General features: G+C 31.4%; 4 protein-coding genes across 7 annotated transcripts; 3 read left to right on the top strand and 1 right to left on the bottom strand.

Moving 5' to 3' along the window:
* The first annotated feature begins 46,093 nt into the window (after nt 1-46,093).
* On the top strand, nt 46,094-98,694 carry LOC134696240 (gamma-aminobutyric acid receptor subunit beta-like). Its single transcript, XM_063557923.1, has 9 exons — nt 46,094-46,457; nt 61,300-61,388; nt 67,251-67,318; nt 74,553-74,776; nt 78,244-78,326; nt 86,667-86,804; nt 92,202-92,354; nt 93,773-93,999; nt 97,629-98,694. The coding sequence occupies exons 1-9, from the start codon at nt 46,369-46,371 to the stop codon at nt 98,019-98,021; spliced, it is 1,464 nt and encodes a 487-aa protein (XP_063413993.1). The 5' UTR covers nt 46,094-46,368; the 3' UTR covers nt 98,022-98,694.
* A 39,709-nt stretch (nt 98,695-138,403) lies between these two features.
* Nucleotides 138,404-153,881, top strand: LOC134697997 (gamma-aminobutyric acid receptor alpha-like). The gene is made up of 8 exons (XM_063560285.1): nt 138,404-138,476; nt 144,211-144,278; nt 145,470-145,693; nt 146,698-146,780; nt 147,304-147,444; nt 149,316-149,468; nt 149,986-150,208; nt 153,609-153,881. The coding sequence occupies exons 1-8, from the start codon at nt 138,404-138,406 to the stop codon at nt 153,850-153,852; spliced, it is 1,209 nt and encodes a 402-aa protein (XP_063416355.1). The 3' UTR covers nt 153,853-153,881.
* A 5,019-nt stretch (nt 153,882-158,900) lies between these two features.
* LOC134696333 (dynein regulatory complex subunit 4-like) lies at nt 158,901-204,406 on the bottom strand. 2 transcript variants are annotated; one of them, XM_063558059.1, is made up of 20 exons: nt 204,340-204,406; nt 197,127-197,241; nt 196,093-196,161; nt 193,437-193,484; nt 192,183-192,236; nt 191,183-191,218; nt 190,562-190,615; nt 188,723-188,782; nt 187,234-187,365; nt 185,831-186,010; nt 182,111-182,185; nt 176,978-177,136; nt 175,692-175,751; nt 173,722-173,859; nt 172,018-172,185; nt 166,891-166,965; nt 165,916-166,111; nt 165,062-165,148; nt 162,183-162,260; nt 158,901-159,629 (listed from the first exon to the last, which is right to left on the bottom strand). In XM_063558059.1, the coding sequence occupies exons 2-20, from the start codon at nt 197,183-197,185 to the stop codon at nt 159,366-159,368; spliced, it is 1,992 nt and encodes a 663-aa protein (XP_063414129.1). In that variant the 5' UTR covers nt 197,186-197,241; nt 204,340-204,406; the 3' UTR covers nt 158,901-159,365. The 2 variants fall into 2 exon arrangements, with proteins under 2 accessions (XP_063414129.1, XP_063414130.1); XM_063558060.1 differs by lacking the exon at nt 172,018-172,185.
* A 7,133-nt stretch (nt 204,407-211,539) lies between these two features.
* Nucleotides 211,540-263,681, top strand: LOC134695852 (rho guanine nucleotide exchange factor 17-like). Of its 3 annotated transcripts, XM_063557298.1 has the most exons (23): nt 211,547-211,588; nt 217,431-219,220; nt 221,834-221,911; nt 222,707-222,758; nt 223,023-223,147; nt 223,665-223,781; nt 224,126-224,218; nt 226,621-226,788; nt 227,489-227,539; nt 228,125-228,225; nt 228,712-228,800; nt 230,621-230,733; nt 233,823-233,938; nt 235,046-235,137; nt 236,474-236,547; nt 238,378-238,583; nt 239,009-239,211; nt 240,023-240,149; nt 241,230-241,316; nt 246,202-246,418; nt 247,282-247,456; nt 252,465-252,638; nt 255,329-263,681. In XM_063557298.1, exons 2-23 carry the CDS (start codon nt 217,571-217,573, stop codon nt 255,619-255,621), a joined length of 4,401 nt encoding a protein of 1,466 aa, XP_063413368.1. In that variant the 5' UTR covers nt 211,547-211,588; nt 217,431-217,570; the 3' UTR covers nt 255,622-263,681. The 3 variants fall into 3 exon arrangements, with proteins under 3 accessions (XP_063413369.1, XP_063413368.1, XP_063413367.1); XM_063557299.1 differs by lacking the exon at nt 222,707-222,758 and having other exon boundaries at nt 211,540-211,584; nt 222,971-223,147; XM_063557297.1 differs by lacking the exon at nt 222,707-222,758 and having other exon boundaries at nt 222,971-223,147.
* The last annotated feature ends 2,109 nt before the right edge of the window (nt 263,682-265,790 follow it).

The following is a 265,790-nucleotide window of genomic DNA, read 5'->3' as shown; positions in this document are numbered from 1 at the left end:
GACTCATGAGTATGAATGTCCCTTTGGTTCCTGTTGCCTCTCAATATCAATATTTTGTTCACTTTGTCTTTTGTTGTGATTTTGTTATGTTTGTGCGTACTTTAAATTTGAAGGTGTCTAGCCTTTTCCTTCTACTTTGTCAGTTTGATTTAATGTTTTGACACCTTTGGCCCAGATTAGGGAAGGGTTAGTTGCTGGTCCGAGAACACAATTAAATCGTAGTGCATTTCTTTTAGAACATAAATGAAAATAAAAAAAAATCCCACCTGCGCTTTCTCAAAGAAACTTTTACAGTGTGTTGTACTACTTTTGGGACAAATTATATCAAATTTATAGAAAACTTCATCGCCTCTAACTCAAAATATGGACAATTTTATGTTTAGGGCGTCTTGAAATCTTTTGACAGCTTCCGAAGTGCTCATTTTCAACCTTTTTCAGCTGGACCAAATCACTACTTTCCTTTAAAATTCTGGACCCAAATTTTTTTACAGTGTAATTTCATTACCCTACTTGCAATTTGAGGCAGTGAACATGGAGAAATAAATTTGGAAGGGGTATAAAAATTAATGGCAAGTAACCCACTGTCAACACTAGGGACTATATTTGTAAACAACGAAAATCAAGGGACGACAATGGTGGTCTCGGACCTAATAGGGTAGAAAGAGTTGACAAATCTTAAAAAAACTTGGTATGAACAAAGCTTAATGTATTATAACACTGCTTACAAAGTTTCATGACAATAGGATGTATATTATAGACATTAAGTTAAGTTCTATACTCATCTTTGCGTGTAAAATTTTGACGTTAAAATTGAAAAATTTCAACTATCAACATTTGGGGCTTTAAAAATTAAAATATTGCAAAAAAATACTTTTTAAATGCCTTAATATATAACTTATCATGTACTAAAACCAATAGAGTACTCATTTGATTTATCAGACTTGGCATAATTATTCAAAAGTCAAATTTATATGAGCCTGCGCCTAAAAATTCAGGTTTTTCAATGAAGGGGAGCCTTACATGAAGATGTAATATTTTCCAGCAACTTTAAATTTGTGAAGCTTTTTGGTTATAAATAATCCTTACATATGTATTTAAAGAACTTTAAATGGAAAGATAAGTTACAAATAACATATCATATTAGTTTAAAAGGGTCTTAGGCCAAGTAAGACTGGAAAAAATTTAGGGTCAATTAAGGCCGTGCCACATATTTACATTAAAAAATGCATATTGAGGCTATAAGAAATAAAAATTTGTGTCTTTTTTTATCATTTCTATACTCATGTGACATGATACAACAAATCTGAGCACAAAAAGACTCTTGCAATTAACTTTTCTTACAAGCAGTATGGGCTGAAACAAAGATTTTTGCCTTTTTAGGGAAAAACTTGCATGCAATTTATTCTCAACAGGCTTATATTTAAACCACTTGCTATCCTACAGAAGAAAAGAAATATATTATGTGAAATGGAACAGGTACAATAGACATTGAAAAGTGCATTTGATACAAATTTAGTGAGGTCTTTAATATGGACATCAAATTTTATATACCAAGCTCCCCACTATTGCCTTCATCCAAACAAGGCGTTAGACTAGGGTCATTTATACAACACATTTTGCACATTTTATCTGAGATAAACCTCTTTTCTGTAGATTCAGAGTTCATAAATAAGTAAAAGAAGCAGGTAAAGGCATAGAAACACAAATATTGACACATAAAAACCTGTCAGATAGAAAGTCAGGATGCCATTTATGCATCAATATTGAAAAAGTTATAAAATGTCTATTTTGACCATAAAATGCCAAAATTGGTCATTTTTGCAGAAATTCTATAAAATAAAAGTTTAAATCCTTCAGTTTCATGCTATTTGACAAGTTGACACCATCAAATCATTTAGGGAAGTTGCCAGAGAACAAATTCTATATTTACAGATGTCACCTAATAGGGTAGAAAGAGTTGACAAATCTTAAAAAAACTTGGTATGAACAAAGCTTAATGTATTATAACACTGCTTACAAAGTTTCATGACAATAGGATGTATATTATAGACATTAAGTTAAGTTCTATACTCATCTTTGCGTGTAAAATTTTGACGTTAAAATTGAAAAATTTCAACTATCAACATTTGGGGCTTTAAAAATTAAAATATTGCAAAAAAATACTTTTTAAATGCCTTAATATATAACTTATCATGTACTAAAACCAATAGAGTACTCATTTGATTTATCAGACTTGGCATAATTATTCAAAAGTCAAATTTATATGAGCCTGCGCCTAAAAATTCAGGTTTTTCAATGAAGGGGAGCCTTACATGAAGATGTAATATTTTCCAGCAACTTTAAATTTGTGAAGCTTTTTGGTTATAAATAATCCTTACATATGTATTTAAAGAACTTTAAATGGAAAGATAAGTTACAAATAACATATCATATTAGTTTAAAAGGGTCTTAGGCCAAGTAAGACTGGAAAAAATTTAGGGTCAATTAAGGCCGTGCCACATATTTACATTAAAAAATGCATATTGAGGCTATAAGAAATAAAAATTTGTGTCTTTTTTTATCATTTCTATACTCATGTGACATGATACAACAAATCTGAGCACAAAAAGACTCTTGCAATTAACTTTTCTTACAAGCAGTATGGGCTGAAACAAAGATTTTTGCCTTTTTAGGGAAAAACTTGCATGCAATTTATTCTCAACAGGCTTATATTTAAACCACTTGCTATCCTACAGAAGAAAAGAAATATATTATGTGAAATGGAACAGGTACAATAGACATTGAAAAGTGCATTTGATACAAATTTAGTGAGGTCTTTAATATGGACATCAAATTTTATATACCAAGCTCCCCACTATTGCCTTCATCCAAACAAGGCGTTAGACTAGGGTCATTTATACAACACATTTTGCACATTTTATCTGAGATAAACCTCTTTTCTGTAGATTCAGAGTTCATAAATAAGTAAAAGAAGCAGGTAAAGGCATAGAAACACAAATATTGACACATAAAAACCTGTCAGATAGAAAGTCAGGATGCCATTTATGCATCAATATTGAAAAAGTTATAAAATGTCTATTTTGACCATAAAATGCCAAAATTGGTCATTTTTGCAGAAATTCTATAAAATAAAAGTTTAAATCCTTCAGTTTCATGCTATTTGACAAGTTGACACCATCAAATCATTTAGGGAAGTTGCCAGAGAACAAATTCTATATTTACAGATGTCACCTAATAGGGTAGAAAGAGTTGACAAATCTTAAAAAAACTTGGTATGAACAAAGCTTAATGTATTATAACACTGCTTACAAAGTTTCATGACAATAGGATGTATATTATAGACATTAAGTTAAGTTCTATACTCATCTTTGCGTGTAAAATTTTGACGTTAAAATTGAAAAATTTCAACTATCAACATTTGGGGCTTTAAAAATTAAAATATTGCAAAAAAATACTTTTTAAATGCCTTAATATATAACTTATCATGTACGAAAACCAATAGAGTACTCATTTGATTTATCAGACTTGGCATAATTATTCAAAAGTCAAATTTATATGAGCCTGCGCCTAAAAATTCAGGTTTTTCAATGAAGGGGAGCCTTACATGAAGATGTAATATTTTCCAGCAACTTTAAATTTGTGAAGCTTTTTGGTTATAAATAATCCTTACATATGTATTTAAAGAACTTTAAATGGAAAGATAAGTTACAAATAACATATCATATTAGTTTAAAAGGGTCTTAGGCCAAGTAAGACTGGAAAAAATTTAGGGTCAATTAAGGCCGTGCCACATATTTACATTAAAAAATGCATATTGAGGCTATAAGAAATAAAAATTTGTGTCTTTTTTTATCATTTCTATACTCATGTGACATGATACAACAAATCTGAGCACAAAAAGACTCTTGCAATTAACTTTTCTTACAAGCAGTATGGGCTGAAACAAAGATTTTTGCCTTTTTAGGGAAAAACTTGCATGCAATTTATTCTCAACAGGCTTATATTTAAACCACTTGCTATCCTACAGAAGAAAAGAAATATATTATGTGAAATGGAACAGGTACAATAGACATTGAAAAGTGCATTTGATACAAATTTAGTGAGGTCTTTAATATGGACATCAAATTTTATATACCAAGCTCCCCACTATTGCCTTCATCCAAACAAGGCGTTAGACTAGGGTCATTTATACAACACATTTTGCACATTTTATCTGAGATAAACCTCTTTTCTGTAGATTCAGAGTTCATAAATAAGTAAAAGAAGCAGGTAAAGGCATAGAAACACAAATATTGACACATAAAAACCTGTCAGATAGAAAGTCAGGATGCCATTTATGCATCAATATTGAAAAAGTTATAAAATGTCTATTTTGACCATAAAATGCCAAAATTGGTCATTTTTGCAGAAATTCTATAAAATAAAAGTTTAAATCCTTCAGTTTCATGCTATTTGACAAGTTGACACCATCAAATCATTTAGGGAAGTTGCCAGAGAACAAATTCTATATTTACAGATGTCACCTAATAGGGTAGAAAGAGTTGACAAATCTTAAAAAAACTTGGTATGAACAAAGCTTAATGTATTATAACACTGCTTACAAAGTTTCATGACAATAGGATGTATATTATAGACATTAAGTTAAGTTCTATACTCATCTTTGCGTGTAAAATTTTGACGTTAAAATTGAAAAATTTCAACTATCAACATTTGGGGCTTTAAAAATTAAAATATTGCAAAAAAATACTTTTTAAATGCCTTAATATATAACTTATCATGTACTAAAACCAATAGAGTACTCATTTGATTTATCAGACTTGGCATAATTATTCAAAAGTCAAATTTATATGAGCCTGCGCCTAAAAATTCAGGTTTTTCAATGAAGGGGAGCCTTACATGAAGATGTAATATTTTCCAGCAACTTTAAATTTGTGAAGCTTTTTGGTTATAAATAATCCTTACATATGTATTTAAAGAACTTTAAATGGAAAGATAAGTTACAAATAACATATCATATTAGTTTAAAAGGGTCTTAGGCCAAGTAAGACTGGAAAAAATTTAGGGTCAATTAAGGCCGTGCCACATATTTACATTAAAAAATGCATATTGAGGCTATAAGAAATAAAAATTTGTGTCTTTTTTTATCATTTCTATACTCATGTGACATGATACAACAAATCTGAGCACAAAAAGACTCTTGCAATTAACTTTTCTTACAAGCAGTATGGGCTGAAACAAAGATTTTTGCCTTTTTAGGGAAAAACTTGCATGCAATTTATTCTCAACAGGCTTATATTTAAACCACTTGCTATCCTACAGAAGAAAAGAAATATATTAAGTGAAATGGAACAGGTACAATAGACATTGAAAAGTGCATTTGATACAAATTTAGTGAGGTCTTTAATATGGACATCAAATTTTATATACCAAGCTCCCCACTATTGCCTTCATCCAAACAAGGCGTTAGACTAGGGTCATTTATACAACACATTTTGCACATTTTATCTGAGATAAACCTCTTTTCTGTAGATTCAGAGTTCATAAATAAGTAAAAGAAGCAGATAAAGGCATAGAAACACAAATATTGACACATAAAAACCTGTCAGATAGAAAGTCAGTATGCCATTTATGCATCAATATTGAAAAAGTTATAAAATGCCTATTTTGACCATAAAATGCCAAAATTGGTCATTTTTGCAGAAATTCTATAAAATAAAATATTAAATCCTTTAGTTTCATGCTATTTGACAAGTTGACACCATCAAATCATTTAGGGAAGTTGCCAGAGTACAATTTCTATATTTACAGATTTCACCTCTTAGGTCCGAGAACACAATTAATTCGTAGTGCATTTCTTTTAGAACATAAATGAAAATAAAAAAAATCCCACCTGCGCTTTCTCAAAGAAACTTTTACAGTGTGTTGTACTACTTTTGGGATAAATCATATCAAATTTATAGAAAACTTCATCGCCTCTAACTCAAAATATGGACAATTTTATGTTTAGGGCGTCTTGAAATCTTTTGACAGCTTCCGAAGTGCTCATTTTCAACCTTTTTCAGCTGGACCAAATCACTACTTTCCTTTAAAATTCTGGACCCAAATTTTTTTACAGTGTAATTTCATCCCCCTACTTGCATTTTGAGGCATTGAACATGGAGAAATAAATTTGGAAGGGGTATACAAATTAATGGCAAGTAACCCACTGTCAACACCAGGGACTATATTTGTGAACAACGAAAATCAGGGGACGACAATGGTGGTCTCGGACCTAATAGGGTAGAAAGAGTTGACAAATCTTAAAAAAACTTGGTATGAACAAAGTTTAATGTATTATAACACTGCTTACAAAGTTTCATGACAATAGGATGTATATTATAGACATTAAGTTAAGTTCTATACTCATCTTTGTGTGTAAAATTTTGACGTTAAAATTGAAAAATTTCAACTATCAACATTTGGGGCTTTAAAAATTAAAATATTGCAAAAAAATTCTTTTTAAATGCCTTCATATATAACTTATCATGTACTAAAAGCAATAGAGTACTCATTTGATTTATCAGACTTGGCGTAATTATTCAAAAGTCAAATTTATATGAGCCTGCGCCTAAAAATTTAGGTTTTTCAATGAAGGGGGGCCTTACATAAAGATGTAATATTTTCCAGCAATTTTAAATTTGTGAAGCTTTTTGGTTATAAATAATCCTTACATATGTATTTAAAGTACTTTAAATGGAAAGAAAAGTTACAAATAACATATCATATTAGTTTAAAAGGGTCTTAGGCCAAGTAAGACTGGAAAAAATTTAGGGTCAATTTAGGCCGTGCCACATATTTACATTAAAAAATGCATATTGAGGCTATAAAAAATAAAAATTTGTGTCTTTTTTATCATTTCTATACTCATGTGACATGATACAACAAATCTGAGCACAAAAAGACTCTTACAATTAACTTTTCTTACAAGCAGTATGGGCTGAAACAAAGATTTTTGCCTTTTTAGGGAAAAACTTGCATGCAATTCATTCTCAACAGGCTTATATTTAAACCACTTGCTATCCTACAGAAGAAAAGAAATATATTATGTGAAATGGAACAGGTACATTAGACATTGTAAAGTGCATTTGATACAAATTTAGTGAGGTCTCTAATATGGACATCAAATTTTATATACCAAGCTCCCCACTATTGACTTCATCCAAACAAGGCGTTATACAAGGGTCATTTATACAACACACTTTGCACATTTTATCTGAGATAAACTTCTTTTCTGTAGATTCAGAGTTCATAAATAAGTAAAAGAAGCAGATAAAGGAATAGAAACACAAATATTGACACATAAAAACCTGTCAGATAGAAAGTCAGTATGCCATTTATGCATCAATATTGGAAAAGTTATAAAATGCCTATTTTGACCATAAAATGCCAAAATTGGTCATTTTTGCAGAAATTCTATAAAATAAAATATTAAATCCTTTAGTTTCATGCTATTTGACAAGTTGACACCATCAAATCATTTAGGGAAGTTGCCAGAGTACAATTTCTATATTTACAGATTTCACCTAATAGGGTAGAAAGAGTTGACAAATCTTAAAAAAACTTGGTATGAACAAAGTTTAATGTATTATAACACTGCTTACAAAGTTTCATGACAATAGGATGTATATTATAGACATTAAGTTAAGTTCTATACTCATCTTTGCGTGTAAAATTTTGACGTTAAAATTGAAAAATTTCAACTATCAACATTTGGGGCTTTAAAAATTAAAATATTGCAAAAAAATTCTTTTTAAATGCCTTCATATATAACTTATCATGTACTAAAAGCAATAGAGTACTCATTTGATTTATCAGACTTGGCGTAATTATTCAAAAGTCAAATTTATATGAGCCTGCGCCTAAAAATTAGGTTTTTCAATGAAGGGGGGCCTTACATAAAGATGTAATATTTTCCAGCAATTTTAAATTTGTGAAGCTTTTTGGTTATAAATAATCCTTACATATGTATTTAAAGTACTTTAAATGGAAAGAAAAGTTACAAATAACATATCATATTAGTTTAAAAGGGTCTTAGGCCAAGTAAGACTGGAAAATATTTAGGGTCAATTTAGGCCGTGCCACATATTTACATTAAAAAATGCATATTGAGGCTATAAAAAATAAAAATTTTTGTCTTTTTTATCATTTCTATACTCATGTGACATGATACAACAAATCTGAGCACAAAAAGACTCTTACAATTAACTTTTCTTACAAGCAGTATGGGCTGAAACAAAGATTTTTGCCTTTTTAGGGAAAAACTTGCATGCAATTCATTCTCAACAGGCTTATATTTAAACCACTTGCTATCCTACAGAAGAAAAGAAATATATTATGTGAAATGGAACAGGTACATTAGACATTGTAAAGTGCATTTGATACAAATTTAGTGAGGTCTCTAATATGGACATCAAATTTTATATACCAAGCTCCCCACTATTGACTTCATCCAAACAAGGCGTTATACAAGGGTCATTTATACAACACACTTTGCACATTTTATCTGAGATAAACTTCTTTTCTGTAGATTCAGAGTTCATAAATAAGTAAAAGAAGCAGATAAAGGAATAGAAACACAAATATTGACACATAAAAACCTGTCAGATAGAAAGTCAGTATGCCATTTATGCATCAATATTGGAAAAGTTATAAAATGCCTATTTTGACCATAAAATGCCAAAATTGGTCATTTTTGCAGAAATTCTATAAAATAAAATATTAAATCCTTTAGTTTCATGCTATTTGACAAGTTGACACCATCAAATCATTTAGGGAAGTTGCCAGAGTACAATTTCTATATTTACAGATTTCACCTCTTAGGGTAGAAAGAGTTGACAAATCTTAAAAAAACTTGGTATGAACAAAGTTTAATGTATTATAACACTGCTTACAAAGTTTCATGACAATAGGATGTATATTATAGACATTAAGTTAAGTTCTATACTCATCTTTGCGTGTAAAATTTTGACGTTAAAATTGAAAAATTTCAACTATCAACATTTGGGGCTTTAAAAATTAAAATATTGCAAAAAAAATCTTTTTAAATGCCTTCATATATAACTTATCATGTACTAAAAGCAATAGAGTACTCATTTGATTTATCAGACTTGGCGTAATTATTCAAAAGTCAAATTTATATGAGCCTGCGCCTAAAAATTTAGGTTTTTCAATGAAGGGGGGCCTTACATAAAGATGTAATATTTTCCAGCAATTTTAAATTTGTGAAGCTTTTTGGTTATAAATAATCCTTACATATGTATTTAAAGTACTTTAAATGGAAAGAAAAGTTACAAATAACATATCATATTAGTTTAAAAGGGTCTTAGGCCAAGTAAGACTGGAAAAAATTTAGGGTCAATTTAGGCCGTGCCACATATTTACATTAAAAAATGCATATTGAGGCTATAAAAAATAAAAATTTGTGTCTTTTTTATCATTTCTATACTCATGTGACATGATACAACAAATCTGAGCACAAAAAGACTCTTACAATTAACTTTTCTTACAAGCAGTATGGGCTGAAACAAAGATTTTTGCCTTTTTAGGGAAAAACTTGCATGCAATTCATTCTCAACAGGCTTATATTTAAACCACTTGCTATCCTACAGAAGAAAAGAAATATATTATGTGAAATGGAACAGGTACATTAGACATTGTAAAGTGCATTTGATACAAATTTAGTGAGGTCTCTAATATGGACATCAAATTTTATATACCAAGCTCCCCACTATTGACTTCATCCAAACAAGGCGTTATACAAGGGTCATTTATACAACACACTTTGCACATTTTATCTGAGATAAACTTCTTTTCTGTAGATTCAGAGTTCATAAATAAGTAAAAGAAGCAGATAAAGGAATAGAAACACAAATATTGACACATAAAAACCTGTCAGATAGAAAGTCAGTATGCCATTTATGCATCAATATTGGAAAAGTTATAAAATGCCTATTTTGACCATAAAATGCCAAAATTGGTCATTTTTGCAGAAATTCTATAAAATAAAATATTAAATCCTTTAGTTTCATGCTATTTGACAAGTTGACACCATCAAATCATTTAGGGAAGTTGCCAGAGTACAATTTCTATATTTACAGATTTCACCTCTTAGGGTAGAAAGAGTTGACAAATCTTAAAAAAACTTGGTATGAACAAAGTTTAATGTATTATAACACTGCTTACAAAGTCTCATGACAATAGGATGTATATTATAGACATTAAGTTAAGTTCTATACTCATCTTTGCGTGTAAAATTTTGACGTTAAAATTGAAAAATTTCAACAATCAACATTTGGGGCTTTAAAAATTAAAATATTGCAAAAAAATTCTTTTTAAATGCCTTCATATATAACTTATCATGTACTAAAAGCAATAGAGTACTCATTTGATTTATCAGACTTGGCGTAATTATTCAAAAGTCAAATTTATATGAGCCTGCGCCTAAAAATTTAGGTTTTTCAATGAAGGGGGGCCTTACATAAAGATGTAATATTTTCCAGCAATTTTAAATTTGTGAAGCTTTTTGGTTATAAATAATCCTTACATATGTATTTAAAGTACTTTAAATGGAAAGAAAAGTTACAAATAACATATCATATTAGTTTAAAAGGGTCTTAGGCCAAGTAAGACTGGAAAAAATTTAGGGTCAATTTAGGCCGTGCCACATATTTACATTAAAAAATGCATATTGAGGCTATAAAAAATAAAAATTTGTGTCTTTTTTATCATTTCTATACTCATGTGACATGATACAACAAATCTGAGCACAAAAAGACTCTTACAATTAACTTTTCTTACAAGCAGTATGGGCTGAAACAAAGATTTTTGCCTTTTTAGGGAAAAACTTGCATGCAATTCATTCTCAACAGGCTTATATTTAAACCACTTGCTATCCTACAGAAGAAAAGAAATATATTATGTGAAATGGAACAGGTACATTAGACATTGTAAAGTGCATTTGATACAAATTTAGTGAGGTCTCTAATATGGACATCAAATTTTATATACCCAGCTCCCCACTATTGACTTCATCCAAACAAGGCGTTATACAAGGGTCATTTATACAACACACTTTGCACATTTTATCTGAGATAAACTTCTTTTCTGTAGATTCAGAGTTCATAAATAAGTAAAAGAAGCAGATAAAGGAATAGAAACACAAATATTGACACATAAAAACCTGTCAGATAGAAAGTCAGTATGCCATTTATGCATCAATATTGGAAAAGTTATAAAATGCCTATTTTGACCATAAAATGCCAAAATTGGTCATTTTTGCAGAAATTCTATAAAATAAAATATTAAATCCTTTAGTTTCATGCTATTTGACAAGTTGACACCATCAAATCATTTAGGGAAGTTGCCAGAGTACAATTTCTATATTTACAGATTTCACCTCTTAGGTCCGAGAACACAATTAATTCGTAGTGCATTTCTTTTAGAACATAAATGAAAATAAAAAAAATCCCACCTGCGCTTTCTCAAAGAAACTTTTACAGTGTGTTGTACTACTTTTGGGATAAATCATATCAAATTTATAGAAAACTTCATCGCCTCTAATTCAAAATATGGACAATTTTATGTTTAGGGCGTCTTGAAATCTTTTGACAGCTTCCGAAGTGCTCATTTTCAACCTTTTTCAGCTGGACCAAATCACTACTTTCCTTTAAATTTCTGGACCCAAATTTTTTTACAGTGTAATTTCATCCCCCTACTTGCATTTTGAGGCATTGAACATGGAGAAATAAATTTGGAAGGGGTATACAAATTAATGGCAAGTAACCCACTGTCAACACCAGGGACTATATTTGTGAACAACGAAAATCAGGGGACGACAATGGTGGTCTCGGACCTAATAGGGTAGAAAGAGTTGACAAATCTTAAAAAAACTTGGTATGAACAAAGTTTAATGTATTATAACACTGCTTACAAAGTCTCATGACAATAGGATGTATATTATAGACATTAAGTTAAGTTCTATACTCATCTTTGCGTGTAAAATTTTGACGTTAAAATTGAAAAATTTCAACTATCAACATTTGGGGCTTTAAAAATTAAAATATTGCAAAAAAATTCTTTTTAAATGCCTTCATATATAACTTATCATGTACTAAAAGCAATAGAGTACTCATTTGATTTATCAGACTTGGCGTAATTATTCAAAAGTCAAATTTATATGAGCCTGCGCCTAAAAATTTAGGTTTTTCAATGAAGGGGGGCCTTACATAAAGATGTAATATTTTCCAGCAATTTTAAATTTGTGAAGCTTTTTGGTTATAAATAATCCTTACATATGTATTTAAAGTACTTTAAATGGAAAGAAAAGTTACAAATAACATATCATATTAGTTTAAAAGGGTCTTAGGCCAAGTAAGACTGGAAAAAATTTAGGGTCAATTTAGGCCGTGCCACATATTTACATTAAAAAATGCATATTGAGGCTATAAAAAATAAAAATTTGTGTCTTTTTTATCATTTCTATACTCATGTGACATGATACAACAAATCTGAGCACAAAAAGACTCTTACAATTAACTTTTCTTACAAGCAGTATGGGCTGAAACAAAGATTTTTGCCTTTTTAGGGAAAAACTTGCATGCAATTCATTCTCAACAGGCTTATATTTAAACCACTTGCTATCCTACAGAAGAAAAGAAATATATTATGTGAAATGGAACAGGTACATTAGACATTGTAAAGTGCATTTGATACAAATTTAGTGAGGTCTCTAATATGGACATCAAATTTTATATACCCAGCTCCCCACTATTGACTTCATCCAAACAAGGCGTTATACAAGGGTCATTTATACAACACACTTTGCACATTTTATCTGAGATAAACTTCTTTTCTGTAGATTCAGAGTTCATAAATAAGTAAAAGAAGCAGATAAAGGAATAGAAACACAAATATTGACACATAAAAACCTGTCAGATAGAAAGTCAGTATGCCATTTATGCATCAATATTGGAAAAGTTATAAAATGCCTATTTTGACCATAAAATGCCAAAATTGGTCATTTTTGCAGAAATTCTATAAAATAAAATATTAAATCCTTTAGTTTCATGCTATTTGACAAGTTGACACCATCAAATCATTTAGGGAAGTTGCCAGAGTACAATTTCTATATTTACAGATTTCACCTCTTAGGGTAGAAAGAGTTGACAAATCTTAAAAAAACTTGGTATGAACAAAGTTTAATGTATTATAACACTGCTTACAAAGTCTCATGACAATAGGATGTATATTATAGACATTAAGTTAAGTTCTATACTCATCTTTGCGTGTAAAATTTTGACGTTAAAATTGAAAAATTTCAACTATCAACATTTGGGGCTTTAAAAATTAAAATATTGCAAAATAATTCTTTTTAAATGCCTTCATATATAACTTATCATGTACTAAAAGCAATAGAGTACTCATTTGATTTATCAGACTTGGCGTAATTATTCAAAAGTCAAATTTATATGAGCCTGCGCCTAAAAATTTAGGTTTTTCAATGAAGGGGGGCCTTACATAAAGATGTAATATTTTCCAGCAATTTTAAATTTGTGAAGCTTTTTGGTTATAAATAATCCTTACATATGTATTTAAAGTACTTTAAATGGAAAGAAAAGTTACAAATAACATATCATATTAGTTTAAAAGGGTCTTAGGCCAAGTAAGACTGGAAAAAATTTAGGGTCAATTTAGGCCGTGCCACATATTTACATTAAAAAATGCATATTGAGGCTATAAAAAATAAAAATTTGTGTCTTTTTTATCATTTCTATACTCATGTGACATGATACAACAAATCTGAGCACAAAAAGACTCTTACAATTAACTTTTCTTACAAGCAGTATGGGCTGAAACAAAGATTTTTGCCTTTTTAGGGAAAAACTTGCATGCAATTCATTCTCAACAGGCTTATATTTAAACCACTTGCTATCCTACAGAAGAAAAGAAATATATTATGTGAAATGGAACAGGTACATTAGACATTGTAAAGTGCATTTGATACAAATTTAGTGAGGTCTCTAATATGGACATCAAATTTTATATACCAAGCTCCCCACTATTGACTTCATCCAAACAAGGCGTTATACAAGGGTCATTTATACAACACACTTTGCACATTTTATCTGAGATAAACTTCTTTTCTGTAGATTCAGAGTTCATAAATAAGTAAAAGAAGCAGATAAAGGAATAGAAACACAAATATTGACACATAAAAACCTGTCAGATAGAAAGTCAGTATGCCATTTATGCATCAATATTGGAAAAGTTATAAAATGCCTATTTTGACCATAAAATGCCAAAATTGGTCATTTTTGCAGAAATTCTATAAAATAAAATATTAAATCCTTTAGTTTCATGCTATTTGACAAGTTGACACCATCAAATCATTTAGGGAAGTTGCCAGAGTACAATTTCTATATTTACAGATTTCACCTAATAGGGTAGAAAGAGTTGACAAATCTTAAAAAAACTTGGTATGAACAAAGTTTAATGTATTATAACACTGCTTACAAAGTTTCATGACAATAGGATGTATATTATAGACATTAAGTTAAGTTCTATACTCATCTTTGCGTGTAAAATTTTGACGTTAAAATTGAAAAATTTCAACTATCAACATTTGGGGCTTTAAAAATTAAAATATTGCAAAAAAATTCTTTTTAAATGCCTTCATATATAACTTATCATGTACTAAAAGCAATAGAGTACTCATTTGATTTATCAGACTTGGCGTAATTATTCAAAAGTCAAATTTATATGAGCCTGCGCCTAAAAATTAGGTTTTTCAATGAAGGGGGGCCTTACATAAAGATGTAATATTTTCCAGCAATTTTAAATTTGTGAAGCTTTTTGGTTATAAATAATCCTTACATATGTATTTAAAGTACTTTAAATGGAAAGAAAAGTTACAAATAACATATCATATTAGTTTAAAAGGGTCTTAGGCCAAGTAAGACTGGAAAATATTTAGGGTCAATTTAGGCCGTGCCACATATTTACATTAAAAAATGCATATTGAGGCTATAAAAAATAAAAATTTTTGTCTTTTTTATCATTTCTATACTCATGTGACATGATACAACAAATCTGAGCACAAAAAGACTCTTACAATTAACTTTTCTTACAAGCAGTATGGGCTGAAACAAAGATTTTTGCCTTTTTAGGGAAAAACTTGCATGCAATTCATTCTCAACAGGCTTATATTTAAACCACTTGCTATCCTACAGAAGAAAAGAAATATATTATGTGAAATGGAACAGGTACATTAGACATTGTAAAGTGCATTTGATACAAATTTAGTGAGGTCTCTAATATGGACATCAAATTTTATATACCAAGCTCCCCACTATTGACTTCATCCAAACAAGGCGTTATACAAGGGTCATTTATACAACACACTTTGCACATTTTATCTGAGATAAACTTCTTTTCTGTAGATTCAGAGTTCATAAATAAGTAAAAGAAGCAGATAAAGGAATAGAAACACAAATATTGACACATAAAAACCTGTCAGATAGAAAGTCAGTATGCCATTTATGCATCAATATTGGAAAAGTTATAAAATGCCTATTTTGACCATAAAATGCCAAAATTGGTCATTTTTGCAGAAATTCTATAAAATAAAATATTAAATCCTTTAGTTTCATGCTATTTGACAAGTTGACACCATCAAATCATTTAGGGAAGTTGCCAGAGTACAATTTCTATATTTACAGATTTCACCTCTTAGGGTAGAAAGAGTTGACAAATCTTAAAAAAACTTGGTATGAACAAAGTTTAATGTATTATAACACTGCTTACAAAGTTTCATGACAATAGGATGTATATTATAGACATTAAGTTAAGTTCTATACTCATCTTTGCGTGTAAAATTTTGACGTTAAAATTGAAAAATTTCAACTATCAACATTTGGGGCTTTAAAAATTAAAATATTGCAAAAAAAATCTTTTTAAATGCCTTCATATATAACTTATCATGTACTAAAAGCAATAGAGTACTCATTTGATTTATCAGACTTGGCGTAATTATTCAAAAGTCAAATTTATATGAGCCTGCGCCTAAAAATTTAGGTTTTTCAATGAAGGGGGGCCTTACATAAAGATGTAATATTTTCCAGCAATTTTAAATTTGTGAAGCTTTTTGGTTATAAATAATCCTTACATATGTATTTAAAGTACTTTAAATGGAAAGAAAAGTTACAAATAACATATCATATTAGTTTAAAAGGGTCTTAGGCCAAGTAAGACTGGAAAAAATTTAGGGTCAATTTAGGCCGTGCCACATATTTACATTAAAAAATGCATATTGAGGCTATAAAAAATAAAAATTTGTGTCTTTTTTATCATTTCTATACTCATGTGACATGATACAACAAATCTGAGCACAAAAAGACTCTTACAATTAACTTTTCTTACAAGCAGTATGGGCTGAAACAAAGATTTTTGCCTTTTTAGGGAAAAACTTGCATGCAATTCATTCTCAACAGGCTTATATTTAAACCACTTGCTATCCTACAGAAGAAAAGAAATATATTATGTGAAATGGAACAGGTACATTAGACATTGTAAAGTGCATTTGATACAAATTTAGTGAGGTCTCTAATATGGACATCAAATTTTATATACCAAGCTCCCCACTATTGACTTCATCCAAACAAGGCGTTATACAAGGGTCATTTATACAACACACTTTGCACATTTTATCTGAGATAAACTTCTTTTCTGTAGATTCAGAGTTCATAAATAAGTAAAAGAAGCAGATAAAGGAATAGAAACACAAATATTGACACATAAAAACCTGTCAGATAGAAAGTCAGTATGCCATTTATGCATCAATATTGGAAAAGTTATAAAATGCCTATTTTGACCATAAAATGCCAAAATTGGTCATTTTTGCAGAAATTCTATAAAATAAAATATTAAATCCTTTAGTTTCATGCTATTTGACAAGTTGACACCATCAAATCATTTAGGGAAGTTGCCAGAGTACAATTTCTATATTTACAGATTTCACCTCTTAGGGTAGAAAGAGTTGACAAATCTTAAAAAAACTTGGTATGAACAAAGTTTAATGTATTATAACACTGCTTACAAAGTCTCATGACAATAGGATGTATATTATAGACATTAAGTTAAGTTCTATACTCATCTTTGCGTGTAAAATTTTGACGTTAAAATTGAAAAATTTCAACAATCAACATTTGGGGCTTTAAAAATTAAAATATTGCAAAAAAATTCTTTTTAAATGCCTTCATATATAACTTATCATGTACTAAAAGCAATAGAGTACTCATTTGATTTATCAGACTTGGCGTAATTATTCAAAAGTCAAATTTATATGAGCCTGCGCCTAAAAATTTAGGTTTTTCAATGAAGGGGGGCCTTACATAAAGATGTAATATTTTCCAGCAATTTTAAATTTGTGAAGCTTTTTGGTTATAAATAATCCTTACATATGTATTTAAAGTACTTTAAATGGAAAGAAAAGTTACAAATAACATATCATATTAGTTTAAAAGGGTCTTAGGCCAAGTAAGACTGGAAAAAATTTAGGGTCAATTTAGGCCGTGCCACATATTTACATTAAAAAATGCATATTGAGGCTATAAAAAATAAAAATTTGTGTCTTTTTTATCATTTCTATACTCATGTGACATGATACAACAAATCTGAGCACAAAAAGACTCTTACAATTAACTTTTCTTACAAGCAGTATGGGCTGAAACAAAGATTTTTGCCTTTTTAGGGAAAAACTTGCATGCAATTCATTCTCAACAGGCTTATATTTAAACCACTTGCTATCCTACAGAAGAAAAGAAATATATTATGTGAAATGGAACAGGTACATTAGACATTGTAAAGTGCATTTGATACAAATTTAGTGAGGTCTCTAATATGGACATCAAATTTTATATACCCAGCTCCCCACTATTGACTTCATCCAAACAAGGCGTTATACAAGGGTCATTTATACAACACACTTTGCACATTTTATCTGAGATAAACTTCTTTTCTGTAGATTCAGAGTTCATAAATAAGTAAAAGAAGCAGATAAAGGAATAGAAACACAAATATTGACACATAAAAACCTGTCAGATAGAAAGTCAGTATGCCATTTATGCATCAATATTGGAAAAGTTATAAAATGCCTATTTTGACCATAAAATGCCAAAATTGGTCATTTTTGCAGAAATTCTATAAAATAAAATATTAAATCCTTTAGTTTCATGCTATTTGACAAGTTGACACCATCAAATCATTTAGGGAAGTTGCCAGAGTACAATTTCTATATTTACAGATTTCACCTCTTAGGTCCGAGAACACAATTAATTCGTAGTGCATTTCTTTTAGAACATAAATGAAAATAAAAAAAATCCCACCTGCGCTTTCTCAAAGAAACTTTTACAGTGTGTTGTACTACTTTTGGGATAAATCATATCAAATTTATAGAAAACTTCATCGCCTCTAACTCAAAATATGGACAATTTTATGTTTAGGGCGTCTTGAAATCTTTTGACAGCTTCCGAAGTGCTCATTTTCAACCTTTTTCAGCTGGACCAAATCACTACTTTCCTTTAAATTTCTGGACCCAAATTTTTTTACAGTGTAATTTCATCCCCCTACTTGCATTTTGAGGCATTGAACATGGAGAAATAAATTTGGAAGGGGTATACAAATTAATGGCAAGTAACCCACTGTCAACACCAGGGACTATATTTGTGAACAACGAAAATCAGGGGACGACAATGGTGGTCTCGGACCTAATAGGGTAGAAAGAGTTGACAAATCTTAAAAAAACTTGGTATGAACAAAGTTTAATGTATTATAACACTGCTTACAAAGTCTCATGACAATAGGATGTATATTATAGACATTAAGTTAAGTTCTATACTCATCTTTGCGTGTAAAATTTTGACGTTAAAATTGAAAAATTTCAACTATCAACATTTGGGGCTTTAAAAATTAAAATATTGCAAAAAAATTCTTTTTAAATGCCTTCATATATAACTTATCATGTACTAAAAGCAATAGAGTACTCATTTGATTTATCAGACTTGGCGTAATTATTCAAAAGTCAAATTTATATGAGCCTGCGCCTAAAAATTTAGGTTTTTCAATGAAGGGGGGCCTTACATAAAGATGTAATATTTTCCAGCAATTTTAAATTTGTGAAGCTTTTTGGTTATAAATAATCCTTACATATGTATTTAAAGTACTTTAAATGGAAAGAAAAGTTACAAATAACATATCATATTAGTTTAAAAGGGTCTTAGGCCAAGTAAGACTGGAAAAAATTTAGGGTCAATTTAGGCCGTGCCACATATTTACATTAAAAAATGCATATTGAGGCTATAAAAAATAAAAATTTGTGTCTTTTTTATCATTTCTATACTCATGTGACATGATACAACAAATCTGAGCACAAAAAGACTCTTACAATTAACTTTTCTTACAAGCAGTATGGGCTGAAACAAAGATTTTTGCCTTTTTAGGGAAAAACTTGCATGCAATTCATTCTCAACAGGCTTATATTTAAACCACTTGCTATCCTACAGAAGAAAAGAAATATATTATGTGAAATGGAACAGGTACATTAGACATTGTAAAGTGCATTTGATACAAATTTAGTGAGGTCTCTAATATGGACATCAAATTTTATATACCCAGCTCCCCACTATTGACTTCATCCAAACAAGGCGTTATACAAGGGTCATTTATACAACACACTTTGCACATTTTATCTGAGATAAACTTCTTTTCTGTAGATTCAGAGTTCATAAATAAGTAAAAGAAGCAGATAAAGGAATAGAAACACAAATATTGACACATAAAAACCTGTCAGATAGAAAGTCAGTATGCCATTTATGCATCAATATTGGAAAAGTTATAAAATGCCTATTTTGACCATAAAATGCCAAAATTGGTCATTTTTGCAGAAATTCTATAAAATAAAATATTAAATCCTTTAGTTTCATGCTATTTGACAAGTTGACACCATCAAATCATTTAGGGAAGTTGCCAGAGTACAATTTCTATATTTACAGATTTCACCTCTTAGGGTAGAAAGAGTTGACAAATCTTAAAAAAACTTGGTATGAACAAAGTTTAATGTATTATAACACTGCTTACAAAGTCTCATGACAATAGGATGTATATTATAGACATTAAGTTAAGTTCTATACTCATCTTTGCGTGTAAAATTTTGACGTTAAAATTGAAAAATTTCAACTATCAACATTTGGGGCTTTAAAAATTAAAATATTGCAAAATAATTCTTTTTAAATGCCTTCATATATAACTTATCATGTACTAAAAGCAATAGAGTACTCATTTGATTTATCAGACTTGGCGTAATTATTCAAAAGTCAAATTTATATGAGCCTGCGCCTAAAAATTTAGGTTTTTCAATGAAGGGGGGCCTTACATAAAGATGTAATATTTTCCAGCAATTTTAAATTTGTGAAGCTTTTTGGTTATAAATAATCCTTACATATGTATTTAAAGTACTTTAAATGGAAAGAAAAGTTACAAATAACATATCATATTAGTTTAAAAGGGTCTTAGGCCAAGTAAGACTGGAAAAAATTTAGGGTCAATTTAGGCCGTGCCACATATTTACATTAAAAAATGCATATTGAGGCTATAAAAAATAAAAATTTGTGTCTTTTTTATCATTTCTATACTCATGTGACATGATACAACAAATCTGAGCACAAAAAGACTCTTACAATTAACTTTTCTTACAAGCAGTATGGGCTGAAACAAAGATTTTTGCCTTTTTAGGGAAAAACTTGCATGCAATTCATTCTCAACAGGCTTATATTTAAACCACTTGCTATCCTACAGAAGAAAAGAAATATATTATGTGAAATGGAACAGGTACATTAGACATTGTAAAGTGCATTTGATACAAATTTAGTGAGGTCTCTAATATGGACATCAAATTTTATATACCAAGCTCCCCACTATTGACTTCATCCAAACAAGGCGTTATACAAGGGTCATTTATACAACACACTTTGCACATTTTATCTGAGATAAACTTCTTTTCTGTAGATTCAGAGTTCATAAATAAGTAAAAGAAGCAGATAAAGGAATAGAAACACAAATATTGACACATAAAAACCTGTCAGATAGAAAGTCAGTATGCCATTTATGCATCAATATTGGAAAAGTTATAAAATGCCTATTTTGACCATAAAATGCCAAAATTGGTCATTTTTGCAGAAATTCTATAAAATAAAATATTAAATCCTTTAGTTTCATGCTATTTGACAAGTTGACACCATCAAATCATTTAGGGAAGTTGCCAGAGTACAATTTCTATATTTACAGATTTCACCTCTTAGGTCCGAGAACACAATTAATTCGTAGTGCATTTCTTTTAGAACATAAATGAAAATAAAAAAAATCCCACCTGCGCTTTCTCAAAGAAACTTTTACAGTGTGTTGTACTACTTTTGGGATAAATCATATCAAATTTATAGAAAACTTCATTGCCTCTAACTCAAAATATGGACAATTTTATGTTTAGGGCGTCTTGAAATCTTTTGACAGCTTCCGAAGTGCTCATTTTCAACCTTTTTCAGCTGGACCAAATCACTACTTTCCTTTAAAATTCTGGACCCAAATTTTTTTACAGTGTAATTTCATCCCCCTACTTGCATTTTGAGGCATTGAACATGGAGAAATAAATTTGGAAGGGGTATACAAATTAATGGCAAGTAACCCACTGTCAACACCAGGGACTATATTTGTGAACAACGAAAATCAGGGGACGACAATGGTGGTCTCGGACCTAATAGGGTAGAAAGAGTTGACAAATCTTAAAAACCTTGGTATGAACAAAGTTTAATGTATTATAACACTGCTTACAAAGTCTCATGACAATAGGATGTATATTATAGACATTAAGTTAAGTTCTATACTCATCTTTGCGTGTAAAATTTTGACGTTAAAATTGAAAAATTTCAACTATCAACATTTGGGGCTTTAAAAATTAAAATATTGCAAAAAAATTCTTTTTAAATGCCTTCATATATAACTTATCATGTACTAAAAGCAATAGAGTACTCATTTGATTTATCAGACTTGGCGTAATTATTCAAAAGTCAAATTTATATGAGCCTGCGCCTAAAAATTTAGGTTTTTCAATGAAGGGGGGCCTTACATAAAGATGTAATATTTTCCAGCAATTTTAAATTTGTGAAGCTTTTTGGTTATAAATAATCCTTACATATGTATTTAAAGTACTTTAAATGGAAAGAAAAGTTACAAATAACATATCATATTAGTTTAAAAGGGTCTTAGGCCAAGTAAGACTGGAAAAAATTTAGGGTCAATTTAGGCCGTGCCACATATTTACATTAAAAAATGCATATTGAGGCTATAAAAAATAAAAATTTGTGTCTTTTTTATCATTTCTATACTCATGTGACATGATACAACAAATCTGAGCACAAAAAGACTCTTACAATTAACTTTTCTTACAAGCAGTATGGGCTGAAACAAAGATTTTTGCCTTTTTAGGGAAAAACTTGCATGCAATTCATTCTCAACAGGCTTATATTTAAACCACTTGCTATCCTACAGAAGAAAAGAAATATATTATGTGAAATGGAACAGGTACATTAGACATTGTAAAGTGCATTTGATACAAATTTAGTGAGGTCTCTAATATGGACATCAAATTTTATATACCAAGCTCCCCACTATTGACTTCATCCAAACAAGGCGTTATACAAGGGTCATTTATACAACACACTTTGCACATTTTATCTGAGATAAACTTCTTTTCTGTAGATTCAGAGTTCATAAATAAGTAAAAGAAGCAGATAAAGGAATAGAAACACAAATATTGACACATAAAAACCTGTCAGATAGAAAGTCAGTATGCCATTTATGCATCAATATTGGAAAAGTTATAAAATGCCTATTTTGACCATAAAATGCCAAAATTGGTCATTTTTGCAGAAATTCTATAAAATAAAATATTAAATCCTTTAGTTTCATGCTATTTGACAAGTTGACACCATCAAATCATTTAGGGAAGTTGCCAGAGTACAATTTCTATATTTACAGATTTCACCTCTTAGGTCCGAGAACACAATTAATTCGTAGTGCATTTCTTTTAGAACATAAATGAAAATAAAAAAAATCCCACCTGCGCTTTCTCAAAGAAACTTTTACAGTGTGTTGTACTACTTTTGGGATAAATCATATCAAATTTATAGAAAACTTCATCGCCTCTAACTCAAAATATGGACAATTTTATGTTTAGGGCGTCTTGAAATCTTTTGACAGCTTCCGAAGTGCTCATTTTCAACCTTTTTCAGCTGGACCAAATCACTACTTTCCTTTAAAATTCTGGACCCAAATTTTTTTACAGTGTAATTTCATCCCCCTACTTGCATTTTGAGGCATTGAACATGGAGAAATAAATTTGGAAGGGGTATACAAATTAATGGCAAGTAACCCACTGTCAACACCAGGGACTATATTTGTGAACAACGAAAATCAGGGGACGACAATGGTGGTCTCGGACCTAATAGGGTAGAAAGAGTTGACAAATCTTAAAAAAACTTGGTATGAACAAAGTTTAATGTATTATAACACTGCTTACAAAGTCTCATGACAATAGGATGTATATTATAGACATTAAGTTAAGTTCTATACTCATCTTTGCGTGTAAAATTTTGACGTTAAAATTGAAAAATTTCAACTATCAACATTTGGGGCTTTAAAAATTAAAATATTGCAAAAAAATTCTTTTTAAATGCCTTCATATATAACTTATCATGTACTAAAAGCAATAGAGTACTCATTTGATTTATCAGACTTGGCGTAATTATTCAAAAGTCAAATTTATATGAGCCTGCGCCTAAAAATTTAGGTTTTTCAATGAAGGGGGGCCTTACATAAAGATGTAATATTTTCCAGCAATTTTAAATTTGTGAAGCTTTTTGGTTATAAATAATCCTTACATATGTATTTAAAGTACTTTAAATGGAAAGAAAAGTTACAAATAACATATCATATTAGTTTAAAAGGGTCTTAGGCCAAGTAAGACTGGAAAAAATTTAGGGTCAATTTAGGCCGTGCCACATATTTACATTAAAAAATGCATATTGAGGCTATAAAAAATAAAAATTTGTGTCTTTTTTATCATTTCTATACTCATGTGACATGATACAACAAATCTGAGCACAAAAAGACTCTTACAATTAACTTTTCTTACAAGCAGTATGGGCTGAAACAAAGATTTTTGCCTTTTTAGGGAAAAACTTGCATGCAATTCATTCTCAACAGGCTTATATTTAAACCACTTGCTATCCTACAGAAGAAAAGAAATATATTATGTGAAATGGAACAGGTACATTAGACATTGTAAAGTGCATTTGATACAAATTTAGTGAGGTCTCTAATATGGACATCAAATTTTATATACCAAGCTCCCCACTATTGACTTCATCCAAACAAGGCGTTATACAAGGGTCATTTATACAACACACTTTGCACATTTTATCTGAGATAAACTTCTTTTCTGTAGATTCAGAGTTCATAAATAAGTAAAAGAAGCAGATAAAGGAATAGAAACACAAATATTGACACATAAAAACCTGTCAGATAGAAAGTCAGTATGCCATTTATGCATCAATATTGGAAAAGTTATAAAATGCCTATTTTGACCATAAAATGCCAAAATTGGTCATTTTTGCAGAAATTCTATAAAATAAAATATTAAATCCTTTAGTTTCATGCTATTTGACAAGTTGACACCATCAAATCATTTAGGGAAGTTGCCAGAGTACAATTTCTATATTTACAGATTTCACCTCTTAGGGTAGAAAGAGTTGACAAATCTTAAAAAAACTTGGTATGAACAAAGTTTAATGTATTATAACACTGCTTACAAAGTTTCATGACAATAGGATGTATATTATAGACATTAAGTTAAGTTCTATACTCATCTTTGCGTGTAAAATTTTGACGTTAAAATTGAAAAATTTCAACTATCAACATTTGGGGCTTTAAAAATTAAAATATTGCAAAAAAATTCTTTTTAAATGCCTTCATATATAACTTATCATGTACTAAAAGCAATAGAGTACTCATTTGATTTATCAGACTTGGCGTAATTATTCAAAAGTCAAATTTATATGAGCCTGCGCCTAAAAATTTAGGTTTTTCAATGAAGGGGGGCCTTACATAAAGATGTAATATTTTCCAGCAATTTTAAATTTGTGAAGCTTTTTGGTTATAAATAATCCTTACATATGTATTTAAAGTACTTTAAATGGAAAGAAAAGTTACAAATAACATATCATATTAGTTTAAAAGGGTCTTAGGCCAAGTAAGACTGGAAAAAATTTAGGGTCAATTTAGGCCGTGCCACATATTTACATTAAAAAATGCATATTGAGGCTATAAAAAATAAAAATTTGTGTCTTTTTTATCATTTCTATACTCATGTGACATGATACAACAAATCTGAGCACAAAAAGACTCTTACAATTAACTTTTCTTACAAGCAGTATGGGCTGAAACAAAGATTTTTGCCTTTTTAGGGAAAAACTTGCATGCAATTCATTCTCAACAGGCTTATATTTAAACCACTTGCTATCCTACAGAAGAAAAGAAATATATTATGTGAAATGGAACAGGTACATTAGACATTGTAAAGTGCATTTGATACAAATTTAGTGAGGTCTCTAATATGGACATCAAATTTTATATACCAAGCTCCCCACTATTGACTTCATCCAAACAAGGCGTTATACAAGGGTCATTTATACAACACACTTTGCACATTTTATCTGAGATAAACTTCTTTTCTGTAGATTCAGAGTTCATAAATAAGTAAAAGAAGCAGATAAAGGAATAGAAACACAAATATTGACACATAAAAACCTGTCAGATAGAAAGTCAGTATGCCATTTATGCATCAATATTGGAAAAGTTATAAAATGCCTATTTTGACCATAAAATGCCAAAATTGGTCATTTTTGCAGAAATTCTATAAAATAAAATATTAAATCCTTTAGTTTCATGCTATTTGACAAGTTGACACCATCAAATCATTTAGGGAAGTTGCCAGAGTACAATTTCTATATTTACAGATTTCACCTCTTAGGTCCGAGAACACAATTAATTCGTAGTGCATTTCTTTTAGAACATAAATGAAAATAAAAAAAATCCCACCTGCGCTTTCTCAAAGAAACTTTTACAGTGTGTTGTACTACTTTTGGGATAAATCATATCAAATTTATAGAAAACTTCATCGCCTCTAACTCAAAATATGGACAATTTTATGTTTAGGGCGTCTTGAAATCTTTTGACAGCTTCCGAAGTGCTCATTTTCAACCTTTTTCAGCTGGACCAAATCACTACTTTCCTTTAAATTTCTGGACCCAAATTTTTTTACAGTGTAATTTCATCCCCCTACTTGCATTTTGAGGCATTGAACATGGAGAAATAAATTTGGAAGGGGTATACAAATTAATGGCAAGTAACCCACTGTCAACACCAGGGACTATATTTGTGAACAACGAAAATCAGGGGACGACAATGGTGGTCTCGGACCTAATAGGGTAGAAAGAGTTGACAAATCTTAAAAAAACTTGGTATGAACAAAGTTTAATGTATTATAACACTGCTTACAAAGTTTCATGACAATAGGATGTATATTATAGACATTAAGTTAAGTTCTATACTCATCTTTGCGTGTAAAATTTTGACGTTAAAATTGAAAAATTTCAACTATCAACATTTGGGGCTTTAAAAATTAAAATATTGCAAAAAAATTCTTTTTAAATGCCTTCATATATAACTTATCATGTACTAAAAGCAATAGAGTACTCATTTGATTTATCAGACTTGGCGTAATTATTCAAAAGTCAAATTTATATGAGCCTGCGCCTAAAAATTTAGGTTTTTCAATGAAGGGGGGCCTTACATAAAGATGTAATATTTTCCAGCAATTTTAAATTTGTGAAGCTTTTTGGTTATAAATAATCCTTACATATGTATTTAAAGTACTTTAAATGGAAAGAAAAGTTACAAATAACATATCATATTAGTTTAAAAGGGTCTTAGGCCAAGTAAGACTGGAAAAAATTTAGGGTCAATTTAGGCCGTGCCACATATTTACATTAAAAAATGCATATTGAGGCTATAAAAAATAAAAAATTGTGTCTTTTTTATCATTTCTATACTCATGTGACATGATACAACAAATCTGAGCACAAAAAGACTCTTACAATTAACTTTTCTTACAAGCAGTATGGGCTGAAACAAAGATTTTTGCCTTTTTAGGGAAAAACTTGCATGCAATTCATTCTCAACAGGCTTATATTTAAACCACTTGCTATCCTACAGAAGAAAAGAAATATATTATGTGAAATGGAACAGGTACATTAGACATTGTAAAGTGCATTTGATACAAATTTAGTGAGGTCTCTAATATGGACATCAAATTTTATATACCAAGCTCCCCACTATTGACTTCATCCAAACAAGGCGTTATACAAGGGTCATTTATACAACACACTTTGCACATTTTATCTGAGATAAACTTCTTTTCTGTAGATTCAGAGTTCATAAATAAGTAAAAGAAGCAGATAAAGGAATAGAAACACAAATATTGACACATAAAAACCTGTCAGATAGAAAGTCAGTATGCCATTTATGCATCAATATTGGAAAAGTTATAAAATGCCTATTTTGACCATAAAATGCCAAAATTGGTCATTTTTGCAGAAATTCTATAAAATAAAATATTAAATCCTTTAGTTTCATGCTATTTGACAAGTTGACACCATCAAATCATTTAGGGAAGTTGCCAGAGTACAATTTCTATATTTACAGATTTCACCTAATAGGGTAGAAAGAGTTGACAAATCTTAAAAAAACTTGGTATGAACAAAGTTTAATGTATTATAACACTGCTTACAAAGTTTCATGACAATAGGATGTATATTATAGACATTAAGTTAAGTTCTATACTCATCTTTGCGTGTAAAATTTTGACGTTAAAATTGAAAAATTTCAACTATCAACATTTGGGGCTTTAAAAATTAAAATATTGCAAAAAAATTCTTTTTAAATGCCTTCATATATAACTTATCATGTACTAAAAGCAATAGAGTACTCATTTGATTTATCAGACTTGGCGTAATTATTCAAAAGTCAAATTTATATGAGCCTGCGCCTAAAAATTTAGGTTTTTCAATGAAGGGGGGCCTTACATAAAGATGTAATATTTTCCAGCAATTTTAAATTTGTGAAGCTTTTTGGTTATAAATAATCCTTACATATGTATTTAAAGTACTTTAAATGGAAAGAAAAGTTACAAATAACATATCATATTAGTTTAAAAGGGTCTTAGGCCAAGTAAGACTGGAAAAAATTTAGGGTCAATTTAGGCCGTGCCACATATTTACATTAAAAAATGCATATTGAGGCTATAAAAAATAAAAATTTGTGTCTTTTTTATCATTTCTATACTCATGTGACATGATACAACAAATCTGAGCACAAAAAGACTCTTACAATTAACTTTTCTTACAAGCAGTATGGGCTGAAACAAAGATTTTTGCCTTTTTAGGGAAAAACTTGCATGCAATTCATTCTCAACAGGCTTATATTTAAACCACTTGCTATCCTACAGAAGAAAAGAAATATATTATGTGAAATGGAACAGGTACATTAGACATTGTAAAGTGCATTTGATACAAATTTAGTGAGGTCTCTAATATGGACATCAAATTTTATATACCAAGCTCCCCACTATTGACTTCATCCAAACAAGGCGTTATACAAGGGTCATTTATACAACACACTTTGCACATTTTATCTGAGATAAACTTCTTTTCTGTAGATTCAGAGTTCATAAATAAGTAAAAGAAGCAGATAAAGGAATAGAAACACAAATATTGACACATAAAAACCTGTCAGATAGAAAGTCAGTATGCCATTTATGCATCAATATTGGAAAAGTTATAAAATGCCTATTTTGACCATAAAATGCCAAAATTGGTCATTTTTGCAGAAATTCTATAAAATAAAATATTAAATCCTTTAGTTTCATGCTATTTGACAAGTTGACACCATCAAATCATTTAGGGAAGTTGCCAGAGTACAATTTCTATATTTACAGATTTCACCTAATAGGGTAGAAAGAGTTGACAAATCTTAAAAAAACTTGGTATGAACAAAGTTTAATGTATTATAACACTGCTTACACAGTTTCATGACAATAGGATGTATATTATAGACATTAAGTTAAGTTCTATACTCATCTTTGCGTGTAAAATTTTGACGTTAAAATTGAAAAATTTCAACTATCAACATTTCGGGCTTTAAAAATTAAAATATTGCAAAAAAATTCTTTTTAAATGCCTTCATATATAACTTATCATGTACTAAAAGCAATAGAGTACTCATTTGATTTATCAGACTTGGCGTAATTATTCAAAAGTCAAATTTATATGAGCCTGCGCCTAAAAATTTAGGTTTTTCAATGAAGGGGGGCCTTACATAAAGATGTAATATTTTCCAGCAATTTTAAATTTGTGAAGCTTTTTGGTTATAAATAATCCTTACATATGTATTTAAAGTACTTTAAATGGAAAGAAAAGTTACAAATAACATATCATATTAGTTTAAAAGGGTCTTAGGCCAAGTAAGACTGGAAAAAATTTAGGGTCAATTTAGGCCGTGCCACATATTTACATTAAAAAATGCATATTGAGGCTATAAAAAATAAAAATTTGTGTCTTTTTTATCATTTCTATACTCATGTGACATGATACAACAAATCTGAGCACAAAAAGACTCTTACAATTAACTTTTCTTACAAGCAGTATGGGCTGAAACAAAGATTTTTGCCTTTTTAGGGAAAAACTTGCATGCAATTCATTCTCAACAGGCTTATATTTAAACCACTTGCTATCCTACAGAAGAAAAGAAATATATTATGTGAAATGGAACAGGTACATTAGACATTGTAAAGTGCATTTGATACAAATTTAGTGAGGTCTCTAATATGGACATCAAATTTTATATACCAAGCTCCCCACTATTGACTTCATCCAAACAAGGCGTTATACAAGGGTCATTTATACAACACACTTTGCACATTTTATCTGAGATAAACTTCTTTTCTGTAGATTCAGAGTTCATAAATAAGTAAAAGAAGCAGATAAAGGAATAGAAACACAAATATTGACACATAAAAACCTGTCAGATAGAAAGTCAGTATGCCATTTATGCATCAATATTGGAAAAGTTATAAAATGCCTATTTTGACCATAAAATGCCAAAATTGGTCATTTTTGCAGAAATTCTATAAAATAAAATATTAAATCCTTTAGTTTCATGCTATTTGACAAGTTGACACCATCAAATCATTTAGGGAAGTTGCCAGAGTACAATTTCTATATTTACAGATTTCACCTCTTAGGGTAGAAAGAGTTGACAAATCTTAAAAAAACTTGGTATGAACAAAGTTTAATGTATTATAACACTGCTTACAAAGTTTCATGACAATAGGATGTATATTATAGACATTAAGTTAAGTTCTATACTCATCTTTGCGTGTAAAATTTTGACGTTAAAATTGAAAAATTTCAACTATCAACATTTGGGGCTTTAAAAATTAAAACATTGCAAAAAAATTCTTTTTAAATGCCTTCATATATAACTTATCATGTACTAAAAGCAATAGAGTACTCATTTGATTTATCAGACTTGGCGTAATTATTCAAAAGTCAAATTTATATGAGCCTGCGCCTAAAAATTTAGGTTTTTCAATGAAGGGGGGCCTTACATAAAGATGTAATATTTTCCAGCAATTTTAAATTTGTGAAGCTTTTTGGTTATAAATAATCCTTACATATGTATTTAAAGTACTTTAAATGGAAAGAAAAGTTACAAATAACATATCATATTAGTTTAAAAGGGTCTTAGGCCAAGTAAGACTGGAAAAAATTTAGGGTCAATTTAGGCCGTGCCACATATTTACATTAAAAAATGCATATTGAGGCTATAAAAAATAAAAATTTGTGTCTTTTTTATCATTTCTATACTCATGTGACATGATACAACAAATCTGAGCACAAAAAGACTCTTACAATTAACTTTTCTTACAAGCAGTATGGGCTGAAACAAAGATTTTTGCCTTTTTAGGGAAAAACTTGCATGCAATTCATTCTCAACAGGCTTATATTTAAACCACTTGCTATCCTACAGAAGAAAAGAAATATATTATGTGAAATGGAACAGGTACATTAGACATTGTAAAGTGCATTTGATACAAATTTAGTGAGGTCTCTAATATGGACATCAAATTTTATATACCAAGCTCCCCACTATTGACTTCATCCAAACAAGGCGTTATACAAGGGTCATTTATACAACACACTTTGCACATTTTATCTGAGATAAACTTCTTTTCTGTAGATTCAGAGTTCATAAATAAGTAAAAGAAGCAGATAAAGGAATAGAAACACAAATATTGACACATAAAAACCTGTCAGATAGAAAGTCAGTATGCCATTTATGCATCAATATTGGAAAAGTTATAAAATGCCTATTTTGACCATAAAATGCCAAAATTGGTCATTTTTGCAGAAATTCTATAAAATAAAATATTAAATCCTTTAGTTTCATGCTATTTGACAAGTTGACACCATCAAATCATTTAGGGAAGTTGCCAGAGTACAATTTCTATATTTACAGATTTCACCTCTTAGGTCCGAGAACACAATTAATTCGTAGTGCATTTCTTTTAGAACATAAATGAAAATAAAAAAAATCCCACCTGCGCTTTCTCAAAGAAACTTTTACAGTGTGTTGTACTACTTTTGGGATAAATCATATCAAATTTATAGAAAACTTCATCGCCTCTAACTCAAAATATGGACAATTTTATGTTTAGGGCGTCTTGAAATCTTTTGACAGCTTCCGAAGTGCTCATTTTCAACCTTTTTCAGCTGGACCAAATCACTACTTTCCTTTAAATTTCTGGACCCAAATTTTTTTACAGTGTAATTTCATCCCCCTACTTGCATTTTGAGGCATTGAACATGGAGAAATAAATTTGGAAGGGGTATACAAATTAATGGCAAGTAACCCACTGTCAACACCAGGGACTATATTTGTGAACAACGAAAATCAGGGGACGACAATGGTGGTCTCGGACCTAATAGGGTAGAAAGAGTTGACAAATCTTAAAAAAACTTGGTATGAACAAAGTTTAATGTATTATAACACTGCTTACAAAGTTTCATGACAATAGGATGTATATTATAGACATTAAGTTAAGTTCTATACTCATCTTTGCGTGTAAAATTTTGACGTTAAAATTGAAAAATTTCAACTATCAACATTTGGGGCTTTAAAAATTAAAATATTGCAAAAAAATTCTTTTTAAATGCCTTCATATATAACTTATCATGTACTAAAAGCAATAGAGTACTCATTTGATTTATCAGACTTGGCGTAATTATTCAAAAGTCAAATTTATATGAGCCTGCGCCTAAAAATTTAGGTTTTTCAATGAAGGGGGGCCTTACATAAAGATGTAATATTTTCCAGCAATTTTAAATTTGTGAAGCTTTTTGGTTATAAATAATCCTTACATATGTATTTAAAGTACTTTAAATGGAAAGAAAAGTTACAAATAACATATCATATTAGTTTAAAAGGGTCTTAGGCCAAGTAAGACTGGAAAAAATTTAGGGTCAATTTAGGCCGTGCCACATATTTACATTAAAAAATGCATATTGAGGCTATAAAAAATAAAAATTTGTGTCTTTTTTATCATTTCTATACTCATGTGACATGATACAACAAATCTGAGCACAAAAAGACTCTTACAATTAACTTTTCTTACAAGCAGTATGGGCTGAAACAAAGATTTTTGCCTTTTTAGGGAAAAACTTGCATGCAATTCATTCTCAACAGGCTTATATTTAAACCACTTGCTATCCTACAGAAGAAAAGAAATATATTATGTGAAATGGAACAGGTACATTAGACATTGTAAAGTGCATTTGATACAAATTTAGTGAGGTCTCTAATATGGACATCAAATTTTATATACCAAGCTCCCCACTATTGACTTCATCCAAACAAGGCGTTATACAAGGGTCATTTATACAACACACTTTGCACATTTTATCTGAGATAAACTTCTTTTCTGTAGATTCAGAGTTCATAAATAAGTAAAAGAAGCAGATAAAGGAATAGAAACACAAATATTGACACATAAAAACCTGTCAGATAGAAAGTCAGTATGCCATTTATGCATCAATATTGGAAAAGTTATAAAATGCCTATTTTGACCATAAAATGCCAAAATTGGTCATTTTTGCAGAAATTCTATAAAATAAAATATTAAATCCTTTAGTTTCATGCTATTTGACAAGTTGACACCATCAAATCATTTAGGGAAGTTGCCAGAGTACAATTTCTATATTTACAGATTTCACCTAATAGGGTAGAAAGAGTTGACAAATCTTAAAAAAACTTGGTATGAACAAAGTTTAATGTATTATAACACTGCTTACAAAGTTTCATGACAATAGGATGTATATTATAGACATTAAGTTAAGTTCTATACTCATCTTTGCGTGTAAAATTTTGACGTTAAAATTGAAAAATTTCAACTATCAACATTTGGGGCTTTAAAAATTAAAATATTGCAAAAAAATTCTTTTTAAATGCCTTCATATATAACTTATCATGTACTAAAAGCAATAGAGTACTCATTTGATTTATCAGACTTGGCGTAATTATTCAAAAGTCAAATTTATATGAGCCTGCGCCTAAAAATTTAGGTTTTTCAATGAAGGGGGGCCTTACATAAAGATGTAATATTTTCCAGCAATTTTAAATTTGTGAAGCTTTTTGGTTATAAATAATCCTTACATATGTATTTAAAGTACTTTAAATGGAAAGAAAAGTTACAAATAACATATCATATTAGTTTAAAAGGGTCTTAGGCCAAGTAAGACTGGAAAAAATTTAGGGTCAATTTAGGCCGTGCCACATATTTACATTAAAAAATGCATATTGAGGCTATAAAAAATAAAAATTTGTGTCTTTTTTATCATTTCTATACTCATGTGACATGATACAACAAATCTGAGCACAAAAAGACTCTTACAATTAACTTTTCTTACAAGCAGTATGGGCTGAAACAAAGATTTTTGCCTTTTTAGGGAAAAACTTGCATGCAATTCATTCTCAACAGGCTTATATTTAAACCACTTGCTATCCTACAGAAGAAAAGAAATATTTTATGTGAAATGGAACAGGTACATTAGACATTGTAAAGTGCATTTGATACAAATTTAGTGAGGTCTCTAATATGGACATCAAATTTTATATACCAAGCTCCCCACTATTGACTTCATCCAAACAAGGCGTTATACAAGGGTCATTTATACAACACACTTTGCACATTTTATCTGAGATAAACTTCTTTTCTGTAGATTCAGAGTTCATAAATAAGTAAAAGAAGCAGATAAAGGAATAGAAACACAAATATTGACACATAAAAACCTGTCAGATAGAAAGTCAGTATGCCATTTATGCATCAATATTGGAAAAGTTATAAAATGCCTATTTTGACCATAAAATGCCAAAATTGGTCATTTTTGCAGAAATTCTATAAAATAAAATATTAAATCCTTTAGTTTCATGCTATTTGACAAGTTGACACCATCAAATCATTTAGGGAAGTTGCCAGAGTACAATTTCTATATTTACAGATTTCACCTAATAGGGTAGAAAGAGTTGACAAATCTTAAAAAAACTTGGTATGAACAAAGTTTAATGTATTATAACACTGCTTACAAAGTTTCATGACAATAGGATGTATATTATAGACATTAAGTTAAGTTCTATACTCATCTTTGCGTGTAAAATTTTGACGTTAAAATTGAAAAATTTCAACTATCAACATTTGGGGCTTTAAAAATTAAAATATTGCAAAAAAATTCTTTTTAAATGCCTTCATATATAACTTATCATGTACTAAAAGCAATAGAGTACTCATTTGATTTATCAGACTTGGCGTAATTATTCAAAAGTCAAATTTATATGAGCCTGCGCCTAAAAATTTAGGTTTTTCAATGAAGGGGGGCCTTACATAAAGATGTAATATTTTCCAGCAATTTTAAATTTGTGAAGCTTTTTGGTTATAAATAATCCTTACATATGTATTTAAAGTACTTTAAATGGAAAGAAAAGTTACAAATAACATATCATATTAGTTTAAAAGGGTCTTAGGCCAAGTAAGACTGGAAAAAATTTAGGGTCAATTTAGGCCGTGCCACATATTTACATTAAAAAATGCATATTGAGGCTATAAAAAATAAAAATTTGTGTCTTTTTTATCATTTCTATACTCATGTGACATGATACAACAAATCTGAGCACAAAAAGACTCTTACAATTAACTTTTCTTACAAGCAGTATGGGCTGAAACAAAGATTTTTGCCTTTTTAGGGAAAAACTTGCATGCAATTCATTCTCAACAGGCTTATATTTAAACCACTTGCTATCCTACAGAAGAAAAGAAATATATTATGTGAAATGGAACAGGTACATTAGACATTGTAAAGTGCATTTGATACAAATTTAGTGAGGTCTCTAATATGGACATCAAATTTTATATACCAAGCTCCCCACTATTGACTTCATCCAAACAAGGCGTTATACAAGGGTCATTTATACAACACACTTTGCACATTTTATCTGAGATAAACTTCTTTTCTGTAGATTCAGAGTTCATAAATAAGTAAAAGAAGCAGATAAAGGAATAGAAACACAAATATTGACACATAAAAACCTGTCAGATAGAAAGTCAGTATGCCATTTATGCATCAATATTGGAAAAGTTATAAAATGCCTATTTTGACCATAAAATGCCAAAATTGGTCATTTTTGCAGAAATTCTATAAAATAAAATATTAAATCCTTTAGTTTCATGCTATTTGACAAGTTGACACCATCAAATCATTTAGGGAAGTTGCCAGAGTACAATTTCTATATTTACAGATTTCACCTCTTAGGTCCGAGAACACAATTAATTCGTAGTGCATTTCTTTTAGAACATAAATGAAAATAAAAAAAATCCCACCTGCGCTTTCTCAAAGAAACTTTTACAGTGTGTTGTACTACTTTTGGGATAAATCATATCAAATTTATAGAAAACTTCATCGCCTCTAACTCAAAATATGGACAATTTTATGTTTAGGGCGTCTTGAAATCTTTTGACAGCTTCCGAAGTGCTCATTTTCAACCTTTTTCAGCTGGACCAAATCACTACTTTCCTTTAAATTTCTGGACCCAAATTTTTTTACAGTGTAATTTCATCCCCCTACTTGCATTTTGAGGCATTGAACATGGAGAAATAAATTTGGAAGGGGTATACAAATTAATGGCAAGTAACCCACTGTCAACACCAGGGACTATATTTGTGAACAACGAAAATCAGGGGACGACAATGGTGGTCTCGGACCTAATAGGGTAGAAAGAGTTGACAAATCTTAAAAAAACTTGGTATGAACAAAGTTTAATGTATTATAACACTGCTTACAAAGTTTCATGACAATAGGATGTATATTATAGACATTAAGTTAAGTTCTATACTCATCTTTGCGTGTAAAATTTTGACGTTAAAATTGAAAAATTTCAACTATCAACATTTGGGGCTTTAAAAATTAAAATATTGCAAAAAAATTCTTTTTAAATGCCTTCATATATAACTTATCATGTACTAAAAGCAATAGAGTACTCATTTGATTTATCAGACTTGGCGTAATTATTCAAAAGTCAAATTTATATGAGCCTGCGCCTAAAAATTTAGGTTTTTCAATGAAGGGGGGCCTTACATAAAGATGTAATATTTTCCAGCAATTTTAAATTTGTGAAGCTTTTTGGTTATAAATAATCCTTACATATGTATTTAAAGTACTTTAAATGGAAAGAAAAGTTACAAATAACATATCATATTAGTTTAAAAGGGTCTTAGGCCAAGTAAGACTGGAAAAAATTTAGGGTCAATTTAGGCCGTGCCACATATTTACATTAAAAAATGCATATTGAGGCTATAAAAAATAAAAATTTGTGTCTTTTTTATCATTTCTATACTCATGTGACATGATACAACAAATCTGAGCACAAAAAGACTCTTACAATTAACTTTTCTTACAAGCAGTATGGGCTGAAACAAAGATTTTTGCCTTTTTAGGAAAAAACTTGCATGCAATTCATTCTCAACAGGCTTATATTTAAACCACTTGCTATCCTACAGAAGAAAAGAAATATATTATGTGAAATGGAACAGGTACATTAGACATTGTAAAGTGCATTTGATACAAATTTAGTGAGGTCTCTAATATGGACATCAAATTTTATATACCAAGCTCCCCACTATTGACTTCATCCAAACAAGGCGTTATACAAGGGTCATTTATACAACACACTTTGCACATTTTATCTGAGATAAACTTCTTTTCTGTAGATTCAGAGTTCATAAATAAGTAAAAGAAGCAGATAAAGGAATAGAAACACAAATATTGACACATAAAAACCTGTCAGATAGAAAGTCAGTATGCCATTTATGCATCAATATTGGAAAAGTTATAAAATGCCTATTTTGACCATAAAATGCCAAAATTGGTCATTTTTGCAGAAATTCTATAAAATAAAATATTAAATCCTTTAGTTTCATGCTATTTGACAAGTTGACACCATCAAATCATTTAGGGAAGTTGCCAGAGTACAATTTCTATATTTACAGATTTCACCTCTTAGGTCCGAGAACACAATTAATTCGTAGTGCATTTCTTTTAGAACATAAATGAAAATAAAAAAAATCCCACCTGCGCTTTCTCAAAGAAACTTTTACAGTGTGTTGTACTACTTTTGGGATAAATCATATCAAATTTATAGAAAACTTCATCGCCTCTAACTCAAAATATGGACAATTTTATGTTTAGGGCGTCTTGAAATCTTTTGACAGCTTCCGAAGTGCTCATTTTCAACCTTTTTCAGCTGGACCAAATCACTACTTTCCTTTAAATTTCTGGACCCAAATTTTTTTACAGTGTAATTTCATCCCCCTACTTGCATTTTGAGGCATTGAACATGGAGAAATAAATTTGGAAGGGGTATACAAATTAATGGCAAGTAACCCACTGTCAACACCAGGGACTATATACGACAATGGTGGTCTCGGACCATAAGATTATCTGCATATTGATATTGTACTATAGAATCTGCGATTGACAATATGAAGATTTTTGCAAAGTAAGTGCACAAAGCTTCATATTGTGATGAGCAGGCGTTATTTCACAATATTGACATATAAACAAACCGATTGTTGATTTATCGGGTTGTATTTGTGTAAATTTCATGATAGAAATAAGTGTTTTCTATCACTAGCAAACCGGAAGATGACTTGATGAGTACGTGTGAAACTTACCAAAGTCGGTTGCTGCATTATGACATCGCTGATATGTCCGAGTAAAAGTTATTAAGGCTGGGTCAACGTATTTGACGCAACAAAGCCGTAGTATGCAGTATTATTCAGAGCTGGGCAGAGCGATACAGACAGTTGAACGACAGAAAGCGAGAATTCAGTGTCAAGGACCACTAAACAATGAATGCTATATTGGCCTTCAATTTACAATTAATGCCTGTTTATGATATTAAGCTTGATAACATTTCTTTTGTAGACTCTATATTTATCAAAGAATTGTAAAGCTACGGCTCACTAAATATTTTTCGCTTTTTTGCTCTGTAGGAATACCAAAACACACCGAATAAAGATTAGGTACCATTCAAAGACATGTTACCAGTAGCATTATGCACATGCTCAAAGTTAATGTGGAGCAGGATCTGTTTACCCTTCCGGAGCACCTGCTCAAAGTTAATGTGAAGCAGGATCTGTTTAGCCTTCCGGAGCACCTGCTCAAAGTTAATGTGGAGCAGGATCTGTTTAGCCTTCCGGAGCACCTGTTCAAAGTTAATGTGGAGCAGGATCTGTTTAGCCTTCCGGAGCACCTGCTCAAAATTAATGTGGAGCAGGATCTGTTTAGCCTTCCGGAGCACCTGAGATCATCCCTAGTTTTTGATGGGGTTCGTGTTGTTTATTCTTTAGATTTCTATATTGTCTCATGTGTGTCTGTTTGTCTTTGTTTCATTTTTAGCCATAGCGTTGTCACTTTATTTTCGATTTATGAGTTTGACTGTCCGTTTTGTATCTTTCGTCCCTCTTTTTTAATAAAATGCGTCAGCATCCATTTTTGTTTTGTCTTCATATAATCAGATTCAGAAATTGTTTATTCAGTCTTTTCTTTACACATATAGTTGTTATTGGTTGCTGTCTATCGTATTTATTTTTCGTTTATTGTGTTGTCATATTCCAGTCCGTTAGTTTGATCATTTAATGTCATGCCAAGACCATTGAAACGTTCTGCACGGTATGAGTTTGGCTAATTGTTGACCAGTATGGTGATATAACATAGGCCGTTAGTATTCTCGTTTGACCTGTTTCACATTTGTCATTTCGGGGCCTTTTATAGCTCACTATGCGGTATAGGCGTAGTTCATCGTTGAAAGCCGTACGATAACATATAGTTGTTGATTTCTGTGTAATTAGGTCTCCTGTGACGAGTTTTCACATTGGCAATTATATCATATTTTCTTTTTTTTTTTATCATAGGTGCTTAAATCCCCGTATTTTTCCTAGTGAATGTATGTCTCATTAGTAATTATAAAAGATATTCTTTTTATCTATAAATAAGCATTTTTGTTTCTTAATTTTCGTACATATACCAAAATGAGTAAATTATACCTTTTAGATTTCTTTTTATTGGCGTGCTTGAGATTATATATGATTTTCAGGTAGAAACATTTGTTTCAGGGTGATTTACATGCTATGATGTGTAGAAGTCATAAGTAGACTAAAAATCAATGCAACAGTCCCTCACAAAGGGAAATTAAGTGATTTTATAAAAAAAAAAAAAAAAAAAAAAATCATTATTGATTATGTGTTCTAGGAAAGATGCAACCTAAATAAAGAACAAAGACATGTGGAGTGTTTCAGATCAGTCTTTATTTATAAGATCATGTTTTTTTTTTGGCATCGGATAAAATTAGTGATCGCTAGTAGTGCTCAGAATTTAAAAAACCCGAAAATGTCAGAAATTGAAAAGCAATCGAAATAAATAACTAAAACATTACACTAAAAAGAACTTCTATGAGTTGCAAAGATAAAAAAAATCTTATGTTTTAATCAATATAATATATAATATATAACTTTATATTTATAAAAAAAAACTATTAGCAGTGAGATTGGTAGTCTCTTTCAATTTAATCTATAAGAAGCTCTTTTCTGAAAATCTAAAATTATATCGCAACAAATAAAGAAATCATCAAATGTCATTTTTACATTCAGATTTATAACCGGTGTGTATTAACAACCTTACTGTCCATTTACAGATAATGGCGATGAAATTCCCCCAGAATGGCCAAAGCAATTATTATCCTGTAAAAACAAGTGAAGATAAACGATGATACTGTGTAAATGACCATTAAACAATGAATGCCGTGTTAGCCATCAGTTAACATTTGATGTGACCTCAAGCTTGATTACATTTCTCTGCTTTAATTGGATCGTTTGTTTACTGTTTATACGAAACAATGACAAATCGGATTAATAAACCATACCATGATATGTCAATACTTTTAATATATTTGACCAGTATCATTATTCACCTGCAAGGATTAAGATAAAAATCTTTTCACACACATTTTAATGTGGCGTAAAATATTCGACAATTAACCTTTCTAATTAACAGCAGAATTTTTGTTTCAAATGTTGTGCCAGTGTAACAAACCGAAAACTGTATACAGTATTGTAACATAAGTGGTCGGTGACGACAACTCCCGGGGCATCTAGTGGCTAAGCCTCCGTCACTATTCGATCCTCTGGATACCTAATATCTGATTTCTGAAAAATATAGAAAACTCAATAATATATTTACAAATGTACAGCATTCCGATAAAACATAGTCAAATAAAATAAAAAAAAGATTTTTTTCAAAATTAAAGTTAAAAGATAAACATACTGAAAAAGTTATAGTTTGCCAACGAAACGGAAAAAGTCAAATCAATTTAAATAAAATACTTGTTCCAAAAAAAATAGTTTAAGTTTAAGAAGTTTAAAAAGTAAATGTAACTGTATACTTCGCGTTGTGTTTTAAAATTTAGACAATCGTATCAAAATAAAGCCAATGTAGTTGCTGTTTAATAACTCGAGTGGAATGATTAATTTCTGAGAGCTGGTATATAAGAGAAGGATGACAGTGCTACACTACCTGCTTATATATACACGTGGAAATGGATCTTCACCCCAACGGAGCAACTCCTGATCAAGTGATAAGGAAAATCTTACGTTGTATCTTGTTTACTATTATTTGTCTTTTTCTTTTTAGCCATGGTGTTGTCAGATTTTTTTCGATCTATGAGTTTGACTTTCCCACTGGTATCTTTTGACCTTTTTTAATCACTTTCAAGATATTGATTTAAAAGAGGGACGAAAGATACCAAAGGGACAGTCAAACTCATAAATCTAAAACAAACTGACAACGCCATGGCTAAAAATGAAAAGACAAACATACAAACAATAGTACACATGACATAACATAGAAAACCAAAGAATAAAGATCACGAACCCCACCAAAACTAGGGGTGATCTCAGGTGCTCCCGAAGGGTAAGCAGATCCTGCTCCACATTTGGCATCCGCCGTGTTGCTTGTGTGATATAAAATCCGGTAGGTCACATTCATGAAAGGGAAGGGGATTGTAGTTACGACGTAAGGAACATATCCGATATCATTTGTGAAACGGTTATTCCATAACGGTCAACCAACTCGTGATGGCGTCTGTAAACTTTACGAAGGGTTGATTTCAACTTCACCAATTGAAACTCTTGGTTTAATAGCTTCCTTTTGAGCAGCAACCCTCTATCAGAGAAATCATGATAGGAAATGCAAGCACGAGAATATCGCATCAATTGGGAGATATATACCCCGTATGCAGGTGCTGCTGGAATGTTGCTACTTATAAATGGAATATGGTATTGAAGAAAAATTGAATAAATTGATATCTGCTATATAAAGTTATAAGAAATTTGACTTTGTTTTATGGTTCCATCCTTTTTTGGTTTTCTACAAAACAAAACATGTATTTCTTCATGGTTTATTGAATCTTTTGTGAGAATTTTATTAAAAAAGTACAAATTGACTTTTCAAATGTTATTTATGTATTACTGCATATGTGTTCCATGAAACAATAATATTTGCACGATGCTTAAATGATAAAATAAGCCATATAGGTGTTATGCAATTCTTCTTCTTTTTATGAAATATCTTTTGCACCGGGTTAAAAATATCCGAACATATCATAAATTGAATGCAATTAATTCAAAGTTACACTAAATAAATCATCTGATGATAGTGATGGAATGAAACACGTTGTATTTCTAGATTAAAGTTTAAGAAGTGAAAAGTTATTACTCGGAATCAGCTAGTCCCGTGTGAGTACATTTGTAAGACATTTTCATTCAGACATCTCGATTATGAAGTAAACCTCACATGGCATTTTATTTTTCAAAAGTCAGGTTCATAACCTTTGTGTATCAACACGTGTTTTTCCCGGCAATTTAGTTTCAAATGTTGGTAACGCAAAACATTGGCCGATGTATATATTATCTTGTAGAAACAATTGATCATAAACGTTGATTTAGTGGTAAAGAACATTAAATAATGAATGCCGTGTAAGTTAAGAATTGATGTTTGTTAGTAACCAAAGGCTTTATTACATTTATAACATTTCTATGCAGGAATCAAATTATACGTTAAAGAGAATTGATTTTCCAGTTCTAACTCATTCCGCAAAAAACAAATTGAATGTGTACATTCATGTACTCTTCAAAATAAATGGAAAAATACAAAAAAAATCGAATAACGAAATAGCACAATAGATATGTTAGTTCTTTAAATAACTTCTATAAGCACTGAAAGTCATCTGCATGAATTAAGTAGAAAGTTTACACACACCTTTCTACCATGATATTCTTGCATTCGCATTATCCATAAGGCAATTTTGTTTTAGTTAATTGACTTTATGCTCGGATATTTCTGTTATTGCATTTCTCTTGTCCTCCAGTACTGTTTGGTAGTTACTGTTAAAAAACCTATTTAAACTAAAACCACCAAAACTACAGTGTAGAAGAGTATGTATCATTCAATCCAGCGAATGAAATTTGTGTCTTCTTCTTTCTTTCAATAACGTCGAATAAAACATATGATCAGTACATGACAATGAAATAAATTAATTAAGACACAGAAAAAGAAGTAAACAATCTAGCACATTTAGACTATTACTGTATTTACTGATACTGGAATTGTTATACATCATGTATCAATATTATTTTAACTTAAGTTCTTTTCAGCAACAGATTTACATCGCCCGAAATCTTTTAAAAGAAGGGGAGGTTTGAGATCTATAAAATATCTTTTGACCCTTTCATATGTTCATGGTCTGTCCAAATTCTATTAGCTATATCACCCCGTATTATACGTGAAACGTATTGCGATCAAATTAAAAAAAAACACCTGCTCATGCAAAAACTGAAAACGTAGACAAAACAATGAATAAAAATGGTTATGTCAGCATCTTTTACATATGAGTGTTGAAGGTTGTATTTGTCCTACATCGCCAATAATCATATAATACGGTATGAAATGAACATTTTTAAAAATGCTTCATTTTTGGTCTTAAATTTGTGTCTTTCAGAAGCTAGGGTCTCAATTTTGTTGGTATTCGAATTATAAGAAAGTTTAGAGAAAAAATAAGACCTCAGCACCAATTAATCTTTGATAAAAAAAAATATCGTTTTTTGCAACGATCTGACATTTGATTTCAACTAAAATACAGGAAACTGTAACATAAACCGATTATATTTTAAACCTCAGATCGATACTTGATAGTAGCGAAAGATTGAATATTTATCGTTTTATCAATTTATAAATTTAAATTCATGGTTTATGAAAATAATCAATTCTTTACAATGGGGATTAAAATAGCTTTAAAGATAAAAGACGTTTACCTTAGCTGTATTTGGCAAAACTTTTAGGAATTTTGGTCCTTAATGCTCTTCAACTTCGTACTTTGTTTGGCCTTTTAAACTTTTTTGGATTCGAGCGTCAATGATGAGTCTTTTGTAGACGAAACGCGCGTCTGGCGTATATATAAAACTTAGTCCTGGTATCTATGATGAGTTTATTTACTATTAATTCCTGTTCGGAAGTATAAATGAGTTGATTATTTGCAATGTCAGACATTATTCATATTAAGAGATTTGATATATGACCATCGTTACTATCTAAACTGAGAAAAAAAATGTCTAGCCAAGATATTTCTGAAATATTTCATTTCTCAATCAGTTGCAATTTATCGCAAGGAATCCAAACTATGTACTACATTTTTATATCCATTAGAAGGACATTTATTGGAATTGAATGGCGGCAAAGCAAACCACAACCAAGTACTTATATAAGTCTTACTGAAGCTCATGTGGCGCACGATAACGGTATTATTTTTTTGTTGTTTTGTCTAGAAATATCGTGCAAATAGTTATCTTGCCCTAGAGATACGATCTTGCGTCTATTTTTCAAAAAACAAAAAAGTAATTTATCCTCACTTTTTGTGCTCACGCTAAAGATATTTCGTAAACCTTGATTGTGTGGGATATCGGAAATTAATAACGAACTTGCCGCCAATTATATATACTTGATATAAATTATTTCTTTTCGTCAAACTTCTGTTGTCATGAGAAATCTTTTATAACACTTGATCTTATAATATATGTTTGTAAGTGACTGAATAACAAGCAAGAACATACCTACCTATAGTTTGTTTTCGAACTAATTTACAATCTGTGCCTAGTGACACAGAGAATCTCATAACATAAATTTAAGCTACTGCATGTATCTAATTAAAAAAGTGAAGTAATTGCTTTCACTGAATCTAAAATATATGTTACTAAACACTCTCTATAAATTAAAAGAGAAACAATTCTTCAATGTTTCTTCAATGTCGAAGTTTGTCTGTTGACATACATACCATTTATTGAATTGCACAGAGTAAAATTCTCCATATTCTAACTAAGACCATTTTTTAATGATGCACGTGTATACAGAAATGCACCGGTTTCCATAAGATGACATCGCATGTCTTTCTGCAATAGTAAGGCTCATTTGACATAAAGGGGCACAAATTGTCATATTTATGTAAAATATTATCAAAATAAGTTTTTTCATCTTACACATGTACTAGTCCCCCACAAATTTTCCAAATAACCAGAGATTATTTCCAATGTTTCGTAAACTTTAAAAAAAATAACCCACCATTAACTACTAGTTCTCTTTAAACCGCAACAACAGTTACAAATAGTTTTTAATTCTATTTAACACCCTGCATCTACAATGGCAGTTTTTTTTTTTTATGAAAACGGTAAAAATGAATGTCTCAAGTATGTAGAAAAAAATGAAGCTATTCTTTTCTTAAAGAAAAATATTGTATTTGTGAAAATGTACGGAAGCTTTCTAACTGTTTATGGGGTGTTTAATATCGATAACTTTCACTCATATTTTTCCGATCAAGGAAAATGTCCAATTTTAATACAAATGAATAACATTATTCCGATCACGTCTTAATCGTTAGCACATTAAATTGTGTTTGTAATAAATATATTTACATGTATAGAATTTCGTACAATCTTTAACCCATAAAACCAATAGCTATAAGAGTTTGTTAACCGATAAGTGATGTCAAATATTGCTAGCCCACTGAACATATACTATTGTGAACTCGTTAGCGAATGGTTTTCTCCTCCTTTTCGTTTATTGACATGTCAATTTACAACTTTTCTATATAAAGCTTATATAAAGTTTGAAATCTGTGTAAGTATATTGACACTATTTTCTTCATTAATTCAGTATATACTTTAACAGATTTGGTGATTGTGATTTGGTGAGATGCTAACTAAATGATGTATTTATCTGATTTTCCAAACAACTTGATGTGGAATACAGGACACGATCGATCTTACAATGAATGTTGCTTTAGAATTGATTCTTTCGAAATCTTTACTACTCTGTGTAGCACCGAGACTGTTTTATGTCATACGCATGTGCGACACTTTTTTGAATGAATAGGATATATTTGAATTAACGATACACAATGTTGAGGTATACATGCCAAGTGTGTTTTAATATGGAATATTTTGCTCGACTTCTTTTTATTATAATGCCATGGTTTTATCCTCAATGGTAAGTAATGAATTCAAATGTTTTGTCAAAATATTTTAAAAATGCTTATAGAAATGACTTTATACATACCTTTTAAACAGTTATCAAATAAGCCTGTGGTCTTTTTTCATATCTAATAGAACACGGTCTAGAAATTGAGTTACTGTCACACACAAAATGAAGATATGTCATATTAAGACTTGGAGCTCGAAGTGTACGAGGAACCATTATACACAAGAATGTGAATTAATGCTAGAATATAGACACTTTAATGAACACCAATGAGTAAAGACACTACAAGATTTTTAATGAAAATAACCTTTCTTAATTGACCATCACTAGGAACGCTTTAGCTAAAAAATTGAAAAGCCAGGATTTTTTTTTATTTCTTTAAAAGGTATATGAGCAAAAGGGACACAAAATAATACTTTAAAACCATGTCGACCTCAGGTGCTATAAAAGTGTAAGCTTACCCTGCTCCGCAAAGTTGGGATATCCATCACTTATCAATTTGCCTTTATTGCTTTATCAAACTGAGTAAGCCGTAAAAGTTAAAGTTTCTTGTATGTGTAACAAAGATAAACAAAGAAATGACCCTTTCTGTAAAACATTGGTGACGCACGTGAGCGACGTTAGTTAGATTTAATTTTACGAAGCCAAGGTGGTTGTGTGGTCTAGCGGGACGGCTACATTACAGGGATTTGGTATCACGATATCTCAGAAGCATGGGTTCGAATCCCGGCGAGGAAAGAACCAAAAAAAATTTAAATAAAATTGCGAAAGCAAATTTACAGATCTAACATTGTTGGGTTGATGTTTAGACGAGTTGTGGATATATATAAAATTATCTATAGTAAAGGATCCTACAAATTAATGTAAGATACAGTCACAGAAAATAATTATATTTATTAGTACGTCTGAGCCAGCATCTTACATTAATTTGTAGGATCCTAGGATAAAAGAATACATATATCTGTAATGTGTAAATAATTCTACTGACCATCAAATGCATTGTAGTATGATAAGTATCCACTGAAAGTTGGTTGAATTCTTATTTTTTATAACAGGGGACGGTTTTAATTGTTAGTATTAATTTTTGACAAGTAGTCTTCCATGACAATATGATCATGGTAGCCATTTTGCTGGCTAGTTTTGATTCAGGTGAGACACTATACAACATCTGTCTATCATTAACAATATATTGAAACCCTATGCGACAAGTTTATGGTAGTTTTGCTATACTTTTATAGCAGTATGAACTAACTGTGGTGTAACTAGGTCTAGAGTATAAGACATTGAACGTTAGTTATACGGCCCCTGGGAGTCTTCTAATGTTTGTTGATATTTACATAATTGTCTAGTCTCAGTTTCATTCGCAGGAGATGTTTTGTTAAACATCAACGAGCTGTACAGGAACACCAATAATTCATACCCCTATTGACTTCTAAGTTAAATTCTGCAACTTCAAAGCTTTTTATACTATATTTACCTTAGGTGTATATGTTACAGTGAATTTGTATAATCAGTGATTATGTAGAATCCCTGAAATTTTCAGTGATTATGTAGAATCACTTGCCAGTTAAGGGATTATGTATAATCACTAAAATTTTCAGGGATTATGTATAATAACTAGAAAGAACGTCAGGGATTATACATAATAACTGAAATGATGAAATAGTTTTATTTATAAAGAAAATTAATAAAAGTTGAATAATTTATGCTATAAAATCATATCAAAACAGCATTACACTGTAGACATAAATTGTAAAATGTTAAGCACAAAATATCAAATGATAACCCTATGTAATTAAGAAATGTTAGGCACAATACATAAACTAATATGCTTCACATCTGTTTTTACCACAAGTTCCACATTTTAGAAAATATTTTCCTTCACATATCGAATCAGATGGTATGACCCGCCTTAGAGAAATAAAGTGTTCAGTAAAAACATCTGTAGGTACCTCCCAAAAAAGGGGAATTAGCAACCTCGAACTTGTTCGAGCAAAATACCATTGTTCTTGAGCCTTTCGACTTTAGCAAGACATAGCGATCCTACATTCTGTCGGCGTCGTCTTCGGTGGCGTCCACAAATATTCACTCTGTGGTTAAAGTTTTTTGAAAATTAAATAACTTTCTTGAATTGTGCAAAAACAAAATGTACCAAACTTTGATAGAAGCTTGTTTATGATCATAAGATAGTATCCAGAAGTAAATTTTGTTAGAATAAGTTCCAATTTTTCTATTTTATACTTATAAATGGACTTAGTTTTTCTGCCAAGAAACATTACATTCACTTTGTGGTTAATTTTTTTTTTTTAATTTTGATAATTTTCTTGAACTAACCTAGATTTGTACCAAACTTGGATTGAAGCATGTTTCTAATCATAAAGATAGTATCAAGAGGTAAATTTTGTTAAAAAAATCAATTTCTACCGTATTTTACTTATAAAAGGACTTAGTTTTTCTTCCAGTTATATGTTCCATAATCTTCTTCACCATTTGTTTTACATGTATCACAAATAATATGCTCTGTAGATTTACAAATAGGACCTGACTGTCCATTTGGCGATGGCTTCTTAAAATAAACAAACAATATGTGTAATGTTATCGCTATAATGGGAATCTTGATATTATTAATTTTGAAGTCTTCAACTTTATCTGAAACCCTCTGTTGGTTTTATCTTTAAGATCATCCCTGTGTTTAAAAGCAAAATTATTCACCTGGCAAGGAAATTAAACTGGAATATGAAGGTAAAATGATAACTTGTCTATATATATATATATATTTTATCAAACAAAGGATCCTCAAATTATTCATAATCCCTGAAATTATATAAGGGAATTTGTAGAATAATTAAAATTTTCAGTGATTATGTAAAACCACTGGTCATCTTCGGGAATTATATATAACTACTAATGATTTTAGTGATTCTACATATTCCCTGAAAAATCAGGGATTCTACATAATCCCTGATTATACAAATTCACTGTAACATATATAAAGGGATAGTCATTTCATGTTTAAACTTTAACTAATCCTGAATTGTGCATAAAGAAAATCAACAAATATTTAATTGTATATTAGAGCACCCTTGATCCCGTAAGTTGGGTAGTAGCTCCTGACTTGGGACAGGCACATAAAGAATGACACACTGGTGTAACCGTACAACATAAGGACAAACTATAAAGTTTAAAAAAAAAACTGTCCCAAATCAGAAGCATGGAATAGAGTGGTTGTCGTTGTAGCTGTGTATCATATTTGTTTTCGTTATTGTTTTGGAAGCTTTCTCGTTTGAAGTATGTAACATTTTTCATTTCGGGACTTTGTTCATTTTTGAAGGACGCACCACATGGTGACCCACAATTTCTGTGTCTCTTGGTTTCTTGGGAAGTTTTGTTTCATTGGCAATCAAACTATAAATATCCCTAAAACAAAAAGTACAGATCTGAAAATACTCGTAGTTACAATCATATAAGAACTAATGAAAAAATCATGTATCTTGTGTATCGAAGACTAAAATAGTAATCGGTACACATCCAAAATCCATTGGATTTAGTGTAAACATGTCACTAACAGTCGCATGCCAAATAAAGGTATTGGCATATTGTAGCATCGTAAAGGTACATATTTGTAATATTTAGTATGGTTTTAATTTACTGATAACTAAATGATTATTCATACCTATAAAAACATAAATCAAAGATTAAATAATTGTGTTGACTGGGTAACATTTAAGAAGATGTTTATTTAAAGAATTGATACGTTTACCCGGATCAAATCTCAATCTCGGACTCGGTTGATAACATCATAGTTAAATTAAAGAAAGTATTTGTTTATGTCTTATGATTTGTGTAGGTTATTTTGTGGAATTTTAATCCATTAAATTTTGCTTGTTGACTTTTGTCAGTTTGTTATTAAGTTATTTGTAGACTTTTCTTTGTTTTAAACCGTAGTTCTCTGTCTACTTTTCATTTACGATATCTAGCTTTGACTAGTGAAAAATATCTACCATCAGTGAATATTACAAAAAAAAGTCAAACTCGAAGGTCATCGCTACAACATTAAATTACGAGAACTGCTCATATATATCGTAGGTAAATCTCTGAAATACTGCATAGCTAAAAAGTAAAATTACAAAAAAACTGAACTCCGAGGAAAATTCAAACGGAAAGTTCCTAATCGAATAGCAAAATCAAAAGCCAAAACACATCAAACGATGGATAACAACTGTCATATACTTGATTTGGTACAGGCATTTTCTTGTTCAGAAAATGATGGATTGAACCTGATTTTATAGTTAACTAAACCTCTCACTTGTATTCAAGTCGGATAAAGGATACAATGACCATAAAATCATTAACACGATTAAAATTCAAAAAACCAATATGATGGGTGACTAACTATTGTAAATTGCATCAAAAGAGTCTGGTTCTGGTTAAGTGTTGTCGATGAACGGATATCCAGAAAAGTGAATCGCACGTAGGTAATTCATAAAGTATAATTTTTTTCTTTGACTTGGATATGATAAGAAATAGATTACTTTACAAAAGTGTTGATGATTTTTTTGGCCATTTAGCAAAATGTAATTACATTGTATGATAAGGTCTCGAAATATTGAGAGCTCCAATACTGATAAAAGAGGTCGAGGATATATTTAATGCAGTCACATCAATCATAACAAACCGAGAGCTGTTCGTTATTGGCATAAACCAAATAATTAGTTAAACGTTAGGAAGATAAATTGTTTTTGTAACACATAGAATAATAAAATTATGAATATAACGATTAGAAAATTGAATCCAAATCCAAATTACAACCTTCAGAATTTAATCTCACTAATACATCTTGAGGTAAACTCTCGATAATAAAAGTGTTGATTTGATTGTAATAAAAAAATAATTAAACACTCGTTGCTTAAATAATGGTGTAACTGTACAAATTATTATGATTTCCATGATTAGAAATTTTCGTAAAGTGAAGAATCAATTGTAATTCAAGCTTAAAATTTAGCTTTATCAATTGTATACTTGCAACCGTGATGGTGTCTGTAGGAGTCAGACTTATCAAGTCGGCTTCTATTGAATGTTATAATCACTTTAACTGACTAATATTAAATAAAGCTGTATTACTTTTTGTATCGAAGAATATGAAAAATATTCAACTAACTTTTTTTGGGGTGCACAAACTAACGATATTTGTACTAGATAAGTTTTGCACTTTCGATGATCATTTTTAATCAGCTGATACTCATGGTTTCTTTACTATCTACATATTATTATTAAACAGGAGAAAGTTTCAAATTTTATTAAAACGAGATTTGATTGCAACTGTATTTGCTGCAATCAATATAAATCCTGCTTTATGATGAAAAAGGTAAATATACTAGATGTAGAAATAATAATCTGAAATTGCCATGATATGACGATTAGATTTGTGAATCTTCTCCTTGACAATATCTAATTAAAAAATAAGGATATGTGGTATGATTGCCAATGAGACATCTATTTATAAAAGTTTCAATGAAGTGGATGTGAGCAATTATAGGCAATCGTACGGCCTCAAACCATGAGAAAAATTAAACAATATGCACAGCTATAAAAAGCACAGACATGAAAAATATGTAACAATTCAATTAAGAAAACTAACCGCCTAGCGTTTGTCTGTGTTTCACTGCAGTGTTGCCCTTGGTTTTTGTTATGACCCGAATGGTTTTCGCTTTATTAACAACCACTGAACTATGGCTCCTCGGTTAGTGCAGGCACAAACAGAATGAGGCCCCTTACTATAAAAAAATCAGTTTAAAAAGGCTGAATACAAATAATTTTGTGATTTTACATGTAACAAAAACATAGAGTAGATGGGGCATGTACTGGTACTTCCCCTCAACTTCCCCTGATTTAATGTAATGACGTCACAACCAGTGAAAAGCATGACCTTGTGTAATGCAAAACTAAAGTTATCGACATATTGTAAAATTGAGAATGGAATTTGGGAATGTGTCAAAGAGACAACAACCCGATCATAGAAAAAAAACAACAGCAGAAGGTCACCAACAGGTCTTCAATGTGGCGAGAAATTCCCGCACCCGGAGGCGTCATTCAGCTAGCCCCTTAACATATATATACTAGTTCAGTGATAATGAACGCCATACTAAACTCCAAATTGTACACAAGAAACTAAAATTAGAATAATGCAAGACTTACAAAGGCCAGAGGCTCCCGACTTGGGACAGGTGCAAAAATGAGGCGGGGTTAAACATATTTATGAAATCTCGACCCTCCCCCTATACCTCTAGCCAATGTAGAGAAGTAAACGCATAACAATACACACATTAAAATTCAGTTCATTTACTATCACTGGGTCGATGCCACTGCTGTTAGAGATTTATTTTCCCGAGGGTATCACAAGCCCAGTAGTCAGCATTTTTGTGCTGACATGAATTATCATTGATATGGTTATATTCATAAATTAACTGTTTACAACATTTTGAATTTTTTGAAATACTAAGGCTTTTCTACCTCAGGCATAGATTACCTTAGCTGTATTTTGAAAAACCTTTGGGAATATGGGTCCTCAAAGCTCTTCAACTTTGTACTTTATTTTGGATTCGAGCGTCACTGATGAGTCTTTTTTTTATTAGACGAAACGCGTGTCTGGCGTATATACTAAATTAAGTCCTGGTATCTATGATGAGTTTATTCAAGAGAAGTCCGAGTCTGATGTCAGAAGATGTAACCAAAGAAAATAAACAAAATGACAATAATACATAAATAACAACAGACTACTAGCAGTTAAATGACATGCCAGCTCCAGACTTCAATTAAACTGATTGAAAGATTATGATATCATCATATGAATATCAGACACAAACTTCCCGTTAGGGGTTTAGTATCATACCATGTAGTACCGTGAAAGAACATATGTGTAATATTTAGTATGGATGTAATATACTGATAACAAAATAGATATTTCTACAAATAAAACTATTGAAAAGACAACCTTTTAGAATAAGTTTATTAAAAGGATTGATAAGTTTACCTGGATTGTATGCAAGTTTTTTCGATATCGGGATATAACATCGCCGTAATATAAAGAATATGCTATCCCGTTCAACATTATGTACCTTTAGGTACCGCCAAAATTGCAGACCAAATCTTTGTACCTATGGAAGACTTAAGTAAAAATTTAAAGTAGTTTGTGGTTATGAAATCTGACTTAATAATTTACCAGAAGTACATAGATTGTGCTCATTGAAATCGAAAACGAGTAAGTTTTGGTGATAAGGTTATCATAAAGACATGAAAGATGAAAGTATTCACAAAGTGAGCCTTGTTAATATAGTCTATACATCAGTCTATGACCAAATTAAGTACAGAAAAATCCGTATCAAGTTCAATGTATATAACACAAAAAATACTGAGAAGTCATCATGGTAATGAATTTTCTGTGAATAGTTAATTCTATAACTAGTAGTATACCGCAGAATTTTACCGAAACGAACTTTAAGTGAATCAAATATGCCTAAATATAATTGCGCTTTTTTTTACTGTTTATCTCTGTTTATTAAACTGTGATGTACGTTTGTCTGTTCTTACGGTATGTATAGTTCTGTTTTGTATGTCCGTTTCTTTTGTTGTTTAAGTCCGGTGCTTTTGATTAATTTGTTGTCGTTGTCAGTTTTTAGTTTCTTTGACGTGTTTTGTATACTGTTGATTGTATTTTAACAGTTCTTCGTTTTTTGTCATGATATTGTCAGTTTGTTTTTGACTAACTTTTTTTTTGGTATCTTTCGTCTTTATGTTGTCATTTGGTGGTGTCCTTCATATTTGTTTGACTTTCAGACTTTTGTCTACCTGGGTTTTTTACGCTACCTTTTATAGGTTATCATACGGTAGGTGTTATCTCGTTGATTAATGCAGTACGGTGACAAATATTTGATGACATCCACGTAAATAGACACTGGTCATATGTTGTATTTTTATATAAGACTTGAGTTAGTGAGGTCAAGAGTATTTTATATATTTTTTTGTACTTTTTACCTCTTAGATTTTCATGAAATGTTTAATTACCACAACGTTGTAATATTCAGTCTTAAATAGTACTAAAGTATTATCTGATGAGTTAAGCCTTTTTCAACTTATTTTTATAGTTCGTTCTTATGTTGTACTGTTATACCACTGTCCCAGGTTAGGGGAGGGTTGGGGATCCCGCTAACATGTTTAACACCGCCACATTATTTATGTATGTGCCTGTCTCAAGTCAGGAGCCTGTAATTCAGTGGTTGTCGTTTGTTTATGTGTTACATATTTGTTTTTCGTTCATTTTTTTTTTACATAAATAAGGCCGTTAGTTTTCTCGTTTGAATTGTTTTACATTGTCTTATCGGGGCCTCTTATAGCTGACTATATGCGGTTTGGGCTTTGCTCATTGTTGAAGGCCGTACGGTGACCTATAATTGTTAATGTTTGTGTCATTTTGGTCTTTTGTGGATAGTTGTCTCATTGGCAATCATACCACATCTTTTTTATATTATTTGTATACTTTAAAAACATAGGCTTCCAATGGGCGTTGGGTGCATTGATTGAATACTATTTTTTTTTCATTTCTAGCAAGTGAAATAAATTTAAGTCGGGTTTTTTTTTCTAGTCTTTTTTTGTTTAAAATGTTCATGCTCTAAAGGATACTTAGTATTCTATTTGTCTACAATCCATAGTCAAACTAGTATCATACATAAAAAATGATATCATTGTTGGATTATTAACAATTGAAGAGTATCCTGTATTCTACAAAATATAGTATAAGTAATAAAATATCAAGAAAATGATTAAATGATGTTTCCTTGCCGATACATCTTCAAAGGATTGCATCAGCTCACTACAAAACACAACCTAAAGTCAAATTTCAATTAAATGCAGGGCTCTTATATAGTGAAAATACTTATAAGATGGTTAAATAAACAAAATATCAACAGGCGCGGATACATTTAAATATCTTTTAATCCTCAGAATATTTATTTTAATCAATGTTTTTTTTCCTATGTTAACATAAGAAAATCGAATTAGAATATATTTAGATATTGCACTTGTTATGATGTTGAAATTTCTCCAGAAAGTATCCAAATTCTGTTATGTATAGGCCAATACATCACGCTTGTCAATTATCAAATACTAATATTTGAATTCGTCCATCATATAAATATAATCAATACAACACCGTCAAAGGTTAAAATAATTTGTGTGAATACATTTATGATTCATTAAAAACGCTATTCATTCTAATATCTTAGGGACTAATGTAAACATTTTGAATGGTTGTAATTTGCCAGAAAAAAGCGCTTCGGACGCATGAAACAATTAAACGTTTTTATCACGCTTTTTATGTTTTTAATGATCTTCGTTTCGGTCGCCAATGTTAAAATACCATGCGAAACTATATCTTTTTATTTGCCTGGTAGATAATGAAATATAAACGCAGTCGTAACTTTCAAGTGTTTGTTTTGAGCGTTTTGAATTTACGATAAAGGTATTTTTAGAAGAAAAAAAATGACTGGCACTGAAACATGTCTAATGGTATAGTGACATGTCTTCCTGTGATCTGATGCCCAGTGAAACAGCACATTGAAATCTTGGTGCAATGTGTCGGTCTAGTACAAAACACATTTAGATAACATTAACATTTACTAGTCTTGATTTCATGTAGAATTTATTACAAAACGTCAAACGGCAATCCATCAGCATAATCAAATGGAATTAGCTTGACAGTTGATTTTTGCTCAATTTAAAACACCAAATCAATTGCAAATATAGTGGTCTGTTTTGCAAACAATAAAAAGTAGGGCCAAACATACCTTTTGATATTATATTTTAAAACTAAGAAGGAGTAACAGTGAAACTTTTAACACTCAAGACAATGTCGATAACTCCATTACTAATGTTATTCATTTTAGCAAGTAGATTCAGTATGTGCCATATATTGTTTATATTTAGTCATACAAAGTATTTTGCTAGCTATTAAACCTGGGTTAATCCACTTATTTTAACATAACAAAAAGCATATGCCTAGTCAGGAATAAGACATATGTTTTCCATTCGTTTACAGTTAATGAATACAAGCTGAACCGTGATGTCATTGTATGGTACTCTTTAATTAGGGACTTTCCGTATTGAATACTCTTTTAAGCTCCTTGATTTTGTTAATTATACGTTTGACAAGAAAGATGCCAAAATGCCATCAATACTTGAATATCTGAATACTGATGTTCTCATATGAAATAAAAAGAAGTTATCATTTTTCTTTAATTTCATGTTCCGCTTTATAGATGATACTCTCTGACAAAAGTATTCAAAGTTTATAGTGAGTCTGTTGGACGCATCTATTCGATCAAAATTAAAATAAAGAAAACCACATATACGATTACATTTGCCTTCTATCTTGACTTGCATCTCGGAATTGAGGATAAGTATCAGTTTAGAACTAAACTCTCCTACTTGATACGATATTCCACACCTTTCGTTCTATAGCACTGTTTCCTTGATTGAAATGTCCGCTTATATGGAAACTATTGAGCCATGTTTTCTAGTGGTACAGTTGGCTGGTCATTACGAAATGTCTGTGTTTACGATATTGTTAACCCAATCCCGTCATTATCCCCTCTTATTTTTTCAACATCGAGTGAGACATGTTATCGAATATGTACTTATATGGGCAATAAGACTGGTTCAAGTGTTCATTATACTGGAGCAACTATGTTTACCCAAGTCTTTATTTTTCATTTTTTCAGTTATTGTTGCTCAGTTTTTATTTTTAATTAAGTGTTTTGTTGAAGTTCTACATATTTATTTCAATGACTTAGCAGTATTTCCTCGACTTTTCGTGTTCTGCAGGCTATTGTGTCGCATATTTCGCCTCTATTTTAGTTATTATTGTAGTTCTTTATAGTTCTGATTTTCTTAAACAACTCTTATATTTGATTGTGAAAATTTGTCAGCATTTTAACACATTTCAGAATACCACTTCAGGAAACCAGTTATATTTAGGAGTCATTAGATTGTATATTTATCATAAATATGTTTTACCGATGAAAAATACCAGACAATAATCCAGAATAACAGAGGTTAACTGATCCACAAATATTTTTTTTTCTTTTCTGGCGAACTGTAGGATGTGTTTTTAATCAGGAATATGTTACCTTAGCTGTATTTGGCAAAATGTTTAGGAATTTTAGGTCCTCAATGTTCTTCATCTTTGTACTTCATTGTAAACTTTTTTTCATTTGAGAGTCACTGGTGAGTCTTGTGTAGGCTAAACGCGCGTCCGGCGCAAATACATAGTTTCAACCATGGTATCTAGGTGGTTCTAGCAATTTTACACGGTTACAACGAATCTTCTTAATTTTTAAATTGTTTTTCGCTGAAGATATTGAACTGGTTGAGCAGGAACTGGTAGTATGATAGATGGAAACACATGAATAGTAGTATCAGTCGAAAGTCATAACAAATGTTTCAGATTTGATGGTAACATTAAGCATCGAATACAACCTACGTTAGCGGTTATTGATTTTTTGCAACCACGTAAATTGCTCGCTAATCGATGACTTCAAAACATACAAATATTTTTCATAACAGAATATTAAAAAAGAATAGCACAAAGAAAAATCTTATCCGAACGTAATCTTCCTATTTAGTTATAATTCTCATCTCCAAATGTCAAGTGACCAAGTCTAGAGATCCTCGGAGAATTCTTTTGTGTATATATACATTTTACTGTGTCGCATTAAAGTGTAACTAATGTAGTTTGACAAATGAATAGCAATAACTTATCCGTCTCCAGACATTTCCCTCACAGTTTGGACTGTTTATGTTGACAACCAAATAGAAATCATGCGAGATAAGAGTGTTTTATCATGAGTGCTGTATGAAATATACTGAAACGTGTCGAACATTGAAGAACATTTTGCATGTTTGAACACAAAATAAGTCAAAAAACGATTATATCTGTGATTTTTTAAATAAACACTGGTAAATGATCAAAACAATGATTTATTATATGACGATATGAGCGTCACTGATGAGTCTTATGTAGACGAAACGCGCGTCTGGCGTACTAAATTATAATCCTGGTACCTTTGATAACTAATTGCAACTTTCTACCTGCGTAATGGAGATGCGTTTTTCCCTTTGTTGAAAATTGATAAGTTTGTGTCGAATGATTTAAATTTGTTCTAGCAACCGAAGCAAAATATTATAATTTGCACCGTTGAACGCACACTTCTAGCTTTTATTTCATCAAAAACAACGTTGGTTATGTGGCAGTGAGGATTATTATGTCAATATTATTTCCCTTGTTTAAACTATAAATTTCATATTTCTTTATTTAAGAATTTCCATGAAGTTTATTCAGTATATATTTGTTAAATTGCAAAGCTTTTGCTATTTGAATTCATTGGTTAAAGATATTCATTTATATTGTAAAGATTGATATTTGCATCGTTGCAAAACCTTTGATTACCTTTTTGCGAGATACTTATTTGATATAACTGGATTGAGATTAAGATGTAGAATCCTCTGAGGACTGAAATTCAGTCCAACCATTCTTTAGGTTAGTGCATCTGCTACTTGCCTTATTGCATTCTCCATTTCTACTTAAATGTACGTTTGGCTTAAGACGATAAAAGTTGTATTTTATTGATTAAATTATATATTGTTTTCTCTGTGTTTGGTTTTCATTTACTTAGATATTTCTTAACGCTGTTACATTTGACATCAATCGTCTCCGTATAAATCAGTTCACAAACCAGAACAAGCTGTGGTCCGCATTCCCGAAATCTCAAGCAGAATCGTTCCTGCTACAGACAAACTTTACTAATTGAGCTACAGTTTGTACATAAGTCGGACAGACCAGCTCTTCAGTACTAGTGTTATATAAATTGTACATTGTGTCCGTAAATTACCAAATAATTCATAAGTTTTGTTACTGGATTTCAACTCACTCTGGAAAAGTTAATCAATAACCAAACTTAGTCTTGTGTGTTATTTCTACCTCAGTGGTGAATATATGGGATTGTTAAATCTAGTATATTTTTTGGTACTTTTTTATGGTCTTCAACGTATGTAAGGATAAATAAGGTCTCCTATAAAACTGTTCTTATACTCTGTTGCATCATAACTGTTACAAAAACTCTCAAGTTTGAATAGAAGCTTAAAGTATATCTCAAAATACATCAGTTAGAATTCCTGAATACATTGTACAATTCTACAGTACCATATTATTATTTAGGATGAACGGATCATATAAACCGGATGGAAAATATGATACAAGCCCAAACGAATAAATATAAACGAGTCTAAATTAAAAACTACGTTCAAACCTATGATTGCGTTGGATAAATACCGCAATTTTTATACGTGGGCATGTAAAACAAATTTCGTTGTAAAAGGGTCTAAAAACAGCACAAACAACATTTTCCAAAAGACCAAAAAAGTGTAAAAGTATATTTAAACAAAACGCATTTGACTAACAGGTCGAAAACTGATGTTCTTTAACCCTGCTGTCTGCCATTGGCGATTGCCAAATAAATTTGATCACAAGATGTAACAAAATGGATCTTAATTTAAATTTCATACTTAACAGAATTTTTGTTTACTTGTGGCCATATATATAATTATATTAAACAAATGCCTGCAGACATGAATTCAATATGATGACAGAGTTCCTTTCTATTGACTTAATTCTAGTTAAAATTCATTCTGTTTGTATGAACATGCTACCCGGTTGTTTGTCATCCTGGTCATTAATTTTCAGGACGATAAAATAAAAATGCTACATATATTTACCTAGTGTTACGTTTTATTGAGCGGTGAATTGAATTTGGTTTACAGGGTAATAAATTGTTTGACAGGCAACCCTGGCTATCATCTGACGTTCTGCCTTATATGCAAAAAATTAAAACAACCATTTTTTTTTAATATTAAAATACGAAAAGGACAAATGTCTTGATCAAACTGTGATCAAATTAATTACCTCCTACTCTAAAGTCGACCTCGCCCATCAAGACATCCGAGGCGATGTAGTGTGCTGAACACATGATAAAAATAGTTAACTTTTTTTAACTTTTCATCGCGCATACATAAAACTATACAATTGATCATTTACTATTGTCTGTACGACTTGCTATGATTTACTCTCTCTTTATTATACTTTCACTGTACTTTCTTTTTTATTTTTATCATACTTAACACGGAAATAAAAAATGCACTTTTTTAGATCTATAAAAAAAAATAACTTAAGCTTGTAATGTTGATGATGACCTATCTGTCCTCGAAAAAAATATCCGTTCTACAGACCGTGCTTCTGTACAGACTTTATAAAAATTGTCAGACTTTTGTCATATTGGTTGCAGGTTCATGAATTTTATTATTGTATTTGGGGTAATCAAAATGTAAATGCTACATGGTTTTGACGGTTTGTTTCATGTCATTTACATTTTGATTTTGTCAAAACATTTTATCAATTGGATTATTTTCCCTTATGTTAACAAAGGGATTTTTCTCTTCTTTCATAAACATGTGTCGTACGGGTTGGAATCAATATCATATGTTCAATAAAAAAAAAACACAACATGAAAATAGAAAGATTGATGGATTATTATTGCTAATGAGACAACTATTCACCAGAGACCATGTCAATTGAAACTTCATTTCTTTGAACATGAAATAAAACGAATCATAGTCAGTACTTTTAGAGATAAATAAAAATATTGTCTGAATATGTGCTGATTTCAACATTTACGTTGTCTCGTTGAAGAAAAAAACCAGAAAGGGTGCTATCATCTTAATCAATCTCAATTTCTTTATATTTCAGTGGATGTCTGACTTCGCTTCGTAACACGTCAACCACTCTTGATAATTTATTGAAAAGCTACGACATCCGTTTAAGGCCTAACTTTGGAGGTATGTTAATTATGTATGTCTAAATCTGATTATCACTGTAAATGTTGAGTTTTTAGTGATACATGTCATCATATGAACAACTATCTAGTGACCTAGATTTGTTTTATCAGAACTGTAACTTCAATATCATTTATTAGAGTCAGTAAACAAAACTGAAAATCTTAGTTTCTCGCTCATCGTATTGTTTTTGCAGTTTATCTATTGTTCACGCTCAGTAAACCAATTTATTATAAATGACAAGTATAACAAAACCGAAGCTAAAACACCTTCCAAAAGCCGAAATCAATCTCAATATGAGACCATTGTTTTCAATATTTATAACGAAAATAATTTAACTGGTGATCTGTCATTCATTATTATTTAATCTGCGTCCAGTTTTCGTCGTATCTGTCGATATAAAAGTGATTTATGTGTTTTTCATTAATTAGTTATACGCTTCGTAAACCTGTTTGATTCGATGCATCGTTCAGTAATTTAATAAGAATCATATCACATTGATATTGGTGGTCAAATAGCTAAACCCTGGTCAGTTCAGTGTAAATCATTTTTTCAGAAGAACAAATATAGACAATTCAATTATCAATAGTCACACAAATTTTACGTTGGTTGTAATAACAACATAATTCAAAATCAAACATCCTCATTCTGAGCATCAAACATTGTTCATTTGATGTTAAAATGCTCCAAATGTCCACAATCCGGTTTCTTTTCCCGTATGTGAACTACCGAAAGAGACTTATTGGTGATTACACATGTGTAGCAGAATTAGTTTGCCATCCCGAGGCACATACAAGCACATCCAGTTTTTGGTGGCGTTCGGGTTGCTCAGTGTTTAATTTTCAATATTGGGTTGTGTGTACTGATACCAGTTGTATGTATTTTGGTATACTTCTTTCTTCTTTTCTGATATAGTCTTGTCAGTTTATGTAATAATGAGTTTGAATGTCCCTTTGGTATCTATAGTCTCTAATTTAGGGATCCAAATCAATAGCGATAGGAGTTGTTAATAATAACAGATATAAAGTTTGCTTTATGCTATGTTTTCAAAAGAATGAAAAAAAGTACTGACACAGAACTTTTTACACATTACATGTTGATGGAAAATTAACTATAATAACATAATATTTAGTGATAGAAAGAAAAGTAAACTATTGAATTTTTAAGATGCATTATGAAAATTAATGTACAGAAATGTGCTTTCAGAAAAGAAAAAAAATACTGATGGGGTTATAAAACTTGGATTTTTTTTTACTTTAAACCGAATGAAGAAAAGTATTTGAGTTTATCCCCGTATATGACAGAGTAGAAAAAAACAAATTACCCAAAAAAAGTTTTAGGTTAGGTTTATTAAAGTTGAATTTACAATCCAAAAAGGCGGAAGACATCCATTCTATCTTAATCAACACAAAGTTTTATTTTTGACCTTTTTACCATTTATGTCGATTTGTTTTGTTCGCACATCGTTGTCAAAACAAAAGAATTTGATAAGACTGTCATATAAGTGAGAGGTCTAGCTGTTTATAAAACCAGGTTCCATCCACCATTTTCTACATAAAATATCCCTGTCCCAAATCATAAATACGATTGTTGTTATCCAATTGTTAAATGTGTTTGTGCTATTGACTTTTCCATTTGATTAGGGACTTCCCGATTTGGATTTTCCTCGGAGTTCAGTATTTTTGTGATTTTACTTTTTACTCGGTTTTCTGGACATCAATGGCTTTCATTTTTTTATGCAATATTTGATATTCAAAAAGGAGTTAAGATAATTTTCCTTTGTCTGTATGTTTTGAGGTATAATATTGCTTTAAAAGGATAATACGAATATCCTAAAACTATAGACAGTGCAACATATAACAACAAAAACTGACACTTTTGAGAAATGAAATAACAAATACTGACAAACGACAACTAATAACACATGGTCCAGATACTATGATTAGATACAGCAGTCAGATATGTATTACGTGACAACTAAAAACCACTTCCGTTAGTCATTATACATCTTAAATTAAATTAACTATTGCCTTTTTCATTTATTTTATAGTTTAATGCAAATAGAATACCATTATATTTAAATAAATATAATGACGAGTCCTTTCGAACTGATGTATACCATGTTTTTTTTCTTGTGTTGTTTTATTAACACAATTGTGCCAGGTTAAAGGGTTAATAGTTTTACATGCAGTTTGTCATCACAGGTTCTTATATGGATATACATTATTGGTTTCCCTCATCGTTGACGCCCTGTTCTGTGAGAGGACATCGTCTATATAGCAGAAGAATACATAAGATTTATCATTTAACTGATTTTACTGCGCTTAGCTTTATGATATACATACAGCATTAGACTGCAAAATGTGTTTTAAATAAAGAAAAAGTTTTTCAACTAGCTGAACATGATTGCAAACTTTATTTCTTGACTACTTTAACGCCTTCAGTTAAAAAAATACCACTGTAATGCCCAAACGTCACCATTTCCCTAAATTTTCCGATAAGAAATCTTTCAAGGATTTTCAGAAAACATCAAACTTAAGTCAGAAAATCTCAAAATATCCCAAAATTCCCTACACGTTGATGTGACAGTGGTTAGTCATACCTCACTACATGTTAAAGAGCGTGAAGGTATTACCGATTTCCCCCCATACCGGTCTATTTGTACATGCATGCATTTTCCAAAGAGCCTGCTTGTGGTCAGTCAAAACCTAACTACATGGTAATGTGACTTATTTTCTTAATCTTCGCTAATTGTTACCAAATCTTTGGTTAGTCAAACCCTCATCTCACCATATGTTATAAGCATTTGGTTATTTAAAACCTCACTACATGGCATTGTGACTGTATTTATTCTAATCTCGCTTCATGTTGATATGCCTCTGGATAGACAAAAACCTCTCTACATGTTCATAAACTCGTGGTTAGTAAAAACCTTATATCAGAATATAATAAAGAGCATGTGGTTATTCAAAGCTCTGCAAAGTTTTCTATGACTGTGGTTAGTCAAAATCTCGCATCATGTGGTAAGTGAAAACGTCGCTATATATTAATGTAACTGTGTTTAGTCCACTTCGCTATATAAATATATGCCTTTGAAATAATTGTGTTTTCGGTTGTCTTGGCTGATTTAAAAAAATATCCAGATTTAAGTCGAATTAAACTTTGACATTTGCATAGACAATAGTTTATTGTTAAATACACTTATTTCTTTGGTTTTCATTTTCTTCAGAGATTTAGGTCCTCTTTTTGTGATTAATCAATCAAAAATTCATTTTCATTTATCGTAAAATCTTTTTAATCATATATATTAATGGCATTTTACATATCAATTTTACAGAAAATCTATTTTATATTATCCCTTGTAAAATTCCTGATACCTTGTGTAAATATACTGTATTGGATCAAAAACCGTCTGTTTTACTCAATAATCCTTCAAACAAACGAGTAATTTCAAAGTGTAATCAAATACAAAATATTATATTATGCATGCAGTTAATCGTGCACATGATTAGGAACTGATTTTCTGTCAAACGAAATGTCAATAAATCAAAAACTAATTTCACTGGAAAATGAATAAACAAAGTGCATCCACAAGTTTATGAGGGAATTGATGTTACGTAATCAAATATTAAGATATGTTAAGGAAAGAACTTTGAACGTTCGACTATAAAAGTTACACAAAAGGAACGAAGATAAATGTAAAAACCATAGCAAATTTATAAAGTCTATGTTAAAGTAGGTTATTATTACTCAAGAAATCAATTGAAGAATATGGAAGGCAACAAGTGTAAGAACAAGCTTATATTCCTACTAGGTCACTATCTAATATAAAAAATGTTGTGTATGCAACATTTAATTGAAAAGATATGAACCTTCCTATTATGAATGATTGTTACATGATGTTTTCAAAAATAACACAGACACGGGTTTATACAAAATTTGATCCTGGTATCTATGGTGAGTTTATTTATGTTAAACTCAATAAAAATGACAAAAAAAACCTCAAATCGCTGAAACTTAAACTGAAACAAATCATGTTTCAACGAGGCGACTGTATGGAGAAATTATAAACAGCGCACACGAAAAAATAACACGAACAACTTAACTTTAACACGTTTCAATATGTTAGAAAACCACTTACCTGATTACAGCTTGAGTAGTTGGTATTTTTAATCTTTTTCTCAGACTCTCTTCAAGTCATCTATTGTAGTTTGATTTAAGTATTTTTTTTTCCCGACAAATTCATATTAAGCCCAATTTCAAGTAGAACACTTTCAAACCAACAGTTCAGTACCATGGTACTAACATGAACAAACAAATATTGGCTTATGTTGATAATTTAGCTTAGTTTCTCTGTTCATCAGACTTGGACTTCTTTAATTAAACAGAATTTTACTGAGCGTTTTTTTGTGTGGTTTATATTTTTCCACATTGGCTAGAGGTATTGGAAGAAGTTACGATATCGCTAAACGTGTTCAGCCCCACAGCATTATTGCGCCACGTTCCAAGACAGAAACTACTTGCATTTGTCAGGAATGTATATTTAGGAGATATGGAGATAACAGTATTGTATTTTAAGCTCCGATGACATCAATTAAAAATTTGATGGTCGTAATTTTTTTTTACTGGCGGCACGTACTGGTATTTGCGACCATTAAATCCTCATTTGATGCCGTCAGCGCTTAAAATTCAATATTGCTATCTCCATTCTAATGAAACAGACAGAAAACAACGTTAAAGCATGTATTTGAAATCTGTCATAAGTCCTGTTTTTTAAAGGCAATGGTTACCTCATAGACAGTTATCAACCAAAACCTTGAGGAACCGGTTGAAATCAGTTCGACTGAAGTCGAGAAGGGTAATAAGGCGTCCCATGTTAACTGACCGAAATCGACAACTGCGTTTGGCAAGGTGCTTAGCTCGTTGTGGTTGAAACTTGATAAACTGGTGCGAGATCCATTAATGGTCAGACGAGAACCGGTTTCTTCTGCATGTAACAGATGGCAGATTAAGAGTTTTGAGACATTAGAATACAGCACATACTCCTAAGAACATCAAAGCAACTGTCCCTTACGATGGAGGCGCTGTGATGGTATGGGGATGCATCTCTCATGACAGCACATTGGACTTGGTCACTATAAGATGAAATCTTAATGGTGATGAGTACATCAGAGAAGTTCTTTGGCCAGTAGTACCATATTTTTATAACCACCCATGAACTGCAAGACCTGTGTTTATGGATGACAACGTTAGGCCGCATCGTGCAAGGGTGGTTACTGCATTTCTGCAAGGCGAAGCAGTTACTGCTCTTCCGTGGTCTGCCACGAGCCTGTATTTAAATAGATAGAGCATATTTGGGGCACGTTAGGCTGTCGGGTACAGGCAACCGAACCACCTGTAAAACATAACGTTAGTTAGAAGCAACGTTGCATAAGGAAATCCGCAGGATTGAGGCCTGCAACTAATCACGTGGTGGTTTCACCCGATATTTAATACTGAACTATGTATAACGTTAACAGACTTACAATAGACGTTTTCTAAGTGAAATGAAAAAAAATCCTTCCAGTCTGCATTACTAATCATGGCATCAATTGTCCCAGGATCCCAGGTCCCTTATCGTAATGTTTGTCAATTCGAAAAAACGTAGGGATGCTTAACTTTTTCTTGTGTATATTACAATCATTAAATCTATTTCTGTAAAGACTCAATAAACACAATATCGGTGTTAAATAAATATAGGGTGAATTCATTTATATATCTTTTTCCTTTACTGTTAAGATTTTTTAATATATTTGTGGTGTTAATGCACTAGTGGTAGTATTTCTGAAATACTCACATTTTTATACTTTTTGTTGGATTTTGTAGGCCAAAGACTGGACATCGGTATCGAGTTGATTGTTGTGAGCTTTGACGCTATATCTGAAGTAAATATGGTAAGTATAGGTATGTCTTATTTTGTTAATCGTCGTAAGTTGGACGCAATATAGCTAAGGTCAAATTAGTTTGTATGAACGTGGTTGATTGTAGTGAACTTTGAAGTTATATCTGTATTCCAGATGGTTTGTGCGAAAAGAGGTGAATAAGAAATCAAACTAAATCAAACTATGATTTAATCCCCGATCTTTTATTTTACAATAAAAATTACAAACAAAATGTTATGGGTATATTTTGAAATAACAAGAACAAGAATTAAAAAAAGGCTCACAAGTTTGCTCTGTTCCATGTAAAAATGGCATCAAACATTCTAGCAGCCATAAGTATCTGCTAGTTTTTTTGTGTTTTTTTTTTTATCTATGTACGTGATGAAATTATGATGAAGATGTTTTGAGCTCTGTATTAAACTTTCGTTGAACTACTTCTCAGTGCATAGATAATCATAGTCCTAAGTTTACTTTATGAAACAAACGATCGATACGAAAAAGTAAAGATTTGTAAATTTCACATGGTTAAACGGAAATTTAGATTATTTTTGGCATTTTCAAAGCAAATTAAGTCTGACAAATTTCAACCTGCAAATAGTCAATGTTTTGATATAGGAACCGAAAGAAATCAGTTTGATAGTAAAAATAATGGAGACGCATATGGCAGGAGATTTTAATTGACAAATACTTGTTACGGAAACGTCAGCCGGTCTGAAAGGTTGAAAAATTACATCACCTAAAAATATGTAGGACATAATTTATCTGAATAATCAGAATTTACCATTATAATCATTGTTTGCTTTTTGCTTGCTAAACGTCCAGTAGCAATTGTTTCGTGCATATGTAGACGAGAAATAGTTAACACCTATCTAATAGGTAATGCAATGTAGGCCGATCGGTATGACAGTTGAAAATTTAACATTGGATATGTTATATTTAGAAAGGGAGTTGATATCTAGCATTCCCGTAGGCATATCAGGTCCCCAGTAGGCCACCTACGGGTTGTTACGTTCAGATCAGGTCCCCAGTAGGCCACCTACGGGTTGTTACGTTCAGATCAGGTCCCCAGTAGGCCACCTACGGGTTGTTACGTTCAGATCAGGTCCCCAGTAGGCCACCTACGGGTTGTTACGTAAAAATATCTACACAATTCATCAGATTAGACGACTCCATTCTGACTGCATGCGTAAATTACGTCATGTGCAGCCAAACAGAGGCAATACTTAGGCAAGAGTTATATTACTATCGGAATGGGAGAAGTCGATTGACATTACTTCAAGAACTCGTTCAATGCTTTGTTGGCAAATTATAATTATGATATCGTTGAAAGATTTCCTTATTTTTATTTTTCAAACAAAAAGATTCAATGATGTCATTCAAACAAGCTATTATAATAGATGTGCTTGCTGAATAAAGTTTAAACCAGAAATATTTTCTTAGTCAAAACAGTTCACATCACTATACTTCGTCATTTACTTGAATCTCAAGGGACCTGCATTTTAAAAGAATTACTGTATATGATGAAACGGTATAATGTCGTTAACAGTTTTTTTAAGTTTTTAATTGTTTACCCTACCTGATATTTTAATTGTTTACCCTACCTTATATTTCAATTGTTTACCCTACCTTATATTTCAATTGCTTACCCTACTTTACATTTTAATTGTTTACCCTACCTAACATTTTAATTGTTTGCCCTACCTTATATTTTAATTGTTTATTCTACCCATATTTCAATTGTTTACCCTACCTTACATTTCAATTGTTTACCCTACCTTACATTTTAATTGTTTACCCTACCTTACATTTTAATTGTTTACCCTACCTTAAGCCTCGGTCACACCTTACCGGATAAGACGAACGGACGCCTAACGGATGAAAATAAAAGTTGTCCGTTGACAAAATTGTTATCCGTTGGGCGTCCGTTGATGTACTGACCAACTAAAACGGACGCCTAACGAATGCATAACGGACATGCAACGGATATGCAACGGACGAGAAACGGAGACGTAACGGACAGAACGGACGTCGAACGTACATCCAACGGACGAGTACCGCATAAAACGGACACCTAACGGAAGCGTACCGGATAAAACGGATAAACAAGATATACGAAAAAATTAAAGGCGACAATAATAATACATGTAAATCGCATTGATATAATTGAAAAAGTTTTAGTTATGTAATTAAGTAAATAGATTTTATTTAGAGTCGGCATATATATACATAATAACAGACAAAACATGAGCTCTGGTGAGCTTTTTAACCGACTATCACATAAAAATTCATGCAAATACTACCAAACAAAATTGAAAAAAACATGCAATATAATGAAAGCAAATCTATTTGATTTGTGAGCCTCCAGAGTCAAAGTTCTGTGTAACTGTTTTTTGTTTGTTTTTCAAAATGCCGCTAAAGGGCAGTGTCTGACCTGAATAAGTTTAACAGCTGCTTGATTGTGAAGATGTGCCCTTACTCTAAGATCGATTATGAATAATAAGAATTCATGAACCTTAAGAAATTTTCAATTTTCAATTGGCATTAATTTTATTCGTTTCAGATCCGTTCATCATCCGTTTTGTCCGTTATACGTCCGGTAGAAGTCCGTTTCTCATCCGTTATACATTCGTTTTATCCGTTAGACGTCCGTTAGAAGTCCGTTGGTGAATTTATCTGCCAGACCTCCAACGGATGTATAACGGACACGTAACGGATACAAAACGGAAACGAAACGGACGAGTACCGTACAAAACGGACGCCTAACGGACGTCTAACGGATGTTCAACGGACATTTTATCCGTTAGACGTCCGTTCAAAGTTTTGAACATGCTCAAAATTTTCCACCGGACAGAACGGACGTCAACGGATGAAACGGACGCTTAACGGACATGAAACGGATAAAACGGACGCTTAACGGACATGCAACGGATATGGACGGACGTCTAACGGACTTCAACGGATTGAAAAAAAGTTATCCGTTAGGCGTCCGTTCGCGCTATCCGGTAAGGTGTGACCGAGGCTTTACATTTTAATTGTTTACCCTACTTTACATTTTAATTGTTTACCCTACCTTACATTGTAATTGTTTACCCTACCTTACATTTTAATTGTTAACCCTACCTTACATTTTAATTGTTAACCCAACCTTATATTTTAATTGTTAACCCTACCTTATATTTTAATTGTTTACCTTACCTTATATTTCAATTGTTTACTCTACCTTATATTTTAATTGTTTACCCAACTTATACTTTAATTGATTACCATACCTTATACTTAAATGGTTAACCCTACCTTATATTTTATTTTTTACCCTACCTTATATTTTAATTGTTTACCCTACCTTATACTTAAATTGTTTACCCTACCTTATTATTTTAATTTTTTACCCTACCATATACTTTAATTGTTTACCCTACCTTATATTTTAATTGTTTATTCTACCTTATATTTTAATTGTTTACCCTACCTTATATTTAAATTGTTTACCCTACCTTATACTTTAATTGTTTATTCTACCTTATACTCTAATAGTTTACCCTACCTTATATTTTAATTGTTTACCCTACCTTATATTTTAATTGTTTACCCTACCTTATATTTTAATTGTTTACCCTACCTTATGTTTTGATTGTTTACCCTACCTTACATTTTAATTGTTTACTCTACCTTACATTTTCATTGTTAACCCTACCTTATATTTTAATTGTTAACCCTACCTTATATTTTAATTGTTTACCCTACCTTACATTTTCATTGTTAACCCTACCTTATATTTTAATTGTTAACCCTACCTTATATTTTAATTGTTTACCCTACCTTACATTTTCATTGTTAACCCTACCTTATATTTTAATTGTTAACCCTACCTCATATCTTAATTGTTTACCCAACTTATACTTTAATTGTTAACCCTACCGTATACTTTAATTGTTTACCCTATCTTATATTTTAATATTTTAACCTACCTTATATTTTAATTGTTGGCCTACTTTATACTTTAATTGTTTACCCTACCTTATATTTCAATTGTTTACACTACCTTATATTTCAATTGTTTACATACTTTACATTTTAATTGTTTACCCTACCTTATATTTAAATTGTTTACCCTACCTTATACTTTAATTGTTTATTCTACCTTATATTTCAATTGTTTACCCTACCTTATATTTCAAATGTTTTTATAAATTTTCTGGTAACAAAATTTTGAATTTTTCGAAAAACTAAGGATTTTCTTACCCCAGGAGTAGATTACCTTAGACGTATTTGGCACAACTTTTTGGAATTTTGGGTCCTCAATGCTCTTCAACTTTGTATTTGTTTGGCTTTTTAACTTTTTGATCTGAGCGTCACTGATGAGTCTTATGTAGACGAAACGCGCGTCTGGCGTATAAAATTATAATCCTGGTACTTTTGATAACTATTTACACCACTGGGTCGATGCCACTGCTGGTGGACGTTTCGTCCCCGAGGGTATCACCAGCCCAGTAGTCAGCACTCCGGTGTTGACATGAATATCAATTATATGGTCATTTTTATAAATTTTCTGGTAACAAAATTTTGAATTTTTCGAAAAACTAAGGATTTTCTTACCCCAGGAGTAGATTACCTTAGACGTATTTGGCACAACTTTTTGGAATTTTGGGTCCTCAATGCTCTTCAACTTTGTATTTGTTTGGCTTTTTAACTTTTTGATCTGAGCGTCACTGATGAGTCTTATGTAGACGAAACGCGCGTCTGGCGTATAAAATTATAATCCTGGTACTTTTGATAACTATTTACACCACTGGGTCGATGCCACTGCTGGTGGACGTTTCGTCCCCGAGGGTATCACCAGCCCAGTAGTCAGCACTCCGGTGTTGACATGAATATCAATTATATGGTCATTTTTATAAATTTTCTGGTAACAAAATTTTGAATTTTTCGAAAAACTAAGGATTTTCTTACCCCAGGAGTAGATTACCTTAGACGTATTTGGCACAACTTTTTGGAATTTTGGGTCCTCAATGCTCTTCAACTTTGTATTTGTTTGGCTTTTTAACTTTTTGATCTGAGCGTCACTGATGAGTCTTATGTAGACGAAACGCGCGTCTGGCGTATAAAATTATAATCCTGGTACTTTTGATAACTATTTACTCTACCTTATATTTTAATTGTTTACCCTACCTTATACTTTAATTGTTTACCCTACCTTATATTTAAATTGTTTACCCTACTTTACATTTTAATTGTTTACCCTACCTTACATTGTAATTGTTTACCCTACCTTACATTTTAATTGTTTACCCTACCTTACATTTTAATTGTTAACCCAACCTTATATCTTAATTGTTAACCCTACCTTATATTTTAATTGTTTACCTTATCTTATATTTCAATTGTTTACTCTACCTTATATTTTAATTGTTTACCCAACTTATACTTTAATTGATTACAATACCTTATACTTAAATGGTTAACCCTACCTTATATTTTATTTTTTTACCCTACCTTATATTTTAATTGTTTACCCTACCTTATACTTAAATTGTTTACCCTACCTTATATTTTATTTTTTTACCCTACCATATACTTTAATTGTTTACCCTACCTTTTTTTTTTAATTGTTTATTCTACCTTATATTTTAATTGTTAACCCTACCTTATATTTTAATTGTTTACCCTACCTTACATTTTCATTGTTAACCCTACCTTATATTTTAATTGTTAACCCTACCTTATATTTTAATTGTTTACCCTACCTTACATTTTCATTGTTAACCCTACCTTATATTTTAATTGTTAACCCTACCTCATATCTTAATTGTTTACCCAACTTATACTTTAATTGTTAACCCTACCGTATACTTTAATTGTTTACCCTACCTTATATTTTAATATTTTAACCTACCTTATATTTTAATTGTTTAGCCTACTTTATACTTTTATTGTTTACCCTACCTTATGTTTCAATTGTTTACCCTACCTTATATTTCTATTGTTTGCATACTTTACATTTTAATTGTTTACCCTACCTTATATTTAAATTGTTTACCCTACCACATACTTTAATTGTTTATTCTACCTTATATTTCAATTGTTTACCCTACCTTATATTTCAAATGTTAACTCTACCTTATATTTTAATTGTTTACCCTACCTTATACTTTAATTGTTTATCCTACCTTATATTTAATTGTTAACCCTACCTTATATTTCAATTGTTTACCCTACCTTATATTTCAAATGTTAACTCTACCTTATATTTTATTTGTTTACCCTACCTTATACTTTAATTGTTTATCCTACCTTATATTTTAATTGTTTACCCTACCTTATACTTTAATTGTTTACCCTACCTTATATTTCAATTGTTTAACCTACCTTATATTTTAATTGTTTACCCTACCTTATACTTTAATTGTTTGCCCTACCTTAGATTTTAATTGTTTACCATACCTTATATTTTAATTGTTTAATCTACCTTATATTTTAATTGTTTACCCTACCTTATATTTCAATTGTTTACGCTACCTTACATTTTAATTGTTTACCCTACATTACATTTAAATTGTTTACCCTACCTTATATTTTAATTTTTTACCCTACCTTATATTTTAATAGTTTACCAAACCTTATATTTAAATTTTTTACCCTACCTTATATTTTAATAGTTTACTCTACCTTATATTCTAATTGTTTACCCTACCTTACATTTTTATTGTTTACCCTACCTTATATTTTAATTGTTTACCCTAACTTACATTTTTATTGTTTACCCTACCTTACATTTTTATTATTTACCCTACCTTATATTCTAATTGTTTATGCCATTAATGCTGTATCTAAAATTGAGCTGCTCTTTTGTGTACCATTTCCTTTTTGTATGTTTTGTTCTGGTGGATGTGTTCTAGAGTACTATGCTGTGCATGCATACTCCAATGTTTGTCAAACCGGATATGATTTGCTGTTTCCTTTATGAAATATTTTACTATTTAGTTTCTTAATCCGTGTTTGTTTGTAGCATCTCATGTCTGAACTAATAAATCTAACTTCATAGACTTGAAACTTGACAGACGGAAGCTACTGTATTTCCCTTTTCAATCAGAATAAATTTTAAGAATTGTTTTACCTTTTTTGTGCTATATTGTACAAAAGTACTATGTGCACAACATGACTACATGTCCTTTATTTTAGACAGAAAACGCAAATGATTTATTTTATTACACAACAGTTAATATAATATAATATTTTGATGTTTTAGGATTACACTATAACAATCCATTTGAACCAGTATTGGTTAGATGACCGACTATCCTTTGACAGTTACGATGTATCAAGCATGACACTCACTGGCGAATTTGCTGAGAAAATCTGGGTTCCAGATACATTCTTTGCAAATGATAAAAACTCTTTTCTGCACGATATAACAGAGAAAAATAAGATGATTCGATTACATGATAATGGATCTGTTGTTTATGGAATGAGGTAAGAACATAAACTGAAGACACGAACTGTTGTTACAAGGATAATATACGATTCATTTGATGAGGCCTCAACTTATGTTTTATCGATTGCAACTATAATGGTCAGAGTTTATTCTAACCTTTTGGCTGTATATCCGAAACAAATTGTTAAGTGAACAACTCTTGAATCAAATTTTCCGAACTAAGATTCAGTAGATTTTCCACATGTTTCACTTTGAAGTCGTTATGATTTTTTGGTGGTACCACTATTGAACTATTATTGTACATTCTAACATGAGTGGTGGGACGCTTAATAGCATGTCTTATAAAAAACATAATTCATTGTTATAAACTATTTTTTATCAACACAATCTAATCTTGATAATCTTGGGGCAAATATTTCATTACCTTATCCATCTGTATAAACCCTTTTGATATTGATTTCATTATCTATACTTGATTCAACCATCATTCTCGTTTATTATCTTTGTACCACAACTTTGAAAGCTATGTTATGTATGTTCTTGTTTTAACTAACTCTAAATTTGTTATAGAAAGTAACTTGTCAGGTTTGATTTATGCAGATTGTGTTTTAATTTGTAACACATTTGCGACATTCACTTATTCTTTTATGTGTATTAATTTGATGTCTCCCTACATACAAATAATTATGAAAAACTACGATAAACATTCTTCTTAAATGTAGATACTTTCATGATTCATAGCTTATCCCATCCTACGTATCTGTTAATGTTGTAGGGAGGCCTTATTAAATATTCATTTATTCTACATTCTACTATTTGCATACTTTTATCTTTGGATACTCTTGCCGATCGGCACGAACTACTCAATATCTGATGACTTTCAACACAAGTAAAACTGCTATGTAAACTTACTCTATCCAGATCTGTTGTCTTTTGAAATGAAATTCCCAAATGTAAACAAAATATGGAATAGATGTGATTTGTCACTGAATTTTTGAGAAATTCATCCTTATTTATACTTCAAGGAATCTGAATCTGCATATAATTACATACAGAAAAATGATTTATATTAAAAAGAAAGATGTTGATCAGAATATGGCAGTATTAATATTCAAAGGTTTTGTTTCGAACATTGACACAAGGTCATCATACTGATTACAGTAACAATCGGATTACATGAAACATGAAAACTTAATTAAACGCCTATTTCTACATATACAATATGTATTCAATGGCGTTGTACATAAATGACATATAAAATACAAAAATACTAAACAAAAATACAATATGTATGTACAATACCAAAAATTGAAAATTTATACTGTGATACACAAGAAAAAAGTCAGAAAAGTTCCAAATAATTTTCGAAATACAATGTTTTAAACCGACATTTAAAAATATCCAAAGATTCAGAGTTTCTTACATTTGTACCTAGTTCATTCCACAATTTTGGCCCAATAGTACTAAAGCTTCTATCTGAAAAAGTTTTCTTTTTGTTATATGGGACTGCATAACAACCAATAGATGACTCTGACGACCTTAATGAACGTTTCAACACTTGAGGATTTAACAAATTGATCAAATATGACAGTGCATTACCTACATGACAGTTGTACATATATGTTAAGATTTTAAATGTAATTCTGGCTTTGATCGGAAGCCAGTGTAAGTCAAACAATGCCTGTTTGGCACTGTCATACTTAGAACGGTTTAACACAAGTATGGCACACATATTCTGTATACGTTGCAATTTATGTAAATCAGTTTGTGAAATTCCAAAAAGTATAATATTGCAATTATCTAAATGTGAAATAACCAAAGATAAGACCAAAGATTAAGCTGCATGTTAAGTCCTCCGAGTATTGTGCATCATTGATTCAAACCGGATTGTTTCCATTAAGAACTGACGGAAGCTGATGACATCGAGTTCCATACCACTGTGTCTGATGAAAAAAACAATAAACTACAAAGGGTACACTAATTGAGAATTCATTACAAACCAAGAGAGAAAATGAACGGTTTTGACGATAGTAACACATGGTGCTGATGTCAATTTGAATGAGTTATTGGTATAAAGGCCTTCCTTCAGTTTGAATATTGTACAACATATGTACTTCAGTTTATGTGATGTAAATTAATGTTTACTGATAAAAAAAAAATGTGTACAAAAAACAAATTGTTCACATGTAAACTAATTTAATGTATCTGTTTTAAGATTCCTGTTAAGTAATGGGTGAATGGGTTGTTGTATGTTTATTAACAAGTGTTTTATGTTTATGATTGTTAAAACAATAAATTTACTAATAAACAAATTGGTTAATGTAGATACAGAAATGGATCAAAAGTAGACGATTCATATTGATTGTCCTTGAAAACAAGGGAATGCTTGGTAATCATGATAAGTCTGAAGTTTGTTTTTTTACCTTGCCATGGGGTTTCAACCAAACAAACTGAAAGTAGTCGAGTTAGGTATTTCTACATACTCATAGGTAATGGACTTTAGTTCTTAGGTGTTTTTCATATTTGGATCTTAGACACTGTTAACGATCTATGTGCTGCAAATTATGTTTTATTTGATAATATCATTATTCATAATGACTATCTGTCTTTCAGTGTCTTTTTATTGCACATTCTTTTTTTCTTCGCATTCATTCATTTTGTCGATTGAATTGCTCTTTAGAAGTCAATTGCATCAAAACTTACAAATGTTTCAGGTTTAAGTTTTGTTTTAAAACTGTCCTATCTAAGTTTATGTCTGATATTTAAAACTCTGTCTTTATTTGACAATTTTTCAATAAGTGACAATAATGACAATTTATTTTGTTTGAGGGATGTTATTTAAAGGAATATTTTCTGTACATTCAGACAAAAGATTATTTATGGATTGTCATGAAAATTTGTCTCATAAAAGAGAGGTTACATAAAATAACATTTTAGACAATGACAATGATATCAATAAGTGGTTTTTTTTATTGATGATAACACACATATAGTATTACAAAGATTAAACATAGCTTAGGTAGTGCTAGAGCAGATTGGCATAACGAGGAAACGTTGTAAAACTAAACCGAGGCGGAGCCGTTTAGTCATGTGATATAGTACATAATCATTGTCGTATTAACCAATCCAAATCTGGCAGTTGACTTGATGTAAAGTTAAAGTTATAGTCAGTACTTTAAATATTTGACAAATTTGAAATCATTACATGATGAAATATATGTTTGTTTGATATATGAAATATGCTTAGTTAGGGGCGGTATTCCACAGTGAACTATTGTCCAGAAGAACTTGACAGCATGTCATAGGGACAGACCCCTCTTCATATATTTTTTTTTACTGGAGAGTATTTCATTTAAAATATTGTCTGCGAACATTTTCTGTACAGACAATGTGTCATGGGGACATTGTTTTATGATAATAATACACAAATCAAGACACGTACTAAATGGTCCGACAACAGTCAACTGCCAGCAATTTACATACCTAAAACTTCATATATCGACAGGTTCACATCAACTCTTGCATGTATGATGGATTTACATAACTACCCTCTAGATATACAGAACTGTACGGTGGAGATAGAAAGTTGTAAGTATCACATTATCTTCCCATTACTAGTATACGTTTGAACTTGTATTTCTAATAACATTTGTTACGTTCATTATGATTGGATAACGTCACTAACTCTCATGGAATCAGTTCACAATTGATACTATGAAAAATACGCGCAAGCGCAAGCGACATTTGACAGATTTTAAATGTATGATTTAACGTTGTTACAATCATCTTCATTATAATGGAGATAAAAAATTTGAATTTTATGTTCCGACAACATCAATTGGTGCCGTTGGGGCTTACAATACAATACAATTATCTCCTAAGTAGAAAGTACCAATGGAATGCCGTTTTACAATAACAGGTGGTATGTTAATTCTGTAAAGTGACCATAACCGTACGATTTCACTTTTTCAACATATGAACTAATGTAAATAAAACGAATTCAGTACACAATAAGGATTAGGCATAAGATATTTGTATTAATAAACAAAATTTCAATTTAGACTTTCACCGTTTATGATCTAGTTATCTGTATCCGAGGCTATCCTATAGAATTATTTTTCATCGACCTAGTTTCAGTAACTTATGATGCCATCTGTCTTCGATCTGATTTTCCGTGTATATTTGTTTCACCTTGTTTAAAGACGTTGTCGATTCTATTACTCATTCAAGCCATTTGAAACTAAGCAACGTCATCAGGAAACCAAATAATATAAAAACTTTTAAAACAATAATTTTAAGATGGAGAATTTATCGTGATGCAAAGAAATAAAACAGCGCAATCATTTTATTTTTTCTTCACAATTTTACAATTTTCATATAAGTAGATTATAGAAAAGAAAACCATCAATTGATTTTTTGCGGGATAAAACATGAAAAGTGAAAATTGATTGCACTTTTGAAAACATTATATAGATAAGTCGTTTCAAGTTAATATACAGAAAATAAGTTATCATTTCCATTATTTATATTGTTTTGTATGTTATCTAATTGCAGTTATTTCATATTGAATTATCCGCTTTCATTTGTTATTCTAGAAATATCTCTTGTATCAAAGCCATTTAACGTTTTTTTATGAATACAAAAAATGTTGAAACTAAGTGGTATATCTTATATCCTGATCGTTGTGTTCACACGTTATCTTTTATCTCAATGATCTTACCCTTCGTACTTTATTTGGCTTTTTAAGATTTGTTTGTTCGTGCGTCACTGATGAGTCTTTGTAGACAAAAAGCGCGTTTGGCGTATTTACGAAATTTCAATCCTGGTATCTTTGATGAGTTTATTTACATTGTTTAGGTTTGTTCATCGACAACCAAACAAAATGATTTTCGGGGTTTTTCCCAGTGGATCATGCTATTTAACTTTCTCTTGCAATGACATAATTTAAATAATATTTGAATATAACCTTTCTTACATAATGTTATTTTTCACTGCTATTCAATATATTGACAGAAAAAAATGAATATGAACATTAGTTTTTACAAAATTGCTTGTTATTATTGGTTAGTTTGGATTTATATAAGTTATTGCAAACTCAATATAAGAAGACTGGGATTGAGTTAATAATCATAATTTAGCTAAAATTCATGTTTATCTCCTTGAAAAGTACTGAACTTTATGAGAAACAAAGACTCACTGGAGATTTCCTTTGATCGGAAATTGTTAGTAATTTATAACAATCGTGAATAGAGATAAGCTGGAATCTGAGACATTGGTTCTATTTGTGTAGTGTTTGAACAAGACTCTTTCTGTGATGAATTGAACATTTAAGATTAAATGAGTTATCTTCAGCCGTCAACCTTACGTAACATATCTGAGCCGTTTGCAATGATTGATTTCTCTGAAGACATCCCGTTTGTACTATCATTTTCTGTTAAATGTCTATCAGTTCTACATGCAATAGGTTTATACATTTCTTTAATTTAACTGAAATGAGAACAAATCTCGGTCACTAAATTAAGATAGATATATGAACGTCTAGGATAGTTAAAACAGTCAATGTTAACTAGCTTCGAATTCCATATCCGCGGTTCTTTTACTCATAATCTTTCAATTGAGACTCTTCGCTAATAATCATACAAAATGAGAACAACACGTATAGATTTATTTGTTCGACGCAAAATTCTGAAATCTATTACAGAAGTTTCTTTTCTGGTGTAAAGCGTAAATATTCACGCTAATCACCAGTATTGTTTTATGAAAAGTTTCGGTATTAGTCATTAACAACCATATGCTTAGGAAAAGGGAACAAATGATACCGAAAGGACAACAAAATACTATTGCTACGGTGAAATCAACAATTTTGTCGGAAAAGTTGTTCTCAATCGAGTATATGGTATATGATGTAGAAACTATTAGACCTGACTGGTCATTTTAATATGGAGGTATTTTTGATTGAACTGATCTATAATTAAGCAAATTGCCTAAATTGGTAGTATCATGACCTTTGTTTTTCAATTGCTTATACATTCAATTGCGCCAACTAAAACTGGTAAAATAGGGTTGTACTTTAAACGTTCGTATACAAAGCTTAAATTAATTGTATTAATTGAATTAATCTGTTTTACGGATGTTACTTTTTATAGTACAGATATATTATTTTTTTTTTGCATTTTTTTCTCTCCATGAAAATGTTGCTGTACGTTTTATTTTTATGTTTATATTATAAAAACGTACAATTTTGTGATCGCCATTAAATGCTGAATATGAAGGAAAAAAATGTCGTCCACTTTCTTAAATAATAAATGAAAAGTCATGATTGACTCGCTGTTCTTTTGTTACCTATATTAGTGCAAAAAAAGGGAAAGCTGAAACACAACATAAATAGCTGTCATAAAAAGTGTATGAATCAGGTAAATTATCTATATTTTGAAGATATTGTAAGTAACTTTATCATTCTACTTCAAATGGTATCGACAGCATTATGAAAAAACAATACTGTCGAAAGGTGCTATGTTTTTTTACCAACCGACGAGCAAGTCAATAAATGCATGAATGATGTCATTCTTTTGTGGATATAGATATTTTGTCGAAACGGTTGAAGGACGTATATTGTTGGAAAACCAAGATTACAAACTAAAGAAGTCTCTTTCTAATAAGCTGTATTTAGAAAAAGCTTTCGTGATTTTGGGTCTTAAATGCATTTCAACTTCGTAGTTAATTTTTTTTATTATTCGAGCGTCACTGATGAGTATCTTAAAGACGAAACGCGTCTGGCGTACACGTTTATAAACCTGGTATCTTTGATATTTTTTTGAAAATTCTTTGAAGATTTCTATAGTGCTTAAATCTGTGTATATGATTAAGCTTCGTTGTTTTTTTTTTAATAATTTGCTTATTATAATTCGAGAAATTATGACAAGATACTTTGTTTTTGTCCTTGGAATGGGTTTCCTCGCCAAAGCTTTAAAATCTTCATTACGCTTTTAAAAATATGCATAGAAAATGTAAAACTATAATCTTGTATTTTTCAGCAACTTCTTGCGATTAGGATTTTTTATTAGAGAAATCAGTATGATTTTTTAGTTTTTTTTCTCAATCGCTTTATGACTTTTTAACATATGTACTTTTGCTTTTATTTGTCGGTTATTTCTGTCTTTATTCTGATTGATTATTGACGTGTAAATTATATCTCTTTTTAATTATATTTTAAACTTGATTTTATGTTTACATTTTTAAAATTTGCGATCGAGGAATTTCGTACTTGTATTAATCTTAAAGACAATTTTGACAAAAAAGAAATTTACCAGATAAAACGCGCTGCAGATCATACAGTTAACCATATTGCTAAATACATAAGTAAGAGATAGACCGTTCTTTTAGGTATGTATAAGTGTCATAAGATCAATAGAATGGTGCAAATGTTCTTAAGCATGAGATAATCTAGTTACCCCGATTATACTACAAAAGGATGATAAATCGAATGATGAGATTGTTTCATTTCCGGTCAAGTCTTTTATATCCAAATTGAAATTTGTCAGGAAAAATGATTCTTATAAACAATGCTATGGATCGAAGAAAGATCGAGGGTGCAATTAAGTTCAAATATAAAGTGATGCGATACGAATGTATATAAGTTTCTATAAATATTATACATTTCAACAATTTTTGACAGTAATCAACGAGTTCAAAATATTCAAAATCAAACAACTGATTTAACAACGAATATAATAATAAAAGAAACATTGCCAAACCCTGAGAGGAAATGAGAGAGATAAGGTATTTGATTTCAATGGTTCTTCTCTTCAACTTTGTATTTGTTTTAACTATTTAGTCCTGAGCGTCACTGATGAGTCTTATGAATCCGGATTCTTTAGAAATGATTGTTGTATTTTGGCGCATCGCCATCGTCAAATAATCTCCACCAATGTTGAATGAGTTTCTGTCATCGTCAATAGATCATTGTCATAATTTGTTTTAATTTCGATAGGCTCAGCCATTTTTTTTTAGCAATTCGAATCAATGGCATGTATTTGCATAACACTTATTGTATTATATTCCGAAGTGTCCTCCTGATTACAGTTTTCAAGCTCGGAGGAATATTCGGCTTATGACAAGTTGAATTAGAAAAATGAATTTTCAACTAAGTAACGAAGACTAAAGTTGAAGTACGTTATATTTCGACCATCCTTTTTTTACTGGTAGTAATGAAATGGTATGGTCTATTTTTCTTTGAATAATAATATTGTCTCGTTGGTATATTCTGCTGCCCTAAAAAAATCACAAAAAATCTTTACTTTTTTTATTATTATACGACCGCAAAAATTTAATTTTTTGGTCGTATTTTGGTATCACGTTGGCTTCGTCGTCTGCGTCGTCGTCGTCATCGTCGTCGTCGTCGTCCGAATAATTTTGGTTTTCGCACTATAACTTTAGTATAAGTAAATAGAAATCAATGAAATTTAAACACAAGGTTTATGACCACAAAAGGAAGGTTAAAATTGATTTTGGGAGTTGAGGTCCCAACAGTTTAGGAATTAGGGGCCAAAAAGGGCCAAAATAAGCATTTTCTTGGTTTTCGCACCATAACATTAGTATAAGAATATAGAAATCTATGAAATTTAAACACAAGGTTAATGACCATAAAAGGAAGGTTGGGATTGATTTCGGGAGTTTTGGTCCCAACGAATTAGGGGCCAAAAGGGCCCAAAATTAAACTTTGTTTGATTTTATCAAAAATTGAACTATTGAGGTTCTCTGGTATACCGAATCTAACCGTGTATTTAGATTCTTAATTTTTGGTCCCGTTTTCAAATTGGTCTACATTAAGGTCCAAAGGGTCCAAAATTAAACTTAGTTTGATTTTAACAAAAATTAAATTCTTGGGGTTCTTTGATATATTGAATCTAAACATGTACTTATTTTTTTTATTATGGGTCCAGTTTTGAAATTGGTCCAAATCGGGGTCCAAAATTAAACTTTGTTTGATTTCAACAAAAATTGAATATGTGGGGTTTTTCAATATGCTGAATCTAACCATGTATTTAGATTTTTAATATTTAGGACCGCTTATCAAATTGGTTCACATTGAGGTCTAAAGGGTCCAAAATTGAACTTTATTTGATTACATCAAAAATTGAACTCTTGGGGTTCTTTGATATGATGAATATAACCATGTATTTAGATTTTAGATATTGGAATACCACAAAGGGATGGTAAGAATTGTCTTTGGGATTTATAGCTCAAACTGTTGAGGAATAAGGTGCAAAAAAGGGGGAAAAGGGTTTCCAGGTTAATGGACAATTACTTAAGTACAAAACATAATTTAAAAGCAGTGTAAGGTTGGTAATTGAAACTCATTTTAATATCTCACCTAAACTGCTTTTAAATTATGTATATTGGAAATATGCCAAAAACCTTATTATTAATAAATTCCATTAAAAATTTACCAAAAACTTTAGTTGAATGAACTTCATTGGAAATTTGCCAATATAAAATGTTGCATTGAAGTTATCTTTCTTTGTCCAGAATAGTAGTTAAATCATGACTGTATGACATTTTATATTTTATGATGTATTTAAATGAGTAGTTATTGTTGAAAACTCCATGAGAAATTTGAATTGAGATCATTTTTGGAATAAGGGAAAGGGGGAGGTGAAAAAAATTGGTGAGGTACAATTTTTCTTATTTCAGATTTTCAGAAATGAAAAAGAAAATTTCTTCAAATATTAAAGGATTAATATTCAACAGCATACTGAATTGCTCAAAAGCAAAAAAAAACATTTTAAGTTCATTAGACCACATTCATTCTGTGTCGGAAACCTATGCTGTGTCAACTATATAATCACAATTCAAATTCAGAGCAGTATCCAGTTTGAATGTTGTGTCCATACTAACCCAAACCGTTCAGGGTTCGCCCTCTGGGGTCGTTTAAAGCTGCGCCCTGCGGAGCATCTGGTTTTTAAAATTATACAAAGTTATCTGGAGAACAGGTTGAATATTTTGTAGTAATTTCTCATCGTTGATATTGTATAGACACTTGCATTTATCCAATATGATGTATTATCTCGTAAAGTCCACAATCATTTGATGACCAGTTATGTAAGGTACAATGTATATTAGCTTTTATGTTCAGACAAGTATAAATATAATACATCAGACTCGTACAATTTTAACCTAATAGATTGGTTGGCTCCGAGCTATTGTACTTCTCTAAACCTTATCACTAATGTTTTCTGATAAATTGGTCCCATGATAACATTTACTTTTTTGCCTTCCTCAAGACTTCAGATGTCATAAAGATATATTTTACATTCATTTCTTGAGATTGAATTTGCATAATGAATAGCGTTGGCAGTAATAAATTTGGTTTGCAGCTTTACATGTTCGAGTAACGAAAACGCTAGTTAACGTATTTTGATCTCAATCTTCTCTGTTATGCACTATGTTACATATGTATGTACTTCATAACTACAAAATAGTTATACAAAATTATTTTCATTGCAATACAAAATAAATGAACAAATAAAGATATGTGGTATGATGACTAACGAATCTACCCTTTACGAAAAACGAAACGAAATGAGTGTAAGCAACTATGTGTCATCGTTACGAAGTCCTCAATGAGTAAATACTCGTGTTAAGTAGCAACTGTCTCAAACTGATAGTTTTCAGTCAAGATGTTTAGAACAGGTTTGCGTTAAGGCTATAAGAGCTAGTAGGTTTTATTTTCGTCCGGTTGTTCAGAACACATAGTTTTTCCATCCATTATGCATTAGAAAGCAAGAAATCTGTAGCTGTGCAGAACAATAGTCTTAGTTAATTATATGACACTTAAGAATTTATATGATTTCAATAAATTTTAAATTGATGGCAATTTAAAAGATAATCCAGTTAAAATCGTGTTTAAATTTAAGAACACGTCAATCAAACCTATTTAAAACATAGGTTTGATAACATTCCCTTAGATGATTCAAACTTTTATTTTGGTATGTGTCTTGGCCATTATTACCCTAAACAATTACGACTTACATTGCCGATCTTTTATTTCAAGTATAATCTTTATATATTGATATTCAGTGACAGGATATCATCGAGCGACAAATTTTTACCACTCATTTTAGATTTTGTCTTGTAAATTGCTAAAAGACAGAAATATAATCACTAAGACAAGATCTACAAAAATCTTCAGGTGTCTTTGATCCAAGTCAGGAATATGACAGTTGTTATTCATTCTTTTGATGTATTTGAGTTTTAATTTTGCCATCTGATTAGGGTTTTTCCGTTTTGAATTTTCCTCTGAGTTCAATATTTTGGGGATTTTACTTTCTTTTTACCTGTTTAATTGCCCTTGAAAGCCAATTTTTGCAATCAGTGTTCGTGTTTATAAAAATGAAGACGTGGTATGTTTGCCAATGAGACAACTCTATACAAGAGACCAAATGACACAGAAATTAACAACTATAGGTCACCGTACGGCCTTTAACAATGAGCAGAGCCCATGCCGTATAGTCAGCTATAAAAGGTTTATTTTCTTGAAAGCTTTGTAAAAGGATCGAAATTTTTTTTTACTAGGAGTTATTGCCCTTAAATGATAATCCTACCTGATTGATTCTCTTCTTGCGTATTTGTTTTTACAAAGGCTTCATATATAATGCTGATGTGCATTTTGTTTTTAGACAAATGATGTTTGGCGTTCCCAAGGGCGACATTGAACTCGTTATTTCTATATAACTGTGGAAACAGGACTATGAGCTGTCTCCTTTTTTGTTTTATTTTCATTTCACGAACATAATAAAAAAATTCCTTTGATAAATAATAAACGTTCCAAATTCGTGTGTGTCTAAAGAGTCATGCTTGATAAAAGGACATTTCAGTTGAAATTCATCATTTTATTTCATTAAATTCTATTTTTTTTTATATCAATAGATGGCTATGATATGCATGATTTAAACTTGAACTGGAAAGACGGTAGATCATCAGTGTATGGGATAGATAATGTGGAACTACCCCAGTTCTCTCTTATAGAATATAGGACGGTACGGAGAATAGAAAGTTTGTCGTCAGGTATATATATTACAATATTCCATCTTCTACAGATTTCAAAGAATTAAGCTCATTGTCCAATGTATATAATACACCGTGTTTACAAGATTTATCATTGTTAACATAAGACAGAATATTTCCAAATACTTAAAGTTTGTTTAGTCGTTTGAACATTTTCCCGAGTATCAGATAACCAAAGTATATATATATTACACAGTCTATCTGAAACTTAACACGAGGATTCTAACCCAATATTAACTGACCGTGTATATACCATATTAGGTCACTGACAGCCCTTGCAATATGTGGTGTTCATAGCTATGTATTGAAATAATTGTCAATTTTAGACGACATCATCTGCGGTAAACACTTGACCCTTCAGTTGTGTGATTTAATTTTGAACATCGTTATCATTGGTTTTTACAAAAAGACATTTCAAAATTGCATTAAAATTATATAAACAGCAAACTAAATTGTTCTAGAATCTGCATTATTTTATGTAGATTTGTTTTTAAATAAATGTAACAAAATAGTTCTATACAAAGTAATACAAGATTGTTTTAAACATACTCTTAACATGCATTCATATGATGAAGACATATTCTTTAATCAGATTTAATTGATGATGTCAGTAACTGCAAATAGTGCTTTGTTTATTTATGTATCATTGTTATTTTGCTTATATAAAAAAAAAAAGATGTTGTATGATTGCCAATGAGACAACTCTCCATAAGAGACCTTTCTTTTGTTACCTTTTCTGACATCGGGCTCGTTCTTCTTTTGAACTGAATTTTACTGTGCGTATTGCTGTGTGTTTCTTTATTCTACATTGGCTAGAGGTTTGGCGGGTGCTGCATTTTCTCGCTGCGTTCAGGACCAATTGGTGGCCTTTTGTTATTATCTACTCTTGCGTCCGGTTGTTGTCTCCTTGACACATTGCCCATTTTCTTTTTCAGTGTCATGCTTAAGTAAAACAAATTGCATGGTATTTGTGCATTCACGTCCTCATTTATAAAAAAATGAAAGTATCTTTGATTTCGTTTTATACGTAGTAGATTCTGTTCAGTGAGGGATATTGTAACATATTTTTTGCATTTTAAAATATCAATTTATGATCATTTTCACTTACAAATCACTTCAAACATATTCATAAAGAGATAGTTCTAACATATAAGCGAAAGATACCAAAGGCAATCAAAGCATATGTCGAATAATAAAATGACAAGTTCATGACAAAAAACAATAATAGTTTGTAAGGCAAACAACAGTTCATACAACAAATAGATATAGGAAGATGTGATGTGAGTGCCAATAAGACAACTCTCCATCCAAATAACAATTTAAAAAAGTACACCATTATAGGTCAATGTACGGCCTTCAACACGGAGCCTTGGCTCACACCGAACAACACGCTATAAAGGGCCCCAAAATTACTAGTGTAAAACCATTCAAACGGGAAAACCAACGGTCTAATCTATATAAAAAAAACGAGAAACGAGAAACACGTATCAATTACATAAACAAACGACAACTACTGTACAACAGATTCCTGACTTAGGACAGGTGTAAACATTTGCAGCGGGATTAAACGTTTTAATGGTACCAAACCTTCATAGAAAAAACATAGAAAATAAGAAACTCAGCAACACGAACCCTTCTTAAAATTCGAGGTGCACTGGAAGCTTAAACCGATCAAATGTATAAAAAAAAATCTACCATGCTAAAAGGAATATAACGTTAACATTGGTTGTAATAACTGGATGCCGATAACAAAAATATTACATACATATATATTGGTTTGACTCGAAAACACCCCTTAACTTATATAGTTAACCTGTTATTTTATTTTGATTTACTTGCAACTGCGACTTTAAAGAATTAAATATCAAAACTGTTTTGTTCTAAAATTGTTTTACCCTACCCCCTTGACATCCCTATTTTTCTACCTTGTCATTATGATTTAACAACATTTTCGAAGTAAGAAAAAATTTACCATGACGGTAATATGTGTGCAAGAATAAAATAGTACTCAACTCTGCAAATACTGTTATTCAAGAGAAATTATTGCAACACAGTAGTAAACAATAACGATTTAAACTTGTTCCATGAAATAATATGTTTGTTGTCACCAATTATACATTACAAAAGTTAATGTCTGGCGGGTTTCACAGGAATGTGACATTCTTCAACAAAATGATAATAAATGAGACATCTACTATTGAGCGAGACTAAATGTTTGAAATTATTTCCACGTAATGATAGTCTTTTGCAGATTATTTTATTCTAATGAATACGAAATAAAGGTCCGCTTGTCTATTTGATTTTCAAAATATATAGAAAAGGTTTTCACATAAAGTAGGTATTACGATTACGTGTCTTTTTAATGTTCAATTAAATGTAAAGAAAACGTTATATAACTAATTTCAAACATATTGAAATGTGAAAGTTTAAAAACGTATTTGAATGCAACACGGTTAAAAGTATCTTTAGGTAAAACTTGTCGAATAGTACAGTATTGTTACTTAATATTATTAGTATTTACCTAAAAAAGAATATATATTCTATTCTTCTTGCAATTCAACACTGTAATAGTTCAGAAAATTTGGCAATTTTATCATTCTCAAGGACAGCATGTGGTAATATCTGTCCTCATGAGGCATAAATAAGTTTTCCAAATATATATCTATGCAAAACTAACTAAGTCATTTGTAACTTATGAATAAATGATTTATCCCAAACCAAATTATCAATCAATTCACATTAGTGGATTTAGTCTAAAATATCATTAATAGTCTATCAAAATATCAAAAACAACGTTTCCTTGTACAATGTTAAAATGTAAGTATCACAATGATGTAGAACCGTAAGTGTCTGTTACTGAAAAAGTATCCAAATTTAGTTATGTTCGAACTATTAAAAACAAAATCAAAGTTAGTACCGATAAAGACATATTCAAAGATCTAATTACATCGTTAGTTAATGACCTACTAGAACAAGTTTATTCAAAATATCGATAAATAGACAGTGATCGTATTTAAAATTAACTGGTTCTTTACACACCATTACTGTAAAAATGGATATAAGAATTAGGCCGTATCACATGAGATCACCCTCAGTTTTTGGTTGGGTCCGTTTTGTTCAGTTTTTAGTTTTTCTATTTTGCGTTATGTGTACTATTGTTTATCTGTTGGTCTTACTTTTTTTTAGCCATGACGTTTTGAGTTTGTTTATACATATGAGTTTGAATGTACCTTATGTATCATTCGCCTCTCTTTTCAAATTATGTGTTGATTTGTTCTTCCAACTATTCTGAATTGCACACTACTGAGGAATGTAATAAAAAAGAAAAAAAATATTTGCTTACTAAATTAGAAATCTGTTATATTTTATCTTATTTTATGCCGATCAATTACAAGGAACAACCATAGATGTTTTGCCTCGACAAAACACCACTTTACCTCTATATTTACCATATCAGTTTTAATGCTACTAGCAACTGCGACTTTATAGAATTCAATGTCATATCTTCTATAGCAACCACGAACAAGCTTTATAATTGTAATTTATAGTTTTTACTGAAACCAAAACTAAGATCTTCTTTCATGAAAATAGACATCAAAGTAAGTTATAGAATTGACGACACTGAAAACAGAAAGTTTATATATTCTACGCTCGTTTTATTTGTCAAAAAGCACCATAACACAAAAAAGGATGCAACGCTCTAAGAACAAATTAAGCATCTACACCAGCGTTGATATCTAAAATTGTATAATGTCATGTCCTGACTAAGTATAATATTTTATATAAATGCATTCACATTAGATGTGCATTGAATTCCCCCGATACTTGTATTATGTTCACCAATGCATTTTTTCCGAATATAATACTCCTACATAAAATAGAACGTTTGCTATATTTCATTAAAGAGTTTTCCGAGTGAAACTGATTATATCTAAATTTTGGAAAAACATACATTGCTGTTTGATTAAGATTTATTTAAAGTCAGAACCCTTGGGTAAATGTGAGCAGTTAATATAGAGAAATCTTGACTAATTCAAGCAAACATGTTATCAAGATAACGGTAAAATTAAATTTAAAAAAATCAACTATTAAATTAGACAAACCTTTATCTTGTTTTTTTTTCTTCCTTTTTAGTAGTTCAGGATTTGCTCAGCATTTGATTTTCTATTTCAAGTTTTGTTTTTAATCTATGATTGTGTTTTTGGTCGTTTTCGTATTTATTTATTTGTTGGGTTTTTTTGTCTGGCGTTGCCTCATTTTCATCGAATTTTAATTCAGATATGACTTTTGTATCCTTCGACTTTCACTTTACTGAGTGTGGCCTTTACTTTCGTTAAAACAATTTAGGAAGACATTGTTATTTAAGGGCTCATTTGATACACGGTGGAATACATCAAATCTTTCGATATACTTTATTGACAGAAGGCACATAAATGATGTCAAGGAAATATTAACAAACTTGATTATCTCATCGCAGTTACAGAAATAATTTCTTGTGTTTGTTTTATTACAGAATATGTCTGTCACATAAAAAAAAAAGTAGATGTGATATGATTGCCAATGAGACAACTCTCCACAAGAGACCAAAATGACACAAATGATAGTTATTCATCAATTGTTTTGTTATATAATCAGGATCTTGTTTTTTCTTGTTTAAAAAGTTTTATATTGTCATGTCGGTCAGTTTTAAATGTCACATTATGGGCTTTACTTATGATGTAGTAATACAATTTACAATACAAGGAAAAAATCGACACTGATGTTCGAGGCCTAAATATTTAAAAATAGGTTGCACTGTGTTTAGTTCTTATAGACATTAGTAATCAGTATCTCGTTCATAGTTGGCTATTATACCACATCATACCACTTTTGCTTATTTTCATATCTATACGAGATATTACATTTGCAAATTCGAAATTCATAACATTAAACTGAATAAAACGGAACATCAAAATCCCGTGATTGTTCTTAAACATTGAAAGAATTTTATTCTCTTAAAAAAATAAATCCGATGTTTTCATATTTTCTATTTTAAATTAACAGAAAAATTAGTAGCAGAACATTTACTACAAACCGATATGTAATACTCATCTTTAAATGGTAAGTTGATCCCTTGATTTGAGATGGTGTTAAGCATCACTGTATATTTGATTCTCATCGGATCACAGGATATTGTGTGTAGCAGAATTTACATTTCCATTCTCATGAACTTCCTTATTGGAATGTTTTTACGTCATTCAACCACAACATTTTGTCTGTTTATTTGGGTTAGTAGTAGTAGTAGTAGTAGACGTTTCTAAATATATCCTTTTTAAAATTTACACGTAAACATTAGGGTATTAACATTAAACAAAGAATAATCTTGTAATGATTCAAACATAAAATTGTATTTTGCAGGAGATTATCCGCGGCTTTCCTTAAGCTTCAAGCTATACAGAAATGTCGGATACTTCATTTTCCAAACATATCTTCCGTCTATATTGATTGTTATGCTATCTTGGGTGTCATTCTGGATAAACCATGAGGCCACATCAGCAAGAGTTGCTTTGGGTTTGTAAATATATATTAATATGCATATATGTATTGTTATTAATTATGCATTATTTGATCTCCATATGAAATTGTTTATCAAGGCGATTTCTAAGAATACACTACATGGCATCAAAACTAACTTTTTAATATATATAAAATCATCTACTAAAAAGTTTTGCTATAGCTTTTATTTTTCGTTTCCAAGATTTGTGGGAAAAAATACGTTGAAATGCTTTTTTTTTAAATTTCGACACAGAAACTATGTCAACATATTTAGGAAAATGTTCTGGGCCTTCGTTAAAATATCATGCAGGAAATCGTAACAGGTTTAGAAGGACACAAATATGTACCATTCCGAAAGGAAACATGGTGAATAAAAATGCAGTACAGATATAAAAAAATTGTTAAGAGATGCATTACGATTTAAAATTTATTTCTATGCAATTTAAAAATGCCAGTAAAATCTATTACGAAATTGTTGTATGTGAATTATGTTTCTTATTATAGCTGATAATATTGATAAAACTTAACTTTTTTTAGTCATTTAGTTTTGGAAAACAATTTTGTTTAATACGGCAACTAGGGAAAAATTGTCATCCGAATGTCGTCTGCTAGTCTAACTGTTTTAACAATGACGACTATCAGTAAAAGAGTTGAATAGTCATAAAATATTAAGTGCCAAACAGATTGGAACTAAATATTTTATGACGATTTAACGCTTTAATCGTCTCATTACTTTATTTGGCCTTTTTAACTTTTTTGGATTCGAGCGTCACTGATGAATCTTTTGCAGACGAAACGCGCGTCTGGCGTATATACTAAATTTTGTCCTAGTATCTAAGATGAGTTTATTTACAACCACTGGGTCGATGCCACTGTTGGAGGAGATTTATTTCCCGATGGTATCACAAGCTCAGTAGTCAACACTTTTTGTGCTGACATGAATTGTCATTGATATGGTTATATTTATAAATTTACTGTTTACAAATTTTTGAATCTTTTGAAATACTAAGGTTTTTCTACCTCAGGCATAGATTACCTTAGCTGTATTTGTCAAAACTTTTAGGAATTTTGACCCTCAATGCTCTTCAACTTCGTACTTTATTTGGCCTTTTTAACTTTTTTGGATTCGAGCGTCACTGATGAGTCTTTTGTAGACGAAAGGCGCGTCTGGCGTATATACTAAATTTAGTCCTGGTATCTATGAAGAGTTTATTTATTAATAAAACATTTCTAGGTGTTTACAATCTGTAAACAGTTTGTTGTAAACAGGTCATCAGCTTCCGTTTTACGACTTAGGGTGTCAGTATCAAAATATATATCTATTGACGAAAAGAAAAAAGAAAAAACATCGATTTGATAAAAAAAAATGTGAAACTGTTAATTAAACTAATTTGGACCAATTGTATTTTATTTTGTCGGTAATCATATTGTAGGTATTACAACTGTTTTAACAATGACGACTATCAGTAATGGTGTTCGTTCGTCGTTACCCAGAATATCCTACGTAAAAGCCATTGATATATACCTGGTTGTCTCTTTTGTATTTGTATTTGCTGCGCTGTTAGAGTATGCTGCAGTCAATTATACATATTGGGGGAAACGTGCAAAGAAGAAGTTCAAGAAGATAAAAGATACACAACCAATGCTACAGGATGGTAAAGTATGTAAAGAGTTAATCCGTCTGTTTTTCAAAACACCCCTCAAAGAAAAATGTGAACATCAAAGAAAAACAAATCAGAAAAAAACAAGATAGCCATATACTCAACTACTTAAACAACGGATGAAACTAGTGAGGCAAGAATGGATTCATCATTGTGTAGCTCAAAACTTTTTGGGGGGATTTTTTTTTCTACTAATGGTCATATACTTGTCTGTCTCTTTTTTTACTAGCTGTTTCAATTGCTTCCTTGAGATTTTGTAAAAACACGCCAATCGTTACACAGAGGATTTATAGTAATGTTATTCCTAAAAATTAAAAATAGCTATATATAAATGTTATGTTCCAGAACAATTTGTTGCATTAACCTTAATCAGGAACGTTAAAAAAAACTATTTGAAAGCAATGTATGTATAAGGTTCGTAATAATTTCGGAATTTATAAAACAAACCAGTATAAAAGAAAGGTGTAATTAAAGCACCGACTTCTGAGATTGTGATACTTTAGGGACTATTAGTCAATCAGCAATAAATCGACCTATTTCTATAAAAAAAAAATAGAAGAAAAAACATGTATGCATCCGAAACACTTTCTCGACCGACCTTCAAAAGAACCCTCAAAGCCAATTATTTGAAAGCGAAGCAACGACGACTCAGTGTTATACAAAATATTAATAATAGTCTACATAAGACTCAACAGTGATACTGAGATCAAAAACGTTATTAGACCAAACAAGTACAAAGTTGAAGAGCATAGATGACCCAAATTCCAAAAAGTTGTGCCAAATAGGGCTATGGTAATCTATTCCTGGGATAAGAAAATCCTTAGTTTTTCGAAACACATTATAAATTTTATGCGATTTAGATGAAAATTCCTATGCAAAGGCCAATGATGACTTATACCTACCGCTATAAATCACACAAGTTATATCAGTGAATGTTTTGACAGATACTCTTGCAAAAATGTTCTCAAAAAAGCTTGATTATCAGTTAATTTGATTTATTTTTCTACTTTTTTCGATTAATATTTGAAATGCTTTATTACATGTATTAGTCAATAAATATTACAAACTTGTATTGGTGAGAAAAAGTTCCATCAAAACATTAGAATAAAGGAAATTGACTGAGGTCAAGTACATCTGTCATTGTGTATATTTCAATAGAAAAACCGGTCCTTTTTAAATTCTTTTTAAGTCTTGAACAAAATTTACTTATTATTGTTTGTCGCACATTTTCAGGTTCTCACAAGAACAATTGTTAAACAAAATATAAAATTATTATAGGTGTAATGAGTTGTTTGAAAACTAAAATTTAACCATTTTAGCAATTGCTTTGCGAAATATTGAAATGTGAATAAAATGTTTAGAAATGTACCCGTCTTAAGAGAATGAGAATAAAACAAACATTAACGAAAATCTAACAAAAACAGGAAGAGAATTAAGGGTTAACATAAGGTGTTCAACACGTATCTGAAAGGTATTGATCGGTCCCAGCAAAGACAAAAAAGCACATTTTAAATCAAAATCATATTCTAAAAAAAATTATCCTTGTTTTTCAATCATGCCCAAATCAAAACAATATCATGATGTACAGTCACATGGTACTCAAGGAGGATATCACACCTAAAACCTTTAAGTGGTCAGTTGAATTCAGGACAATAGGTCTTCTTTTTGGACAAACAACTTGGACGAAGCAAAATTTCAATGAAATTTTCTTACAGTCATAATATAATGACATGTGTTATGTCTATCGTCACAATAAAATGCAAACTTATACATGCAACTAAAAACAGATGAGCAAAACAACTTCTAACGGAAAATAAAGTTAAACAATACTTAAATTTAATGTTGTGATTTTTTTTCTTAGTCTTCAACTATTTGTGTATTCAAAAGTACTATATTTATGCTGGTCAAATCTCGGACAGCTACATTTTGCATACAATTTGAGAGAAGGTTTCTAGATTGAAAGTCATATTTTTTTCGATCTTAAGCACATGCTGTCTTTTCTATTCTCATTTTTATCTCGTAAAATCTGTAGTGCAATAAACAAAGTTGCCGAAGAGTATCATTGATTACATTTGAATAGAAACTAACATATCAATATGCATTTTTTTTAGAATGGGAAAAATCCTCATTACCTTCCTCACTCCAATTTTAAGTGTTATAGTGTACTTCTTTAATCAACCGTACATCCTTAAGAATAGGTATTTTGTTAAGGTTAATTATAGTATTTCCTATTTTAAGTCTAGCGCCAATTATATCAATGTGGAACTTGTTTTAGTAGTGTATGTTGTTTGCGCTTTCAATTCACTTGATTTTTACATAGTGTAATCATAAGCTATAGCCATCTTTGATTTTGTCACAATTTTTCATTTTTCTAAACCTCATTCCCTCGAATTCCAGTTCACGAACAGCAATATCAGGATAGTCGTTGATGGTCGACCCCTTAATCTATTATCATTACTAGTTTTAGTAAACTAGAGATTTGCTCAACATTGATACTAATAATTTGCTCATTATTCCTTAGACAAATTGAGACTTTATTCAGTTCCTGTGCAGAGTCAATCAAAATCTCATTAGATAAAGTCGTTTCTGGAACCAATTTGTCAAGATTTTCTTTTCTTCGCATTATTAAATAACATGGCGTAATAGTTTACCTCCATATGGGAATGACATGTCTCTTAAGCTTTAATATTCGTAATGACAAATTATAAGAAAACCCTTCAAATGGATAATTTCTTTGTCTTCTGTTGTTGTTGGGGTTTTTTTCGAATTGAAGCTTCAAAATAATTTGCAGCGATCAAATAACAAGAGTTTGAGTTTGACTGTCCCTCTTGTATCTTTCGTCCCTCTTTTATTGGAAGCACTTTTTTTGAAGATTTCTACGCCAAGTAAATATTGCCTAAGTCGAATTTTGCACAATTTTTCTGCCTTTTTTGTTTTTATTGATAATTTCCAGTTTCATAACATTAAATCCTGATTATCTGTTTTAAAAAAGTGTATTGACATGCAGACGAAAGAGAAAAAAACAATTATTCTGAAAAATTCTGTACAAAATAATATGCCTTTCAGCGATAGAAATGTCACGAAAAAAAACTTAAAAAAAGCATCCTATTTCAAAAACGAAGTTAATACAATAAATTACATACCTTTTGACTTGTATTATTCATACACCGTAACAGTTTATTTGTGTCTTGCTTCATCTGTTACTATTATATTTTTATTGTAACCGGATAATAGTTTATATAGTTTATATAGTTTAATATTTGTTTACGGTATATCAGAAAGATAAAGCAAATTTTAAGTTTGTTCTTGTCATATAACACATGTCGGAGTGCCGGGATTGCCCAAAGATAGACATTCCATCGGTCGGTTTTTTCATTTACATGTCAACGTATATTTGATCCGCTAACACAAGTTCCCCATGAAAATTTGTACTAAACAATGTCATAATATCTGTTTCTTTTACCTTTATTCAGTTAGGAACAAATACTGTAATATGTATTTTTTTTTATTATGTTCCAATGGAACGAACCCCTCGTTGTGTTATATATATTTATCAGGAAACACCCCTAAATATATGCACTATCTATAACATAATATAAGATATAATAATTTGTTGTGAATTTTTCAGTACAATAGTGTTGATTTCGCTGAAATAGATGAAATAAGGATGTCACCAATTATTGCAATTCGTTCGCAATCATCGGGAAATTGTGCTGAAAATGGAGAGAAAATCTCACGGACAATAGTAGCTTCTCCAGTTCTTCCAAGAAATTGTATGTCACGAAGTTACTACCGTGAAAACTTAGTGAGACGAAAAAATTCAAGCGTTAAAAGAAGGAGACAACTTCACTCCAATGTACGAGAAAAAAGTGTGAAATGTAAACTGCCTCGTATCCGTCTGCCACGCATCAACGATGTGAACTGCATTGACAGATACTCAAGAATGGTCTTTCCTTTGTTATTTGTATCTTTTAACGTAATGTATTGGGTTTTTTATTTGTTTATTAAGAAGGACACGTAATTAAAGTTAAAATCAATGACAACGGGGTTATGTGCCTTTGTCCACAAATATAAAGTTCAAGCTATTTAGCATGTGTTAAGATTTACTAAATTTATCAATTTCAGGGAATGTATTCATTTTATTAATGGACAGTAAACATATAAGTATGCGTATCAGTGTACGATTTTATGTTTCCCTTGTTTGTTTAATATATCATTGTAAAATATCAGAGATAATATTTTGTCCCAAACCAACATGAAATATTTGTCAATGTACGTTAGGCAACCATCAAATGACTCCGATATAATGTATCGATAATGTATTCGATAAAACAGCGATATCGTTAGTTGCCAATTGATCAGTTACCTATACATGTATATTTCACAATTGTCATCATATATTACTTATTTACGTTGTTATGATTTCAGCAAAATTTTTTTAAATTGGTTGACACTCTTTACATTTTTATACTGTTAATTTGACTCGAATTTGGAGAGAATAAATGATTGAATAATATGATGTATATGTTTGTTAAGGTTGATTATGTGGCTTGCGTTTTGAACTTTTATGGTATAAAAAATCTCAATGAAAGACCTATTCACTGTTGAACATGTGTGTTAATTGTGAAAGTACATCAGGTATAAATAGATACAGATGTCTTTCTTCTGTATAATTTTGCATGCTGCATTTTAGAAAAAAAATGGGTTATTAAATGTCGATTCGAAACTTATTTCTTATTTTCTTATAGTATGTTTTTATAAACTGATGAACTTGTCTGTCAATTCATGATTATTGAATGCTGTAGCTTGATTAAATGAAATATTCCTTTTCTAGATAGAAAGATTTCAGGACATTGCTAATGAGTTAGAACTCAATACCATTTATTGTCCAAATTGGAAGAATTCTCAGAAACCAGATGTTTCAAAGTTAGACATTTCATATGAATAGGAGACTGATCGAAAGATTTCGGTTATCATTAATTATATTCCAACCATATCAATGATTTTTTTTATGATTATGAATAACTATATCAGTATTATAAAAAAACCGACTATTTATGTTACATTATTAGAATGAAAAAGTTACGACTTTGCTATAAACCAAAATGCCACAATCGATATAAATCTGCAACATAGCGTGTCTTAGCGTGTCTTTTAAGTATAATGTATGGGAAATGATGTTTAAATTTGATAAGTAAAATGAGATTAAAATCAGCTTACAAAGCAGTTTACCAAAGTAGAGGTGCTTTTTTTATCGTGTTTTGTACAAATCGAGAATGTGTTAAACACTGAGGGTACAACCAATTGTTAATAGAAAATTTAAAAAGAGAGCGTCAAATTGTATTAAACCATTCTGACTGAAAAAATAATAATATAACTGTGATGAAGGCCATTCAGTCTGGTGTTTATAGACTTAATCACGATATTATTCATGAAAAAATTATTTCCAGAAATATGACTAAAATTAATATGCCATTACAATACGTACTCCTAAGAAATTCATTGTTAGTTTTATCGGGAAAAATGAATTAACAAAGTTTTTCGACATTGTTATACATCATAAAAGCAATACAATATGAATAAACAGCATTTTCAAGCATTGTTTAATTCATTCATTATGTGACAGAAATATTTTTGTTCAATTTTCTAAGCAATTATTGGTTTTTTATGTCCGTTTTATCTTTGATAAATTTTTATCATCACCATAGAAAATCGCGGACTTTCAAAATTAGTGGTCATATGCAGAACTATAGACAAATGTCCCAAAAACTGGAGGTTGAGCTGGTTTTATCAAGTTTAACCAACCTTTTACTCCAGGAATGTCTGTGCAAAGTCAGGAATATAAAAATGTTCGTTTGTTTAAAAGTTTAAAGTTTGATTTTGTCAGTTAATGTAGACCTCCATCCTTTTTGTTGACCTGGGAATTCAATTTGGTAATACTTGCTTATCATATGATGACAATGATTCTAAAATTTAACTTCTAAGCGCTTTCTTGATTCACAGATGATCTATTCAAAAATATAACATAAGAAACAAGAATGTGTCCATAGTACACGAATGCCCCACTATCAATGTCATTTTCTATATTCAGTGAACAGTAAAATTTGGGTCTACACTCTAATTTGACATTAAGATAAGAAAAATCATATTAATGGGAACATGTGCACTAAGTTTCAAGTTGATTGGACTTAAACTTCATCAACAACTACCTTGACTAAAAACTTTAACCTGGAGCGTGACAGAATGTCGAACAAACGAACGAACGACGAACGGATGGGCGGATGGAAAGAAGTATGAACAGATGCACAGACCAGAAAACATAATGCCCTCTACTATCTCAGGCGGGGAATAAAAGATAACGACTGACATAAGATATTTAAAGACGTCAATATAAAGGTTAAATCCATATGAAACGAGTTCTATTTTCGGTAAAGTCGTTTAATTGATGAGTTTATTTAGATGTTTCAATTTTAAAACCGTTTTGTTTTATTGAAAAATATAACAAAAACATTTGAAAAACGCAAAAATTGTAATAGTTAAAGACGCATGCAACATTTAATGCTAACGTCAAAATAAATATGGGCTAAAGGTTCTGTTTTGTGTTCATTATGCATCTTACCCGTCGAGGCACAAATCCATACCAAAATGATGACATTCTTCTGTAGCATATGTCAGCAAGCAGACAATAGTGTTGAAAAACAGCTTGCCACAGCTGGTATATTGAAAGAGGGTAATGTTCAAATACAACCTCGGTACGGCCATGTATATGCTAAATAATATGCAGACGTGACTAAACCCATTGTCAATCAAATAAAAAGACAAATTGCTAACCACTGGGTCAAGGAAATATCGGTTATTCCCAACCTGTACCAAGGGCTAAAATACCTTTTAATAGACAACTTCTAGGCAGGCATAACCCACAACATACTGAAGATAAAAAGATACACCAACAAAGACCATTTTAGGATTCCAATCAAACTAAAATCTCACTGGAACCTACACATACGAGCCCCTGAGATATAAAATCTACAAAGAAGGAAACCAGGAGATATGCAACGCCTGCAGCTAGAAAGTGGAAACTATTGAACATCTGTTTATCAAATGCAAAGCTTGTGATAACATCAGAAGGCCGCTAATTTAAGAGATAGAGAATATGCTAAAAAAAGAACCGCAAAATAGAGTGGGAGTCTCTAAATGAAGGGACCAGAATACAGATGTTGATGGACATAGCCATGGTACAACGTCAACTTCGTCTGAACAGTGAAGAAGTCTCAAAATAGAACACCAAGCAAAACGTCTCATATTCCTCATACACAGCGCCAGATGTAAACTCCTACTACAACCATAGCTGATTAGAAGATCAGGGTCTATGGTAGGGTGGGGGTTTGAGCGTGTAAGGCAGCCAATCCAAGTAGGTCGAGCTCACTGTATAACATCATATAAATGTCAAACGCTTCCTAAGTGTAATATGCCAATATGTGCAAAGAACATTATGCATAACGCTGCAACAAATACGTTATATGGGTGTGCCGGTGCCAATATAGATGTGGGACAAAATCTTTTACCTTTTAAAGAAATTTTTTAGAACTATTTTAATAAACATATGACAATTGTCATTACATATACAGTGCGTGCATAGATCGTAAACGTCGTACAAAGTGCTAATATATAGAAACGATGAAATCTTAAAACCTGTTTATTAGATTTTATGTTGTAAAACGACAAATTTTATGCGTGGATTACGTTTTTAGACAATATGAACGTTTTATTCGATTTTAAGTTAATGAAAAGAAAACAAAGTGTTTTTAGCTTTTAGATCCTTAGTCCATATAGTGAAAGGCGAATTTTTTTAGATTTTAATGCTGCAAGTTTGTTATTTTTTTTACCAGTGCGAACGTTAGTGAAGTATCTTATTTTACAACATTTATCTTTTAAGGATGAACTATTTTACTAATTCACTATGTAAACATATACAATCCCCCTGTATATGTGTCCGGGTAACTAGCCTAACAACTTTTTAAAAGCAACTAAGAATACATACTACAAGCTTTACGTGCAACCATATAGTGATCCTGTATATATTAGAGGAGGATAGCAATATTAAATATATAGTGTACATATTATATTCCTAAACTCGTGGTGGTAGGTTTTGTTCTAAATGCCGTAACGGTATGGCTGTCCTACAAAGGGTGTGAAGATTAAGAAGAAGAAGAAGAAGAAGAAGAAGAAGAAGAAGAAGAAGAAGAAGAAGAAGAAGAAGAAGAAGAAGAAGAAGACAATTTGGAAGAAGAAGGATTGAAAGAGGAAGAAGAAGAGCATTTAACGAATAAAATGACATGTATCATCACTCAAATGATGAAAGAGGGGCGAAAGCTACCAGAGGGACAATTAAACTCATAGATCGAAATCAACTGAGAACGTCATGGCCAACAAAAAAAAGACAAACACACAAATAATAGTACAATAGTACACAACACAAAACATATAAAACTAAAGACTAAGCTACACGAACCCCACCAAAATCTGTAGGTGATATCATGGATTTTGAAGGATAAGAAGTTCTTGCTCCACATGTGGTACCCGTCGTGTTGCTCATGTTTTTACAAAACCGGTAACTATTCCAATCCGGTAGGTCACATTCGTGAAAAGGGAACGGGATTGTAGTTGCGACAATAGGAACATATCGGATTTTCCATAACAGTCAACCAACAAGTGATGGCGTCAATTAGACAATACCAATCAAAACTAAGGAGTTAACAGGGACTCATAAAACCAAAAGACATTAACATCAACAGTTATAAATAAGAAATAAGAAACAACACGAACATTGAAATCAGGTGCTCTGGAAGGGTAAGCATTTTCTGCACCGTATACGGCACCCGTCGTGTTATTTCTTTGTTCGGTTCGGTAAGGATGGAAGGTTGTTATGACGGAGAAAGAATATCAGTTTCGAAATTAACGAAGGAATGATTTAAAATTCATCACTTACAACGCATAGTTTGAAAGCTTCCTTGTTAGCAGCAACCCTCAATCAAGGAAATCATGATAGGAAATCCCAGACCGCGAATAATGTATCAATTGGGAGATATATACTCCGTATACATGCGCTGCTAGAATGATGCTACATAAATATGAAAAGTTCACAATTGGGAAGCTGAAATCATCTCTTTTGTGGTAAAGATTTGTTTTCAACCGACCTTCACTGTCAATTTAAAGTGATATGAGGCAGACTTACCTGTATCTACTGTATCCTTTATATCTAGTTTGACGAGATAGATGCGTCCAAAATAGTCACCATACTTTGAATAATTTAGCGAGAGAACATCATCTATATAGCGGAAAGTTATGTAGAGGATATTTCTTAATGTTTTAATACTACTGTAAAACGACAGAGTCTTGCATTGTATGTACTCTAAAAGATCTTTTGAAATCTGTACTTTTATATTTATAAGGCCGGTCAAAGAATTGAATTACGTGATTTCCACATCAAACACCAACTGTCGGCGTTACTTTCACGATGTATAATAAACTTCTTGTGATTGATGAGGACAAATCATATGATATTCTGTGTTTGATACTTTATGAAACTATTCACATTTTAAAGTTGCAAATTGTACAAGTAAAAAGAAATAAACAGTAAGTTATCAGTAGGTAGTAACTGTCCTCGTGAAAGTTATGACTTTGATGCTTTTGCACCCTAAACAAAATTGAAAAAAATATATTCCTATATTGAACATTGAACGTTTTCAAATTAATCTATCTTAATGATTTGTTGGATACAAGTGTTTAAATGATAAATTTTGTCAGAATTTCATAATACACATGATTGAGAATGATTTTATCGCCGTGTTGAAGACCCTATGGCGGCCTTCCGCTTTTTTCTGTTGTCTCCTTGGCACATTCCCTATTTCCATTTCCTATTCTGTAAACTAAGAGTTCATTATACATACCATTCTACAAATTTGTAAAATGTAACTCACATAATCGCTAGTTGTGTCAATTGTTTAACAGCAAAGTTTGTCTTTTGCACTTCAAGGATAGAATGCAAACTTTCCATAAGTACAGTCAGTCATCTCCAGATGATCTCATATATGGCAATTAAACAACTAACATATATTATCTCAGTTTTAGAAGATAGGATATCTAATTGTATTTGTGCTTCAGTCAAGCCGCTAGTGTGCAATAAAATGTTGAATTGACTGACACTCGTGGTGAGTTAAACAGTTGAATTATCGTATATGACGTTGTTATAGTCAATGTGTTTGTGAATTATTAATACATATCATAATTTCTTACAGGCGTATTTATAGTTTATGTATCTCCAATTTAATAAGTTGCCTTATTTTGTTTGTTTGGTCAAGTTTTAGTTGTGATGGTTATTAGTTGGTTTAACTATCGCCAAAATGTTGAAATTGTGTAGCTTTAAAAGAGAAAAATGGGCTAGTTACACGTTGTGCTATAGAAATGGAAAAATGAACGAAAGACAGATAGATTGATTTTCAAACAAAACAACAAAAATACTCAAACTGTCAAATATTTAAACTCGACCCTTACAAACATGTTTCTATAAAATGTTTGAATAATGACCTCTTTTCTTTTCACTTTCGAACAAGTTGAGACAAGTAACCTAGTAAAGATTAAAACTTTAGCCTTATGCAAACTTACAAATAAGCTGTCAAAAAATACTTCCAATGTCTACATTAGAGTGTATATTAAAAACAAAATAAAATATTGATTCATTCATGCCAAATATAAACAGACAAATAATACACGTCTAGACTACCGACGGTTAACGATGAATGCTAATAACACTCCTTAAAATAACACAATCTGAAGAGCTTGTTTGAGATACACAAAAAATGTTTCTTACTATCTATCCAGAACATGATCGTAAACTTTTTATTTTAGACTTTTGTAATTTGAATATACGTTTTAGTAAATAAGATATAGGTGAACATTGATTTGACTGGTAATGGCCCTTTCAAGATATATGAAAATGAATTATTATCTTACCCGGCAACATTGTTTGGAATAACAATCAAAAAATTATTAAAGATCTTTACTTGAAGAGAAAGTCTGTTTAACCATTTTATATTCAAGCTCATTTTGAGACAACTGCTTTTAAATGTATAATCGAAATAAATGATGTATCATCTTAAAATACTTGAATAATAGAAAGTGCTTCTACTACATTTTTTGTTGAAATTTTAAGTGGATTGTTTTCTCTTAAATTTGTAAAATTTCTTTGACACATTATTGAAGAAGAATGTAAGGATTTATATTGTCCTCTCAAGGACAATGTATTTAAGAATTACAGTATAGCTTTTGGATAGTGAAAATGGATTTCTTCAGGTTTTAGAAAAAAAATATTATGTTATCTGCAGCTTTTTGTCTTTCAAGAATTTTTACTCTCAAATTATTAGTTTGTTATTCAACTTTCTACAATTTGCTCTTATAAATAACAAGAAAAAAGATTGTAATCAGTCTGAAATGGTGCTAATTAGTTTTAAGAAGCATATATTTTAAAGATCCAAATACAACCTTTTAGTAGAGATGTAAATGATGCAATTCGAAAAAGATAAACAGCTACCCCGAGCTGTTATAAACTCGGGTTATCACTACAACTGCTTTCGTTTACTCGAATGAAATGCAAATGCCTATTTAAAATATTTTGCATATCACAATCTCAATAGAAGAGACCCCTTTAAGACAATCATATAGATACAGTTGAACGGCAAACGATTTAATGGCTTCTAAGGTCAAGACATTGGTCACGTGATAAAAGGTCAGAGTTTACGATTTTTGGTAAACGTGCACGCCTCGTGGTTTTTGGACTCGTATTGTCTTATTTGTACTCGTACATTGATAAAAACCAAAGAGTTCAATTCTAGATTGAATAAGCTTCCTTATTTTATATAATTATCATTAAAAAGTGTTGTAAAAATGTTATAAATTCACGAGTGAAGTGAAACTTTTTTTCTGAAAATTTGCGTAGGTCCACGGAAAATCCTTTATAATTCCTCAAATAGGTTTGGTAACGTGTTGAGGGGTATAAAATTTGAAGTAAAACCATTTTTTGCTTCTTGTAATACTATATCAGATCACAAAAACCCCGGATACGCAATTGTGTCAGATTATTCGTTGCGAAGCGGAGATCAAAGGGAGATAACTCGGTACGCGCATCGTAAGATATTGCAAGTTCACAACAGTAAATTCGAGTAAAATTAATGATTGCAGATATATTTCGACAATTTCTTCAGTAAATTTTCAATATTCCATGTTCCTCTACTGTTGTAACATTAAAATAGTCATGGGAAGGTTGAATATGACATTTTTTTCAAGTACTTACAGGTTATTGAACACTTCCAAAGAAGAAAATTCTGAACTTGGACTTATTGTATTTTCTCAAACACCCTTTTGGTAGATAGAAGGATACAAGAGGGGTTTATCAGTTGTCAGTAGAACCTGTGTTACAATAGAATTGAACTTTTCATTGCATGAAAGCAAACTGAATATGGAAACAAAGGAAATATAGTCTTTAAAATTGTGAACATTTATACTTTTGAATGAAAATAATATGAACTTGCAGTGGACAGAAGTACATGTACAATGCTTGTTTTATTGTACCTGCTTTAAGATACAGTGGTGGATCCCAGGGGTTCTGGTGACCTCCTCTTTTATGGAAGATTAATGCATTTGAATTCAGGGATCATATAGATAACTCTCCTTTTTATCCTTGGTTGAGAATACCACCACTTATGTTTAAAATTGTCTGGATTCACCCTGAGATAAGAACCTTTATAAGATGTACAAGTTATGTTGCTGGCCTTAATCAAGAGAAAATATCTGAACCCAAAGAACCAAAAAGGGATTTAGAACATAATAATCAACACAAAGATAACTGAGCAAAAGCTGTATTGCAACCTGATATCATGCAGTTTTCATCATAATTCCTATTATATGTATTATTTCAAATTTTGCTTTATTTTTCTTCTTCTTATATTTGAATTCAAAAGTCCTGCAACCAACTGTTGAGTGCATTCAATTAAATTATTGATTGAATAATAAGCTATAAAGCTGACCAGTAAATAAAGTTTGAAAATGCTTTGTTGAAATACAATAGTGGTATTATATCATAAAATACACTGAATCAACTTCAAATTTAATCCAAATTCATACTTACCTGCTCTAAAATGCATAATCAATTGAAAAACAAAAACCTGAGAACACTACAATGTATAACATAGAGATTGCACGGCCAATTCCCATGTTATAGTAGTCATAGACAAAAATAAAACTGACTTAAATAAAGTATGTAACATTGTTAATGTTTTTTGGTAAAAAGGACAACAATAAGATATTTATTATTCTGATATCAGAAATAATCTCATAGTATCAAATAAGAATGTCAGTTCTTTTAATTGAGATATTAAATCAATTTAATCACATTATTTACTTTTATAAAAAAAAAACTCATGATATTATCTGTATTTACAATCATGGACTATATAAAAGCTTGTCAACATCTCACTTACTTCAAATGCTTTTAAAATTAACCTGTTAGTACTAAAATAAAAGAGATGTAGTATAAGATAAGATAAGATATTTTATTCCAATTAAAAAAGGCCATGAAGAGCAAAGTAATGTGTTACAATTGACACAATAATGTGATATAAATCAGATAAACATGAATATAACCAACTCCATTCTTAGATTTCAAACCACAGCTAGACCAGGGCCACACATATATTAGAAAAAAAGGGTATACCAATTATATCTTCTATTATCATGATTATTAAACAGGCAAATATTCTCAAAGTCTTAATTAAAACAATATCTGTACTGTATTTATAGTTTTCTGAGTGCAAAACATTTATTTTAAATTGCAACATTTTTCAATATCTCTAGATTTTCTTGAATATGCCAATTAAATTTTGCACTTGTGCTAAACATTTCAAATTTTTTACAACTTATTATACTGTCATTTAATTCTTTTCTTTAAAAGTTATAAAGGGGAAACTGACATTTAAATATGGTATAATTGCCAATAAGATAACAGGCTAGAAACTTATCACCAGAGTCCAAGTACCTAGCTGTTAGCAGTGACAGTTAAATTACAAGTCACTTTACATACATCAACAATGAATACATTCCATTGTTTTCAGGCAAATGAGGAAAATAAGAGTACCAATAGCTTTTGTCTTACTACATGTACAAGAGAATAATAGAAATGATAATATAAATAAGGAATAATCAGAGACAAAAAAGACAGAACTTAGCCATTGGACTATATGTAAAGTATTCCCTTACTAATCCTTGGAGGAGCTGCTGTATACTTTATAGAAAAAAATATGTTGAGGATTTGGCCCCATCAATCAGGATTTTAGACATTTAATACATAATAATGTCAATTGCAATCTGCTCTATTTGTTCCAATGTATAATGAGTATAAAATTTTATACCTAGGGTGGGAATTAAATGTCTTAAATCCATGCATGTTTATTTACTCTATTGTTCTTTGTGTACATAAAATGTACATGTATATGAAATATATCAAATGCAAAAAAAATGCTGTAATGTAAATTTGGTAATTTGTAAACATCATATTACACCCTCACTATTTAAAGACCTAGTAAAGGAAGTCCCTGCACCTCGCTAGACCTGTTTCTTAGACAAGATGTTTTATATAACTCTTGAAAGTATAACACGATAAAGGTTATTGCTAAGTATATAGTAACATCGACGTGCAATTAAGGTAAAGCAAACTGTCAAACATAAACAATCTACCACGTGTTTGTCGGCTGTACTTGAATTCAAAACGACCCATCAGTCCTTATTTACACGAATTTTTGCTAAAGCAGACAGCTAAATATGTCTGTTTACCTTATGAGGTCTGTAAAGAATGGATTTGGTGGTATGACTTGTGTATGCATGGAAATATAATGAAGAAAACATTGATTTTTACCGTAACTTTTGAATACACAACATTCCCAAGGTATCCCCACAAAACACATGGCTACTTTGTAACGATGGCTGGTAACGTATAGCCACTTTCTAACGGCAAATCTAATTGGATGATCTCCAAAGATCAATAATAAAATTGCTAATAAATGATTGGATATGAAATTGTGTCAGATTATAAATAGAGGAAAAAATGTAAACATTGAAATCCGCCATGTTTTGACGTAGGAAACAAACTAATTTTCAATCTTCGATTAAACGACATTGCGCACATTGCCAGCGTATCATGCATAACCAGTCATCTGCAAATATAACTTTCGATATGTTTTTTACACTTACTTTTCTATGTTTTAGTTAATTTAATGTTTTAATTTACTACAGAACGGGACATCGTTCTCAAAGATGCCGTAGAAAAAATTATAGGTGGCGCTGTTTGTGGGCGTAAACCTTTTACATACGGGTCCTTTTTGTGTCGACAAATTGACCTTTAACTGTCAGATTCAGGCGTTTGCCTTCCAACTGGATATATTTTTCAGTTATCAAATTCTGAAGAAAGAAAAATCACACTTTGTTTCCTGTTTGATAATCAATTTTCTAAAAGTATCAGAGTAGATAATGTACAATATATCTACACAGGCTTTTAATGTCAATAATGCTAAATAATGTAACAGAAAGTCTAACTTTTAAGACAGATTCTTTATCACAAAAGCAATATTTGTGTGTGTGGTCAAGTCATTTTTTCCCATCTTCCAGTACTTTTAGAAATGTCCATTCAAACCTAATAAAAATGGATTGACATTTGTTTATGAGTATCTAATTACTAATTAGTTATATACTGCTCTTTGTAAATAAGAAGAATGTGATTGGAAAAATGCATTTTACTCTATTACATCTTTTAAAAGGTTTTAATTGTGTGGTTTTTTATGTGCTAATTCAACGAGTACTTACATTAATTTAGTTTGTCGGCAAAGGAGAATTGGCTTTATTTATAATTTGTATTATGAATTGCCACATGTTGTGTAATACATTTAACTTTATTTGTTGGTAGAGTCTTCAGTTCCTTCAAGTGTTGAGATATTGATTGTGCTAGATTACTTTTCGTCATAAAAGAATCTATGCTCATAATTTTTTTCAATATTTATTTTCAAACTGTCACACAAGAGTGTCTTGATTTCTTTTATAATCTAGGACTAAATTTTGCCAATTTTTGCCCCTCTCTTTATTCCTCATATTTTGTTGTAAATGGTGGTAATATCTATTTTGTTAATGAAAGATGTGTATCATTTATTCACTTAAAAAATGATATGCGTTACTTCAATAAAATTATGTTCAAGTTATTAGTTACTTCATAAAATTATTATCAGACTATGCGTTACCTCATAAACTTATGGTTAGACTTGGACTTACTTCAATAAAACTTACGTTCACACTCGACGTTCATTTTGTAAACAGATTGGGGATTTAGCATTAGAATTTTTTTTCTTTCTTTTAAATCTATGAAGTTTTCTAAATCACGTGTTGAGAATGCTGTCATTTTATTTAATAATATACTTGACGTCATATTTGTGTACTTTATTATAATACTTTAGTATATTGATCACATAGTCTTAAATAAGGAGAGGAAGATACAAAAGGGATATTTAAATTCATTATTTAAGGAATGACTGTAATATTTCTTCTATCTATGAAAAAATAACATAAAAAATGTGGTGCACACAGAATAAGGCGCGTAGCGTGTTATTTAACAGTGTGCACTACATTTTTTATGTTATTTCTTATAGACAGAAAAAATATTGCAGTCATTTCTGATAATTTAATTCTAAATTCCATTTTAAACCGTAGAAAACCATGAAAAAACGTTGATGACGTCACGGTCACATGACTTAATTATGTCTATGGGCTCATAACAAAATAACGTCAGCCAATCAGAAGACGCGTTACATTAAAAATTAAATTATTCGATAATAAACCGACAATGCAAACAATAGCATACAAAAGGCAACTAAAGACTAACCTACATAAACCCCATATGAGGGGTAATCAGATCCTGTACCGAATTTTGCACAAGCCATGTTGCTCATGAACGTACACACTCGGGGATAAGTCTTATGCATTTTGTCACATACGGCGGGGACAGGATTACAGTAACGAAAAAATAGAATATATACGTCGTGAAACAGGTGTTAATAACGGTAAAGCAACTAGAAATGACTTCTACTTTATCACTTGGAATCCTTAAATTCGAGCTTCGTGAGACTTATGAGTTTGAATGTCTCTTTGATATCTTTCATCTCCTTTTTCTTGTTAGAAGCAACCCTCTATCACATTAAGGAGTGATGGGAAATTAAAGCTCCAGAAATCTTATCTACTGGAATGTCATCGCTGCTGTAAATTGTAACTCTTAAGATCTTTGTTGTGTCATGTATAAGACACCAAAGTTTCTTTCATACTTCAATGATAGAACGCACACTTTGCGTAAGTACAGTCAATCATCTGTATATAATCTCATTTATTGCAATTTAACAACTAACATATCATATGTTATCTGTCGTAGTTCCATTCACTGTGTTTTTGTGGCATTTAAGCTTTATAGGTATATGCATATCATCTAATCTAATAAGAGAAGCGGAAGATACAAAAGGGACATTTCAAGCCATTAATCGATGACAAACAGACAATGCAATGGAAAAAGTGGAAAAACAGCCATTTACAATAATTATTAAATAAACTTATCATAGATACCCGTGCTGTATTAACGCCAGACACGCGTTTCGTTTACGAGAGACTCATCAGTGACGCTCGAATAAATAAAGTTAAAAAGGGTCAAATTAAGTACGAAGCTGAAAAGCATCGAGGACCAAATATTTCATAAATTCTTTGCCGAATACATCTAAAGGTAATCTATTCCTGGGGGTAGAAAAGACTTCAAATTCAAAGTTTTGTGAACAGTTGACAATTATGACCATATCAGTTATAATTCATGATAACACCGAAGTACTTACTACTGAGCTGGTGATACCCTCGGGAAATAAAAACTCCACCAGCAGTGGCATCGATCTAGTAGTTGTGAATAAACCCATCAAAATTACAAAGATCCTGCACCGAAAGTTGTACAAGCCGTGTAACTCATGAAAGTACAAAATCGGGGATAAGTCTAATGCACTACTTTACCAGCAGCAACTATCTATCAATTAGATGATGGTCTCTTACTAAATAATACAAAATTTGGTAACTATGTTGAACGCATCTATCCAATTGAACTAGAGATAAAGGATACAGCAGATACAGTGAAGTCGGCCTCATATCTTGACTTACATCTAGAAATTGACAATGAGGGTCGGTTGAAAACTAAACTGTACGACAAAAGAGATGATTTCAGCTTTCTAATTATGAACTTTCCATTTCTAAGTAGCAACATTCCAGCACCTGCAGACGGGGTATATTTCTCACATTTGGTACGATATTCCAGTGCTTGTATTTCCTATCATGATGTCCTTGATATAGGATTGCTGCTCACAAGGAAGCAATTAAAACAACAATTCCAAATGGTGAAGTTGAATTCATCCCTTCGTAAATTTTACGGACGCCATCACGAGTTGGTTGACCGTTATGAAATAACCGTTTAACAGATGATATCGGATATGTTCCATACGTCGTAACTACAATCCCCCTCCCTTTCATGAATCTGAGCTACCGAATTAGACTATTTACCGGATTTGTTATAGCATGAGCAACACGACGGGTGCCACATGTGGAGCAGGATCTGCTTACTCTTTTGGAGCAACTGAGATCACCCCTAGTTTTTGGTGGGGTTCGTGTTGCTTATTCTTTAGTTTTCTATGTTGTGTCATGTGTACAACTGTTTGTCTGTGTGTCTTTTTCCTTTTTAGCCATGGCGTTATCAGTTTATTTTCGATTGATGAATTTGACAGTCCCTCTGGTATGTTTCGTCCCTCTTTTAAAGAAGTGATAGGAAATTAAAGCTCAGGAAAATCTGCTTGAATGTTGAGGATAATTTGGAATCTCAATTCATTACTTATGTTGTTATGTTTTTCTCAACCGACCTTCATTATAAATTTCTAGATTGAAGTAATGATATGAGGCATATTTAGTGTATATGGTGTATACGGTATAACTAATATACTTTCCACAATAGATATGCATAGGCAATATAAAAAATCTGATGGTGTGGTATAATTGCCAGTGAGACAACTCCCCACTGAGACTAAATGACAGAGAAGTTTGTTTATTTATTTATGTAATTATAAAACTACATCATTTAGGCTTTGTAGTTATAATGTTACAGGTTTACTCTTCTCATGCGTCAACATCTCATAGTTTAATCTTTTAATTTATATTCATATCATACGTAGTACTCCAGAATAAACAGTATCAAATGACTGTTAAAAGGAAAACAAATTTTTATTGAAAACTCGTCTTACGAACAGGACAAGATTTTATAGAATTAGGATGAAGATAAAAGATGATAGAAGTTAAAGAATTCTTGTATAGAATATCTTCTGTTGGTTATATTTAAATTTAATTGATTGGATAATTTGAAATTCTAGGTTTGTTTTACAATCAAAATAAAGTCATTATTAGATATACTACAAGACGCCTCTATATTGCTTTCCATTAGCCCAAACAAATCTTTGATTTTTTATAAGGTATCACCATATTTTTGGATATCTTATATTTAGCTATGAACTTCAATGGAAATATATCTGATATTTAATTTAAGTAAAGGGAATGTAAGCAATTGTAGGCATCCTTCAACATTTAACTATAAAGAGTCCCGCCATGAAAAGCTAGAAATAATTCATTGAGAAAGTTGACGTTATAACTAAACCATTAACGTAAAACAAGTATGATCGACACGATCCAACGACAATCAATTTAAAACCCACAATGTCCTATCTTTGCATAGGCACGTGAGAATGTGGAAGGTTTCAATATGCTTGAGAGCGCTCAACCCTCCGAATAACATGTGAAAAATCTGTATTAAAATCCAATATAAAAAAAACATTTCAGTTGTATTTCAAAAATTGAGACATCTGGCCAGTTAGGCTTAGCACATTCGAATTGTCAGATACAAAGTATACCATCCTTCAGATGTCTACTATCTTTCAATTACATCAAAGTATTAAATGCATTTTATGTTCTAAATTCAGTATTAAACTAGAACACACCCGAGAAATCGCAGGATTTTAGGCGTGGTTGAAAGTATGTTGGAGGATGACAATGGCAAATGGTTTTATGACTAGAGAATTACAGGAAATGTGTAAAAAATCATAGTACACTTTATGTTTAGTTGCCAGCTGCGTTCCCCCTCCAGGTACGGGATTTTCTTGCTGTGTAGAAGGCCCATTTTTGGCCTTCGGCTGTTTTTTTACTCTTTGGTCGGGTTGTTGTCTGTTTGACACACTCCATATTTCAAATCTTAATTTTAAAGGTACTTGGGGAATGGACAAGGTTTCTATAGCCTTTTTTGGGTTGTTTTTTTCAAAGTCGCAGTTTTCTTTAAACTATGAATAAACTCATCATAGATACCGGGACTGAATTCTATATAGACGCCAGACACGCGTTTCGTCTACAGAAGACTCGTCAGTGACGCTCGAATCCAAAAAAGTAAAAAAGACCAAATAAAGTACGAAGCTGCAGAGCATTGAGGACCAAATTTCCTAAAAGTTTTGCCAAATACAGCTAAGGTAATCTATGCCTGAGGTAGAAAAGTCTTAGTATTTCAAAAAAATCTAAATTTTGTAAACAGTTAATTTATAAATAGAACCGACATATACTACATGTACAATCTTTATATGATATATGAACGCCGTTGATTGCAAACTTGGAATTGATAGTAAATAGCAAATACAGATTAATTATAGTATCTGTATGTTCATTATATACAGAAAAAGCGAAATTAATTATCCTGTCCAAAAGTACCTAGAACGAACATTTTGTTGTTGGTTTTTTTTAGTCATAAACGAAGACTTTCATTTGACTTTAAACAAAAAGTCCGTCCTATGACGGAAATAATATCCGGACGCCTTAATTTTCACTTTCGTCCCAAAATAACCTAAACAAAATAATAGGCAAGGATGACACATGCGACTATGCATGGTACCAATAGGACACAAAGACATTATGATTAATTTATTGTGGAAGGAAAAGAAGCGACACACAAAATGAGGTCTTCTCATTTAATAATAAAGATGCATTTTATGTTCTAAATACACTATGTTCAAAACTAATTGTGTGCTAAATCTATCTAGATTTTTGTATAGTGTACACAGCTGAGCACATTCAGATATGTATCTTTATACGATAAATGCAAAATAGAAAAATAGATACATAGTTAGGTACTGTTATGCACAATGACAATCTCAATTTTTTTTATAAAAGATATCAAAACTTGTTTTCAAACAGATCATATTTTTATTACGGAAACCATAAAATTGAGAATGGAAATGGGGAATGTGTCAAAGAGACAACAACCCGACCAAAATAAAAAAACACAACATGCACATCTAGGAAAAAAACGTTTATTTTGAACATCTTAAAATCACAATGTAATTAACAATAAAATAGATATAGGAAGATGTGGTGTGAGTGCCAATGAGACAACTCTCCTTCCAAATAACAATTTAAAAATTAAACCATTATAGGTTAAAGTACGGCCTTCAACACGGAGCCTTGGCTTACACCGAACAACAAGCTATAAAGGGCCCCAAAATTACTAGTGTAAAACCATTCAAACGGGAAAACCAACGGTCTAATCTATATAAACAAAACGAGAAGCGAGAAACACGTATATATTACATAAACAAACGACAACTACTGTACATCAGATTCCTGACTTAGGACAGGTGCAAACATTTGCAGCGGGATTAAACGTTTTAATGGATCCAGACCTTCTCCCTTTTTCTGAAACAATAGCATACATCACAACATAGAAAAACATACGATAAAAAATCAATTGGCAGACTTAACTCAATCAAAAAACGTATGATTACACAATGAACGAATAAATTTGATCTGCGATATCTGAATACAAATGCACAGTTAATTAAATATTAGAGACAAACATTCATGACCAAAAAGCTAACAAACAAATTCAAACACACTGAGAAATATTTAACCAATCAATGTTCACTTTAGAAAAAAAACGTTTTTTTATAATCTTGAAGTTTATACAAATTTAGTAAGAATAAGTGAAAAAATTGAAGATATTACAAATAATCAAAGCTGGTGTACAGACAAGATCCATATAAATAAAAAATAACAAAAAAGCATTATAAACAGTATCAACAGGTCGAATTAACAAGAAAATACGATTTGAGAGTACTCGCAGTTACTGACAGCTAGTTAAAAGCCAAAACCAATTAATAGTAAAAAATCATAAGACTTTTATCAAGCTACTACAAAATATATATAAAAAACATATTAGTTCTTTACATACAATTTCAATACATTATAAAACAGAATTCTCAATGAAAATAGACTTAAACAAAGGTCACTGCCCAAACCTCGATAATTAGATATATCTTCATATACTGACCGCCAACACCGATTTACAACTATTGTAAAAACACAAAAGACATAAATAACATACTTCAAAAATCATACGCGAACCGCATATAAAGATATTTATTAATCTCTTATGTATTAAATGTTTATTTGCGAATCTATCTATCTATTGTTCAAGTGCCTTTCATATTTGAACAGCCGGCATCTGTATTTGAGCAATTCCCGGTGAAGATATTTTGTGAAATAAGTAATATAAATTATTATTCAGTAACAGCTATTTGATGGATAAGAACTCAATCAAAGAGAAAAATAATAAATCTTACTTTTATCGTAAAAGTCATTATGTTCTACCAATTTCACAGCAGATTTTGAGAAAATTATGGTAATTTCTACATCTGAAGAGTAATTGTCGCTGCATTTTGTGTGAAAATATGCCAAGCTTGTGAAAAATACATCGATTTTCACAAGTGTCATTATTGATATAGAAATGAAACATTTAAATTATCATTTTGTAATCATTAAATTTATTATTTATGAAATTGTTTGTATGTGCATCAAATAATTCAACCATATTTATTAAACAATATACACAAGATAATGCATTGTTTGCACCCGTCTCATTAGAGTTTTGTATTATTTTAGGTAAATTACCTTTTCGTATTTGGTACAACTTTTTGAATTTTTAAGTCCTCAATGCTATTCAACTTAGTACTTGTTTTAGCTTTCTAAATATTTTAATCTGAGCGTCACTGGTGAGTCATATGTAAAAGCGCGTCTGGCGTATTAAATGATGAGCCTTGTACTTTTGATAACTATTTGCATACCGATATAGATTATTCAATTTAAATAACATGTAAAGAATAATAAATACACACAAGCAACAGTAGTTTGGCAATGTCTGATGAAGAAGACAAATCATTGAAACAGAACAAAAAGTAAGGAAATCGCATAAACTTTGAAATGTGCGAGAACAGCGACAGGGTAAAAGGGACAACAGAAACCATCGACATGCTACTCAGGTTCTATATTATGACTTAATATTAGGTATTTAATGTTGTGTTGAACAATTTGTATTCAGATTTGCCGGACGTATATTTCCTGTTTGTTTATACAATGGTATGGACGATACAATATTCTTATAACGAGTAGGGTTATCATTGTGTTGTGATCGTATTTCGGTACGTGATCGTTCTCCGATATTTTGATAAACCACGATGTTTTGAATACACCTGTTATGTGTTTTCATTGTTGTTTGAATATTTTAAATATTGTATGATAAGTATTGTATGAACTGATTACGTTCGTCTGAGTATTATTTTAGTTACGTTCAGTTCCTATTGAGAAATTCCGTGAGTCATTGGGTTTTACGGGAAAAAGGGCGTGTTTTGACGTCAGCCGGTACTTGGGAAAACAAACTTGGAAGCTTAATTTTAAATGCCCAACTGAACGGATGTTTTTCGGAAAGCAAGCTTTATTCTAAATTGGGGATTGATTTAGATCTAGTATTTAATTATCGGAACATTATTTAAAAGTATGTATTTGAATTTTATTTACAGATTGCCAGTATTTATTTCGTCATAAAACGGTGAAATCCGTGACTGATATTTCCTGGATTCTGATTCAATGTTATTTTAAACTAGGGGGTTTCCACATTTATATTTGGCAATCTATTGATATTCTATTGATATTTATTACTATTTACGCGTACTTAACGCAGATTATTTGATTATTTAACTATTGTATTGAGATTGATTGTGATATTCTATGTTTTCATGAAAGTCTGAAGCAATAATAACGATTTAGAAATTGAAGTACGTACGTTCTTGACTTTTTATTTGCATTTTGAATAGTTTTGACAAACCGCTCGCAAAACGCATACATTCAAAATACTGGTGGCAGCGGTATATTTACCTATACTCTTTTATTTTTTTGGTATTTTTCAAAATTGTTTTTGAAATAGAATAAGGGTTATTTCCAAACAGAATTGAAATATTCTAGGAAATAATAAAATTTTAGTTATTAAACTGTAGGAAGATAAAATTGTAATATATAGGTTTTTAAAAAGGGATAAAAGTAAGGTACGTCTATAAGTAGTGAAAACTATAGATTACAATTTTAGTAGTGAAAACTACGGGTTACATATTTCAGTAGTGAAAACTACGGGTTACATATATAGGAAGTGAAAACTACAGGTTACATCTATAAGTAGTGAAAACTATAGATTACATTTTTAGTAGTGAAAACTACGAGTTGCAATTAAAGTAGTGAAAACTACTGGTTATAATTTTTGATATTGAAGAGATTTAAATGATTTGACTCGTAAGTTTGAGCAGTGAAATTGCTCAATTATTGAAATATTTGAAATGTCGAAAGGCGTAAAAAGTAATTGGGACCTAAGACTTAGACCTTTTACCCGACCCCAATCTTTTAATGGGAGGAATGATATAATATCAGGCCAAACAAACAAAGTAAACGATCCTGGTAAATCAACAGATGAGAGTATGAATATTGATACACACTCTAATAGGTTTTTATGTACTGATAACTTGGTAGATGATGCTGAAATACATGTAGATAGTAATTTTCAGAGGAGGGATGGTATGATATACAATAAATGTAGAAGTGAAAGTGAACTATATAAAACCGGACAAGAGCCTATGCAGGTAGAAATGCAAAATACAAGTGATTCTGAAATTCTCAAACTTAATCAAGATATAAAAGATTTAACATCCGCTCTTAGTAGAACTAGATTTGAGCTTGACCATACTGAAGAACAATTAGACAAAACTAGTGAAGAATTGCAAGTTCGCAATCAACAATTAGTCAAAACTAGTGAAGAATTGCAAGTTAATAAGCAACTGTTAAATCAAGTTGAACATGAGTTGATTCAGACTAAACAAGCAATAAAAAATTATCAGAGAGAAGTTGCTGTTTCACAAAATGAATTAAATTTTGTTAAGGGTGAGCTCGAAAGCGTAAAAAATGCTGAGATTAGACAACAAAGATCGCAAATAAACAACTCTGACAACATGTAACAGATCATTTCAAGGAAATACACGTAGTTGGGAACATGCAAATTCTGAGGAAGTGGCCAAGTTTGAATACAATCATGGGCTTGGGCAATACACAACAAACACTAGAATCAGAGATAATATGCAGATGCACAACTTTGTCCTTCTACTTTTCAAAAGTAATAAGTCGAATATAACTGTTTCCAATGCTGACGAACCAAAATTTAGACTTCCTTTATTCAACGGTAAAACAGATTTCAAAAGTTTTTGGACAGTTTTTCAAATCGGTGTGAGGAAATTTCAATGGGATAACGACAAGCAGATTGAACAGCTTATGTGTTGTTTGAAGGATGAAGCGTTGACTTTTTCTACAGATTTACCGGATAAAATCCGATGTGATATTTTTGCATTTCACGCAGCCCTTGAGAAAAGATTTGGCGATTATTTATTACCCGAACAGCATCGTGAGTATCTTTTAAACATTAGAAATAACTACAAGGAAACATTAGTTGAATATGCTACACGCTTTGACAATTTAGTTCGCAAAGCATATCCTGGTATTGAGGATTCACATCTGTTAACAAGCTTAACTGTAGAGAATTTACTTCGTGGTTTGCCGGATCAGAACTTAGCCTATGAGGTGAAAACAAAAAGTCCGACGTCCGTAGATGAGGCTATAAGGCTGGTAACTTGGCATGAATGTTGTAAAAATGAAGTAAGAAACGTGCTTCCGCCGATATTAGACAAGTGGAATATGCATACTAGAGCAAAACACTCACTTCTGCAGAACACCAGGACGATTAAGGAAAATCCTACGAACTTTGATATGGCAATATCAGAGTATTTTTGTGTAGACCTTAATTTTTATAATTTTTATAATGTAGATATGAAACTTGTAGTGATATTTTGTTATTGATGAATTGTAAAAAAGTGATTTATTGTTTTATTGTGAAGAATATTAATATGATTTTATCCACTCAGTATACTGTATACTAGGCACAAACATGTGTAGAGTTGTGCACTTCGAGAAATACATTGAGTTATTGGAATTGTTTTGGAGGTAATATCAAACAGGTGGAATTGGTTGGTCCTATTGGCGTTGTAATCCTTTTGTAGTAAAAAAAGCTGTCTTATACTATTTTGATGTGAAGCTGCTTTCGGTGGTGTATATTTGCAATATGGGATACTTTAGGTGCCATGTGTTGTTTTGGTGCGATAATAAGTTTTAGGCAAAAGGATAGTCTAGATTGCAATATACATTTTGGTTACACCATGGGTATGCTGTCTGCACCATTTTAGATATTTTTCGGGAAATGCTGATGCCTATTTTTTATTGGTTGTACTTTTGTACTTATTTTTATACTCATGTTTGTATAGTACATCAGTATCGAAGTTGGGTATATATTTATACTCGGAGGTACCCTTGATTGTGGAATAGAACTTGATAGGACGTTTGCCGGCTAAAGGTAAGCTGGCGTTTAGAAGAAGTTTAGAGGGCTTCTTGGTGTTTATAATTCCACTGTCTGATAGAATAGAGAATATAAGTGGTTTTTTCGTGAGGCGTTTTATGTAGCGAGTATTGTCATGGTATTAGATATTTGTACATAATTTGTGTGTGTGTGCGTGTGTGTATTTGTACTCAAAGAGGAGAAATCTTCAGTACAGTATACAGTTTAGTTTATGTTAGTTATAAAATATGGAACGCCACAGCTGTCTTATGTGGAACTCTGATATTACTTTATGATGTTTTATCATGACTTAATAATAGTTTGTCTTTATTTGATATGGTTTTGACATTACGCAATGATGTTTTAATATAACTCAATATGGAATAGTCATTACTTAATGATATTTATATATTACACGATATGGTTTCGTATTGACTTGATACAGTTTTGTCATTATTCAATGTGGTTTTGTCATTACTAGATAAGGTTTCACCATTATTTAATATGGTTGTGACATAAGTCAATGTGGTTTTACCATTACTTGATGTGTATGTGACTTAAAGTAATGTGTTTGTTTCATTATTTGATGTGGTCTTGTCATTCTTTGATGTGGTCCTGTCATTCTTTAATGTGGTTATCCCATTACTTGATGAGGTAAAACCATGTGACCAATTCGGAAAAACCTGTTCTATTTTCAGATAGATTTCCTTATTGTGTGTGCCTTGAGTGCGCTTGGCAATCCATCTTATTGGTGTTCGAATTAAAGTTCGTGTGTCTGTTACTAAAACAAAAATGTATGGTTTTCAATAATAAGCAAAACCCATACCCCATAGTAAACTATAAATGGTCCCGAAAAATAAAATGATCATTGAACATATATACGAATATCAATCTTTTATTTTTAATCAATTGAATTCTCTGATTTACCTCGCACTTATCGAAAAATAAACATTTTGGAATATCTGTTTCAAAAGTGACGACGAACATGTTCTAGTTGTCGTAACCATACTACCTTTATCTTTTACTCGAATGTAAACTTCCAAATAAGACCAAATCACGCGGTTTGTAATTTTGCGTATAACACGACGGGTGCCACACGTTGAGCAGAATCTCCTTACCTTTTTGTGGAACCCAAGATCACCCCGATTGATTTAAATTACCAAGTCATATCGATCTATTGAGCCAGCCAATTGGAACTGGGTTTTTTGCCACCGCAACTTTACAGCAACTAAAAGTTGGGGGCATAGTGTTTAACCTCTGTCCGTCCGTCTGTGTTTCCGTCCCATTATGGGTATATAGTTATTCTGCATAACTCCTCCAACAGTGTGAATCCTATGAAGTTTTCTCTTTACTGTCTGTTTGTACATAGATGTGCTGCATGTGGTCAGGGTTTAATCTTTATTAATATTTGTTCCTTTGGGAGAAAGTTGAACTTTATCATTTTGGATAAAATTTACTTGCATACGTAGGGCGTTTCCAGATAACTCCTCCTACAGTTTGAATGCTAGGAGTTTATCACTCTGCTAGCTGTTTGTACATGTATTGATGGTGTGCATGTAGTCAGGGGTTTTTCTTTTTATTATTTTTTTCCTCTTTTTGGAGAAAAATTGAACTTTTTCCTTTTTGGGGTATAAGCGGTTAAATGACTATACATATGTGTCATATTTGCTGTTTTCTAATAAAATTAACGGTACCAATTTTCTTGCACCAGATGCGCATTTCGACAATACATGTCTCTTCAGTGATGCTCGTGGCCAAAATATTTGAAATCCAAAGCTTATATAAAAGTTGAAGAGCTATAATTCAAAAGGTTCAAAAAGTATTGCCAAATCCTTGAAAGGAATCAGAGCTTTGCATGAGGGAGATGCATTACTTAATTTATAATAATTTCTAATATTTTTTACAGTAAAATAGACCGTTTGTTTTTTCGTTTGAATATTTTTCACATAGAGCATGGTGGCATTTTGTCGCTGACTATATATACGGAGTTTTGAAGACTGTACCATGTGTACGGTTGCCTATATATGATATCTTACATCCACTGCATTTATACTCTGGTGGACAGTTGTCTCAATGGCAATCTCACCACATCTAACTTTATTTCAACTCCTATGTTCCGTTTTGTATACTGCAACATTGTTTATTTAGTACACATATCCCGGATCCCTCTTTTCGGAAGCCCGAGTAAAAACATTTGTTCCGCGATAGAAAACTTAATTACGAACTTAAAAAGTCATATAAAATAGCTCAAATTTGAACTTGAAATCTTAGTAAATCTAAATGCGACTTGAATGCGAATCTAACACTCAAACTCTACCTCAAGAAATGACTCAAATTCAAAGTTGTAACTAGAACTCTGCCTTTAAATGTGACTCAAACTCGAATCAAATCAATTCTTACTAGAACTTTAATTATAAGTATGACTTTCATTCGAAAACTAACTCAAAGTTTAACTTAAGCAGTAACCCGTATTTTAATTTGAACACTAATTAGATGAATGACCAAATCTATCTAAAAAAAGAATAGGTTTTTCAGAATTGGTCGCGTGGTTTTACCTCATCAAGTAATGGAATAACCACATCAAAGAACGACAGGGCCACATCAAAGAATGAAGAGACCACATCAAATAATGAAACAAACACATCAAGTAGTGTAAAATGGTCAAATTTTTAAACATCATTACGTAATGTTAAAACCATATAAAGAATAGATAAAACCTCATTACGAAATAACAAAATCACATCATGTAATGAAACAACTACATTACGTAAAGTCACATACACATAACAAATAATGTTAAACCACATTGATTAATGACATAACGTATTAAATAATGGTGAAACCACATCGTGTAATGACAAAACCATATTGAGTAATGACAGAACCATATTGAGTAAAGACAAAACTATATCAAGTCAATACGAAACCATATCGTGTAATATCGAAATATCATTAAGTAATGACTATTCCATATTGAGTTATATTAAAACATCATTGCGTAATATCAAAACCATATCAAATAAAGACTAACTATTATTAAGTAATGATAAAAACATCATAAAGTAATATCAGAGTTCCACATAAGACAGCTGTGGCGTTCCATAATAAAATAGTGTTATGGACATAGAGTAATATTTTGGGGACAAGATACATTCTGAGAGGGAGGCAGTGTTGTGATCGTATTTCGGTACGTGATCGTTCTCCGGTATCTTGATAAACCCCGATGTTTTGAATACACCTCTTATGTGTTTTCATTGTTGTTTGAATATTTTAAATATTGTATGATAAGTATTGTATGAACTGATTACGTTCGTCTGAGTATTATTTTAGTTACGTTCAGTTCCTATTGAGAAATTCCGTGAGTCATTGGGTTTTACGGGAAAAAGGGCGTGTTTTGACGTCAGCCGGGACTTGGGAAAACAAACTTGGAAGCTTAATTTTAAATGCCCAGCTGAACGGATGTTTTTCGGAAAGCAAGCTTTATTCTAAATTGGGGATTGATTTAGATCTAGTATTTAATTATCGGAACATTATTTAAAAGTATGTATTTGAATTTTATTTACAGATTGCCAGTATTTATTTCGTCATAAAACGGTGAAATCCGTGACTGATATTTCCTGGATTCTGATTCAATGTTATTTTAAACTAGGGGGTTTCCACATTTATATTTGGCAATCTATTGATATTCTATTGATATTTATTACTATTTACGCGTACTTAACGCAGATTATTTGATAATTTAACTATTGTATTGAGATTAATTGTGATATTCTATGTTTTCATGAAAGTCAAGAAATAATAACGATTTAGAAATTGAAGTACGTTCTTGACTTTTTATTTGCATTTTGAATAGTTTTGACAAACCGCTCGCAAAACGCATACATTCAAAATAATTGTAAGAGATCACACGTAAACCTCCTGTCATATTAATAACACAGTGTACAAAATACACAGAAAACTAAACATTGATCAAAATAAACTCCAAATATCCACAGCAAACAAAACGATATTTTTTTTATTTCATTGATTTCAAGCTCATTTCCTATATAATTGATTCTCTAATTCTTTGTCAATTTATCCCTTTCTGCATCCATTGTATAAAAAAAAAATTAATCAACGTATGGTTCGTTTGATCTCAGTACTTCATTGGTAAAAATCCGATTATGACGTCGAGTTTTCTTGCTTTCCTCTGAAATTCCTATTGGGACGGCATGAAAAAAGGTGACTATGCCTGGTGAGGTCACACAGAAAGAACAGATCTTTTTGAAGATCATTCGAAAAGAAGGAATAAGTTTGCCTGCATAATGTTAGAAAATCATTAGAGAAACAGATTCCACCACCAAATCTCGCGTAATACGATGTTTATCCACTCTCGACAGTTACATTTTTAATATTTTACTGTCTCGAGTGGATAAATATCGTATTAAACTCGATGCAGTGGGAGAATCTATATTTCTCTATCCTATGCCTTTTATAAATATGCTAATTCTAGTTTTTTTAAACAGTCAAAACTGAAACAAACTAGAGGTTATGGAATCTTAAAAGCTATAGTGTCCTTCCGACTGCAGCGTAAAACAAACGGACCAGATCCATCAACTGTGTTTATAAGGACGTTTTTGAATGGTTTTATATAAAATTGGAAATATGATATGATTTTCAATATAAGAATGGTCCATTATTCAGACTAACGGGAAAATGGTAACAACTCCAGATCGCAATGAGTTAATTTATACCATATAGTGAGCTATTATATTATACCTCGAAATGCCAATACATATAAACAACAATAAAGAGAAAATATGGAGAGGCCTGATTCATACAAGAAAAAAATACGAAAACAATTACGACAAAAGGGCTTTCACATGTTTGTGAGAGCTGAATTATCATTATTTCTTTGGACAGCAATGCAACATCATATACTTCTAAATAAAATCAGTTTGAAAGGGATAACCTTCTCATTACTAAACGAAAAAAGAAATAACAAAATTATAAGAGACACATGGTACTAATCTAAGAGAACTCTCAAAACCGGCAAGTTAAATCAAATCCTAATACCAATTAATGATTTAATAAACCATGATATTAAAATAACAATGAATACATCTGTAACAGATTTGATATGAATCCTGAAACCAAATTGCATAATTGCTTGTGTAGTAGTTCCTGAGAAAAATATGACGATAAGATTTCAACTTGGCTTTCATGTGTAAAATGGTACAAGTGAACGGTAAACAGGATGTTGTTAAGTGTTGAATCTGTAAACGCATCACACGGTATAGCTGACCTATATATACACTAAAATCAAATTTCAGAAATGCTTGTATAGTAGTTTCTGAGAAAAATGTGACGAAAATTTTCAACTTGGCTATCGTGTGTAAAATGATACAAGTGAACGATAAACAGGAAGTTATTGAGTGATGAATATGAAAAACTCATCTCATGGTATTGTTACGCTCAGGCCCTTGGCATTATTTGATATAACTTAAATGTGTATTTTTCTTCACGTGTAATTTGTGACCCCCGTTCCACACTTCTCCATGCAGATGTCCCCGAGTACGCCTTGTATGGTATTTTTATGAGAGAAGTGGTTTACCTGTACTTAAACCTATCTAATGATTCTATTTAATCGATGTGTCATCGTCATTTGACAGTGCATTTGCCCAATATTGTCTCAGTTTATCGTTACTTTCACTTATCGGCGCCATTCTTCATGTTTTGTTTTTCTTGTGTACTACGTCAGATGTGTGGGCGGGGCCAAAGTATAAATAACAAGGTCGGTGTGCACCGAGTAGGATTTTTCACCTCAATGCAGAACGATCGCAGCTCTTTTACTTGCAGTCAAAATTATATTGCACCAAGCAACTTTTATATTTTATCTCATGCAGTAAAATGACACAAAATCACTTAAGATTCAACCCGAGATTGGTAATTGTTTATTTTTATTTGTAAAGAGAATTTAATTAACTGTTCGGAGAATTTATTAAAACCTGCGTCTGTCGTAGTGCACCAAGTAGCGTACTCGGTGTTGACATAATTTTTGGCTAGCACCAAGCAGATTTGCTCGGTGCTGCACCAAGTGGAATTACTTGGTGAAAAGTATTTTTCTTAACATAAAAAGCTTCTAGTTATTTAAATAATAATATTTTATGATCCTTCTAAAATTATTAGGCTAACAATATATAACCTGCACCAAGCAGTATCTAAAATTATTTGCTCGGTGTGCACCAACTAAATTTCTAGCACCGACTAGATTTCTAGCACCGACTAGATTCTGCACCGACTAAATTTCTAGCACCGACTAGATTCTGCACCGACTAGATTGTATTGCAGTTAAGAATAAAATGTATCTTTGTTTATAACTCTATTCATGTGTTTTATGAACCACTGTATCTGTTGCGATCATGAATTACTTATGCTGAATTTATATTGATAATAATAATACAATTTATGAACTTCCATTATGATTTATATTATTAATTCCTTCAGCGAAGGCCCACAAAGGTAAATACGGGTGTATCATCCTGACAAGAGAACCCCGGAACGTTACAGTATAGCTGACTTATATTAATCCTGAAACTAAAGTTCAGAATACTTGTTATGTAGTTTCTAAGAAAGACGCGACCAAAATATTCATGGGACGGACTGACGGATGGACGAATGGACTGACAGACAGAGGAAAAACAGTATACCCACATTTTTTTAAAGCGGGGTATAATGCAACAGTACAATAGTCTATAATCTATTGAAATACCGATATAGGCAAAAGTCTATTTTCAATGCCAGTACCGATAAAGAATATGCTAGTCTATATCATGAATGGATGTACAGATAAGATAAATAGCCTATTATCAATGTAAGTACCAATATAGACAATAGTCTATTATCAATGTTAGTACCAATATAGACAATAGTTTATTATCAATGTTAGTACCAATATCGACAATAGTTAAGAGAGAGCCATATCTCTTGCACGTTAAAGACACCCTTTTATTTCGAAAAAGAGTAGGCTAATGCCACTACAAGGTAGCACTCGCACCCGCAAAGTGGAAAGGGATTAATATAAGTTGCAAACTTGTTTCCCAATCCACTCTAAATAAATATGTTTGAACTAAGCTATCAATGTAAGTACTAATATAGACAATAGTCTATTATCAATGTAAGTACCAATATAGACAATAGTTTATTATCAATGTTAGTACCAATATTGACAATAGTCTATTATCAATGTAAGTACCCATATAGACAATAGTCTATTATCAATGTAAGTACCAATATAGACAATAGTCTATTATCAATGTAAGTACCAATATAGACAATAGTTTATTATCAATGTAAGTACCAATATAGAGAATAGTCTTTTATCAATGTCAGTAACAATAAGGACAATAGTTTATAATCAATATAAGTACCAATTAAAAACCAATTCTTCAGAAAACAATTGAAGGTCTTTCCACTTCGATACTAAGAATGAAATTTTTATCAAGATGTTAAAAAAGGTCACTCCTTGTTGATGTAATTTTTAGTACCTCAAACTGATATAAAAAAAAATTTGGTAAATGCAAAAGACTTAATTGTTTTATAATGAACAAGAAAGAATTTAAAGCAAAGGTCAAAATCTAGAACGTCAAGTTGACCTTTGACCTTGACCTCAATGACAAGGTCATAGGTCAGTGATCTCAAATCAAAAGACCCCAGGTCAATCACTTGTATGGTTGAAAAGAAATATCGATTTCAAATATAAAAGGGGAGAAAACTCCTAAAAGGGTTGACCAAAACACTTCGACTTAAATGGGTTGAAGTTGCCCCTTGTTGTAAACAGTAATTTGGCAAACAACTCGTATCATTAACTCTTACAGTTTCTTTTAAATATAGATTACAAGCAAATTCCAAAAGTTTGAATAAGACCTTGACCTTCAACCTTGACCTCAAATTCAAGGTCATAGGCCAGTTAACTCAAATAGGAAGGTCCCTGGTCAATCACTTGTATGGTTGTGGGGAAATAATGATTTCAAATACAAAAGGAGAGAAAACTCCTAAAAGGGTTAACCAAAACACTTCGACTTAAATAGGTTGAAGTTGCGCCTTATTGTAAACAGTAATTTGGCAAACACATCATATCATTTACTGTAACAGTTTCTTTTGAATAACGATAACAAGCAAAATTCAAAATTTAAAACATGACCTTGACCTTTGACCTTGACCTCAATGTCAAAGTCATGGGTCAGTGAACTCAAATTAGAAGGTCCGAGGTCAATCACTTGTATGGTTGTGGAGAAATAATTATTTCAAATACAAAAGGGGAGAAAACTCCTATAAGGGTTAACCAAAACACTTCGACTGAATAAGTTGAAGTTGCGCCTTATTGTAAACAGTGATTTTGCAAACATATATTATTAACTGTTACAGTTTCTTTTGAATAACGATAACAAGCAAAATTCAAAATTTAAAACATGACCTTGACCTTTGATCTTGACCTCAATTTCCTTTATATGGACCAAGGACTTCATATCAAAAGACTGTAGGCCTCTACAACTTATACCGTATGAATTAACCCAACATATCGTTTATTTTAAATTTTCAAAGGGAAATAACTCCAAGAAGACGTCTTCTGATCACCTCAGTCAAATAAAACAATTCATTCTTAAGAGTAGACAAACAATTTACAACGTATCGAATGGATGTTTGGCCAACAGTGTTGTTCAGTAATGGAGGTTTCAAAACTCACCCTGTGTGACCGAACACTTATTCTTATAGGAGTTATCTCCCCGCGACCCCTTTTTCTTGTTATCGCTATATCTCTAAAACCGTATAAGATTTTTACAAACTGTTTTCACCAAATTGTTTGTCTACTCTTAAGAATGATTTGTTTTACTTTGACTGAGGTAATCAGAAGACATCTTATGGGAGTATTTCCCTTTGAAAATTTAAATACACGATATGTTGGGTTAATTCATACAGTATAAGTTGTAGAGGCCTACAGTCTTTTGATATAAAGTCCTTGGTCCATATAAAGGAAATTGAGGTCAAGGTCAAAGGTCAAGGTCATTTTATAAATTTTGAATTTTGCTTGTTATCGTTATTCAAAAGAAACTGTAACAGTTAATGATATGATATGTTTGCAAAATCACTGTTTACAATAAGGCGCAACTTCAAATTATTCAGTCGAAGTGTTTTGGTTAACCCTTATAGGAGTTTTCTCCCCTTATGTTTTTGAAATCATTTTTTCTCCACAACCATAGAAGCGATTGACCTCGGACCTTCTATTTTGAGTTCACTGACCCATGACCTCGAAATTAAGGTCAAGGTCAAAGGTCAAGGTCATGTTATAAATTTTAATTTTGCTTGTTATCATTATTTAAAAGAAACTGTTACAGTAAATGTTATGATGTGTTTGCCAAATTACTGTTTACAATAAGTCGTAACTTTAACTTATTTCAGTCGAAGAGTTTTGGTTAACCCTTATAGGATTTTTCTCCCCTTATGTATTTGAAATCATTATTTCTCCACAACCATACAAGTGATTGACTTCGGGCCTTCCTATTTGTGTTCACTGGCCTATGACCTTGAATTTGAGGTCAAGGTTGAAGATCAAGGTCATATTCTAAATTTTGGAATTTGCTTGTAATCTATATTCAAAAGTAACTGTTACATTTAATGATATGATGTGTTTGCCAAATTACTGTTTACAATAAGGGACAACTTTAACCCATCAAGGTCGAAGTGTTTTGGTCAACCCTTATAGGAGTTTTCTCCCTTTTTTAATTTGAAATCGTTATTTCTCCACAACCATACAAGTGATTGACCTGGGGTCTTATGATTTGAGGTCACTGACCTATGACCTTGAAATTGAGGTCAAGCTGAAAGGTCAACTTGACGTTCTAGGTTTTGACCTTTGCTTTAAATTCTTTCTTGTTCATTAAGAAACAATTGAGTCTTCTGGATATATGTATTGATCTTATTTTTTTTATATCAGTTTGAGGTACCAAATTACATCAACAAGGAGTTTTCTAACATCTTTTTTTAAATTTCATTCTTATGATCGAGGTGGAAAGACCTTCAATTGTTCTCTGAAGAATTGGTTTTTAATTCTTAAGTAGTATTTGCGCCTTTAAAGTTTCTGTTTTTATTAACAAAAAAGCGACGAAAGATATCAAAGGGGTAGATAAAATCTTAACTTAAAGAAAAAACAAACAATACTTTGGTAGAAAAAAAAATAATTCAAACAAAAATCTACAAAACACACCAAAGAAAATTTAAGACTAATCAACACGAACCCACCAAAATTAAGCTTGATTTCAGATGTTCTAGAGGGACCGTTTTCTAATATGTTGCTCCCATTGTCTCTATAATAATGTATATCGGACTGTTACAATTTAACCTAGTGTATCTACATAAACACGTTTATGTAGCATGAGAGAGCTTTATTTTGATATTGTTTTTTGGAATGGTAGACACATTTGGTGATATGGATAAAACAGAACAGTTCACCCATATTTGTGTTGGGTTTGTCCTCGTTAAATTTAGCTTTTGAATAAAAAGATTGGTTTCAATCAAATGTGATATTAAATATTTCCAAAACATTTATGTTTCAGATTCAACATCGAAATCTTTGGATGGTACTTTTTCGAAATAATATCCAAAGGCTACAACATTTCCTGTCATATGAATTATGTCTATGATAGAAAATTGATTTCGATGGCGACCCGGATCCATAAGACAAGCAGTATGTTCTGGTGTAGGAATAAATTATATCTACATAACAAGAGTATTATTTTCATAGTTTTATAATTACATATCAAATATTATTTGAAATGCTGACAGCTGAGTTGGATACATTTTTATGTTGTACAAGTGTTTTTTCATAATGTAGTAGCTTAGAAAATGTGCTGTGATATCTTTTCCAACATATTTGATACCATCATTTACCATCAGTTTATTGTTGTGGTATTAAAAGAAGATCAAGTAATTAAGCCTTTCATTATCAATGAAAAGGGTTCAATACTTTGGTTTATGAACTTTTAAACCTTTCTACAATAGTATTTGTACCCCATGCCATTTAAATTGATAAACTTGAACCTGCTTTATAAAGAAAGACAACAGTAATATACGATTATTAAAAGTTCATATTGAGACAAAACATATCCGGGTTACAAACTAAAACTGTTGCAAAGCATATTTGATGAATGGCCATTTATAGACATAAAAAAATCATCTAATTATTTTATACCCGATGTGAAAATAAGGACGTAAAAGTATGGGGATGGTAACACGCGTTCAGTTGACAAATATATTTGCACTTTTATAATGACTCATAATAGAACACGCATCTAAAATTGTTTAAAATATATATCAAACCTACTTTGTTTAACTGATGACGCAGATCTGTTTTGGAGATTTGAACAAAGTGTTAATAAACATGCATGAGTGTTGCAATGGAATTAGATGTTACATAACTGAAGAAATATTAACGATTATTTGACAACAATATTCTGTTAAATCCATTGGCGTGAAATTTCATGAGTTTGTACATTTTAAGATTTGTTAAGATGATTGCATAGGTGTCCCCGTCGTATAATAGCACCAGTATGTTAGGGTTATTGTACTTTTATCATAAGGTTAGTGTAATAGTATTCTAAGGTAATTGTACTATTGCTATAAGATTATAACATTTGTGTAGTACTAATTAGTTATACAGTACTATCTAGTAATTGCATTAGTACTGTGGAAATATTACCTCCGCGAATATTATCAACGTTCATTATTCTAATTGAAATATCTTGCGAGTTTTCATGATAATCTATGGTATAATATTCCATATATTCAATTATTCTTCTCTTTCAAGTTTAGCATGACCATCACATATTCGGGTCATGGATTTTCCGACCCTGTGTGCAACACGTTCTTAAGCGTTATAAAATAACACTATAGTCAAGTTAAACTAAGTTTTAACCTTAAACTTATTGCAACAGAAAATGTTTAAGTTATAATCTAAAGCATTAAGCCCTAAATGTACACAGGAAATAGTCTCATAAAAGGAAAACTCGAAATCAGCATTTCGAATTTCTAATGAAAATTAACTTGGAAGGTATGATACTTTGAAGGAGTTATAACTTGTATTTGACTATCTATAATTCTAAAATAACGAGGTCCAATTTGTCAGCCGTCATCACGTTAAAACGACGAATCAAAGAATTCAACTTTATATATAACTAATACAGTACAAACGTGTAGATTAACAATTACACCACTCCAGGCCCTTTTGTTTTTCCACGTAATTAATATTGCCAATAATTAAGAAGTTTCGGGTCGAGTCCGATACCGATACCAATAGTATATTCACCTGTCACCTATTACCTTATCTGTACGTTCCGCATCTGACAGGCGCACCACCAAACGGTGTATTCAGAATTAATGTGCTATATATACGGGTCATAATCACATGGTTGACACTTCTAAATTGTCAAATTGATACCTATTGTAGCATTTTAATCAGCAAGACTTTCTAAGATAAAAATACGAACACTAAAAATCTGGACTAAAGATAAGGCGTACAGGTACAGTTTTCAATTTGTTAGTGGGCATGACGTAAAACCGAATCAAAGAATTCAACTTTATTTATAACTAATATAGGACAATGCCGTTGATTAAACAATACTCCATTCCAGGACCTTTTGTTTTCCAAAAAAATAATATTACCAATAATTGATAAGTTCCAGTTCGACGGGTTCAAACAGAAAGATTTGAAAGCAGTGTATCTTATGATCGGCATGACTTTATTAGATGACAATACTAATACTAAAATAAGGCTTGCGCATAGTTATATATTTTAATTCAGTCACGAACCCGCGATATCACGGGTGTGTTCTAGTATTATATAATATTCTACTCATGAAATGTTCAAAACCGAAGTGATATGGGTATTTTTATTGTTTGTGCATTTTTTCGCAAATGAATTGAATTTATGGCTTTGTGACCATTTTGAAAAAATAATGAATAATAAATAAAGGAGCTTAATCATTTTTATTTAAGTTTGAGATTCTTTACCTTTAAAATTCAATAAATGGTCAACTAATGAATTACGAAATCTAGATTGTAGCTTGATAAATGATATGAAAACACCTTTAGCGTTGTTTTTTATCCTCTAAAGACAGCAAAAGTATCCACCCTAACCTGAAATAGTAGTGTTACATCACAAGTTTAAAAGACACACTATAAAATATCAATTAAATTGAATCAACTCAATCGAAAGACATATTATCAAAGACAAGAAAACATACACTTAACGAATACATTTGATATCAGACATAATGGAAATATAATACTGATAACAACTGGGAGATGTAGTATCAGTAAGACAACTATAATCTTGGACAAAATGACGTTTAATAACATAAAATAACGTACACAGGTACATTATATGTTATCCAGGTCTCAGACAGGGTATATACTGTGACATTCCCGGCTTAGAGTTTATATCCCCTGAGCCGAAGGCGAAGGGGATATAAGCACTAAGCTGGGAATGTCACAATATATACCCTTTCTGAGACCTGAATTACACATATATTACGGATTACCCCTGACTTTATGTTATTTTCCAGTGCAGGTTTTAATTCACAACTCATAGTATAAGGTGAAAACCCTAATATGTTCGACATACGTGAAGGATTTTCTAATTTGCTGTGATCATAATTTTATCGTGTATGTAATAATTTATAATAACACTTTAAACATTAAATTTAAGTATTAAAAGTGTAAATTGCGTGATTTTGTATCAAAAATGTATTATTGACTGAAGCACGTCATTGTTTTACCTCGGTGAGCCTCTGACAATATGATAGCTTTTGACTACGTCACATAGTAACCGGTGTTATGATGACGTTTTTGAGGTTCCAATTGGGGATAAAAACGTCGTATATACCCCGGCAGTTTCCTGAAAATACACTGACATCTCTGTGTTGTTATCCAATCACAAACCTCGACACATTTGTAATCCGTAATATATGGTAATATTATTAATTCGTATATTTTAACAAATTTGATTCGTTTAGGGATAGTCACATGTTAAACTATATTTTCGAAGGTAGAGAGAAAACGGCGGATAGCAAAAAGCATATTGACCTGCAAAAAGCATATCGCACGGTTATTTTTAGAATATCTAAAAACCGATATACTTTGTGACGTCATGTAATGATTTTCAGGATATTGTTTAACGTTTTGAAACAAATGATATCTGTGATCGATTATTTGACGAAAAAAAATCTTCAAATACATAAGATGTCCAAAAAAAAAGTAAATGAAATAACAACTAATATGTTGTTATTGTCAAGGAAATAATGTAATATCTATAAAGTTCCAATAAACCTAAATGACGATTTTGATACAAACATGTTCGGAAATTAATAATATAACAAATATGTCTCTTGGAATTCAGATACGACAATATGTCATGAGTGTTCTGTAAATGTTGTGTTAAAACAGTATTTTGGTATGCTTATAAGGATTGATGGATTGCTGAGTTACTTCCAATGGAAATTCAAAAACATATGACTTGATTAACTAATTTTTGTTATTATCTCTTCTTTTGGGGTGATTTGTTGACCTTGTTGCATTGCAAACAACCATGGGTTTTTTTTTCACCAAAAGAAATAAGAAAAAAATTAATATACTGAACAATGCAATTTCACCAAAAGAAATAAGAAACATCTCTGTATACAAATTGGAATGAAAAAGAAATAAGTCTTATCAAACATAGAACCCATTTGTTTCTAATATCCTTTTAAAATTAGATGCAATAATAGATTACAAATTGTGATCTTTGAGTGCCTATGTTAGACATGAATAAGTGTAATATACTCATGCAAAATAATCGGTAAAATCGCAATCTAAAAATTCAACAAAAACATTTGTCATAATTAAATTGGCTATATTACTTGCTTCTAAGAGCGTAAAGAAAGTTATTAATTTTACAAGCCTTGTCATTTTTCTAATATCAAGTGATGTTATTTGGTCTTATTTTATGAGTTTCTTGGTAAGCCTAATGTCTTGGTCAATATATCCATGAAAGCAGCAAATTTTTTCACAAACAGAGAAGAATTGGATGTTTCTTTCAGCTGTTGTATTTGTAGCCGAAATATCAAATTTGTTGAGGTTCCTTCTATTGATTTATGTGTTTTGATTGTTAGTTTATAATCACTTAATCGTGTTGTGTTTGTCTGCTGATTTTTGAACTGCATTGAATTACATTGAAATTACGTGAATTTACTGCATCAGCCGTTTGAAACCTATTCCACAAAACGAATCAATAAAATGACTTAAAGACGACACTTTTAATTGAACTTTTTTGTAACTAGCGCCATAACGGTGAACTATTTCTAGAACACAGCTTTTGTGAATGTTGATTAATTTGTTTGTGGAAACTAAAGATGAGGAAATTTTACTTTCTTGCTCACATTATATTAAGGTAAGATGTCATACACAGTTAAGAACTATATTTGATTACTGTAATAAAAATAACAATTTTACGCTGTGTTTTAAATGATAAAATCGTTGTCTTGAATCGAATAGAACTATGTAGGTTTTACCTTTATACAAATATATCAAAAGTCATTATCTCTAAATCTCGGATCACGAATTTGAATCTAGTCTAGTATTATTTGTGTTCTGTTTTATACTTTGAAAGAAACTGTACAAGTATTAACATTGTTTGGATTCATATAATAAAAAAGTATCAAAGACAAAAATCTTCTAGGTTAATTCTTCAATTCAAAATAAAACATGACACAAATATCAGTAAGATTATGTCAACCAACAAATCGTATGAAAAACAACTGCCTTATTCCTGACTTGGTATGTGCATTTTCAAAAGAAAATGGTGGTGGTAAAAAACTGGCTAACATCGTACAATATTTCATGTTATCAAGACAGAGAACTGTCAGCTTGTCGAGGGCAAATATAGTGGTCGTCTTTCGTCTTTAACTCTCAACCGTCCACTATTTTATAATATTTTACAGGTAAAATTAAGGTAAAAAAAATATGATGTCTTCCCGATTGTCCCACGTTTTGAAATGACATGTTATAATCAGCACTAAAATTTTAAAATCGGGTATAAAACAAAAATATGATTTTAATTCAGAAATAAACTATTATTGTTAAAACAAAAAATACTATATTTTTTTTATAAACATGCAATTAAATGTGGGCTAACTAGAATGACACCAATATGGTTGTTAATTCAGACAACAACAAAAACAAGCTTGGGTCGTTTCATTCACGGTCAATTCAGAACTAAATGAAATAGGCAAAACTGAGTTTTAACAAATGATTTGAACTAATACAGTCATGTTTAAATAAAAAAACGTTAACTCTATGTTTACATGTAGTTTACATCGGTGTTGACCAGGCATTACATTTTCCACACAGGTTGTAACTCTAAATTTATTTAAAGGTTTAAATAACGATTTGATGAATAGAGGATGTTTCTGTAGTGTCTTATGGACTTGTCTTTTTGTCGTCTTTCGCCTTTTGTAATTGCATTATAAGTTTATCTTCGGCTTATGTCATATTGTTATCTCTCGCCTCTTTTTTGAGTATGTTGTTGCTTTTATTTCTATCATCAAAATGTATAGCAACAAACATGTATTTTATCGTTATTATTCAATTATTCGTCTTCTTTTTCCGAATATGGGAGTAGACTCCTAGGTAGGAGTGTAAAACTTTCCGGAACTTGTGTGCTATGTACATATAGACGTCATCTAAAAATAATATGACAAAGAAAAATCATTAACAATAACATATTTACATTATGTACAGTGACTTTGTAGTTTAATAAGTTGTTGTGGATCCTTCAAATGTTCGTGTGAATATGCCACTTTTGAAGGATTCCAGGTGTCACATACTCATTGCTTCAGGTAGTGAGTTCCAGTCTGAAATAGTGTGAGGATAAAATGAAAATTATAGAAACCTTTTTTGTTGATATTTGCCTAAATTTATGTTTCCCCCTAGTTCGTCTATCAGATATTGTTAAATTGTCCTTAGGAACTTCAACTAACCCAGTTTCGGTTTATGTTTTAATGAACTCGACAAGCATCATGAAAACAAATAGAATTGTATGTTCACCTTATATCCCCCTCCCCCCTTTTTATGAATGACCGCTACAATTGCATTCCGATCTGCATGCTAATTTATGTTAAGTTTATAATTAAGGGAGGGGAAAGAGGTTCAAAAATGAAATAGATCAAATTATAAAGTTTACTTGTAATGAATTAGCTATAATACTCCTAATGATTTTTGTTTGTACTGTTGCATGCCATCGAATCAAACTAAATTTCATATTTGCCAGAACATGTACTTTCTATTGTTGAAACAGTTTTACCTGATTAATTGGATTAATAAAAAGAAAGTATTTATTTTCTCGTGGTTTTGATTCTGATTTTAGGTATACGCTTGCAATATCTCCGATGGAAAATGTAACACTTTTGTTAAATGACTTGTTAAAGGGTTACCATAGAGAAGTCAGACCAGGACTTGGAGGTATGTATTAGACAAAAGACAAAAGAGAAATTGCACTGGGAAGTGTATGGTGTCTTCATTAAACATTTATACAGCTGTTTACAATTATGCCAATAAGTCTAACCAAACGAGATAGAAAAATGTCACGCATTAAATCTTCATACATTTTGACATTTTTACTATACAGTTAAGTAGCATAAGTCTAACGTCTTTTCCGTCTAATCAATCAACGTCATTCGATTTGCGATTTAGACACAAAATTCTTGTTAGATGAAGATGGGCCATTGGCTTTAGCAAGATTCGCGGCAAAAAGTTCACATGTCGTGTCAATTTGGAAATAAAATGATTAAACTAAAGCCGTTGGATGAGGTATTGTAAATAAATTGCTCTGCCATCGGAGGAAATTAGGAAATATTTCTGAGTTCATTTACTGAAGCAATGTTAAGAAATGTAAAAAGAACATTCTTCGTCAAGGAAAATTGATTTCTATATCAGACATTGGAACAAATCTATAAAAGGAAATTAAATCTTGAAGCTTACCCTACAATACATGTTATTTTGGTGAAAAATAAGGTCGTAAAACAAAAATATTATAAACTAGATTAGAAATGATTGTTAACCATTTCAATGTAACAAGTGCAATCAATAATTGCTGTATGTGTTGAAAATTTTACATCTTGCCTTTTAACATCATTGCTTTGTTTTAAGTCATTAGATATGTGATACGCTAAAAGTGCTTTAGACCAATATTCTCTTATATCTAAATCTGATGCTTATACTTGCTTTTAAATTCTTATGTGTTATGATCTTATTTGATAATTTTGTTTGCTAATACATGCACTTAAGGCTATGTGTAGTTGTCTTAGATGAAACTTTTTTTTGTGTTTTGTAATTTGTATTCAGAAACGTGTCCATTTTCCCAATCCAAAAATATTGTTTTAAATCAAATCCAGTCAACTTAATCTTAGATTCGAATTCAAAGTGCTCAAAAAGAAAATCCTACATTATGTTAGGGAGTAACCATTTAAGCTTCAAAAGGGAGTAAAATTTTATGTCCGAGTCGGAGCACTTATCACTTGTTTTTACTACGCTTTCAATCAAAGTATTATTTTTTTAATAATTTTAAAACGCTAAAAGGTATTGGAAAAATCTGGATTCAGAATATTTCTTTGTCACCTGCTCGTCAAATTGGGGATTGTAAATCAGATTATCTCTTTACTTTTTAGAAGAAAACTTAACGCCCCCTCCCCTTTTTTTAAGTTAAATGAGTCCCTTATGTTCCTTCATAATTTTATTATTTTTCAGAGTGCGATTTTGATATTGCAAAAAGTGGGTAGTATGACTGTAGCTCCTCGAGGGTCAAATTTCTACTATATGAAGCGAAGCGTCAAATATTTGAAAATTTACATAACCGAACACAGTAATTTCATGAAGTAATTTTTTGTATCTAAGTTATACCCAGTGCGTTCACTCAAAACAGCACAAATGTTGTTTTATTATTATTATTTATTAAATAAGAATACATTTGTCAATCTAAAATAGCTTCAATTGACAATTTCCACTGACCATCTGTATTTGACATCTCTGCAATCTTACGAAGTCGTCATTTTCGATTTTTCTACTTTAAGCGTTTTTCATTATTGCATTTTGCTGTTGAACTTATAGACATTTCTTGTGTCACAAACGAAATATCGGATTTAAGACTAAAGGCTTCTAGACGTCTTTAAAGTGAATACAATTCGGCGGATAACAATTATCGAAAACTTGGAAAGGAGTATATACAATGTAAAGACATGACATCTGAATAAGTTTTCAGATATGACTGCTAAATTTTCTTCTTTTTTGTTGTTGTATAACATTAGGGTTCTTTTTGTCAATAACTCAACTTTTAAATGGACTCTCAGAAACGAGGACACACTTTTATTTTCTAATACAGAAACAACAGTCGGAATCAACAATTGATTAAATTAATAAAGCAAAGGAGAAGAAAAATCACCAGGGCTGTCTAACCTCTACATTTTCTTTATTTCTTGTAGCTATTTTTCAACACACATTTTCATACTTGACCAGGGAAATGGGGGGGGGGGGAAACGCTTTTACTGAAATCAGAGAATTGTCTAACCTTTATAATAATTGAACGTTATTAGATTGGCTTGGGCTGTAATGTCATTTGATGGTTCATGAAAAATAAATGTCTGATCTAATACTAATATATCACCAATTATACGCTATCATGACATAACGTTAATAACACTCCGGTGTCAAGGGAAATTATGCCAGTAAGCAATATAAATTATACCAAGAACGTAAAAAACTGTTGGCAGTTCAATATTAGCTTTCTTTTATAGTCGCTCGAGGAGCCAATTAGTTGTAATGTATTCAATAATACTAATCCCACGAGGAGGTCGTGTTTGTATAAGATCACCTCTCGTCTTTAACCATATTTATATATATATGCATCGTCAATGTAAAAAAAAAACATATGTATACATTTCATCTTTTCCCGAACTACACTAGTACATTGTGTTTCTATTTACTATCCCTTGATAGCATTTTTTATTGTGATATTTTTAACATAAATTTACTAGTAAACATTAACAGCAAAGCCACATAACTTTAGCTGAACGAGTTTTAAGATATTGTAATCAGAATCCGCCAAAAAAATAAAGTATAATTGTATATCTATTAGTAAGAGAAAAGTATAATTGTATATCTATTAGTAAGAGAAAAGTATAATTGTATATCTATTAGTAAGAGAAAGGAAATTATAAGTCAATTCTATCCCTGATTATTCTAACGTGTATACTTTGTACTTTAATTATATGTTTGAGGAATAATATTGACACTGAAATCCGTAATCATGGTAATGCTGACACCATTTCTACAAATATAAACCGGAAATATGACGCCGTCGTTTTTTCAGATAAGAGATATAGCAATATATATGTCTCTGATTATTCTTCCCAGCTTTGATACTACGATTCATTCTTAATTTATGGTATAACCATAGTCAATACTTTCTGGTTGTTGCTATGGTGTTAATCCTGGAGATCATTATAATTTTTTTTTAGTATTACCATTATTGAAATATACGAGAGGAACTTATATAGATAATGAACACGCTATGTGCAGTTAACTCGTTTATACGAAGCTTTGTAATATCAATGAAGTTGTTGATTTATTATGAAATAGATTGTAAAATTCCATGAAAGTATCTATGTATAAAAAACAATGTTATATGGAATCGACAATAACGATTTTTATAAAAAAGAAAAGAAAAAAAAAGGAGTATAATTCGCGAACCTTATACTGATTCCGTTGATTTTGTCAGTTGCAATGACTAGAATGATTGAATATTTATACATAAATACATTCTATTTTACCGTTGTGGGTAAAGCAATTGTATTTGTTGGTTAAAATATAATGGTATATGCTGTACATCTACTTCAGTTCTGACTAGACTAGATACTTAATTTGTACAAACTTGACGTCAAATTATGTACTGTAGAATAGAAACAAATGATATCATATTCTAAAATGTTATCACATTACATCTCAAAATAATTACATTAGATGTATGTTTCATTATAATACTTTATTTTGATTGGCTAGCTGCACATCACATGTTATTCCGTAAGCTATTGTGTCACTCAATAAAACTTTTGATCCATGATAACACGTGGTCCCACAATAAAGTGCACAGGTGAATAAAATACAAAAATTCGTGTTTTTATGATCATAGCTAAAAAATATGTAATTATAAGTATTGAATGCTTCTTTTTGTAACTTTATAGGGTTGTAAAAGCGTTGACCGTGCGCACATTTTTAGTATGAAGCGCTTCCATAAATTTACAAAAAGAAGCATTCAATTCTTAAACAATTTATCTCACATTACAATAATCCAAATTCGACGGCAATGGAAAAAGTTCCCGCGCAAATACCATGTGTTAAACGGGATAAACCAAAAAGAATTATAGGGCTATGTTGTCATTGACATGCCGATAAATTTACACAGTAACATTAACTATATTTCTATATTGGTTTTGAATTTAGTTACTTTATCAGAAAAAAATCATATATCGCAGAAAACGATAACTATTAAATTCATTATGCATTACTTCGATACTGAATATTAAAACCCCTAAAACATTATGGTATATGGAACTTGTCAAAACAGATTTCATAATATAAATAAAGGTGACATACGTGGAATCAGAATTGTGCACACAGAAATAAGATCAGAGATTAAGTCCTATAAAATGTGAAAACTCAAAATAACCTGTATAAAGTCATGGTTTACTAAATTTGCTGGCATAAGAACATTGAAGTTGAAACTAGTAAAAAGTGTCCGCTTCCTGAAACCCCATGGGGAAGAAGACCGTCTTCTTGACTACTTCCGTACGCCACGGACTGATTTTTTTAATAAATTGTAATAGAGAATGTTAACGAGGTACCACATGTGATTAAAATATCTGAAATTTAGCCAAACCGATTAGCCATTTGAGATTTGCTTTCTCGGAGTGAATACACTCAATTTTCACTCTAAGGAAATGAGCGTCTTGCAAACATTCAATAATTTGCATAGGTAATCTCTGGTCCTCTGTTTTTAAACAGAACTGATGATTTGATTTGGATAATTCTTTAAATAAAAAAAGTGTTCGATATTATGACAATATAATTATGTTCCTTACTTTGAAGACTGTAGAATAATGACCAATATGTGAAAGTTAAAGTAACTATAGGTCAGCTGCTCATGAATTAAAATACGAATAAGTTTATCATAAATCAAATAAAATTGAGAATGGAAATGGGGAATGAGTCGAAGAGACAACAACCCGACCACATAGCAGAAAACAGCCGCAGGCCACCAATGGGAATTCAATGTAGGAAGAAATTGGAGATGTGCTTCAGCTGGCCCTTAACAAAAATGTTTACTAGTTGAGTGATAATAGACGTCATACTAAACTCCGCAACATACACAAGAAACTAAAATTAAAAATGTATTTTTAATGTTCACAGACAAGGACCAATCGCTTACTTAGCTTTTTTTCACGATTGAAATTCCGTTCTAGCACGGGTGCATGAGCGCGTATAAAAGTGTTGGCTTAAAAAGAGCAGCTTCACAATTGAAATAAACAACAAAAGCTAAGAAATGGTTTGCATTTATCTCTATTCATTAAACAGTATTTCTCTAATTCTATGGAAATTTATCCCTTTCCTAACCCATTATATAAAAAATTTAATCAACGTGTGGTTGCTGGTAATCTCAAAAGATCATTGGATGATTTTAAGGGTCATGACCTTTTTAACTAACTATATGAATCAAAATTTGATAACAGGTGTTAATGAAATTGACAACTTCGTGCAATTTGAAAGGCACTCGAAGGGGATTTCGTTTAACAAAAAAAGAAAATGTCTGTTTAATCATTAGAGAAACAGATTCCATAGTTACTCGTGGATTATCGGATTTATCCAATCTCGATAGTTAAATTATAAATTTTAAAATCCTCGCCGAGGCGGCTCGGACTTTAAAATTGATAATTTAACTATCTCGATTGGATAAATCCGATAATCCACTGGTATCAATGTAAGAATCTATATTTATTCTAATCGAGGTATCGTCAGTTGTTAACCTATATAGTAACAAAAGTTACATTTGTTTGGTTGTGTAGTGCAAACAATGTTTTTTAAAGAATATCATGAGTATACTTTCACATCATTAGACATATATGAAGTATTGCTAATTACTTTTCAGGGCCTGCAATAAGAATAGAAACAGATATATTAGTACGGAGTATGGGGCCAGTTAAGGAAAGTGAAATGGTTTGTACAATTATAATCAATATTTTTTCAACACATGCTCAATATCCATGCTTTTTGTTGATTGTTTACTATAAAGTGACAATCGGTAAACTTCGGAGTCAAAACACGGCATTTAATGGGCTGCCATATTTGTTAAATCATAAAAGACAGAGAGAGAGAGAAAAAATTGACGATTATACGATATATTTGCGTAAAAATGACAAAATCGTGCACAGAAGATTAAGTTTATGATATATACGTGCATTGGTTCAAGAATTGGATAAACATTATTTTTAGCAAGTCACCCGTTTCATATGACTTTAAAGAATGGCAGACAACTAGCCAGCTAGTTAAGATATTCATATAATCCGTCTAAATAACAGCCCAACAATGTTAGATCTGTAGGAAGCAAATGTTGGTTCTTCCCTGGCCGGGATTTGAACATTTATGAATGGGACTTTTATCTTATAAATGCATTATTAAGCTCCCTCTGGCCAAAGTTCTAATTACTAGTACCGTTTCCAAAAAAACAGTCCATTAGTTTCACATGTTCTGTCGATATAGGTTGTAATAGTTTAATATTTTTTGGGTCTTTTGGAAATGACAAAAGTTAATCTTTCAATATTTTAAATGTTTAAATAGCACCAATCTTAGTTTATTATTCAAGAGGAAATATTTCTTGTCCTTCAGCAACATATGTTAAACAAAGTTTGCCATGTCTATCTTCAATAGGAAATATGTACCCTTTACGGAATTTGGTGAAACCCTTTCGTATATTTAAAGTACTGATTCAAAAGTACTGAACATCGGATGACCGAAAGTTCTTGAGGATGGCCAAAAGCACTTGTAACAGAAAAACAATCACATCTCTACATAAGAAACTGATGTTAATGAACAGAGAAATATTTTTTCTGAGACAATTTCGTGCGTGGATGATGAATAAATGACAGGCAATTGAACCTCACCGTAATAACTATTATAGTGTAGTGATACAAATCCGTTTTTTGTTATATATTGTAGTAAAATAACAGTTAGATGTATATATAATTTCATCCATTTGTATATCATTCTATTCTACTATTCTAATAATAGTGCAGTACATCTTTGTTCAGATAATTAGTAGCATTTTCTAGACATGTTTGCATTTGATGAAAGTATAAATCAAGAAATGTAGTTTAAACGTTCAAATGTATAAAGTGTTATTTTTTTTAGTCATATTCAATGCAATGCTACTTGCGACAACGTTGGTATGACAACCGACTTCGTTTCAACTTAGAGAACATAACAGAAGTCACATTGAGTAATAGTTTCCTGAAGTATATCTGGAAGCCAAATACTTATTTCATAAATGGTAGACGATCACAGCAACCAAATATTACAGTTCCGAATGTATTTGTAAGAATCCGACAAGACGGCAGAATTTATATGTCCCGAAGGTAAGGTAAAGATAAGATATCGTGGCTTCTCAATATGTATCTTGAAAGTTGCACAATATCGGTAATAGATGATCTCATTATATTTTACCATACTCCTCTCCTGACTTTTCTAACAAATAATGTATTTTTTTTAAACTTATACTAAGGGGACGAGCATTTGATTTTTAAGAGACTTGGCTGATTTTATTTAAGATAGATTGATTTTTCCTTTTTAAATTAATCTGTTGCTAGGGCATGCTTATTTCTTCCGCCGCTTTTGCGCAAAAAATATTTCAATTTATACATAAATGTTTCTTGCATTTTGTGTAACAAGGATAATTCTTTTCTTCCTGTCAAAGTTATTTATTTTTAGCGCTTAGCAGACCAGAATATCCATTTCAAATTCCGTCTACCTCGAAAAATAAAAGAGCTGTCCCCTTAGTTTAATAGATGTCAATGCTATTCTAAAGACTCTGTTTCTAATAGTTCATTTTGTGAGGGGAACAATATGTATCTATGTCAACGTACTTCATTTATTTACCCTTTCAATATCAAAAACAAAAAGTATTTTGGGGTTTTAAAAAAAAACGAAAAGAATTAACCGGGGTCAAAATTCGACATCACATGCCTAATGCTAAATTGATACTGTGGAATTTAATTTTACATTTTATTGGGTCTGCGTTCTACAATCTATATTGGACAACATAATATCTCTTGTCATTCAGTTAAGTTAAAATATTTTTGTAGAATTAAGAATCTTTGCAACAACTCTTTGAGGGCAACAATCGATATTATACTGACAGGCTAAAAATTTGTTGTTTTTGTTTTGTTGGGTTTTTTTTTATCTTCAATACCGGTATTGTAAAGATGAGTCTTTTTTTCTTTTATTGACCTTTATACTTAAGATTTGAATGATGTGAATATAAGATTGATCCTCGTATGCCACGGGTTGTTAAGATTGCATTTCCAGCTTTACATATTTGTACTTTGTATATTTAAGTATTTTTAATAATCGTTTCTTTCAGATTGACAATTCATGCCGTTTGTCCAATGAAGATGATGGAATATCCTATGGATAGGCCTGTCTGTCCACTAATAATTAGTAGTTGTAAGTAAAAGTCTTTTGTACATTTACGGTAAGTCTCAAGAATATTAACATACTCATCCAGAAAGTATGACAGAAAGAAGTATTAATTTTGTTCGATCATTATTTTCAAACTGCATTAACTTTGCTTGATTTCGGATCTAAGATGTTTGTAAAAACAACATTGTTTAGTTTACAGTTTTTCAAGTTGTTTGCAATAGGCGATAAAATTATGTGTCCATCTGAAAGTTGTAAATATAGGTTAAAAAAAAGACCTAACGGAAAATCTATAACTGCAAGGTCATCTGTACCTCCGTTTTTTGTGAAATTTTTACTTATATTTTTACAATAGCATTTCAGACCAAACTTTAAAACGGGGCCGTTAACTCGGGCAAATATGTATTCAAAAAGGTGAAATAGAACAAAATAAAATGAGTTTATTTCTTACTCGTAACCAGAGAAAAGAATCAGCATTTTCAATTTAAGTAGAAAGTGATAAATCGTTTGATCAACATAACAATTTTGTTAATTCAATTGATATTTGCAGACGGGTATACAGTTAACGACATACTGTATATATGGAAACATGGACAAGATAAGTCAGTGGAAATGTATGAAGGTGTCACTATGTCACAATTTAACATCCGGGGAATACAAACCAAGAACCTAACTAAGATAGATCATAACGGTAAACATTATATTTTTTGGTGTATAAAACTCTTTTAAAGAAGCTTTAACATAAAAAAAAAAAGACATATATGGTATGATTGACAATAAGATGTACTCTCCACAATAGATAAAATGCCACAGAAATTAACAGCTATAGGTCATTTGTCAATGAACAAAGCCCATACCGCATAGTCAGCTATGAAAGTACCCGTCATCACAAATGTTAAACAATTCAAACGAGAAAAGTAAAGACATAATGAATGTACGGCGAAACACAAATATTTAACACAGCAACAAACGACAAACACTGAATTACAGGATACTGACTTGGGACAGGTACATAGATACAGAATGTGGCACCTAATAAGAAATCAGAATCCAAACCCTTCCCTAACCTAGGACAAAAGTGTAACAGTACAATGTAAAATCGAACTATAAAAATCAGTTGAAAAAGGCTGGAGTCATCAGATGAATATAGATAAATATACATATAACAAAAATATATAGTGGACGTGGACGGATACTTGTACATCCCAACAATAAAGACACTAAGTACATATTAGAAAGTAATCGCAGTTACTGACAGCTAGGTCAAAGACAATAACAACTAATAACAAAATTAACAGATTGTAAATACTGACATGAAAATGCATATGTATATTACAATAATATTTGTTTTGCTTTGAAAATTGAAAATTGAAAATTGAAAAATTAAAAATTGAAAATTGAAAATTGAAAATTGAAAAATTGCCCCTGTTGGAATTTGATACATTTGAAATCATAAATTTCTCAAAAGCTTTTAATTCACTCTTGAAAATCTAATTTGAGTTGTATGTCAAAGTTTAAATGCAAATTTGAGCTAACATACGAGAAATTTCATGTCGTAATGGTTGTATCATTCCATAACCTACCATGCCTGAATAACCCCAAGTGTATAAAAATAAAATCACAAAAATATTGAACTCCAAGGAAAATTCACAACGGAATATCTCTTATCAAATGGCAAAATCAAAAGCACTTGTAAACATCTTAAACGAATGGATAACAACTGTCATATTCCTGACTTTGTACAAGCATTTTTCTTATGTAGAAAATGATGGATTTAACCTAGTTTAAGGATAGCTTAACCTCTCATTTGTATGACAGTCGTATACAATTCCACTGTATTGCCAATTATGAATTATCGTGGTGTTCTTTTGTTCCTATGTCTACGTGTTCATTTTGCCATTCCAACTATATCAATTGGATTGATTTTAATGTAACTTCTCCTGTCCTTTGTATCGTTATTTAACATTTAAGTCTGTTTGGAAACATGTTTCGTTATATAATTAGAATGAACTAAAAGATAAAATATTTTTTGTAAAATCAATAACGTGAGAAGATACCAAAGTGACACAAAGTAAGTTAGTAGAAAAAAACACAGATAACTACTAGTATCTCATTTACTGTAAATTCAGAAAATATTGCGTGCATTTATAATTGCATTTTTTTACGATTTTTAGACAAACCTGTTTAATTCATATAAAATATTTCAAAGTGCGAGTCTAAATTATTGTATTTACATTCTGTCGCATTTTTCGCATAAATAAAAACCTCATAATAATTACTGAATTTACAGTAAGCAGAAGACTTATGTGACGAGAACATTGCTTGGGGGGGGGGGGGCAAAACTAAGTCCCTGTTTTATTCCAGTTGTATAATAGGTATAACAATATTTTAAGAATTATACGGATCGTAATTATTTTGGTGAAATGCACATGCTAGTAAGTAAATGAATGTAAGAAAATACTTCATGACTTGTTTAATAAGGTTAACGCTTTTATATCTTACCAAAACATTCTCCTTCGAATAACTACTCAACAATAAAGGAATGATTGTATATATTTACAGGGGAGCATTCTGTTCTTGAGGTATACTTCCATTTAAAACGCCACGTAGGATTTTTTGTGCTTCAAACATATCTACCGTGTACCCTGATAGTATGTTTGTCTTGGGTTTCTTTCTGGATAAACAGAGATGCAGCACCTGCAAGAGTTTTACTAGGTAAGTAGGACACTGTACAATTATAGAATGTCTAGACATGTCGTCTTGAAAGCTTAAAAGAGAGCCGAAAGATACCAAAAGGTCATTCAAACGCATTAGTTAAAAATAAACTGACAACGCTATGGCTAGACAAGAAAAAAAGACAAACTTAAAATCACACAAACGACAGTACATGAATCCCAAAATAGAAAGACTGGGCATAACCAACCACATCAAAAACTGGAAGCGCACTCAGTGATAAATATTGTACAATTTATCACCACATAAACATTGAAGTCAACAATGGAGAGACAAACCTCCTTATAACTGTTATATGGACAATACAAATACAGGTATTTATGATCTAGATTTGTTGTAGAAACGGTGACCATACGTATAAATGCGAGCTGTATTTTTAGTTTTATACGAAATTTTACTTGACGTTTAAAGTTTTTTTTAGCAAAACATTCAAAGAAATAAACCTACATGAATAATACCAATCTTTCAAGTTATATTTTATTACTTCTATTAATTGAAGGAGTTACTACTATTTTATCAACTGCCTCTACGGGAATGATGGTGAGGGATGGTTTACCCAGAGTTCCGTACGCTACTGCACTTGATGTTTATCTGAATGTATGTATTGTGTACAACCTAGCCGCCATGATAGAATATGCTGCTGTTAATTATTTCACTAAGATAATTCCAAAAGAAGGATCAACTAGTGATAGCGAAGACGAACAGGTAATAAGACAAGAGACGCATACATTCTAACTATTTAGAAACCTAACATGCAAACAATCAATTCTTTCAATACAAGAATGTAATTTTTTTTTAAAACAGTCAAATTAAAAATATCGAAGAAAAAAATTTAAACATTACTTTTCATCATATTTGAATTACATTTCAAGTTATACATAAGTAGTTGCACTGCTTAGACTCAGCTAACTCTGTTTGAAGTGTGTAAGAAAACAGGCGAAAGAAAAAAGTATCGTTGCTCGTCTGTATTTTCATGTGTTTATGTTTATTGTAGAAAGAAATTTAGTCGCTAACAGACCAATCAATTTTACCTTTAAGGTATCTTTTCAAAATGCACTTTTTATCAAGATGCTTGATTTCTTGATTGACAACATATTTGTTACGTTCGGAGGACGTGTTTTTCAACAGACTGTCGGAATCCCAATGGGAACAAACTGTGCCCCTCTACTTGCTGATTTGTTTCTTTATTATTATGAAGCTGACTTCATGCAGGAACTTCTTAGGAAGAAAGATAAGAAGTTAGCAATATTCTTTAACTCTACTTTCCGCTATATAGATGACGTTCTTTCACTAAACAATTCAAAATTTGGTGACTATGTGGATCGCATCTATCCCATCGAATTAGTGATAAAGGATACTACAGATACAGTTAAGTCGGCTTCATATCTTGACTTACATCTAGAAATTGACAATGAGGGTCGGTTGAAGACAAAACTTTTCGACAAAAGAGATGATTTCAGCTTTCCAATTGTGAACTTTCCATTTCTAAGTAGCAACATTCCAGCAGCACCTGCATACGGGGTATAAATCTCCCAATTGATTCGATATTCCCGTGCTTGCATTTCCTATCATGATTTTCTTGATAGAGGTTTACTTCTCACAAGGAAGCTATTAAACCAAGAGTTCCTAATGGTGAAGTTGAAATCATCCCTTCGTAAATTTTACGGACGCCATCACGAGTTGGTTGACCGTTATGGAATAACCGTTTCACAAATGATATCGGATATGTTCCTTACGTCATAACTACAATCCCCTTCCCTTTCATGACTTTGACCTACCAAATTAGACTATTTACCAGATTTGTTATCACATATACGCAACACGACGGGTGCTGCGTGTGGAGCAGGATCTGCTTACCCTTCCGGAGCACCTGAGATCACCCCTAGTTTTTGGTGGGGTTCGTGTTGTTTATTCTTTAGTTTTCTATGTTGTGTCATGTGTACTATTGTTTTTCTGTTTGTCTTTTTCATTTTTAGCCATGGCGTTGTCAGTTTGTTTTAGATTTAGGAGTTTGACTGTCCCTTTTGGTATCTTTCGTCCCTCTTCTTTTGCTAACAAATAACTCTAAATCAATAAATCAAAAATTACTTTTTTATGTTGTTTGCATTTCGCAATTGAGTTAACATCAAGCCAATTTACCAAAAATTTAAATAACACAAAGTAAGGGTCGTTTTTGGATAGCTTGAACATTTTGTTATATTTATTTTTTATTATTAAAACTTTCATTTCCTAGATATATTGATATAATGAAAAGTTGTATTTTTTCAACAGACTGTTTTTTGTCATTAAAATCTGAAGGACTTAACTTATTCCACTAAACTTACCCGCTGTTCATCAGAATATTGTTTTCCAAATAACCGACAACAAAAAGTCAGTCCTTTCAAGTATTGGTAGTATTATGTTTTAAGCTCACCTGGCCCGAAGGGCCAAGTGAGCTTTTCGCATCACTTTGCGTCCGTCGTCCGTCGTCCGTCGTCCGTCGTCGTCGTCGTCGTCGTCGTTCGTCGTTAGCTTTTACAAAAATCTTCTCCTCTGAAACTACTAAGCCAAATTAAACAAAACTTGGCGACAATCATCATTGGGATATCTAGTTTTAAAAATGAGTGCGGTGACCCTGCCAACCAACCAGTAAAGCCGCCATGGCTAAAAATAGAACATAGGGGTAATATGTAGATTTTGGCTTATCACTCAGAAACCAAAGCATTTAGAGCAATTCAGATATGGGGGTTTAATTGTTTTGCAAGTCAAGATCTATCTGCCCTGAAATTTTCAGATGAAGCCGACAACTGGTTGTTGGGTTGCTGCCCCTGAATTGGATATTTTAAAGGAAATTTTGATGTTTTCGCTTGTTATCTTTAATATTATTATAGATAGAGATAAACTGTGAACAGCAATAATGTTCAGCAAAGTAAGATCCACAAATAAGTCAACATGACCAAAAAGGTCAGTTGACCCCTTAAGGAGTTATTGCCCTTTATAGTCAATTTTTGATAATTTTGATTATTTTGTAAATTTTTGTTAATTTTAACAAAATATTTTCCTCTGTAACTAAAGATTCTAGTGATCACTTATTCTAAATTTAGTTATTAATCTCCTTATCTGAAAATTAGATGTATTTAGATAATATTCTAGTTTGTAATCTTTTTTAAGTTTTTTATAGAGAAAAAATTTACTTTTATCATCGATGTTTTGAAATTTGTTTTGAATTAAATCTTCATATCTATTTTTCATTTTTAACTTTATATCGTTTTTTATTTTATTTACATCTTTAATGTCCTTACAAGTAGAAAGAATATTAAGGATAACGTTAGTCTCTTTAACAATATTTTTAGCATATGTATACCATGAGTAAGTTCCTGTCAAATCTAGAGACTGTGCTAGAGAAAAAGCTTCCTTAACAATGGGTTAATATTATTATTATATAGTCTAGCTAAATATAAAAGGGTTTGTGTTTTAATATATAACATAATAAAACATTCTATAGGCAATCTTCCTAATTCAACTCTTGCTCCTAAATTGGATGCATTTTTTCTTATCCCTAGAGTAGATTTACAAAATTTAAGATGCATATTTTCTATGGGGGTCTTGTCTATAAAATCAAGTTGATTAATTTCTTTTCCTGAAGTTAAGGCTCTACTTTTGGCTCGATGAAAAGAAATATATGTATCCAAATATGTTACTTCTGAATTATAGGTCATAATTGGTTTTTTTTGTAAGAAGCAAGAATTTTCAGTAAAGTGAGATCTACAAACGCATCACTATCACCAAAACACAATTTTTTCATGAATCCATCTGTGTCCTTTGTTTAATATGCACATAGACCAAGGTGAGCGACACAGGCTCTTAAGAGCCTCTAGTTTCTTTTATTGGAATTACTTTTTGTGCTTTCCAAAGAAAATACGGATGTTGCCAAAATTAGGATGTGCTGAGTAAACGTAAATGAGACAACAATCCAACTACAACATTTTACCAAACAATATAAAGTTTATAAGTCTATGATAAACGTGTATTAACAGTAACTGTTTGAAATCTGTATCTAATCGAGAAACCACCTGTATTATATTTTACATTCTTTTCATGAATAAGCGTTTGTTTTCATTTGTAGATTCCTGATCCTAAAAGTAACGGTATAATATCGACTGAGTCAAATGTAAGGCATTATAGCTGTTACAACTTGTTCATTCGATGCTTAGTTGGAAATTATCAGTTTCGTAATCAAAATGTAGCTAGAGCTGACCTTAAAAATGGAAACAGCGTCAGTAAAATTGACATGACATCACGATATTTTTTTCCTGCATCGTTTATTTTCTTTCATGCTTTTTATTGGAGTTGGTACTGGGATTCAGGCAATTTTCAAACATCTTAAGCATGACTCATGATAAGGAATGTCGTGTTGAACCAGAGCTAGATTTTGATATTATTTTCTGAAGAAAGTCTTGTACTTATAAATAAAGTAAATAATTTTTAAAAAGCACAAAACACAAACTATACTGCTATACTCGTTCGGTAAAGGGTGAAAGTCGAAACGGTAACGAGAAAATGGCTGATAGTCGTCAGGCGTTCCTACCTGAATAAACTTTGTGGAGAATATGATTGTCAAAAAACAGCAACACAAGGACACAGAAATCGGCATTAAGGAGTTCTAATATTATTTGGTTGGTTTTATCAAATCTAAAACTATGTCAAGTTAAAACTTGTGTGTCATATTATATCAAAATTATAGAAAAGTCTATAGGCGCTTAATCAAAACATGGGAAATTTTATGTTGAGGTGGTTTATAATTCAGTTTTACAGTTTCATACATATTACTTTTTACCTTTACAAATTTGGTCAATCACAACATTATCTAACAATTTATTCCACAAAGTTTTTGGCATTTAATTTCATCCCCCTTCTAACTATTTTATGCATCAAATATAATGAAATAAATTGTAAAAAAGTATGAAAGAAATTTGCAATCTATGTGAACACTAGGTATTCTATTTTAGAACATAATCTCAATACGATAACTGTCCCCGGAAAAAAATAATGTACAATCCCTCTTAAGATCGATTCAAACTAGTCTACCTCTTTTTGTGTTATATTTTAGACCAATTGAAGACCAATTAAAAGCGTTCATATTGGACCTTAATCTAACTACAGTGAAGCAGTTAAGTATAAATCTATCAAATAAAAACTGCTTTCTCAGGGGCGGATTTAGGCGGGGGCGTGGCGGGCGTGCGCCCCCCCTAAAATTTTCAAAGCATGGGTTGACTTCAACATATTTAAGTATCAGAAGAGACCATTCAATCTTTTTTAACATTCAAAGTATATAAATAACAGTCAGTTTAACCATAGATGTATTATAGTATATCTTAAAAGTCTCTCATAAATCTTTTTAAGATTGGTACATGCAATGCAAATGTTTTAATGTTTTAAATCTATGTATGTGAATCTCATTTTATGTTTGTATGTGGTGAGATTATAATAAAATATTGAATCTATATATATATCTTTATTCTGTCAAACCTTTGCAGTTACAATGGTATACAGGCACTACATGACATCAATAATACAGACATAAATACATGAATACACAAAGCAAAATATGTACACTATTTACAATTATACTGATAGTATTTAGCCAGGAGGGCACACATGTGAATTTATAAATCTAATGAAAGTACACAGCTTTCTCAATTTAGATTTTATATTTAAATTCATATTTTTTTTAAACATAATTATATTTGGACGATTTAAATATTTTTTATCAATACATTCTTTTCTTTTTATTGACATCTCTGTGCACATCATAATATAATGATACTCATCTCCAAGATCTTTAGAGTTACATAAGTTACAATTTCGTCTATCTGTCTGAATATTTGTCCATCTCCCTATCTCAATGGGTAATTTAATCTGAATCTATTACATCTATGGGTTAACAGAATCAACGTGATTACTAATCAATTGACCTATGCTTTATTAAAGATCTATAAATAACTTCAAAAGAAGGTGACGCGGAACTGCGTTTGATGACAAATATAATAAATGTTACATTGTATTTGCGGTTTTTAGGGAGGTACCATTTGATTTTTATGGGGGGAGGGGGGGGGGGGGGGGGCTAGGATGAAATTTAAAAAAATAGGCAGGACAGGATTTTGAGTAAAAAAAAAGGCAGGATGACAATTGTAAAAAAGTCAGGATAAGCTAAGAAAAAAAAGGCAGGACCGAATAGACTGAAAAATAAAAAGGCAGGACAGAGACTACAAATAAAAAAAAGGCAGGACACAATTTTTCATCCTAGCCCCCCCCCCCCCCCCCCCCCTAAAAATCAAATGGTAGCTCCCTTATAATCAATTTGTTTGATAATCGAAGTTCCAAAACATCCCTTACTCACTTTCACAATTTCATCATGACACGGTCAAGAAAACAGTGAGATTATTTTATATGTCCGTAATGAAAGATAGAAATACTGTTTCATGCGACATGTTAGTTTATTTATTTGTTTTTCTGTGTCTATATTATTTATTTCTCACTTGCAACCTAAATATTTAGCCGAATTATGTACCGTAACGGTATTACTGTGTGCTTGAAATCCCAAGAAAAATAAATATAACTTCGTAAATACATCTCATTCTGATTTGAGTTGTTTGTGGCGAACACAGTGAAGTCTGGCACGACCTCCGAAAATCAAAAAAGTAAAAAACAGATAGTATGAAAGGACAATTAAAAATCGCTGGTAAAAGTAGAAATTTTCGTTTAAAAAATATATTGGTCAAGTGAGCAATTGTGATCTGTAACGTCTCACTTTGCGTCCGTCTATTTGTAGATTGTTGTCAGGTGTGGATTAAGGCGAATTCAGCTTGAAACTTTAATTTCTCGCTAATTTTACCACATGATAGTTCGAGATATCTACATTTAACCCCTTTAGAAGAATATTTCAATAGTTTTACCTAAAAAAACCTCCAAAATTTTTTCGACTCGGTCCGCTCGGCGGAAATAAAAATTTGCGCCACCCCCTAACTGGAAATCCTGGATCCGCCCCTGTTTCTCTCTTTTATTAAAAGCTTTTAAATGATAACCTACGCCCTTTACTCTGTAATCATATACCTACATGAAGTATTTGATACAGCCATTTGTTTTTTAATTTACATTTCAATGAGAATTAAATGATTTTTAGAAATAACACATTTTTGCTACTAATGTTATTGACTAGGCCTTACAGCGTCTTTATATGATTTGCGTGATGAGTAGACGTACTATATGGTTATCTCCCTATCTTTTTTTATTTTTTTTTGTTTTAGAAAACGGGCAAACAGACGCACATACCAGAAATGATAATGCCCATAAATGGGCCATAAAAACTGTGTTTTTTTAATCTAGTACGGGCGTATCACCAGGAGCTCTGAAATCTAAATCGTCAGAAGTACTATTTGTAAAAAATGACACCGTTTAGGAGTATTTGGTCTTCGATTCTAACTTCGTAATGAGCATCACTGAAGAGACATGTATTGTCGAAATGCGCATCTGGTGCAAGAACATTGGTACCGTTAATTTTATTTTTTGGCCTTTTTAACTGTTTTTGATTCGATTGTCACTGATGAGTCTTTTGTAGACGAAACGCGCGTAAATACATATTTTCAATCATGGTATCTTCGATGAGTTCAATTACTCTAAATAGAAATCCGTATCGATTAAAAATACTATACTGATTGAGTATAAAACTAGAGGCTCTTAAGAGCCTGTGTCGCTCACCTTGGTCTTTGTGCATACATGTATTAAACAAAGGACACAGATGGAATCACGACAAAATTGTGTTTTGATGATGGTGATGTGTTTGTAGATCTTACTTCACTGAACATTCTTGCTACTTACAATTTTCTCCATCTATAATAAACTTGGCTCTTTAGTTACAGAGGAAAATATTTTGTAAAATAACTCCTTAAGGGGTCAATTGACTATTTCGGTAATGTTGACTTATTTGTACTGAACACTATTCCTGTTTACAGTTTATCTCTATTTATAATAGCATTCAAGATAATAACCATAAACGGCAAAATTTCCTTAAAATTACCAATTTAGGGTCATCAACCCAACAACCGATTGTCCAATTCATCTGAAAATTTCAGGGCAGATATATCTTCACTTGATAAACAATTTTACCCAGTCAGATTTGCTCTAAATGCTTCGGTGTCAGAGTTATAAGCTAAACTATACATTTTACCCCTATGGTTTTGTTAGCCGCCGGACACATTTTTTAAACTAGATTCTCCAATGATGATTGTGGCCAAATTTGGTTCAGTAGTTAATTAACGACGACGACGAACGCCAGGCTATAAAGCTTTAGAAAACAGTATCAAGTAATTAAATTAATTCTCTTCAAATGCCGATTTGAATTTATTGTTGTTCGTAATAGTGAGCAAGTTTTTCGAGAAGGGATATAACATATCTCGTGACGTGATTGTTCATTTTTGCATATTCAATAGCTAAAAAGAAACAAATTTTAAAGTAACAGCTTTTTCACGGCCTTAGCAAATTCACGACTGTTATAGATACTGCCTCTTTAAGAAGAAGAAGACATGCGTCAGCTTTTATCGAAATATGACCGGTTTTATCCGATAATGATCTAATAGCCCTCATAAGTTCTTTTGTATGACAAGTTTTACTCTGTTACTCTGTCTTTTGAAGTTCGTGCAATTCACTCAGTTATGTTTTTGTTTTTTACCTTAATTTGTCTTTTTATTTCTTGAAATTAAAACATGGGTAAACTGTTATTGTCTAGATTTGCATAAATACATTTGCAAATGAACAAGAAACTATTATAAAACCATAAAAAAACAAGATAAAAAGATTGAATAACAGTTATGGCTAGATATATATTTGTTTTTATCTTTTTTGTTCTTTTTGATTTTGTAGAACAACATACGAAACAAAGAGACGGGATACCATTGACGTCCTAAGCAAGAGAACAAAAAGTTCTTCTGTAGTCCATATTTCTAAACGGGTCACACTATCTAGGTCTTCTTTTACAATTTACAATACAACTTAGCGAACTTTCTTTTAGACTAAGTTCTTAAGAACAAAAAGTTTTCCGAATACGTTTTCTAAACATTAATGAAATCACAGTTCGTCCTATTAAGTCGAATTAATGAAAGGGATTTTTTTATCTAGATTTAAAGCAAAACATATGCAGTTAAAAAAACATAAAATAACTATCTTCTTGGATTTTTCAAATAGCTGTGAAAGAAACACAAAAATTCATTACAATAACCGTTATACTATAACTTCATAAGATTTGATCTTATTCAAAACAATAAGTCAGAAAATATAGCACAAAACGAGAATCAATATACACAAATTACGACTGCAATGAACTCGATGCCATTGGCAATGCCATATAACCATACAAATAATATAAAATTCATACAGAGATATGTCAATAGTTTGTGTTTAATCAAAAAAACATACTTACAGAAACGAAGCACATAAAAATGAGGATAAAATGCAAAATATGGTATATAAATATTTTTTACATCCATGTCTTAAATGTTTAGAATATCAACCATCTATTTTTATCAACCCTAATTTAAGTTCATGTTGCACTTTTATGTGTTTTTTAGTTAACATCTTTACTGTAAAAGAAGTCAAATACAGTACAGTCATTTAATTTCATTTTCACAATAATGTGCTGCCGCATTCAGATCTGTTAGATATACCGTTTCTTTCCACACGTGGACATGTCCTATGGTAATATTATAACCATTTGTTATCAAGATAATAGAGATAATTAGACAAAAGACAGTATATTATTTCCATACTTTTGAAATATATTTAATATGGAAATGAGACATGGTTTAGAGAATGCTACAACCCTCGGTGTATCCTGAAAGACAAATTCTATTTTCCTTGAGCAACTCCTTTACAGATAATAGGTCCTCCATCGTGTAGGAAAACAACTGGCCAAACTACATAATCAACATTTGAACCTGATTTGGTATAATGTCGGAAAAGATCAGTATTAAACTTTCCGGATAATTCTGTAGTAAGTATAACTGGCGGATCTTGTATAGTCATCAACCAGCACAATGACAATGTCTTCTTAATGAAAGTCTGCACATCTTTACCACCAACATTAAACTCGGTATGAGAACTTAAAAAAGACTGAAAGTATACAAACAAATGGATCTTCATCATGCAAGTTAAAAATCACATACATCTAGGATACCAAACTTTATTAAGTTAGACGATTGTTTCGTCTATACAAAATATTGACGTTGTCCTATGACTTAGTAATCTAAAGAGCAATGATGTCTGTCTAATTCCAACGAATAATAGCAAACCATGTTGGGTAAATATATCGTTTATGGATTCAAGTTGATGTGCTATTTGTAATTAATGACTTGCGGACACTTGGAAACGTCCGACCCGGAGATTCATTCTTAATATAAAATGCAAACTACGTCATATATTGGCTGCACAATTAGTTTATTTAGGCAATATTAAATGGATATCCAGTGCTGGTATGCATTGAAGATAGTATCAAGACACTACTCCAAACTTTTAAAATGTTAGAACACTTCCTTTATTAACGGCATAGTTACTCAGCAATATTTGATGCAATTTTAATTTTCTGTTTACAAAACTTTGATTTTTCAAAAACTAAGGGTGTTCTTACGCCCAGGAGTAGATTACCTTAGCCGTATTTGGCACAACTTTTTGGAATTTTGGGTCTTCAATGCTCTTCAACTTTGTATTTGTTTGGCTTTTTAACTGTTTTGATCTGAGCGTCACTGATGAGTCTTATGTTAACGAAACGCGCGTCTGGCGTATTAAATTATAATCCTGGTACCTTTGATAACTGTTTACACCACTGGGTCGATACCACTGCTGGTGGACGTTTCGTCCCCGAGGGTATCACCAGCCCAGTAGTCAGCACTTCGGTGTTGACATGAATATCAATTATATGGTCATTTTTATAAATTTTCTGTTTACAAAACTTTGATTTTTCAAAAACTAAGGGTTTTCTTACGCCCAGGAGTAGATTACCTTAGCCGTATTTGGCACAACTTTTTGGAATTTTGGGTCTTCAATGCTCTTCAACTTTGTATTTGTTTGGCTTTTTAACTGTTTTGATCTGAGCGTCACTGATGAGTCTTATGTAGACGAAACGCGCGTCTGGCGTATTAAATTATAACCTTGGTAGCTTTGATAACTGTCATGACAAGTCAATTTTCTAAACATTTGGTCTTCGGTTTGGGATGGGAAAAACGTTTCATTTGAAGTTACCAAGACCTTGTTGACAAATACTCCGTATCAACTTCACAAATAATACTTGAATTATAGTTTTTAGATACCGACGTTGTTTATCATCTTAGTTACATGTTATGGTGTTCTTGTGTTATTCTTTGTAAAGTTTTTAATGTTTAATTCATTGTTAGTATTATAATTTTGGCGTGGCTGAATACTTATGCCTCAAACCATGGTGTTGTTGTGCTGAATTATTTTGTTTGTATTCTTGTGCTGAATTATTTTGTTTGTATTCTTGTCCTTCATTTTTTGCTTTTGTTTTTTGTTTGTATGTTGTTGTTTTTTCTTTTGTTGACATATTTTGTTTGTTTTTAAAGCGAATGTTATTCTAACACAATATTAACTGGTGTACCCTTATTTTTGACATTTGACCTGTTATGTCTGATTGTTTTGTTATCAAATTGTTGTCCATATAATGAACTTTATGCGACTGTCATCCAAGTGAGATGGTTAGCTAACCAGGTTCAATCAAGCATTTTCTACATAAGGAAATGACTTGACCTAGTCAGGAATATGATAGTTGATTTCTATTCTTTTGATGTGTTAGGGCTTTTTAATTTTTGCCATTTCATAAGGGATTTTTTATTTATTTTTTTCACTGGAGTTCAATATTGTTAATTAAATGTTTGTTAATGGCCGACACGGAATGGTTGACGTACTCAGTAAAGCTTCGTATAAAATATTCTGACATTAGTGACACAACAATAATAATTAAAGGACAATGCACACACAGCAGATCTGCGTCATATCTTGCATTTATATTATAGATAGACGAAAGGTCGAAAGATGTCATAAAAGGTTTCAATAAAATAACAAGCACTACATTATTTTAAAAACGTGACAACTACTTCATGTGGTTTCAGGTATATAGTTGTTACATAAGCCAACATATCCCATCTCTTTGAGTTTGTTTTGGTCATATTTTGAAGATGTTCTATTCATTAAATCATTAATTATTTAAATCACTAAGGTTTGTCAACTCTTGGTATAGACAATCTTAGTCGTGTTTGGTACAATGTTTAGAACGTTTTGTTTTTCCTATACATTATTCGTCATCGTTGTTTTTTAATTGGCTTTCGAACCATTTTGATTCGTGCGCTACTGATGAATTTAAAACCGTCAAAATGCGGATGTAGCATAGCAAATTATAAGTGTATCATCTGTGTTAGAATAGGATTTACATGTATGCATTTTGCTTACTTTCTTGAACAACAATGACTATAAGAATGGATTCAATTGAACTTTGAAAGTGGTGCATATATTGCAATCAAAGATATCTGCTGGGTCGTAATTATTTCAGTGATATCATAAACTGTATTTAATGTATGAATTTTCTTACATATCTATAAATTGCCTTACTGAGACAAATTGAAATACATAATATCACATACCACCAATACGACATACCTTAAATAACGAATCCACTACCAGCAAGGCTGTGTTTTTTCTGTGATCCTTAATATATTTGGAAATGGTAGGGGTAACCTATTAAATGTAATATTCTTTGTAAATAAGTAAATAAAGTTAAATCATAAACCAAATAGAATGTTTTTCAATTGTCGTCAACAAGCACATTTTATCTTGAAAGAAAGGCGGTATTCAAACTCAAGTCGAAGACAACATTCCGATATCAAGGCAAACAAATCAAAAACATGTAAGATTTATGTTATAATATACTATTACACCACTGTTCCAGTTAAAAGGGAAGTTTGGGATCCCGCTATCATGTTTAACCCAACTACATTATGTATGTATGTATGTGCCTGTCCCAAGTCAGGAACCTGTATTTCAGTAGTTGTCGTTTGTTGATGTGTTACATATTTGATTTTCGTTTATTGTTTTGTATATAAGTTACTTAGGGCGTTAGGTTTCTCGTTTGAACATGCATCATTGGCTGGGCTCACTGTTGAAGGCTGTACGGTGACCTATAATTGTTAATTTCTGTGTCATTTGATTTCTTGTGGACAGTTGTCTCATTGACATTCATACCACAACTCCTTTTTTAAATATATGTTTGTAATCAGCGTCTTAGAATCGATATCCAGTAGTTGAAATGATAAAATGTCATTTCTTTTTGGTGTATCGATGGAAACAATCTGCATTTATTTGCTATAAACTTGTTCAAAAAGGAGAGCTTAAGATGTCACATATTCCAATAATATTCAGTCAGCAGTTAATTTACATTCCCTTGGAGCCATATCTTTCTGAAAGTGTTTACATGTATCTATCAAAAATAAAAATCATGTCTTTCGTCGTACTATTTTTGTAAAATTGCATCAAAAGCTTCATGTGTAAAAATGTGTGTAAACATTACATTAATTTCTTAACTTACTGCCGGTCTAGCTATGAAAAAACGAACAGTGAAACAGAAAATAGACCATAAAACATGTAAAACATACTGATGTTAAATGAGTAGTCATCTGTCTAAAAATGAATTGTGTTGCGCAACAACTAAACATACACGGAATCAAAATGCAAAACCATACTCCTTACTGTGTATTGCTACCTTAATAGTATTTTTTTTCTTCTAAAACTAGTAAAGTGGTCTTTATTTTTTTGGAAAATGGTTGAGTATTGAATATCTGGACAATGAAACGCGATAAAAAAAACTGATTTAACAAATTTTGGTATAATTTCAAAACTATACCTCTTGTGTCAGTTTTTAATGTAGAAAATTTGAAAGAAAATCTCTGAAGATGCAAAATTGTACAAAATGTAGCACTTTAAAGCTTGAGAGTGTTAATCTTTATGTGTAAAGCCATGATTAAAAAACTTGGTAAAGGGAAACAATTTCTAACAGCTGAATCAACAATACATTTAATATATGCCGAAATGTAACAGGAAATCTTGATAATTATAATTTGATGTATTTGCAAGAAAAAATACGAAGAGTTCAATATTTAGGTTACTACATAAAAGTTATCAAAGGAACCAGGATTATAATTTAGTAACATACAAATCATTCATTCAGAAGCCAGGTTCTTAGCCAATAGAGTACAAACATGAACTTGGTGTCAAAATGTCTAGCTATGGTTGTTAAGGACTGTAAACAATGAAAACAATAACTCTATTTACTAAATTAGTGGTATAATTTTTTTTTAACGCACAATACTTTTCAGATTTGAAAAATCCTCAGGAGCCAAAATGCATCACCACACTCCTAACTGTGTATTGCTACCTAATGTGAATACAGAGAACATGTCGACAAGCAGTGGAATACAGGTGATTCCGGTAGGAATACCTACTGTTTGATAAAATCACGCTAAAAGTTACAAATATGTTGACAGTAACAAAGCTTAGATGCTTAGCAAATACCATGAGTATAGGAATTATTGATTTTATTCCGATATAATTCAAGGACCTTAAAGAACAAAATAGATTGATTGTTGGTGTTTAACGCCACTTTCATTATTTTTGTGTTATTTTGTGGCAGTCAGTTTTTATTGGTGGACAAAGCCGGAGCATCCGTAGAACCACCGGCCTTCAGTGGGAAAACTGACAATCAATTAAGATTGAAGTCGAGCGCACCTGTCACTTGCGGGATTCGAACTTACACCCTTAGTGTTGATAGGCTTGTGATACAGTTGTACGACTTTTTATACCGCTCGGCCACGACTCTTAAAGAACAAGAAAGAACATTAACCTAACTATAAAGTTAAAAAATGCTCCCAGGCAAAACAAATATGGCAAAGGTAAAACTGTGAAACTGGCAACAAGTTTATTTGTTAGTTGTTCACAAATTCAGAAAAAAATGTGTCGTATTTACAAAAAGATAGGTACTGTGATACCAAGGGATATTCAAAAATCTTACCTCAAAGATAAACTGACATATCCATGGGGGGAAAAGACACATAGAAAGCAAAAAAATAAAGTATCACATATTTTTCACTAATTAAAAATTTACTTGATTGCCAAATATTGAAGCATAAATAGAATAAAACTATGTTCATTTTATTTTGTGTATTTTTGGGGTGTTTTACAATTCACATTACGTGGTCAAATCTACAACTACTTTTAATGTTCACATTATTCTTGTTATCATTGAACAGCATCTTATTTAACAAATGTCAAATTATAAAATAACTGATCATAACTTAAAGTAATAAATATATACACTGATGATGTATTTTTTTTAAATTTCTGTCTCATAAAATAAAATCTGGTTTCACTATATAAAATATATAGCCTTTTCCTTTATTATAGTGTCAATAACCTCTCACTCTATACCATAGGAAATACATTTTTAACCAAGCTTGTCAAGGAAACATATTACTGAAAATACAAACCTCGATGCTATTACTGATCTGTAATAATGCACTTTCTAGTCCTTCTGCATACTTTTCCGATTTAATTTTCCCGAAGTCGTAAGATTTCTGCAAACCAATTTAATGTAAGATCTTCAAATTATCCTCTTTAATCAATCGTAGTTTAAATTTACTACGAATATACCATCTAAGGTCATATTACCAAATAAGATTTTCTGCTTTTAATAAAACAAAAGGCTAAATTTGTGCACATCACTAATTTAAAACATTGTTTTCTTCAAAGATTTTCTTAATACATTATATACAGTCAATTAGAATTTTATTAATTCAAACATTAATTTAAGTTGTGACTTGAGACTCACACAAGTTGAAAAAAACTATACAGCACTTTCACTTAAAAAATATTTTCATAGGATGCCAACTTTGAAGTTTTCAAGGAAGTTCAATACATTGTGATGTTTTTAAAATATGTTTATTCTGTTTTCGTCGTCATTTTTTCTAGAAAAAAAAATTACTTACGAAGCTTAAAAAGCCTAAAATATAGTTTCTCCTAATCGTAATATAACAAATAAATACATTTTTTATGACTATATCCATACAAGTAATAAACTTTGTCAACTATCATCGGATTCAGTAGATATGTTTACTCATTGATTTTACAATGGGTTGTATGATATATCCGGAAAAGTTGACTAACAGAATGAGTTTCGAATCATAAAAGCAGATTGTAATCAACAAAAGATAGATATTTGATGTTTACAACAAAATCTGCTGACGAATGCAATTTAGGCTTAAAAAGTACTATATTCATATTGATGTTTTAAAGCATAAAAAATATCGATACATAATCTTGTAAATATGCGAGATATATTTACCTCAACAATATTTCTTAAAGTGGTGATATTTGATTTCTCGTCTCCAGCATTACCAAGTTCTTCCATAGCATCTGTCCATTCATTGTCGTACAATTCTGAGAACTTTTCGCCGAGTTGTGTAGGTCTGTTCGGATCTCCTAAATCTGCTATTGCTGGATTACCGTCAGTTAACTTACTTCCCGCAACCTGACTTAATCTTTTTAATAAATGGATAAAATCATTTTTAGATTGGAATAACCATATTTGTAAATAACAGAAATAAGCAAGATGAAGGTTATAAAACACCTTCATTGTTCGAATCATTTCTAATATATTGTGGAATCAAGTAAAAATTTATTTATAACGATTTACTCGTACAGGATATTAATAAAAGCCTCATTTTTTTATCTCTATTTCATATATCTGTACATTATTTACCCCGAGCAACTCAATATTAATAAAAATAGTCGTGCAGTAGACAGAATTATAATTTCTACATCAATTAATATTTGAATTTTAAGAAGAAACAATGATTTTATTTAAAAAAGTATCTGCATATAGTTTATAACTAAAGGCAACAGTATACCGGTGTTGAAAATAAATAACAACACACTGTGTCATTTTAATAATCTTAAAAGTCATCGATTTTTTGTCTTTAGACTAATTTAGAAGAAGAACTTCTTTTATTAGGCTGATGGTTTACTAAATCGAATTATTTTACATTTCTGGGTCTTTTATAACCGACTAGGCAATCTGAGTATTGCTCATTGCTGAAGGCCGTACGTTGACTTCTGTTTCATATGATCTTCGACAAAGATATGTTTCAGGGGCAATTATACAACATTTTTTATATTTTTTTTAATAATAATCAAAAATGTATTTAAGCACATTTCATTTATGTCAATAAGGCGATTTTTTAGGAGGTTTATATTGTGACTTTAAGTGAAACATTAACTAATATAGAGAGGTGATGTGGAATGAAAACAAGACGTATACCTGTCTCTTAGTTTTTCATTTTCCTCCTGTAGGTCTTTAAATTTTTGGTCTGGAGCTTTTGTACTGGTTTTTTTCCTAAAAGAATATTAAAGTTTTAGTGTACAATATTTCTTTGAAAATTAAGATATTAAAATATCTATGTGTATTCTACTAACCTGCGTTAACTGTAAAAATCTTAAATATCATTTAGTATGTTTTGTTTCAATTTCAACACTGATGAATTGATGAAAAATTCAAAATCCGTCAAAAATAAAGTGTGAACCCATTACAGCCAGAGAGAAAAGTATAGCGTGCAAGGATTGAACAGAAAGTAAAATCACCAAAATTCTAAACTCCGAGTACAATTCAAAACGGATACTCATTTATCAAATAGTAAAATCAAAAGCTAAAACACATCAAAATAAATGGATAACAACTGTCAAATTCCTGAATTAGTACATGCATTTTCTTATGTAGAAATGATTGCCCGTTGCAGATAAATAAAATGTTTTTCCAAGCTAATTAGTTAGATTTTTGATTATTCAACAGGGGAAACTGAAATTAGTTTGCTGTAAAAAAATATACGTCCTAATTATTAATCCAAATTATGTAAAAAAAAATGTGTTATCCTTCGAAAAAGTTTCAAGTTTATTCAATAAAATGCTGTGTCAATTGAGCACATATATACAATAATTTTATTTCAAATGTTTTTTAATTAATCTAAATTAAAAGTGTTTTCCTTATTCTTTTTTTTTTGGGGGGGGGGGTGATGGAGACTGAAATAATAATATGTCATCTTTCCACTTTTGGATTCGCATTGACCTGTTTGTTTACATAAGGTTTAACGAAGTTTAATGATTAGTAGGTACAAGGAATTAAGTAATATCAGGTGTGCCACCATTTCAAAAAGGCGTATAGCAACTTGATCGAGTTTTCTTTACGTGTTACGTTAATATTAGTGTTAGTATTAGAAATCCATGAAAGTGCATATGTATATGACAATAATATCTACTTTGCTTTAAATTTACTGATAACAAAAACAATAACATACAAGGATCTAATTACAGTGTTGAATTGGTAAAACTTTAGAATAAGTTTATATTAAGGATCGAAAAGTTTACCAGGATCGTATCTCAATGTTCAGGCACGGTAAACAACATCTCCGTAAAATAAGGATGTGCAGTCCCGTTGGAGATAAATTCTCACAGGTACGAAAAAACTTCAAATGCAAAATTTTATATCCACGGAAGAGTTTAGTTAAGAAATATGAACACTGTTAGATGGTACCAAAGGAATTACACCATCCAAAAAGGAAAATTAACAATAAGGAACGAACAATTCTCACTTTAGTCGTTAATTTAAGTGTGGAGCTTCCAATGTAAAACTGAGATATCTAACACTAGGAAAGGACAGTCTTCTATTCCGGTGTATAAAGGTTAAAGTCTGCGAAAACATTTCGCCTGTGAATTGAGAAGTATACATATCGTATCATCACTTCATCAATACACCAGGCATGTTATAAGTGAAAGTAATTTAGTGTCGATCTCAGTCTACATATGAGATACAAGCACTCACTTAGACAAACGCTATTGAGGTACTAGAATTTTCAATTACCTGCAAGAGAAAAAAAAGATTTTTCAAGATTCATTTTTTTCTTTGAACGTAAAAATTGGGTTTTTCTATGATAACAAATTGTAATACCAGCTGTCAGTTGTAATATCAAAATATATCGGGTGTATTAGTTGTTGAAATCAGTTGGTTTAAACACAAAATTGAATGTTTCCTGATCTTGTTTTAGATTTATGAGTTTGACTGTCCCTTTGGTATCTTTCGTCCCTCTTTCAAAACAGATTAACGTCGCAATTAGAGAGAACTGGTCAAATCCTTTTTTAAGTAAACTTTAAAAATAATTTTACTTTTACTTCAACTCAGGTTTACAGTAAAACATTGAGTCACAAAATTCATTTTTTTCTTAATTTCCCATTTCTTAAAAGAATTGTTTATGCAACTATGTTAAACAAAAAAAACATGTAAACTTTATACGTTTTCGACAATGAACATGGTGCCCGGGCAAGTTTTCAGAATGTCTTCTTAAACCCAAGCAGTTATTGTAATGTTTAATGAAAATATTTCAAAAATAGGCCTAATTCAACTTATTCATTCCAAATTCATTCTAGTATTAAATAATCCATCTAGCACAAACGTGCAACAAAGTGTATTCCAATTGTGTTTGATTGCCAATCTAGTACAAAAGAGCAACAAAGTGTATGGTCCGAGACCACAATTAATTCGTAGTGCATTTCTTTTAGAACATAAATGAAAATTAAAAAAAATCCAACCTGCGCTTTCTCAATGAAATTTTTGCAGTGTGTTGTACTACTTTTGGGACAAATTATATCAAAATTATAGAATCGTCTCTAACTCAAAATATGGACAATTTTGTGTTTAGGGTGTGTTGAAATCTTTTGACAGCTTCCGAAGTGCTAATTTTTTACCTTTTTCAGCTGGACCAAATCACTACTTTCCTGTAAAATTCTGGACCCAAATTATTTTACAGTGTTATTTCATCCCCCTACTTACAATTTTGGGCATTAAACATGGAGAAATAAATTTGGAAGGGGTAAGAAAATTAATGGCAAGTAACCCACTGTTAACACTGGGGACTATATTCGTGAACAACGAAAATCAAGGGACGACAATTGTGGTCTCGGACCTAATAGGATAGAAAGAGTTGACAAATCTTAAACATGTTGGTATGACCAACGCTTAATAAATTATAACACTGCTTGCAAAGATTCATAACAATAGGATATATATTATAGAAAATATGTTAAATCTATGCTCATCTTTGCGTGTTAAATTTTGACATTAAAATTGAAAAATTTCAACTATCAACATTTTGGGCTTTAAAAATTGAAATATTGCAAAAAAATACTTTTGGAATGCCTTAATATATCATTTATTATGTACTTGAAGCATTAGAAAACTCATTTGATTTATCAGACTGAGCATAATTTTTCAAAAGTCAAATATCAGCCTGGGCCTAAAAATTGAGTTTTTTCAAAGAAAGGGGACCTTACATGAAGATGTAATATTTTCCAGGAATTTTAAATCTGTGAAGCTTTTTGGTTTAAATAATCCTTACATATGTATTGAACGTACTTTAAATGGAAGGAAAAGTTACAAATAACATATCATATTAGTTTAAAAGGGTCTTAGGCCAAGTTAGACTGGGAAAAAACAAGGGTCAATTTAGGCCGTGCCACATATTTACATTAAAAAATGCATATTGAGGCTATAAGAAATAAAGAAATGTGTCTTTTTTATCATTTCTATACTCATGTGACATGATGCAACAAATATGAGCATAAAAAGGCTCTTGCAATTAACTTTACTTGCAGACAGTATGGTCTGATACAAAGATTTTTGCCATTTTAGTGAAAAACTTGAATGCAATTTAAGTCACAACAGGCTTTTATTTAAACCACTTGCTATCTTACAGAAGAAAAGAAAGATATTATGTGAAATGGAACAGGTACAATAGACATTGTAAAGTGTTTTTGATACAAATTTAGTGAGGTCTTTATTGTGGACTTAAAATTTTATGTACCAAAAACCCTAATTTTGACTTCATCCAAACAGGGCGTTAGACAAGGGTCATTTATACAACACATTTTGCACATATTGTATGAGATAGTCTTCTTTTCTGTAGATTCTGAGTTCATAAACAAGTAAAAGAACTAGATAAAGGCATAGAAACACAAGTATTGACACATGAAAACCTGTCAGATAGAAAGTCAGGATACCATGTATGCATCAATATTGAAAAAGCCTTAAAATGCCTATTTTGACCGTAAAATGCCAAAATTTATAATTTTTGCAGAAATTCTATAAAATAAAAGTTTAAACCCTTTAGTTTCATGCTATTCCACAAATTGACACCACCAAATCATTTAGGGAATTTGCCAAAGTACAGATTCTATATTTACAGACTTCACCTCTTAGGTCCGAGACCACAATTAATTCGTAGTGCATTTCTTTTAGAACCTTAATTAAAATTAAAAAAATCCAACCTGCGCTTTCTCAATGAAATTTTTACAGTGTGTTGTACTACTTTTGGGACAAATTATATCACAATTATAGCAAACTTTATCGTCTTTAACTCAAAATATGGACAATTTTGTGTTTAGGGTGTCTTGAAATCTTTTGACAGCTTCCGAAGTGCTAATTTTTAACCTTTTTCCGCTGGACCAAATCACTACTTTCCTGTAAAATTCTGGACCCAAATATTTTTTACAGTATCATTTTATCCCCCTAATTACATTTTTAGGCATTAAACATGGAGAAATAAATTTAGTAGGGGTATCAAAATTAATGGTAAGTAACCCACTGTTAACACTAGGGACTATATTCGGAACAACGAAAATCAAGGGACGACAATTGTGGTCTCGGACCGTATTCCAGGTGTGTTTGATTGCCAATCTTGTACAAAAGAGCAGCAAAGTGTATTCCAGGTTGTTTGATTGCCAATCTAGTACAAAAGAGCAACAAAGTGTATTCCAAGTGTGTTTGATTGCCAATCTAGTAAAAAAGAGCAACAATGTGTATTCCAAGTGTGTTTGATTGCCAATTTAGTACAAAAGAGCAACAAAGTGTATTCCAGGTGTGTTTGATTGCCAATCTAGTACAAAAGAGCAACAAAGTGTATTCCAGGTGTGTTTGATTGTCGATCTAGTACAAAAGAGCAACAAAGTGTATTCCAGGTGTGTCTGATTGCCAATCTAGTACAAAAGAGCAACAAAGTGTATTCCAGGTGTGTCTGATTGCCAATCTAGTACAAAAAAAAACAACAAAGTGTATTTCAGGTGTGTTTGATTGCCGATCTAGTACAAAAGAGCAACAAAGTGTATTCCAGGTGTGTTTGATAACCAACCTAATACAGAAGAGCAGCAAAGTGAATTCCAAGTGTGTTTGATTGCCAATCTAGTACAAAAGAGCAACAAAGTGTATTCCAAGTATGTTTGATTGCCAATCTAGTACAAAAGAACAACAAAGTGTATTCCAAGTGTGTTTGATTGCCAATCTAGTACAAAAGAACAACAAAGTGTATTCCAGGTGTGTCTGACTGCCAGCCCACCTATCTTATACCTTTTATTTGTGCTACTCTGATCATCTATCTGTTTGTTTAAGGATGACAGACTTCTTTCTAATTCAATTTGACTTCTTTTCAAATCCAAAATCTCGTGTTCTTTTGACATTAAATTCTGAGATAATGAAACAGTTTTCTTAGTGTGTTGATCTACCTCTTGTCTAACTCTATAAAATTCAAGAAACGGGGATAATAAAATTTCCAGATTAAAACGATTTCTGAAAAAAATAAACAACTCTGGAATTCTGAAATATAGATTTCAAGCAATTGTTCGTTTAAAGTGTCAAATGCTGTTTATACATAAATACGTGAATACAGTGATGCTGGTATTCATACATTGTTCAATTTTGTGGTAGTAAACAAATAAATAATTATTATTGTATATAATTCAAGCAGACTTTTTTTTTATTTTCAATATTTCAACCGTCATCGTTGTATTTGAAAATATGTTTAAACCCTTGAACAATACCAAACAGTCATTTTGTGATAGTATTACAAAAACCGATATTCATAGATTATCGTTGATCATCTCAACGAGATTGAATTTCTCGCTTGAGCCGGTACGGCGAAAGTGAGAAAGGCAATCGAGTTGAGATGATCAAATATAATCTGTTTATAGCTATTTTACCTATGACGACGTTTGGTCAATTTCAAGTCAATTTTATTAGCAACGCTACGCGCGTCATTTGTTTTATCGATAATCTTCCATCTTAAGCGAGTAGCATGCTGTGAAAAAATATCACAAAAAAGGATAAAAAAAGAAAGAAGGAAAAAAGCACAAAATAGCGATAATACTAGTCGGCTGGCTCAAGCGAGATTATCAATCTCCTTGAGATGATCAACGATAATCTATGATTATATTTATTATCTGCGGATTATCCTAGACTGCCACTGGTACTCAAATCATTCCATCTCATCTCCCGATCCAAACTATTATAATATGACAAAATTCTGTTTGTTTTCTGCTTAAAAAATATCATTATATGTGACAAATAATGACAAGTATAGGAAACCAACTTAACATTCATATTCTTTAAATGAAAAATTGATATTCAAAATAATGAAAAAGAAAGCCGGCTATACTAATAATAAATATTGAGTAAGACAGGAGTTTTGAAGTTAAACAACGCTTGAAATGAAGTAAGACACCAATATATTGTTTATCTTATTTGTATATTTACATTTGATGCAATCGTGATCATAAGTAATATTTATTTCACTCATTTGTTTGCTAGTTTTACATTTCGATCTGCTATTTGGTGAATCCCATTTTTTCAATAATTCGATTTTTCTTAAATACAGGAAAATGTAAGTAAAGGAATATGAGCAATGTGAAAATCAAAAGTTTTAATTTGATGAAGGACGAACAATACGATGTCTGAGAATAGAAACTGACGAAAAAAAACATTCAATATAAAACTAAAGATTAAGCAACGAGAAACAAAAAAAGTCCATTTTCACATCTTTTTGTATACACTATCGACTAAAATGTATTTCTGTAAATGAATTATCATTATTATTATCATTATTAATATTATTGTTGATTTTAGTATAAAAATTTTACTGATTATTATTATTATTATTATTATTATTATTATTATTATTATTATTATTATGTTAATGATTATTATTAGGATTATTATTATATTTATAATTATGAAATGTTTAGTCACAAATACAAATTCTGACAGAACTTAACTTACTTGCTATTTATTTCATCCAAAAGAGATTGAACAGACGCTTTTTCTGCTTTCGTCACATTATGAGCTTCTTCCAGTTTCTTTATTTCTTTTTCTTTCTTCTCTAAAATTTCTTTTAACTGCTTCTCGGTAAGCTTTAACCTATAAAACAATTTGTTTGCTAAAAGCTTCTTTTCTTGAAAGAGATGGAACCTTAATGTTTTCTAACAATTTCTGAATTCACTCAAGGAAAATTTTAAAGAACTGAACATGTCTTTGGCGAGAAGTTCATCCTCTTACCTGAAACACTTGTAGTTGGAAAGAGATCGACTCATTATATTGCTAAATTAGACAAAGCAAAAAAGAAACTATAAAAAGCCATTGTCGCTTAATCATCTGTATTTTCAACAATTGACATGTTTTGTGTGCAAAATCGTCTTTAAAGGTAAATAACAGTATTTGGATCTAAATGACAATATCAGCAATGTTGACAAAGCTGACATATAACGTCATTAAATAGTCGACTGAAGGGCAAACACTTAAATACAGTTTCGATTTAGAATGTCAATAATTGACTTAATTGTAGATCTAGACCAGATCTTGATCGTAAAACTAGCCAGGTTACCATTATAATTTAGAAAACCAGATCGCGTTGTGTCCACATAAGATTCGTCGAATTTAAAATCTCAGTAGACCAAATCGATAAAAAAAAATGAAGAAAACTTAAAATCTAATGTAAAATATTGTGCAAAATCTAGCTCGAGCATATCAAAACTGGCTTAGAACATGTTTAATGTTTTGAATAGTTTAACAAAGTAATGAACAATAACCTTACAGATAATGATTGCATCCAGCTTAGATCATCAATAATATCTACACACTAACATTCAAATGCAATTTGTAACTTTTATTTTATACATCAACAAATGTAAATAAACAAATTTCATGTAAAATAAGTAAATAATCCAAGAAATCTTATTTTGAAATTTGTTAGGCTTTATCAAGTGTGTGTTGAATTAAAAATAATGATAAACCTTATCCCTTTTTTTATTACCAGCGATTGTATTGGTATACGAATGCGAAGACATTTGTTAATGCTAACAAGGACTGAAAACATATTTTGATAAGTTTTTTTCTAAGTTACTAAATGATTAATTTAATGAATATGAAAAGAAGGAAATGCAATTAAGCATAAGTTTTATATGATCGATAAACGCTTGAACCATTTGCATTGTACGTTAAACAATACTTCAATTTTAATCTAAAACATTTTATGCTGTGATAAAGATATTTCCTTAAACATTACCCTTTTTATTACCTAAAATGAAAATCATATATTTGTCAGTGAAGCATTGTCGACACTATCATAAACACCAAAACCTGACCATTCTTCTTTACACAAAGAAATTCGTGTAGTTTTAAGAGAGGCATAAGATACCGTTGTGAAATACAAAGGGTATCAGTCGCTAACAAACATACAACGCTTTGGAAAGAAAACCAAAGAAGGATAAAATGGCAAAGCATTCATTTACATCTAAATGATATTCAAATAAGCACAGTGATTCATTTCTTAAGGTGCAAGTTGAAACCTTCTGCTGATGTCTAAATGAACAGTTCGATAAACAACATAAATAAATGGAAAATTTCTGCACTAAATAGATATTATTTAAAATCAGGTATAGCAATCGAAGAATTATTCTTATGAAGTTAAGTTTTTTTAAGTGTGCGATGGATTTTTATCCTGTTCTTATTTCAAGCGAGTGTATTGCTATAAGAATGAGGCAACATTTGGTTATTCTAAAATTAACCGAAAAAAATTGAGTAGTTATTTTAGAGCGTTTTTATGTATTAAATTGACCTGTATGCACCAAATTAGCTTATCATTGTGATATTTTTGTTGATTTATCATGTCATTAAAATTGTTATATTCGATATGACATGTGCATACACAATGTTAAACTAACATTATATTAGCCTTCTTTATTAAATCATACCTTTCATTTTCGTTAGTTAACCTTGTTATTTGCTCTTTATTCGTGTCTTGTGCAGATTTGCTGAAAGAAAGATATTTTTTAAGTTATAAAAGAAAGATAACATTTAGGTAATAAAAACAGATAACTTTTAAGTAATAGATAAAATCATACATAGTGCAAGATACATAATTTTATTTATCGATTGTCTTTGTCTTTGAACTAGCTGTCAGTAACTGCAAGTACTCTCTGATCTGTACTTACTGTATTTTTTTTATTGTTAGTGATGAGGGATGGATACATATATATGTACCCTGCCACGTCTAGTTTTGGTTTTTGTTTGATATTTTTGTTTAAGTCGATCTGATAATTTAATCTTTTTTCTACTTATCTATATAGTTTGTTTTTATGTTGTGCTATTACACCAAAGTTGAAGGATAGATGAGGTTTGAACGCTCACAAATATGTTCTTGTGTACTATTATCTGTCTGGTTTTATTTTTCATTTTAAGCAATGATGTGGTCAGTTTATTTTTGATTTATATGTTTGACTGCTCCTCCGGTATCTTTCGCCCCTTTTTTAAACTTACAAATTAGTGTGTTGGTTTTCGCATTTGAATTGATTCATATGTGTTACGTCGAATCCTTTTATAGCCGACTATACGGTTTTGGTTTTTTTTTTTTATTGTTGACGGCTGTTTTGCCTATAATTGCAAACATACTTTAATTTGATTTGGTGGACAGTGGAAATAATACAACATCCCCATGTTTTTACATTACACAATGGATTTATTTTTGCTGATTGTCAAAGGTGTTTGAAAAATAAATCATTACAACCACCATAATTAAAGGCGCGACTACAATGAACAATTTTCATTAAAAAAAATTATAACAAATTTCAGTTAAGGACGTATTTAGTATTTAGAGTTAATACTTTAAAATTTTATATTTAAAAGTCACCCTTGAAAAAATATTGAATAAGCAATATTACAGCATACAATAACCAGAAATGAACATATACACGGACAAATCCATCTTACAACAAATTATAATGGATTTTAAAACATCGCACACTTGTTTATTGTTAAATATAGTATGGTCGCCAATGGATATATGTTGTTGTTCTTTCGCTGGGTTAGTTTATGTATAGCTTTCCTTTCTTTAAATTAAAACGGTTCAAGTTGATTTTATTGACAGATGAATACGCATCAGTGCCCTTGTCATATTACAGCTTTTTGTTGCACCTTATTACATAAGTCAGGTGTTTTTCCTTTTCAAACAAAATATTTTATTAACCCAAAGAGCACTCACTTTGATTTCAATTCATGGATTTCTTCTTCTAAACTTGTCGTTTTCTTTGCCAGTTCCAAATTTTCTTTTTCAATTGATTTTCGTTCACTGGTTTCTTTGTCATATGATTTACTTTTTTCATCCAGTTGTTGTTTTATTTTTGAAATTTCCTGTTGCGATCTTTAAAAACAAAACTGCAATTAAGCTTTATAAGAATACAAGCTAGAGTGAAAGATCAAATTAATTGTTTGTAAATTAAATACAGTAATAATTGAAGAAAATGAAAAATATCAGTTTGTGATTTATCTTCTTTTTTTTCCTTTTTATAATCTATTTTGCTTATACATTGAGTAGTTTTTTGTAAAGAGATGCCAATGATTACATCAAACTTGCATTCGGTTGGTTTTGGTCAATACTTTTGTCAATCTATTGCATTTCATGTTCACAAAAGTTAAGTTGACAAATTGGATATTACTCTCATCAAGTTTTGAATTTAATGATAATCATTTGTATAACTCTTTGTTATGACATTTTAATAAATCCTGCAATTCAAAATTAGGGGCGTATGACATTTGCGCCGATTTTGAAAATGTCCCTTCTTTCATTTGCGCCGATTTCATTTTTCATTTGTGCCGATTTTATATTTTTCCTAATTGGATTTACAGGTAAGTTACAGGTAAGTTTATACTTTGACATTGGTCGATCACAGAGTATAAAGACTAGTCAAGTGACATTGTAATTGGTAAATGGCTATCCCAATGTTTCGGGTTACCATTTCTTTCCCTAAATGAAATCGATGACTGCTTCACGTTTGAAATTGTCTGACGACAAAATTGTCACGTTTGAAATTGTCTGATGACAAATTTCATACATTCGTAGACAACGTACAAGTACACATTCCATAACGGTCAACCATTTTCGATTTCAACTTCACCATGTGGGACTCTTGGTTTAATAGCTCCCTTGTGAGAAAATGCGAACTCTAGAAATGCCCCCCACCAGTACGTATGCCAGACAAAGAAAATGTGGCCTTCTTTATCGACAATTACGCCAAATATAGAAGAGACGAAATCATAAGAAAAGAATATATTAGATGTATTGATTACTACACATACTCGGCAAAAGCAGATTTATGATTTGAATGTATTCCGTTTTTATGGATTTGAATGCTGTACATATATTTTTATTTCGTCATTTTAGAATAAACAAAGTGCTTTTATCTTAGGTTTTTACTTCTTGAAAACAGGAGACAACAGTTATATGCATGTTATGATTGACAATTCATAACATAATATGTACAACTGGCTAACGGAAGAGGTCTTGAATGATAAATGAAAATAACATTACTGGGATGGAGAGTTGTCTCATTGGTACGGAAGCCGATAAGGGCCATTCAAAAAAAAAAAATATGTCGTTATTACGACATAGCATGTCGTAATTTCGACATAACATGTAGTTATTACGACATCGCTGAGTCGTAATTTCGACATAACATGTCGTTATAACGACATCTCTATGTCGTAATTTCGACATATCATGTCGTAATAACGACATCACTGTTTTAACGACATAGCTATGTCGTAATAATGACATCGCTTTATTTAAAAAAAAATATGTATTATGATTGGCAAGAGACTAAATGACACAGAAATTAACAATTATACGTCATCATAATGCCCCCGATAATTAGAAAAAAAAGCCCCCGCATAGTCAGCTATAAAAGAGGGAGGAAAGGTACCAGAGCGAGAGTCCTCGAAATGCTGTGTGGCAGACAGTGTTATTATTTAGTTATTAGCTCCCTTGGTAAAACTCCAAATTTCATATTTAATGTGTTCTATTGTTAATCAATTTACATGAAGCTAAAGAAGTATATATTTGTTAATTGCATAGCTTTTGCTATTTGAATTCATTGGTTAAAGATATTTATTTATATTGTAAAGTTTAATATTTGCATTGTCGAAAAATCTTTGGTTACCTTCTTTGGATACCTTCAGTGAGAAACTTATATATTTTATAGATACCAATTTAGATTAACAGTGCCTATCGTGCTCGGGCTGTACAGTCTAAAACTTCAATTTTTGATAGATTAACAAGTTACCGGTCGTTGAAGAGCTATGCAGTCACACATGTTGGAAGAATAAAATGTGGAATTATAAGAGGACTTAATTTGTACAACCAAGTCAAGCCAAGCTTTCCATCTCCCTGTAAATAAGCGCAAACTACATGGCTTCTTGGTATAAGGGTGTATTGAAGTATTGATTGCTCTATTTCTACTTTCAAACGTTAGACACGCGCGATGTTCCTACAACCCCTAGGATTAAAAAGAGAATCTTTTCAAAATTTCATCCGCAAAACAAAATAAAAATGTTAGAAAAAACAAACCAATATTAAAACAAAGTCAATATATGTTTTGAATTATGTTTTTACAGCTCTTGATCATCTCTTAAGTAATATCTAGAATATTTGAGGATTAAAATAAGAAAGCTATGTGAAAAAAAAACGGATGTCCCCGTTCAACGTTACATTCATGTAAAACTGTTTTAACTCTTATGTATAGTGATCCTATTTCTTATTCTCTGATCTTCTTGATTCTTGACGGGAACAACGACATGTGTCGGTTCTTTGTGGCGTTAAAGCAGTTATTTTACCAAATTTCATTTGACTCGACTGCATATTATAGCAGAAAATGAATTAAAATAGTAAGACAATAATAATATCTAACAAAAGTACAAATATTTGCCTCATGTGAGTTCACATATTGCTGATTCAATAAAATCTTCTCTACACAGTCGTTTTTCAAACTGTAGCCATTTTGTCCAAGTTGATATTTCAATTTTCAAAGCAGTTAACGCGTATTTTTTATAATTGATCAAAACAAAAGTTTATTATACGAAGAGTAAAACATGCCGACTACATATTTGGGTCTTAAAGGTATAAAATGCTTCCATACATTACAAAACGGTAGCCAATTTTCCCAAACGTCTGAAAACGTCTAAAATCCTAAAGACGCTAATTTCCGACGTTAAATGTGCTAAAGTTTCAATTAAATGTTTATGATAATTAAAACAAATCGTGTTATGAAATTTGGAAAAAGATGTTGGTTGCTGCCGAAAAAGAAAATGTGGCTATAGACTCCGCCCGGGGACATAGGTTCGACACAGGTTAAATTTTGAGATTTTTATTAATTGTATAGCTTTTAACGATTTATTTAAAAGAATTTGGAAATGGGGAAAAATCCCATTATATAAGATAAATTGAAATTTATGTAACGAAAGTACTCCGAAATAGATCATTTAAAGTCGTCACTTCAGTAAGGTGCAATCACCACTATCAAAAGACTTAATACCAGTTCACGGAATGTTTTACTTCGCGATTTGTCCTGCTATTCATGTTATAGCTGTCGTGACAGTGAAAGTAATTCCTGTACTAGCTAAGCCGGAACTTTTCGTCAATATAAACTTGTGCATAAAATCGAGGTAATTGATAGACGAATCCCAAACAGCGACGAAACCCGTTTCCTCGAATGAAAAGAAACCCGGGATTATATTTTTATTTGTCGTTTTCGATCCAGGAGTAGATTACTATATTTTAAAATGTATATATCTGCAGATGACTTGGGAAATAATTATCAAGCCAAGGTTCAAGTAATTGAAGGGGTGTATTTCGACAACTTATGTGCCAGGGAAAATACAATTCTATTCAAATTTAACCAAGAGTAAAAATGTTCGATTTACTTGCAGAGTGTCAGATATATTTGTATTGGGGATGAATTAAGATATAGAAATTTTACAATGACAGATGATATGCAAGCAACTTGAAAGTTAAACATCCTATGATAAAAAATATGAAAACGGTATACATGTACTTCCGTCCCATCTTTCCTTCCTACATAACTTGCGACAGTACTGCATTTTTAGTTGAAATGACTTAAAGGGTAAACATTATTATATCGATTTCCACAACTCGAGGTAATTTTGGATAAAATGACATCACAAAACGAACAGAACCAGAATCAACCAACAATATAAAAAACCGAATAAAACTTGCAAACCCTCTTCGACGCCGTATTTTAAGTGTAACGTGTTGTAGGAACATCGTGCCCAACGTTTGAAAGTAACATCATAGCAATTAATACTTTAATACACCCATCTTACAAGAAGCCATGTAGTATGCGCTTATTTTTAGGGAGATGGGAGGCTTAGCTGGCAAGTTTGTCTCACATATTCGAATAGTATTATCTACCTTATCTGGGTTTTTTACTCATTCAAACTTTAGTTTATTAGCCTCCAATTTTTTTATAAAATATATAAGTTTCTCACTGAAGGTTTCCAAAGAAGGTAACCAAAGATTTTGCGACGATGCAAATATTAAACTTTACAATATAAATAAATATCTTTAACCAATGAATTCAAATAGCAAAATCTATGCAATTAAGCTTCATGTAAATTATTTAACAATAAAATGCATTAAATATGAAATTTGGAGTTTTACCAAGGGAGCTAATAACTAAATAATAACACTGTCTGCCACACAGCATTTCGGGGACTCTCCCTCTGGTATCTTTCCTCCCTCTTTTATAGCTGACTATGAGGGGGCTTTTCTAATTATTGGGGGCATTATAAAGACGTATAGTTGTTAATTTCTATGTCATTTTGTCTCTTGGCAATCAAAATACATATTCTTTTATATATAGCGATGTCGATGATATGTCGAAAATACGACAAAGCGATGTCGTTATAACGACATGTTATGTCGAAATTACGACATAGCGATGTCGTAATAACGACATGTTATGTCGAAATTACGACATGCTATGTCGTAATTAAGACATAAAATATTTTTTTGGAATGGCCCTATCGCCTTCCGTACATTGGCACTCATAGCACATCTTCTTATATCATTTCACCTGTAATTTACCTGTAAAAAAATCGGCGCAAACGAATGAAATGCAAATCGGCGCAAATGCAAAACGCCGAAAATTACATATTAAAACCTGTCGACTTTTAATAATATTCTTTCCATTAGCACAAGACACGGAAAAACTCATATTTTTTTTCATTTAATTAAATACAATATGTTGATGAAGCTTATCATTTTTCCCTGGGTGTCGTGAAGTAAACATTATTAATATTTAATTATGTTGATAATACTTGCCTCACATTCAGATCAGATTTTTCCTTCTCGATATTATTTGTCATATTTGCTATCTGTTCTTCTAATTTCACTATCCTTATCAAAAGAAAGTTATTAAATATCTACAGAAAATCTTTTATCATTTAGGTTATCGAACGAAAATGTGTTCATTTCTGTTGTGTTTGATTTTTTGTATACGTTTAAATACGTGTTTCACCATGTACCTTCCTGTTTTATACACGTATAGAGTAAGCGTTTTACATGAACATATATCCTTTTTTAATGTTGTTAACATGCTTTATAATCTACTTCTCGTGATTCAATTGTTTAGTTAAGAAAAAAAGGAATTGATAACCGAAACAAAATTTTAAAAAAAGTAACGATGTAAAATATAATATAAATTGCCGAAATGAAATATTTTACATTTTACATTCATTTCTTTGTTTCCTACCTATATATTGGTTTCCAGGAAATTTAAAAAAATGTTTGTAGCAATATTATAAACAGCTGCACCATAAGCATATTCTACGATCCTAAGTTCGACCATCAACCGAAATTCGAAACTCCAGTATAACAAAGTGAGATTATAAGACAGATTCGTGTGAACAGATAAGAACACATTATTTCACAAACTAACACCAAAATTGACAATCACTTTGAACTGCAACTTGGAATCCGCTTCTATTACGCTTCACTCATAAACAAAATGTAGTAGTCAGCCGAGAACCAGTTCATTTGTACTGCCGAGTTTTAAAAAAATGTCCAATTCACGAGAGAGCTTCCTTTCAAGTCCAAAGACTATGTTTACAAAATTCAAAATTAATTATAGCATATATGTTTATGAAAATTCAATACTAAAAACTTAAATTATCAACATATTTTCTTTTAACTATGATCATCTCATAACTTAAAGTTTAAGTTTGCACTGTGTAATCAGGAAAAATTTATGAAAACTATAAAAAAAAAAAAAAAAAAAAAAAAAAATAAGAAAAAAGTGGGATATTTGTCAATAAGACAACTCTCCACCAGAGACCAACTGAAGATGAAGTTTACAACTATGAGCCATATATCTTTCAACAATGAGCAAAACTCATACCTAATAGTAATTTATAAAAGGTCCCGTAATGACAAATGTAAAATAATTCAAATTAAAAATTAACCGTCTGATTTATGAACAAAACGATAAGCAAAAGAAAACCCAAACATAGCAACAAATGACAACAACAAAATTACAGGATCATGACTTGGGAGAGGCACTTACATCATACGACGGGATTAAGCGTGTTTGATTGTGCGAAACCTCTCCTAACCTAGAACAGTGGTGTAACAGTAAAACATCAGAACAATCTATAAAAAAATCAGTAAAAAAAGGCTTAACTCATATCGATACATAGCAAACAAAAAACTAAAAGAGAACACAAAAGACAAGAGGAGTACTCACAGTTACGGGAAAGCTAGTTTAAAGCCAATAAAAAAACAATGAAAAAGGTATGTATATGAGACTAAATATAGGATACAGAAGTATACCGCTGTTTAAAAGTCATGATCGATTGGGAGAAAACAAATCCGGATTACAAACTAAAACCAAGTGAAACACCTCAACTATAAGAGGAAAACACCGGAAAAAACAGAAACACTGAGGTACAACAACAACAAAAAAACGCCAACACAACATATATAGAAACGAATTATTTGATAACAACTGCCATATTCCTGACTTGGTACAAGTATTTTTTTTAGAAAGATGGTGGGTTTAACATGGTGTTATTGCTAGCCAAACATCGCGCTTAATGACAATGTAAAAAAAATACTGCTAAAATGACAACATTTCACGAATGGTACATCACAAATAAATGCAAGAACACTCAGAACTGAGAAATACATAAATGAATACTAAATGCATATAGTACATTTCGGCTGTTAACCACATAATAACAATGGAACTCCTACGTTTACTTGAAGACAGTACACAGCAACAGCGTAATATAATTACGAACTGTGCGTTACATGTATGTATCAACGACACAAGAAGTGATATCAATCAGTCAGTGCATATCCACAACACAATAAATTTGATGTAAAGACGTCATTATCGGTCAGAGAAAACATGACATTGTGCAGTATTTTTTTTTTTTTTCAAACAAAGTTTTCACCAAATTGTCTTATAAATACTCAATCACGTAGTTCTTTCACAGTAAGCAAAGGTTTCAATAGTGCCAATATCACATGCCAAAAACTATACCATTATGGGACAATAAAAGAAATATTCATTTTTAAATCGTAAACAACGAGATGCATAGATAGAACATGGTTTATGTTCGTCTCCGTGGGGCTCATTACATTTCTCTTGTTTTAAAACAATGTTCGTGTATAAGAAATATTTAAAACAACCTATAAGTAGAAGTGTGACATTTAAAGGCGTATCGTATCTGTATCTAATATGTTGACGTATCGGAACGTATCTATTATTGATTATTGCTTAAAATTGATTATTTACGTGTTTCAAAAACCAGTACATGAATATGTGACTTTTTTTTGTTATTTTAGATGTCTTTCGGTCATTAATACACTCTTGTTACACGATAGTTGGGTCGATGCCACTGCTGGTGGAGATTTATTTCCCCGAGGGTATCACAAGCCCAGTAGCTAGCACTTTTTGTGCTGACATGAATTGTATTGATATGGTTAAATTTATAAATTTACTGTTTAAAACTTTTTGATTTTTTTGAAATACTAAGCTTTTCTACCTCAGGCATAGATTACCTTAGCTGTATTTGGCAAAACTTTTCGGAATTTTGGTTCTAAATGCTCTTCAACTTCGTACTTTATCAGTCTTTTGTAGACGAAACACGCGTCTGGCATATATACTAAATTTAGTCCTGGTATCTATGATGAGTTTATTTTCAATGTATGTTTACTCGTTTATATGTATACACTCGATTTCTAAACCATCGATCATCACTTTTCAGACATGAATTTTAATGATACTAATGCAGATATAGTTAATGAATGAGCCAAAAACTATTATTATAATTTCGAGAACAGGGATAAGATAGGGAACAAATAGGGAAAGGCTGATGATTTTTTTTTGTTCTCTATTTGAAAAAAAAGTATTGTCTGCTAAATGTTTTAAAATTTGTATCAGTCACCAATACGACTCTGCTTATCTTAAATAATACATTTATAAGCAAATTTAAAGTATATGTATAGATATTAATGTCAATGTTAATTTTATTTTTTTTATAATTCAACTTCACGCCTGGGTAGTTCTATTGATTAAAATATCGAAACATATACAAGTATATAGATTGACACGAATAACACGTGATTGTTAAATGTGTGTAGATGTTAGCTTCTTCTGTCGTCCATGCTTTTATAATTGTATTATAGGTACTGTAATTTAAATATATATCGTAGAAACATCACTTTTAGGGCAATACATGTAACAATAGATATAAGAAGACAGGTTTTTGACACACAAGAAGCAAGTATATAACTACATGTAATACATCTATTAAACAATTATTTAAAACCAATACAGGTGTTAAAAATGAAGGAGACCAACAATAGTCATCAACCTTTATTTTTTCCCAACTCTTTCCCCTATTCTCTATAGTTTCTCACGAAAGCTTTCTACTTGACAAGTTCAAAATGTCTTCCAAAATATTTTTTTATATAATGCTTGCATACAAAAATGAAATTTTAATTTACTTGCTATGCTTTAAATGTAATATCACATACTTGTTTTGTAAGTTATTATCAACCTTCGTCTCTACTTGGTCTTTGGCTTTTCCACCTTGATTTTCTTTTTCCTTTTTTAATTCATGCTCTAATTTTTTCATCTTTTCTTTTATTTCATTGAGTTCTGTTGTCTTACTCAGTAATTCAGACTGATATTTTTTATTGCTGTCATCAAGCTTCCTAAATATAAAATATTAATTTTATTATTACAGACAATCTAACACTGACTGATAGCGCTATTGGTGTGTGAAAAATAAACAGTACTTTAAGGTTTCTAAAGATTTTCAAAATATCCGAAGTAATGCCACGTGTACTGCGTAGGATGCAACACAAAATGTAACCCTATTTATTGGAACCCTTCAAAGATATCGCATATGCACATAATATTCATACTAAAATAGTCTAGTTTTCATTTATTTTAAATAGTAAGATTTCCTTTTCATAAAATATGTCATTTGTTTAAACTCAAAAAGGTCAATTAACCTTTTCTCTTACTTATGTTTTGTATCTTGAATTAACTTTCAATGCTCTTTTCGTGTAGATAATAACAAAACCTAGTATTAACCCAACTCTTAAATCGTATTAATCGATAAAAAGGCGAACAACGTAACAAACCAAAATGATTGATGAGACAATGTCTTCGATCTTTCAACTGAGCATAAGGAATAAAAGTTTATAGCGTAGATAAATAACGGTTTTGCCTGTACCAAGTCAGGAATATGACAGTTGTTATCCATTCGTTTGATGTGTTTGGACTTTTGATTTTGCCTTTTGATTTTTGATTTTCCTTTTTGAATTTTCCTCGGAGTTCAGTATTTTTGTGTTTTTACTTTTTGATATTAATGCAAAATTGTAAAGATTGTGATAGAAGATTTTTCAGTAATGTCGCTAAATGCTGAGAATGCTAAATGAATATATTTCAATACGCAATTCTGAAAGTACTGTCTTACTGAAGAAAGAATGATAGTTGAAAATGTTAATGACCGGTTAGTTAGAATACATTTTTTTTAATGTGTTTATTTTTATAATATTTAAAACTGTTGATTTTGTGGTTGTAATATTTCAAACTGTTGATTTTGTGGTGCTAAATACTTAATGTCATATATAATGACTGATGTTTAATTCTAATTTTCCTCATTCAGAAAAGTTTACAAACCTTCGAATTTTTTAAATACTAAGGCTTTTCTACCTCAGGATTAGATTACCTTTTAGAAATTTTCTGTCCTCAATGCTCTCAACTTCGTACTTTATTTGGCCTTTTAAACATTTTCGATTCGAGCGTCACCGATGAATCTTTTGTAGACGAAACGCGCGTCTGGCGTATATATAAAATCTAAATACATGTATCTATGGTGAGTTTATTGACAGAAACCTCAAGGTACGTATAACTATGTTATATTTACTTTTGTTCGTCTTTGAATTTGGTTAATTGTTGTTCAACTTCCTCGTTTCTTTTCGTCAAAGTTTCAATTGTCAATTTCATTTCAGATATCTTTTTTTCAAAATCCAAAGTGTTGACTTCATTTTTATTTTCGCTGCAAAACAGATAACTTAGATGTAAACATATATCCCCTAAAATATTCTGAATACTTGACTTTTTTTATATTTAACATAGATGAATTGAAGTTAGCGGCATTAAAATTTCCCATATCATTCAGTTGGTCGTTAATATCAATATTTGGAATACTTTGAATATAAAGCAGACTTCGATCCTTCTCTCTTCAATATCCTTAAACTGAAAAATGATTGTAGAGTAATACAACATCGTCATTATATCTGTAAGAGAAATGGGTTTTTGTTTGTCTCTTATATGATTTTTTATAAACTTTGCTTCATATGTAAACAATAATAACAATTCAGCAGGAAGGGACTCAAAATAAGTACCAAATATATGTTCGAATATTAATCGATCAAACTTAACAAACATCTTGCACATCATAAAGTCAACAATTTTACCTCGGTTAAAAGAATGAAAAAAAAATCCCTAGAACTTGTGATGCATACCGAGGAATAGTCGCGTTCTTGACAATAACAAGAAATTCTATGCGACTGTCATACAAGTGAGAGGTTTAGCTTGCTATAAAACCTGGTTTAATATCCAATTTTCTTCATAAAATAATGCCTGTTCCAAGTCCGGTAAATGACAGTTATTATCGAGTTGTTTAATGTGTTTGAGCTTTTGATTTAGCGATTTGTTTAGGGATATCAGTTTTGAATTTTCCTCTGAATTCAGTATTTTTGTGATATTACTTTTTTATACTATTGGCAAGAGTTCGAGACAGTGAACGAGGTCATTATAGCAAAAAGATCAGTTTTTTTTCATTTCTATAAAGAATTCACAACCACGACAAACACGGGTACATTATCATCATATTACTTGTTTGATGGACTTATGTGGTTATGATTTCAACAAGTTAGAAATAAATTATTGTGTTTTCCGATTGATTATTGACCATTTGCACCAATATAGAAAGACTATAGAAAGGGATATGGGCTTTATCTTAACTATATCTAGATCAAAGAATCTAAGATAGAAATACTATCGTGGGAATTTTTAATATATGTTATAAAAATCTGCATCATACTAGTAGATAGAATGACTGTCGATGGAGCATGCAGTTCTTGGAGAAGACATGTGCTTCGTAGACAGAATGACTGTCGATGGGATAAACAGTTTATTTGTAAGAACTCCAATGTTCGGTGTAAAGTTTAAAAAAATAACGTTTCAAAACTATTTCTTGCATCTTTTACACATGCTTTTACATTATAAAACGACAATCTGTGTGATGGGCTTTCAATAATAATGTGTCGACTACTTTTCATTATTTCATCTTGTTGTTCTTTTTAAAAGCAACCTCAATTGTATTCCAAAATATGTATTAATCAACTAACCTTTCTTTAGTGTCAAACTGTATTTCAATGTCTTTTCCAAAGATTGGATCAAACTTCACCCTGTAAAGTGTGTATTTACATCATTTAAAGTGGTGTGAGATTCTCCAGCTTTTTGGAGGCTACTCGGAAGTTGGTTACGGTAAAAACAATATGTCTTGCAAGAAAAAACCGGCAATGATCCCATTGGCCTATTGATATTTTAAAGCTTGTCTGTCAATTAGTTTGACTGTTAATTGCGAAAAGACGCCTTCCCTGTATAATCGTGAGCGTGTCATGTTTTCATTGATGTATCTTGAAACAAGCTCGGTGAGCTATCACTTTAAGTATATATATATTTGAACATATCATGAATAATATATCATACTACAGTTTGGTTCGTATGAAAAAAGACAGGCGAAAGATATCAAAAGAGAAAATTCAAAATTAAAACAGTAGAAAAACAAAATGACAACAACCTGCCTAAAAAAGGAAAAATAGACAAACAATAGTACACAAAGCACAATATAGAAAACTAAAGACTTAGCGGCACGTACACCACCAAAAACTCGGGTCGACTACTTTTCCAGAAGGGTAGGCAGATCCTGTTTAATATGTGGTACCCGTCGTGATGCTCATGTTAGTACAAACCCGATAATAAGTCTAATATAGTAGATCACATTCGGGCAAGGGGACGGAATCGTAGTTACGATAATTAAAACATCTCCGCTATCATCTGTGAAACGGATATTTCATAACAGCCAACCAACTCGTGATGGCATCCTTACTACTAACGAAGGTATGATTTCAACTTCACCATTTGGAACTCATGGTTTAAAAGCTACCTTGTGAGCAGCAACCCTCTGTCAAGGATATCATGATAATAAATACAAGCCCTGGAATTTCGTATCAGCTAGCAGATATATACTCCGTATGTAAGTGCAGATGGAATGTGGAAACATAGAAATGGAAGTTCATAATTTTAAAGCCAAAATCGTCTCTTTTGTCGTCAATTTTAACTTTCAACCGGCCATCATTGTCAATAACTAGATGTAAGTAAAGATAACTAAGTTACTGGATATGTTGTATCCTTTATCTCAAGTTCGATGGGATATCACTAAGATATGAAAGGTTTCTATCAATGTTCGTGTACACCTCCGTATTACCTTTAGAATTCATTATTATTTTTAATGAAGAATATTTTTAAAAGTCAAAACTCATCAATAAAAAATTCAAAAAAATCCACTCGCTCAAATAGAACAAATAGAACAATTATGATATTATACATTTTTTGGTACTTTTCGTATTAATTGTAAATAAATTGAAATAAGTAGATGTAGGTGAGTTAGTGCATACAAAAAAGAATTATTACAACTTCAGCTGCATTTTGCTCAAAAGTAATCGTAACTATGTGCAAAGTATAAACAGTAGCATCTTTGCACATACACCTTTTATGAATGTAAACAGGTTTTCAATTCTCGAAAGATATCAAATCCATTTTGCGACCCAAAAAAGGACAAATTGAGCATAGTTTTACACATACTTACAAATAAGAAATATTGAGTATAAGCAAGTACCACAAACAAATTAACATAAAAAGTATTATTCACATACACAAAAGATGCAGTGAATCGTTTGGTTGGTGTCCAAAAATTACATAGAAAATACTAACATGGTCAGGAATGTGACCGTTGTTATCAGTTCGTTTGGTGTGTTTGAGCTTTTGATTTTGACATTTAATAAGGGACTTTCCGTTTTGAATTTTTCTCGGAGTTCGGTATTTTTGTTATTTTTTTTTTTTACCGTGAATATTCGAACCAAACAAAAGAGTCTTTGAGTGCGTTAAAAAAAGGGTACACTTACCCACATCGAGTACATAATTCCTTTAACAGGGCATCATATATCTGTTGTAAAGACCTTAAAAACAACATATATACAAGATGGGTGAAACGTTTCGTACAATAGGATAATTATATCATGCTTTATAATCTGATAAAATTATTACAATTGAAACTTAATTCACACGATTTACGGAGTTGCATTTAATCACACTACCCGACATTTTTATATTATTTTTAAAATTAGGTTACTGATGAAAAATATATTTCCTACTTTATCTTTTATAGAATTTATCCGGGAAACGTATGTCATAGGTCAACCTGATTTATTTACCGAGAAAAAAAAGCTTTATCTATTTTCTTTTTAATTATTTTTATCATTATAACAGAAATACAAGATTCAGCAACATTAAGTTGAATTGCTATAAAGTGGAACAAAATGTAAATTGGGACTTTTTAAAACGATTACTCGATAATCACATACAGCATCCAGATCAAACTAAGACGGACAAATAAAAAAACCACAGTCCACAAACACTACACAAAATACTTATTACTAAGCAACACGAATCTCAACAAAATACTGAGTTTGAATTGCCAATTCATAATTTAATATTCCAAGCAGAATAAGAGATTAAAAGCTTACTCTGAAAATTTTCTATCTGCTGATATATTTTTTTTCCTGTGAATTAGAATAAAGCAAAATAATCATGATTATTTGATAGTTTAAATGTTAATGCAATTTTTTGGCGACAATGAAAATGTAAACGTACGACTGTTAATTAAGACATATGCTCAGATTATCCGGGTAACGTAAATTACAATTACCATATATAGATAAAGAAGATGTGTTATGAGTGCCAATAAGGCAACTCTCCATTCAAGTCAAAATTTGAAAAAGTAGTCTGATATAAATGTTACCAGTTTAATCCACACAGAAGATGTAGCTCTTTCGTCCAAAGCCGTAAAACCGAGGATAGTTGTTACACGTTCGCAGTGTATAGGTCTAAACTGAACTGGGACAAAAAGTTTTATGTCAACCCCAACGGAGAGACAAACGCACTTGATTAAAAATAAAGACTGTTAACGTATGACAAGATGAATCATTTTCCTCGGAGTTCAGTATTTTTGTGATAGTCTTGGAAAATTGTATACGTAATTGGAGCCTGTTCATCAGCAGCGGCTCCAACAAAACGAAACCGCTGATGATAAACAGTATTACCAAACAAATCTAACAAATTGGTTTCAAGCGCCAGCGATGAGTCTCATGTGGAAGAATGCTCGTCTGGCATAAAAAATATTCAGAAGTCGGATATCCTTGGAGAGCTTTTTTCTACAATATGCAGAAGGGTTTTTTGTCTCAGTTCTTGGTTAATACCTTTTTTTTGCCAAAACAATGCATGCACTATTATTTTCAGGTAAAATATGATGGCTTATGTATCTAAATAATTTAAATGAAATTTTAAGTAATTTGAAAAGGCCAAATAAGTGGTTTTGTTTTATTTTAGCATCCTCCTATACCATTACATACTAGTGTCAGTTATTTCATTGCATTTTCGGGGTCAGCTTAACAAAAACAAAATCACGTCTGTGAGTTATACTTAATCAACAAGCAATAGCAATCTATGTTTCATCTTTAATCTTACGCTTGCACCAATTCAGTAATTCTGGATAACCAATGATCTTCTAAATCCTCCGGTCTGGAAACAATGAATTGTAAATTTAAATTATTAAGAAACTAAGGTTTCAACTCCCTCAGGCAAAGTTGGCTTTAGATGAATTTGGCTAATTATTTTAGGCATTTTTGACATAAAGCTCTTTACCATCTTCGGATTTTCGATTTTTTACAATAGATATAGGAAGATGTGGTGTGAGTGCCAATGAGACAACTCTCCATCCAAATAACAATTTAAAAATTAAACCATTATAGGTTAAAGTACGGCCTTCAACACGGAGCCTTGGCTCACACCGAACAACAAGCTATAAAGGGCCCCAAAATTACTAGTGTAAAACCATTCAAACGGGAAAACCAACGGTCTAAAGCTGTTTTGTGTTTTCAACAGACGAACATTCTATAATCTTAAAATTTGATGGCTTAGACCAGTAATAACTTTTTATGCATGTTTTACGCAAAGTTCATCTGCTATCAGAGACATAAAACACTATATTATATAAGTCTGCTGCTACAGTTTAGGATAAAATGAAACACCTTCTTTTACTCTTAAACTAAAAAAATTTCGTTCATTTCAATCTGAACATGACTGCACAGTTGAAAATCCAGTCATATTCATTCAATAGTTGTATATGCCTGAATGACGGGAGAAAGATACAAGAGGGACAGTCAAACTCATAGATCGTTAATAAACTTACAACGCCATGGCTAAAAATGAAGAAGACAAACAGACAAATAATAGTAAATAGCCACAACATAGAAAACTAAAGATTAAGCAACAACCCCACCAAAAACTTTGGGTGAAATCTGCATCAGAATTTTGCATTTACATTATTACGCGAAAATATACTTATCGCAAAATTCGTGAAAATAAATACACCGCGAAAAAAAGTACATATACAGTATAATGTAGATAAGTTAGGTGTAATTATCTCTAGTAATATAAGAGGTACATAGTTTAAATATTAAAGAAGATGATGAACAGAAATATAGTGAAACAAGGTCATCTAATAACTTCAGTGGCTCCATGTTGAAGTGTAACTGACAACGCCATGACAGTGGTTTAAGGTGTTACATATCACAACTCTGTAAAATGAACTGAACGTTTTAAACACGTAATTTTCTTTTTTTCATTTGCAATTTTCTGATTATTTTGAACAGTTTTCCAATTGATTTACAAAAAAAAATGTATCTGTCATGTCTGAAAAAATAATTATCTAAAACTTACGAATTTCCAGTGAATAAAAAAGAGTCATCTGTTTTAGAATCTTCATTTCTGCAAAAAAAAAATCCTTTCTAATGAAAGAATAATTCATCGACATATATATCATTATAACTGTTCAATTTCAATGAACTAGCAATGTGTTTATGTAACTAACAAACATTTTATAGCTGTTGACCACCTTTCATTTGCATTACAACTTTTATTCGAAAAGGACTGAAGCATTCAAAATATATAAGACAAAACAAGCAGGGGTGTCGATAGCATTATATGTTGAAAACTTTTACTTAATGTTGTATAAATATAGAGGTATGTTGTGGAAGTATGGTTGTTGCCAGACATAAAAAGCTTTTCCAGTTGTACGTGATTGTCTGTCATCAACAGTAAGTTTAGTGATGTAAACCCAGTAATTTCGTCTTGCAGTATCAACGTTTATAATGGTTTACAAACTATACGGATCAACGAATAAAGAGTTTTCCCTGTGAAGAAAAATTTCCCAATGGTAATTAATGTTGAAGTCAACTATGATAGGTACTTTAGATTTACACAGGAGGTTCACGAAATGAGCTTTTATTCACATAAATCAGGCAAAGATTCAAAATAAAATATATGTCTTATGTCTTATGCCTAGTATTTATTTATCACATGGCGAGATATTTCTCTTATCCACTGCACTGAGTATTATACGAATAAGTGATAAGAAAATGGTTAATTTAATTAGATCAACCAGTAATTTATCAAAACACTATTTCCATTGGCTATTTGCTAGGTCACTGGTGTTTTTCAGCAATTACAGCGAGTCACATGTTTCACCTGAAAATGTTTTTTACATTCAGAAGCGTGAAACAAATGCTCGCTCATTATTGTATTGAAAGTAACTTCATGTTATATCACGGTGGGTATGGTTGTCCTGCGAGAGAACGTTCTGTGCTGGTGATTTGGTCCTGTTCTGTGCTGGTGGGTCCTGATTCTGTGCTGGTGGGTTTGTTTACATTGTATCAGAACGGGACTAAAACGACTGTTTTGTTGCTCAATTTTTCCCAGATGCGTCATAAGTACCATGCAAAGTATATTACAACAATATTATATTGCAAAAGTCGTTCAAGTTCGTTAAACGGAATTGTCCTGACGCTGTGCTGGTGATAAGAAAAACGGTCCTGGTTCTGTGCCTTTTTATTTTTGTTAAAAGTGGCATATATTCAAGATCATTGATGCTGTACTGTTATTGACTAATTAACTGTTGTCTGCTTTCTTGAAATTGACATTGTTGTGAATCTGTTTACTGTTATTATGACAGAAAAAATACCCCTATTTTTTATTTATTTTTTAAAGTTCACTGTAATCTGATTTATTGGCCTGTTAATGGAACCCTTCTTGTCCCCTTTTAAGATAAGAAAATATGTAAACGATGTTCGGGATTACGATCATTTTGCAATATCACCAAAATACGTTGTAATTCATACAATACTTATATAAAATAGATGATGTGGTATGTTTGTTGTCAATGGACAAATTTCCATAAGAAACCAAAGGAAGTATGTGTTAACAACCATACGTCATCGTATGACCTTCAACAATAACCCATAAAATAAAAATGTAAAAGGTTTTGCATAAAAATGGAGAGCAAAAATATAGAACAAACGACTTTCTGAGCGTTTGAATCATATGTCTTTAGCAGCTTAAAACACATTTGTTTGTGAAAAATTGAGTGCTGACTATAAGAATGACAATAGTATTGCGGGTTTGTTTGTTTGGGTTTTTTTTTTTTTTTTTTGGGGGGGGGGGGGGGGGGGATAAGTTAGAGCGAGGTTACAGTGAAAGTTTTAAGCATGGAATAGTTTCCCGTAAGATTTAAAAGTTGTATTTTAAAAGAAAAATGTGTCTTATAGCTATTAAGAATCACTTGCTGTATCTGTAAGATTTTTTCAACATAATATTTTTGTCTGAACGGTTATCAGGTATTTTTTTTCGAAAGTTCGATAGAACACTAAAAAAATCACTATTTTATATAAGGGCAGACTAGAATATGTCAGTTTGTTGCGGAATGACGGAATTTCGGACAAGGGGCCATAAAAAACATTGATTACCAATTATTCACTTGCAAATAAGAGAACCTGTATTCATGTGAACTCCAATTTAACCCCTTTGTTTGAGATGGATGTCACGTGAGTTGTATGTGTAAAGTTATCTAAAGAAAGAGAATGTCAACATTGAAAGTGAGATAAAGGTAAATCATTTAATTGACTGACTCGATCCACAAAAAAATCATTCTTATATATAGGTAAAAACGATGATAAACATTAATTTTCAACTATTACATGAAATTAAATAGACCTGGAAAATCCAACATCACGAGTTTCCTTAATCAATTTATATCTTTTATGTTTACATCGCTTATATGGTCATCGGATGACTTGCGGGTGCAGCTCGACTAAAATAAGCACGAGACGAAGCTACGTATTTTTATGCCCGTACCCTATTCATTGCTTATTTCAAACTTTTAATAGTTTGGATAAATGTTTTGCATTTTTAAAAATCAAATATCAGAACTTGATTAAAATAGGTGAGTATGAATTTGACAGCTAGTGCCCCTTTAACGAATAAGGGGAAGTTAAATTCATCTAATACTTCTCGCACAAGACTGATTTAAATATCTCATTACCTGTTGTCAGCATTTGTTTGATTTCCTTTTGCTGACTTTACCGGAATGGGTTGACCATTACTTTTTTTACTGAAATGATAAAAGAAAGGATAACTATTTAAGTCTACAGACAAAATAGCGTAAATCTTACATATAAAATACCAGCGCCTATACCTTAGAATAATAATAAAGTAACTGACGATTAGTATTTTTAACAATAACCTAGCATGATAAGCACATCCACAACTCGTCTCAAACAACGCGTTAAAAAAGAATAATATCAGTTCAGATAAATTTATAAAGCAAATCTTCTAGGGAAGACGTACACGTAGTGCTTTATCTACAAATCTAATTGATGACCATGGATAAGCTAAATAATACGGACATGAAACCTTGAGAAGACACAGTTACACTTCCTGTTGTAGCGTGTGGTTAACCTCTAGTTCAGTGGGGAAGGAGGACTTTATGGTTTCAAATAAATACCTCTTCTTTTCAACATTATGTTGAGATATTTTGCATGTGGATACTCCAATATATACATGTGGATGCTACAATATATGGAAGTGAATGCTCCAATATATACATGTGGATGCTCCAATATATACCTGCGGACGGGATGCTCCAATATATGCATGTGGATGCTCCAATATAGAAATTAAGGAGATCAGGTAGGATTGTCGATGCGAAAAGTAGTTACAATATACCAAAGGACATGGATGTTAGCACAACTTCTTTTGTATTAAGCGTCAAAATGCCTGGTCGTATATCTGGTGACGTTCTTCCATAAAAACGTGTCATTTGCAAAAAATAAAATCGATATCATAGTTAAAATTAAATATATATTCTACCACTGCATCGAATGTGATGAGATATTTCTCCACTGTAGATAGTTAAATTTGTCTCGCCGTATGTTAGTGCAGTATTTATTCAATGTTACATGCCGTTCATTTTAGTATACATATATAGTGACTAGATACCACTTTCAAGACCAAAATATTCGTCACACGTTAAAATGCATGTAATATTATTTTATAGATAATAAATGAGAAACATACTTTGAGCTAACTCCTTTCGATTTAGCACCTACTGGCTTAGGTTTTACTTTGCTCGACATATTCAATTTAGCTATACTATTTGGTTTTCATCTTGCATAAAAGTCCTTTTTTTTATCTGGAAGAAAAAAAAACGAAGATTCAGAATTATGTATGTACATGAAATATGACCTTCCGGAATTAGCAGCTGTACTTGAACAGATAATTATATAAGTACCTGTTTGTACGGTAAGACAGTGAAAATAACTATTTATCCTGCAATTGGGTGTTCTACTATACAGATGCAGCCCTACAGATATCGCTATGCTATATCTGTATACTATACAGATATCGCTTTAAAACTGCCGGACTGAGTATTGCATGAACCTGTGTGATCTCAGAATGTGTATTGCAGTCGCAATCCAATGCCGTATAAATTTCGAGTTAACGATTTCCTTTAAACGTTCTGTTAGTTTTCAAACATTTCTTAAGAGGAATAGTAATCACCCCAATTTTCTGATAACATATTATTGGCGGGTCCAAAAGGGGGTTTGGGGGTCCGGGGGGGGTTGGAAGCCCCCTTTTTTTGCCGATCAATGCATTTTTAAAATGGCTGGTTCCGCCCCTGCATACACACATGAACAGCAGTCTTTTCTACGATGACAACTATAGATTTTAAAACTTGAAAGTATGATTGTTTATACTGCACTCGTTCTATTTGAGCAGTCAAAATGCGTTGACCATATATTTCTATGTCATATACAGTCACTGACCTGATATCACTTTTCCTCATGAATATTTAAATAGAAATTGTCGAAATTATATTTAATTATTCATACGACCTCTTCAACCTGTTTTTGTTTCCAATGTAAACAACGATGCGTTTAACGACTCAAACTTGTTTCTTTTACAATTTTTTGGAAAACACATTTCTATTATTAATATTTTTGTTTGCAACCTACAAATCATGATGTTTTATGTTCATTGTTGACATTCTAGTCTGTAAACAATTCGTTTAAACATTGATTGCGGTTTTCAACAACCGGTAATGATGTACATTTCATCGTTTGTATATTTCTCCGCCTGTGTGATATGAGGCATTTTTAAAGAAGGATGTTTCCCAATATCTAAATCATATAAATAATATTATCGCACTAAACAACAATTTAAAATGGTTTTTTTCTAGATTGCAGTATAAAGACAATAATAGTGCATTGACTTGACATATCAACGATATAAGGATTCGGCCCTAAACGGGGAAAATGCTCGGCACAGCCTCGCATTTCCCCGTTTCTAAGCCTCATCCTTATATCGTTGATATGTCAAGTCAATGCACGATTATTGTCTATGTAATAAAAAAACAACCATGTCAATTTCAGCATGCATGTTTAGACTGTGAATGTCGAGTCTGAAGCGTAGGACAAATCGTACACTCCTGTTTCAAATTGGACAATGTTTTGTTATTTGTTTTTACTGTTGAAATTAGTTGTTGTGTTGAAATAGATAATTATTCATCTTGAGCGATCCGTGTTCCGCTGAATGTGTGATTACTGTGTCGTATTACTACACGGGCCTCAAGGGATTTCAAATCCAAAATAAATGCAAAACATTTGTTTTGTGTCTTTCAAAACACAAATAATATACAGAATTAATTCCAGGATAAAAAAAAACAATAACTCGAAACAGGTGTAGAAGCTCGCTTAAAACTCGCATACACCTTGTTTCATAGCCTCGTACAAATACAGCTAATATTTAAAGACACTAAACAGTTATTGTATATTTATAGATTATCGTTGATTATCGCTATTTTGTGTATTTTTCTTTTGATCTTTTTTTGTGATAATTTTCATATCATGCTTCTCGCTTGATATGGAAGAATTATCGCTAGAAACTAACGAGACCACGTGGCATTGCTAACGAAATTGACATTGTCAATTTCAATGTCAATTTCGTTAGCAATGCCACGTGGTCTCGTTAGTTTCTAGCGATAATTCTTCCATATCAAGCGAGAAGCATGATATGAAAATTATCACAAAAAAAGATCAAAGGGAAAATGCACAAAATAGCGATAAATAACATTGCATGCTATATGATGTACCATTCAATACAACTACTTACACTAAGGGAACCCGTTTTATTGTGCATAATGTACTAGTCAAGAGCGGTTAAAGGGGGACACAGAAGCAAGTCCCCTTATATAGAGCCACATATATATATATATATGTTTAGTGCATACACTTTGTATAAAACGCACTCCTTGCGTTACAATGACGGTGCCCGACCCCTCTCCATCAGAGATGTACCCCGAAGCTATTGAAATCCTTTGCTTTTGATATTCTTAGAGATTCATAATTCAAAATCACATTAGAAAAGTGCAATACGACCTCATCATTTGGTTTTGGTTTTTTTTGGTGAAATCCATTGGACTTTACATTCTGTCATTGCAATGTTATTTGTATATGATAATTTTTGTATTCTTGTATTTTATTTTTTCTAATGTGGTTTATCTTTATGTCTTTTTTGTGTTTTTGTTTTATACATATGACGTGACTCTACTTATATATCCCGTCTCTGTGTTATTGTACTATAATAATATTTGTATTCTTGATTTTCATTTTAAATTTTCTATGTGTCTTTTTGTGGTTTTTTTATGACGTGGCTCTGTTCTTATATATCCCGTCGTTGTGTTATTGTGATATTGTAATTTTTTTATTCTTTGTTTAAACTTATTTATAAATAGTGGATTCGGAAACAAGTTTTGCAACTTATGTTAATCAATTTCCACTTTGCGGGTGCGAGTGCTGCCTTGTAGAGATATAAGTCAGCTCTTTCTCGAAATCTACAAGTGTGTTTAATGTGCAAGAGATATATATGACTATCTCAAGGTCAGCCATTTATCGTCCCCTTCCGACGGACTATCATCCTTTCCTTATGACCATACTCGCAAATAGTGTCAATGGAGAGTCGTAAATTCAGTATCTGTAACTTTCATCCCGGAACGGGAATCGAACCAGGAACCTTTGTGCTAGTAGTCAAATGCAATAACCACTACACCACGGCTTTCTTTGTATTCTTGTCTTCCATGTTTGCTAACGTGCTTTGTCTATATGCCTTTTATGCTTCTTTGTTGTATTTTTGTTTGTTTTTATAGTGACTAAGATTATAACACAATGGTGACTGCTGTACCCCTATTTTGACATTTTTACCTATTATGTCTGTTTGTGTTGTTCACACATAGTTGTTAATATAATGGAATTTGATGCGACATTCTACAGATATAGTTCAACACTTAATGTTATACTGTGAAAAACTTTTGGATGCAAGAAATAACATGTTTTACGGAATTGTTGATGTTTGACCAGTCCAGGAATCTGTACGATTTTTTTTCAGCAAAATGATAGCGATATAATCGTAGCCTTACTTGGTGGTATTACAGATTTTATGCAATCTGTGAACTCTGACAACTGGGGAAACATGATGTGTTGCTTGGCAGATCATATATTTCATTTGTACGGAAAATTTAAAGGCGAATTATCTGAGCATAGGTTTAAGTTTGGTCACTGAAATATCTGAACTAAACAAATGTAGCATATAGATATACATATATATAAGTAACATTGGGGTTTTTTTTCGTTTGTTTGTATGTGCTTTAATTGTAGTCTGTAATTATTTGCTGTTCATTTCTTGTAATTAGTATATTTGTGTTATAAAATGTAAATATTCAGTACAATGGAGGAAATAAAGAGAATCAATCAATCAATCATACAAGTGAGATATTTAGCTATCTATAAAACCAGGTTTAATCCACAATTTTCTACATATTAAGAAAATGTTTGTACCAAGTCAGGAATATAATAGTTGTTAGCCATTCGTTTAGTGCTTTTGAGCTTTTGATTTTGCCATTTGATTAGGGACTTTCAGTTTAGTATTCTCCTCGGAATTTAGTATTTTTGAGATCTTACTTTTTAGTCGCAATAACTTTTAGTTAGATACATATCAGCAAAGCTGTAGTAACACACTTGGATAATCGTATCGGGTCGATGTCGAGTGCATCACAGTGTATAAATCGGTAACATTTTAAAAATGGATTTCCCAGTCCAAAGTATGGCTATTTCGGTTTTAAAATCTGCCATTAAAATGAAATTTTCAAACACTAGTTATTTTACCACAAATTTTAAATCATGTCAAACGAAAGGTGTTGACGAGGTTCCAGGCCTTAGACACGCAGACAGGAAGTCGACTAGCTCATTTAAGGGGGCTCGCGGGTCTAAATCATTTTTTTTATTTAATATAAGATTTCGCTATATTTTTCTATAAATGAACTTTATCTAATACCAAATAGAAAAATGAAATAAAAAAATGAGGTCACCGTTCATTTACGCTCACAATCTGCCTTCGAAAGAAGCATATATTTTTGTTAATGTCCTTTTGTTCTGTTGAACTAATAGGAGAAATAGCGGTAATATCGAAATAAAAAAAGAACTAAATTACAGAAATCGCTAAAATTTTACAATTATCTAGTTTATGTACAGCTTATTTGAAAACAACAATAAAAAATATAGGTCACCGATGAGTTAAAAAAGATATTTAAATTTTAATGCCAAAAAATGGCATTTTTGCACCAAAGGGAGATAATTTGGAGCTTTTTCAATGATATCTACATTTCAAAAGTCACCTGGGGCCAACACGTATTGATTTTTTGGAATAATTCTTGTACCATACGACAAAGTAACAACCTCTTAAGGTAATTAATAAAATTTGTAATGAAAAATAAATGTTTGATTTTTTTCTGAAAATTTCATACCCGCGAGCCTCCTTAATGAGACAGAAACCAACACGCAGAGATTATATAAAGAAATCATCGGTGCCCTGTACCAAGATACGAATAAACCTTTTTGAGAGTTGTCCCATTGGCACTCATACCACATCTTTTTATTTATATATACAGGACTCAAATCTATGGCGAATTCCATAATATGGCAGATTCACAATCTATGGCAAATGTGACGTTACAAACGTCTAATAAATCAAATCTATGGCAAATTTTTGTTTTCCCCAAATATATTGCAGATCTTTTTCAGAACATCAAAATTGAATAACGCCATATTACATCGTCGTAACCGATTACGATGATCTACGATGGTGGAACCCATAGATTTCTTCCAAATCAAGGTATTGCCCTAGACAACAATTTGCGGATGGTTTAGGGAAGATGTGACCTTTTATCTGAAAGAGGGACATTTATCATCCTGAATATTAAAGGACGCCGCTGTTTTCTTTACCGGATGTTTTAGAAAACGATTTATAATGAATATTTCACGGCTGGCAAAGTTATAGCAATAAAGTGAAAGATCAAATTACTGGATACCAATTTGATTGTCATCAATTAAAAAAAAGTATTAACATTGAAATAACGTTATGTGAAAATTCAAACTGTTCTTTTTGTTATATAGTCTGCTTTCTTGTTTGATAAGGGACTTACTAGTTGGTTTAATGAATGGGGTAAACAGGTACCATGCACATATTTAAAAAAATGTTTATTTTTATCGGGCCCATAATTTTAATCTTTAAGTCTGTATTAAGTTCTATAAATTCATCATTTTCAAAATGTGTTGGTTGATCATTATGGTATGTTTATTACACAAATGTTTAAATACATGGTCCCGTTGTCGTACATAGATATAGGAATGTGTCGAAGATGTGGTATGTGTGCCAATGAGACCACTCTCCGTCCTACTTAAAAATTATAAATAAACCATTACAGGTCAAGGTACGGCCTTCAATGCGGAGCTTTGGCTCACAGCGAACATCAGGCTATAAAGGGCCCCAAAAATACTAGTGCAAAATCATTCAAACGGGAAACCCAACGGTCAGCTGATCAATATCAAAACGACAATCGGTCATGAGTATGTACTGCATTGTTTTCCATTTGCACAACAATTGCCATAGATTTGGAATCAACAAAAATCCGACATAGATTAGGAAATTAAAAAACCTGCCATAGATTTGGGATGTAATGGCATGACGTCACATTTGCCATAGATTATGAATCTGCCGTAAAATTGTGTCCTACATATATATACAAAGTTTAGAATATTTTAATGTATGAACTTTTAGAGCAAAAACCATTAAAATATTACACAATTGTTACTTCTGATTCTGTTATGTGAGACAAAATTCCTAAACTTTAAAACATAATATTCCAGATTAACTTTACTTGTGACCGCGTTGTTGCAAAATATAAAGCTGACGTTAGTTTAAGAATGGGGAGTAACATGGTATGTAATAATCATAGGAAACCTCTACTCTTAACTATGAACAGAATTATCGTTTAATGTTTCAGCCAAACATGTTTGATGTATTCCTTTGTTACATAAAATGGTACATATTGGCATTTACATTCCAGTAGAATCTATCAAAATTATGGATGCCACTCCACAGCTTTTGTTTTACATTAATTACTTTTCAATTAAACGTTTGATGTTCCCTAAAAACTTCATGACCAATCACAAACTTGTAGCAGACCCGTCACAAGCACCATCACCACCTCTTTTCTACCTACTACGCCACTAAAGAATAAACAACACGAACCCCACCAAAAACTAGGGGTGATCTCAGGTACTCCGGAAGGGTAAGCAGATCCTGCTCCACATGTGGCACCCGTCGTGTTGCTTTGTGATAAAAAAAAAATCCGGTAAATAGTCTAATTCGGTAGGTCACATTCATGAAAGGGAAGAGGGTAGGTAAGACGTAAGGAAAATATCCGATATCATTTGTGAAACGCTTATTCCATAACGGTCAACCAACTCGTGATGGCGTCCGTAAAATTTATGAATCGATGATTTCAACTGCACTATTTGGAACTCTTGGTTTAATAGCTTTCTTGTGCAGCAAACCTCTATCAAGAAAATGATGATAGGAAATGCATGCACTGGAATATCGTATCAATTTGGAGATATATACACCGTATGCAGGTGCTGCAGGAATGTTGCTACTTAGAAATAGAAAAATTAACAATTAGAAAGCTGAAATCATCTCTTGTGTTTTGTTTTTTTTTCAACCGACCCTCATTGTGTATTTGATCTTTTTCAGATCAAAGAGGTGTTCAAATATTCATACATGGTGATCGACTTAACCATGTTTACAACAACGTGTACATGCAAAAAAAATATTATTTAATATAAATGTTATCAACGAAAATAAGTAGAGAACATTTCTTATATAATTATTTACTTACCGTTTCAAACTTGGTTAAATTTACTTCCTGTTATTCTTTTACCCGTCCATGGCAACAACTAGTCTACCATGTGTAAACGTACTGTGTTTAAATAACTCTTATGAATATTCACCTTTATTAATTTATAAATAGATCATACTAAAGTTTTAAATTAGTAAAACCCACAAAGATTATGGAAAGGGACAGCTTCTATATATGAGACAAAAAAAAATCATTTTTGTATGGGAATATTAATTTCTAACATAGTTCTCCAAAGTAAAATTATATCAATCAATTGTAATTGTTTATCGTTCGCTCAATGCTCAGTGGAAAATATTTCATGTACAATTGGGGCGAGTAAAAAGTAAAACAGAAATCAATTTCGATAGTGTATAAATATAAACAATTGACCGCGAGTCGTGAGGTGTGGTTTAACTTTTACTCAGTCGGGTCAAAAGAGTTGGTAAAGCATATTGGAATTTTAATACGTCATGTGTACTAAGTCTGTATACTAGTCTATTGAAATACAGGCAAGAATAAAAGCAAGTCGTCACCTTTATTCCACTCACTGATCTACGTGTTATTGTTTAGGTATATATCCAAAAATCTTAAATGATATCGCGTTATACGGTGGTGCTCAAGGATCTCACTATACAAATCTTTGTGGTGCTGTAGAGAAAAACATATGATCGTGTCACTGCATTCTCTTGACAACTCCACTCAGTATACAGAAGAAGAAAAACAACCATAAATCCGCGTCTTTACCAATGCATACGATTGTTAATATAGACTAGAACACACCCGCGAAATCGCGGGCATTTAGAGCGTGGTTGAAAGAATGTAAAGTGTTGTAGGAAGATTTACTGACTTGTGAATTTCAAGAAAAGTATCAGAAGTAATAGGTACTTGGGGACAGGAAAATGTTTTTTTTTAACCCTCCTTCTTTATTTTCTAAATTCCTATTTTTTTGTTTTCTATTAATTTCATTATGAACATACATGTAATATATTATGAACATTCCAGTCAGGGGCCTGTAATTCAGTGGTTGTCGTTTGTTTATGTGTTTCATATTTGTTTTTCGTTCATTTTTTGTAAATAAATAAAGCTGTTAGTTTTCTCGTTTGAATTGTTTTACATTGTCATTTCGGGGCTTTTTATATCAGCCTCGGACTATGCAGTATCGGCTTTGCACATTGTTGAAGGCCGTAAGGTGACCTTTAAATGTTAATTTCGGTGTCATTTTGGTCTCTTGCGCAGTGCTTTCTCATTGGCATTCATACCTCATCTTCTTTTTTTGTAAAACACTTTATGACTGGAGAATTTCAGAAAAGGTATCAAACGTCATATCTAGTTTGGGACAGGATAATTGTTTTTCTAGCCCGGCTCCTCCTTTTTCCACAAAAGAAATCCTTTTTTTTTGTTAGTTCTCTATTAATTTTAATGATACATGGATAATTTTAGCGCTTATCTGTATATTATAAACATTCATAAAAGGGGGGATCGCACCGGGAGAGGTCCTGATCCCGATATCCCGGTCTTAAGAACATGAAATCCCGAGGTTCCGAATTTAATATAAATAAAAAAATCTCGACAACCTGAAATTCGAAAAAAGAAATCCCGTATCCCGAAAAGGTTTGAATGTCACACTGATAATTTTAGCGCTTACATATCTGTATATTATGAACATTCATTAAGGGGGGGGGGGTCGCACCGGGAGGGGTCCTGATCCCGATATCCCGGTCTTAAGAACATGAAATCCCGAGGTTCCGAATTTATTATAAATTAAATATCTCGACAACCTGAAATTTGAAAAAAGAAATCCCGTATCCCGAAATGGTCAATCCTGAAATTTCGATCTTAAAAACACCCGTTCCCGACGTCCCGAAAAGGTCCTGCTTCATTTATTACTATAAATAAAGTATATTTTGTTTTAAATTCAATTCTCAGTTTAATAATCGATCCACGGCGGTCATTGATATATTATACAGACACTCTCTATTTAATAATCTCTGTGACCGCCGTGGATAGTAAACTTGAAAATGGTATCAAACAGAAAATACACTTCATTCTTAGTATATGTATTTGTTTCAAAGTATACAATAAACGCAAGCGAGAGGTCTCATCTGAATTAAAATTTGTTCCAATGATGGATATCAGACAGAAAATACACTTTATTCGTAGTATATGTATGATAAAAGTATACAGAAAACGCAAACAGGAAGTCTAATCTGACTTAAAATTTCGTCCAATGACGGAAACATATCCGGACGCATTTTTTCTTGTTTTTCTCCCAAAATAACTCAATCTGGATAATCATATGAATGGATGACAAATGCGATTATGCACTGTACATATAGGACACAAAGGCATGAAGATTAGTTTATTGTGGAAAGAAGAGAAGCGACACCCAAAATGAGGTCTTCTCGTTTAATAGTATAGATTACTTAAGTTGGAATAAGGTTATATGTTACGTTTCGTTGATGTTTTTAAGTTCACTTAACAATTCAAAAATTATAGAACTGGAGGTTGCCGTGAGTCTTAATACAAAAGTATTAGTTAAGGACATTAACCCCAAAAAAGGAATCAGTTGATGATTTTTGTTGAATGCGATAATTGTAGATCTTTTCTAATTAAACGTTTTGCTGGACATTAGTCGATCAATGTGCATAGTTTCAATTTGTCTATATCATATATGGTATACACATCAAGTTTTGCTATATATATAAATATTTATAGGTTTACCATGCATTAAATGCCAGAATCGTAGTAGTTACCCAAAGACCCCGTCTTTCATAGTAATTGGGTTTTTTTTAATTTACAATTTTTTCTTACTTTTTTTTATATCTCTGTGTAGTTTAAAAGCTCATAGCTAAAAGACAAACATTGTTGAAAAGAGTACAATAAGTTCTATAAATGTAAGCATGATCGAGCTCGAATCTTTGAAAACTTGAACGACGTCACGACCGCTGCTAGATAAAGGCATTAGCTCACTTGTTCTAAAAGGAGGTATGTGTTTATGAAGGATACTTCATAACGTCACTTCCTACAGAATTTCAGTCGAATAATGTCAATCTTAATAATTTTTATATTAACTGAGGAACATTTGTATTGGAAGATAGCAAAATACAGAAACTGCAGTTTAAAGCAAACTCTCGGCATTTTTAATTCGGATACAATTAAGTAAAATTGATAATGGAAATATTCCCCATATGTTAAAGAGGACAACCGACCAAAGGACAGACAACAGCCGAAGGCCACCAATGGGTCTTCAACGACGCGAGAAAATCCCACAAAATGACAAGTGTATACTTTAAAACATGCAGTTGATTGTAAACTTAGTTACTTAATCAAAGGCGATGAATATTTACAAATGTTTGGCAATGGAATTTGGGACTTAATTTGTGGTTGCTTTGTATGCGTTGAAGAATTTAAAGTACTTTTATAAAATCATATTCAAATTATTTTAAACCTTAAGAAGTCAAATTATAAAAATAATCTATCTTGTGACATTAGAGCTCACCTTAGACAAAGATTGATATGACCTTTTGTGATCGCTTGGCATCCGTCGTCGTTAACTTTTTTCAAAAATGTTCTCCTCGAAGCCAACTAACTTAGCAATATCCCCCTTATATGGTTTCTAGTTTATAAATGTGTCGAGCATGTCCACTTATCAAAAATTTATTAAAACAGATAATACAGCACCAAGTATATACGGCCTTCAACAAACCAGAACCCCATACTGTAAACTAAGTAAGATAAATAATAGGTTCCTGGTCACTAAATATAAATCAAGACATAATAGAAAATTTGAAAACTGATTTAATCTAATGACATTAGCACATAGTTCTGCTTTCTAATCGAAGAGGTATTATTCTTTGTATAAGGCATAACCCGAAACTTCAAAAATTCGTAAATAGGTGTTAGATTTGATATCAATTTAGATTCTGCGTGCATGTGTATTGTAGAAGAAAAAAATGATAGTAATAAGAAAATACCGAGTCACACCATAATGATCTTCCAACGGATATCGACACGCCGTATATGAAAATGAAGGTAACATGTATTGATGAATACATGATACGTGCGAATGTTTGAGCTATTAAATATATGCATTTCTTGAGAAGCTCTTATTGATTGCTCAGTGTAGATGTTAAATGACGGGAGATGAAGCGTTATAGCAGATGTGCTTCTTGTTGCAAATATTCCATCATTAACTAGTCATTGCTTTACTTGCAATAGTAACACTTTACCTTCGTGTGATTACAGAAAATCGTGGGGAGTGGTTTCAAATTCTACAAAGAATAGTCAAAACTTGCGGAAAGAAGGAACAATATTCCATGTTCCTAACAAATATACAAGATAATTTCAAAATGGCAATTTAAGATTAAATCTAAGAGTAAATAAAATGTGTAACCGTTTACCTATAAAGTGAATGACATTTATGTATATTATATAAGCAAATTTACAGATCTAACATTGTTGGGTTGATGTTTAGACGAGTTGTATATATAATATATACAACTCTTTTTCTTAATATTATATATATATATATATATATACCTGATGTTCGGTTTGACTTTTTTATTGTTTAAATTTCAAGATTGTAACAGCTTAATCTAAGTAGACTGATAATTGATTCATTCAACATCACAATCATATATACCGATGAATGATATCTGTTATCCAAAATATTTATAAATAATTACATTTATAGTTCCTTTTTATGTTATTGGTGTTGTTATGTACACTTTTTAGGCGTTTATATAATTTATTTTATTGTGTACATGTATCGTTACTTGTAACGATCCAGCGCTCTCGTGGGGAAAATCGTTGACTATTGTTCAGACGTTTTATATATATATATATATAGATATAGGAAGATGTGGTATGAGTGCCAATGAGACAACTTTCCGTCCAAAGAACAATTTATATATAAAGTAAACCATTAATAGTCAATGTACGGCCTTCAACACGGAGCCTTGTCTCACACCGAACAACAAGCTATAAAGGGTCCCAAAATTACTAGTGAATGTAAAACCATTCAAACGGGAAAACCAACGGTCTAATATCTATATAAAAAACGAGAAACGAGAAACACGTATAAATTACATAAACAAACGACAACTACTGTACATCAGATTCCTGACTTAGGACAGGTGCAAACATTTGCAGCGGGATTAAACTTTTTAATGATATCAAACCTTCTTCCTTTTTCTGAAACAATAGCATAACATCACAACATAGAAAAACACACAATAAAATATCAATTGGCAGGATTTTATATAGCTAATATCTAAATATCTAAATACATAAATCGTACGTTTTGACTCTAGCATAAAAAAAAATAATTGGCGACAAACAGGCAGCAGACAACCCCGTCTACACTCACCATAAGCATCTGGTGCAAGAAAATTAGTACCGTTAATTTTATTACTACCACTGGGTCGATGCCTCTGCTGGTGGACTATTAGTCACCGAGGGTATCACCAGCCCAGAAAATACGGATTTTTTGTGTTATTAAAATTTGCTGTTATAAAATATTAAAAATTATTATAAATTAAGGAATGTATCTCCCTCATGCAAAGCTCTGATTCCTTTCATGGATTTGGCTATACTTTTTGGACCTTTTGGATTATAGCTCTTCATCTTTTATATAAGCTTTGGATTTCAGATATTTTGGCCACGAGCATCACTGAAGAGACATGTATTGTCGAAATGCGCATCTGGTGCAAGAAAATTAGTACCGTTAATTTTATTAAGCTTTGGTCTAATTTTGCAACTATTCAGTCAACACTACGAAACCATTTATATCGATATCTGTAGGTTTAATGTCTCTAATGGAACAATTGTGAACTTGTGCGACTCAAATCCTCGTAAATGATACATACATCATTGTTTAGCATAATATGTCGGGAAAAACATGGGCAAAGTATTTACAAAAAGTACTGAACTCCAAAGTAAAATTGAAAAGAAGGAAGTCCATAAAAACTAAATGCTCGACTATCTAAACTGGCCAACGGAACGAGTTGAATACGACAGTCATATTCCTGGGGACATTTTCCGAAGTAAATTGTGGGTTAAACTGGCATGGTTTTATAGCTAGCATAACCTCCCAGCACTTGTATGACAGTTGATTATTTTTAGTTCCGTCATATTAACAAAAGTTAATGAGCAACCCAACAGACTTAAAATTAGTTTACAATCCTAACAAATATTCAAATTATGAAATCATCGCTGACAAAAACGCTAACAACATAAATTGTAGTTGGCGCCGGATAGAGTAAAAACTAATTGCATATAAAATTTTCAGCATATAGTTCAAATTCGTTTAAAATATGCCGGAATACAAGCCAAGTCAGTATGATATCATGAAGGGAAAGCAAAGCAAAGCTTTTAAAAACTTAAAATAAATAAAATTAAATAATTCATGGCACAACTGAACCTTACCCAAAGTCAACTTGAAAGCTGGATATGCGGATAACAATCCACGTCAAGATTCAAACTGCAAAAAAAAATAACATATAAGAAGAAATACAGGGAAAATTATAAACAAATTCAAAGAATCATAGTGTTACAGTAACTACAATTTGAGTTTACCCCTCCCCCCTTTTTCCAAGTTTTCACTTATCCGTTTATGCAAAATTGTCGTATACATGTCTGTGTACTAGTTTTAGTACAAAGTAATTATATATATATATATATATAAACGAGTCTAAATTGAAAAATACGTTCAAACCTATGATTGCGTTGGATAAAAACCGCAATTTTTATACGTGTGCATGTCAAACAAATTTCGTTGTAGAAGGGTCTAAAAACAGCACAAACAACATTTTCCAAAAGACCAAAAAAGTGAAAAAGTATATATATATATAGATCTTAAATATAAATAAGTACACCATGTCATCAATTTTTGACAACAAAGTCACCATTAAGCTACAATGTCATGATACTACCTTAAATATGATATAAAGTCCCTATAAATAATTTGCTGTAAGTTTGCTTTTGCAAAGTATACTGTAATAGTCCCAGCAAATATATAATGAAGTTTTTCTCTCCATTCTAAAAAGTGTCGAAATTACGTATGCACGAAAACATCAGTTTGGAATTGGAACATGAAATGTTAGTTATAATATGCTCTTCCCAGTTTTCTTATTTGAGAAATTTTGCAGCTATTTTTCTTTTGATCTTTTATGAAATGAACTATAGGTTACAATTTGCTGTCAGAAATTAGAAAACAAAATGGCGGATGAATCTGAGAAAATAAATGTAGGTGAGAAAAGTTTTCAAGAACAACAAAAAGTTGATAAAAAGTTTCAAACATAGTTTTCTACACATTAGTGTGCATCACAGCATGTTGGCAAACGAATTTGTTTATGTACGACAAACTTCTGACATCATTTTATTCCTTTTGTTTACCTCAGGGACGTATTTTAAGTCCTTGGTTTACCTTTATAATTTTCATCTTCAGCTATAACTTATAAGCTGACAAGACTGAAGTAATGCATAACACTAGCCAATGGTTTCTACTTGAGCTAAAACCGATTCCTAAATAATTATAAGTCTATATTAATATTTAAAAGATTAGACGACAATATAAACGACCGTTCTTTTGGACCATGGCATCGCTAGCAATCGTCAAATTTATCCTATGGGCAAACTTTTTTTTTACTTTTCTCACACTCGCTTTACAATTCAGCATTAAAGTAACTTCATTTTCTTCTGTATTGTACTATTCAATTTTGTTAATACTATGTACAGGTTGCGTTCATTGGGGAAATAGGGGAAATAATATATAAATTCAAGCCTACCTGTGATATAATAATAGCTGGTGATGTAAATGCCTCAATAATGAAGGAAAATTTGAGTCGGAGAGACAAGTTGTTTTTAGATTTTATCCATGAATTTAAACTTCATATACCAGAAAGTAATGAATGTGACACTTATTTTCACCATAGTGGGAAATGCTCGTCAAGAATTGACTATATACTACAAAGTAACCACCATATCATTAATCAGTTTGTGAACCTGGAAAGAGACTATATGAACACTTCACAACACGATCCTGTCATGGCTCTTGTTAAAGTTAGTATTACGGCAAAACAGATCGAAGAAAACAACCATATTAATTCTAAAAAGATTAATTGGGAAAAAGTAAATCGAACAAAGTATCAATCAATTTTATATGAAAAATTCCAATTATTTGACATCGACAATCTTGATATTAATATTAGCAATGTAAATATCTTCACAGAAATGTTATGTAACATCATAGACACTTCAGCTAAGGAATGTGCAAAACCAAATAAGCAAAAATCTCGCCCTCGAAAGAGATACTGGCCTGATGAAATCAAAAAGGCATGCTGTGAAAATAAACACCATTTTTGGAGATGGAAGATGGCTGGTCGTCCAAGAGACCAGGAGAACATTCATTTTAGAAACATGAAGAATGGAAAACGCAAACTTAGGTCAACTCAGAGGCAACTAGAAGCGGTAGCCAGAAAACAAAAGTTTGAAAATATAATGACAGCTAGGGAAGGTGACCAAAAACTATTCTTTAAGTTAGTAAATGATCAACGAAGAACTGGTATGGAAAAAACAACACAACTGAAATTTAAGAATGGTATCTATGACAACCCTGACTCAATAAGGAAAGGGTGGGCTGAGTACTTTGAGGAACTAGCAACACCTTCAAGCTCTAATTACGAAGATGCTCTATATAACAACCAAGTAGAGTTAGACTGTCTCTTGTTTGAAGATACATATATTTCAAATCTCGAAAATAGCGAAAAAATTTCTGTAACTGAAGAGCAGGTTGAAAAGGTGATTAACACTTTAAAGAGCGGTAAAGCTGCCGATTGTGCAAACTTGACAAGTGAACATTTAAAGAACGGAGGCCAAATAGTAATATCAGCAGTAACAAAACTAATCAATATGATATTTCATGTATGCTCAATTCCAGATCTACTCAAACTTGGTATAGCAACGCCAGTTTTTAAGCGAAAAGGGAAACCACTATATGACCCCAACTCTTATAGGAAAATAACTGTAACCAGTATCCTAAACAAAATACTAGAAAAATTATATTTAGAAAAGAAAGAGGAAACACTCAAAAATGCACAGAGCCCACTACAACGGGGTTTCACTAAGGGTATATCTGGACTAAACGCAGCTCTGATACTTAATGAACTAATTGCGGAGGCGCAGGACATGCACAGGCCATTATATGTTGCCTTTCTTGACGCCCAGAAGGCTTTCGACTTAGTTTGGCACAGCTCATTACTACGAAAGCTACATCAAAGTGGTATTGAAAGTGACTCATGGCTGATGTTCAAAGAATGGTATAAAGATTTAACATCTCAAATCAAATGGGAGGGTGAATTATCAAAGGTATTCTCTGAGCATCAAGGGGTACGTCAAGGTGGTGTTACCTCCCCTGCAGCATATAAACTTTTTATTAACCCAATGTTGGACCATATAGAGACTCAGAATCTAGGAAGTTATATTGGACCAATCTATTGTGGCACACCAACAGTAGCAGATGATGTGTGTCTGGTGTCAAACAACCCGGAGGATCTGCAAGCAATGCTTGACATACAAGGGGATTATGCAAACAAAGAACATTATTGTATAAGTAAAACAAAATCATCTGTGGTACAATTTAATGACAAACAACCTAGGAAATTCACCATGAATTCGGAAGAGATTCCAACATCACAATCTGCTGTGCATCTGGGTATAGAAAGAGATAATTCATCAAAGTTTGGCACAAAGAATGTTAGCAACGCAAGGATCAGTGCTGCTAGAAAAGCAACATATGCGTTAATGGGAGCTGGCCTCCACGGTCTGAACGGTTTGAACCCCACTGTATCCATCCATATCATCCGTATATTTATAATTCCAAGACTTATACATGGACTTGAAGTAGTTAGATTAATGATTAGTGATATAAAAGCTCTGTCATCTTATTTCAAACAACTATTAAAACGTATTCAGCATCTACCAGAAAGAACAGCTGACTCAGCAACTTATCTTTTGTCTGGCCAGATGCCAATAGAAGCAGAAATTGATAAAAGAACATTAACTTTATTCGGAAATATTATAAGAAATCCAAATACAGTGGAGTTTAAACTAGCACAGAGACAGTTAGCTATCAAGGACAGAAACTCAAAAAGCTGGTTCACTTATGTGCAACAGTTATTGGAGAAATATAATCTTCCCTGTTCGTCAGTACTTCTACAAGAACCACCAGGAAAATTCTCATGGAAAAGCTTAGTATATAAGGCTGTAAAAACATATTGGACTAACAAAATACATTCGGATGCCCGTGAAAAATCATCTCTACAATATATAAATTTTGAACAATTAACCTTTGATAGTCCACATCTTGTATGGAAAAGTGCAAAATTTGAACATTTCTCAATCCAGAGGGCAGGTATCAAATGCAGACTTATGTTAGACACTTATTTACTTCAAATCCATAAACAAAAATTTAATAAGTATGAAGTAGATTCAACCTGTTTATTATGTCAAAATGGTGCTGAGGATAGGAAGCATTTTCTAATTCAATGTGTTGCACTTGACAGTATAAGAAGTCCATTTTTGAAAACACTACATGAAAAAACCACTGAGGTAGTAAAAGATGTGAAACTCACTGATGCAATTTTTGAACAGTCAGATAAGTTGTTGTCGTTGATTCTTGACTGTACAGGATATCAAGTAATTCCTCCATCTCGACAAGAAGAATTCGAGGCCGTGAGCAGAGGCCTGTGCTTTGCATTACACATTGCGAGAAGTGATAGGATTAAGTCATTACAATAACTGTGATCATAGCAGTGGTGCAATATAGTGTCACAGGGTGACAGGAACATTGATTATTTAACTGCAACATATATAGTGAAAGTCGATTGCAATTTATTGTCACAGGGTGACAGGAACATTTATGTTTAATTGTATAGTGAGAGTATACATATAATAACCGTGAGAGTGACGGAGGATTAATGATCTCATTAGAGGAATTAAAAATAATAATAATTTTAATTCTAGGATCTATATCTTATTTTAATAATAAGTAGCTCCCCAGACGATTAGGTGGTGTTTCAGTCCAAAATTGAAGAACAGTAGTGGACTTATTACGTTGTATAAACAACGGTTCTCCAAGATAGTGGAGGAAAACTACAAAAACAGAACAGATTGGAAGTGGATCAAGGATTTAAAATAGGGGGGTCCTAAAATAAGAATGGCAGTGGCTATTTGACTGGCACCGGCAAAATATCAAATTTGCTATTTGACCCTCACCGGCAAAAAAGCAAATTTGCTATTTAGCCAGCTCTGATTAAATAATATCTCACCGGAATTAAAATTTAAGAATTATAATTAAATATCAAAATTTTCTATTTAAAATCTTGTTTTACTGTTTTAATTTACTATTGCTCATGTAAACACTTAAACGTCTTATCTAAAAAAATAACAAAAAAACTGGTATCCGGTCGTTCCGGCCCCAAACTGATCTGGCCCCACGTAGATCCGGCTCCAAACGATCTGGCCCCATAATAAAATATGAATAAACTATATTGATTTTGAAGGAATTTGTGTCAAATTTTAACAGTATAAATGGAAATTGCAAAAAATGTCGAGATGACAACAGGCAAGTGAAGTATTGGAGTATCAGTTGAAGAACTATTTTAAATTGATACGAACATGAGTGTTATTGTGTCTGTTTGTCATGTTTGTATAGCAGCTTCAACATATTTTAAAATATGAAGAGTTTTTTCCATGATAAGTTGGAATGTCATGGCGATACCCGTAAATCTTTAACATTATAATAAAAATCATACACTTTTATGAATTACAATTAATATATATCTTTATTTTTGTTCCTTATTTAAATATTTTTTGTTGGGGCTGGATCGACTTTACATTGGGGCCGGATCGAGGTGGGGCCGGATCGACGTGGGACTGATCGACTTGGGCCGGATCGACGCGGGGCGGGAACGACCCAAAAGCAAAAAAACTATGTTGCGTACACATCGAAAATTTAACAAAAATAAAAATATGGTGAATCTATTAAGAATAGAAGCGAAGTAATAAGAAAAATTAAAAAGTAAAATACAAATATGATAATAGTAACTTTGTAGCTATACTACATTCCAGAAACTAGAATACTCTTTTAATTTTTGGAAGCAGCATGGTGATTGTGTTGCCGATGCAATGGCAGAATGGTCTTTCAGTACCATGAGAAGACTTGAGAAATACAATTATAATCAAGCGATTATCTGACTTGGTCTTTTGAACATAAACCGTGAAAAAATAAAAATTTCATCAGACATCTTTTTCTCAGTTTAAGAAAGGAATTATATCATTATATTTGAGAATTAAAAGTTGAAAAAATGACTAAAACATAGAAAAATGTAATTGTATTTTTTATGTATTATCTCATTTAAAAAATATCATGTAAGTTGCACAGACGCTGTTCCTGATTATCCAATCTAGCTCAACCCAATACGCATTAGAAGTTTGTTTTTCTCTAATTATTTTTTTCTTCAAATTTGTTCTTCAAATTTGTTTATCATATATTTAGTTTCAAAAGTTGATTTTTAACTGCTAAAAATATGATTTTTGTGAGGTCATGTTTAGTCCCGGGAAATTGCGAGAATGCAGGATTTTTCACTATTAACACCAGAGCTTCTTGGGGCCCCTCAAACCCCTTGCTGTATAACTTAAAAACGGCTTGACAACACATCATTTTGGCCTAGCTACACCCCTGGCTATTTAGAGTGTATATAAAGAGAAGAAAAAGAACCCTATCTACATATATGTTTGTAACATTTGCACACATGATGTAGATTCAAAGGAAGCCAGTATAATGTGTAGTTCTTGTTTGGAGTGGACACATTATCTTGTGCTAGACTAAAACAACTTCCAAGGGCAAGGGCAAAGAATTGGTTTTGTAAAAATTGCAAATGTTAAATCATGTGTCCATTTGAAATTCATATCAAACAACTATTAATATTGTCTGTAGGACAAGGAAGAACTAACACTTGCACCCTTTCAACATTTTGTATAGCAGTTCTCTAATTATTAAATACAATTTAATCTTGTACTCTTTTTTTCAGCTTGGATTTACAGATTATAGCTACACAATGTATGTGTTTACCTAGATACATCTGTTGTATCCTAGTGATGTCTTATGCAAGTTTACTACCTGAGGACATGGATGCAAATTAATCGATAGAATAATAAACAGTAGTGAAGCATGGAAGAGAAGTCATCATCTGGGCAGTGTTCAGCCAGTGAAGATGACGAAGATCAAATAAATCCTTCAATATCACCAAAGATTTCACGCCCAAAATTGCCAGAGTTTATTGGCAATGAAAGGGTTGGCCATCATGGCAGATCTAAAACAGACCCTGGTCAAGGGGCAGAAATTAAAGCTCTCATTGATAAAACTATGGAAGATATCAAAGAACTACAGCAAGTTGACTTCAAAAAAACCTACAGTCGACCTAAAACTTTTCCCAAGGCTATAGCTAAATCTCAATCAACTCATGTATCTCCATTTACATCTCCCATCCCCTCACCTTCAGTTGAAGATAATCCATTGCTAAGCAGAAACAGAAGTCGCAGCCTTAAAGTTCTCACTGATATTCTTAAAAGTGGTCGTATGGGGGTGGAACAGCCACGGAGTAATCCTACGGAGGATGGTGCTAAATCTATCAGTGATAGTCAGTTGTTATCAGGAAAGATGAAAGAGTGTGATCGACGGTCAAGTTCTGACGGTCTTCTAGGATCTCCTGGTAAGATAATTGTAACGGAGGATCAACAACAGTCTCAGGCAAATAGAAAAGGGTGGATCCATGGCAGGAAAAGTGACAGTAAAAGTCCTGCTCTGTCTGATGACGAAGGGTTAGATTCTGAAGGTGAACAAAAACTGATGGGACATACAGATACAAATTCTCGCTTTTTAATGTTACATAAAATAGGTGCTCCAAAACGAAGACCTGCTTATGCAGGTTTAATGCAAATTAATAAACCACTGCCAGAACCATGTAAAAGTGATGAACCAAGTTATAAACGTTTACAACGTGTAGAATTACGACCCATCAGTAGCAATGGTCGTACAACCTCTAATTCTAGGCATATTACTCACCCCCCTAATACAAAGACTACATTCCCCTCTGAACAGGGTGCTGTAGATACCAATGGTTTTGGTTCATTATCTCATTCTTATGAAGCTCCACCAACAACCTCGTTTGATTTGGAGTCTCAGCCTAGTGACATATCATTAGCTGACAGTCAGTTAGGCCAGAGTCTCGTCAGTGAAGATGTCAGTATTAATAGTGAAATTAGTGCCTTGGAAAAACCCAGAAATGTTCGTGGATCAAAACCCAAATCTAAAAGTGATCCTATAGGCAGCAAGTCTATAGACAATGCTGATATACCTGGTGTTCTCAAACCCTCTCATAGTTCTCCACATTTAGCTAAGCAAGATACAAAGGAGGAGGAGGAGGAGGAGGAGGAGGAGATAGTGCTAAGTGAAAGTCAGCATACAGATCTGATAACAGACCTTGATAACGATCATCCACCATTACAAACATCTCAATCTTTTGATGACTCCTTCAACAAACCTCCATTGTATGTATCTAGTTTTACTTTTGAGGATTCAACTCCCACCGATAGCTCTCCTCAGTATCTCACTCTCCCTAATACAAACAAGAAAAACATTGCTAGAAGTGTCAGTTCAGCCAGCGTGTTACAAAGGGAGAGAAAATATTTAGACAGAGAGAATAGTCTAAGGAAGCACAGTATAGCCAGCAATGAAAGTAATCCAGTCTCATTGTTTCCACCAAGTATTATAGATGTTCAGTCTACCAGTATGCCAACTTTGTGCAAGAAAGAAAACAAGGTAAGGCTGTATTCATATTTTGTAGGTTCATGTATATATATATACAGTACATCACATAATTGTGCTTTTTGTTATAAACCACTCGAAAAATGAATTACTCTTGGTAGAGATCTTTCTCTGATGCTGGTTATTATGAAAGATTTACACTAAATTATCTCTCACACTATATCGATATAAATATTCCATGTGACAATTAATAATCCCAAGTTTAATCACCTGCATTTACCAGGGTTGAGTTCAGCATCTATGTAGCAGCTAGTCTATAGCTACAAGTTCAATAGTCAAAACTCAACCCTGGAGTCAAATAGGTTTACTCAACATTAGATAATTATATAAGAAACAATAAATGAATAGGTGTGACATTAAATTTATGGTTTGGCTATATCTAACATGTACATATAGGAAGATGTGGTATGAGTGCCAATGAGACAACTCTCCATCCAAGTCACAATTTATAAAAGTAAACCATGGTCTTCAACACGGAGCCTAAGCTCACACCCAAACAGCAAGCTATAAAGGGCAACCAATTTTACTAGTGTAATACCATTCAAACAAAAAAACCAACGTTCTAATCTATATAAAAAACAAGAATCAAGAAACACTTATGAACCACATAAACAGACGATAACTACTGACCATGTTAATTTTGTATATATCTGGTTTAAATGTGTTAAATCTTGAAAGTTTTGATAATCAAAATTGTCAATTGATCCCTTCTGGAGTTATGTCCCATTGAAGTATTTTTTTTACAATTTTTACGTAAATTTTGTAAATTTTTACACAAATATTTTCCTCTAAAACTACTGGACCAAGTTCATTATAGATAGAGATAATTGTAACTTACTTGTACTTAGTCCTTGCTTTATAAGCAACAAGAATATTAAGTAAAGTAAGATCTACAAACCATCACCAAAACAAAATTCTTGTCCATGTTGTCTGTAATGTGTGTCCTCTGAAATAAAACAGCTTTTTCATCCAGTCGAAGCTTTCTGAGGCCATGCTTAAACAAATTATTGTCACTATTGTTCATAAAATTTTCCGAGAAATAATTGTTTTAACTACCAGAAACACTTCAAACAGAGCATTTTTAAAACTTTTAGTTTTTAGTTTGCTTTTGAAAAATTGAACCATAAACTATCAAAATTTCAAATTGTTCCCATGCTTATATATGTTACTGCCTCAGCTCAGTTTTTGCAATACTAACCTAAACAGGAAGTTGGTCTAAATGAAAGTTTTTTTTACGAATGGACCAAAAAGCGATATGTTTCACTAAAACCAATTTCCAAAAACACTTCTAAAGAAAAAAATAACAAAAAAATTTTGGCAGTCAGTTTTGGAAGAAAGTATTAAGTTTTATAGTTTAGATAGATAGTTAGATAGTTTTGCTTTGATTTCAGTTAAAAAGGTCCTCATGCTTCTTCCTGATTGTCATTGTGCAGGACAAACTAGAAATAATGTTTGTTCCATAGGAACTTAATCACAATTCCCTAATGACAGCAGTGCTAATTATCAATTATAAGAATTCGATTTGATGGATAATGTGTCCAATGTAGCATCATATTTTTTCAACCCCTCTTTTAACATGGAAAGGAAATGACGATGTCCCTAAATGCATGAATGATGTCACTAAAAGTTTTTGATGGAAATGCATTTAACTTGAAAGTGGTCTATTGTTTCACCTCAAGGAACAATATGTGTCAATAATGTGTAAGTTTTTATTAGGTCAGAATTAAGATGCAGTACTTATCATGCTTATGTTAGATCAATGATGTTTGGTGTGGCGTTAAATTGGCATTTGTAATTTTTTTTTCATGGGGAGATTAAATTGTCCTTCTCCCTTATTGTGGTCCATTTATTTTCAAATTTTTGCATAGTTTATATGTTTATGTTTTTAGAAGTCTGGTTTAATAAACTCTCAAAATTATGAAAAGGTGAGACATATCTCTGTCAACAGTTTATTAATAAATTGTTATATTTCAGATTTTTTCTAACTGCTAAAATTGCCCTCAGAAAAAATAAACATGCTAAAAATTTGAGGAAATATATAGGAATAAGAAGATGTGGTATGATTGCCAATGAGACAAACTCTCCACACAGAGACCAAATGACCCAAGAAGTTAACAACTGTAGATCACAGTGAAGCCTTCAAAAATAATCAAAACTCATGCTGCAAAGTTGGCTATCAAAGGCCCTTAAAGACAAATGTAAAACAACTCAAATGCTTGATATATGTCAAAACAATGATAAAAAAACTAAAATATACAGCAGCAAATGACAATGCATGAACCTTGCTAACAACATTCATAACTTAACATCGTTATTAGAACAACTGATAACATGCTTGTATTATTCATGAAAATTTTAATTTTGTGCAAAGAATGTACATGAAGGTAAAACTAGGTATGTCAGAAATAATATTTTGATCTGATTTCATTTCATTTCATGCATAAAAGTATCATGAATATCACTTTATTCTCTAATTTTCTAATTACAGTATTATAAAAATATCACAAACATCCATTGAAATGATTATTATATATAACGCCATACAATAAACAAATTATATGATGAAACAAATTTGCATATTTTATAAATCCTGATTCTTTTTTTAAGGATAAAAGGTACCACATTGTAGAAGAGTTGTACAGAAATGAACAAGAATATGTTGATGCTTTATCTACACTGAAGGATGTAAGTCTTTTCCATGGACAATTTTAACTATAAGTGTCACTTGGCTTCAATCATTATCTTGAAACTCCAAGTCTTCCATTTGGACACAAAGGATGTGATTATTAATGGTCTGTTTAATCTTGCTGAAGCTCTGGTGTATTTCCTTCATCTATAAACTGTTGCAGACAAACAAATGGAAGTTTTTAACGACCTTGACTGGCTATACAGCCCTTGCACGGTCGGTTCTGTTGCAGAGATCATTCTGAAACCATTAAACCAATTTTAATAAGACTTGACAATTTTGAAATTTAGTTGTCTAGATTATAGTTTGTTCATTTTATTTTTGACCATAAAAGTTGAAATTTCTTTCTGTATGTCTGTAAGACCCATATTTGATTATAGATAATCATTGGTCATCTCAACGAGATAGATTTTCTCACTTGAGCCAGTATGGCTATATCCTCCTACAGATTCCCAGATAGAAGTTTTATAATATGCAGATTTCTTGTACATATAAGCTACAATCTACACAGCTAAATTTGGAAGAGGTGAAATATTTTTAAACTACTTACCAGGTTCAGTCTGGTTCACTTGAGTTGTCTTTCTTACATTGCATCAATAAAATTGCCTTCAAATAACCATATACAACTTACATAACATTCTGACATTTAAAAGGATTTAGAGCAGATTTATTGAAAATGAATTGATATAATGTGGGTTTTTATTCTCATTGTAGAAATACATGTTGCCACTGAAGTTGTCCAGTAATGTAGATGATAATATTGTGATATAATGTGGTTTTTATTCTCATTGTAGAAATACATGTTGCCACTGAAGTTGTCCAGTAATGTAGATGATAATATTGTAGGCAATGAATTGATATAATGTGGTTTTTATTCTCATTGTAGAAATACATGTTGCCACTGAAGTTGTCCAGTAATGTAGATGATAATATTGTAGACAATGAATTGATATAATGTGGTTTTTATTCTCATTGTAGAAATACATGTTGCCACTGAAGTTGTCCAGTAATGTAGATGATAATATTGTGATATAATGTGGTTTTTATTCTCATTGTAGAAATACATGTTGCCCCTAAAGTTGTCCAGTAATGTAGATGATAATATTGTAGACAATATTTTCTACATGGTTCCTGAAATATTGATGCATCACACTGTATACAAGAATGCTTTAGACAAAGTCTGGAGAACCTGGGATACAAAGTCAAGCACAGTTGGAAATGTTATTATTTCAACAGTAAGTGTGTAGGTTAAATCTTTTTTTAGTGTTTGTTTTACATGTAGGAAGGTAAAGGCTAAAACCTTATTCTACTAAATGTATGATGCATTGTAAACGTTTGGTATAAAGTCTTTAGAAGGTAGATGACCTGGATACTTCATACCTTGTATACAGATGTCTTATGTTCTTTAGTTTCCATCTGATATATCTCCATTGTTCTTTACTCAATTCTTAAACAATTGGTGCAGGGAAGGTTTTTTTTATTTGAACATGAAATCTATGAAAAGTTCTAATTTATTTCCAAGATTATCTGTCACATAATTTTTTCAAAAAGCACCTAGAAATATTTATATTTGTCTTCAAGAGATTAACTCAAAAGTTAGATAAACAATATATGCTTAAAAAAAAATCCACAAGTACTGCTATTTTCCATGTTGAGGACATATAGAGCATAAGAGACTAGTTAGGTGAATAAAGTACATGTTGCATACATTGTTGATATTTTGACCAATGATTTCTTATTTATATTTTTCAGTTTTCCAAAAATACTGTTCTGGATTGTTACCTGTCATTTGTAGAGAACTTCAAGACCTCTGGTAAAGAAATAGAAAACATCATACAAAATAAATCATCCATACAAAGATTTATAGAGGTAAATGTACTTCTTAACTGTTTTAAAAGATATTTGTAATTTAATCCATTTATCTTGGAGTTAAACATTTGAATTTGCCTCAGCATTTGTGAAAGGCTGTTGCATTTATGCATGCAAAAGCTCTGCATAAGCTTAATAATCTTATGTGATGTTCCATCACATTTTCCCCCCGCACTTGCACTGCGAGGCAGAAAAGGTTATAATGAGAGGTGGTTGCACACAAGCTGATATCTCCTTACAATGATCAAACATACGGTAGGTTAAGCTCTCATGGAAACCTGAGGGATAAAAAATATCAGAGCTTGCATGTTTGAGTTGTTGATGAGTTTCTTTTTCTTTTACAGCAATGTCACAGAGACAGTGGAAGTAAATTGACAATGAAGGATTTAATTGTAAGACCAGTTCAAAGAATCCCAAGATATGAATTACTCATTCAGGTTTGTAAAATATAATTATTAGATCTGAACAAAGAATCCCAAAGATATGAATTACCCATTCAGGTTTGTAAAATATAATTATTAGATCTGAACAAAGAATCCCAAGATAGGAATTACTCATTCAGGTTTGTAAAATATAATTATTAGATCTGAACAAAGAATCCCAAAGATATGAATTACTCATTCAGGTTTGTAAAATATAATTATTAGATCTGAACAAAGAATCCCAAAGATATGAATTACCCATTCAGGTTTGTAAAATATAATTATTAGATCTGAACAAAGAATCCCAAAGATATGAATTACTCATTCAGGTTTGTAAAATATAATTATTAGATCTGAACAAAGAATCCCAAAGATATGAATTACCCATTCAGGTTTGTAAAATATAATTATTAGATCTGAACAAAGAATCCCAAGATATGAATTACTCATTCAGGTTTGTAAAATATAATTATTAGATCTGTACAAAGAATCCCAAGATATGAATTACTCATTCAGGTTTGTAAAATATAATTGTTAGATCTGTACAAAGAATCCCAAGATATGAATTACCCATTCAGGTTTGTAAAATATAATTATTAGATCTGAACAAAGAATCCCAAGATATGAATTACTCATTCAGGTTTGTAAAATATAATTATTAGATCTGTACAAAGAATCCCAAGATAGGAATTACTCATTCAGGTTTGTAAAATATAATTGTTAGATCTGTACAAAGAATCCAAAGATATGAATTACTCATTCAGGTTTGTAAAATATAATTATTAGATCTGAACAAAGAATCCCAAGATATGAATTACTCATTCAGGTTTGTAAAATATAATTGTTAGATCTGTACAAAGAATCCAAAGATATGAATTACTCATTCAGGTTTGTAAAATATAATTATTAGATCTGTACAAAGAATCCCAAGATAGGAATTACTCATTCAGGTTTGTAAAATATAATTATTAGATCTGTACAAAGAATCCCAAGATATGAATTACCCATTCAGGTTTGTAAAATATAATTATTAGATCTGAACAAAGAATCCCAAGATATGAATTACTCATTCAGGTTTGTAAAATATAATTATTAGATCTGTACAAAGAATCCCAAGATAGGAATTACTCATTCAGGTTTGTAAAATATAATTATTAGATCTGTACAAAGAATCCCAAGATATGAATTACTCATTCAGGTTTGTAAAATATAATTATTAGATCTGTACAAAGAATCCCAAAGATATGAATTACTCATTCAGGTTTGTAAAATATAATTGTTAGATCTGTACAAAGAATCCCAAGATATGAATTACTCATTCAGGTTTGTAAAACCTTTACAAAGAATCCAAATATACGAATTCAGATTTGTAAATATGTTTATCAGCTCCCAAGATATGAATTATTCTGGTTTGTAGGTATTATTGTCAGCTGATAATAAGACTGGATAAAGCTAGTCTTTTAGATTCTGCTTATCGTTGATAATACCTGTAGCAATTATGTCCAGGCTTCTTGAGTATGAGTGTTGTGGAAAACCTGTGTTTCCAAAATGGTCATACATGTATGTAGGTATTCCTATTGGTACCAATTGCACTTCTTTAATAGCAGACTTGTTCCTGTGTTGTTAGGAATCACAGTTTATGGGTAAACTCAATAAAAAATCAACCAAAATTTCACCTATTAAGCCTATACATGCATACTAAAGGATCATGTGAATAAACATATTCATAAAGGTCATCAATTTAACACAGTGGTATCATCTTTCTGATAGATTTTGACATCTTTTTGACACTTCTTGGGCCAAGCACAATTTTCTAATGAATTTAACTTTGATGAAATTTTCCTTACGACGTGTACACTTCTGCGGTCATTAAAATGGTTTCAACAGTAATTAATGTGTAAACAAGCAAAGAATCGTTATCCTATCATCAAAGTGAACCAACCACAGTATAACATTTCTTGTCTACCAGCTGATATTTACCTGTCCAACTGTCTTGACGACGGATGCGAAGTGATGAGAATACTTGACCTTAGAGTCTGTATCGCTCACCTTATTGACATTGTTTCTTGTGATTCAACTGTCTGTTTTCAAGTAAAAGATTTTAGCTTAAAAGAAATTTAATGGTGTTCCCACTGTTTATATCACTCTGTCCAGCTCTTCCTGAAATTGAATATCACATTTTCGTGACATCAAATACATTAACCTGTTCTAAATAACTTGTACCAAGGATTGGTGTCATAATGAATGAAGCTATTTTGATAAGGTGACCCAAACTTATAAGTCAACTTCTGGTTTGCTGGTCTCATGTTATTCACACATAAAGAATTAATCAGTCAAGAATTGAAAACAATTTGATTGTGATATCAATAGAGAAGTGTTTACATTATTAATATTTGTCATTGTGTTTTATTTAACAGAGACTAATAGAGAATACTCCATCTTGTCATCCTGATTATGATTTATTGAAAGAAGCTGACCGAATTCTACATAACTTTGCCATAAAACTTGGAACATTGGATGAGAATCGTCAGGAAGAAGATTGCCAAGACTCACTGAAAAGATTAGAGCTTCTGTTACTAACTGATGTAAGACATTAATTGTGATATTATTGGATTACTGTAATTGTTCTTGTATAATCTGTATTGGTATATTGTCTGCCTGTAATTGTTCTTGTATAATCTGTATTGGTACATTGTCTGCCTGTAATTGTTCTTGTATAATCTGTATTGGTACATTGTCTGCCTGTAATTGTTCTTGTATAATCTGTATTGGTACATTGTCTGCCTGTAATTGTTCTTGTATAATCTGTATTGGTACATTGTCTGCCTGTAATTGTTCTCGTATAATCTGTATTGGTATATTGTCTGCCTGTAATTGTTCTTGTATAATCTGTATTGGTATATTGTCTGCCTGTAATTGTTCTTGTATAATCTGTATTGGTATATTGTCTGCTCACCTATTTTGCCTCATGAGCTCAAGGAATAAAATGTTGTTTTTTTTTGGTCCATTCTACAAATATCACAAAAATAAATAAACACAATAATTTATTTTCACAGTATTACATTTTGCAGTAGGAGTGGTTAAGTCTTCTACCTTTGAGAGATGGCTGAAATTTTTTCAAATATTTTACTTTACTACGGTGGTATTTTTTTAATCTGGCAAAGGTATGGAAAGATAAAGGTTTCTACAACGTCTCTTATTATCTAGTTCTAAATGAAATAACAAAAAGGATAAAATTCATCAATGTAATAGTTGTTAAGTTAGTGATTTTATTTTGTATTGTAGCTTGTATCCCCAGACAGGCAATACATCAGACATGATATGGTACAGATAATTGTAAGTAGACAGATACATTGTAATTTCCTATGCTTGATTTAAAAAATCACTACAAAGGTACATAAACTTTTTTTTATAAACACATGAACTATAGTGTTGAGGTAGTCATTTTGTTCTATTGAAAAGTTTGATCGATGTATATCTGCTTTAGAAATGGTATTTCTCTGTCAGTTCTTTCATGGTTAATTTTGTTATTTCTATTTAGGAATTTGATTATCTCTGAAAAAAGGAATTTTGATGTTTTATGTTTAGTACATCGATATGCATATCAAACAAGAAGCAAAACAAATGAAAGATAGAAGATATATACTGTAAAAGTAAGAAATGAAACAACTCTCCATAAGAGACAGAATAACACAGGAACTATGAACTATAGGTCATGGGACAGCCTTTAACAATGAGCAAAGCCCATACTGCATTTTGAGTTATACAAGGCCCTGAAAAATGCAAAACAATTCAAACGAGAAGACAAACGTCCTAAGTTATGTACAAAATACTGAACAAAAAACAAATATGTTACAAAGCAGCTAACCACTGAATTACAGGCCAGTTCTTTTCATAGCAAATTTTGTTTATTATTTACAGAGTAAAAAGGACCAAAGTTGTGTTTGGACATTTTCTGATTTAATTATAATCAGTAGTGTCAAAAGAAGAAGTGGCACTGTTCCAAGGAAAACAATTATACTGTAAGTTTCCACTTTCACATGCAGGACACTATTATAGTTATAGTTATTCAGTAACGGCTTGTTCAAGGTTTCAGATAGCAATTTTCTCACATGGATAAAAGTAAATATGGAAAGAAAGAATCATTTGTTGTAAAACAATTGTTTTGTCAGATCAAACATATTGTTAAAGAGGTGGTCATTGGTTTTTATGCCCCTGCCATAGCAGAGGGAACATTAAGTTTTACCCTTGTCTGTTCATATGTACGTTTTAATGTTTGTTTCCATTCTCCAACTTTAGTTTGCCTCAACCAAATGTTATAAAACTTACTCACAATGCTTATTACCACAAATGGACTATCATCAACACATGTCAGTTTAAATTCAAATTCACAGGGAGACAAAAAACGGCATTTTTAATAGGTGATGTCAAAAATGAAATGTGCAGATCAACAGGTAATTACTAATATATTAATAAATATATTAATAAATATATTTTATTCAATTCAGAAAATCAACAACTGGACAGGATTTTGCAGAAAATATCAAACAGAAAGTATGGGTCAGGGTAGGCTTAGATGATGTGGAAGTTGTCAAAAGTAAGTGTCTGGTTATAGTTGTTAAGCAAAATTTATTTATTGTATATCATAATCCTGAAAATCTTTGCTTATTTAAAAATTGAAAACAAATTATTATCAATAAAAAAAATAAACTCTTTTTAAGTAATCAGTTGCTTTCAGAAGGCTTTAATTTTACTTATTGTTAATGGTAGAAATTCAATTTTACATTGACTGATTTTACCCCAGTTGCTGTTTAACTGACATCTGCTGTTTGTGGAAGAAAACTAATTTTGAAAAATTATCGTCAAATAAAGGTGTTACTATCACTTAAAATGGGGAACAAAATAATCCCCTTTTAACTGTGGAATAAAAAAATTACATGCAGTTGTCTTTCTTTTTAACTTTTCATCTGTTTTGAAATTAGTGATCAATTTGAACTTAATAGAAGTAATGTAAGAAAGGATTTTTCTACATTCCTTGTTAGATTATTGTCTAGTGATTTTTAGGCTGAGAATTTCTAGCTCACTCAACCTGAAAGGTAAAAGTATGAGATCTATCTTTTTAGTAATATAAGTTATATAAGAAATGTCTTGGATGAGTGTCAGTGTAGATCCATTATTTTTTAGCTCACCTGGCCTAAAAGGCCAAGTGAGCTTTTCTCATCACTTGGCGTCTGTCGTCTGTCGTCTGTCCTCGTTTACTTTTACTTTTACAAAAATCTTCTCCTCTGAAACTACTGGGCCAAATTAAACCAAACTTGGCCACAATCATCATTGATGTATCTTGTTTAAAAAGATGGCTGCCATGGCTAAAAATAGAACATAGGGGTAAAATGCAGTTTTTGGCTTATAACTCAAAAACCAAAGCATTTAGAGCAAATCTGACATGGGGTAAAATTGTTTATCAGGTGAAGATCTGTCTGCCCTGAAATTTGTAGATGAATCGGACAACTCGTTGTTAGGTTGCTGCCCCTAAATTGGTAATTTTAAGGAAATTTGGCTGTTTTGGGTTATTATCTTGAATATTATAATAGATAGAGATAAACTGTAAACAGCAATAATGTACAGAAATTTAAGACTCAATAATAAGTCAAAATGACCAAAATGGTCAATTGACCCCCTAAGAAGTTATTGTCCTTTATAATCAATTTTTAACAATTTTCATAAAATTTGTAAATTTTTACTAACATTTTCCACTGAAACTTCACGGACAAGTTCAGTATTGATAGAGATAATTGTAGGCAGCAAGAATGTTCAGTAAAGTAAGATGTACAAACACATCACAATCACCTAAACACAAGTTTGTCATGAACTGTCTGCTTCCTTTGTTTAAGTCACATATACCAAGGTGAGCGACACAGGCTCTTTAGAGCCTCCAGTTTTTGAATTTTGTCCCTTGGAAACATTAATTATTTGAAAACATTTTACCATTAGTGCTCTCATGTTTACAATTCTTGCCTATTTTTATGTATAATAGGTTAATATCAGCAGTTCATTAGTCAAGTTTAAAATTCAGTTATGATCAATTATTTTGTGAAGAGTTGTGTCCTTACAAAAATGGAAATTAGCATTGTAAATGCTCTCAGATTTTGATCAAATTCATATCATAGGTATATTTCAGGAAATTGCTCTCAAGTCTTCAACTCTCGAAGAAAGATAAAAATAGTTATTGTTTGTGACACTTATCAAATATAACTTTGAACATAAGGTTTTAATGTGGTGTAATTCCATGTCATAATGTTTGTGATTAAAATAATAGTAAACTGTATGAAGTGGCCAGTAGCCATGCAATCAAATCTCTGATTTTGTATATAACTATATCTAAATAGCTAGATTGACAATTACAATCTTGATTTGTAGCTGAATCAAAGTTGAATAGAAAGCCATCAGTTGATCCAGAACAGATAGAACAAGATATACACAGATTGAATGAAATCAATGATATAGCAACACAACTAAGTTGCCATCACTCGGTAAGCATTTCCAATGTTTTTGTACTATTATTTCCCATGATTTACATATATATATACCATCCTTTCAGATCACTGTATCAGTGTATCTCATCATGTTAAACCTGAAATTAAAAAGTCAATTTGAACAAATACAAACCTGGAAATTAACATTAGTGTTCAGGCTTAAAACTTGTTTAGAGGCTATTTATTAACTTTATGAAAATGAAAAAAGATATATTTTCACAATATTTGCTTGAAGCATTACTGTATCATAAAAAGCTTCTGACAAAGTTTCACAAAATTGTAGTAAGGCTTGACAAAGAAATTGATATATAACACAGTTTAACCCCCAGACCTACTTGTAACTGCAAAAAAGTCAATTTATTATTTAAATACAGAAATAGTAAATTAAATATTTTCAAAATTTTGCTCTTTTGGTCATAATAGAGGTTCTGTCTAAATTTTATTAAATTGCATACAAAGTTTGGCAAACTTAATCACAGACTTAATCTAAATGTTTTCTAAGCTGGCAACAGAATCTGGGATTGCTATATAAAGCTATATAAAAGTAGTATACAGCTGTTCGCAACACATAAATCGATAGAAGAAAAAAAATCCGGGTTACAAACTAAAACTGAGGGAAACGCATTAAATATAAGAGGAGAACAACTACACAACATTAAAATGTAACACACACAGAAACGAACTACCTATTAGACACAATCCGATGTATCACTTTCGCAACATAAATGTTACAGACTCAACAAAAAGGGAGATGTGATATGATTGCCAATCAGACAACTTTACACCATAGACCAAAGTTATAATGTAGTTGTAAGCAACTATTAGTCACCATACAGCCTTCAATAATCACCATTACAGACTACTATTTTAAAGACAAACACATGAAGAAAGTCGCAGGGTTTTTAGCTGATTATTCCATTACTTACATTGAAGTTTATGACAATGTTGATATATTTCATCATCTTCCTTTGCTAATATTATTTATAGTCCAACTGATCTAAACTAAACAATATGTTTGTCTTAATTTAGTGCTTAATGGAGGTCAGATAGATATTAACAATTTTCATTTTCACTGTTCAGGAGTTACTGTTCTTGAATGATTGAAAACTGGTGTTTCCAGACTTGTCCATTCATAAACTCAATTACCTTTATCCAAAGCTTTTTATACGACCGCAAAATTTGAAAAATTTTGTCGTATATTGCTATCACGTTGGCGTAGTCGTCTGCGTCGTTGTCGTCCGAATACTTTTAGTTTTCGCACTCTAACTTAAGTAAAAGTGAATAGAAATCTATGAAATTTTAACACAAGGTTTTTGACCACAAAAGGAAGATTGGGATTGATTTTGGGAGTTTCGTTCCTAACAGTTTAGGAATAAGGGGCCAAAAAGGGTCCAAATAAGACTTTTTCTTGGTTTTTGCATCATAACTTTAGTATAAGTAAATAGAAATCTATGAAATTTAAACACAAGGTTTATGACCATAAAAGGAAGGTTGGTATTGATTTTGGGAGTTTTGGTTCTTACAGTTTAGGAATAAGGGGCCCAAAGGGTCCAAAATTAAACTTTGTTTGATTTCATCAAAAATAGAATAATTGGGGTTCTTTGATATGCTGAATCTAACTGTGTATGTAGATTCTTAATTTCTGGTCCCGTTTTCAAATTGGTCTACATTAAGGTCCAAAGGGTCCAAAATTAAACTAAGTTTGATATTGACAAAAATTGAATCCTTGGGGTTCTTTGATATGCTGAATCTAAAAATGTACTTAGATTTTTTATTATTGGCCCAGTTTTCAAGTTGGTCCAAATCCGGGGTCCAAAATCAAACTGTTTAATTTCATCAAAAATTGAATTAATGGGGTTCTTTGATATGCCAAATCTAACTGTGTATGTAGATTCTTAATTTTTGGTCCTGTTTTCAAATTGGTCTACATTAAAGTCCAAAGGGTCCAAAATTAAACTAAGTTTGAATTTAACAAAAATTGAATTCTTGGGGTTCTTTGATATTCTGAATCCAAACATGTACTTAGATTTTTGATTATGGGCCCAGTTTTCAAGTTGGTCCAAATCAGGATCTAAAATTATTATATTTTAAGTATTGTGCAATAGCAAGAAATTTTCTATTGCATGGTATTGCACAATAGCAAGAAATCTTCAATTTCACAGTATTGTGCAATAGCAAGTCTTTTCAATTGCACAGTATTGCGCAATAGCAAGAAATAACTAATTGCACAATATTGTGCAATAGCAATTTTTTTTTAATTGGAGTTATCTTTCTTTGTCCAGAATCAACTGAAATCTTTGTTATATACAATATATAATGTATATTCACTTTTTACTACCAACTGATAAATTAAAACAATCTTTACCATTCAGTGATAACAAGTAGTTTTTTTACATCTTAATATTCTATAAAGTATTTAAAGGATTAGTTATTGTTGCAAACTCCATTAGAAATTTTAATTAAGATCAGTTTTGGAATAAGGGAAAGGGGAATGTGAAAAAAAATTGGGTGGGGGAGGGGGTTAAATTTTTCTAATTTGAAATTTCATAAATAAAAAGAAAATTTCTTCAAACATTTTTTTGAGAGGATTAATATTCAACAGCATAGTGAATTGCTCTAAGAGAAAACAACATTTTTAAGGTCATTAGAACACATTCATTCTGTGTCAGAAACCTATGCTGTGTCAACTATTTAATCACAATCCAAATTTAGAGCTGGATTCAGCTTGAATGTTGTTTCCATACTTGCCCCAACCGTTCAGGGTTCAACCTCTGCTGTCGTATAAAGCTGTGCCCTGCGGAGCATCTGGTTCACATTTTTAAAATATGTTGAAAAATGGAGGTTAAGATCAACATTGATGATTGTCACTTATACTGTTCAGGGGTTATGGTTCTTTTGATATTGAAAAATTCAGGACGTTAATAAATGATTATAAAATGAGGTTTGCTGTCACTCTGACAGCCCCTTGTCTAAGTGATATTTTGACATAGAATAGTGTTTAAAAAGAAAACGATATGCACAAGTACTTTACCTCAAAAATTGTACAAAACATGTATTGCTGCTGACTTCCATTGTATCTTTTATAGGAGTTGGATGTTGCTTTAAAAGACCTTCTAATCATGTTGAACAATCAGTTGTCAGAAATACAGGCAAGAATGAGACTGGTAGACTCCAACAAACTAGATATCATAGTCACTACTCAGTAAGTGTTTATTTGATACTCCAATCACAAATACAGAATATAAAGTTTTTCATGTTTCTTTGTTTTAATATAAGGTAAAGTGGTATTTTAAAGCTTGTTATTATGTGTCATTTGTTTAAGCGTACATAGAAAAGAAAGTTATAATTTATTGTTTCACTAGGGAAATTTTTGTTGTTGCTTTTATGGAAACTTTGACATGAGGGCAAATCATCAAGCAATGTCATTTTCATTTCATGCATGATATATTGTTGTAAACAGTTAACCGATCAACCATAAAAAAGACTGAATATCCAATACCAAAAACTTGAACCGGTTAATTGTACCTTTTATTAGCTGAACCGTGAGTTATAGCCGTCCCTTGTTGTATGTTATCACTGTCATAAACTATCAGATCTTCTCATCTCAAACTACTGAACCAATGACAACGAAAATTGGGCTGAAGGATCACTATTCAATGAACATGGCCATCATGGCTAAAAATACAACACAAAGGTAAAATGCACTAATTGTCTTATTTCCTGAATGCCATAATATGATGAGAAAATCTATCTGAGCAAAAGTTCTCATAATAATTAGAACTATGCATTATCACCAAAATATTCAAGAATACTTAGTTGATGTATTTAAATAGACCCCCTAAAGTGATGCTTAAAAGTGACGCTTTAAACACAGAAAATCAAAATAAAATGTATTCACATAGATAAGACCCAAGGCTAACATATGCTCAACGATTTATATTGACATTTTTTTCAACGCACTAAAGTCATGCAAATAGTAACTCTCTATCCAAGTTACAATTTGTAAAAGTAAACCATTATAGGTCAAAGAACGGCCTTGAACACAGAGCCTTGGATCACACCGAACAGCAAGCTATAAAGGATTCCAAAAAGGACTAATGTTAAACTATTCGAACAGGAAAACCAACAGTTTAACCTATAAAAATAATAAGAAAAACTTATGAATCCCATCAATGAACAACAACCACTGAACATCAGGTTCTTGACTTAGGACAGGTGCAAACAAATGCAGAGGATCATACTAGACTTCTATTAATCTTTTGTTTATTTGTTTATTTGGCTCAAAAACATATTTATTTTATATTTACAGAGAAGGTGTTTTTCCATTAGAGTTATGTTTTAGTTCATCAGAAAAAAGATCTGCATGGGAATCAGCTTTCTACGATGCAAAACAAAAATTAGGTATAGAATTTTATTTCAAATGTTAGTCTGTGCTGTGGGGAGAAGTCAGTGAATTATTTTGTGGGAAAATATTAATAAAAAATCAAATCATGTATTGTTTATCTGCATGACAATTGATCTATTATGATTTCAAAACAGAAACTTGCCAATCAAAGTCTGAGCCAAGGATCTGGAAATCTTTCCACACAATTTTGGTCATTTTGAGATAGTTGGTGCCCTTTTTAACAAGAAAATAAAATTGTAGAAATCGCACTAAATTAATAGCACTAATGTACTTGTTTTGACTGTGTCGACGCATTGACTTTGTGAATTTTCTTACCATTTTTCTCAAAGCTTTCAATAACAGTTAAGGGAAGGCAACAATTCAAAATTGAAATGATTTTAATGACTCAATAGGGTAAGTTTTGTAAGAAAGTAAAGCACAAATCATTCCGGACTCATTTCTGGGATTCCTTTTGTTTATCAAATAGACAGGGAATCACCGGCTTTTTAATTTTTTTACCTTTCAAAGTTTTGAATATAACAGATGATAGTTTCACTTGTTTTATTAAGAATAAAACAATATTTATGAAAAAGGCTTAATGTATTGTTTAAGCATTTATTTCAAACATTAATCCAGCAAAATCATAAGTGCATTGCAACAATAATAGTTATAAATAATTTTAAGTTAATACTAAACCATTGGAACATGTTTTGTAAAACTGTTTGTTTAAAACTTTTAAAAAAATGTCCCCTAAATACTTAAATTCAGCTGAAAAAAAGATTGTACAGGTTATGACATGAGATTTTCATAATTATTAGGAGAATCCTCAGGAATATAATACTTCATTGAGAGTGGCGGTTTTACTACTGGAAATGGATAACAAAACAAAAACAATAGTGATCAAGAAATCTGAGCCCAATGAAATAAAATTCCATTTATAAGAAAATATTTCCATGGTTTGATATTAAAAAGCTATACTTGGTCATACATGGTAATAACAGAATTTACTGTAGATATTTATTGATATATTTCCAATCATACATGGTAATAACAGAATTTACTGTAGATTTTTATTGATATATTTCCAATCATACATGGTAATAACAGAATTTACTGTAGATATTTATTGATATATTTCCAATCATACATGGTAATAACAGAATTTACTGTAGATATTTATTGATATATTTCCAATCATACATGGTAATAACAGAATTTACTGTAGATATTTATTGATATATTTCCAATCATACATGATAATAACAGAATTTACTGTAGATATTTATTGATACATTTCCAATCATACATGGTAATAATAGAATTTACTGTAGATATTTATTGATATATTTCCAGCCATTTTGTCCAACAAGAGAGCACCTGAGTTTCTACAGCCTTTACAGATAACTAAAACAAGAGCCGGGATGCAGGTATTTATTATGTTTATGACATCATAACTGGCTCTAGTATATTTTTTTCAATGCCAAGTACATTGTATTTAGTAACTAACCAAACATATTGTTTTTATACGCCCTTCAAAATTTTGACGGGCGTATAAACATGTTGCACCGTAACTTAAGAATGACTTATCCAAATTTCATGAAACTTAAGATAGTTGTTTCTTATGATGGTCAAATGATCTGCATACTTTTTGGTGAAAATAAGATTAACACTTTTTGAGTTACGGCACTTTGTAACTAAAACAGGGGTGTTTTTTTTTCACATGTCGCACTGCAGTTGCAAAATCATTTCAATTTTTATATCTCTTTTTCATAAATCACTTTGATATTCTCCTTTTTACAAAAGGTTTTTAACAAAGAAATGCAATATCGGGGTACTTTGAAAATACATTTGTCATAGTACATATTAATAAATATTATTTCATATCCGGTGAGAATAAGATTCACTTATTGGATTAAAAGGGGTCACATGACATTCATTAATCTTCAGTTATAAATTCCATCGGTCATTAACAGAACAAAGCGGACCAGAAAACCGGTCGTTATTGAACATTTACATGATATGGACCGATGGGGCGTGGTTTACGTGTGATAATGACCGTTGGGGCGTGGTTTACGTACGATAATGACTGTTGGGGCGTGGTTTCTCTGTTAATGACCGGTTGGGCGTGGTTTAGAAAGGTTTAGAAAGGTGTACCTTTTATAAAACATGTTCCTGTTTTTAATATTACATTTAAGTTGTTGAATTGTTTATTATATTTTTTCGTTAATTGTAAAATTAAAGAGAACTTAATTAAGAATTTATATACTGAAAAGTTGCACTAAAATGAATGGCAGTATTACTAGGACTGGTCTTCACTCTTTGTCATAGAAATCGTACAACTACTCGAGTCGCTTTAGGTGTTTTGAATTTATGAGAATTTTCCAAAACATGGTTTCTCAATGAAATAAACATAATAGTTCTTGAAAAACTGGTCATTATTGGGATACATGGACTGCCTGTAGGACAGTGGTATTGACTGCGACAGCGATAATGACCTCGCCTTGGGCTCAGTCATTATCACTATCTTAGTCAATACCACTGTCCTGTGGGCAGTCCATATATTACGAGAATTACCAGTTTTTCAAGAACTATTATATAAATATATATTTTTTAACTTTTTTATTTGTTCCTATTCATCCACTTTTTTGTATAGTTGTTTGTTTACGCACTGACAGATGATTAGAAATCAGTAATAACCTTTTCAAATGCATCTGCAACTAGAATTTCCTGATGCAAATAAAACATAAGCTCCGAAAATAAACTGATGATAAATGTCCCTAAACTACTTTTAATCCTTCATTTTTGTTGTCACTAAGACTCTAAAATCCACATGCTCTATGCAACTGTATATTTTTCTTTTTCATATTTATAGAAGTACTTTAGCTATAGCTGATTTATGATTATAGTTATAGATAATAAAATGCATTAATTCTGAATATTTTCAGGAAATAGAATATACAAACAAAATCCTCTAAATACCAAAATTGAAACCAAAAAAGTTTGTACACATCATAATATGACTTTATATTCCTCAATGCAGGTCATGATCAGAGGTTGACAGGTTTGCGCATCAATGATTGAAAGATATTAATTCATAGATATATGTGGTTTATAATCAGTGAAACAACAACCTAACAACACAAAATAATCAAAGATTAAGCTTCTGTCATCCATCATCATATCTAACTTACAAATGAAATATGGTGAAAAGTTTAGTCTGGTATATTTTCATTTAGATGTGATTTAAATTGTTTCAGTTTTCTTGTGCAGCAGCTATAGATGGTGTAAATTGTACAGGTTTCCGTGATGTGTGGGTGTGTAATAGTGATGGCTATGTAGGTCACATGTGTCTCCTAAGTCTTCAACCAGAGCCAATTGTAACACTGAACACACCAGTCCCAGGCTGTAACTCAAGGATTCTATGTATTTGTGCTGTACCAGCTTATAATGGAATATTTAGAAGGTAGTGTATTGATTCATAACTAATGATAATAATAATTCTTAAAAATACACAAACTTTGACATTGCTTGATGGGGGCTGGTTAAATGGTCCTAGTAGTTTATCCATCTACAGTGAAAACATTAATTGAGGACAGGGGACTCTTGAAATATCTTACTTTTATTATGTTTCGATGTATTAATAATCTTGTTGTTATTGTTTATTTTTATTTTGTTATGTTGTGTCACTATGAATATGTAGTGTTATGGCAATAAAGATCTTAATAATTTATGAAAACATGCAAATTCCTCAAATTTTGGGGACCTAAAACATAAAGCCCATGTCTGGAAGATTATCTGATGATTGTTTATATTCACACTTGAATATTAAGATACTTTACTCATGTCAATATATATTATAGAATAACTTGAGAATTCTTTCTGTTATAGAAAATCAAGTTCAAAAAAAGGAAAGACTGCCACTGTACCAGATCTGGCAATAAAAATTGATGAAGATCAAGAAGTAGACGAAGAAGGATATCAGTCAGACGAAGAACTCAGTGAAGAGGATTCGGAAGAAGATAGAGAGGAATCGGAGGAAGACGAGGAGGAGAATTTTAATGAAACAGAGAAAAGAGATTTGTTTGTCAGTGGTAGGTATAAGAATAAGAAGAGATATGGTATGATTGCAAATGAGACACAAAAAAAACATATATAAAGGATAAGAAGATGTGGTATTATTGCCAATGAGTCAACTCTGAATAAGAAACCAAATGACAAAGTTAATAGCAACTATAGATCACCATACAGCCTTCAACAATGAGTAAAACCAATACCCCATAATTAGCTATAGGTGGCCCCATAATGGCAAATGTAAAACAAGTCAAACAAGAAAATTAATAGCATACTATATTTACAAAATAATGAACAAAAATGAATATTATACACAGAAACAAATGATTTAGTGCTTGACAAATTGTTGACTCGTAATTTATTGGAGACACTTTGTGTCAATTTTGCTATGATATAAGATTTCTAAATGAAGTTAAAAACTAATGGTAGTCTATGGACTTTATATATCTAATGAGTGCAGGCTCAAAATTAGATATCAGCAATTTGATGGAATCAGACTTTTTTCAAACTTTAATGCACCATCTCTTAAGGTGGTACCTAACACTACAGGGAGATAACTCTTTAAAATCAGCTAAACGTTTTAATTACGTTGTGTTGTTAAGGGAATATTAAGCTTCTCAATGATCAAAATAAGTCTTTTTCAAACTGCTATATAACCAGTGTAATTTTTCTGATAAAACGGTTGGTTCAAAATTTTTGAAATTTTTATATTTTTTTCAAAGGATCAAAGTAAATACTTTGACAAAATTTTATGAAAATTAAACGAGCCAAATCAATTTTAGCTAAAGTGTTGGGTACCACCTTAAATTGTATTTTTGGCATATTTTTCAGAGATAGAAGTGCGACGCCCACCTCCTTCAGACCTGACCCAAAGTTCACCTGATACAATAACAGTGTCTGGTAACTGGACACAAGATGCTTTTAAGAGTACTATGTGGCTAGGAACAGAAGATGGATGGTAAGTTACTTAGATTCTTTGATGACATGCAAACATCATATCTCTCTCATATATTTATACACCATGCTACAAAGTTATAAAACTCATCAGACTCTCACGTCTACAGTCATCTTAGTTTCCAGATGATAAAGCAAATACTTATCTCATTGCAACTCTGCTTCAATATTATATTTTTTTTGAAAGTTGGGAACAAGGAGGTAATTAATATTATCTCTTACAAGAATAAAACATTTATTTGTTTGATAGCTAGGCTAAGGGAATTACTTAACATTTTGTGAAGAAATGCAAAATGACAGATATTTTTTGTTTCAATTATTAGCCAATTTATACATTTCTTGATCAGTTTATTTAATTATTATTTGATTTTTATCTGTCAAAATTCAATTAAGACATGAAATTTTTCGCTTTCCTTGATTCTACCACCAAATGTCAAATAATGCAATATTTCTTCACTCACAATTGTTAAATGTTGATTATTTGAAAAGCTCTACAAGCCCTTTGAAATATGAAAATTAAACTGATTTAAGTGGAGAAATATGACTTGATGACTGTTAGAATCTATATGGATTAAATTAAAAATATTTATGAAATTTTGTTTTAATATGCCCATTTTTCAGGACATATGTCCATCCGTCGTCAACATGTCAGACAATACCTCAAAAACACCTCAACCAATTCACATGAAACCTTGAATTGTTGATATCTATTGATGTGGGTTCCTTTTGGTTTTTTATTAATTTTAGATTTTTTAAAGTTTCCTAGTTTTGTTTTTTTTTTCATTAAAAAATGGTGATTTTCCAGTTTTCAGACAAAAACTCAAGAATACGTTCACCAATTTGCATGAGACTTTTGTTGAATTGAGCTTCCTTTTGCTTTTTATAAATTTTAGATGTAACATTTCCAAGTTATGAGATTTATTAAAAAAGAGGGATGTTTCAGTTTTCTGAACAATGCTTTGAGCAGATATCCTGAAACTTTGTTGACATTGAGAATTATTGAACTTTATTCTTTGAAAAGGTGACGAATGTTTCATGCGCAGCGATTTATTATTCTTAACTCAATATTCTTTTAATTTTGCAGTATACACATTTTCCAGTGTACAGATAATATTAAGACAACAAAGAACAAATTGAAGATACATCATGGATCTCCTGTGTACTGTATTGTGTGAGTATAAAACAAATCATACACAACTTTTACTGAATTCAGTAGGGTATTTTCAGGCGAGGACATTTGAGCGAAAAAAATAGGACGTTTGAGCGCCAAAGTAGAACCCATTTGAGCGACAGAATTTTAACCCATTTTAGCGAAAATTAAAATTGTCAAAGCCCATTTGAGCGAAATATTTTTAACCCTTTTTAGTATATAAATAATATATCATTAATTAAAAAATGTTTAATAGACTCAAGACATGTCCATTTAAATACACTATTAATAGACTCAAGACAGAACAACATAAAGCAATATAAAACTTTTCAAATAAAATACAGCACTAAAAGTGTAAAAGGTTAAATCAAATGTTAAAAGTCTGTTCTAGCCCGGAATTTATAACCTAGAAAACGTACATAATGGGTTCTAAATATACCCCCTGTACAATACTGTTCATAGAATTGCATCAGGAACTACTCTATCCCTTTATCTATTCTCGATTGTGGTGCACATTTCTCTATAAATACTTTTGTCTATCCTATATTGGAATCCATCACAAAGTCTTTTTTTTTTTTTCCTTTATTCGTTTCAACAACTTGTATTTTCATGATGAAAATATATACAACCAGGTAAATTTTCGCTAAAATGGGCTATCCAAAATACAGGTGAGCGGATTAATCTGGCGCTTAAATGGGCTCTAATGTTGGCGCTCAAATGTCCCCTATTAGTTTTAATTTTTCGCTAAAATGTCCTGTGCCCGGTATTATAAGCAGTTTTTATACAACCGCAAAATTTGAAAAAAATTTCGTCGTATATTGCTATCACTTTGGCGTAGTCGTCGGCGTCCGAATACTTTTAGTTTTCGCACTCTAACTTTAGTAAAAGTGAATAGAAATCTATGAAATTTTAACACAAGGTTTATGACCACAAAAGAAAGGTTGGGATTGATTTTGGGAGTTTTGGTTCCAACAGTTTAGGAATTAGGGGCCAAAAAAGGGCCCAAAAAAGCATTATTCTTGGTTTTTGCACAATAACTTTAGTTTAAGTAAATAGAAATCAATTAAATTTAAACACAATGTTTATAACCACAAAAGGAAGGTTGGTATTGATTTTGGGAGTTTAGGTCCCAACAGTTAAGGAATTAGGGGCCAAAAAAGGACCCAAATAAAAAAAAATCTTGGTTTTCGCACCATAACTTTAGTATAAGTAAATAGAAATCTATGAAATTTAAACACAAGGTTTATGACCATAAAAGGAAGGTTGGTATTGATTTTGGGAGTTTTGGTCCCAACAGTTTAGGAATAAGGGGCCCAAAGGGTCCAAAATTAAACTTTGTTTGATTTCATCAAAAATTGAATAATTGGGGTACTTTGATATGCCGAATCTAACTGTGTATGTAGACTCTTAATTTTTGGTCCCGTTTTCAAATTGGTCTACATTAAGGTCCAAAGGGTCCAAAATTAAACTTAGTTTGATTTTGACAAAAATTGAATCAGTTGGGTTCTTTGATATGCTGAATCTAAAAATGTACTTAGATTTTTGATTATTGGCCCACTTTTCAAGTTGGTCCAAATCGGGGTCCAAAATTAAACTTTGTTTGATTTCATCAAAAAATGAAAAAATGGGGTTCTTTGATATGCCAAATCTAACTGTGTATGTAGATTCTTAATTTTTGGCCCTGTTTTCAAATTGGTATACATTAAAGTCCAAAGGGTCCAAAATTAAACTTAGTTTGATTTTAACAAAAATTGAATTCTTGGGGTTCTTTGATATGCTGAATCCAAACATGTACCTAGATTTTTTATTATGGGCCCAGTTTTCAAGTTGGTCCAAATCAGGATCCAAAATTATTATATTAAGTATTGTGCAATAGCAAGAAATTTTCAATTGCACAGTACTCAGCAATAACAAGAAATCTTCAATTGCACAGTATTGTGCATTAGCAAGAAATTTGCAATTGCACAGTATTGCGCAATAGCAAGAAATCTTCGATTGCACAGTATTGTGCAATAGCAAGTATTTTCAATTATACAGTATTGCACAATAGCAAGAAATATCTAATTGCACAATTTCAATTGGAGTTATCTTTCTTTGTCCAGAATCGTAGTTGAATCAACTTAAATCATTGTTTTATACAATATACAATGTATATTCATTTTACTACCAACTGATAAATTAAAACAATTGAGATCAGTTTTGGAATAAAGGATAGGGGGATGTGAAAAAAAATTGGGGGGGGGGGGAATTTCAGGATTAATATTCAACAGCATAGTGAATTGCTCAAAGGCAAAACAAAAATTTTAAGTTTATTAGACCACATTCATTCTGTGTCAGAAACCTATGCTGTGTCAACTTTTTAATCACAATCCAAATTTAGAGCTGAATCCAGCTTGAATGTTGTGTCCATACTTACCCCAACCGTTCAGGGTTCAACCTCTGCGGTCGTATAAAGCTGCGCCCTGCGGAGCATCTGGTTATTCTCTATTTATGTACATTATGTTTTCCAGTCTTTGCGTCTGGTCGATTATCAGTCTGTCTCTGTCTGTTCCACTTCAGGTTAACATGTTTAAGTTTTTGGTCAAGGTAGTTTTTGATGAAGTTAAAGTCCAAGCAACATGAAACTTAGTACATATGTTCCCTTTGAAATGATCTTTCTTATTTAAATGTCGTTCCCTGTGATATGATCCTTCTAATTTAAATGTCAAATCAGTTTTGACCCCAAATTCATAATCCACTGAACATAGAAAATGATATAGCAAGTAGGGTATATGTGTTTCTATGGACATATTCTTTCCTACTGAAAGAAAAGTTGTCATAACGGAATGTTGATTATTAGGTACTATATGCAAGACATAGAAGAAGGGACAAACATTCTTAAGTTTCAAAATTTCTAGGGGGTTCAGTGTAAAAAAAACTTTTGACAAATTTATTATGTTCATATCTTTTTAATGCAATACATTTATTTAAATTGTTCCTTCCCTTATTTTATCATAAGCATGGCTAAACAAATTATTACCAGAGGTATTGTGAGGTGACATGACATGGTATTCAACTATACATTGGTTAAACCTTTATTTTTTTCGTTTCTCATTGATTAGACAAAAAATATTTGTTTCTTTTCATTTGTCAATTCCATTTGGTTTTAAAGCGACGATCGCTTAAAGCTGTATTCTATAAGCAAACATATTGTCACTGCAGTTACGCTTGGAATCAAAAACTTTACTTTATATCCAATTCCATATTGTCATATTGTCATATTTTGATTAAGTCCTATTCACTGAGTCTGGATTTACTTGGCAGGGATGCAGATACAGGAGTGACTTTTATTACCACAAAACACAGATCAAGTTGGGATTTTGGTGGTGCCACTTTAATCATTCTAGAGTAATGTCCCTTTAAAAAGAAAAAAATTGTTGAATTTTTCATTTCTGTTCTATAACTTTAGTTTGCCTGAATTAAATGCTATAAAACTTATACACAATACTTATTAGGGCCCCGCCTTTAGGCGGGTCGCCCTATAGTGATCAGTCTGTCCGTCCGTCTGTCCGTAACACTTTAACTTTGTGTCCGCTCCATATCTAGAGAGCCATTATGATTTCATACTTTATACTTTACATGTTCATTAACCACCACCAGAGGGCGTGTCATGATGTATGTACAACTTCCTAGGTCAAAGGTCAAGGTAAAAAAACTTTGGTTTCAGTTGACAACCCTGTGTCCTGTGGTGAAGATCATGTCCGCTCTTTATCTTGAGAACCGTTATGATTTCAAAGTTTATACTTGACATCCATTTTAACCAACATCAGAGGGTGTGTCATGATGTATGTACAACTTCCTAGGTCAAAGGTCAAGGTAAAAAAAACTTTGGTTTCAGTTGACAACCCCGTGTCCTGTGGTGAAGATCGTGTCCACTCTATATCTTGAGAACCGTTATGATTTCAAATATTATACTTGACATCCATTTTAACCAACACCAGAGGGTGTGTCATGATGTATGTACAACTTCCTAGGTCAAAGGTCTGTCTGTCTGTTGGTCTGTCCATCGCTAACAAATTTGATCCACACTATATTTTGAGAGGACAGCTGTAATTATTTCATACTTTATACCTGACAAACATTTTTAACTTAACATATATATTAACCAACACCAGAGAATGTGTCATAATGTATGCATCCTAGGTCAAAGGTCAGTCTGTCGGTCTGTCCATCCGTTGGTTGTTCTTGACAAATTGTGTCCGCTCTACCTCTCGAGAACCGTTAATATTTCATACTTTATACTTGAACGTCTGTCTGTCAGTTTGTACATGACACCAGAGTGTGTGTCAAAGGTCCGTCCGTCGGTCTGTCTATCCATTTGTTGTTCTTAACAAATTGTATCCGCTCTTCCTCTCGAGAACCTTTAATATTTCATACTTTATACTTGACCGTCTGTCTGTCGGTTTGTACATGTATGTACCTTAGAGTAGTCAACAATGAGTTCACATCATGCAGTCATATCACTATTATACTATGAAAGTAAGTTGAGAATATTTATCAGTTTTAAATAAAAATCTTAGAATAAAATCACACATGAGACTATGTAATAACTTCAAATAATGCTTCATATCAGATTATCCATACAACTTATTTACCCCACATTATTGACAGCGGGGTCCACAGAGATGGCTCCCATCTCAATGGTATCTAGTTAGCACAAAACTCAGATCAAGTTGAGTTTTGGTAGTGTCACTTTTACCATCCTTTATAACTCTGTATGATATGCAAGCGTTGCCATCTTCATTTCTCATTTACTTAATTTTGGTGTGTATATTGGTTTATGAATTTGTATAAACTGGTGTAGCAATCAACATTGCATTAGATTTGTTTATGAAAAGGACATTTCATTAAATTATTTGTTTTTCAGATACCTTGATAACAAAGTATTTGTTTCATTAGCCAATGGAGATTTGATAGTGTATAAAAGAGATACAGAAGGTATATGGGATACAGAAAATCCATACACACGTACCGTTGGAACTGTGACTTCACCAATCAATAGAATGTTAGCTGTAGCTGGAAAATTATGGTGTGGTTGTCAGAACATGATTAATGTTATAAATCCATTGACTCTTAGAATAGAGGTAACTTAAACTAACCTAGATGTGTTTAAAATTTATTTTGTCAGTCAAACAAAGTGTATTTTTTGGCTATTTCTTCCTATCTTTTTTGTGTTAAATGTTCATACAAAAAGATTGCCTAATTAGGAGATAACTGTATTGCATTTTAAGCTCCGACTGCATCAATTGGGGATTTGATGGTAGCAAATTGAGTTTACTGGCGACGTGTTAGCGGAGACAGTAAACGGGTATTTGCGACCATCAAATTCCCAATTGATGTTGTCGGAGCTTAAAATACAATACTGTTATCTCTATTCTAATGAAACTGGCAGAAAACAACTTTAAAACATGTATTTAAAATCTGTCATATGCTGTCTGCGCTTGCGCGTACGTCCCATAGCATCAATTGTCAATTGATGCTATGTAAATAAGTGACGTTATCCAATCAAAATGAACGTTACAAACGTTGTTGCATTAGAATTATTTTTGGTTGTTGATATTCCCCTACCAGAATCTGATTATAGGTTTTCCTTCTGTCTGTCCTTACGTCTGTCATTCTGTTAATTCTTCATTGCACTATTGTTTGAATTGATAAAATAAATGTTGTTTTATTAATTGGTCATTGCAATGGGTTTCTAAAAATCAGGATTTAGGGTTATTTTTCACAAATTAGTCAATTATTTGCTTTTGGTTTGTCAATTTACTTTTACCACAGGTTATTTGAACTAGTGGGCATGTGCACATGTGGGAACCCCAGAGTTATGGGACTTGAACCCTCAAATTTAAGATAAAATTCAAATCTTTTTTTAAGGAGGGGAGTGGGGGACCAAGATGGATTTTGAATTTTTATATACCTGTCATCAGAGATTATTATTTTTTATATACAGTCATCGTTTCAAGAAAGCCAAGATTCCAACAGATCAGTTCAGTGTATGGTGACAGCAGGACAGGGAGTCTGGATAGCACCACAACAGAGTTCAAAGGTCTTGTTACATCATGCTACCACTTATGAGTTCCTGCTGGAAGTAAACATAGCCCATGCTGTCACACAGAAGTTGCAATGTAAATGTTGAAAACTTTTATAAACTGTACTTTATTCCATACAGTCCTCAATTTATATTGATTTTTTTTTGGGGGGTCCAATTCTTAAGGGGTTCATGTATTTTTTTAGGCAGTTAATCTGCCGTATGCAAGCACCCTGGATTTGTGTCCTACCCAATAAATGCTGAAGTGTGTGCCATTGTTATTCTCTAGCTGGACATTATGTTATTTATAACTTATTGGACAGTTTTTTCATACTTTTCATTCTGGATTACAAAAAATATGACCAGAAAAAACTTAAATGATCGTCGATTTTCCCAAAAGTTTTGAAGTTGCACATAGGAAGTAGAGCACATTAGGAATCCTTATGTATTTTATTATCTCCTGAGCTTTTGGCTAAGATGTCAAAGAACAAATGTATGAAATATTTAATCGCTGAAAATCTCCGAACAAGTAGTTTAGATTTCCCAAATTGCAAAAGTCCTAGGAATATTGTTTGTCGTCAATACGTAGTCAACTACGTCAGTGGTTTATTAAAATAAGTTCAACTGATCACGTTGTTGGCAGCAATTTCAAATTAGAAGACGAAATTTTCGTATCTTTTCAATTTGGGCGCATGGGTTAAAGTTAGCGGTTGTCCGAGGTCTGCGACCTTCCACTTTTGCAGTCGGACTTTCTACTCGGTTACTAGCTACGCCCGACATGCCCGATGGACCTTGAAAGAAAATTAAAAAAATAACTTTCCTAACATTTTTACCAAAGTTTCCTAATAAACGATCTCGAACTTATTTTCATCATTACTATTCATGACAACAATGTTCAATTTGAGCAACCGCTAGCTTTATACAGAAAATCGCCGACAAATAATGTGTAAATCAAAGTAAAATCGTATCTCACTATCTGTCAAACAACATTGAAAAAAATGGCTGCCGCGATAAACAATATCGGATCCAATTCCAGAAGAGGATAAGGATAATCCCGGGTTCGGCTATCATCTAAAAAAAATCCAGACAGGTGACAAAATACATCTATGCATGGTAAATAAATATAAACACTAGAATTGAAAACCAAAAGATATATGTAAAAGAAAGGAAAAGCAGAACATATTTTGTACACAAATTTTAGTGTAAAATCCAATACAATGTGACAGCTGGGAACAGTTTATATAACAATATATATGTTCCTGGTAACAGTATAAATTTTCTTTATCAGTGGTAAATGTTGGTAATCCATGTTAGATGTTTTTAAAGTCAAACATATTTCTGCAATTTCAAGGGGATTTCTTTTTCTTCTCAATGTTGATGGGTCAGTTAAAATAGCTGGAAGTTTCTTATACAACAAAAAAGATGTGGTATGATTGCCAATGAGACAACTGTCCACAAAAGACCAAAATGACACAGACATTAACAACTATAGCTCATCAAACAGCCTTAAACAATGAGCAACGCCCATACCACATAGTCAGCTATAAAAGGCCCTGATAAGACAATGTAAAACGAGAAAACTAATAGTAATAGCCTTATTTATACATAGATGCCAACCATTACGATTTTTGCGTAGTTTTTCCGATTTTGCGATAAAAACTACGCTATTACGGTCAAAGTCGAATAGTTACGGATTACCAATCATCGCCGTTCAATTTTGTAAAACACGGATTTTTATCATTATTTTTCCGTCCTGTTCCGGTATTTAGAAAACGCCCATGTAATGCTTCGGGTTTATCGGGAGTTATCAACCTATTGTTGAGTAACTAACTGACTTCCGAAGAGGCAAACTTGCATTTATGAAGTAACTTTCCCCCTTTCTCTACATCTCCTTGACAAAACGAAAATGTACTAGTCGAGAACATCTGAACAATAAATGAATGAAATACATACTACAGACAACATGTTAAACGACAAATTTCGTGCACATCACTTTGCAACCACTTGTCAGTAATTTTTATTGGTAAATGCACATTTATGAATGATTACTGAAAACTTTTCAAAAATACGGAAAATTTTATAGTTTGTTACTGAATGTGTCTTAAGGGGTTGGCATCTATGTTTATATGAAATAAATAACTAAAAACAAATATGTATAAACAAATGACAACCACTGAAATACAGGCTCCTGACTTGGGACAGGCACAAATAGAGCAACTATATATATATGATACCTGAATGTAAGCAAATCTTATGATCTATAGGTGGAGTCCATTGGGCCACTCTACCTCCTCCTGTTTGATAACTTTGAAACGGATGCGATTCCCACCCCTCGGCCTCGACCATAAACATTTATGTATGAGACTAAATAACTAATCAAATGAAATATAGGGGAAGTCCCTAGGGTCACCCCACCCACTATAACTTTAGTTAAGGGGAATAAAAATGTATGAAATTTTGACACAAAGTTTATGACCACAAAAGAAAGGTTTGGATTGATTTTGGGAGTTTTGGTTACAACAGTTTAGGAATCAGAGGCCCAAAGAGTCTAAAATTAAACTTTGTTTGATTTCATAATTGAATAATTGGGGGTTCTTTGATATGCCGAATCTAACTGTGTATGTAGATTCTTTATTTTTTTTTCCCATTTTCAAATTGGTCTCCATTAAAAGTCCAAAGGGTCCAATATTTAACTTAGTTTGATTTTAACAAAAATTGAATCCTTGGGGTTCTTTGATATGCTGAATCTAAAAATGTACTAAGATTTTGTATTATTGGCCCAGTTTTCAAGTTGGTCCAAATCAGGGTCCAAAATTAAACTTTGTTTGATTTCATCAAAAATTGAATAATTGGGGTTCTATGATATGCCAAATCTAACTGTGTATGTAGATTCTTAATTTTTGATCCTGTTTTCAAATTTCACATTAAAGTCCAAAGGGACCATAATTAAACTAAGTTTGATTTTAACAAAAATTGAATTCTTGGGCTTTCTTGATATGCTAAATCTAAACATGTACTTAGATTTTTTGATTATGGGCCCAGTTTTCAAGTTGGTCAAAATCAGGATCAAAAATTTTAATATTAAGAAATTTTCAATTGCACAGTATTCAGCAATAGCAAGAAATCTTCAATTGCACAGTATTGTGCAATTGCAAGAAATCTTCAATTGCACAGTATTGTGCATAAGCAAATATTTTCAATTGCACAGTATTGCGCAATAGCAAGAAATATCTAATTGTACAATATTGCGCAATAGCAACAATTTTTTAATTAGAGTTATCTTTCATTGTCCAGAATAGTAGTTGAATCAACTTTTAAAATCATTGTTTTATACAACATACAATGTATATTCACTTTTACTACCAACTGTTAAATTAAAACAATCTTAACCATTCAGTGATAACAAGCACTTTTTACATTTTAATATTTTATGATGTATTTAAATGAGTAGTTAGCAAACTCCATTAGAAATTTGAATTGAGATCAGTTTTGGAATAAGGGAAAGGGGAATGTGAAAAGAAAAATGGGGGGAGGGGGAATTTTTCTCATTTCAGATTTCATAAATAAAAAGAAAATTTCTTCAAACATTTTTTTGAGAGGATTAATATTCAACAGTAAAGTTAATTGCTCAAAGAAAAAACAAATCTTTTAAATTCATTAGACCACATTCATTCTGTATCAGAAACCTATACTGTGTCAGCTATTTTTAAATCACAATCAAAATTCAGAATTGAATCCAGCTTGAATGTTGTGTCCAAACTTGCCCCAACCGTTTAAATTAGGGTTCAACCTCTGCGGTCGTATAAAGCTGCTCCCTGTGGAGCATCTGATTATAATTATGCCTTGGTTTTTGGTTAACTGCCTACAGCGCTTACAGTGCTTTGATTTCTATTTTTTTCAAATTTTTGAAAAGTTTAAAGAAGAAAGAAGAAACCTTCAATTGCACTGTATTGCGCAATAGCTTTGTAAGATCTTTGACCAGAAACCTAAAATTATGTCAAAAATTTGATCCCAATCCACATTCAGACAGTATGAAGCTTGAATATTCTGTCCAAATTTGCCCAAACTGTTGCCCAAAGCAATTTATTTTGTTGTATTGACATATTTTTATTTCAACTATAGTTATAGTTCCACCCTTCATATTTGGATTTTTACAATATTTAAATAGTTAATTCATATATCATATGCTCTGACCTTGTAAATATTTGTCAGTCACCCATCCAACCTTTTTTGTCCAGAACAAGTCTGAGCTTCTTAAAATTTGTTATCCAGCTTCATGTGAATGTGTGATGTATTTTCATAAACCATTGGTTATCAACTTTCTGTTTACTAATTATATATACTTATAAAGAGGGTATTTCTTATAAGATCAGAATTTATTAAGGATATTGTTAATGTTATTGATCTTTGATAGAAATAAGAACTCTCCATCTAAGTCACAATTTGTAAAAGAAAAACCATTAAAGGTCAAAGTACAGTCTTCAACACAAAGCCTTAGCTCAAATCGAACATCAATGTATAAATGGTCTGTGTATGTTCTTCATTGTATGAAGTATAACATTGTTTAATGTTGATTTTTCTGATCTGGTAAGAATCTGATATTCTTTAAAAGGGATATCTACTCCTCATGTACCTGATCTGGTAAGAATTTGATATCCTTTAAAGGGAATATCTACTCGTGTACCTGATCTGGTAAGAATTTGATATCCTTTAAAAGGGATATCTACTCCTCATGTACCTGATCTGGTAAGAATTTGATATCCTTTAAAAGGGATATCTACTCCTCATGTACCTGATCTGGTAAGAATTTGATATCCTTTAAAAGGGATATCTACTCCTCATGTACCTGATCTGGTAAGAATTTGATATCCTTTAAAAGGGATATCTACTCCTCATGTACCTGATCTGGTAAGAATTTGATATCCTTTAAAAGGGCTTTCTACTCCTCATGTACCTGATCTGGTAAGAATCTGATATCCTTTAAAAGGGATATCTACTCCTCATGTACCTGCAGTAAGATGGTATTTTATCAACCTACTCTTTTTAATGTTTAAAGCAGTTAAGACATATCTCTGTGTTAATAAATTTGTTTCTGATTCTTTCAGCTGCAGATGACATTATAAGACAACACAAAGCTGCTTGTTTACGTATAACTGCCTTGTTAATTTGTAAAGATCTTCTTTGGGTTGGAACAAGTGCTGGTGTTATACTTACCATACCAATGCCAAGAATTACATCAACAACAACAAGAGGTCAAATGACAGCCCCATCAGTAACAGGTAAAACCCATTCAACAACTGAATCCATATATAGTGGAATATATATACAACCCCATGGAATCAAAGAATAACTATACTCATTAAATTATATTCCAAATTGACAACAACTTACTGAAGTACTCAAAGTGGTACATTGAATTTGACATTGTCATTTTGAGAGAGCAATGAAAAGTGAAAGTAGCAATAAAGAGTTATAAATAGATGAGATAAATATATGAAAATAAAGTTTGTTTACAATGTAACTTGAGTTGAACATAAGGGCCATGTTAGATTGTTATTTATATATATTTGAAGGTCTTATGTATGAACATAAGGGCTATGTTATATTGTTATTTATATTTATTAATTATCTACATTGTTATTGGACTTAATATGATGAAAACTGCCTATGCGATATAAGGTGTAAACTCTCCTAATATAGAATAACTCAGCCTGTATTGGCCAAGTTATTCTAAATTGACACAAATACAGGATTACGAAACGTCTTTAGTTTTTACATCGAAAGTCACGATAAACACAAACTGAAAGTAAACAGTTGGTTGGAAGACACAGTTTTCATCTAGTCTTCATTAACATGCTGAAACTTTCAGTTTGGCATATATTTCAGGCTAAAGATGGTCACAGTCATTTAAAAAGCATTTTGAAAGCCGACGATGGAATTATTTCAGGTTTTGTGAACGAGTAGATTATCACAAAGTTCATTTCTTGATGACCTCACTTTCACGATGGTACAAATCAATTAAATGTTTACTTTCGCTTTTTTTGTAAACTCATTTATTTTTAAACCCGAACCAGGCAAATGCATTCTGTAATTAGGCAAATCTTTGTTCTTTGATAATTTGACTTATGGATAGTTGTATCATTTTCAACTCCTACATTATCCTAGTTTCCGCATAACACATGTAATGGCAGTACCTTTCAAATTACTATTTTATGTGTTGCTTCAAAATTTAAGTTGTAGCAATTTATAATGACTGGAAAGGGTAGTAAAATTCATCAGATGAGAAAATGCTGAAGACACCTGGAAACAGCCCCAGATAAATAAATATTGCATCTAATAAAAAAAAGTGAGATTTGGAAAGTTCCATTTCAAGGTAAAAATACTTATCTCTTGTGAAATGAAATAAAAAAAAATAGTGTAACACTGTAGTAAATTAATAAAGATACTATAACGTGTATTTCTGTATTGACCTTGTTATTGGTCTTCGGCCAATACAGAAATACTTACGTAATAATATCACAATATTTTTAGGTCTTATGTATGGACATAAGGGCCATGTTAGATTGTTATTTATAAATATTTCTAGGTCTTGTGTATGGACATATATGCCATGTTAGATTTATATTTATATATATATTTGTAGGTCTTGTGTATGTGTAACAAAAAATTTGTTCCGGCGTGACATTTGTTCTGCGGAACAAATATCATATAAAATATGTTCCATCAGAACTTATGTCACAGAAAATATGTTCCAGCACTATAAAATTTGTTCCGGAACTAATTTTTTAACCAAGTGTGAAATAAGAACCAGAACAAAAATCACAGCACCATGGCAGGAGTTTTGTTCCAATATTAATATTTTCATAAAAAAGTTAAATAAGTTCCTGTGATATTAGTTTTGAATGAAGGTATTTTATAGAAGTGAATGAACATGTTCTGTTCGAACCTATTTCACAGAGAATAAGTTCTGTGCTTGCATGGGGTACATTTGCAATTGAAGGCATGACTGTAGGATGAAGATAAGAAATAAAAGTGATTATAATGTATAATAATTTGTATCTATGTCTTATTGTTTATGTGGTATTCCACCTTCTTGTTTCCTGCTAATCTGTCATGTGTTCTAATCATACATGTACTTAGTTATGGTCATTGCACAGTTTTTAAAGAGTGTGTCTTTTGTTTCTTTATGTCTTTTAATATAAAAGATCAGTCACTTTGTCCTTTCCAAAAAAGTACAAATGTTCATCTTTAACTGTTAATACTTTTTTTCGGAAAGACTTTTATTATTACATGTATTTCTTATTCTACTCTTCCCTGGACCATAAGTGACATTTTTAGTTTTATTATTTGAGTATGCTATTAAACTTTTGCTTTACTCCGCATGATCCAAATTTGATGTATACACTTTCTATTTATTGCATTATCAATATAACACATGCTTTTATAATGACTTTGAACTTACTGATGACAAGTGCTCAGTATATAAGATAACTTGTTTAACCAGTGGAACATATTTCACAGACAATGAACTAATTTCACCAGGTGAGGAACACATTTCACATATCCAGAACTTATTTCACCAGGTAAGGAACAAATCTCACAAACATGGAACTTATTTCACTAGGTAAGGAACAAATTTCACCAACCCAGAACTTATTTCACCAGGTAAAGTGTGGAACTTATTTCATAGGGATGGAACAAATTATATAGAAATTGTCTGTGAAAAATGTTCTCCCAGAACATATTTCCGGTGAAATTAGTTCCTCTGGAACTTTTTTCACAGGAACAAGTTTTGGCTCACATATGGACATATATGCCATGTTAGATTGATATTTATATATATATATATTTGTAGGTCTTGTCTATGGACATATCGGCCATTTTAGATTGATATATATATATATATTTGTAGGTCTTGTGTATGGATATACCGGCCATTTTAGATTGATATATATATATATATTTGTAGGTCTTGTGTATGGACATACCGGTCATGTTAGATTTTTAACATGTGTTGAAATGAATGCAGCTGCAGCAACTTCCAGTAGGACAGATAATGAAGAGGAATCGTCACTGCCAGAAAACCTTGCCATAAAAGACATGCCCCGTAGATCCTCTGTTGCTGCAACTACTGCTACTATGGCAACACGAATGCTTGTGATAAGTGGTGGTGACGGTTATGAGGATTTCCGTACCACGTCTGCTAATGAATCTGCTGGACGTGATGATAGCACAAATCATTTACTATTGTGGCATGTTTGAAAATAATAACTAGTCAACTTTATATATATATTAGTCCCCTGGTGTATTTATGTTATACTAGTCTCCTGTGTACTTTAATGTTTAGTCCATATGGGGCCAGAAGAAGGGTAACTCTCTATAAATAACTCTAGCTAACATATCTGTTGACCTCAAACATAAGACTACATCAATTGTTGTTTGCTATCATTGTTTTTATTGTTTGATTATCTTTCAGTAACATTGTTGTTGAGAGTGGTGTAAAGGGGAGGTATCTGCACGGAAGAACGCAAAATTAAATTGCCATTTTATGATGAATGAACAATTAAAAATTTACTGGACGTTGATCTTTTTACTGATTTAACAAAACATGGTAAATAACTATCCTTTTTCACAGCTGCACATGAAATAAAAATGGCAAAACATGTTGCATGAAAATAACTCTTTACCACCCTCTGTTAAGAATCCATATTTTACCATGAATACAATGCCTCATATATATCTTTTTTTTTAGTTTTGGGTTTTCATTTATGCTTTTATTCTTCCACTTGGATTACTGTAAATTTAAAAATTAGTGCAATATTTTTATTCATGGGAATAAAACAAATGTGCTCATATCACATTTTTAGCTCACCTGTCCCGAAGGGACAAGTGAGCTTATGCCATCACTTGGCGTCCGTCGTCGTCTGTCGTCCTTGTCGTCGTCGTCGTAAACTATTTCAAGAATCTTCTCCTCTGAAACTACTGGGCCAAATACTTTCAAACTTTAACTGAATGTTCCTTAGGGTATCTAATTTATAAATTGTATCCGAAGTTTTGATCTATCAACAAACATGGTCGCCATTGCTAAAAATAGAACATAGGGGTCAAATGCAGTTTTTGGCTTATAACTCAAAAACCAAAGCATTTGGAGCAAATCTGACATGGGGAAATATTGTTTATCAGGTCAAGATCTATCTGCCCTGAAATTTTCAGATGAATCAGACAACTTGTTGTTGGGTTACTGCCCCTGAATTGGTAATTTTAAAGAAATTTTGCTGTTTTTGGTTATTTTCTTGGATATTATTATAGGGTGCAATCAACAGTTTTTTTCTATGACGTCACATTTTTAGGGACCATGCATAAGTGACCCTTAGTGGTGGACTGATTAATAAAGATACTTGTATAAAACTTGATATCACTGGAATCAGAATGTTCTCTAGTTTATAATGAAATAAAAATAATGTGTACTTTTAATATATTAAAAACATTCCATCCAATGAACATGGGGGAAAAAAGCACTAATTTTGACAGAAAAAACTTGAAACCAGGTCATGTGCACAGACATGAAGACATGATCCATGCACATTTTTGATAATCAAAACTGTATGAAATTTGTAGGTTTTTACCTGGCCTTTCAAAAAAATCTTGTTTCAGGGTACGGTTTCCTGCTCCGAAAAGAGCTACAGTGGCTGCAAATAAGTTTTCAATTTTCACTGCCAAAAAAACAGGATGTTTACAAAGTTGTCTCCCCTCAAAACATGTAAAGTTAATTTAATTTTTAAAAATATTTCAATCATTCAACCTGTTTTAATTGAAAGCTAATTAACTATTTTTTACAATCAAACACAAAAAACATGATACTTTTGCACCAATTGAGTTAATAAACAGGGGTTTCCCTCCATGGTTATTTTTAGTCAGGGAATAACCCCTAGTTTTTTATACGAAACTGTTTATAGCACCCATAGATAGAGATAAACTGTAAACAGCAATAATGTTCAGCAAAGTAAGATTTACAAATAAGTCAACATGATGGAAATGGTCAGTTGACCCCTTTAGGAGTTATTGCCCTTTATAGTCAATTTTTAACCATTTTTCGTAAATCTTAGTAATCTTTAACAAAAATCTTCTCCTCTGAAACTACTGGGTTCCTTAGGGTATCTAGTTTGTAAATTGTATCCGAAGTTATGATCTATCAACAAACATGGTCGCCATTGCTAAAAATAGAACATAGGGGTCAAATGCAGTTTTTGGCTTATAACTCAAAAACCAAAGCATTTAGAGCAAATCTGACGATGGGTAATATTGTTTATCAGGTCAAGATCTATCTGCCCTGAAACTTTCAGATGAATCAGACAACCTGTTATTGGTTTGCTGCCCCTGAATTGATAATTTTAAGGAAATTTTGCTGTTTTTGTTTATTATCTTGATTATAATTATAGATAGAAATAAACTGTAAACAGCAATAATGTTCAGCAAAGTAAGATCTTCAATTAAGTCAATTTGACCAAAATTGTCAATTGACCCCTTAAGGAGTTATTGCCCTTTAAAGACTTTTTTCACAATTTGTTCATCATGTTGACTTACTTTAAAAAATCTTCTCCTTTGAAACTGCTGTATCAATTTCAGCCAAACTTAGGCTAAATGAGTTTCAGAGTATCTAGTATAAATTTTATATTTTATTTCCTTGTATGTCAAGAAACATAGCTCCTATGGCTAAAATAGAACATAGGAGAAAATGATTATTTTTTTTGGCTTTTGAAGAAAATAGGACGATCCAAAAAACATTTAAATAAATTGAAAAGCCAAAATAATCATTGATGAGAGATTTAACCAAAAGAATTAAGGTGAGCGATTCAGGCTCTTGAGAGCCTCTTGTTATACTATGGCAGTTTTATTTGAATCATGAATATTAAATGTTTCTAGGTCATGTAAGTAAATTTGGCATATTTAGCAAATTCGCAATAATTCTTATTTACAGTATATTTTCATGTGGTAAACTTTGTAAGGCCATTTTTCTCTTTGTTACATAATTATTGGAAATTTTACTTGTTGTTTCAGAGATATTGATGTAAAAAACTAATTCTTTAATTAGTGGGATAATGACATTCAGTTGTCAGTTCTCCATAATCATATAAGACAAAATAAATATTTAGAGACTTGAGAATCTTTTTATGGTAAACATCTTTATCAGTTATGAGACACTTAATCTCGACCTCATTTTCATGGTTAATTGTCTCTTCAATTACTAAAATTCTTACAGGGTTTGTTGATTCTCATTAGATTAAAAATAATTAAATTTTTTAACAGAATTATATCTTTTTGTTATACTTTGATCTAAATGACTGTCACCATATTAACCAAACATCATCGAAATATTTATTCTGACAATCAATTATGCAGATTAAGACATTTCAGTTTGTCCACACTTTCACCATTTTAGGAGTATGACTATGAGTGAAAATGTATGCATAGTATTATAATTAGTTTATAATTAACTATTTCCAAACAATCACTGGCTGAAGTCTATAGAGTGCTATAGGATCATTATTCCAATATGTCATTTAAAGATGCATGTATTAAATGAAATAGTTTTGAAATGTCCTTAAGATTTTATATACATATATATGAAGGGATGATTTAGAACTGACATATTTATATCATTTATCTTTTGTTGAAGACCATGTGTTAACCTCTATATATTTTTTGTGGATATTTTCTTGCCTGTGAAGAAAGGCGCAGAAAGCGAGACATGAGTATTGCGGGTGATGGCGACTATGGCAATTGTTAAACTGTTTAAGTTAGTTTGATAGGAACTACTTCTGATAAATCAATGATGTTTTGTATGAATTGCATTACTATCAGTGCATATCAGTTTGACAACTATTTTGAGGCCCTATCTCCAGGAAAATGGTCCAGTGACTTTGAATTAGTTACCAATTTTCAATGTTAAATTTTCTGCTTTAAATCAGTTTGATAGGACTTACAATTGACAATAATTTGTTATATAAATTTACATTACTATCCGTACACCTCAGTTCGGTGACCATATCGAAAACCTATCACTAATTCATGGTCCAGCAAGTTTGAATTAATTAGCAATGATAATGTCCATCGGATTGTCTTCTTCTGAATTGTCTTCTTCATAATTTTATGGAGACAGGTGAGACATCTCTCTGTGTCAACAGTTTATGAATTGTTTTGATGCTGTTTTATTTACATATACCAAACATCTTTTGTTGATATGCTAGATGGCAAACCTCTTAAGTGGCATGAGATGCCAAATTCATTACCAACAATTTTATCAAAATAATTTTTTACATGTATTACAAAAGTTCTATAGCATGTATAGAAACAATAAACAATTCTAGAAACAGAAAATAAAGTATCAGCATTTGTGTGTATTTTAGGACAAGATCTCATCTTATTAACCATAGAGATGGCCTCAAATGACTGCCAATGGTCATGTGACTTGATCTAAAGCAAATATAAATATAGATAGACAGACAGACAGACAGACAGACAGACAAGAATGTGGCAATAGTATAATGATGGTCTAGGTCTGTTTGATTTTGTGTCCTAGATTAAGATAAATATATATAAATCTTTTACTTCTATGTATAAGAGTTACTGTAAACCAACTTATTATCGCACATACTTTATTTTATTATACCCAGCTAGTCATCTGCGTTGCAATATAATTTCGCGATTATCTTATTTACTTAATATACTTTGATAGGGAAAGATCCAAGTTATTCCTTTTCACGACGATTTAATTTCGCGTTATTTTTCTACTTGCGAAAGCCGCGAAAATAAATTGCTTGCAAAATTTAGTTCGTTTACAGTATTAGTTGTTGACATAATCAGGCGGTTTTATTTTAAGATAAAGATCACACCATTTCCTTAATTGTTCTCATACTACTCGGAATATTGAAGAAGGTAATTATCAATTTCTTTATTCAGATCCTTGCTAGATAAAGGTAAAAATGGGAAAAAAGAGAAAATACTTTATCAAATGAATTTGACAATCAAACTTATATACATATCATATTAAATATGTTTATAATAGTTTAAATTGAAAGAAATAAAGAGACCAATATAAAATACGTAAATAAAGGGTAATTGGTATTTATGAAAATATTGGGGCATTTGATAAACAGTGGTTGTATAGGAAATATAAAACCATATGCTTCATAAGGAATGTCCTATTTACTGTTGTCATATTGTAGAATTTTAATAATGTATGTATATTTTTATTAATTGTATTAATAAAACAGTGATAAATGTGCCAATTAGGTCACAGATTTGTGCAATATATCCAGCTTTAAGAAGTAAAATCCAGCAAAACTTGGCTGTCTCCTGATTATTTGTAACCTGAAATTTGACTTTCAGTTATATTTCTAAACAGAGTGTATTTAATGACAATGTGAGACCCTCATTGGTGGTCAAGGTTGTTAAACACTGCTTTAATAGTGTATATTGCAATATAGTAAATGTTGGGTTCTGAATTCTAATAAGAAATTCTGCTGCATTGAAAGAGCAGCAGAGATTCTTATGACTTATGAATTTTGTCATATTTTGATAGGTATGTCTCACTTTTTGTTGTTAGTTGTGTGTTTATTATTTTTTTTTTTATTAAATTGGAGTAACCAATGTCTGATCTTTACAAGGTCTTATAAGTTTATTCATTTTGGTTGTATGGTATTTTTACTGCTAGATTATATTTTATTTTGTATGGATCACACATGAAGTATATGTTGTTTATGTTGGTTTTTATGCCCCACCTACAATAGTAGAGGGGCATTATGTTTTCTAGTCTGTGCGTCCGTTCGTCCGTCTGTTACACTTCAGGTTAAAGTTTTTGGTCAAGGTAGTTTTTGATGAAGTTGAAGTCCAATCAACTTGAAACTTAGTATACATGTTCCCTTTGATAAGATCATTCTAATTTTAATGCCAAATTAGAGAATTTATTCCAATTTCACAGTCCATTAAACATAGAAAATGATAGTGCGAGTGGGGCATCCGTGTACTGTGGACACATTCTTGTTTTTGTTGCTGTCACTATCATGAATTGCTTGGTTTGTAACAGGAGCTTACTAACAATAACTGACAGAAGCATAGATTATTTTCAGTACATTATGCTATAAATCTATTTTTAAACATAAATTGGGGTAATTAAGCATTGAAGTTAAGTAAAATATACAAGTTATTGACCAATCAAAATCTATGATACATGTATAAGCCATACTAAGGTGAAGTATAATAAAGAAATAACCACACAGATCTCTTTCCTCAACTTCTTCATGTCTTTAAAATGAAATACCAAAAAATATGAAAGCACATAGTTATTTTTTTGTGATGTGATTATATTTTATTTTTCATCCTAGTCAAAGCAAGAGGCAAAGATAATATCTTTGAAATTCCTCTTTGTAGTAGTCTTACAACCAGTAGTCGGAGCTATAACCACAATTAACCAATAGTCATCATAGTGACAAAAAATAGTCATTTTATAAGTGCAACACTACTTTATTTTGAGGAGAAAACAAATCTAAAAAAATGCAAACTCTGCAATAAACTTGCAAAACTTTCTTCAAAGATCAACTATCAAAACATCAAATCCAATCATATTTACCCAGAAATGTTTCCAGAGGCCCCTTGTTGACAAGTTTGTTGCATGTATGGGAAATAACAATTGACATATACAATATATTACAAACTTGACTTAGTTTTAAAATAATTGGCCTTGATGAAGGCTTCTTATCCATTCCAATGCTGAATGATTATATCAATAATGAAAACAAAAGATATATTGATTGCTATTTTGTGTATTTTTTTCTTTGATCTTTCTTTGTGATGATTTTTCAGTTCATGCTACTCCCTTGGGATAGAAAATATGACAAGAAACTAAGGGTGCTTCTACCATAGAAAATATGACTAGAAACTAAGGGTGCTTCTACCAAAGAAAATATAACTAGAAACTAAGGGGGCTTCTACCATAGAAAATATGAACTAAGGGTGCTTCTACCATAGAAAATATGACTAGAAACTAAGGGTGCTTCTACCATTGACAGTGTTAACACCAACTACAGCATACAAAAAATAGCAAGTTACATTTTATCAATTAAATTCCCAATTCAAGGATGTTTCGACAACATTTATTCTCATGGCTGCTGGCCTTTAGATGAGATTGTAGCAGAGAAACAAATCCTCTTTTGCAAAACCATTGAGAACTTATACATATCGGTTGCATATATTTCATGTGTGGTACAAATATGTGTGTATGAACTTGATATTATGTCATCTTCCTATTGTAGGATTATTCTGTTAAATGATATTTTTCTTGGTTACATTGTTCCTAGCTTTGTATGGTCAGTGTGTTTTGTCTGCTTGACATATACATGTATATCAGATAGAATTATTATTTATATAGTTTGTTAAGTTTAATCAGATCTGTTATTGTTGATGTAAAGTGTATTCAGGGGTTTAGACTCCAGGTTTATGTTGTTTTATGTTGATACACTGCTATATGTATATAATTAGATATTTTCATGCTCCTTTTTATTAGCTTATTTATTGATTTTAATGTGGTATATATCTGTATAATGCTAACATTAAGTAGAAGAAATAATTGTCATATTGTTTGGATACAGCTTTAAATCCGTCCTGTAATTCATATTCTATCCGAAAAATATCTGTAGTTTTTAAAATTGTGTGTTTTGTATTGTTTTATAATTGTTTTTATGATTATATGAAATATGGAAATTTCATGCCATATTCATATGAACTGAAATTGCTTATATATTGTAAAAGCATTCATTATGAACAACTGTATTTTTTGGGATATTTATAAACTGAATCAGCTATGACCCTATCACTACAGTTGTGAACATCTTAATAATGGATAGTTGATCTTGTCATTTACCAATAGGAATAACATGATGCCTAGTTCTGAATAAGATAGGGTAATTATAGAAATAATCAAAGAGTCACCAAACAACACATACATTCACGAATGCGCGAAATTCATCAGTTGTTTGATCATATATCGAATATTTATTCATATTTGAATTCTTTGATTAGTTATTCTATAATTATTCATTCTTTTCTGTTTTTATTTAGAATAGGGCAAACTGTAAGATGCAATTCTTATTGGTTCAATTAATTCTAAATTCTAATAAGAAAGGAAAAGAAGGAATAAGGTGTATTAGTTCATAACAAGAAATCAGAACAAGCAATGGATAACCCAAAGAAAAAGGAACAGTGCTTTTATTGATGTCTTCACCTGAAAAAAAACCAGCAAGGCCTTCAACATGAAACAAAGCTTACACCACACTGCAAGTTCGTGGTTGCCCATAACTCTAGGTTTAGCAAAATTCTTTGCTAGATTTCTTTAAGGCTATATCTGTACTTTAAGACCAGAACTATGGGTTACACTGTCCTTTGTTGCAGTTGTATTAGAATGATCAGTGTTTTACCAGTACCCCACCCCTACCCCAACTAACAATGTTATAGACTAATTATATGGTTAAATACAAATTTAGAAATATGAGGATTAACTTGATGAAGTGAATCTGATCAACTGGGGTTTTTTTTACTTAAAAGCTGTAATTCTTGAAAATGTTTATGCATAATTTTGAGGATAAGATGATATTATCATTGAACCAGGGGAATTTACATGTACTAATATGCGTTAGCTCGCCTTTTTATGTAACATCATATCTGAAAATTTTTGTCGGGAAGATGCTTGAGAGGGTAAAAAAGGAATATCCTAAATGGCAAATACCATGGTATTTGAGGCAAATTCACGGGCCCTGGTGAAAAACAGGCAAATTCGTTTGAAATGAGGAAAAAATATTAGAATATGCAAAAATACACTGGCTATTATTAACCAATCAAAATCTGACTTCCTTATATAAGGTGTAATAATCAAAAATATATCCTGGTCATTATGCAATCACCTTGTTGTTCCATGCTTACCACCCATTTTTATGTTCCTTTGAAGTAGTGTACTGAGGTACTTCCATGCACTAAATCCATCTTTACAACCCCTGTATACTGAGGTGCTATAAATCTAGTCTGTCATTTAAGGACAGTATTTATCATTCATATTGTCTATATTGTTTTAGTTTAATTATGACTCGAAATACAAATGTTATGGATTTCGAAGCTTAAAGAATTTATGAAGTGTTTGTGTTAGCATTTGTTAGTTACAAGATATTAATACCTTTTCATATAATATGTCCATATTGTTTGTAAAAAAATTAAATAAAAATAGATTTAAACTTATGAAATTTATTTTTTATTTTTTTGACTTACTAGTTTCAAATCGTCATAGTAAACTTCTTTCTTAAAAAATATTTTATTTACAATATTGTGTATCATTACAATGAAATAAAAAAAAAATTAGAGGCCATATGGTCCATTCCCTGTCTGTTGTCTGGGTCAGTCATTGTTTACTTTTTCAAAAATGTTCTTTTAAACCAGTGGACAATTTCAGCCAAACTTAAACTGAGTGACCCTTAGGGTGTCTTGTTTAAAGCTTGGTTGGTTCCTGCCATTCAATCAACATTGCTATCAGGGCAAATAATGGAACACAAGGAGTAAATGTATCAGTCAACTTATATCTCAACATTGCTATCAGGGCAAATAATGGAACACAAGGATTAAATGTGTCAGTCATCTAATATCTCAAAACCCATAAAAGATTGAGAAACAATGTTAAAATCTATCTTCTTACCATTGTCCATAAGATGACTCACTATGCCCCCTATCAACAAAATAAGAAGAAGTTGTGGTATGATTGCCAAAGAGACAACTTTACACCCAAGACCAAACAACACAGAAGTTAGGAACTATAGGTCACAGTATGGCCTTAAACAATGAGCAAAACCCATACTACATAAAAAGCTATAAAAAGCAAACAGGACAAATGTAAAACAGTTCAGATGTGCAAACTAGAGGCCTGGTTTATACATGTACAAAACATCAAGCAAAATACAAAGATGATACACAGCAACAAGTGACAACCACTGAGTTACTTGGGAGATGCACAGTCATTTAGAATTTTGGACTATATTAAGGTATAAAAAAGAAGATGTGGTATGATTGCCAATGAGACAACTATCCACAAAAGACCAAAATGACACAAACATTAACAATTATAGGTCACCATACAGCCTTAAACAATGAGCAAAGCCCATACCGCATATAGTCAGCCTGGCTCAAAGGGCCAAGTAACATGGCAGACAGCTTAAAAAACAACATACAGGGGTAAAATACAAATGTTGTCTATCATCTTGAGAATGGCTTTTAAAGAGAAAATTTGACAGACACAAAATTCAGAATGTTGAGATCTAATTACTTTTCCTTTATATCACAAGTTTTACAACTGTCAGATGAATTATAATAGGAGTTATGTCCCTTAAATGACAAAT

This window comes from Mytilus trossulus, chromosome 14, assembly GCF_036588685.1.
Source record: "Mytilus trossulus isolate FHL-02 chromosome 14, PNRI_Mtr1.1.1.hap1, whole genome shotgun sequence".
In the NCBI taxonomy this organism is placed as follows: domain Eukaryota; kingdom Metazoa; phylum Mollusca; class Bivalvia; order Mytilida; family Mytilidae; genus Mytilus; species Mytilus trossulus.
The sequence above is the reverse complement of the archived record's forward strand: the minus strand, read 5'-3'. Positions and strand labels throughout refer to the sequence as shown.

Bases quoted from the DNA above. Each gene is read 5' to 3' on its own strand.
- LOC134696240 (XM_063557923.1), top strand. From the start codon at position 46,369: ATGTTGAGGTATACATGCCAAGTGTGTTTTAATATGGAATATTTTGCT. The intron at 74,777-78,243 runs GTAAGAACATAA...ATATATCGACAG, and splicing joins TCTGTTGTTTATGGAATGAG to GTTCACATCAACTCTTGCAT. The intron at 78,327-86,666 runs GTAAGTATCACA...TTATATCAATAG, and splicing joins TACGGTGGAGATAGAAAGTT to ATGGCTATGATATGCATGAT.
- LOC134697997 (XM_063560285.1), top strand. From the start codon at position 138,404: ATGGAAAATGTAACACTTTTGTTAAATGACTTGTTAAAGGGTTACCAT. The intron at 145,694-146,697 runs GTAAGGTAAAGA...CGTTTCTTTCAG, and splicing joins AGAATTTATATGTCCCGAAG to ATTGACAATTCATGCCGTTT. The intron at 150,209-153,608 runs GCATACATTCTA...TGATCCTAAAAG, and splicing joins CAGGTAATAAGACAAGAGAC to TAACGGTATAATATCGACTG.
- LOC134696333 (XM_063558059.1), bottom strand. From the start codon at position 197,185: ATGTCGAGCAAAGTAAAACCTAAGCCAGTAGGTGCTAAATCGAAAGGA. The intron at 196,162-197,126 runs GTATGTTTCTCA...TTATCATTTCAG, and splicing joins TCGAAAGGAGTTAGCTCAAA to TAAAAAAAGTAATGGTCAAC. The intron at 193,485-196,092 runs GTAATGAGATAT...TTTTTTTTGCAG, and splicing joins CAAACAAATGCTGACAACAG to AAATGAAGATTCTAAAACAG.
- LOC134695852 (XM_063557299.1), top strand. From the start codon at position 217,571: ATGGAAGAGAAGTCATCATCTGGGCAGTGTTCAGCCAGTGAAGATGAC. The intron at 221,912-222,970 runs GTAAGTCTTTTC...TTCTCATTGTAG, and splicing joins CTTTATCTACACTGAAGGAT to AAATACATGTTGCCCCTAAA. The intron at 240,150-241,229 runs GTAAGTTACTTA...TTAATTTTGCAG, and splicing joins CTAGGAACAGAAGATGGATG to TATACACATTTTCCAGTGTA.